This window comes from Chiloscyllium plagiosum, unplaced genomic scaffold (assembly GCF_037043375.1).
Source record: "Chiloscyllium plagiosum isolate Xiang-an unplaced genomic scaffold, Cpla_swu_hap1 HiC_scaffold_17, whole genome shotgun sequence".
NCBI lineage: Eukaryota > Metazoa > Chordata > Chondrichthyes > Orectolobiformes > Hemiscylliidae > Chiloscyllium > Chiloscyllium plagiosum.
This window is the reverse complement of record NW_028270155.1, coordinates 32174091-32462448: the sequence shown is the minus strand read 5'-3', so window position 1 is coordinate 32462448 and position 288358 is coordinate 32174091. Positions and strand designations below refer to the sequence as shown.

Sequence of the window (288358 nt, the reverse complement as noted above, 5' to 3'; positions counted from 1 at the left end):
GAATAAGGGAATATATCACTGCATTAAATAAACAATTCTAGAACAGACTTTCGTATTAGATATAGAAAATCAGGAGGAGGCCTCCTGTTCATATATATCATCATATATAAGGTTGATAATACATTTTTGGAATACAACATTTTTGTCTGAAACTGTATCCACAAACATGGAATAGCTACCAGGAACATGAAATAAATTCCTTTAAGGTTTTGCGTAGCTCCTGGCTTCTGAAGGCATAGATAATAGGGTCAATGACTGAATTACAAATGATGAGTATCAAGAACATCTTAAAGTGAGAGGTGAAACATAAACAATAGGGATTTTTGGGGCAGATGATAATGAGGAGAAGGTGAAGAAAAAAAGGACTCCAGCAAATGAGGAAAAGTCCCAGCAGTATTGTCAGTGTAATGGCTCCTTTCATGTTTGTGGCCTGATGAGCAGTTCGTTTCTTGTGTTGGGTCATGATCTTCTTGGCGTGGATTCGAGCGAGAGTGAACATATGAAGATACAAGGCACCCATGATAATCAACATGGCAAAGAAGAAGGAAATGAGGCAGATGATAACTGCACTACTGTCTGAGTAGATGATGAACAAGATGCTTGAAATGCTGCTGACCAACCAGATTGTAACAATGATGATCACAGCACGTCGAGTTGTCATAATGGTGTGATATCGTAAGGCATAAAATATAGTGATGTACCTGTCAGCAGCAATGGCACCCAGGAAGGATAGTGAGGATACCATTGAGCTACAGATCATCATATCTATTAGATTGTCTATTTCTCTAAGGATATCATTCCGCACTATCAAAATCTCCCTCTCCATTAAAATAAGAACAATTGTTTCTATCACATTGCTCAAACTTACCAACATATCTGCCACTGCCAGACAACAAATAAAATAATACATCGGAGAATGCAAATTTTGATTTTTAACAATTGCTATGATAACCAGAATATTTTCCACCAAACTGACAATACCAAGTGTTAAGAAAATCTCTTCTGGAATATTGACTTGTTCACACTGTGAAATGGACGCATTGTGAGAACTGTTGGAATCTTTTGGTATCCAGTGAGATGAAATATCCTTTGGCAAGGTTCCGAGAGGAGTTAAACTTGAGTTGTTCATCATTCAAGCAGGAAATTCCCCCAAGAAACACAATGTGAAAATAGTTGTAGTAACTTGAAAGCAAGATTGTTAAGGAATTTTCAGTAATCACTTTTCCACTGAGAGCGAAAATCACTGAAACAGAAAGTTTTGCGCACAGTGCAGGAAAAGTTATTAAGTTCTCAGAGTTAAAACTGTACCTTAATTAAAATGACAGGTATCAAAAAAATGGCCCATGCTTGAAAGCTGGGTGCCTCTCTGGGTGGTGTTCATCAGCTGCTTTGCAGAAAGTGACCATATTTTTCTGGTATGTTGACCACAAGCTTCTGTTGCATGTTGCTTCTGTTGATTTTTGTTTCCTCTCTCTGCAAATTAACAAAAATTCCAAAGTGGCATCTTGAAGTTCACTTTCTTAAAGATTAAAATTATTTTGTTTTGGATCTGTTGTCTTGTTCTTCTTTTGAAATATCTTCAAAAGGCAGCCCGGCTAGTCAAGCATCAACTGAATTGCTCGATGAGGAAACCCAACTTAATAAACTCTCTCTCTCTCTCTCTCTGCAAAGATCATGTATTCACTACACAGTTCTTCCCACTAAACCTAAATGAGAACTGACCAATCAAAGGGTGGACCCATTGCATGGTATTAATTGATTGACAGTAATAAAGGACTAGATGTCAAGACAAAACTGTTGACAAATATCATGTGTTTCCTTGATGGTTGTGATCCTGCAAGTATATGCATGTAATTCAGATTCCACATTAACAGCAAACCATTGTGTTTCGAATTGCACAGAGATTTCCCTCAATAACACTGTTCCCCTTCAGTGTTAAACAAAATGGACAAAATCTTGCCAGAAGTTGGCTAAGTATCATTCTTGCATGTCATGAAGAGTTTTTCTCTGTGAAATCTGATGGGTTTCTAGAGCTATTGAGGCAAAGTGGCCTCATTAAATATACCACGTCCTATGTTGCCCTGCTGATCTGATATTAGCTCAATTCTCCCACCTGATATAGGCAACGATACACTTCACTGCCAGGTCTCCTGGCATTCCTGGTGTTGGTGCCACCTTTAGAGGACCATTGCACATGTGGTCAAGCACTTTCAGGTACAGTTGCCCTGCGTGTTCCATGACATTTGCCCCTGATGTGGTTGACAAGTAGAAATTGATGCCTCACTTTGCAGACAGGACCCTGAAGGTCCTAGTGGATGGAGTGAAGCAGAGGAAGGCCATCCTCTTCCCCCACTCCTGCCAGAGAAGTCCATGACATCAGAACATGCCAATCTGTGTCAAGGTTGGCACAAGGTCAGTGGGTTCTCAACCATCTGGAGAAACACCCAACTGTGTCGGATGAAGGTAAGTGACCTCATCTGCTCTGTCAAGGTAAGTGCCTCCATCTTCCCTCTGCGACATTGTGCTCATTCCGTCTCCACTACTGCACCCATTTCCCAGTAAGACTCATGCACTACCACTCTCACTACAGCACGCAACTTTTCTCACTCACTTTTACCCAGACACAACTCCCCACATTAATAACACTGTGTAGCTTCTGATCTGCCTGCTTGGTTACTGCCTGCCTCTTCGTACGATATGTGGAACAATCCATCTTCCGCAACTACACTGGCCCCACCCCCCACCTTTTCCTCCGCTACATCGATGACTGTATCGGCGCCGCCTCGTGCTCCCACGAGGAAGTTGAACAGTTCATCCACTTCACCAACACCTTCCACCCCGACCTCAAATTCACCTGGACAGTCTCAGATTCCTCCCTCCCCTTCCTCGACCTTTCTATTTCTATCTCAGGTGACCGAATCAACACGGACATCTACTACAAACCGACCGACTCCCACAGCTACCTGGACTACACCTCCTCCCACCCTGCCCCCTGTAAAAATGCCATCCCATTCTCCCAATTCCTTCGACTCCGCCGCATCTGCTCCCAGGAGGACCAGTTCCAAAAACGCACAACCCAGATGGCCTCCTTCTTCAAGGACCGCAATTTCCCCCCCGACGTGGTCGACGATGCCCTCCACCGCATCTCTTCCACTTCCCGCTCCTCCGCCCTTGAACCCCGCCCCTCCAACCGCCACCAGGACAGAACCCCACTGGTCCTCACCTACCACCCCAACAATCTCCATGTACAGCGCATCATCCGCCGTCATTTCCTCTACCTCCAAACGGACCCCACCACCAAGGATATATTTCCCTCCCCTCCCCTATCAGCATTCCGTAAAGACCACTCCCTCTGTGACTCCCTCGTCAGATCCACACCCCCCACCAACCCAACCTCCACTCCCGGCACCTTCCCCTGCAACCGCAGGAGGTGCAAGACTTGCGCCCACACCTCCCCCCTCACCTCCCTCCAAGGCCCCAAAGGAAACTTCCATATCCGCCACAGATTCACCTGCACCTCCACACACATCATCTATTGCATCCTCTGCACCCGATGTGGCCTCCTCTATATTGGGGAGACAGGCCGCCTACTTGCGGAGCGTTTCAGAGAACACCTCTGGGACACCCGGACCAACCAACCCAACCACCCTGTAGCTCAACATTTCAATTCCCCCTCCCACTCCACCAAGGATATGCAGGTCTTTGGACTCCTCCATCGTCAGACCACAACAAAACGACGGTTGGAGGAAGAACGCCTCATCTTCTGGCTAGGAACCCTCCAACCACAAGGGATGAACTCGGATTTCACCAGTTTCCTCATTTCCCCTCCCCCCACCCTGTCTCAGTCAAATCCATCAAATTCAGCACCGCCTTCCTAACCTGAGATCTTCTTCCCGACCTCTCCGCCCCCACCCCAGTCTGACCTATCACCCTCACCTTGACCTCTTTCCACCTATCACATTTCCGACGCCCCTCCCCCAAGTCCCTCCTCCCTACCTTTTATCTTAGCCTGCTGGACAAACCTTCCCCATTCCTGAAGAAGGGCTTATGCCCAAAACGTCGATTCTCCTGTTCCCTGGATGCTGCCTGACCTGCTGCGCTTTTCCAGCAACACATTTCCAGCGCTGGTTACTGTGAACACCTCACTTCTTTTCCATAGCTTGCATCAGTGCTAGCAGCTCTGCCACACACTTTCATCTCACCAAACCCTTCCCTTTTTCTCATTTCAGAAGTAAACACCCCATAATTGTATTGAATGGGTCAGCACAAGATGGTGGGGTGCCTGACATTTAGATCCTTACGCTCTATGAAGAGAGGATCTCGGCTCTCTCTGGCAGGGACTGGGAATGATTTTGGGGAACTGCAGAAACCTCCATGTCCTGACAACAAAGAAACATTGGCCATTGTTGTACCGTCACTGTGAATGTATTCTTAACATGCCCAAGCTTCCACCTCTTGGCCACAACCCTCTTTCTCTTTTGGTTTCTGCATATAACAATGGCATTGCAATGTCTCCACGGTCAAGAGGGACGTACCGCCAGACATCCTTTCCTCCAACTCTGAGAATGAGCAGAGATCCCACAGGGAAAGGACTAGCAAGGCTGCATCCTGCATCTCCAGCTGCTCAGATACTGTCATCTCAATATATTCCTTTGTTAGTTTAGAGTCGGGCAAAACGACTGGTGAGGACTTCACTGCCATGTCTCCACAGCTGGTCATGGAAGAAGCATCCTAACTTGCTGGCACTCAGAGGACCGCTAAAGATCAGGCACCTGCTCAGATCCAGGCAGGAGAGGACCCCATGTTGTCAATAATTTGTGACTTCATTGACATTCATTAGCAGGCACGGGATCAGCAGCCAGGTTGGGATTTCATCCTATATCACCAGTCCTGTTATCTTGTGTTATAAATGGCTCAATTATGGGTTGTATTAAGGGTTAAAACTGTAGAGCTTTGGTTTCAAGATGAATTGAAGATTGCTTGGTTTCACTTTGAATCATCATACCTGTTTATGTGTATACAGACAAGGCTTAAACATCTGAGAAGCAAGTGAGATGAAAGCTAGAGGCAGCAAACATTCAGTTGGCAGTGTTTAATCAAAGAATTCAGTTCTGTATGGAGAGAAATGAGGAATTGTAAAGAATTGGACGGGGCTAATTAGTTACAAAGAGAGAGGGCCAGCTATGGAATAGTCACCAAGGCTTTAGAAAAGATTTGCCAGGATGTTATCAGGAGTGGAGGGTCTGAGTTATAAGGAGAGGCTGGAGAGGCCTCACTGGGGCATAGGAGGCTGAGGGGTGACTTTATAGAGGCTTATAAAATCATGAGGTTCTTAGATAAGGTGAATGGCAAAGGTCTTTTCCCTAGGGTTAGTGAGTTCAAACTCAAGGGTATAGGTTTAAGATGAGAGGAGAAAGAAGTAAAAGAGACCTGAGGGGCAACTGTTTCACACAGAAGGTGGTGCATGTATGGAATGAGCTGCCAGAGGGAGTGGTAGGTACAAGTACAATTACAACATTTAAAAGCCATTTGGTAAAGTACACGAATAGGAAAGGCTTAGAGGGATATGGACCAAACACTGGCAAATGGGACTATTTTAGTTTAAGAAACTTGGTCGGCCTGGACGAGTTTGACTGAAGGGTCCATTTCCATCCCTTGATCCTATGGTGAGTTGTGACATGTGACTATCAATAATGCTTTCACATGGACCTGGAGTTTGTACTGATAGGATTATAACATTGATCTGAGCTGTGATCTGTGCAGCCAAACTCAGAATAAAAAGGACCTTCCAGAGTATGAGTTTAAAACGTAATCAAAGTAAAAGCTGTTGTTAAGAAGATGAAGCTGGATGAAGTCGGTGGGATTGAGTTTGATGTTGAAGTTTATAGAACTCCAAATCATTACCTTAATTGTTTGAACTACATATGTGGTCAATATTGCTTGTGTTTGTTTTGTGTACAGCTGTATAACTAAGATTTTTTTCAGTGATTCGAGAGTCCTGGTACTCATTTCCCTACCTTGGTTCTTCCTCATCTTTGTATTCTTTGAATGGTTATGATCTAGCAAGCTATATTGTAACAAATATTTGAATTCTGCTGTATTCTCAAAACCTGGATCATTAAACCTGAGCCTCTGGATTACGAAACCACAACCTCCCCTGACCAGGATTTTGTATCACTGTAGTATGACTGCTGTCTCATTGTAACAGGTCATCTAGACATGAAGCTTTATATCTATAAAATGATATTATCTGCAACATCTACCAATAGTTTTCTTGATTATTTTCTGTACCTGTTCATTACATTTTAATTAGCTGTCGTTTTGATCTCTTTGGACCACCATTATTTCTAGTTTTTTATTATAAGACAGTTCCATCTATTTACTTAATCTATTAATAACACTTTACAATTTATTTTTAGAATCCCATCTATCTTTGCAATCAGCAAACAGAGATTATGGAATTGAAAGTCGGATATCCAGGTCATTCATAATTACAGTGAATCATTGACTCATCCTTACAGATTGTTGCAGGACACTGAGTCTCTGGCAAAATGGTGGTGATGTTAGGAAGAATATCATCATCCTGAAAACAGATTTCTGCTTTAATGAGGCAATGGCACTCTCCTGGGACATCACCTCAGCAATCCTAGTAATGTTTCGAAGATTGTTGGATTGTTGTAAAATCCCTGTAAATCCCTTTCATTGCTGGCAATCACAGCCATTGTGGCAGCGTTCTGAGCTTCTATTATCAAGCTGTACCTAGTGGCAACACTCAAACTGCGCAAGTTTTGTGGATTGAAATCAAAGGGAATAAAAGGGGTGCGAAAGAAACAATGGCCTCTGTCCCTTTCCCAAAGCTCCTTTTCAACACTTGGAGCTAGGCAAATCCTCTAAATATTATCTGACATAATCAATTTCTACCTCCACTGGGCAAGCTAATCTCTCACGGTTTTTTTCATAGAATGCAGAGTGGTACTTTACCTGAACTGGTCTCTATCAGTTTTGTCTAGACTATTTTATTTTGTTACTTCAAACACAGAGTTGATCACAACAAGTGAAGAATCAGATGTTTGTCTTTTATAAGCTCAAACTACATAAGCCCCTTGTGGTGATGCAGTCTGTTTATCCATTACATTTTTTCATGCTTTCATAGCTGAAAAACAACTTCTAAAATTAAAACTTTTATTGCAGTCAACAGATTAGTTCATTGAATAAGTTGTTGTTAATTTATACTGATTTCTGGTTAAAAGACAGTTACAATAATTAGCAAAAAAAAATCCAAGATTCATTTGAGATGGTTTTCCAGAAATAGCAAGAAATATGTTGCCCATCAGTGGTAAAGCTGTAAAAATTTCAAATTCCCCAAAATCTGTTTTATAATGTAAGTACTGTACAAACTAACAGTAATGTGACATTAAAGTCAGTACAAATATACAACAAATCTTTTGAAGTAAAGGTTTAAAACTGTGAAGGATTTATTCATACAGTGCCAAATATTTCCAGTGATTTATCTAAAATAGCCCATTCAAAAAGCAGTATATACACATTTTGTGGAACAGATCTAACATATACATTTACAAATCATATAGTTTTACCAGAAGAACTGTTTGCAAAATATTGATTTAAGTGCACGTCCATTATGCCCAATTCTTTCACAGATTGAATGCAGTCAGATTCTGCTTTTAGGAGACACCAATCCAGAGGAGAACTAACCATTTATTGCATGTTTACTTCATGTAGACACTTATGGGTGGCATTTTGACAGTCAAGGACTGCAATGACCTCTGTCTGACAGAAACAAATCTTAACCCAAGAAGAAGACAACACTAAAAAGCCATGAAGTAAAAGAAAGTATTAGCCTATTTGGCAAAATTTGTTGGAGCATGACATCCAATTCTTGTAGGATACATTACGAGATATTTTGCAGGGTGTACAGAAATTGTTAGTATCACTGAAGCTGTGACAGCCAAAAGTGTGAGAGCAGGATTTGGACCAGATGAAGTCTCAATAACCTGATTATCAGTGCAGCCTGACATGACTCTGACCTGAGTCTGATACCAACTGAGGAAGCAGCTCCACCAGACTCTGTTCCCTAACTCTAACCCCTGTTAGATTCCTCTAACAGGAGTAACCAAAGGTAGGAAAACTAGTTATGTTCCGAAATTCTGCATAGAAATGGACTTTAGCCTGTTTGGCCACTCAATGCCTGAACCTTTACATTAACTCTGCTTTTCTGGTTTGTTTCCATGTCTCTTGGCAGTGCCCAAAAATATATTAATCTCAGTCTTGATTAAGTTCATCAGTTGAAGTTCTCCCTTTCTTGAGGTAAACTATATCAGAGATTCACAGCCCCTTGAATGAAAAAGGTTTCTCTTCATTTCAGTGCTAAATGGCTAACTCTTTAACCTAAGACAGTTCTCCCTTGTTCTAGACTCTAGCTCCCTAGTAGCTTTGCAAACTACTCAAATATACTGAAAAACTAAAACTAAATTTAAACCTAATACCTAATACTTTAGACATATTATTTGCCATTTTCCACTCTGCACCAATTTTCAAGCTATACTCAAATATACTCAATTCTGCATGCAATAGATTCAGCATGGTCTTAAAAGTTGCCAAAACAAAACTCATATTGACCTATATTTTGTATGCTAAATATTCGACCATGCATATATATTAAAGGGGAGAATATATCAAGCACTTCTGACACCTTGACAGCCATATCGCTCTCAAAAGGCCACCATTGACCAGGAGATTCAACACCAGATCAGTTAAGTGCCAGCTCAGCCTATTAAAACTATAGCACCAAATCATTGACAACAGAGATCTCCACAGGACAATGAGAGCCCATACTCCTAGTCTGCAGTAACATCTGGTCAGTGCGTCTGAGGCATATAAAAGTGTGAGAGAAATTCCATTAGCAGCGCTCCTGCCTCATCTTTGGGTTTCACATTTTGAAGCCACCTTAAATCTCCACAAGCATTCAAGCAAAACTTCTACAAAATTCAGTCCACGGAACTGGATACTGAGTCAGGAAAGCACCTTTCCCTGGAATGGTGGCTGTAAAGTCGAGAGTGTATTGCTGGAAAAGCACAGCGGGTCAGGAAGCATCTGAGGAGCTAAAGCATTCTCATTTCGGGCATAAGCCCTCCATTCCTGATGAAGGGCTTATGGCCAAAACGTTGAATCCCCTGCTCCTTGGATGCTGCCTTACCTGCTGTGCTTTTCCAGCACTACACTCTCGACTCTGATCTCCAGCATCTGCAGCCCTCACTTTCTCCTAGTGGCAATAAAGTGTCTAATCTAGGGATGAAGTGTTATTTCTTGAATTATGTGTGCTTCATTGGAACACTGTAGAATGCATTATTTGTCTGGCTTGCCCTGAAATGCAACTGAAATGCTACTCAATTTTGGTTCAATTGCTCCATCTGGTGGGCAAACTCCATACTCTAACTACACACTGGATAAAGGCATTTTGTTTGTTGGCTTATTGAATTTGTCAATACCTGTTTTTTATATATATATATATATATATATATGACTGGCTTGGGATTCCATTATAATACCAAACCCTTCATCATTTTAAAGACCAGTATTGAGTCATCTCTTAGCCTCGTTTCTTCTAGAGGAAGAAATCCCAGCTTTTTTAGGTTTAGATTTTATTGTCACATGTACTTGTGTACAGGGGTATAGGAGTACAGTGAAAAGTGTACAATGTTCCCATTCCTGGCACCATCTTAGATAAAAAGGTTCCTAGGAACAAAATAGAAAAATAAAGAAATAAAGTTTTGCATTACAATCCTTTCTTAAGCCGTTGGCCTGCAGACGCTCTATGCTGGGCTTTCCCCACCATGACTCGCTCTCCCCCACTCTGGGCACGCTTTCACCCATGCTGGGCCAAGTCCCACCTGGGCTCACCAGGCTTTGCTGCTGACTACCATCCGTGTTCTTGTTGGACCCAGCCACTATCACACTTTGTCGCACTGCCGCTGCTTCCATGACTGAGTTCTCTCCAGGAGGTAAGGAAAAAAAACACTGAAAAACTAAAAAAAAAGAAAAAAATGAAAAACTGACAGATTAGATGAGACCTGGGTTTAAGAGCCCAGATACTGCCCACTCTGCTGCCACCATCTTGTTTACTGAGTTTGTTCAGTTCATATGCTCTCAGTCTGGTATCAGCCTTGGAAATCATCCTCGGACTTTCTCCAGTGCCCCCATATAGGTTTTGTAAAATGGAGTCCAGAACAGAGAGCAGTTTTCTATGTGTGATCTAACCAAACTCCTGTATAATCAAGCCTAATTTAACATTTCTGCTTTGCAATTTTGTTTCTCTCGAAACTCTCTCCAGAGTTTTATTTGCATTTCATGACCTTATTAACCAACATTGTTAGTTGCAACGATTTGTCACCATATATCCCAGGTCCATGTGCTCCAACATTTGGACCCCAAGGAATAGGTTACCTCCTTATTCATCCTTCTAAAATATATCACCTTATATTTATTCAAATTTACATACCCATTCTGCATGCTTATTACTATCTTTTTGAATTTGTTAAGTTGTTCTCAATGTTAACAAAAGTCAATTTATTTTCCTCCCCAAATTTTTAAATTGAATTTCTGTTGTTCAAGTACTGCAAACGTTGAACGCCAATCATTTTCCTTGAGACAGTTGACTCTAGGATTACAGATAACAAATGACTGCTAAACAAACAGACTACAGACAAAATATTTTATTGTTTAAAATATACAAATGTGGAAGTGAGTTCATTTAAAATTGCTGACTTTCATCTATGCACTGGCTTTATGTTTATGATGCCTTATCACAAAGCAGCACTAATATTTCTTAGCAGCTTGTACAATATTTTACTGAATATTAAAAGGCTATATGGCTATAGAATTATATTGCAGCGGTGTACAGAGGTCTTTACAGATTTATCTTCTTGTCACCAAATGCTCTGTTCCAAAAAAAATGTACTTGCATAATTTTACACATTTTACTCAAAAACCCAGCAAAGGTGCCTAATTAAGCAAATTGCAAAGACGGTAAATCTCAAAATGAGCTTGAATATTTGTGCATGATATCAAATAAGACTGTGGTCTTCCATATAAATCTAAAGATGCTTACTGTTAGATTAATTCCCCCAGATTTTGTCACATCATATCATTTAAAACTGTCTGTGTGGAGTTTGCACACTCTCTGTGTGTCTGCGTGGGTTTCCTCACTTCCTGCAATTCAAAGAAGTGCAGGTTAGGTGAATTGGCCATGCTAAATTGCCCATAGTGTTCAGGTATTTATAGTTAGGTGCATTAGTCAGGAGTAAATGTAGAGTAACAGCAAAGGGCAATGGGTCTGGACGGGTTGCTCTTTGAAGGGTCAGTATGGACTTGTTGGGCTGAATGGCCTGTTTCCACACTGTAGGGATTCAATAATTCTATGATAAAAGCACAGCAAAATTGGAACCATGCAACTGAGCATACACCTCACTTGACCAAAGAGATTTACTATGTGTTTGGTAACATCATTAATTGTGCAGTTAATCTGCTTCTGGTTAAGTAAGTTCAAAGTGTGGACATGTTTCATGTGTATGATAGTTATTGTGCGGTATGCAACTGAGACAATATAATGCCTTTACAAATCAAAGTCGGCTTGACACTCGATCAGCATTCTCTTCTCTTGCAATTTAAATTAACATTCCCTTTGAGATTTGGTATTCTTACGACTGAGTCCTGAGGAGTGAAAGATGATAAGCTTTGACAATGTGTCTTTTCTTTCAGAATTATTCAAGTTCTGTGCTACAAAGAGATTATTGCCTGAGTATTTACCGAATGGTGATCATGATCAAGTTCAACATAATGTTTGAAAATGAGAAATAAGTGTTACTATGGTTCTACATATACATAAGGTTGCTTTTAATGCAATGAGACAGGGACTCTTTGCAGTAAACTAAATAAAGCTATTAAAACATACATAGCACAGATCAGTGTCTTGACACATAGGAACATAGGAGCAGGAGTATGTCACATGATTCTTCTAGTCTGCTTTGCACTTCAATAAGATAGAATCATAGAATGTTACATTACAGAAGGAGGCCATTCAACCCACATGGTCTGTACTGGCTCCTGAAAGAGTACCAGCTAATCCAAATTCTCCAGTCCTACCTCTGTAGCCCTCTAATTTCATTGCTTTCAAATTTCTCCAGCTCTCTTTTGAAACCTTGCAAGCAACTACCTCCACCAATCTCCCAGGTAGTACATTCCAAATCCTAACAACTCTCTATGTGAAGAGATTTTTCTTCTAACTCTCTTGCTGGCAATCTTGAAATTGTGACCCGTAATTAATGATATACCAATTAGGAGAAACAGAATGGCCTCCTTAACCTGTCAAATTGTTATAATTTTGAATACCTCAATGAGGTCACCTCTTAATCTCTGCTTCAAGGAGAATGAGCCCAATTTATCAAATCTACAATCCTTAACTCCTGGCATCATTCCAGTAAATCTCCTTTGCTCTCTCTTCAGGGCTTTAACATCCTTGAGCATCAATTCCTCGCTTTTGCACTGTTTTTATTCACTTCCAAGACATGAGCTTCACTGGTTTATAAACATTTATTGTCCATTCCTAGTTGCCCTTAGGAAAGTAGTGGTGAGCTGCCTTTTTGAACCACTGCAGTCCACATACTGTAGGTTGACCCACAATTCCCTTAGGGAGGGAATTCCAGAATTATGACCCAGTGACAGTAAAGGAACAGCAATATATTTCCAAGCCAGGTTGGTGAGTGGCTTGGAAGAAACTTTGGAAGTTGTGGTGTTTCTATGTATCCGCTTCCCTTATCCCTCTGGATGGAAGTAGTCATGAGTCTGGAATGTGATATCTAATGATGTGTGAATAATTTCTGCAGTGCATCCTGTAGATAGTACATACTGCTGCTATTGAGCGTTGGTGGTAGAGGGACTGGATTCTTGGGAATGTGACACCAATTCAGGAGGCCGCTTTGTCCTGAATGGTGTTAAGCTTCTTGAGTGTTGTTGGAGCTGCACCCATCCAGGCAAGTGAGAAATATTCCATCACACTCCTGACTTGTAGATGGTGGACTGGCTTTGGGGATTCAGGAGGTAAGTTACTCAATGCAGTATTTCTAGCCTCTGGCCTGCTCTTGTGGCTACTGTGTTTATGTGGTGAGTCCAGTTGATTTTCTTGTCAATGGTAACTCTTAGGGTGTTGATAGTGGGGGGTTCTGTGATGGTAATGAATGTCAAGGGGTGGTGCTAGGTTCTCTTTTATTGGACATAGTCATAGCCTGGCATATGTGTGGCGTGAATGTTGCTTGTCACTTGTTAGTCCAAGCCTGGATACTGTCCAGATCTTGTTGCGTTGGAACATGGACTGCTTCAGTGTCTGAGGAGTTGCAATGCTGCTCAACATTGTGCAATCTTCGGCAAACATCCCCACTTCTGACCTTATGATGGAGGGAAGGTCATTGATGAAGCATCTGAAGATGGTTGATATCTCGCAAAGATGTCCTGGTGCTGAGATGGCTGACTTCCAACAACCATCACCATCTTCATATGTGCCAGGTGTGATTCCAACCAGTGAAGAGTTTGCCCCTGATACACATTGAATCCAATTTTGCTCGGGCTCCTCAACAATTGGATGCTGCCTTGATGTCAAGTGGTGCCACTCTCACCTCACCTCTGGAATACAGTTCTTTTGTCCATTTTGGAACCAATACTGGGCATCACTGAATGGATTATTTCTGTGCAGGGCCTGCTTGATAGCACCGTTGATGATGCCTTCCATCGCTTTACTGATAATCAAGAGAAGACTGATAAGGTGGTAATTGGCCAGGTTGGATTTATCCTCCTTTTTGTATATACAGCACATTACTGAGAAATTTTCTATATTGTTAGGTAGATACCAGTGCTGTAACTGTACTAGAACAGCTTGGCTAGGGGAGCGGCAAGTTCTGGAGTGCAAGTATTCAGTATTATTGCCTGAATGGTGTCAAGGTCCATAGCCATTGCAATACCCAGTATCGCCAACCATTTCTTGATATCATGTGGACTGAATCAAATTAGCTGAAGACTGGTATCTGTGATACTGTGACCACTGGAGGAGGCCAAAATGGGTCATCTATTCAATACTTCTGGCTGAAGATTGCTGCGAATGCTTCAGCCTTACCTTTTGCAATTATGTACTAACCTCTTCGATTATGAGTATGGGGATATTTGAGGAGCCTCCTCCTCCAGTGAGTTGTTTAATTTACAACCATCAGTTATGATTGGATATGGCAAGACTGTAGAGCTTAGATCTGATCCATTGGTTGTGGGTGTGCTTAGCTGTCTGTAACTTGGTGATTATGCTGTTTGGCACACAAGTAGTCCTGTTTGGTAATTTCTCTAAGTTGACACCTCATTTTTAGGTATGCCTGCTCCTCCTATCATGCCATCCAGCATTATCCCTTGAACCAGAGATGATCCCCTCGTTTGATGGTAATGGTTGAGTAGGGCAAATGCTGGACCATGTGGATTATGCTAGAGTACAATTCTGCTACTGGCCCACAGCACCTCATGCATGCCCAATCTTGAGTTGTTAGATCTGTTTGAAGTCTGCCTCATTTAACATGGTAATAGTGCCACACCACACACCATGAAGGTTAATCTTAATTTTAAGGCGGAACTTCGTCTCCACAAGGACTGTGTGGTGCTCAGTCTTACTGATACTGACATGGACAGATGCATCTGCAACCAGCAAATTGATATATTTTTCAAGTATATTTTCCCACTTACTGGTTCCCTCACCACCTGCCACAGACGCAGTCTAGCAGCTATGTCCTTTTGGACCCAATCAGTTTGGTCAGTCCTACTGTGGCTCAGCCACTTTTGATGGTGGACATTCAAATCCCCAGAGTATATTTTACACCTTGTCATCCTCAGTGCTTTCTCCAAGTGTTGTTCAATATGGAGAACTGATTCATCAGCCAAGAGAGGATGTACTGGGTAATGAGCAGGAGTTTCCTTGCACTTGTTTAACCTGAAGCCATGAGACTTTATGAAGTCCTGAGTCAATGCTGAGGATTCCAAGAGAAATTCACTCCACAGCATACCATTGAGCTTCCACCTCTGCTGGCATATCAAGCGATGGTGATAGTGGTGTCTTAGACATTGTCTGTAAGGTATGATTCTGTGAGTATGACTTTGTCAGGCTGTTGCTTGACTTATCTGTGAGACAACTCTCCCAATTTTGGCACTAGACCCCAGGTGTTGGTAAGGAGAACAGCAGGACTGACAGGACATTTGTGTTTTCCAGTGCCAAGGTCATTGCCAGATTTGCTGTCCTGTTTCAGTTCTTTGTTGAGACTCTACGCCTCTATTTATAAACCCATGGTTCCCATAAGCCTTCTTAGCAACTGTTTCAATTTACCTGGCCACCTTCAGGGAATTTTGCATTTGAACGCTAAGGTCCCTCTGCTCCTGTATTCCCCTTAACGTTGTACCATTGAGTCTGTATTTTCTCTCCTGTATTGTTTCTTCTACCAAAAGCATTACCTCATATTTCTCTGCATTGAAATGCATCCAGGTATCTGTCTATTTGACCAATTTGTCAGTTTTCCTTTGAAGTCACCCCCCACAACTGTCATCCTCATAATTTACAGCTCTCCCCAGCTTACTGTCATCTCAAAACTTAAGAGATTTTACCCTCAAAACCCATCTCTAAATTGTTTATATGAATTTGAAAAAAACATGGATCATAATATCAATCCTTGGGGAACATGAACTTCAACTCATCTCCAGCCTAAGAAATGCACATGTCCCTAGCATTTGTTCCCTATCTTTTAGTCAACTTCAATCCATGCTGCCAAGAACCCATCAATCCCAAACGTTTCTAATTTGCTAACCATCATTCCATGTGGCACCGGTATTATTGATTTTTTTCTCTAAGTGTATATATACGTTATCCTGTATTCCATGTCCTCAGTTTGCCCACTATTGATGTCAAGCTGACAGATCTGTAGTTTCCTGGGTTAACCTTTGCCCCATTCTTAAACAATGGTGTTACATTTGCAATCCTCCAGTTCCCGGGGACTCATCTTGTGTTCAGACAGAGACCTGGAAATTTTTGTCAATGCCTCTGCGGTTTGCCCCCTTACTTCTTCTCGCAATCATTTAGAAATCTAGATTATAAAAAAGGTGAATGGATTTTTGTTCTTAGTTCTAATCCTTTTAAAAGCAATCAGAAATCTATTTATGAACAACAAGATCTAACATCATTAATTAACTACATGGTTTGCAGGCTATCAGTATTACTGGACAAGTCCAGTCTCAGAATGAATCCTGTCTTCATGGATCATTTTTGTTTTGTATAGTTAGATAAGGTGGTATTGATGATTAGCCATGCTACCAGGGCAGTTAACTGATGGAGTTTTGAAAGTTGTACTTTTATGACATACAGAAAGACAGGATTACAATCTAGTTTCAGTTTAGAAGAAAAGTTTCATCTCGGCTGAAGGGCAGCTTGCAGGACCAGGCTGCATCTCAGGGCTGCTCATTTACTGTCTTAGCACTTGCACAACTAACACACGACCCTGTACATAGTGTCCTTGCAGTAACCTTCCTATGCCAGCTGCTGGCGTGCCTTGTAAGTAAGTCAGCGTTCCTAAGCCATCTGCAAATGGATCAGAGAGGTGCCATAAGGATCTTGAGGGATTGGCAAATGTCAGATGCTAATGACTACAGAGGAGGAATGTATGTGGCTATTGCCCATGGATTGAAGTTCCATACAGCCACTGGCAAGCTAAAGAAGCCAGTGGTTTCATGTCAAGGATGTATTAGTCTGGTTCACTTATTAGTCTAGTTCCATTAGCAGGTGGTAGGACATGAAGATGCATATTAATTAAGTAAGGTATGCACTTATTAAGGTCATCAACAAGCAATAATCCCCATATTTGGCAACTCACTGTTACCACATGAGAATCGTGCCTCAACAGCTGGAACTTGCTTAAAAGGTCCAGCAAATCACTCTCAAATCAAGATAGGCCTCTCTGAATCTCCTACTTACTTCTGCCACAGGTCCTACCATAGCTCACATCATTTGGACTGCTGTAAGATTCCATCCAAAGTGTTGAAATAGAGTTATAATTTTGCTGCAATTGAGATTCTGCAACAACTAGTGTTAAGCAATAGGGGTTGATAATTTGTTCTGCTGTGTGTTTTAAGGTAATTCTAACTATCATATATTTAGGTAGCTTTTTTTGTGATTTTTTAAATTCTACTCTTATGTGATAAGTATCTGTGCTGTTGTTAAAGAAAATCTGCAGCTTTGTATGAATATGCTTTTGTAACTAGCCACCAATATCATCTTCTGGATTAGTGGTGCTGGAAGAGCACAGCAGTTCAGGCAGCATCCGAGGAGCAGTAAAATCGACATTTCGGGCAAAAGCCCTTTATCAGGAATACCATCTTAGCTAACTATACAAAACAAAAATGATCTATCAGGTCAAGATTCATTCTGGGATTTGATTTGTCCAGTGGTACTAGCTGGGATTGTAACAAAGGTCAGAATGATTTCAGAATTCTCAGCACTATTCATAATTCTTCAGGTACTGAAGCAGTCCAGAGATATTGGAGCAAAAGTGGGCCATTCAATCCATCATGTTTGCTATACATTTGATCATGGGTGATACACTTTCTTAACCCCATTCAGCTGCCTTCTCCCTGTAACCCTTGATCCCCTTATCAATCAAGAAGCTATTTATCTTTGTCTTAAATAGACTCAATGACTTGGCCTCCACAGCCCTATATGGCAACGAGTTCCACAGATTAACCACCCTCTGGGTGAAGAAATTCCTCCTCATCTCAGTTTTAAAGAGTTGTTCCTTCACTCCGAGGCTGTTACCTTGGATCCTAGTCTCTCCTATTCATGAAAACAACTTCTCCGTGTCTGCTCTATCGAGGCCTCTCAGTATTCTGTAAGTTTATTTTTAACCAGGTCCTGCTCCCCACCCCCATCATTCTAAATTCCCTTGAGTACGGACCAGCAGTCAATCTCTGCTCGTGTACTCTAATCTTCTTGAACTGAATGCTAATGTTGCACTTGCCTTCCTAACCTGCATATTAACCTTACGAGAATCCTGAACATAAACTCCCAAGTCTCTTTGTGCCTCAGATTTTTGAAGCCTTTTCCCATTTAGAAAATAGTCTATGCCTTTATTCTTCTCACTAATATGCATAATCTCACACTTTCCCACATTGTATTCCATCTGCCACTTATTTGCCCATTGTCTTAGTCTGTCCAAGTCCTTCTGCAGCCTCTCTGCTTCCTCAACACTACCTGTCCCTCCATCTATCTTTGTGCTATCTGCAAACGTAACAACAATACCTTCAGTTCTTTCAACCAGATCATTAATGTATAATGCAATTACTTGTAGTCCCAACATTGACCCAAAGTCACCATAGTCCCAGAGTGTTGCTGTCTCATTAGAGAAACAGAGGGAGAGAGCAAGGGGAGGGGAAGAGAAGAGAGAAGGACCACAGACAGTGGTTAAATCTGAGCGTCACCATGCCTCAGCTGAGAGGTGCGGTCAAGAAGGTAGGACCTTTAAATGGTGGCCTCAGCTACTACAGGAATTGAATCTGTGCTGTTGTCATCACTCAGTTGACTGGATGCAGAGTGATGACAACAGCACAGATTTAAATCAGCTGTCCAGTCAACTGAGCTATCTGACCCCATGTCATATAAGTACTGTCCCTATAACAGCAAGTCAGAGGCTAGGAATCCTGCAGTGAGTAACTCACCTCCTGACACCTCAGAGCATGTCTACCATCTAAAGGCACAAGTCAGGAGGATGATGGTATACACTCCATTTGTCTGGATGAGTACAATTCCAACAACAATTTACATAATGCAATGTGGAGAAAGTGAGGTCTGCAGATGCTGGAGATCAAAGTTGAAACTTTATTGCTGGAACAGCACAGCAGGGAAGGTGCCGGGAGTGGAGGTTGGGTCGGTGGAGGGTGTGGATCTGACAAGGGAGTCGCGGAGGGAGTGGTCTCTACGGAAAGCTGATAGGGGAGGGGAGGGAAATATATCCTTGGTGCTGGGGTCTGTTTGGAGGTGGCGGAAGTGACGGCGGATGATGCGCTGTACATGGAGATTGGTGGGGTGGTAGGTGAGGACCAGTGGGGTTCTGTCCTTGTGCCCACACTTGCGCCCACACCTCCCCCCTCACTTCTCTCCAAGGCCCCAAAGGAAACTTCCATATCCGCCACAGATTCACCTGCACCTCCACCCACATCATCTACTGCATCCGCTGCAGCCGGTGTGGCCTCCTCTATATTGGGGAGACAGGCCGCCTACTTGCGGAGCAATTCAGAGAGCACCTCTGGGCCACCCGGACGAACCAACCCAACCAACCTGTAGCACAGCATTTCAACTCCCCCTCCCACTCCACCGAGGATATGCAGGTCATTGGACTCATCCACCGCCAAACCACAACAACCCGACGGTCGGAGGAGGAGCGTCTTATCTTCCGACTGGGAACCCTCCAACCGCAGGGGATGAACTTGGACTTCACCAGTTTCTTCATCCCCCCTCCCCCCACCTTGTCTCAGCCGGATCCCTCCAGCCCGGCACCGCCTTCCTGACCTAGTCTTCTTCTTGACCTCTCCGCCTCCATCCTACTCCGACCTATCACCCTCACCTTGACCTCTTTCCACCTATCACATTTCCAACGCCCCTCCTCCAAGTCCCTCCTCCCTACCTTTTATCTTCTCCTGCTGAACACTCTCTGCTCATTCCTGAAGAAGGGCCTGTGCCCGAAACGTCGAATCTCCTGTTCCCTGGATGCTGCCTGACCTGCTGTGCTGTTCCAGCAATAAAGTTTCAACATAATGCAATGTAACAACCCAGCAAAGTTTCTTCAACAGCAAGATCCATACCACCAAGATAGGCAAGGGCAGCAGATAGATGTAAGTTCAACCACCTGTAAGAACCACCCGCCCACCCCCACAACACAGACACAAACCATGCAACATAGTTTCTTAGAAGTATATTGCCATTCCTTCACTGTTGCTAGGTCAAAATCCAAGAACTTCTTAACTGCACTGTAGATGTACCTACCTCAAAGGACTCAAACCAATTAGGAAGACGGCTCTCCACCACCTTCTCAGGGCAATTAGGGATGCATAATAATTGCTTGACATAGCCAGTGACATCTACAACTGGTGGTTGAATAAATAATGTACTGCACTCTGGGAATAGTTGCAGGGAAATGAATATATTAATGATGATGATGTTACTATGACAGCAGAGGAACAGAATTATTGATTAAAACTCAGGGAGAAGCAGAAGAGAAGCACTGTATTAGAGAGCTGTATTCAGTTGACTGGACAGTATAGCACAATGTAATTAACGAGTTCACAGAATTATTGATAGTGAGAGAGAATTAGTCAAAGTTAAGGATAAGCTAGTTACAAAGCACTCAGAGCAATCTAATGAGATCGTGCAGCCTTTAAGAGTGCAGTGTAGACACCAAATTACCAACAGAAACTAGAATGTTTAGAATCCATAGAGGGACAACCCTTCAGGTGCAGTTTTAAGTTGATGGGAAGAGTAAAATCTATAGGTACAGCTGCAGAATCCAAGGCATGGTCACAGCAAAACCCTCCCAAAACAAAATTGCAACCACAGCTCTGGGGAAAAGTGGCCTGCATGGAAACATTGAAATAAGACCCAATGCCCTCAGCAAAATGACATCTAGTGTATCCTGCAGCCAGGATATTTATGTACAAGACATGCTATTTTGCACCCCTTGCATTAAAAAAAAGGTGCTAAGGAATTCAGTAATAAAATGTTGCAATCTTCTTCTCAAGGTAATTCATGTTTTGGCTGTTTTCAATCTATTATCCAATTTTGGCTAGAGTGTCTCCAGTCTGAGTCTGGGTGAAACAAAATGGAAATGGCTTAAATGGCAAGGTTTAATGGATGTCATAACTTTAGTGTATTGGCATTTGCAGCAAAAATGGACAAGGATTAAACATCTTTATTGATGGCAACCAGTCAATTGCCTGACGGAAAATTCACAGAAATAACTTAAGCAGAGGTACCACCCTTCTAAACAGCCAAAGGATGGAGCTACTACTGTCCTGCAAATCTTGTATTTTTTTGAAGACAGGAAGTAAGCAATGAAAAGATATGTCTGTACCTTTAAGGGATGATGTTTTGCTCCAAAGATTACTGGTCTATCAGAGCCAAGCAAGCCCTTGTGAGAGGTGGGTCAGTACTGAGAGGTGGAAAGGGTATTTCCAAAGTTTGGGTTTGGGGTTGGGGTGCGGGTGCTCCATTGTGAGTCTGCAAGGAGGCTGCCAAAGTACAGTCAGTTCTTCTAAAATATTCGTTTCTTAATGTGAATTGGCTATAAAGCGACTGAAGAATTTAGACCGTTATTTGTAGATTGCAAATTTTCCTTATCTGTATTCGCTATAACGCGATTCCGGTCCCATTGATTTGAATGGTACTGCTATTATGTGATTTTCTTCTAATGCATGATTGTACGGGAACAGAACTATCGTGTTATATCAGAACAGACCGTATACCTGGTTTACCACCACCACATGCTTAGGGGTACAGACTATGTAGGTGCCTCCACTGGCTTAGTATCTGGTGAACTAAAATTGCCAGTGGTTGCAGAAGACTCTGGACACACTGCACTCCCAGTCTCGCACCTGATATTTCTTCTTCACTACTTCCTTGCATTTTCCATGAGACCCCAAATAATCTAGCCATTAGGTGGCTTAGTCATAGTGTCATAGTGTTATATAACATGGAAACAGACCCTTCGGTCCAACTAGTCCACGGCCAAAATAATCCTAAACTAAGCTAGTCCCACCTGCCTGCGCCTAGACCATATCCCTCCAAATCTTTCCTATTCATGTATCTATCCAAATGTCTTTTAAATGTTGTAATTGTACCCGCTTCCTGAATCTCTGCACAGTGTGTGTATTTTACCTTCGTCAATAGCTTTTCTTGGTCATTTATTCCACATGTTGTTACTCTTTCTGTGAAACCATTATGCCAGCACTCTCAATTCTCTTCCAATTTCTCTAATACATTCCTCAGTTTTAAATCCTTTATTGGTACTTGATAAAGCAATTTTAATTTTAAGCATATTTATTGCTTATGTGAAGGCTGTTTTATTTTTGTGTCGATGTCTACAGTTTAGGATGGTCATCTGATTCTATGTTAGACTGGCAAGCAAATCTTCTAATACCCTACAAGGTTGATGGCTGGGGGTTGTATCATGTCTTCATTCCCCATCTTATTTTTAACTTGACTGGTTCAGATTTCACAGTGCGAATACATGGGTTTTATAAGCTCAGCTCTTTCAAATATGGCATTATCATCTTCTTACATATTTGATCTTCTGAAAATTGGTTAGTTTTACACCTGGCTTTGCACTGCCCATTGTTGCAAAATCAAATAAATGGGTTCTCTTGCAATCTAAGATAAGAACAAATGTTGATCTTTCAAATTCAGGATATGTTTAAGTATTAATTGTATCAGCAGCATTGGGATTGTTCTCCACAAGGTCAAGTTAACCTTATAATATTTAACAGATGCAGTTTTTCAATGAGAAGCAGAAATCAATATGCAATATCTTTTGCACATATATTGGTGGCAGGTGCAACTGAACTGAACAAATAGAGCAGATTTTAAGAAAGTTCAAGAAAAATGTTGAATAGCTGCAAAAAAACTGACCAAGGGTTTTCAAAATCTAAATAAGTATGGCATTTTGAAATGCAGACAAAGACAAGAGTATTTGTCATGTGACAAATAATATTCTGCCTACAACTGCTGCATTGTCCCATTCCAATCCTTTAGATTCTGAGATGGCATAGATGACACAGCTTGCCACAAGAAATCCAAGCATAAATGTATTCAAAGTACATCAATTTGGAATTGCATAAAATTTTCAGGGTTCAAACATACTCTACTAATGAATAGGAGCTAAACAGGTTGATTAGCACAATGCACTCAGACTGCTGACTTTCACAAAGGAGACCACAGAAAGCCTTGGAGGGTGATGTCATTAATGGTGCAGCTAGATCGAATCTTCAGATGACTGCTACTGACACTAAGTCACATGAACATGTGATGTCAATTGGGTCAATTGCTGCCACCATACTCCTCTTTGGCTGGGTCTACAAGGCCATTTAGCTTAAAATGGTCAGGGATGTATTTTATTACATGATAGTAATTATGTGGAAGCAGTGACACAATGAAATTGTCACTGATCCAGAGACCCAGGCTAATGTTCTGGGACAGCGGTTTTAATCCCACCAAGGCAGATGATGAAATATGAATTCAATTAAAATATTTGGAAATAAAAGTTAGTCTATTGGTAAGGGTGAAACCATTGTCATTTATCATAAAAACCCATCAAAAATTTGGCTAACCTCTCATTTATTGCACACATACTGTCGTCACCATCTTGTTCAATTGCATAAGGTCAACACAAAATTTTGAAGGACCCATTAGAATTGAGTATAGTAACTATTCCCAAACCCTCACCATTTCTTGGTTTTGTCATGAGGGAAATTACACCCATTCTGATAAGTTCCTCAAAGGATGTGGAATCATCCTGGATGACCTAGCATCTGGGTGCCAATTAGCTTGGCATTTTACTTTTGTGCAAAGCTGTATTCAGTGTTGAGTTTTATTAATCCTGTCAACAGTTTAGGGTGTTCCTTCTCAACTATCTGGCACTCCTGGTATTGCAGAGTTGCATACAGTATTCTTTTAATGTAGAGATTGATACCATCTCATCAATGTAGTTTCACATCTGTGGGATTGATAAAATTGATCTCCTCACAAATTGATCTTCTGTGGTTCTTTCTGATTTTTGCTTCAAACACCATCTGAATGGCTTTCTCCAAAGAAAAATCTTATTTTGACTGCAATAAATCAAAGATTCATCAGTAATTCCAACAATCCTATCTCTTATGACATCTGATTTCAATGCTCCACAGTCATATTCTTCCATTTATCTGTAGAGATTATTCATGAAATTATACATGGAATCCCATATAATGTTTTTGTTCTCTGATTAAAGTACAAACAAACTTTGTTTTAACCAGCATTCTTGATAAACTGGCATAAGTTATCTTCCTCAAATATCGGAAGTTTATTGTAATATTGTGATCTCTGCAAAGTCCGAGTAGTCAGTTGAGGGTGTGAGTAAGAAGGCTCTGTGCTGGTAAGCATCGTTTCGGCTGCATTATTATTTGTGACTTACGCTGTAAACAAAATATAACAATGATGTCTATACCCCGGCATTACGTTTCTATTATTTAGTGTATGTTTTTATATTGATTAATAATGAAAGGTAGGGGTAGAGGGAATGGTAGTTTTCTTTTCCCTAGGATGGGGGATTTCAAGATTAGGGGCATATTTTCAAGGTGAAAGGAGAGATTTAAAAAAGACATGGGGGAATTTTTTTTTACAAGTTAGTGTGGTTCACGTTTGGCATGAACCTCCTGAGGAAGTGGTGGTACAATAACATTGTTTAAAGGACATTTGTATAGATACATGAATAGGGAAGGTTTGGAGGGATATGGGCCAGGAGCAGGCAGTTGGGACTAGTTTAGTTTGGGATTATATTCAGCATGGACTGTTTGGAGCAAAGGGTTTGTTTCCATGCTGTATGCCTCTACGAGTCTTGATGAACCAGAATATTTGATCAACCCAGAAACTGTTGGTCCCATAGGTGCCAGTTAATAAAACATTGCTGTAATTGTCAAAACCTTGTAGAGCTTATTCAACCTTGTGCCTTATTTTATGCCTTGGCTAGTTGTAGTCTCAATTGAATAAGTATTTCTAACCAATCTATTGAGACATATGATACATAACTATAGTAGGGCTTGACGTAGGAACACCACCACTGCATCAAAAGAGCCGTCCAATTCAGAAATATAATTTGTTTAGCTTTTGATTTAGCAATTACTTTGTAAGCAATTCCTAATCTTAAGAATTATTTTCTTCAAGGTATCAAATTCTGTGATCTATTAAAAAATCCAGGTCACACTATTTTCTGGGGAAGAAAATTCTGCACACAAATAATCCTTTCAGAGAAAGCTTTTTTCTCATCTCGATCTTAAAAGGGAGACAGCTCATTCTTAAACAACATTCTGTTGCAGCATAAAAAGACAAAGACTTCCACCAGAAGTCTTAGTGCTGCAGTGGATGCTCTGAAATACAAGGTAAAATTCAGCTCAGTACAGAACCAATTTGAGCCAACTTGGAGAAATTTCTTGTTACCAACTTTAACAATGACTAGACAGATAGTGATTCTGTGATTAGGCAACTGACTGTGTGGAGTTTGCACATTCTCCCCGTGTCTGCGTGGGTTTCCTCCGGGTGCTCTGATTTCCTCTCACAGTCCAAAGATGTGCAGATCAGGTCAATTGGCCATGCTAAATTGCCTGTAGTGTTAGGTAAGGGGTAAATGTAGGGGTATGGGTGGGTTGCGCTTTGGCGGGTCGGTGTGGCCTTGTAGGGCCGAAGGGCCTGTTTCCACACTGTAAGTAATCTAATCTAATCTAATCTAATTCCACCCAATCTTTGAAATTAAATCTGCCTGACAATACTATTTCTCTTCCCAATTTTTTTTAGTGTGATTATTTATTTTTCTTAGTTCAAGGCCTTTCATATTTGAATGCCACTTACTTTTTCTTGCTTTAAAGCTTTTAATCGTATAACATCAATGCTGTTGTATTTTCTTTGCCTGGAAGGTTTTGAAATTTGCTGTACAGCAATGTTGTTGCATTGTCCTTGTCTTAATGGCTTAATTGGAAGAGAGTTATGCTGCTTCCCTATACTGCTTGTTGGAGGAACTCCGTGTTTTTCCCAGAAAAATTAAGGTTTCCCACTTCTGTGGCAAAAAAAATTGAGGTTTCCCACTCTCTGCATCTAAGATTGAGGTTTTCTGCCTCTTTTGCAAAAAACATTGGAAAACTCTCTGCCTTTCACAGCTTAAGTAAGGATTCCTGTCCTCTTTAACAGCTTTACCAACTAAATCCTGCTGTCTGTACCTTAAATATGAATCTTATTTGCTTAAGTTTTCCCTAGATGATATACCCTATTCATGCACTTCTAATAATGATTTTTGCCTTTCAAAATTAATAAACATTCCCATTCACTTTAATGGCATCTCTGAATAAATCCCAGTTTCTGCAGCATTAATAAATTCTTCTCACATTCACTGATTACAACCATGAATTTTCCATTTTCATTGTAGCCTAAATAGTCTGCTTTTTTTTAGACTGTTTGTTTAGAATTCTAAGTTGCCCCAATATTGCTTTAATTCTGACATTGTTTTGATCCTGATGCTATAATTTCTATTTAAATGATGTCTCGGGTCCTTGATTTCCTTTGATGTGGCTTTACTTAGTGATGTCCACCCACTGTGGTGGAAACATTCACTCTGAACAGTAATTTCAATCTACAACTGCACTGTTCTTATAAAAATGTTTCCTTTGCCCACCAGAATTTTTAATATTACTCATTGAGCCTGATACTTATTCATTTGCTGTAGTCTGAATGTTTTTTGCCTTGCTTGTAGATTCTCTTTTGTAGAATCTTGCCAAGAGTTTGCTGCAGGCTATCTGTCAAGTCATTGTTAAAGTTGTAACAAGAAATTTCACCAAGTTGGCTCAAATTGGTTCTGTACTGAACTGAATTTTACCTTGTATTTCAGAGCATCCACTGCAGCACTAAGACTTTTGGTGGAAGTCTTTGTCTTTTTATGCTGCAACAGAATGTTGTTTAAGAATGAGCCGTCCCTCTTTTAAGATCGAGATGAGAAGAAAAGCTTTCTCTGAAATGATTATTTGTGTGCAGAATTCTCTTCCCCAGAAAATAGTGTGACCTGGATTTTTGAATTTATTCAATGTTGAGTTACATAGAATTTTGATGGACAAGGGAATCAAGGGTTATGGGAAGTAGGGAAGAAAGTCAAGTTGAGACCAGAACCAGTTCAATCACTTCTTACTGAATGATGGAAAAAGCTCTAGGAACTTAATGGCCCACTCCTGCTTCTAGTTCCTATGTTCATCTGAATCCACATATCGTCTCGCAAGCTGGGTTTTTATTCATTCATGGGATGAGGATGTTGCTGACTGGGCAGCATTTAATACCCATCCCTAATTGCCTAGAAAGTAGTTAAGAGTTAACCACATTGTTGTGGGTCTGGAGTCATGAGTAGGCCAGATTGAGTAAGGATGGCAGTTTGCTATCATAAAGGACGTTAGTGAACCAGATGGGTCTTTCTAATGATCGACAATGGATTTATGGTCATCATTAGTCTCTTAATTCCAGAGTTTTGATTAGATTAGATTCCCTGCACTGTGGAAACAGGCCCTTCAGCCCAACAAGTCCACACTGACCCTCAGAATTCCTGAAGAAGGGCTTATGCCCGAAGCGTTGATTCTCCTGTTCCCTGGATGCTGCCTGGCCTGCTGCGCTTTTCCAGCAGCACATTTCGGCTCAGAAGAATAACCCACCCAGACCCATTTCCCTCTGACTAATGCACCTAACACTACGGGCAATTTAGCATGGCCAATTCACCTGACCCGCACATCTTTGAACTGTGGGAGGAAACCAGAGGATCCGGAGGAAACCCATCCAGTTAGTGATGTCAAAGGTGTTTTGTCTGCCAACAACAATGTGATTAGACCTGCACATCTTTGAACTATGGGAAGAAACCAGAGCACCTGGAGGAAACCCACGCAGACACTGGGAGAATGTGCAAACTCCACACAGACGGTTGCCCGAGGCCAGAATAGAACCTGGGACCCTGGTGCTCTGAGCCACCGTGCCACCCAAATTCATCTACCATGGTGGGATTTGAACCTGGATCTCCAGAACATTATCTGGGTCGCTGGATTAACAGTCCAGCAATAATACCACTGGGACAACACCTCCCCCTGTCTTTGTACCTTGCCTTGCCATGGTTACAGCCCACTTGTTCCCACTGTCATACCAAATACTTATCACGCCTCTATATTTCTCTCTAAATTACAAGCTGTGGCAGTATCTAAGCTAGCGGCTGTGATTATGAAATTAATTGGACAGTGTTTTCTTTTTCAGAATTGCAGAATGATGCTGCACAAAAGAAGGCTAGTCAATTTATCATGCTGGCTTCTGAAAGTGTTACCTATTACTCCTATTTCCCAACCCTTTCCACACAAATCTGCACATTGTCCTTCAAATACGTATCAAGAAATGCAAAATCGGTTTGCATTTCTTGGTTATCCAAATAGAAAAAAAGAGATAAGATTCTGGTGCAGGCTCAGAGGAAAGGCAAGAGATGCGTACTTGCACCACCAGTAACTTGTAATTCAGAACAGAGTGTGGAATGAGGAAGGTGGAGAGTAAGATGCAGAATTAAGTATGCAGATGCAGGCATCTCTGATGCCATTAGTGCCAAAATGGGCACTGCCTCACCAATGGGCTTCCCAATAACGGCCAGCTTTATCTCCATTATAGGGGTTATGTAAAGGTGCATCTGACCCCCTCAGTTATGATCCACTACTTCTAATTGTCCACCTGTCTTGCAGGAGAGGTGTGCCTGAGTCTTCTGCAATCTTTTTGGCTGATGTCATTGTCTTGATTAAATAGCTGGCAGTATGTGCAGCCAGTGAAATATGGGTATGAGGCATATTGTTGTGCTAAACTATGATGGTGCAGTGTAGAATATATCAGGAGTGCATTGAGCAATGTGTAAAGTTAATGGTATAATTTGAGATATGGCATTTGAAGCTGCATTCACTAACCTTGACCACTTGTATAATAACACTGAATTTGCTGTAGAACTGCATTAAGGTCCTCAAGGCTTGACTAAAAGGATATCAATAGATCTTGAAGACTATCAGTTTTCACAGCTTTCTGACTGTGTTTGGAGGACCTCCTGGCCCTCTCTATATATGAAACATCTCTTCTCCTGTGAATATTCTCCAATAAAGCCTTCAGTGCAATGTCAGAAAAGCTTGGAGCTCACTCTCTCCCACCTTATATTATTGGCTTGTTTTCCCAGGTTAGATTCAGCTTAGAAATAACTACTGGCATCACTTCAGCTACAATTTATCTGCCTTTTAAGAGAGACACTATCTAGCTGTAAGCAGTGCTGACTAGCTTTAACTGGTGCTATGTGATTATGATATTATTTCAGTTCTTAAGCACCCAGCCAATCAGCTCATGGTTAGCACAGAATAGATGTTACTACACCATGTAAAAAATGGTGATAACTTTATCAGTGCTGCTTCTGACTCTCAAATTTAATCAACCTTACTTTCAATCAATGCTCTTCTCTCTTCATCTCCCTGTCTTCCTTTCCCATGTTGGACTTTTCTGCTTCCATTTCCAATGATAAGCATCAAGTAACATTCATTAGAAGCTCATTGACTCCAACATCTATCAAGAGTACATTTCCTCACACTCTACCTACTGTAAGGACTCCATCCCATTCTTAGTTTATCTATTTCTGTCACACCTGAATGGATGATGCAGTCTTCCAGATTAATGCATCCAATTTGTCTTCCCTTTTCCCCAAATTATGATCTCGCATCTCTGTGATATTTCAGCATTTGATCTTATTTTTTCATTTTATGCATTTGTTTTCTCCCCCCTATACCCCACCACCCAGATCCATCAAAAAGTTTCCTTCATTCTCCCCTTCTACCCCAACACCCCATAAGCCTATGTAATCAGATGGTGGTGTAGTGGTAATTTCATTAGACAGGCATTTCAGAGCATCAGGGGAGGATTTCTACACATAGGTTTGAATTCCATCGTGACAGATGGAATTTAAATCCCAGAATTAAACTCCAGTCTAATGGGGACCATGCAACTATTAATGTAAAAACCCATCTGGTTCACTAATGTCCTTCAGAGAACGAAATCCACTATCATTACCTAGTCTGATCTACGTGTGACTCTAAATCCACAACAATGTATTTAATTCTGAACTGTTTTCTGAAATGTCCTAGTAAGTCATTTAGTTCAAGAGATGGACAACAAATGTCTTTTCAGTGACACCATCATTCATGCAAAAGAAATGAATCATTGTCCACCATTTCCACAAACTCCAGCTGCAATTCTTGCAGCATTTTGGACTGACTATTTCCTCCACAACACTGTGATCCATTCCTCAGTCAACCCCTTTCCATTCTATTGTAGGAAATGCAATACCTGTCCTTTTTATCTCCTTCCTTCTCACCATCCACAGCCGTAAATTCTCCAAATGAGATAGCAATTTACTGATGCTACTCTGCATTTAGTATACTGTATATATCACTCACAATGTGATTCCCACTACACTGCAGAGTCCAAATGTGGAAAAAGTGTGTTTTGCCGAATACCTCTGCTCAATTCATAAGCATGAGTCCGAGGTTCCCGTTACCTGTTATTTGAATTATCTACCTTACTCTCACATTGATCTCCATGCCCTATTCCAGAGGACCTCAATGTAAGCTAACGGAACTATACATCCTTCAATAAGGCACTTCGCTGCTTTCTGACCTCAATACTTGAGTGGACACTTTTGGATCATTACCTCAGCTTTCACTGTTTTTCACTCTGCTGTTTTATTTTTCTCTTATTCATTTCCAACACCAGCTATACTGCCATTCACGTATCCTCTGGAAACGATTTTGCTTCTTTCCTTCCACGTTAAGACCATTTAATCCCTCCTGTCCCGATCTTTGAGTCCTGATGAAAGGTCACAGAACCCAACTGTTAATTCTGTATCTCTTTCCACAAAAGTTGCCTGACCTGCTGAATATTTCTAGCATTTACTGTTTTTCTTTCAGGTTCCCGGGATTCGCAGTACTTCGCTTTGGCATCTGCATTTTAAATTCTCTCTGAAACACTTTCCTGTATTGCACTGTATGCATCTTTGAAAGGCAACACAAATCTAACCTAATTTTAAAGTAGAATTTTGCAACGCATTAACAATGCTGACAAAGGCCTGCTTCTCCAGCATTGCTAACGACCTGATGCTGTGGTAAATGCATAGTTACACATCATTTTGCCCCAATATGGCGCACACAATCGGACAGGGCAGTAGTATTTGCAGCAGAGGTGATGCATTTCGTGGGAGGCGACTCGAGCAGTGCAGGGATGTTGCAGTATCCCCGCCATCCTGATTGGCTGCTGAGCCCAGTCTCCCGGGAGACTGACGTCACCCGGCTCTGTCCCCGCCCTCCTGGGGGGCACTGATCAGCTGGTGCAAGGCAATTCTATAAAAGCGTGGACAGCACCATTCCAACGCCTTTCCCCATCCAGAAGCAGCGGCGTTGAGTTGTTAATCCAGTCACGGTAAGGAGGCAAAAAAAAACACAACAGCAAGAGGATGAGAGAGATTGTCCACATCCAGGCTGGCCAATGTGGCAACCAGATTGGTGCCAAGGTAAATTCTGCTTAATATCGAAGTATTTGTGTGGTTATGACAAAGGGTAGGACATTAAAGAATATTAGCAAATTTGAAATAAAGCTTAAATTTCATTGTTTTGTAAAAACTAAATTCCATAATTTAATATGGAGCTAATGTGGAATACTGTTTTGGTTCTGGTAAATAATAGCATAGTTCTACAAATAAGCTTCTTTTGTTCCGCGTTAAATGTAATTATTTCTATTGCCAAATATAATTAGTTCTGTTATGATTTTCCCATTTCTTACGTTTCATGAGTCAGCCTAGAGATTTACAATTGCGTTTCCCAGCTTGCCGTTATCTGAGCTGGGGTTTCGTCGTTCTTTTGTTACATTGTGACATTTGCAGGTTTGTTCTGGAATCTGTGCCTGTGGGCTGCTTTCGGCAGAGACGTGGGCTCTGCAGACAGCCACGCCCGAGACTGCAGATACGAGCGGAGAAAGGGATTAGCTCCTCCGTGCCGCACCGTCCGAGGACAGCCCCAGCAAACCCCTGGCTCTGCAAGGAAACCAGCACCGTCGGGGTGGAGCCGTGGTACCAATAATGGGGAGACAAAGAGCCTTCTTTCAGAGTTGTCATCGAAGTCATGTTAACGGTCCTATCTCTAACGTGAATAACCTTGTAATGGGTCATTGTCATCTCCGCTTCCATTCACATAGAGAATCTGTTCAAATTTTTTAAATTTAAAAGATCTCTAAACAAATACTTAACGATAGTATGCGGTAAAAGTGCACCGGATGGACCAATTTACAAATTGTTCCAATTTTTAAATTGTTCTGTCATGTAGCCACTTTATCCATTTTAAAGATTGACTACCAGACAGTAAGTAAAATTATACATAGAATCTCTCCTGTTACCAAATGAAACAAGTTTAATCAAAACATGGAATCAGACTAAACACAAGTGGAGTGAAACCTGATTGCTGCAGAGGGTAATTCATGTGCTCAGGAAAAATCATAGCTCATTGGGGTACAGGATTAGAAGCTTTGGGTTTATTAATGATCCTGAAGGATTATTAAAATGGTTGTTTAAATGTGAAACAACAATTATTGGCAGCATATCATGAATACTTAGATGCTGATTCATCCAAGGTAAAGACAGATGTGATTGCAATATTTGAAGAGTTAAAGATTGATTCTGGTGAGTAGCCCAATCCACAAGAGCTGGCACAAGGTCATTTGTGTCTAAATCCACTTCTGGGGATACCTACCAGTGTAGCACTCAGATGGGTTACGTGGGTGGGATCACAATACCCAGGGATTTCAATGCTTGCCTGGAGGTGGCTTTTTCACTAATCTCTCCATCAAGAAAGATTCAGGCTTGAACATGGGTGTGGCTGGGTTTGATGCAACCAAGGAGATGCGTTACTACAATCCAGATGTCCTACTAAAGAATTATTTTCCGTTCTTTGCAGCCAGCATTCTGAGGAGCTTTTTCTTTAGAGGGAGAAGAATTGAATCATTCTCAGTCAGTGGTCCAAAAAAGCCAGGATCTTAATAAACCTCAGAGATTGGCCAAACAAATAGATATTTTAATTTAGTAAACCTATGAAATTGGGTAGTTGTTGCTCTCAGACCTCCATTTTAGAGACTTGAGAACACAACTTTAGAAAAATAATCCATTCAAGTCGATAATACCAGCCATATCATTGCAGTTGTTGTTCTAATAGCATCTATGAACAGGCTGTGATATTACATCATAGCGAGGCATAATGTATCAGTAAAAATCTCACTTTTCTCAGATTAACATGAATATCAAAGAACAAATACAACATTGAAAATCTGAATTAAAACAAAAAAATGCAATCCACATCTCAAATAACAAAACAAATAGCAGTCAGGGCTGAAACTTTGTTTGGACCCTGATGTGTCTGTTGAATTTTCAAGTATAACATTGTGTTCTGTTTTTGTGATCATGCATCAGCATCAGATACTCCCTCATCAGTACAGCTTTGGCTTACTATAGACTTAATGTCCTAATGTTTTGGGCAAACAGAAAGAGAAGATCCTTAGTGTGACATTTTTCTTCCAAGATCAAGCATGCTAATAAGTTCTGGGCATCTGAGATAATTTGAATCATGTTTCAGGAAGCTGTTTATGGTCTACTAGAAACAGGATTCATATTAACCCGACAGCACGTAGAAAGGGGAAACTTCATTTCCTCAGTTTAGCTACATCAGATCATTGATCAAGGTGAATGGACAATATACTTCTAACCGTATCTTTAACAATGTCATCCTTTTAGAAATTGTAATATATGCTACTTATTGGCTAAAGTCATGTTTTAAATATGCACGTGGTAACTTTTAGAAACATTAAACATGAATCTCTTAAAAATTTGAGACATGTGGGTCTGAGATGAATAATAGAACCTGGAGGAGTCAGATTGTATCTAATTTACTCTCTGGAGTGCACAGAGGAAGAAATTAAATCGGCACTGCGTCTGCCAGCTGGTGTTCAAATATAGGTGAGCTTATGATGAATGAGACAAAATGGAAATTCAAATTTATTGGACAGCTGAGGGCTCCTACTCCATTAACTATACCCCCAGGAGATGCAGAAAAACATTAAAGCTACTTTGTCCACTCAAGCAACCAAATTAATCTCTAAAAATTAGCTGGGGGTAAAATGTACCATAAGTTAATGTTGGCACTTTCAGCACCATGGTCAGGTGCTGATTGAAGTGACTCTTAAGAGTGCAAATTTGAGTGCATTGCAAATAATAATCCATTTTTCTGAATAAGTAAAATAATTTTACAGGTGAATTCTGTGTATTGCTGCAGTGATCTTCTTTAAAGAAACAAAATAAACTTCACCAGCTTTGTTCATGAAAATCACAAAATACAATTCATTTGGTAAATCCGGCTGTTAATAATGGAAGTGACTGTGCTCTCTTTTCAACTAATTTACATGCTGCTTTTAAAAAGCAATGATGAATTGTAACTAAATAGTGATGACTTTAAGATAATGAGAATATAATGGCTTTTCACATGACTATTTCTTTAGAGGAGAAATGTGTATCTTCACTGAAATTCAGCTTTGTCTAAGTTGTATTTTTTTAAATTATCTCAGGAATGTATACAATACAACCTACTGTTAGATATTTTACAGTTTTTCAATGTATTATGCTTAAGAAAAAATTCAAGTTACAAAGATGTCATAACTGAAAGCCTTTTTTCGCTATGCATTTAATACAGTTGGTGACCTGCCATATCACTAAATGCAATTGATGCTAAAAAGACATTGTTCACTAAAAATATTCTGTTAATTTTGAATACAAAGAATATATAAATCATAGTGTAAAGCACCATGTAATTAGTTTTGCTTGCTGTCCCTATCCCTGCTGTTTTTGATGTTAAGGTAATTACTGCGAGTCAGCAGACAGTTTATTCAGGCTATCATTACCACAGAGACGAAGAACAACTTGAGCATTTTTAATAGTTTTTATTCTTAAATCTTTGGAAATTAGATACCCAGTTTACGTAGTTGACAAAGGGAATTGATTTTATGTATTACTGGAAAAAAACAAATTAGTTGAAGGCTTTTGTGTTGTACTCTCCAGAATAATTTTCAAGAAATACCAGAGTAAAGTGAAAACAGCATTTATACTGTATGGATGTTGAAATGTATATATCCTTTTTGGATCTCAGCTAAGGCAAAGCTATGATTTTTTTTTTCTTTAAACCGACCTGACTACATTTAAGTAGAAATAAATAAGGACGTGGAAATGGAAGTGAATAAAAGCAATTCTATCTAGTTGGGTTGAAGCCAGTAATTGACCTGCATCCATCATTTTGTCACATTATTAAAATCCATACATTGATTGAGGCAGCTATTCTGTTACCTTCCTGGTATAAGCTTAATTAATAATTAATCTGGTTGGTTGGGTATCTTCTATTTCTTGATCTTCCTTCCATTATTTTCAGTTTTGGGAGGTCATCAGTGATGAGCATGGAATTGACCCCAGTGGAAATTATGTGGGTGACTCAGACTTGCAAGTGGAGCGAATTAGTGTCTACTACAATGAAGCATCTTGTAAGTAATAGTGCTACATAATGCCAATGATCATTATGAACCATGTCAAGCAAAAACTGCATTTCAGAATTAGGTGCATTATTTAATAAAGCTAAATATGTTTTTGCTGAAATCTGGGTGGGGGGAAAGGTGAGCCACAAATTATGTAGTATTCCTGGACAACTTAGTTGTAGGCAAAACCAATATTTACTCTAAACTCTTAGTGTTGTTTAATGTGTTTTGTTAATTGGAATTCAGCTATGTGAATATTAAAGTACAGAATAAACAAATACAGATTATATTTGAAACTTAACTTTTAACTTTTGAAATGTTTGAAGCAGAAACTTAACGTTACTAATTGCTACTCTGGATTTGATGCTTTTAACTCTTTCTGGTGTCCTATTAGACATGCATCGCAGTTTGTCAATAATACAAAAAGTGGAATATCTCAAATTTGGCATTGAGAGCAGTTGAACTCCTGGGATATCTCACTCATGGAATGGGAAAAAGATTTGCTAAAGCAGGAAATCATGTTGTGAAGTCATCATAACAATGATGCCTGGGCAATGTGGGTGAAAGTTTGTGATTTTCAGAATGAATATATTGAATTGAATTTATTGTCACATGTACCGAGGCATAGTGAAAAGCTTTGTCGTGCAAACAATAAGGCAGATCAGAGTTAAGTAGCATAGATCAGTAAATAATAGGTAAACAGCAACAAAAACAAAAACACAGGTACAGGCGAATATTAAAACTGGGTCCATTCAGTATTCTTCGAGGAGAAACTGAGGACTGCAGATGCTGGAGATCAGAGCTGAAAAGGTGTTGCTGGAAAAGCGCAGCAGGTCAGGCAGCATCCAAGGAACAGGAGAATCGACGTTTCGGGCATAAGCCCTTCTTCAGGAATAAGAAGGGCTTATGCCCGAAACATCGATTTTCCTGTTCCTTGGATGCTGCCCTGACCTGCGCTTTTCCAGCAACACATTTTCAGCCCCATTCAGTATTCTAACAACAATAGGGTAGAAACTGTTTCGAAACCGGCTGGTGCGTGTGTTCAGGATTCTGTACCTTTTCCCCGATGGTAGAGGTTGTAGAAAAACATTTCCAGGGTGGGATGGATCTTTGAGAATGCTGGCAGCCTTTCCTTGACAGTGGGCCTGGTAGATGGATTCTGTAGATGTATTTGAATAACTCCATAGTTGTACCAAATTTCCTTTCGACAAATGTAAAAGCAGATATATTGATTATTGTGATTTTGTTCTTTTTGCAGCTCTTAAATATGTACCCAGAGCCATTTTAGTGGATCTGGAACCAGGCACAATGGATAGCGTCCGATCAGGGCCCTTCGGACATCTTTTCAGACCAGACAATTTTATCTTTGGTATGTAGACATCATCCCCAAAACAGAAAAAATGAAAAATATTGGATAAAATTAGAATTTTACAAAAAACACCAACCATTAAATAATCTGATTGCTTATGTCATGTTAGAAATCGGCCATTTGATCCTCTGCATGCTAGTTGGAAAACCAGAGCAACAATGACCATTTCTTTGCCCAGCATCTGGGGGATATTGAAATGCTCAATAGTGTCTAGATTGTGGATTTTCAGGAATCTAATGGTTCTTCTCTTCCTTGTCCCACCACCACCACCATCCTATGTATAAATTAATTTCCCAAGGACAAATCTTAAAGATTTTCAAGTTAAGTTTTTGGAACCAACTTTTTTCCCCTTGAAGGTCAGGTGTAATAACTGCAAGTACCACAGCAGTTGTGATTTCTCCACACCCCCACAACCACACTTTTCATCCCCACCCAACAGTTTCCGCAGCTCAAATGACTTGTGAACAGTTGATGCTAGAACAAGTAATCAGAAATTCAGGCTTTGCAACGGGTAAGAAGCTTTTGACCGTATGCCAGTCAAATAGTTGAACAAACTGCATTTGGATAAATTTCTACCCACCTTTTTAAAACTTGTTCATGGGATGTAAGTGTTGCTGGCTAGACCAGCATTTATTGCACATCCTTAATTGTCCAGACAAATTAAGTGTCAACCACATTGCTGTGGGTCTTGTGCCATGTAGACTGGACTGGGTAAAGATGGCACATTTACTTCCCAAAAGGATGTTAGTGAACCAGATAGGTTTTTATGACAATTGACACTTGTTACGTGTTTCTATTAGGTCAGTTCTATTCCAGATTTCTGTTGATTTCAAATTTCACTGTCTGTCATGGTGAGTCTAATGACATTACCACTATGCTATCACCTACCCATCTGTTATTTCTCACTTTATAATTCCCAATGTCTGTATATGAAATGGAATTCAACTTAACTCATTGTGCATTTATGGTGTCTCTGAAATAATGCTTTTTGTCCATGGCTAACTCAAATGTCACCTTGTTTCTTTTGTTTGAGTATTATTCCATTCTTTCGCCAGTCACCATCCCCTTACCCACCACCCTTCCTTCACAATGAACTTTATTCATAAGATTACCCACCTTTATGTAATTCACAATTAATGGAACTGTTTCAAGTTTTACATTAGGAATGTGTCTACTAATTGTTAGTCATACTTCCCAACTCTAGTTCATTCTCAGTTACTAAACACTGATGATTGTCATTAAAAACCCACCCATTTCGCTAGTACCTATTAGGGAAGGAAATTTTGATATCTTTACATGGTCTTCCCTATGTGTGACTCACATGCACAGCATTGAGACTTAACTGCCCCCTGAAATGGTCTAACAGGCCCTTCAGTTCAAGGGCAGTTCGGGATGTGATGACTGAGCCAGCATTATTGCAAGACCCACATCATAAAACTAAAACATTAAGGCCAAGTATTCTTCTGGTAAGCTCTCAGATCAATCTGCAAGGCTAATGCATCTTTCCCAAGACAGGTTATCTATAACTGCTCACGGTACGTCAGAGTTAATCCAACCAGGGCTTAGATAACTGAAACATAATTCCTACCCACTTTTATTTTATTCTAGTTCTCTAGATAAGTAAGCAACACATCAGCCTTTTGATATTTTCTGCACCTGTTTATGATGAGATAGTACTATATATATTGTGACTGCCGTATTACTTTAGACTTCATTGTTTTGATTCAGCATGAATGACCTCCAGTTTCCATTTACTACAGTTGTCTGTTCACTTTATCCATATCACTTTTTAGTATTATACTTGCATCTACATTGTATACATTGCCAGTCATTTTTGATTCATGCCAAATTTAGATTTGCAGCTTTCTATGTCAACATCTAAGTCATTAATCAATACTATAAATAGTTGAGGCTCCAACAGGGATTGTTTCGGGGCATCACTAGTTACATGTTACCAGATGGAATATCTACCCATTATCACTGTCGTGTCTCCTTCCACTCAGCCAATTTCCTATCCAGGTCAATAATTGGTTTTCAATTCCATGAGCTTTAGTTTTGGATAAGTCTCTTATGAGACACTTTATTGCATGCCTTCTTGAAATCATGAATAACTTCCAAAGATATTCTCCTGTCCACTACTTCAGTCACCTTTAAGTCTCATCAGGCATGGACTGTATCTGATGGCAGCCAGTAGGCAACCTGGCCCGTAACTGTTCATGGGGAAATTACACATGTGTTGGACTTTCTATAGGCATCATCCAAGGGGACTAACCATCTTACAGATCTTAACTTTAATTATAAATGTGCTTATTAATTTTGAAGTGCATCTTTGTCTCTATAAACTCACCGTTGTCTGATCTGGGCAAAGTGAGTTGATTGAAAGTTTCATATAATCACAACAATAAAAAGATAACTTTGATATTGTCTTAGTTGATTGCTGGCAATAACTACATTTTGTTGGTTATGTGCTGATATAGATAAGCTTCTAATATAGCCACCAGAGTAAGAAGTCAAATCACAAAAATCAAATTAAATTGATTATGTGGAAAGACCTTTTACCTCAATAGAAAGTCTACTCCATACTAGTAGCTATTTGTACACTTGCTTACACCTTGCATGCTCACTGTTTATCATCTGTTTTAATGTTTACATGTGTTTGACATCCTTTTTAATCATAGGACAAAGTGGAGCTGGAAACAACTGGGCAAAGGGCCATTACACAGAAGGTGCAGAGTTGGTGGATTCAGTCCTTGATGTAGTAAGGAAAGAATGTGAAAATTGCGACTGTCTGCAAGGCTTTCAACTTACTCATTCCCTGGGTGGAGGCACAGGGTCTGGCATGGGAACCCTCCTTATTAGCAAAGTTCGTGAGGAATACCCTGACAGAATTATGAACACTTTCAGCGTTGTTCCTTCTCCAAAAGTTTCTGACACAGTGGTAGAACCATACAATGCTACCCTCTCAATCCACCAGCTTGTAGAAAACACAGATGAAACTTACTGCATAGATAATGAAGCGCTCTACGATATCTGCTTCAGGACCCTCAAACTTGCAACACCCACCTATGGAGACCTTAACCACTTGGTATCTGCTACCATGAGTGGGGTCACCACTTCCCTGAGGTTTCCTGGGCAGCTTAATGCCGATCTGAGGAAGCTTGCAGTGAATATGGTACCTTTCCCACGCCTACACTTCTTTATGCCAGGATTTGCTCCACTGACAGCCCGAGGAAGCCAGCAGTACAGAGCTTTGACTGTCCCAGAACTCACCCAGCAGATGTTTGATGCCAAAAATATGATGGCAGCTTGTGATCCTCGTCATGGTAGGTACCTGACAGTAGCCACTGTCTTCAGAGGCAAGATGTCCATGAAGGAAGTTGATGAGCAAATGTTGGCTATCCAGAGCAAGAACAGCAGCTACTTTGTGGAATGGATCCCCAACAATGTTAAGGTGGCTGTTTGTGATATCCCACCCCGTGGACTTAAGATGTCCTCCACTTTCATTGGAAACAGCACTGCTATCCAGGAGCTTTTCAAACGCATCTCTGAACAGTTCACAGCTATGTTCCGCAGGAAGGCATTCTTGCACTGGTACACTGGTGAGGGTATGGATGAGATGGAGTTTACTGAAGCAGAAAGTAACATGAATGATCTTGTATCTGAATACCAACAGTACCAAGATGCCACAGCAGATGAAGAAGGAGAGATGTATGAGGATGATGAGGAAGAGTCTGAAGCACAAGGTCCAAAGTGAAACCTGAATCAGTCATTGTCTACCAAGATGGTTTGAAAAGATACTTTACCTTGGATCTCCTCATTGTGCTTTTACTTGTCTTTACTACGAGTTAGCTCAGTCATAGATTACTTGCTTCTGATAGCCTTACCCTCTTATCCTCTTTACACTCCGTATTGGTCAACAAACAATTAAGTTCTAGATATTTAAAACTCCCAATTTTATTTTAATAACACAAGTTCCTGATTTTTTTTATTTTTTACTGTTTTGCCAATTTATTTTTTGAATATTTAATAAATTATTGCTGTGAAACATTTTCTGATGTTGAGCAATTTATGAAAACTTGTGATTTAAGTAATTTTCAAATTATTCTTGAGAAACAACGCCAATATTCTATATATAATGAGGACTACATCCATGTTGCTTACCTTAATCTGTAAAGAAATGTATGCTGTTAATGCATGACATTGGCACATCCATATACATTATTAAGCCAATTCAAGCCTCCATGAAGACTAATTACTAAGCTTCATATTAAAATTGCAGTAAGGTTTGAAAACTTTGACAAAGTTTGGAAGGTCTTGTTGCCTCGTTCCCAGTATTCTGTATTTGTTCTAAATTCTGTCTCCAATTAATTGTTTCTAAATATAAATCCTATGGTAACTGTAAACTTCAGCCCACAGCTTTGGCTAACTAAAATCTTTTTTTTTGAAATTGATGATTTCTATTGTGTTATGTAAATGACATTTTCAATGGGTCTCTCCTCAAGTACTGAGCCCCCCTTTCAAATCACTCTTGTAACCTCCTGCCTCAACAAGACAACCTTAAGTGCTCTATCCTTCCGAACAATCACCCTTCAACTTCCCTTGTCTCTGAAAAATGCTAACACCTCCCAAATCTGTAGCAATATCTTTCATTCCTTTTTGAATAGCCCCAGTCAACTTTTTAGCCATGTCTGTATTGCATTGGCTCAGTGACACCATCCAACCCAGATCTGAAAAATGTGGGTTGAAGATGCTGCTCCAGAGTTTTGGGCAAATAAACTAGACTGATACTTCAATGCATTACTGATGGAGTGCTGCACTAATCTTTAGGATGAGATGTTAACCAATGCTCATTCTGACCTCTCAGTTGGACATAAACTAGCATTTTGTGTAAGTGCAGGGAATTTCTTCTTGATGTCCTGGCTGATATTGACCCTCCATTAACAAAATAAAAGTTTTTTTTTGTTTCTTTCTTTGTGCGATCTACCTGTGTACAAACTGGCAGATCTTACAACAGTGAATTAGTTAAAGTTGTATCCTTCACCAGCTGGCTTTTTTGACTAGGTTAGTTCAGGAAAATACCTGTTGGGAGGACTTTTGTGAAGACTCCTTTACCTGCTCTCATGACACAAAGCATGTTGCATGTGCACCATTTACCAGCCATGTTGCAAAGCCAGTGATGTTCCAACTGCAGTCCCATAATTTACACAGCCACAGGTCACAAAACTCGTCTGCCTTTCCTGTCAGGTTGCTGCAACTGTTCATGCCAAACTCAGCAACTCACCAAAGCACTTACAAAAAGTTAATACTTCCACAATTTTTTCAAGACCACAAGTAAATTGTACTTTAACTACAAGTTGGAAAATTGACCTTTAAATAATACCAGTGTGGATCTCCCTTGTAGGAGTGTGCTTGTTTAAGCAGCTACTGGGTATGCATAGCAATTGCATTAAGGTTGCTGTAATGCTGTTTAATTTCCCAAAATGCCCTCTGTAAAAGCTTCCAGCACATGCATGTGGCATATGTGCTTGTACTATTTCCTGGGGCCACAGTGGAGCACTGTCTGAAGCACCATGCACCACACTTTTCACTACATGTCTTTGATATGTGAATACTATTGGCACTATTGTACTCAATTGCACTGTCTAGATAGTCATAAAGAACACAGAGGTTCTTCAGCCTATTGTGTCCACACTAGTCATCAAACACTTATCTATTTTAATTCCATTTTCCAGAACTTGACCTGTAGCCTTGTAGTGCTTCAAGTGGTTATCTAAATACTTCTCAAATGTCTTGAGAGTTCCTGTCCCTACCACCCTCAAGGCAATGAGTTCCAGATACCACAAAACTCTATGAAAACCAGTTACCTCAAATTGCCTCTAAACCTCCTGCTCCTTAACTTAAAACTGTGGCATTGGTTATTGATCCCTGTACTAAGAGAAATATTTCTCCCTATCTACTCTGTCTAAGCCCCTCAGAACTTTGTGCACCTCAATCTGATCTCTCCTCAGCATCCTCTGCTCTATGGAAAACAATCCCAGCCCCTCCTTGTAATGGAATTGCTCCAGTCCAGGCAATATCCTGGTGAATCTCTTCTGCACCCTCTAGTGCAATCCCATCCTTCCTTTAGTGTGTGATCAGAACTACATGCTGATGTCCACTTACTTGTCACCCAGGATGTAAATAAGTCATCTGATATACAATCCTGTCTGAAAACTGACTTGGGTACATTGCTTTATGATTAAACCACAAAGTTAAGTCAATAAACACAAACCACACATCCTGCCACCCACAACTGCACCTTCGATGCAAAATGGCAACAAAATAGCTGCAACCTATAAATAAAAGTAAAGCGAGCATTTTAATTGAGATAAATTTAAAGATGTGCAGGCAGACAGGAAATGGCTGAGGACTAGACAATCAAGAAGGACCTCAGAAAAAGCAATTGTGCATCTGGCTCTCCACCTGTTATTTCATTCTGAATATTGGTGAGATTGATGGTTGCTTGGGGCATTATTCCATTTTATCTTGTGTCATCTGTTAATAAACTCCAGGTTAATTGATAAGCATTCAATTCTGCAGAATTTGTTTTATGTTTTAGTGAGATACCATCTTTTAAAACCAACACAAGTCAAAATATAACCTATCTAGGATTTGAGTTGTCCAGTAACACATAAGCTGGAATCATATCAATAGAAGAGTGGAGCTGATCAAGAGATATACACGTGGATTCAGAAGGCACTGTGACGTGACAAATGAGTGCTTTGCATTGTCTTTTCCAAGGAAGAGCTACTGAAATAGTGAAAGAGGAACTTGTTGAATAGGTCGGAAAAGAAGCCCATTGATAGTGAATAGGTATTAGAAAGTTTAGCAGTGTGTGGAGTTAGTAAATCCCCTGGACACAATAGGATTCATAGAAGGATATTTAAGGAAATAAATGTGACCATAATCTTACAACCCTCTTTAGATACAAGATGATGGCATGGGATTGAAAAATTACAAAGGTTACACCCTTGTAAATAATGGTGGTTAGGAAAACTCAGGAAGCACTTCACAATTAGCTTAACCTTGGTCATGAAAAGCCATTATGAATGATAACCCAGGACAAAGTTCACAATTATTTGAACAAGAATGGAGTAAAATTCAAGCATGGATTTGTTAAAGGCAAATTATATGAAACTTAACTGGTTGAGATTTTTGATTAAGTAACAAAGAAAGTTAAGGAAATTATTGCATGTCGTGTATTATACATGGTCTTCTAAATAGTGTTTGATAAAATGCCATGTAATAGGTTTACTAGTAAAGTTAAATGTTTTTAAAGGGACAGTAGCAGAAGGGACAAAAAGTTGCTGAATAACAGGATACAGAGTAGCAGTAGATTTATTTTGAACTGCAAGAGATTTTTAGTAATTCAGATAAGACAAAGAACTGTGGATGTTGGGAACCTGGAACAAAGACAGAGCTATTCTGAAGAAAGGTCACTGGACTCGAAATGTTAATTCTGCTTTCTCTCCACGGATGCTGACAGACCTGCTGATTTCTCCAACAATTTCTGTTTTTGTTTGATACATTCAGTGAGGTTCCCATGAGGTTGGTACTGGGACAATTAATTTTATTGATATATATTAATGGCCGTGACTTGGGCATACAGAGTGTAATTTCAGAATTTACAGATAATACAAAACCTGGCAGTATTGTGAACCATGGACAAATATGAACCTGTTAGCCTGACATCAATAGTAGGGAAAAAGCTGGAATCTATCATAAAGAATGTGATAACTCAATTTATGAAAGGGAAATCATATTTGTCAAGAGGTCTTTGAGGGTGTAACTAGCAGAATAGCAAAGGAGTATGATATGTTTGGGTTTTCAGGAGGCTTTCAGTTAGTTCCCATATGACAAATTGGTAAACAAAATCAGTGCACAATAGATTGGGTATTATGCTGGTATGGATTGATAACTGGTTAATGGATAGAAACCAGAGTAGGAATAAATAACTCATTCTCAGATTTGCAGGCTACTACTGGTAGAGTACTGGAGGCATCAGTGCTGAGTCCCTAATTATTCACAATACTGTATGTAAAAATGATTTATATTTGGCAACCAAATGTAAAATATTCACATTTTCTAATGACATAAAATTAGATGGACAGGTGAGCTGTGCAGAGAAAAAAAAAGAGCTTTAGAGAGATTTAGAAAGTTTAGATAAATAGATTAAACATGACAGATGGAATATAGTATGGAACAATGTGTAATTATTCACTTTGTTGTGGTTCTGTTCGCTGAGCTGGGAATTTGTGTTGCAGACATTTCGTCCCCTGTCTAGGTGACGTCCTTAGTGCTTGGGAGCCTCCTGTGAAGCTTCACAGGAGGCTCCCAAGCACTGAGGATGTCACCTAGACAGGGGACAAAACGTCTGCAACACAAATTCCCAGCTCAGTGAACAGAACCACAACAACGAGCACCCGAGCTACAAATCTTTCCACAAACTTTGAATTATTCACTTTGGCAGGAAAAACAAGAATTCAGGGTATTTGTTAAAACGTGATAGTTTAGGAAGTGTTGATGTCTGAAGAGATCATAAGTCACTGGAAGCGAATGTTCAGGTGACGAAGCAAATGGAACGTTAATCTTTATTGCAAGAAAATCTGAGTACATGTATAAAATAGGATTGCTGCAGTTGTGTATAGTCATTGTCTTTGGACCAAAAATCCTGTTTTCAGGTCTCACGTGCTCCAGAGGTGTGTAGTAACATCTTCAGCGGGTTAGTTCGACCACATTTGAGTATTATGATAACACCTGGACCTGGATGGGACAACCTGCCTGGAATGCATGGCTGATCAGTTCAGACTCTTGATGAGTTATTGTCAGTTTGCTAAAAGCAGTGGGGTTGGCTAGAATGTAGTATAATTTTTATCTCTTTACCGCAGGATAGATATACTTGCCATTGAGGGAATAAAATAGAAATTCACCAGACTGATTCCTGGGGTGGGTGGATTGTCCTTTAAGATGAAATTGAGAAGACTGGGCCTATATTCTCAAGTTTAGAAAAATGAGAAGTGATCTCATTGAGGCATACAAGATATTTACAAGGCTCAACAGGGTGGTGCAGGAAGGATGCTTTGCCTGGTTTGGAGCAGGAGGGGGGGCATCTGAAGGCAAAAGACACAGACTCAGAATATGGGCTATGGCATTCAGGATTGAGATGAGTTTTTTTTAACCCAAATGTAATGAATCTTTGGAATTCTCTTCCCTGAATGTTCTCGAGGTGAGACATTGAACTTATTCAAGGTAGAAGTCAACAGATTTCCAAACATTGTAGGCATCGAGGGATATGGGGATACTGCAGGAAAATGGATTCGAGGTATGTGATAAGACATGATCTAATTGAATGGTGAAACAGGCTCAAGGTGGCAAATAGCTAACTCCAATTCTTATTTTCTATATTTCTATCATCGCGATAGACTTCAAGAGGATAGAAGCTTGCTGCTGGAATGGCAGACACATGTGTGATGATGTTGCTTTTTTAACAGGGTTGTGTTGTCCTTGTTTTTTTCAGGGCGTCGTAGAAACACAGATTCTAAAGAGTCTGGTTTTGGATGGGTTTTGGGCTAATTTGATTATAGCTAACAGATTAAAAATATACGTGTACAATGAAAAGGGAATGGCCAGTTCTCCCAGCTCAGCTTTTCTCTGGTTTGATTTGGTTTTTGGCAGTCTGGCTATTCACTGAAAGCAATCAGGCAGTTGTAAAAGCTGCTGGACACAAAGAAGCAGGTGCATGCCAATCCTCCTCTCTCTCTCTCTCTCTCTCTCTCTGACATCTCTCCTGTAAGACTCTGTTTGATTTTGTCTTTTGTCCCAAGGGGTGTTTATAGGGATTGTTGGAGGTGTTTGGAACAGCATCATTAAGTTGGGATAATCTGTTGGGATTTTGGATAGGTTAAGTTTTTCAGTATTCTGTTCTCTGTTATTTGTGTTTCATTCCGTATTCTTGTAACTAAATTCTGTTTTGTTTTTTTAAAACTAAGTGGTTTGACCAACTGTATGACTCCTGGAATATCCACGTTGCATTTGTTGAAAACAGCTAGCGAAGTCAGGGTGTGGGCTACATTCTTCAAATGTTTTGAGGGGGTCTATCCTGGTCCATAACAGACTGGGGGCTCTTTGTGGAATTTGTTCTGTAGTTCCAATTGGGATCAGGGTTGTTGGACTCAAAGGCAGCAAGTGGTGGGTGTTAGTGTCTTTTGTTCTGGGTGTTGAATTCGATTGGTTTAAGCTTGGGATAGCAATGGCTCTTTCAGTCACCAAGCGTTTTCGGGGAATGGAAGAAGTGACTTCGGGGGTTTTGCAAAAGGTGATTAAGGCCAAGGCCTGGAATTAGCAGGCAAGCTGGTGTTGAAGCTGCCTCCTTCCGTAAGGAAAGGAGAGATAATTACAGCAATAGCTCAGCAATTAAATTTGCTGGAAATGCCATCAGAATCTTTAGAGATGGCTAAAATTCATTTGAATTAAGCTGCTTGAGTCAGAGGTAAAAGACAAGGAAAGGGCAATAGAAATGAAACAGTTTGAATTATGATTAAAAGCAGAGGAAAGAGAAAAAGAACAAAATCAATTTCAATCCATGAGGGATAGAAATTGGGGAAAAGATAAATCCTCACGTAGAAAGTGAAAGGTAGATTCCGGTGAAGCTCAGAAGGATAACTTACCACAGGCTAAAAAGGAAACCCCTGAAGGGGAAAGAGAAGTTAAAAAGCTCCGATGTTTTCACTGCAATAATGTAGGCCACATGAAATCACAGTGTTGGTGGTTTAGGAAAAGCACTAGAAAGCCAGATGTAGGAAAACAGGATAAGCCAATGAATTTTGTTGGAGTGGTAACGGAAACACAGTGGAGGCTAGAAGCTGCACCAGAAGGTACAAACTGGTCGGAGGTTGGTTAAGGAAAAAGTGCCAGATCTTCTTAAACCATATTCCTGTGAAGGTAAAGTTTACTTGCATAGGCCAGGAGCAGCAGGCAAAGAGGTTAAAAGATACAGGTCCTCTCGATCGCTGATGTTGAAAGATGAGGAGATATGTACTTCTGCAAGACTTTTGCCAGAAAAGGTGCTTGTAACAGGAAATCACGGAAAGACAAGAAGCGCTCAATTATATAAAGATTAGATTAGATTACTTACAGTGTGGAAACAGGCCCTTCGGCCCAACAAGTCCACACCGACCCTCCGAAGAGTAACCCACCCAGACCAATTCCCCTACATTTACCCCTTCACCTAACACTACGGGCAATTTAGCATGGCCAATTCACCTAACTTGCACATTTTTGGACTGTGGGAGGAAACCGGAGCACCCGGAGGAAACCCACGCAGACACTGGGAGAATGTGCAAACTCCACACAGACAGTTGCCTGAGGCAGGAATTGAACCCAGGTCTCTGGCGCTGTGAGGCAGCAGTGCTAACTACTGTGCCACAGTGCCGCCCCAAAGTGAGGTTAGAGTGTCCAGTGAAGAGCAGAGAAATCATAATAGTCTTATAATCAAAACTATCCAGATGATTGGAATAAGGGAATTCTGTTTGCACTTTTTGCGATCAGAAATGCATCAAATGAATTGACCAAATTCAGTCCATTTGAATTAGTTTTTCAGACTGTTAAAATTGATTAAGGAGAAATTGGTAAGTCGGGAATTGAGAGACCACATATTTAGACTATGTGTCAAATTTTCGGGAACAATTAAATAGAGCTGGGGAGTTAGCTTGACAATATTTAAAAGTATCACAGCATACAATGAAACAGGAAGCAGACAAGAAATCAAAAGCTCACAATTTTGCAATTCCAGTATTACTTCCAGTGATAGGTGAATCTTTAAAAGCAAGGTTTATTGGACCTTATCAAGTCAAAAGGAAATTGAGTGAGGTGAATTATTTGATAAGGTCTCCAGACAAAAAGAAATCTCACAGACTATGTCATGTGAATATGCTCAATAGGTATTTTGACAGGGAAGGAAAGCCAAAAGAGACTGTGTTATTGGTTACAACACAGAGGGAAGAATCAAGTTCAGAGGATTCTGAATTGGACATTCCTCAAATTAAATTGGACAATGAGAAAGTTGTCAAAAATTGGGATAAATTATTGAGTTACCTTTCAGAGGAAAATTGAAATGATCTGTATTACTATCACATGAGGAGATATGTGGAAATAAGCTAGGAAGTACTAACCTAATTATGCATGATTTAGATACAGAAAATGCAGTTCCAATTAAGCAACATCCTTGTAGGCATAACCCTCTAAAGCTGGCACAGGTCCAAAAGGAGATTGAACGCATGCTCCAAGATGACATAATCAAAGTGAGTTACATTGACAGGGGCTCACCTGTCAATGGTGCCAAAACCAGATGGTACCAAGAGTTATGTGTGGGCTATTGCAAAGTTAATGCAGTTACAAAGACTGATGCATATCCAATTCCACATTTGGAAGACTGTGGTTGGAAAGGTGGGACAAGCAACTTGTATCTCTAAGTTGGTCTTGCTCAGAGGATACTGACAGGTACCTTTGTCAGAAAGAGCGAAGGCAATTTTGGCTTTTGTAATGCTTAATGGACTGTTTCAGTTTACAGTTATGCCGTTTGGTATGAACAATGCGCCAGCCACATTTCTGAGACTAATCAATAAGGTTATTGCCAGATTAATCAACTGTGTTATATATATAGATGACCTAGTGATTTTTAGTCACACATGGAAGGAACATTTGCAACATTTATCGGTCTTGTTTGATCAATTTCGGAAGGCAGGCTTGGTGATAAACCTGGCTAAAAGTGAATTTGCCAAAACCCAAGTCCACCTTCCTGGGCCATGTTATTGGACATGGACAAACGGTCTCACATGTAACTGGGGAATTGCCATGCCATTGACAAAAAGAGCAGTACTATGGTTCCTGGGATTGAATGGATTTTATTGAAAATTCATACCAAATTTTTAGCAGTGTGGCTGCTCCACTCACTGAATTGCTAAAGAAAGGCAAGACGTTTCAGTGGACAGTGGACTGTCAAAAGGCACTTCACAGTCTGAAGGCTGTGTTAACCACTGCCCCAGTATTAGCCATACCTAATTATGCAAAGTCATTCAAGGTGGCTATCGATGCGAGTGATGTGGTTGTTGGTGCTGTGCTGTTGCAGGAAGACGACGAGAAGATAGTAAGACCTATCGGGCATTTCTCCAGGAAATTGAACATTTGTCAGCAGAAATAATCAGCGGTTTAGAAGGAGTCTTTGAGCTTGGTGTTGGCATTACAACATTTCAATGTTCATGTTACCAGTGACGTATCTGAGACAGTCATATACACTAATCATAACCCATTGAAGTTTGTGGAGAAATTTAAGGACAAAAATTCCAGACTGTTTAGATGGATCTTGTTGTTACAGCCATTCAATTTGAAAATTGTGCATGTGGCAGGACAAGAAAACGTGTTTGCCGATGCATTGTCCAGACTTGAATGAGAAATAGTGGTATTCAGTGGCAGGAGACAGATTGACACAGAATACAGTAGTGCATGTTTGCATGCTTATTATCAATGTAATGTATGTATGTGTTGTAGGGTACTAACAGTTTTAAATTAAGGAGTTTTAAAATAAAGCTACCTTTGGATATTGATGGTTAATTTTTTTAAAGGGGGGAGGTGTGATGATGCTGATCCCTTAAAAGGGTTGTCCTTGGTTTTCATTCAGGTGGTTGTCGAAACACAGGTTCCGAAGAGTCAGAGGTTGGATGGGTTCTGGGGCCAATTTAATTATAGTTAACAGATACTGCCTCAGACAAAAGGCTTTCAAGTTCCAGGCACCAAGACCCCCTGCATGAAGAACTTTCCACTTTTATCTCCCCTAAACCTTTCCCCTCTCACTTTGAACTCGCGACCCCTAGTAATTGAATCCCCCACATTCTGGGAAAAAGAACTTCTTACTATCCACACCTTTCATGATTTTTGATTAGATTACTTACAGTGTGGAAACAGGCCCTTCGGCCCAACGAGTCCACACCGACCCGTACCCATTCCCCTACACCTAACACTACAGGCAATTTAACGTGGCCAATTCACCTAACCTGCACCTGTGGGAGGAAACCGGAGCACCCCCACGCAAACAATGTGTGAACTCCACACAGTCAGTCGTCTGAGGCGGGAATTGAACCTCGGTCTCTGGCACTATGAGGCAGCAGTACTAACCACTGTGCCACCGTGCCGCCCCTATTTTGTAGACCTCAAACAGGACCCCCCTCAACCTCCATCTTTCTTACAAAAGTAACCCAAATCTACTCAACCTCTCTTCATAGCTAGCACCTTCCATACCAGGAAACATCCTGGGGAACGTCTTCTGCACCCTCTCCAAAGCATCCACATCCTTTCAGTAATGTGGCAACCAGAACTGAATGCAGTATTCCAAATGTGGCCAAACCAAAGTCTTATTCAACTTATCCAACACTTGTATTCGATACCCCATCCGATGAAAGAAAGCATGCCGTATGCCTTCTTGACCACTCTACTGACCTGCATTGCCTCCTTCAGGGAACAATGGACCCGAACATCCAGATCTCTCTGTACATCAATTTTCTGCAGGACTTTTCCATTTACTGTATAGTTCGCTCTTGAATTGGACCTTCCAAAATGCATAACTCGGATTGAACTCCATCTGCCATTTCTCTGCCCAACTCTCCATTCTATCTATATTCTGCTGTATTCTCTGACAGTCTCCTCCACTGCTATTCCGCCAACTTTAGTGTCATCTGCAAACTTGCTAATGAGGCAACCTACACCTTCCTCCAAATCAGTTATGTATATCACAAACAACAATGGTCACAGCACAGATCCCTGTGGAATACCACTGGTCATAGTTCTCCATTTTGAGAAACTCCCTTCCACTACTACTCTCTGTCTTCTGTGCCCAGCCAGTTCTCTATTCATCTAGCTAGAACACCATGGACCCCATGCAACTTCACCTTCTCCATCAGCCTACCATGGATAACCTTATCAAATGCCTTACTAAAGTCCATGTAAATGACATCTACATCCCTTCCCTCATCAAACAACTTTGTCACCTCCTCAAAGAATTCTATTAGGTTTATAAGACATGACGTTCCCTGCACAAAACCATGTTGCCTATCATTGATAAGCCCATTTTCTTCCAAATGGGAAAATATCCTATCCCTCAGTTTCTTCTCCAGCAGCTTCCCTAACACTGACGTCAGGTTCACCAGTCTGTAATTACCTGGATTATCCCTGCTACCCTTTTTAAACAAGGGGACAACATGAGCAATTCTCCACTCCTCCAGGACCTCATCCATGTTCAAGGATGCTGCAGATATCTGTTAAAGCTGCAGCTGTTTCCTCTCTCTTTTCCCTCAGTAACCTGGGATAGATCCCATCAAGACCTGGGGACTTGCCCACCTTAATGCCTTTTAGAATACCCAATAATTCCTCCCTCCTTACGCTGACTTGACCTTATGAAGAAAATTAGTTTCAGAGATATAATGTGTGAACAATGGGCTCGATTCCTTTTACTCTGGTGCTGTCCATATTGATGAAAATAGTCTTCCTGGATCCTATACATTCCCATATTCCTATATACTTTGCCAACCAGAGTCTCAATCATTACATTGAAACATGACATTACTCATGTTGAAAACATTGTGTATTTTCTGGAATATGGTTTCATTCCGATAATGAATGCCAAAGCAGTTTTAGATTTCACATTGTCGATCAGCCTTTAATCAAGTCCAGAAGTTTAAAAGGCTCCTACATGAACTGGATGGGATGACATATCTGGAAGGATAAATGGCCAGTTAAGGCTCTTGACAGCTTGTTAAAAGCTGTAGCTTTAGTTCGCTCAGTTGGCTAGAGTGTGGTGCAGAGATGGAAATGTGTTGCTGGAGAAGCGCAGCAGGTCAGGCAGCATCTAGGGAACAGGAGAATCGACGTTTCGGGCATTAGCCCTTCTTCAGAAGAAGGGCTAATGCCCAAAACGTCGATTCTCCTGTTCCCTAGATGCTGCCTGACCTGCTGCGCTTCTCCAGCAACACATTTCCATCTCTGATCTCCAGCATCTGCAGACCTCATTTTCTCTCTAGAGTGTGGTGCAAAATGATACCAATAGTATGGGTTTAATTCCTGCAACTAACTAAGGTAGTTCATTCAGGCCTTCTCTTTGCCTTGTTTCATGTGCAGTGTTATCCCTCAAGCTAAAGATATTTTCCTAATCAACCTCTTCAGAGAATTTATTACACATCTCTGAAGCAAGTAAGGATTCCAATCTATGCCTTCTGGTTCAGAATAGGAATGTTATCGCTGCACCACAAGAGCCCCTTAGCATAAAACTGCTTGTTGGAGACTTTTGATAACTTGCCTAACAAATAAATTCTGTGTTAGGATTGAGCCCTCCACTATCACCTGATGAAGGAGCAACGCTCTGAAAGCTAGTGTGCTTCCAATTAAACCTGTTGGACTGTAATGTGGTGATGTGTGATTTTTAACTTTGCCTAACAAAGAAAGGCACCCACAGTCCCTTGTAGACTGGGGATAATTACTCTGTCTATTAAGTTCTAGTTTTGAATTTATTCTCCCTAATGCAAGGGATCTGCTGACAACAGGGAAGAGTGGTGAGCAGTCAGAATGTCAGGACTGCAGCAAGGACAAAGGCTCAGAAAAGACATGTTCACAAGCAAACAGTTTTGTAGTACCTGGAAAATTATCTGTCGTATCTCTTCATAATTGTCAAAAGGAAGTTTTAAACTATGGATGGGTCCTTTTGCGAGTGGGCCTCACAGGTTGATTAGTGAGTGTTCAGGAAAACTACACATTCCAATTAAAAGGATGTAATAGGCAATGGGATTAACTTACACAAAGACAAGACTATTTAGTGATTGTAAGCAATAACTACAGAAGCAGCAAAAAGTAGGTAGGACGCCAATGTCAAAAACAAGGAACAGAAAAATGGCAAATTCAATAGCCTCGTCAGAGTTCATAGCCAAAGCAGAAGCGAGCTGGAGACCTCAGGCATCAGTGCTTCAGATGGCTGACTCTGACCAAGCAGACAGTTGCTGACTTGTGAGCCCTTATTGAGGATTGTCAAACATTTACAGGAACCATGTCCTCCTGTGGCTGGAAAGGTCACAGTGGCATTGCAACCTTTTCCAACCAGTTCATTCCAAGGAGCAGAAATGGTGACAACCCTCAGGTTGCAGCACGTCATTGCACTACCAAGGTAATAAATTTTGATGTAAGTTTGCCTCAGCCCAAAAGACAAAGCCTGCTTCTCTCCACATATGGTGTCTGACCTACTGGATAGTTCCAGCATCTCTTTTGTTTGTACAACAAATGCTGTGTTTGTGACTGCAGTGAATTACTGAGAAGTCTTAGTGGATAGTGGCACTGAAATTCAGAAAGCAGTGAGGTCCCAACGTTTCTGTTTTCTAACAAATATATTGTATTCATAGAATTTGTAAAAATGACATACAAAACATTTTACTTTGGATATTACAAAATTTGAAATAAAATTAATCTTGTTTTCCGACAGCATGTTCTGCTTGATATGATCGGAATAGTCTTAAAACTTATTTGTCAGGTAAAACATGAGGACACAGCAGTTCAAATTAGAAATGATTAAAAGTGTATTTGAAATAAGCTTTTCTCTACACTGTACTTTCCCCTCTGGAGTTGGTTAGCTCAGCCAGCCTGATAGCCGGTGAATAATGTTAACAGTATAGGTTCAATTCCTGTACTGGATGAGGTTACCATGAAGGACTCTCCTTCTCAACATCTCCTCTTGCCTGAGGTGTGCTAATCCTCATGTTAAACCACTACCAGTTGTTCCTGTCTAAGGAGAAACCCCCGAGGAACTTGGGCTATGACAATTTTACCCTTATTTTCATTCTGAGGTGTCTCAATATATTTTCATTAATTTTCATCTTCAAAATATACATGGTTTTTCAGGCAGACTGCCGAAGGTTTTCTGTAGTTTCCAGACATTCCCTGTACCTGGTTGAAAGGCCTTAAGCAGCAACCTTTTACCATTCTGTCTTTGTGGTGGCTACCTCAAATGATCATAGCAAATTCAGTGAGTCCATTTCTTATTTGCAAAAATGTTAATACAATACTTCTTTCATAAGATATCTAAAAATACATTCCAAAATACTTCAGGTTGGACATTATAAAAAATATTATTTTTCTTTATTGAACTTGTTGAAATCTGAGGTGCCTCAATACAGTTGTGACATTTATTATCTGCATTCAATGACAGGCATACAGTTCAAGGGTTTGTACAAGTTACCAGCTCCTCAGTACATGATCACTGCAAAGCCTTAGATAGTGCTTTTCCCACAAAGTCATTGTGATGCTGCACCAAGCCCCAATGTGCCAGTCCACAACACTTTGTGTGGAGAACTCTTTACACTCTTACAGCAGCTGGTTCAAGCAGATAAAAGAGCATCTTTCACCAAGCTGATAGTCCTCCAGGTTGATGTTTGTCTCAATGGTTGTTCCTGGGACATTGAGTCCTGTGTTACAGAGCAGCTTGGGATGAATCTCAACAAAATGCACTGCCTCTGTCTCCAGACCTTCCCAGAACAAGTAAAGGCCCTACATATTCAACCCTTCTTTATAAGAAAATCCTTCCCTACCCAGAATCAACCTAATGTACCTTCTCCGGGCTCTTTAATGCCAGTATAACTTTCCTTAGATAAGGCGCCCAAACTATTCCAGCTGTGGTTTGACGAATGCCTTGTATATTGTTAGCAAAACATCAGTACTTTTATATTTTATTCCCTTTGAAATAAACGGCAATATTCCATTTGCCATCCCTATTACCTGCTGAACTTGGATGTTGGCTTTTTATGATTGAGGACTTCTTTGTTCAATAGCTTTCTGCAGCTTTTCTCCATTTTAATAATATTCGGCTCTTTTAATCCTCTTGTCAAACCTTACATTTCCCCACATTATATTCCATCTACCAATTTTTGCCAGCTCACATAACCTGTCTATGTCTCTGTACACTCTTTGTGTTATCGTCACTACTTGCCTTCCTACCTATTTTTGTGTCATCCACAAACTTGGCTATAGTACATTCATTCTCCTCATCTGAGTCACGAATATATATTATAAATAATTATGGTCCCAGCATTGATACTTTTATCACAACATAGACTGCTATTCTAAAAATGCTTCCCTTATCCCAACTCTTTGTCTTCTGTTGGTCAACCAATTCTCTAGCCTTCCTAACATATTTCCTCCAACACTACGGTCTTTTATCTATTATACAGTATAATGTGTGGTACATTATTGGATGCCTTCTGAAAATCCAAATGTACTATATCTACTGCTTCCTTTTAACATTCCAGCTTGTAACCTCGTCAACGAAAAATAGTAAACGTGTCAGACACGATTTCCCTTTCTTGAAGCCACACTGATTCTGATTGATTATATTATGCATTTTTAAATATTCTGCTATTACATCCTTTATTATGACTTTAACATTTTCCCAAATACAGACAATAATCTAATGGCCGATAGTTACTTAGGTTTTCTCTCCCAAATTTTAAATAAAGATGTTGCATTGGCCGTTTTCCAATCATTTGGGACATTTCCAGAATCTAATGATTCATGGAAGACTATTACCAGTGCATTCACTAGATTACAATCGGTGCATCCACTACCTTGGTAGCAACTTCCTTTAATATCATAGTATGCATCCCAGGAGTTCCAGGGAACTTATCAGTCTTTAGACCCATTACTTTCCCTGACATTTTTTTCTCTAGTCATCATTATTGTATTTAATTCCTCGCTGCCTTTGAATATTCATGCAAAGTATTCATGCAATTCCTCTCCCATTTCCTGGTTCTTCATATCATTTCCCAGTCTATTTGCAAAGGAGCCTATGTTCACTTTGGCTTCTCTCTTCCTTTGTATATATTTGAAGGAGCTCTTGCCATCTGTCTTGATCTTACATGTTGGATATCATTTATCTGCATGACTGAAAACTGAAAAGATCTAAAAACCAATGATTTTTACAGAAGCAGGCCCTAACAGACCTATTGACACTCTGAGCTTAGGCCCTTAGGAAATAAAACGTTGCTTAACGCAAACAGACCAATAAAAGATTTTTTTCCAAAAGGCCTGAACAGACTTGCGGACATGCTGAATTTGGGCCTTTTGAAAAAAACACTTCATTTTTTAATTTATTCGGGTCCAATTGGGTTAAGTAACATTTTTTCCAAAGAGCCCAAATGGACCCAGACAGACTGGAACAGATTACAGTACACCCAAAAATTCAAAATATCCCTTGTTCAGAAATGAACTGGTCCTGAGATTTTTGGATAAAGGATTTCTGACCTGTACTTACCACTTCATACTCAAAGTTCATTTTTTGTCTTTTTTTCATCTTGATGCATGATGGTGAAGCATCTGGTGATCCCAGAGTGGGACTTGAGCAGTGGCGTCAAGGAGACAGCTGGCAGAGTGGTGAGCACAGGACTTTGGTATCAGCTGCCACATCAACACAGGTGACATTGCTAAGGTAAGCCCAGCAGTGAAAGATGGCACCTGAAGAGCAGCGACATCACTGCTGGTTGGGTCCAGTGCGAGTGGAGGCAAAGCAGTGGAGGAAGATTTAGGAACTCTGTTTAAGCTATTTATTTTAAAAAATATTCTTAACTATTCAAAATGGCACTGGAATCATGGGGACACTGGAAGCTTTATGTAGTGATTGGAACAAGGTTAGCCAGGTGGACATCATAAGTATAAGTTCCCTGACTGGGCCTGTTAACCTGATACCGGCCTTCGTGGAGTTACTTCACTGGTAGCTAGAGTAAAACATGTCCCTGAAGAGATGCACTCACAGCAGTCAGCTTTGAGTTTGGGCAAGCATTTTTGGCATCATGCCACTATTTGGAAAGCTTGACTCGTTCGATTGTGCTGCTGTGGACTGGGCCCGATATGTGGAAAGAATGCATTTTCTTTCCTGACAAATTATGTTGGGGCAGGGGAAAAGCAATGAGTAATTCTTCTGACAGCTTGTGAACCTACAGCTTTTGCGGTTATTAGGAGCCTAACTTTCCCTGAGGCAGCAAATACTAAAACCTTTCAAGCATTTTGAGGCTAGCGACCATAATTCTATTTGTTTTAAAATAGTGATAGAAAAGGATAGACCAGATCTAAAAGTTGAAGTTCTAAATTGGAAAAAGGACTTAGGTATAAGGCAAGAACTTGCGAAAGCTGATTGGAGGCAGATGTTCACAGGTAAAGGGACGGCTGGAAAATGGGAGGCCTTCAGAAATGAGATAACAAGAATCCAGAGAAAGTATATTCCTGTCAGGGTGAAAGGAAAGGCTGGTAGGTATAGGGAATGCTGGATGACTAAAGAAATTGAGCGTTTGGTTAAGAAAAAGAAGGAAGCATATGTCAGGTATAGACAGCATAGATCGAGGGAATCCTTAGAAGAGTATAAAGAAAGTAGGAGTATACTTAAGAGGGAAATCAGGAGGGCAAAACGGGGACAAGAGATAGCTTTGGCAAATAGAATTAAGGAGAATCCAAAGGGTTTTTACAAATATATTAAGGACAAAAGGGTAACTAGGGAGAGAATAGGGCCTCTCAAAGATCAGAGGAGAAAGTGAGGTCTGCAGATGCTGGAGATCAAAGTTGAAACTTTATTGCTGGAACAGCACAGCAGGTCAGGCAGCATCCAGGGAACAGGAGATTCGACGTTTCGGGCACAGGCCAAGGGCCTGTGCCCGAAACGTCGAATCTCCTGTTCCCTGGATGCTGCCTGACCTGCTGTGCTGTTCCAGCAATAAAGTTTCAACCTCTCAAAGATCAACAAAGTGGCCTTTGTGTGGAGCCACAGAAAATGGGGGAGATACTAAATGAATATTTTGCATCAGTATTTACTGTGGAAAAGTATATGGAAAATATAGACTGTAGGGAAATAGATAGTGACATCTTGCAAAGTGTCCAGATTACAGAGGAGGAAGTGCTGGATGTCTTGAAATGGTTAAAATGGATAAATCCTCAGGTGTACCCGAGAACTCTGTGGGAAGCTAGAGAAGTGAATGCTGGGCCTCTTGCTGAGATATTTGCATCATCGATAGTCACAGGTGAGGTGCCGGAAGACTGGAGGTTGGCAAACGTGGTACCAATGTTTAAGAAGGGCGGTAAAGACAAGCCAGGGAACTATAGACCGGTGAGCCTGACCTCGGTGGTGGGCAAGTTGTTGGAGAGAATCCTGAGGGACAGGATGTACATGTACTTGGAAAGGCAAGGACTGATTCGGGATAGTCAACATGGCTTTGTGTGTGGGAAATCATGTCTCACAAACTTGATTGAGTTTTTTGAAGAAGTAACAAAGAAGATTGATGAGGGCAGAGCAGTAGATATGATCTATATGGACTTCAGTAAGGCGTTCGACAAGGTTCCCCAAGGTTCCCCATCTAGCAAGGTTAGATCTCATGGAATACAGGGAGAACTAGCCATTTGGATACAGAACTGGCTCAAAGGTAGAAGACAGAGGGTGGTGGTGGAGGGTTGTTTTTCAGACTGGAGGTCTGTGACCAGTGGAGTGCCACGAGAATCGGTGCTGGGTCCTCTACTTTTTGTCATTTACATAAATGATTTGGATGCGAGCATAAGAGGTACAGTTAGTAAGTTTGCAGATGACACCAAAGTTGGAGGTGTAGTGGACAGCGAAGAGGGTTATCTCAGATTACAACAGGATCTTTACCAGATGGGCCAATGGGCTGAGAAGTGGCAGATGGAGTTTAATTCATTTAAGTGCGAGGTGCTGCATTTTGGGAAAGCAAATCTTAGCAGGACTTATACACTTAATGGTAAGGTCCTAAGGAGTGTTGCTGAACAAAGAGACCTTGGACTGCAGGTTCATAGCTCCTTGAAAGTAGAGTGCAGGTAAATAGGATAGTGAAAAAGGCATTTGGTATGCTTTCCTTTATTGGTCAGAGTATTGAATACAGGAGTTGGGAGGTCATGTTGCGGTTGTACAGGACATTGGTTAGGCCACTGTTGGAATATTGTGTGCAATTCTGGTCTCCTTCCTATCGGAAAGATGTTGTGAAACTTGAAAGGGTTCAGAAAAGATTTACAAGGATGTTGCCAGCATTGGAGGATCTGAGCTACAGGGAGAGGCTGAACAGGATGGAGCTGTTTTCCCTGGAGCGTTGGAGGCTGAGGGGTGACCTTATAGAGGTTTACAAAATTATGAGGGGCATGGATAGGATAAATAGACAGTCTTTTCCCTGGGGTGGGGGAGTCCAGAACTAGAGGGCATAGGTTTAGGATGAGAGGAGAAAGATATAAAAGAGACCTAGGGGGCAACTTTTTCACACAGAGGGTGGTATGTGTATGGAATGAGCTGCCAGAGGATGTGGTGGAGGCTGGTACAATTGCAACATTTAAGAGGCATTTGGATGGGTATATGAATAGGAAGGGTTTGGAGGGATATGGGTCGGGTGCTGGCAGGTGGGACTAGATTGGGTTGGGATATCTGGTCGGCATGGATGGGTTGAACCGAAGGGTCTGTTTCCATGCTGTACATCTCTATGACTCTAAGAGTTGATGGATTTACCAACGGAATATTACAACCCCAAGCCTCCTCTAATTCTGAGATGCTATCGGTTTTACTCGGCAGTTCAAGAACCGGGGAATCCATATCAGGATTTTTTGATGAGGTTAAGATGACTGGCAGAGGCATATGATTTTGGTTTAACTCTAAGTGAGATGCTAAGAGACTGTTTGGTATGTGGGATTAATGATGTGACCATGCAAACGCACTTACTAGCTGAAATCCAGCTGGATGTTCATCAGGCACTATAACTGGTTTTGTCGTAAGAAAATGCAGCAAGTGGAGCTATAAATTACAAGGTATTCCGGTGGAAGTAGACACCCTCACTTGGATAACTGAGCTTGGGAACTACTACTTGGCATAGCTTCACTCAGGACATATCCTGAACAGAGGGACTATAGTTCAGCCCATTGCAAAACCCCTAATTAAAGCCATGCCTTGGCCACACAGTTAAAATTTTCTTTGGGATCCGGGCCAGCAGACCATTGTAATTGCTGCTAGTGTGCAGATTCAAAACAGCAAAAGAGTCCCACTAGGCCTGAATTGAGTAAGAGAACTCATAGGACAGGAGAGTGCACACCCTGGAAAGTCCACCTACTGTTCCAGATGTTTTGGAACAGTTAAATTGCATAGCAACATCCAAATCAGAACTAATCAAAATTAACTTCTGGTTTGATAGTTGTAATGGAGGTCGATTCCTGTTTGGCTGAATTAGTGTCTGCAGAATCAGTCTTTACCAAAATTCACTCTTTACTCCAACCCTCAAGTCTACATAAGACCTTGGACAGACTGAGAACCAATACCAAGAAATCTCTACAGATTAAGGGTACGACTTTGATTCCAGTCTCATATGAGGAGCAGCCAGTTCACTTACCCCTGATTGTTGTAAAAGGCTTGGGTCCAAGCTTAATGAGGCAAAATTGGTTGAGATAGATTCACCTTGATTGGCTCACATTTTTCAATTACAAACTATGGTATTGGCTCACAGGTGGCCCAGCGGAGAGGAATGCCTGATAGTAAGTGCTTCCTGAACTTTGACTGAAGCTGAATGAAAATACAGATAAAGAAGGAAGATTTGTTTGTCATCATTGGTGTGAGAAATTTTCACCAATTACCTTTATGCACATAAATTTGAAATCGTAACAGCCCACAAACCCCTGATAGGTTATTTAAAGAGGACTGGAACATGCTGTCCAAAGCTTCAACTTGAATTTAGTGGTGGGCCCTAATTCTCAGTGCGTACAGTTACAAGTTTGAGCACCATCCAGGAGGCCAAGTGACAAATGCAGAAGTCTTGAGCTGCCTCCCACTAGTGGATACGTCACTAGTGGTGTCACCACTAGAAGAGTCCATTTTGCTTTTAAACTTTGTGGACATCCTTCCAGTCACCACTGACAACATCAAACTGTGGACACAACAAGATCCTGTCCTGACAAAACTAAAACAGCTCGTGGTGATTGGGAAAACAAAGGCGTCACTGCTGGAATTGAAACCTTTCTGGACTTGGTGAGACCAGATCACCATAGAGAATGGTGGGGACCAAAAATGATTGTCCCAAGAAAAGATTCCAACCACCAGGTACTGGCCAAACTTCACCAGGGTCATCCAGAGGTTTCCAAAATGCAGATATTGACAAGAAGTTATGTCTGGTGGCCAGGATTAGATGCTGACAAAGAGCAAAGATCAAAGAAAATTTACAGCCCAGGAACAGGCCCTTTAGCCCTCCAAGCCTGAGCCGATCCAAATCCACTGTCTAAACCTGTCGCCCAATTCCTAAGCATCTGTATCCCTCTGCTCCCCACCTACTCATGCAGCTGTCCAGACGTATCTTAAATGAATCTACCGTGCCTGCCTCTACTACCTCTGTTGGCAATGCGTTCCAGGCACTTACCATCCTCTGTATAAAGTACTTGCCACGTGTATCCCCCTTAATCTTTTCACCTCTCACCTTGAAAGCATGATCTCTGGTTATTGAATCTTTCACCCTGTAAAAAAGCTTATCTCTATCTACCCTGTCTATACCCTCCATCAGGTCCCCCCATAATCTCCTTTTTCTAATGAAAACAATCCTAACCTACAGAACCCCTCTTCATAGCTAGCACCTTCCATACCAGGCAACATCCTTGTAAATCTTCTCTGCACCCTCTCCAAAGCGTCCACATCCTTTTGGTAATGTGGCAACTAGAACTGTACATAGTATTCTAAATGCAGCCGAACCAATGTCTTGTACAATTTTAACATGACCTGCCAGCTCTTATACTCAAGACACCATTTGATGAAGGCAAGCATACCATATACTTTCTTGACCACTCTATCCATTTGTGCAGCAACCTTCAGGGTACAATGGACCTGAACTCCCAGATCTCTCTGCTCATCAACTTTTCCCAAGGCTCTTCCATTTACCGTATAATTTGCTCTAGAATTAGACTTCCCAACATGCTTCACCTCACATTTGCCTGGATTGAACTCCATCTGCCACTTCTCTGCCCAACTCTCCAGTCGATCTATATCCTCCTGTATTCTTTGACAGTGCCCTATGCTTTCTGCTACTCTACCAATCTTCATGTTATCTGCAAACTTGCTGATCATACCATCAGTGCCCAACTTCTAGATTATTTATGTATGTCACAAACAATAGTGGCCCCAGCACTGATCCCTGTGGAACATCACTGGTCACCTTTCTCCATTTCGAGAAACTCCCTTCAACTACTACTCTCTGTCTCCTGTTACTCAGCCAGTTCTTTATCCACCTAGCTAGAACACCCAGCACACCATGTGACTTCACTTTCTCCATTAGTTTGCTATGGGGAACCTAATCAAACTCCTCACTAAAGTCCATCTAAATGATATCTACAGCCTTCCTTCATCTATCAACTTGGTCACTTCCTCAAAAAGCTGTATTAAGACACGATCTCCCCTGCACAAAACCATGTTGACTATCATTGATGAGCCTGTTGTTTTCCAAACATAAATAGATTTTATCCCTCAGTACCTTCTCCAGCAACTTTGCCACCACTGACATCAGGCTAACTGGTCAGTAGTTACCCAGAATATCCCTACTACCCTTCTTGTACAGGGGACAACATTAGCAACCCTCCATTCCTCCTGCACCTTGCCTGTATTTAAGGATGCTACAAAAATATCTGTCAGGGCCCCAGCTATTTCATCTCTCACCTCCCTCAGCAACCTGGGATAGATCCCATCCGGTCCTGGGGATTTGTCCACCTTAATAATCTCTAGCCTACCCAACACATATTATGTCAATGTGATCCAGAGTAATCAAACTTCTATCTCTAATCTCAACATTCATCATGTCCCTCTCCTCAGTGAACACTGATGCAAAGTAATCATTCAGAATCTTACACATTTTCTCAGGTTTGACACACAGCCTTCCTTCATTATTCTTTAGTGGTCCAATTCTTTCTCTAGTTACCCACTTGCTTCTTATATAAGAATAAAAGGCTTTGGGATTCTCCTTAATTCTGCTCACTAAAGCTGTTTCATGACCCTTTTTAGCCCGCTTGATTCCTCATTTAAGCCTGGTCCTACCCTCCTGATATTTCTTCAGGGCCCATTCTGTTCTTAGGTGCCTGGACCTTATGTACGCTTCCCTTTTCCTCTTGGCCAGTTGCATGATTTTTCCTGTCATCCACGGTTCACGAATCTTGCCTTTCCTATCCTTTGCTTTCAACTGGACATGCCTGTCCTGCACTATCTTTAACCTATCTTTGAAAGCCTCCCACATATCAAATGAGCACTTGCCTTCAAATAGCTGTGTCCAATTCACATTTCCCAGCCACTGCCTAATTTTGAAAAAAATGGCCTCGGCCCAGTTGAGTACTCTTCGCTTAGGACCGCTCTCATCTTTGTCTACAAGTGTTCCAAAACTAACAGATATAAACAGGAGTGTCAGGGATTCTGTTCAGCCTAGGAGCCAACTCTGAGCTCACTGGGTCAGATTCATGTACGACCCCTCTGTAAATAGGGATGACTTGGTGATGGGATACAAGCCTTTGTGGAGTTTATTCACTTTTCACTGTATTTTACTGTACTTTTTCATGTCAAATACATGACAGTAGAATTATTCATCTTTTAGAGCCATTGAGTCATAAATATGTACAGCATAGAAACAGACCCTTCGGTCCAACCCGTCCATGCTGCCCATCTGGTCCAGATCCTGTTGTAACCCTCTTCGCTGTCCACTACACCTCCAATTTTGGTATCATCTGCAAACTTACTAACTGTGCCTCTTATGCTCGCATCCAAATAATTTGTTGGTTTTCAAAACTTTCCCAATCCCCTGGCTTACCCCTAATCTTTGCACATTGTAAGCTTTTTCTTTCAATCGCATGCCATTCTTAACTTCCTTTCTTACTCATGGTTTGCTTAGCCTCTTCCTAGAATACTTCTCCCTCTCCTTTATTGTGAGCCTTGGACTATTTTCTTAAATATCTACCATCATTTGTTAACCGTCTTTGCAGCTAAATTCCCACCCCAGTCCACTCAATCCAGCTCTGCGCATATTCCTTTGTAATTACACTTATTTAAGCTGAGCATAGTTGTTTTGACCCACATTCCACCATCGAAAATTAAATGCTAAATTCTACCATGTGGAGGTCACTGCTTCTGAGTGGATCTTTTACTTTAATATAACTAATTAAACGTACCTCATTATACATCACCGAATCCAAAATCGCCTGATTCCTAGTTGGATCCACGATATAATATTCTAGGAAACTGATCCAAATATACTGTATGAAATTTTACAAATGGCTTCCTCTTCCAATCTGACTATCCTAATCTACAAGAAGTCTTCCATCATTATGTTATGTGCCCTCATTATCTCCTGACATATTATCTGCCATACCATGTAGGGCACCTTTTATACTACTTCGACAAGTGTCTTCTTTCCCTTCTTAGCTTTTACCTCCACCCATATGGCTTTGACATCTTCTGAACCAAGATCTTTTCATGCTGTTATACTTATCCCATCCCCTAGTAACAATGCAATTCCACCACCCTTTCCTTCATGCTGTCCTTTTGAAAAGTCACATATCCTGAATATTTAGTTCTCAGCTTAGCTCTCCTTATAGCCATGTCTCTGTAATGGATACCAACTTATACCTATTAACTTCTACTTGTGCAGTTAATTCATCTATTTTGTTCTAAATACTATGTATATTTGAGAACTAAGAAAGGGACGATCATCTTATTGGGATTGTACTATATGCCATCAAGTCCAGAACTAAGGACATAGATTTAGGGTGAGAGATTTAAAGAGTCCTATGGAGCAACTTTTTCACACAAAGGAGGGTGCGTGTTTGGAATAAGCTGCTAGAGGAAGTGGTGGAGGCTGGTACAATTACAACATTTAAAAGGCATCTAGATGGGTATATGAATAGGAAGGGTTTGGAGTGATATGGGCCAAGTGCTGGCAAATATGGCTACATTAATTTAGAATATCTGGTTGGCATTAGCGAGTTGGACCAAAGGATCTGTTTCCTTGCTGTACATCTCTATGACTCTAATAGTCAGCAGGAAACTGAGAAACAAATTTGTCAGGAGATTTCAATTATCTGTACGAATTATAGGGTGGTTATGGTATGGGACTTTAACTTTCCAAACATAGACTGAGATTGCCATAGTGTTAAGGGTTTAGATGGAAAGGAATTTGTTAAGTATTTATAATAAATTTTTCAGATTGAGTATGTGGATGTATCTACTAGAGAAGGAGCAAAACTTGACCTACTCTTGGGAAATAAAGGGCAGGTGACTGAGGTGTCAGTGGGGGAGCACTTTGGAGCCAGTGATCATAATTCTATTAGTTTCAAAATAGTGATGAAAAAGGATAGTCCATACTTAAAAGTTAAAGTTTTAAATCAGAGTTAGGCCAATTTTGACAGTATAAGGCAAGAACTTTCAAAAGCTGATTGGGAAAGGTTTTCACACGTAAAAGGGTGGTTAGAAAGTGGGAAGCCTTCAAAAATGAGATAACAGGAGTCCAGAGGCAATATATTCCTATTTAGTGTGAAGGGTAGGGCTGGTAAGTGTAGGAAATGCTGGATGACAAGAGAAATTATGGCTCTGGTCAAGATAAGTGAGGCATATAAACAGCTGGGATCGAGTGAATCCCTTGAGGAGTATAAGGGCAGTAAGGGTACACTCAAGAGGCAAATCAGGAGGTCAAAAAGGGGACATGACATAGCTTTGGCAAATAGGGTTAAGGAGAATCCAAAGACCTTCAGAGGAAAAGGGTAACTCAGGAGAGAATAGGACCTCTTAAAGATCAATAAACCCATCTATGTGTGGAACCTCAGGAGATAGGTAAAATACGAAATGAGCATTTCACAACAGTATTTACAATGGAGAACCATATGGAAGCTAGAGAGCTTGGAGAAATAAACAATATCTTGAAATGTCCATATTGCAGAGAAGGAAGTACTGGACACCATACAACTCAGAAAGATGAATGAATCCTGAGGGCCTGACCAGGTATATCCCAGAACTTTGTGGGAAGTGATTGCTGAGAAGTTCGCATCATCCAAGAGCCACATGTGAAGTGCTGAAAGACAAGAGGATGGCTATTGTGGATCCATTATTTCAGAAAGGTGAGAAGAAAAAGCTTGGGAACTATAGACCGGTGAGCCTAACATCAGTCATGGTAACTTGATGGAGGGGATTCTGAGGGACAAGGTTTACATGCATTTAGGAATAGTCAAACATGGCTTTATGCGTGGGAAATTGTGTCTCACTGACTTGGTTGAGTTTTTGAAGAAGTGACAAAGGAGATAAATGAAGCTGAGCATTGGATGTTGTCAACATTGACTTCAGCAAGGCATTCAACAAGGATCTGCAAGGTAGACAAGTTAAGCAAGGTTAAATCACATGGAATATAGGGAGAAGTAGCCATTTGGATACAAAATTAATTTGAAGGTAGGACACAGAGGGTGATGATTGAGGTTTGTTTTTCAGACTGGAAGCCTGTTCAAAGTTTGTGAGAAGATTTGTAGCTCGGGTGCTTGTTGTTGTGGTTCTGTTCGCCGAGCTGGGAACTTGTGTTGCAGACATTTCGTCCCCTGTCTAGATGACATCCTCAGTGCTTGGGAGCCTCCTGTGAAGCGCTTCACAGGAGGCTCCCAAGCACTGAGGATGTCACCTAGACAGGGGACGAAACGTCTGCAACACAAATTCCCAGCTGGAAGCCTGTGACCATTGGTGTGCCGCAAGGATCAATGTTGGATCCACTGCTTTTTGTCATTGAATAAATGGTTTGGATATGAATATAGGAGGTTTGCTTAGTAAGTTTGCAGATGACACCAAAAGTGTTGAGGTAGTGTGAAGAAGATTATCTCAGAGTGCAATGGGTCATAATCAGATCGGTTGATCGCCCAAGGAGTGGCAGTTGGAGTTTAATTTAGGTAAATGTGAAGTGTCACATTTTGGTAAGACAAATGAGCTGCCAGAGAAAGTAGTGGAGACAAAAAAACCTGTAGATGCTGGATTCCAAGGTAGACAAGTAGGAGGCTGGAAGGACACAGCAAACCAGGCAGGATCAGGAGATGGAGAAGTCAACGTATTGGGTGTAACTCTTCTTCAGTGGTGGAGGCTGGTATTATTACAACATTCAGACTGCATTTGAGTTGATACATAAATTGGAAAGGTTTAGAGGGAATATCGGCCAAATGCTGGTCAATGGGCCTACACTAAATTCGGATATCTGGTCGGTATGTTTTCAGTGCTGTATAGATTAGATTAGATTAGATTACTTACAGTGTGGAGACAGGCCCTTCGGCCCAACAAGTCCACACCGCCCCGCCGAAACTCAACCCACCCATACCCCTACATGTACCCCTTACGGGCAATTTAGCATGGCCAATTCACCTGACCTGCACATCTTTGGACTGTGGGAGGAAACCGGAGCACCCGGAGGAAACCCACGCAGACACGGGGAGAATGTGCAAACTCCATACAGTCAGTCACCTGAGGCGGGAATTGAACCCGGGTCTCTGGCGCTGTGAGGCAGCAGTGCTAACCACTGTGCCACCGTGCCGCCCACGGTAAAGTATAATCCCTTTACTCTATGACTCAAGTACAGCTTTTGTGCCCTCATTTTGAATTTGCTACTTGTTTTTAATATTCTAAATTTGGTGGGTCCTTTAATATGTGGTTTTGATTGGTGGGCTGTTGAATCTGGAATCCGATTGGTGGGCTTTTGAACATGTAGATTCTGATTGGTAAGTTGTTAGACTGCGAGCTGGAATTGGTGGGATAGTGAGGATGTGGGTGCTGATTGGTGTGTTGGTGAAATGTGGGCACCGATTGGATGGGATATTTGAAGTGTGAATGCTGATTGGCGGGCTGTCAGAATGCGGGCTCCGATTGGTGGATGTTTTAGAGTGCATGTTCCGATTGGTGGGCTGTTGAGGTTACGGGTTCTGATTGGCAGATATTTGACGGGTGGGTCCATCCCACGCTGCAGCTCCCTAGGGGGTCGAAATGGTTTTGTGTTGATTCGGTAGCTGATCTCACTGACTGCTTTCTTCCAATCACACCGTAACGATGAGGTACAGTATCTGGGTGTGCTCTGTTGTGGTGATATACCCATACTGGCAGTACTTATTAGATTCTTGGTTACAAATTTAAGAATTACAGTGTTACCCTTTCCCGTCTCTTGACTCAGTTTTCCCTTTGCTACTCCCTCCTGTGTTGGCTCTTGCTAATCTGCAGCTGTAGTGATTGTGTAATGGCACAGTCATTTACTCGGTCTGGTGTTACTTTGTTGCATAAAAACCGAAGTGGGAGGTTCAGAAAAGAGATATATAATTAACGTCTTCATTCTGTGTTTCAAATACAATGCTTGTGGGCGATTCATTGTTACACATCACTGGTCGCTATCCTACTATGATTGTCATTGTAAATTTTGGCTAGTTCCACGCTGGAGTCCACAATTCCTTCCGATAAATTTACTTTCTTTAAAAGCTAAAATGTGAATTATGCATTAACTTTTAAGATAATTGTAAATAGAACACTTAAAACTGAATTATCAAAGAGTTTGCACCATGTGACTTTAGTAACAGGCCTTATTTTTGTTTAGCGCATTTCCCTGACCCTGCAGATAAAGCAAGAATGGAGGATTCAATTGACCTTGTCTTTTTGTGTGTCGATATACGAATTTAATTGCTGTAAGATCACCATGTTTCTGTATCAATTGAATGAATTTCCAACAGATGTAGTCATTTGAGATTAAATACAAGGGATTTGGGGCTGACAACAAATGACACTTAAGTTGTTTGCACTAATTCTATCAGCAAAAATCTGTATTGAGTCAGCACAGGATCAGGGAAATGTAAACATAAATTACTTTTCCACCAGTTTTACAGATTAACAGAAACTCGATTTACTTTGGTTGTAATGTCCAAAGCAATCCCACCAACAAAAATGGAAGCCATAATGACATTTGGGTAAATTGACACTCCCCTCGCCATTGACTATTCTGGTTAAGAACAACTCTTGCAAGAATTTTGCTATATTGGATGGAAATAATGGCTCCAGATAATTGTCACAGATAGACTTGCTTGCTTTCTGTTTGCTGTGTTGCGGAAGCTTCCTTATCTTGAAATGCAATGCCCTAGTTTCAGATTAGGCAGAAGAGAAGAGTTAAAGTTTTCTAACTGTGCAAGATTTTTCATACTTAAAGAGGATACTGTCATGGCAACTTGCCCACAGAAAATTAATCTATGACCTTCATCACTTCTGTGTGAGAAGGATCTAGAGCAAGCTCTTCCAGAGCATGATGGTGCTGAAGTGACTGAATAGTATCATTGGGCTGCTGGTTTAGAAGATTGCTAAAATGCTATGGCTATGCAGAGACCAACTCATGCTTATGTTAGGTGTGTCTGACACCTATAGTTTTGTATTGTTTTTGAGCAGTACAGTGTCAGAATGGGCATATATCTGACAAAGTGGACATCGCACTTTGGTTTTTAGAAGTATGGATTGATAGAGCTTTGTGAAGAGCATTTGGCTTCATTTCATCAGGCATTTTTCCTACTATTGATTTGCCATCTTTCTTAGTTTGGTCTGCAGCATGTGTTTTACCTGGTGGGATTTGGTTTTCCTTCCAGGTAATTTCTTGTCAGATACACAACATCTGGGGGTATGTGCACTTTCTCTAGTAGTTTTTGTTTATATCTGTCATTGTCAAATCAGACTCTGCCTATTAGTTTCTCCACTGCTTTTTCTCCAGCAATAGATTTGTGTTATTTCCTCCAAACTTGTCCCTTTGCTTTTTCATATTTTTGGAAAGCACTTAGTATCCTCTACTGTGAAGATGATACAAAGTATTTATTAAACTCCTCTGCATTTCCTGGTTCCCCACTATTATTTATCCAGCCTCATTTCCCTCAAGAGCAAATGTTCACTTTGGTCTCTCTCTTTTATTATCCATGTCAATATTACTGACTCGTTTATCCTCATACTTTATTTTCTTCTTTATTAATCTTTTGGTCACATTTTGGCTTTTAAAGGTCCCCCAAATCTCTGGCTTGCTACTTACCTTCGTCCTTGGATTTACCAATCCATTAAAATGTGTCACTTGCACCAGCCTCCTGCATAAAGTTGAAAGTTTACACAGTTTTGTGTCTCATTGTCACAGCAGGCCAATGTTGTATCTGCCCAGCATTCTGACTGAGGCTGTTCAACCCTACGGTTTTATATTGTTTTTGAGAAGTGTAGAGTGACATTCTGTGATCAGAGTTTTATACAATGATTTGCAGTCTTGTTCTTTACATTTCGACTGTGGTGAATGTGTAACCATCTGGGAGCAGTAATCTGGCAGGTGCAGGGAGAGTCAGGCTGAGTCTAAGTTCCTTTTCTTCCTCTCCTCTGGACTGGGCAAACAGTGTTGTCCCAAGAAGAAAAAAATCCAGTTTGCTGCTTTTGGCGGACCTAAACTTGACATCTGTCCTGATCCCCTGAAGGTTGTCTGTGCACAGAAGACTGCCAATAGCATCCTTTAACTGTTCCCATCACCACTGGTCTGGAATGCACTGCCTGTGAAGGTAGTGAAGACCTGAAACTTTACAACTTTTACTAAGTATTTAATAAGCACTACAAATATCATAACTTTCAAGTATTTGGGAGAAGTGCAAGAAATTTAGTCACACTTAATGTTAGTTATGGTGGTGCAAACTTGATGGGCCTTTTCTACACTGTATGAATCTATGGGATACCTGTTTTGCCTGATGACTTATTGAACAGCCTACATGTTGATTTATATTTAAGTGCCTCCTGACTTCTCCAAGACAGCAAATACTACATGGGTATGATGTGTGCCATAAGCATAGCAGTTGAAAGAATGCAAGTCTAATTTTGGAGCTGTCTTTCCCTTAGTTTTTGTTTAGATAGATTCCCTGCAGTTCTCCCAGTCTTCCATGAGATGTAACCTTGCTAACCAGTCTTCCATGGGGGGACCTTACTGAATGCCTTACTGAAGTTCATATAGATCATGTCCACCACTCTGCCCTCATCAATCCTCTTTGTTACTTCTTCAAAAAACTGAAATGAGTTTATGAGACATGATTTCCCATGCACAAAGCCATGTTGACTATCCCTAATCAGTCCTTGCAGTTCCAAATATCTGTAAATCCTGTTCCTCAGGATTCCCTCCAACAACACTGCCCACCACTGACATCAGGATCCTTGATCTATAGTTCTCTGGCTTATCTTTACCATTTTTCTTAAATAGTGGTACCACGTTAGCCCACCTCTAATCTTCCAGCACCTCACCTGTGATTATATCGATTATACAAATATCTCAGCAAGGGGCCCAGCAATCACTTCCCTAGTTTCCCACAGAGTTCTAGTGTATACTTGATCAGGTCCTGGGGATTTATCCACATTTATGCATTTCAAGGCATCCAGCACTTCATCTTCAGTAATATGGGCATTTTTCAAAATGTCACCATCTATTTTATCCATTCTATATCTTCCATGTCATTCTCCACAGTAAACACTGATGCAAAATACTTGTTTACTATCTTCCCCCATCTCCTGTGGTTCCACACAAAGGCCACCTTGCTGATCTTTGAGAGGCCCTATTGTCTCCCGAATTACTCTTTTGTCCTTAATGTACTTGTAAAAACCCTTTGCCAAAGCTGTCTCATGTCCCCTTTTTACTTGTGGATGAAGAGCATTTTGTCTGTCTCTGCTATCCCAGTATCCTAACCTTTCATTGCTCTTTCACTTTACAATATACGCAAACATGATCTTTCTGAATTTTGTCTTCAAAGCTTTTTTCTTCTTGGAAAGGGTCTTGGCTTCTGTAACTATCCAAGTAAAATACCTTCTCTAATTGTTGCATGTTCATATATGCTGTAAATATTTCTGGCAGGGCTGCTCCTATTAAGCAAAGCTAATCATGGAATTGAACTGCAGTGATGTATTGGTGAGTTCGAGATGCTTGTGTCTATTTGATATTCCTGTGCTGTTTTTCTTTGGTGTTGGGAGGGAGAAAAATTAGCAAAGGTTCAATTTGTGCTGCATTTGCCCTTTTTGAAAATACCCCCATTGCTGTGGCTCAGGATAGGTTTCTGGAGCTTTCTGGAGGTTCGCTTTCTAATATACAGTTTTCTTTTTAACTGACACCTATGGCAGAAGGAATATGCCAGTTGTTCAAATATTCCAGATATTCAAGAAGTCCATGTAATCAAAGCAAAACACACAATAAGTAATAGAAACTTAATGTGGGGGTATACACATCACTGTTATATTTTATTTACAGCATAAATCACTTAAATAATAATGCAACTTTACCCTGAATAAGACTTGCCAGCAGAGAGACTTCTCACTCGCACCCTCAACTGACTACTTGGACATCGTGGTAGTGGGCAGCATGGTGGCACAGTGGTTAGCCAAACTGAAAATGCATTCAAATCAGCACAAACAATCTTAAGGTCAAAGATATGCCCATCCTCATATTTCTTTCAGGATTAAAGCTAAAAATTACAATGCATTTCACCATCAGTTCAGTTTCCAATGTGATTCATGCTTTTGACATTAAGTGCATTTAAAATATAAAGTGGTCTCATTGATAATAAATGTGTGAAAGTGCAAAAAAGAAATCAATTAACACCTAGAAAAGTGATTTTCTTGATAGGCTTGAAATCTGGTCACAATATTAAGACATCTACCATTTCTCTGCCTTATCTCTCTTTTGGTTGTTTGACAAACTGTGCCCACAAAGATGTGGCAAACATCTTACTTGTGCAAATCTTGTATTATATTCTCCCACTTCCTGACACAATATTAATTTCTCGGTACTATACTGACAGCACTATGCATGCATTTTAGAAGTGGTTTTGAATATGGGAGGATTCTATTTTTAATGCTAACGTTAAGAGGGTAGCTGAAATTTATATGTTTCCAGCAATCACTTATTTTACTCAAGAAAGGCTGAAGAACATATTTTTAAATCTCTATGCATTTGTATTTTTATCTTTGTAGAAGCTTTGCAGCCCAGTGCTTCCTTGCTACAGAGGATGGTTGGCATTTTATAGATGTGCTAAAATCCTATTTTAAATGTACCAAGAAAAATGCAAATTTTAATACAAAGCCCTGCATATTTTTGTTGTTTAACTCTGTGTATGTGTTTAATTTTCTCACACTGAACCTTTTTATCTAGGTGTATAACAACGTAAAGTACAAGTTGGGTATCTTTTATCCACACGTCCAAAAGCACCTAATCACTGTTCTGAAGAAGGAAAGGGTCACCAGTCTCCAGTTTAACTGTTTTCTGTCCCGAGGTGCTGACATGATTGTTTTAAAGAAAAAGACGACAGTGTAAAAGATCCCATGACACTAGTTTGAGGAATAGCAAAAAAAACCCTCCTGTCTTGACCAAATTTTTCCCTCAAGTAACATCAGAAGAGTTCTCTCTGGCCATTTTCACATCACTGCTCTGGAAGCTTTTGCAAAAATTGGCTGTCACATTTTGTACTTTCCAACAGTGACTACACTTCAACAATACCTGGCTATAAAGTGTTTTCTTTTACCACTGGTTGCTCACTCAATATTTTACAATTTATAAAAGCCATCAGCAAGGAAGAAGGCAATTTGACCTTTTTTATTTGTAAGCTCTGTGCTATAAAAGTCAAAACTGCTGTCCTGTCCCTTGTCCCATTTTAGTTTGCTTTTACTCTTCAAAGATACAGTAGTCCATGGTCTACTCTAGCAAAATATTCCTGTTCTGAAGGCACTCATATATATTTTTAATTTAATTCATGTATCGAACCATGGACTTTCTGGCTCTAATGTTTTATTTTCAGACTAATTTTTGAAAGAGTACTCCTTGAGCAGATTGTAACAACTTTTATGACTGAGAGCAGTGATTTGAGTTGTTGAGAATGCGCTGTGAACATAATCACAATTTCCTTATCAGATTAACTGTTCTTCCAGCATACTTCGATTTACAAAGGTCTCGTTGTTTTGCTGTTGTTGAGATTTGATTTTTGCTGTTCAGGGTTGCTGAATAGGCTACTTTTTGTGAGGGCCAGGCAACGCAGTAATGCAGAAAGTTATAGCCATTTCTATTATCCTATGGTTCAGCAATGAGAACACATATTTAACCAAGCTGTAACCAGTTTGCATAATCACCTATATAAAAATCTAACCTGTTTCAGCTAGTAAGCAGCATGGCAATAGGTGACATCGAGATCAGAATGTATTTTTCCAAATTGTTGAGTTGATATTTTTCATCCTAGATTATTTTCAGAAGTGTCATGACACTGAACTCTTCTTCCATAATGTTTTCTCCCATGCCCACTTTTGGACAGGAATTTCACCCCCCCCCCCCCCCCCCCCCCCCCCCCCCCCCATGCAAACACGTGCACACATTTTCACCTGTCTCCAATACTCCATCTTCACTTGGACCCTCCCTCTTGCCTTTTACCTGTGCCTGATCTGTTCACTGAGAATTACCAAGGTGACATCAGCTGCTTTAATTTCTCTGCTCCCTTCACCCACTCCAATCTGTCTCCCTTTGAAGTAGCTGGGAATCAATTCTTGGACCATAGCTATTCATTATATATGTAAATGATTTATATGAAGGAACTGAATGTAATTTTTCCACATTTGCAGAAGCAAAAAGCTGGGTAGGACGATGAACTGAGGAGGAAGCAGCAAGGCTTCAGTGTGAATATGACAAATTGAATGGGTGGGAAAATACATGGCAGATGAAGGATAATATAGATGTATGTGAGGTTGTCCGCTTTTTGGCAGCAAGAACTTAAAGGCAGATTATGTGTGAATAGTTTTTGTTTGGGAAAGCGGTAGGTGTACAAAGACCTGGGTGTCCTTTTACACCAGTTGATGAAAGTAAGCACGCAGCTGCAGCAGGTGATCAAAAAGGTAAATAGTATGTTGGCCTTCATAGTCATAGGATTTATGTACAGGAGTAGTAATGTCATGCTGTAATTGTACAGGGCCTTGGTGAGACCACACCTGGTGTAGTGTGTGCAGTTTTGGTCTCCTTTTTATCTGTGGAAGAATGCTCTAGCTTGGACGGAGGGCAACAAAGTTTAACCAGACAACTTCCTGGGATGGCAGGACTAATGTATGAAGAGAGTTCATATCTATTTGCTGGAGCTTAGAAGAATGAGGGGGTTTCTCATAGAAACCTATAAAGTTCTAACAGGTCTAGACCGAATCTGCCTGATGACTGACTGATTGGGGAGTCTAGAACCAGGAGTCATGGCCTAAAGATAGGCCATTTAAATCAAGATAAAGAGAAATTTCTTCAGAGTCGTGAACTTGTGGAATTCTCTGCTACAGAAAGTTGTTAGATGATCCGCCACGATCATTTTGAATGACAGAGCAGACTCAAAAGGCTGAATGGCCTACTCATGCTACTATTCTGTGTCTATGGTTCCATAATTTCTAGTGGTTCCTTATCCCCCATGGATGTGATATCCCTCTGCACATCATTCCTCCATCATGATTGACTGAAAGCTCTCCCTTCTTGAAAAGAGCCCTGCATAGTCTCCAGCCACCACCACACTCCTTCATCTGGCTGAGCTTGTTCTCACTTTGAATAACTTCTTCTTATAATCATCTCATTTTCTCTAAATCAGAGGTGTGGTTTTGAGTTGCCATTATGCCTATCCGTTTGTGGGGCATGTGAAACATTCCTATATTTTCATGAACAAAGTAATGTATTCAGATTTTTTGCAGTTTCCTTTATATTATAAAGAGGCAGATTATGTGTTACATTTAATTTTGTGTTTGTGATCATTGGACAAGTCTTCCTGCCATCACAGCCACAATGGCAATAAGATCTGCAATTCTGATTCCGACTGCCATTCCTTTTTGTTGCTGAGAAATTATTGTCCATGTGGAATTGCATCTTTATCTTTGGATTTTCTGTTCAGGTACTAAACAAATGCATTTGCTCGCTTCTACATTAAATTCACATACAAGAGCATCGAAAAGAATGGTGTTAAACCTCTCCTGCTCTAATTTCTCTTTTTTTTGTCAAAATTAACTTTAATATTTAAATCCCTCAGATATTAAATGAAATATAACAGATTTTTCACTTCAGTAGAAAACCATATGCAGTGTTTTAAATTTTTTATACTTATTCAGGTCCGACTGACATGGAATACAATGAAAAACTGGCACGCTTTCGACAAGGTCATCTCAATCCCTTCGATAAAGATCCAGGCGGAAAGGTGGATAAAGTCAGTGAGGAAGAGGGTGACCTGTCAGTAAAAGGTCAGAACAAAGGACTCTGATCTCTAGACTGTAACATCACGGGTAGCAGTTGCAGCCTGATATCCATTGTTTTGTCATGATTCTAACTTGTACCTTTTTTCACTTGGTTAACTGAGTGCTTTATGCATAGGATGTGGGCTAGTATTTTCCAAGGATTTTAGAGGCACTTGAGAATTTGAAGTTAGGGCAAAAGATATTTCATATTTCTTTGCTCTGTCACTCCTACAAAGCATAGCTTTCCAGGGCCTTCTCATATCCCAAACTGAAATCAAACAACTCCATATAGTTTGAAGTGGATAAGTTTGTGTTATTATATGACATCACTTTGCATTTTCGCATTGCTCAGCACAATGACAATTTTAGAAAAAAAAAATTTTTTGCAAATACCAAACACAAGAAATAATTTTTTTGATGTATTTACTTGCATATTGAATTTGTTCAGATAGCTAGTGATTCGAACTATCACAAATCTCCATCATAGAGTACCACAACATTGAGCGATGCCCTTGCCTTTGTCTCTGTATTTACCACTGTGCCACTTTCTAAGCTCTAATTTACAGGGAGAGAGAGAGGAAAATGTGCAAAATTCGTCCTTGGCCTCTCCAGTATATGTTTAGCTCACAACACTGCACGGATTCACTGGTTGGCCTCCTGGATGCAAAATATTTTTCTTATTTCTGTAGGCTGTGCTGTCTCTGAGCAGGAGGATCCCCTTCTACCTTGCAGCTGAGCTGGTAAGAAGAATGATTTCTCCAGATGGGGAAACACCTCCAGCCGCGGTGGGAGTTGCTCTTAATTTGGTAATTTGAGGACCTTTTTAATAGGTCTATAATAGGGTGGGGGAAGAGCAGCACGTTCCTGCAGCTGGTAGAATTCTGTAGCTGCAAAGACGGAAGGTAACTGTCACTCCACCTCCCTGCATCCCCTCCTGATTTGCTGGAGCCCTTCTGAAAACTGCTAAAGAATGCCCTATTAACTTCTGTACGATTAATGTGATGACTTTTTTTAATGTGCATCTGGTACATGCTGTGGATTCCTATGTAGGAATATTCCCAATGCAATATTGCAGGTAGCTTGGAATCATCATGCAGGTATTTCCAGCTATACTGAGGCGTTAAACATGTGATAAGATCCGCAGCAATGTGGTTGACTGTCCAGAAGGCTGTTAACAATGAGAAATGGGCAAAAGTGCATTGGCCTAGCCAGTGAACTCTCTCATTCTGCAAATGGATAAAAAATTAATAAAAATTCTGTGGCTTCAAGAACCAGTCAAATGTCAGGACTCCTGCAATAGTGACTCCCCACCTAACTCCCAAAGCCTATCCAACTGTCTGTAGGGTGCAAGTAGACTACTGTTCACTTCCCTGGATGAGTGCAACTCCATCAACAATTGAGAAGATAGATATATTCACAACAAGGCATCCCACTTGATTGGCATCCCATCAGTTACCATCAGCATTCTATCACTCCACAGCTGTATATACCATCTACAAGAAGAATTACAGCAAGTCAGCATGCGAGTATCTGATTTTAAAGATCCCTTCCAATGCATTATCCTTGCTGACTTGGAACTATATCACTGTTCCTTTGCTGTTGTTGGGTCAGGTCCTGGAATTTTCTTTCTAACGGCACTGTGTGTTCCTACACTGACAGTTCAAGAAAGTGTATCTCCAACGTCATCATGAGGGCATTTATAGTGATTGGGCAGTGAATGCTAGCCAAGTCAGCATTATGCATGTCACATAGTAGAATGTTTAACAAAATGGCAATCCAATAACTGAGCCTCTCACTATCTATATTAAGTTTCTGGTCAGGCGATGGTCACCATTGACCAGAAGCTTAACTGGACCAGCCATATAAATGATGTGACTGCACAGCTGGCATTTCTGTGGTGTGTATCTTGATTCCTGAATCCCCAATGGCTGCAACATGTCTCAATGACTACCGTGCAGTGGCCCTAACTTCGGTGGTCATGAAGTGCTTTGAAAGGCTCGTCATGGCGTTAATCAACTCCAGCCTTCTCACTATTCTTGACCCACTCCAATTTGCCTATCGGACCAATAGAACCACTTTGGATACCATACACTTGCCCTTCACTCCTCCCTAGAACATCTTGACACCAAGAACAGCTACGTAAGAATCCTACTCATTGACTACAGTTCAGCCTTAACACTATTGTCCCCTTGAGATTGATTACTAAACTTGGTGATCTCAGACTAAACTCCACTCTCTGCAACTGGATCCTCAGTTTCCTGACCCACAGGCCACAATCAATGAAGATTGAGGACAATATTTCATCCTTACTAACACTCAACACTGGAACCCCCAAGGAATGTGTACTCAGCCCCCTACTGTACTCACAGTATACCCATGACTGCATTGGCAAAAATCAGACTAATGCCATTTACAAGTTCGCTGATGATATCACCATAGTTGGTTGATTCTCAGATGGTGACAAAATAGACTACGGACAGGAGGTGGAAGACCTGGAAAAATAGTGCACTGAGAACAACCTACCTCTCAATGCCAGTAAAACCAAGGAACCCATTATTGATTTTTGGCGGGATGTTACTCATACCCCCCCCTACACATTAACAGCACAGCGGTGAAACGAATGGAGAGTGTCAAGCTCCTGGGAGTAGTCATCAACAACAAGCTTTCTTGTACTCTTCATATGGACACACTGGTTACAAAGTTCCAACAATGTCTCCTCTTCCTCAGGCAGCTGAGAAAATTTGGCATGACAGCGAATACCCTTGCCAACTTTTATAGGTGCGCCATCGAGAACATTCTGTCTGGATGTATCACTACCTGGTATGGCAACTGCACCATTCAAGGTTGGAAACAGCTACAGAGAGTGGTGAACTCGACTCGGAAAATCTCAAAGGCTAGCCTTCCATCTGCAGAATCCATTACCAGGCCCGCTATCAAGGAAAGGCTGCCAACATTCTCAAAAATCCATCCCACCCTGGCAATGTTTTTCTACAAATTCTACCATCTGGGAGAAGGTACAGAAGCCTGAACACCCGCACTAGCTGGTTTCAAAACCATTTCTACCCTACTGTTGTTAGAATACTGAATGGACTCTCAAACTCTTAGCATTTACCTGTACCTGTGTTTTGGTTTATTCCACTGTTTACCTATTATTTACGTTTTTATGCTATTTAACTATGTGATCTGCCTGTATTGCTCGCATGACAAAGCTTTTCATTGTGCATTGGTACACGTGACAATAAATTTAATTCAAAGCCTGTCCAATATTTACAAGAATGTCAGAAGTAAGATAGCACACCACCAGTTGCCTGGATCACTGGGGCTCTAACAATATTCCAAAAGTTCAACCATATCCAGGGCAAAGTAGCCACTTGATTAGTACATCATCAAACATACATTTTCTTCACCATTGGTGTATTAATTGCAGTGTGTACCATCTAAACATTGCACTTCAACAACTTATCAGGGTTTCTTTGATACCACTATGCAACCATTGTTACATCTGATACTTAGCAGTAGCAGTGTAGAAAAACCACAAGCGTCATTCCTGATGAAGGGCTTCTGCCAGAAGTGTCTCCTGCTGTTTGGATGCTGCCTGACCAGCTGTGCTTTTCCAGCACCACACTCTTCAAACACAAGTTATGTGTCAGACTTGGAAATATATCACTGTTTGTCCATTGGTGCTGCATCAAAAACCTGGGAATCCCTAAGAGCTGCTTTTGGAAAGCAACATCACTGATTGCAGTGGTTTGAGATGCTGGCACAGCACCACCTTCATGAGGGCAGCAAGAGATGGAGTAAAGTAAATGAGATGCCATGGGATCTTTCAGTATGTTAAAGATACTATTAAAGTATGTGGTTGCCCGGGCCTCACTATCTGTTCCTTTTTTCCTTTGTAACAAACTGCAGATTTGAATTCCTTTCAATATAATCTAGTTATTAACAGTATCCTCTGAGAGTCAGCAGTTTTCACCACTGTACAATTGTCTAACCTTTTCAAGTGTTGATCAGCATTGTTGGAATCTGACCAGTACTGTAATGCTTTGCAACTAATTTATAGCCTTCATGACTCTCACTGATATATGGTATGAATATGTGTAATAAATTGACACCATTTAATGATTTATTTTCTATAATTGGTAATGGAGTGCTAATTTTATATTCCTCTTGATATCTCTCACTTTCCATTTTACTTTCTAACTAACAGTTTGCTTATCTGCCAAATCTGTGTTTCTTTTGTTATTGAACATTCAAGACTCTCAGGTGGAAGGATTTTGAATGTTCAGCGTTTAATATTTCAATGTTCTGGTAGATGATGGTAAAGAATTCTCTTGCAGTCATTCTGCAAAACTTTCCTCATCTGCCATTGTGTTGTATTTCCTTTTGTTAGTTTTTTTTATTTTTACATTTTCATCACAATCCTGATAGAATAATCACTATTAGATATCACTGGTATGTGCTTAAGCTATTGCAAAACATTAATGAGTCTTTCCTCAAAAAAATTCTGTGCCTTCTACTCTACATATATTTGCATACATTAGAGTAGCGTTTTTTTTATAGGATTGTATTAGACTGAATTAGGGAGGGTTGTTAGCTCATTCTGGCTGGATGGCTGGTTTCAGTGCTGCGTTGGCTGAGGTTACCATGAAGGAGTGTGTGTGGTTTTGGTCTCCTTACTTGAGAAAGGATATACTTGCACTAGAAGGGGTGCAGTGGAGGTCCAATAGGTTGATTTCGGAGTTGAGGGATTGGTTTATGAGAAGAGCCTGAGTAGACTGGGATTATATTGATTGGAATTTAGAAGAATGAGGGTGGATCTTGTAGAAGCATATAAAATTATGAAGGGAATAGATATGATAGATGTAGAGAGGATGTTTCCATTGGCAGGTGAAACCAGGACAAGAATGCATAGCCTCAAAATTAGGGGAAGCAGATTTAGGACTGAATTGAGAAAGAACTTCTTCACTCAGAGGGTTGTCAATCTGTGAAATTCCCTGCCCAGTAAAATGATTGAGGCTTCCTCAAATATTTTAAAGCTAATTTTTTTGAACAGTATCGGGATTGAGTCTTATGGTGAGATTAGATTAAATTAAATTACCTATAGTGTGGAAACAGGCCCATCGGCCCAACAAGTCCACACCGACCCTCCAAAGAGTAACCCACCTGACACATTTCCCTCTAACTAATGCACCTAACACTATGGGCAATTTAGTATGGCCAATCCACCTGACCCGCACACCTTTGGACTATGGAAGGAAACTGGAGCACCTGGAGGAAACCCACGCTGACACTGGGAGAATGTGCAAACTCCACACAGACAGTCGCCTGAAGCTAGAATCAAACCCGGATCCCTGGTACTCTGAGGCTGCCGTGCTAACCACTGAGCCACCCATAAAGTGGAGCTGAGTCCGTGAAAAGGTCAGCCATGATCTCCTTGAATGACAGAGCGGGCTCAAAGAGCCAGATGGCCTACTCCTCCTAGTTCTTTTTTTTTCATTTTCTTCTCCACCTTTTCCGTTACTTGAAGTTTGCTGACCCTTGGGGTACGCCAACACAATCATCTCCTATTGGGAAGCAGCCCTGTGGTGACATTTTACCGTATAGTTTTAAATAATCTGCTATTTTCACTTATTTGAGCTAAAGTCTTCAAAACAGAAAATTCATTTCTTTCACGTGGAACAGCAGTTTTTGAGTCTTAGTATCTTGAACAGTAGTGAGAAGTGTCGGGGAAGATAGTAGGTTGGTGCAAAATGTACCTGGGGTGTCATGCAGAGAGTAGAAGGATTATACTTTCACTTTCTGCATCAATTGGGCCAATTGGGTGCCACTCTGGAAGAGTCATGTGACTGCTGAACAAGAAAGTTGAGGTTGAAGTAACCAGTCTTGTGACTCCAAGAAAGATGGGAGGTAAATTAGAGAGATTACCTCATGCATATCCAGTGAATACAATCTGTTGACACAGGAACCTACTTCCCTCATTTTGTTTTTAACTTAGCAGTTAAACCTGTTGCGTTACCTTAAAATAAAGGTATGACTTGTGTCTGAATTTTCATGCACTTTATTTTAAAACCACTAGTGGTTTAAAGATGTAACAGCAATTTCTGCAGTTAATATTTTCAGTAACATTTATGTAAAGCTGGCGAGGGAACGTCTCCCAACTGGGAATAGCAGTATTCATCATAAATTGCTATATCTGTATATGCATCTGTGTATTCCTGGGCTATCTTGTTTTTTCCAAGTCATGTTTTCATTAAAAATAATTTTTTTCCTATTCTAGGACTACACACAGACTTTTTGTATCGGGAGGTCAGTGATCGAGTGATGGATCTTGGTTTGGCTGAGGATCATTTTTCAAAACCTGTGGTAAATATTGATTTTCTTTTTATATAACTGCAGCATCAATCACATCTTGAAATGTGCCAAATATTTTGCGATCATGCAGGCAAGCTAGATATTTTAAACTGTTGGTTACAAACCTTAAAGCATAGTATTTAAATTCTGTACAATGATCTGTTTTCATAAAGAATGAAGTTGAAACATCCATTTTTAAAATTATTTTTGTGTCTCTGTCCAATTCTGATAGTGGTAAAATATTTTGGTTCTGGTGCAGATTTTCCTGTTTGACAATGTTGCTTGTTATATTCTGTAGTGAAATCTTCTGTGGAATGTTACTTTGAATGAGGATTAAAATTGTTCATGTTTTGCTTTGACTACTTTATTCTTTGACAGTTGAGTTTTTTTTAATTCTTGAATTGATAATTCAAAAGCTGACTTAAGCATGAAGTAATGATCTCCTTCCTCGCAAATTCTGTTCCATAATTTTGGGAGTAAGATTCCTCTCCTCTACTGTGCCTTTTAAAATAGGAAGGCTGTAAAGTGAATGTGTATAGAGTGAAAATGATCATTAATTATTTGGCACCTGATTAGCACTGTGTAAACATAGCTGTTCCACTTTTTTAAAATTCCTGTGGTGTTGACTCTTGAAGATGATCGGATGGTCATGTGTCCAGAAGAATCTGGAAGTCTCTTGCACAGTGGTAATATCCATACCTCTGGGCCAGGAAATCTGGGTTCAAGTTCAGCCTGCTGCAAACTTGTGCGCAGTAATGATATCTCTGAACAGGTTGATTTTAGAAATATATGTCCAAATGAATCCACAACTGCCATTTGGTTGCTTTTTGGTCTAAGGAAAAGCCCTTTTCAATAAGGGTTTTTTATTTGGTATTCTTGAATACCAAATAGTGTTTGTCCTGTTATTGTACTTGAGTTATTCTTAGTGTTGATAGAATTGTACTTATTCAATCCCTATGCCTTTTCGCAATGTGACTCATTTGGGCACAACCAAGAGACAGCAATTCCATCCTCATCCTCGTCCTCGTCCTCCTCGTCACTTGATGAGTATTTTTGACATTTGTCTATCTTCTGAACCATTACCGTCTGTTTCCCTTCCACTACACTGCCTGATATTATAGGTGTTCCTTGTCGTTATTTTAAGTGGCAATCTCCAAACCATTGCTAACATGCTGAGGTATGTACATCCTGCATGCAATACTAATTGCTCCATACAGCACCAGGAGAGGAAATGGCTCTTGTGTGCTGTTCTAGTTTTTGGTCTGAAGTTTAATTACATGTAAGTGGAGGATGTTGATTTCAGGGGATTGGCAAAAGAAGTAGTGATGATATTTGACCTTTTGTCCTCCAGTAAATGATTTGCATCTCGAATATATTGCTTGAAAATGCGACGGAGGCACATGCAGTTCAAGATTTTAAAAGGGTATTGGATCATTACTTGAAGACAAAAAGTTTGTAGCTATGCAGGGAAAGGGAAAGTGATAGAAAAGGTGACTTATTCTTGCAGAGCGATTGCACAGAATGGACTAGCTGAATGGTCTCTATCTGTACTGTAAACATTTTGCATTTGAGCAAGTTTTAGTGCTATCTTGTTTCTGCATCGCACTTAATGAATGATTGATTGATTGTAAAGAACTGTACTTTCTTCAGCTTGACCATTATTTACTTTGATTATTGTCTTCTAGGGTTCATTTGGAGCGTTGGACATTGAAAACCTGAAACGTGCAATTGACGAAGTGAAACAAGTTATATTAGATTTGCCAGAACACTCAGAGAAGCAGAAAGACGCTGTTGTTAAACTTATTCATCTCAGGCTTAAACTGCAAGAATTGAAGGTTTGAAATGTACAGTGTAATGAATAAAAACTATACTTGAATTGAGGGGACAGTAGCTACAAAGTTATTTCTACAAAATGTGATGTAATCTGAAAAAACAGTAGCCATGATGTGGAGATGCCAGTGTTGGACTGGGTTGCGCAAGCTCAAAAGTTGTATGACACTCTGGTTATAGTCTAGCAGGTTTATTTGAAATCACAAGCTTTTGGAGCGCTGCCCCTTTATCAGGTGAATTCACTGAATTTGAAGTGATTTCAAATAAAACTGTTGGATGATAACTTAGTGTCATGTGACTTCTGACCTTGGGAAGGAAAATAGGATGTCTTTTACCTTCAGAGTGCTCTTAAGTGTTGAGGGGTGGAGCAGATAAAGAGGGGAACATTACTTAAATCTCTGCCATCTTGGTGAGGAGAAAAAGTACTGTTAAACAAGTTTTGACAAGTAATATTGACAAAGGCTTGGAACAAGTTTTTTTTGCTTGCTTAGCCAAGTATATTGCATTGTTACACATTCAAACAGGAGATGGAGAGAAATCCAGTTGCAACAGGCCAGTCAGTTGTTGTCAATGGTGTGGAAACAAAGCAAAGTAAAACTTCAGGAGGAGCTAGATAGACAGCTGAAATGCATATACATAGGACAAATGAAGTTGAATACAGAAATGTGAGAAAATATTCATTTTGGTAGGAAAAATAACGAGTACTAAAAATAAATTGCATTTTTTTTCCTTTTGGGAGTCATCCCAAAATAAATGAACTAATCTTTTAAAGGTGTTAGGACAAGTTGTGAATAACTTGATATCTCAAAATGCACATGGGATCCTTGTCTTTATAATTGAAGACTTTGTGTACAAAAACAAAGCAGTTGTGCCATTTTTTTGGGGGGGAATCGTTTTTCAGGAAGAATTTCAATTCTGGCAGAGAATTGAAAGGAGATTAATTAGAATGACATCAGTGATGAAAGACTTCAGTTACATTGAATGGTGCCATCAAACTATTCAATTGCTAACAATCCTTAACAAAAGAGCTTACACTCGCGTTGCACCTTCACTGCAGGAAAATGTCCCAAACTGTTTCACCTGAGGTAGACAGGAAAAAAGGGATGCTAAGCCAAAGGTAATGTTACTGGGAGGACTGAATAGCTTATTCAACAAGGTAAGAATGATTTGAGAGGAAGGTTCTAACTATGACATTTACGTTCAAGAGACAACAATAGAGGACCATTATGCAAGCTTGGGCGAAGTCAGACAAACATTTTATAGTGAGAGGTTTGGGGTGGGTGTATATAGGAAAGATTTGTTTGTTGGACTGGAGATGACCGATGAGGAGGACCCAGGTCATTAGGATTATAAATACAAAGCCATATTCATATCTGTTAATCTCTCTGAGTCAGTGTGAGCCAACAAATGTATAGGTGACTTCCTGAATAGGTTGGTTTATTATAGGATATTGGCAGAAGTGTTTTGGATCAATTGAATGTTGAAAGTGGCAGAACACAAGTAGGTATTGGAATTGTCTGTGACTTTAATGGAGGAGTGGGTATAGGGTTGGTCACTTAAGGACGAAAAGCATTTCATATTGAAAACAGTCTGGTTCCTCCTTGAAATTTGGCTTAGTAAGGGGCAGAAATTAATGACAGAAGTACTAAGTTGATAGGAACATTTGAAGCTGATGGTTTCAGTCTTCAATGTTTAGAGTCATAGAGATACACAGCAGGGAAACAGAAACTTCGGTCCAACTTGTCCATGCCCACTAGATATCCTAAATAAAGCTAACCCTGTTTGCCAGCATTTAGCCCATATCCCTCTAAACCCTTCCTATTCATCTACCCAGATATCCTAACTACTTGTGACTTCACTTTCAAGGAGCTATGAACCTGCACTCCAAGGTCTCTTTGTTCAGCAACATGTCCTAGGACTTTACCATTTAAGTGTATAAGTCCTGCTAAGATTTGCTTTCCCAAAATGCAGCACCTCGCATTTGTCTGAATTAAACTCCATCTGCCACTTCTCAGCCCATTGGCCCACCTGGTCAAGATCCTATTGTAATCTGAGGTAACCTTCTTCGCTGTCCACTACACCTCCAATTTTGGTGTCATCTGCAGACTTACAAACTATTCCTCCTATGTTCACATTCAATTCATTTATATTAATGACAAAAAGCAGAAGACCCATACCAATCCCTGTGGCACACTGGTCACAGACCTCCAGTCTGAAAAGCAACCCTGCATCACCCCCTTCTGTCTTCTACCTTCAAACCAGTTTTGTATCCAAATAGCTATTTCTCACTGTATTCCATGAGATATAACCTTGCTAACCAGTCTACCATGAGGAACCTTGTCGAATGCCTTTAACTAGAGGAAACTGATTTATCCAAGACAGAATTTTCAACAAGCAACATGAACACAGTAGTTGCATGAAGTGATGAAGAGATGACAGTGACTAATCTATCTATGGAAGATGGCCACATTTCTGCAGATGTTGTAATGATGCATCAGGTAAATGAAGAATTCAGTTAAAAGGAGAGACTGATGGATTGTTTTCATTTAAACTTTGGTAAGTTGATAACTCTGAGCTTCGCTTGAGAGTAGGATTTGAACTGGAGTGGTTGATAGCTTCCTACATGTTACAACTAGAATTTTGAAAGTATAGTTTAGGAATTATAGTTGGCTTATAGTCAGAAGCTACATTCTGACGTATCCAATGAAAAGTTTGGATATGAATATTATAAAATTTCTATGTCAATCTAGGAATTTTGGAAACTGAATAACAGGACTTTCTTTACTAACTAATTGTAATCATTGATTACAATTGCATATTTTGTCTTTGTGTATATATCTGAGAAATTTCAAATCTATCTTTTGAAGTCCATTCACAACTAATGTTTCTACACTAATGTTAATTTTTGTTTTGCATATCCAATAAACTCTAGATTTCTTGTACTGTAGTATCAGGAACTGCTCCTAGACCTTGTATGAACCCTTGTGTGCTCAACTTCAGCTAGTTAGTAAACTGTGGTTTGCTGGTATTACTGTCAAGTGAGTTCAGATAGTATTTATGGGGATAAGTATGTATATATTCATGCAAGAAAGCTTAACTGAGGTTATTTTTTTCTCAATACTTAGAGACATTATGATTCATATTGTAGAGGTTTCAAAAACATAGGAAACAGTTCCTGAAATCTCCTCCATTTTTCTTACATTGGTTAAACTATACATTTAACATCTTCTAAATTCAGTTAAGGGATTGAAGTTCAAGGTTTAAGTACCTCATGCTACAGTTGTGTCAGGCTTTATATGAATAGTGTACACTGTTCTTGTCTCCATGCTTAAGAAAGGATATATTTGTCTTAGAGGCAATAACTGCAAAGGGTTCATGGGGTTGGGCAACCCTACGTCCCAGGGATCAATGATGAGAGACTGAGTGAGTAAATTGGGTCTAAACTGCAGTGAATGAGATGAAGCTTGCAAAATTTGGAAGTAGCTTGATAGGTTACAATAAGTGATTTATTTCCCCTCTTTGGGACAAAGTCTTGGCAAACTTTAGCATTCACTTTTACTTCAGAAGGTTGAGGATATTCCATTGTTGTGTTCATGGTTTCAGGTAGACCAGGTTTTGAGATTTTGGAAATGGAAAGGATTTTGAGAATGGGTAAGAAAATGGAGTCGGGGCAGAAAATTTATCATTATTGTATAAAATGAGAGAGCAGGCTCAAAAGCTTTTTTCATATAGACTATTATAGAAATATGGTCTCTTTCTACGCTTGTTCTGAGATAAATTTGCAGCTGAAACAAAATTTTAAGTTGGCTTTACAGTTGTTATAATCTGGTATTTGAATACTGTGACCTACAATGTTAGCATTGGATTGTTTTTTAAAAAAAAAGATAATGCACAATCTTCTATTTACCGTGATGGAATTGATATGGCATTAGCTGTGTTGACCTTACCGTTTATTCGAGTGGAGCTAACAATTGTTTGGAATTTTGTGAAAGACATTGTTTGCATTCCTGAATTTACTCTGTTTCTTTTCTATTTGTGAATAAACTTTATTTTCAGCATTCACCTTTTGATTCATGCAACAAATTTAGGAAAGTTGAGCTGATCATTTGCCTCAACATTACTTTCTTGCACATTTCCAAATCCCTCCATTCCCTAAGGTGAAGAATCTATAAGTCTGTAAGTTTGCTTGCTGAGCTTGAAGGTTTGTTTTCAGACGTTTCATCACCATACTATGTAACATCAGTGAGAGTCTCTGATGAAGTGCTGGTGGTATGTCACGCCTATCTATTTATAAGAAGGGAAGGTAGATAGCACGAGAATTCTCAAAGGCATGGCATCCTAACCAGAACTCCAACAATAAAAGCATCAATTTAGATCCTATCTACCTTCCCTTGAGGAAAACAAAATGAACCGGAAATGACATCATCCACCTTAAGAAACCAAGACCTGTAAATAGAGAGGCGGGATATATCACCAGCGCTTCACCAAAGACTCTCACCAATGATGTTACCTGTGATGAAATGTCTGAAAACAAACCTTCAAGCTCAGCAAGCAGACTTGTCATCAACCTGAGCTACAAATCTTCTCAAATTGTGAAGAATCTATCTCTGTGTCATTATTGAATTCAGCATTGGGAGCACCTCCAACCTCCTGGGGGTAGACAATTGGAAAGATTCACAACCCTGAGATTATGCTTTCTGGAGACTAAAAATGAGGTAGACCCAATTTACTCCACCAAGACAGGTTTTTTTTCCCTTGTATTTCCCTGATTTTCTTTGCTTTACAATTAGTAGCTGTTCCTACAATTGTTTCAGCCATAAGGATTAGACTGCCTTCCCCTAAACCTCTCTGCTCCTCACCATTGAGGTGACTTTAAACTATCTGTTTGAAAGTGCTTTTTGGTCATGTTCCAATATTTCCTTGCATGGTCTGGAGGTTAAAGTTTTGTTTCAGTTGCTCTTGTGAAGTGCCTTTGTGAACTTCATTGAATGCAAACATGGTTTTCAGAGTCTGTGAGAAACTCTAATTACACTCACTGAATTGAAATGCTACAGTAAGTTTAATATGAACATGGTCACTGTTAAATAGATGTTTAATCTTTTTCTTGTTGGCTGCCTTCGTAGGACCCTGATGAAGATGAACCCAATATTAGAATTATTCTTGAACATCGATTCTACAAGGAGAAAAGCAAAAGTGTCAAACAGTTTTGTGACAAGTGCAGCACCATTATATGGGGCTTGCTTCAAACCTGGTATACCTGTACAGGTGAATACTTGATATCTATCCTGTTTCTTCTTTGCTGTGGCCAGGATCTATTCAGAATAAAATCTGCAAATAGACATCTTGTGATTGAAGTGTAAAATTCCAATAATTGTATATTTTCAAATGCTTCTTTGGAATCCTACATCAAATATGTCTGTGGGAACCACTCTAGTATTTTTGTAAGGAAGCTTGCATGTTCACCAGACTCTGGAGGAGGAAGTGGCCTCATGAAGTCACTAATTTTCTTTAGTTGTCAGCATAATTGTTAACTTAAGTTTTAAAGAGTTACACTTTATAGACTTTGAAAGTGTAAAATAGTTTAATGTTTTTTGTTTGAAGATTCAAGTACTCCATTTAATCCTTTCTTTACAGATACTGGTCTAAGAAATTGAAACTTAAAAATGATTTTGCAGTTTTTTTTTGGGATTTGTTGCACTAATGTATTTAACTTTACTTGACAATATTTTATGCATTTTAAAACAATTTCCACAATGGCTGTATATGTATACACATTAAAGACACAGCAACTTTTAAGATGTATTCTGGCCAGATACTCTGAAAGGAAGTTGGCAGGCACAAAGGTTGACATTGAACAAAATAAGTTACTTTATGACATCCTCATTGTTGACAGATGTTTATAGATTAGTTTAGCAGAAGTTCTCGTGACTGTGCCCAAAGTTAAATGTTTGGGAAAAGACTTAATGGTATTCCATGAAAAGTGTTTTTATTTTGTGTCCCTTCTCTGCTTCTGTTCAGCAATATTTTATCTTTGCTGAAAAGTAGCCCATTGTTTCCTAAAAATGCAAACCTTTTTTACATTTCCACAACTAACTTGTATAACTAATATTGTTATTTAGTGGTGCAAATTTATTCAGTAAAATTTGCAACTTCAGACTTTTTGTGCTCAATCCAGCCTTTTCAAATCAGTAAGTGTAATGGATCTTGGTGAACAATGCTGTTAACAAGTACACTGTTACTTCAACTTTAAGAGCCTAATTCATAGCTCCTCCCTAATGTGATGGAAGGAGGATATTGACAAGCAGTAGTAGTAAGCACACTGCTGATCTGTAAAGATGGACAGTGGCCACAGTTTTCTCATGCCACATTTGAAATGGGCAACCATTTGCAGTAATGATCGCTTTTGTGCTTGGTCCTGGAATATTTTATTGTTTTCAATTTTAAAGAAAAAGCAGTTTATTTCACGTAATTGCAATTAACAGTATACTGTTAAATTAAAGTCTGCTGTTCTGTAATGATTTACATTAACCTGTCTATCAACTTTGTTGTCTTTGGAATATAGGAGCAGGAGAAGGTTATTTAGCCACTCGAGCTACCATTCCAGAAGGTGGATAATCTGCCTCAACACCATTGTAACATACTATTCCCATATCCCTTGATGCCATTGCTGATTAGAAATATGTCAATATCTGTTTTGAATTAACTTAATGACTGAGCTTCCACAGCACTTTGAGGTAGAAAATTCTAAAGATTCTTCATCTCCATTCTGAGATCATGTCCTCTATTTCTAGATCCAACAGCCAGGTGAAATATCCTTTTTGTGACCACTCTGAGTATCCCCTTGAGACTTCTGTAAATTCCTTTTGGGATCATTTAATTCTAAACTCTGCAAAATGGAATCATAGAATCCCTACAGTATGGAAACAAGCCCTTCAGCCCAATAAGTCCACACCAACTGTCCGGAGAGTAACCCACCCAGAACCTATTACTTTACATTTACTCCTAACTAATGCACCTAACCTACACATCCCTGAACACAATGGGCACCTAAACCTGCACATCTTTGGATTGTCAGAGGAAACTGGAGCACCCAGAGAAAACCCACGCAGACAATGTGCAAACTCCACACAGACAGTTGCCTGAGGCTGGAATTGAACTCTGGTCCCTGGCGCTGTAAGACAGCAGTGCTAGCCACAGTGCAACCTAAGTCCAATCTTTTGAGTGTCTCTTAGGACAGTCTCACAATCTGCAGACTCAGTCTGCTGAAGCTCTGCTGCTCTTCTCTATGGCAAGTATACCCCTGCTTAGGCAAAGAGACCAGAACTGCACACATTATTCCAGATAACATTTCGATTGTGCTCCATGCAATTGAAGCAAAACTTCTTTGTTCCTGTACTCAAATTGTCATATTATATTTGTTGAAAATATAATGCCTTTTCATATTGTCCTCAAAGCCTTGCTGCGTTTTCTTGTTTTTTTTCTCTTCACTATATAACTACACCCAAGAGAATTTTTCCTAACATTTCCATGACTCCAGTCATAATGTTTAAGTCATTAAGAATTCATTGACATACTCCCTTTGTATTTATACATGCATCAAGCCAGTTTAGCAACATAGATATAAGTGTATGCCAAAAAAATTCAAAATCCTGTAACTATTTCAAATATTGTAAAAACAAAAATGAAATTCATATTTTTTGCATGCCTCCAGCCTTTACCATTAGATCATTTTAAAATCCATGTTGAAAATGTATTTATTTACAGTTTCATCAAGGGGAATGGGAAAACAAGTTTGGTGATGTATCTCACACATTGCAACTTCTCCACAGGAAGTTAAATCTATATCCAGGAACTATAGTACTGACATTTGTTTTCCCCAATAATTGTGTTCCCGGGCTTCAGAAAATTAAGACTGCTTGTGACAAACTCATGCAGACATCTGTAGCTTTAAATATTTTCATAGAGGAAATTAGTGACATTTATTAACAAAAATGAGTTTTTTATTTGTTACATTATGTTACATCTAACATGAAGATGAAGTGTGGGGGAGGGGAGAATGAATTATTCAGTCCATATGATTTTTTTTTTCTATTTCAATGAATGAAACAGTTTACTGATTTGATTACTCTATTTTGCTCCAATTACACATTCTCTTTGCCAATCAAGTTCTGATTTGTTCCTCTTTCACAGAGTATATTACTAGTTGAAATATGGACTTGGGTTTGTGGTGCAAAGTTAAGATGCTACATTTTGAAATGTGACACAGTAGAAATTTATTGGATGAAAATATTTTAGGTACCTAATCATTCATGAAGTGTAAAGAACTATTCTTATGGGAAAGAACAAAATTATTCTGTTTGTACTTTGAAACATTTTTGAAGACTTGTAGGGAGTAGCCACACTTACAAACTGAATGTTATCACTATTGTCTGTGAACTGAAGATGATTAATAAAAGTACAAAGAAATATGGGTTGTGAGGCATTCCCAGGAAATGATGCTTTATAAATGATGTAATTCAGTTATGTAATTTGATTATAATTCAACATGAGAGGAAGAAAATGTTGGTTCAATCCTTGTTTAAAAAAAGTTCTGCTACGACAACTCAACACAATGGACACATGCAGTCTAGTGTAAAGTCTTTGTACTGACGAAGAACATTTGTGGCCAGAAAGGAATGTAGTATCAAGAAGGTAAACTGACTGACTGACTAGCTCTGAGAAAAGCTGTGATTGATGTAACTCTTTAATGCTGCATGTCACCGTTTTTAATTGAGATTAGTATCCTTTGTTGGCAGGTTGTTATTACCGGTGTCACAGTAAATGTTTAAACCAAATTAACAAATCCTGTGTAAGGTCAAAGGTTAGCCACCAATCTGAATTTGAGCTCAATATCTGCCCTGAGGTGGGTCTGGACCGACAGGATTATCGATGTGGAGAGTGTCGCCAACCAATTTCTTTACGTGAGTGCAATGTTGCTATGTGATTTGAAATGCTAAACAATTGTCATATGATTTTAAATTTCAAATTCGCAATATATTTTTTTTCCTGATCAAGGGTAATGGAAGAGGAAGACTTGCATCAAAATCTCATCTGCGTAACAGTGTTGGACTATATTGTTGTTTTGTATTCCAGCAACTTAAGATCATTCAGAACTATGCATACAAAGTTAACCATGTGATCAGTATTTGATAAATCTTAATATTTTGAGCTTTATGCTTTCCATTGTATATTTGTACATAATTGAATGATTTAGGTGATCTTCACTGCAGTTTTGTATACTAATATTGGGATGTTATAACTGGATTATTGGGACTTATTTACCTGACTGTTCATAAAGGAAATTTGGAAAAGTGTCACATCACAGCAGCTCAGAGCCCTTGGGATAAAACTAGCCCCATGCTGGGAAATCTGCACCAGGTAGAAAATTTCACATTCATTGATTTGGCATTATGGAGCACAGAATGAGCCAAATAGACATTTCTCTGACAGACAGCATTATGTATGTTTTTGTTGAATTTCTTTGTATTATATCTGGTGAATATACTTTTTGCTGTGGAGGCAAAATTAAAGGATCTATATGTTTGTGGTTGCCTTTTCATTGTCTCATGGGCTCATGTTGATGCTGTGTTATTAAATAATTAGTAGGGGCATGTATTTTTAAAGGAAAATTTTTAACTTTGAAGTTCAATACACCCAAGTATCAAATCCAGTTTTTTAAAAAAAAACATTTGTGCTAAACCTATCCATTTTTTTGAAGCTTTTGCTGAGTATCTCAGCTTGTCTTGTTCTTTGTATTTTGTCTGCCAAAATTATGTATCTAGAATCAATTTCCCTAATGTTGACCTGCTTAGTCTATGTTATGAGTTGGCAATATTTGCAGGTGAGCATTGTTAGTTGTTGGGAGGGAACTAGTGCTCCAGACTTACCAGAAATTAACAAAATCTGGGAAATGTGTGAAAATCTCATGAAATCTAATGCCAAAAAGAAGTTCTATCTTCTTTCCCATTCTCCTACAACACCATACTTTTAATTCTTTCACTTCATTGCTCCTTGCTAAATTTAAATCATTGTAACTTGTCAAAAAAAAGTTACATTGCTAATTGATTTTTTATTTTGCTATGGTATGTCTTTGATCTATGACCTCTTCTCACTAGAAACATGGGACTTCAGAACATCTTTTCATAGCACAGTAAATACAAGTACTAACAATGTTGTGTTAACTTGTTCCATCTTTGAAAACTGCCTTTCAAAACACTTTTGAGCTGAAATATGCACCTATGTAGTTGCTAGTTAATTATATTACATGTCATTGGCAATTAATGAAAATCCACAATTTTCTGTCTGTTTATAAAAGGGATTAATACTACACTGTGAAACAAAAATCTATTCCATTATGATTAGCTTTATTTTATTTAAATTCAAAGTATGTAATTATGGTAATCTAAAACAAAGAATTGTGAATCTAAAACAAAGACATTCCGGAGAAACTCAGCAGGTTTGGGAACATCTGTGGAGAGAAAAACAGAGTTAAAGTTTTGAGTCTAGTGACCCTTTAAAAGAACTGTTAGGAAACAATGAAGATAAAATCCATTCATAGGTCAAAATGTCTCCTTCTGTAAAGTATTTGTTTTACTATTCATTATATGATGAGACTAAAATCTAGTGCAGAGCTCATGCACACATTGAGTTGGTGTCTTTAGAGAGAGAGAGAGAGAGAGAGAGAGAGAGAGAGAGATGGGATAGCTGTGTTCTCATCGTGTCCATAAATCCAGACATACTGACAGAGCCAAGATTGGAGTAGTGCTGGTCAGGCAGCACCCGAAGCGCAGGAAGGTCGCTGTTTTCAGGCACAAGTCCTTCGTCATCAGGAATACTGACCAGAGATGCTGGGCAACCCAAAATGAACAGTAATTCCACTGAAATGTTTTCGCCTGAGTCTCATTATTCTGACTACAATTTTTTACTCCTATTATCCTACACATTCTATTGCCATAGTCCATGCAGCCCTCTCTAGTAGAACAAGCAGGAAGATAGGAACATATCACCAGTTGTTCCAGAAACTGAAAACTTGATACTTTTGTAAACAAGTGACATGGGTGTTATATCATAATTCCCCTTCTTTTCCTTGAACATAGTCACCCTGATCCTGCATCATAGAATATGATACCAATAGTCGAAGCAAAGTCAACGTACTCATTGCTTTTGTAAATGCCACGATGACACAAATACAACATACTGCAGCACCAGTGTGTAAAATTCTGAAGTATTAATGTGTTCATATAGACCATGGAATGTGGTGTAACTGACCAGAGATGCTTGGATTCTCCGGTTAGATGGGTGAAATTATGATATCTACAAGTCCAGTTTCATTATTCTAACTTTTTCTTTAAAGCAATCTTCGTCCTTCCATCCATAGTCTTTTTACAATGATTTTGATTTTACACTTCAGGTGGTGTGCCCAGTGAAGCACGCATGTGTGACTACACCGGACGATATTATTGCAGCAGCTGCCACTGGAATGATGCAGCGGTCATTCCTGCTCGTGTCATACACAACTGGGACTTTGAAGCCTATAAAGTGAGTATTTTGGATGGGAAAAAGAGAAGGAAAACAATATGGGAAGAGCTATGGAGATGGAAAGTAGAGAATAGTAACATATCTGAAAACTATATTGATCATAAACAGAGCTGCTATTCCAGTCCAAAAAAGTCTTAATTTGTCGATTGTAATACTTACAATCCTTTGTGGTAGAAACCATCTGCATAGTTTTTAAGTTTTTTCTCCTTCTATCCTGATATGTCATTTGGCCATAGTGACATGGTCACAGTGTCATTACTGGACAGCAAAAGGTCATATAAACTACGTTTTGTGCATAATTAATTCATCACTTATGAAAGAAGTGCACAGTATACCATTATTAAGGCTAAACTATGACATTAACTAACACAATGAGTTTATATGCAGAGTTTAACTGTTTCATGGAAATTTTACATGATGAACCTTGCTCATTTAATACCATAATTACACATTTCCCAGAAGAAATATGAAAAGTGCAGGGCTTGATTTTCATATGAGGAGGAATAGTGCATTGGATCCTTTCCCAACATCACAATCTTGACCTAGAATTGGGTTACCTGCCTCTGTAAGCAAATCTGAAGTATAAACTGAGACCGGTCAAAAGATTATGCTTGCTTTCCTTGGACATCCGCCTAGTTTTGTAGATCTGTGAAGCTCTTTAACCCTGAGCCCCATACTACCTTCAAACCCTATATGCTTCCGCTCTCCCAAGCCTACTTCTCTACCAGTCACCCAGTATCCACTATGTACAGAACTCTCGAGTCTGGTAATAACATTGGGAAGTTTTTGGTATGCTGATAAAACTTCAAACAGAAGAATAACATACAAAATGTCATCCTCTTGAGTGATCATAAAACTATCAGGTTAGACAAATGTAATCCCCCGGGCCAACTGCTGTATAAACAGCCCTTGCTGAATTGAATTTTTTTTTTAAAGATTAGATTACTTACAGTGTGGAAACAGGCCCTTCAGCCTAACAAGTCCACACCGACCCAGACCCCTTCCCCTACACCTAACACTATGGATAATTTAGGATGGCCAATTCACCTAACCTGCACATTTTGGGACTGTGGGAGGAAACCGGAGCACCTGGAGGAAACCACTGGGAGAATGTGGGAATTGAACCCGGGTCTCTGGCATTGTGAGGCAACAGTGCTAACCACTGTGCCACCGTACCGCCCATAAAGGGGGATGTGAAAGTTAATCAAGCATTCCTTTCCTTACAAATATGGTGCACCGAAAGACCGAATTATTTTATAAAATATGGCAGCCCTTTTTGAATTACATAAATACAGATATTTCGGCTATCCTAATAAGGGCTTTTATTTAATTGAGATTACAAACCTGGCTGGTCCGGGGCCCCTCGGGGGAGGAATCCCGCACGAATACGGGTTTTATCATATCTGATGCTAACACATCCCGAGCATGTAAGAGACTTAAATATACACTCTGGTTAGTTGTAGGTTAGATTAGTAGATAGTTGAGTTTTGTTTATTTTTTTTATTTTTTTTCGGTTCTTTTCTGTTGTTGTGTTTTTTTTTGTTAAATTTTGGCTATTGTATATTTGAGCTAATTGTATATCAATGTTTATATCTGAGAGTTTTGTTTATTTTTGTAAACTTGTAAAAATATTAATTTTCTAATAAAAATATCTATAAAAAAAATCAAGCATTCCTAATGCAATTCCATTGCACAACTCTATTGGGGGAAAAAAACTCCCAAGGTTTAATTAAAGGAGCCCAGCCATCTATGCAAGCCTTAAAGCAAAATAACTGATTTCTGAAAATTAAATTAAAATATTGAATAATGGTACAATTGACATAGTCCTAAATATGAACGCAGAATGGCATTTTATCCAGTGGATAATGTATTTTAAACATCTGATTTTTCCACTTTGACGATGCCAGTCAATTTACTGGTCACTGCACTGCAATAAAATATATTTAACTTGAACAGTCATTGCATTGCATTGTAATGTGAAGTTGGCAACAGATTTGCAAAAGATCCTTTAATCCAGAGCGGGGTTCCCCTGGGGTCATACAACTCTGAACTGATGTTGACTAAGTTATTACTCACAGAAGTTGGTTCAACTCATCAAAATTACAATGATCTGTAATGCCCAGCCCTCCGCTTGACGAGATCAGGACTGCTGCCATAGATTCTTGTCACATCATTAAATTGCACTACTAAAAATTGCCAGTGATGGAAATCCCTTACCACCATTTCATTTGCCAGCCCTCCTGTGTTCCAACGTGATGGTGCTATAAAAATTCAATTCCTAGTCTTTGACTTTGAGGTAGAAAGTTCTCAAAGATTTTCATAGCAGTGTTGCGTTCAAAGCATATCTCGGGCTAAATTTTGTAAACTATGAAAATTGTACCAGAGTGGGATGTTTTATTGCATTATCGGGGTGAATATGAATAGATTTAACCTCTTCATGTCCTATAGCAACAGAATACCTAATGCCTGAAGTAATGCTGTTTGAGGTTTTGCCTAATTGTGTTGCTTTTTCCTTTCTTTCATGTTTGATATTAGGTATGCCGTTACAGTATGAGATACCTCACGCTGATGATCTCACGGCCAGTACTGAAACTTAGAGTGATTAATCCACTTCTCTTCAATTATGTGGAGGAACTAGTAGAAATTCGGGTATGCTCAGATGCACAATTTTCGCTTGATCAGTTGCAACAAATAAGTCCTGAGTGGAATTGAATGTTTTCAAGGGGATATTGTGGTGCAGTGGTAATCTGCCTACTTATGAACCAGGAGACCGAGGTTCAAGTCCTACCTACTCCAGGCTTCAGTACTAACTTCTCTGAACAGATTGATTAGGAAACTAGGTCAAACATTTTCAGGGGATCCTCTTGTCACTCAGTGGTAGCGTCCCTATCCCTCGACCAAGAGGTCTGGGTTCAAATCCTACCTGTTCCAGACATGTGTAATAACATCTCTGAACCGGTTGATTACAAAAATAGGTCGATTAGACTTTGTGTAGATTATAGAAACATGAATATGGCAAAAAGTCTTATGTGAAGAAGGATAAACTTGGAACTCTTTAGAAACAATAATTGGGATGAATTTGTTATTTTGGAAAGGTATGAGATAGATGAGTCAGCAACGACTGATTTAAAGGCAAATTGAGTTTGACTGATTTTACTATCACCTATAGTAATGGAGGTGAGTAGACTAGGTAAGTTTGTGGGAGAAAGTGCTAGTTAAATATGTTGGTAGAAAAAATGGCCTGTTTCTCTGTCTCAAATCTATGTAAATCTCTGTACAGCAATGTAAATTTTATTGATTTCTTTGGGAAGTAACAAATGTTTGATTTAAGGTCGTGTGTTTTATTTTAGCAAAACCATATGCAGTCGAAGCATTTTGTCCTGCATTTATCAGAACAGTTAGAATTTCAAATCCCAAAGGTAACAACAATTTACACAGCATGAGAAACAGGTTGTTGATTAGTTAACAGGGTCTATTGCTAACTAATGTCCTGTTTTTCAGAGCAGAAAAGGTTAGGAGGCTTGTGTTTAAAACATAAAAAGCTTTACAGCAAGGTAGCACAAATTATTTCTGGTGGCATAAGTGTCTGTTAGCTTTGAGGTTTTTGGCAAAAGAACCAGAGACAACATTAATCTCTTTTTTTGTTGTTTTGAAACCTGGTGCAATAAAATCTTGAATAACTGAAAGATCGTGAAAACAGTTTCAACAATAATACTCAAAAGGAAAGTAGACAAATACTGAAATGGAAAAATTGATAAGGGTACGGAAATGAGCAGAAAAATGGGATAGCTTTCCCAAAGAGTCGGCACACGCAGCCTGGATTGAATTTGACCTCCATCTGCACTTGGATAATTCTGTTATTTTGGCCAAGGCCACATGAAACAGAATGATCTAAATTTACTCATAGTTGAATGTTTGCCCCTTGTGTTTCAATGCTGTCCTTTAAAGACTTACCATAAATTTTAAAGATTAATCGTGCTTCCTTAAAACTTCCAGAGTAACTGCAGAATCTGTGCTGGTGAGATTTCTTCTAATCCAGAATACATGACCAACCAAATCATAAAGCAGCACTGCTCTCTCTTTCCCTTGGGGTTGGAAAGATCAAGAATTTACCTGTTTGCATGTTCTGCCTGGACATTTGGCAGGTTATTTTGGGAGCACACTGAAATGTTGAACCGAGTAAAGGTTTTTCTTGGTAAAATGTTCAAGTTCTCACTAGGTCAGATCCCCTCTGCTTCTGTCATGCAATTATTATTGAATCTCAGTCAAAATAACTGTGACCTGATCCTGAAGGAGTGGTCCTGAAGAAGCATGTTTTAAAAAAAAAAGTTTAATTATTGTAATGTTTTATCTTTGATTTTTGCCTGCAGAAACTCCGACAAGACATTCTGCTGATGAAACCCTATTTCATCACGTGTAAGGAGGCAATGGAGGCAAGGCTGCTGTTACAGGTTAGATTGTTCTGCCATTTAGAGCAATGTCTGCAATTGATATCAAATGGTATAATATTGATTCAAATAGCAGAGCTAATAGTAATTTGCTCCAAATTACTATTTTGGAACACATTTTCAGTGTATGTCTAAATATGTGCACTTGCAGTTGCAGGATCGACAGCATTTTGTGGAAAACGATGAAATGTATTCTTTACAGGATTTAATTGACATTGCCACTGGCCGTCTGAGCTGCACTTTAACTGAAATCCACACCATCTTTGCAAAACATATTAAACTGGACTGTGAGGTATCATCAGACTTTTACCATTGAACTCTTCGCGGTTACATCAGTCCTCAAAAAGAGGGAGGTTTGAGTTGCATAAAACAGTCTTCAATCCTTTTCCCCTTCCTGCAACTAAAAACTGTCCACTTTTTGAAGACTGATGCAACATTAAAGAATTTTATGTTTCTTTTTAAAGAGAATTATGGTATTGGTTTTTAATGTGATGTACTTTCTGTATCATCATTTTCAGAAAGAGAAATTGCTAAATCCAAACAAGCTGTTGCTGTCTGTAGTTTTCTACCAACTATTCCTTGTGTCAATCATATTGCTGGAGTAATTTTCTGAAATCTTCAACCTTGTGTGTTATACTTTAATAGAACCGTGAAATATTAATGTTTTACCAATTATGCACATACATGGGAAGGGTTGGAAATATTCAGGTTTTTAGATTAGATTTCTTTGTCACATGTACCTGAGTACAGGAGTACAATGAAAAGTGTATAGAGTCTTCTCTCCCTGGTGCCATCTTAGAATACAATAGTTAGAATTAAAAGCAAGAGCTGAAATTAAAGAAACAGAAACAAAATGTCTAGATCATCTTCACCACTGCTAAGAGTCCTGAACCAGGTTCACCAATGGCATGGTGCCATGACTGCCACTAAAGCCACCTTGAGCCTTGTGTTTTGCTGCCATGGGAGCTGGACCTACTGCGCTCCAGTCAAAGTCACCATGGTCCAGTGCCATCACGCACTGCTGGGCCAACCTCGCTGTTGCCACTGCCATTTTGGAATCTATTGAAGTGTCAGAATACACAATCTTCCTGAACAAAGGCAAGAGTGTAACCCTTTGAACCAGCGTTGACATCAGAACTACTGCTGATGCCAATTCCTCCACTTCAAGACATGTGCTGGGCCCACCAATGTCAAAGTCACCACGCTCTGGCACTATTTCTTGCCGTCGGGTTCACACTGTCTGTCGGCGCAACATCTCTGGACAAAGCTTTCCAGTACCAGCCATACCAATTATAAGTTACCCTGCTGGTTTAATTTTTACATTTTAATCAATGAAGTCTGTTTGCTCCCTATGGATAGATTGAATAACGGAGGTGTTTTTCCTAGGGTGGGGTGAGTACAAAATTAAAGGGCATTGATTTAAGATGAGAGGGGATAATTTTAAAAAGGATGAAGGGGTAACTTCTCTCCATGCCGAGGAGAAAACGTGTCTAAAACGAGCTGCCAGAGGAAGTGGTGGAGGCTGGTACAATAACAACATATAAAAGGCATATGGATAGATATAAATAGGAAGGGTTTAGAAGGATATCGGCCAAATGCTGGCAAATGGGATGAGGTCAGATTGGGATACTGGTTGGCGTGGACAAGTTGGACCAAAAGGTCTGTTTCCATGCTGTGTGACTTTATGACTCTAGAGCGAAGCCATGACGATGATGTTACTGCACTTTAACCTAAGGACTGGTTGAATGCTGCATTGACCCTACCACAGCAACTGATGAAATTTTAATTCAAACCAATAAAAATGTCAGTCTCAGTAATGGTAATCATGAAACTACCAAATTTCCTGTAATAGCAGCCTTGCCTCCATTGCCTCCTTACATGTGATGACATAAGGTTTCATTAGCAGGTCGTCTTGTTGCAGTTTCTGCAGGCAGAAATCAAAGATAAAACAATATAATAATTAAAAATCTGTCCACCAGAAAAGTCAATTTACCATCCTTTCCTGGACTGGCCTGAATGTGATTTCAAACCCTCAGAAATATGAGTGACTCCCAGGAATCCACAGTTACATAGATGGGCAACAAATGCTGGCCTTACCAGCTCTGGTCATAAGCCATGAACAAATGCCAAACAAAAATCACTTGGGATAGGGCAGTCAAAGTTGGAATTATGTGAACCACATATGTCCCTGGTTGATCTGTGACTGGGATAACGTTAATTGCTGTTTTAAACTGGGGTAGTTTTGAGTCTGCTGCAATGGTGTGAATCCCACTCTTGATTATCATCCAGCTTGCCCTGCTCAAGTAATGTGCCTATAAACATTGGCAGTGGTACAAGATCAGACTCAGTACTGATGTCCTTGCTCCCAAAGTATTTTCTGATTAGCCAAAATCAGCATATTTAAAACTGACTGACAGCCCCGTAGTTAGACCAGTTGTTATGCACTAGTTAATTTAAATGTTTTCTGCATCAAATGATTAATATTAATGTTTGCAACTATAATTCTTAATTTCTCCTTTTTAGTTGTCATTTTCTAATGTAATTGTTTTTATTGTCAATAATTGTTTAGCATGTTTTACTATAGCATTCCATGTTGTATCTGCAGATGAACACTTTCAAACCTCTTCTCAAAGGCATCAAACATATAAAATAAAATGTTGCAATAACACTGCAGATTCTTTATACTAATGATTATATTAAACTGCATTTTAAAATTATGAATTGGTGCAAGGTATGGAATGGTGGAATTATAATCCATCTTTAATTATGTGTCTTGTTTTATAGCGATGTCAGGCTAAAGGTTTCGTCTGTGAGTTATGCAAAGAGGGTGATGTGCTCTTTCCATTCGACAGCCACACATCAGTCTGCCAGGATTGTTCTGCTGTATTCCATAGGTTAGTACAAACCTCTTAAAGGAAGCAAACATTTAGTTAATGTTCAGGCCCAATTACATTGAAAGTTTGGAATCGACACCTACAAACTTGAAGCTTGACCTGTGACAAATGAGCGAATTTCAATTTAGGCATTAAGCAATTCACATTAGTTTGTAGATGCAAAGGGTGGTTATTCATTTCACACTGAAGTGAGAGAAGTATATTTCAACTATCTGCTAACATTGCTAACTCATGAATTGATTAAAGGCTGCTACCATTTCTAGAAAAGAGAAAACAACTAAAACAAAATAATTAGTTGTGCAACAAAGTTTCCATAAAAGACATGAAACTTTTTGGAAATGTAAAGCTGAGCTTGCAGTTTATATCAGAAACATCAAGTTCAAGCTAAACAAATAAAGTCTAATTGAGCCAGCAGCACATTGCTGTTTGATCTATAAAAGTATATGGATTCTAAAACTAAATGTAAATTTGTCATGGAGGAAAAAGAATTAAATTTCAGGTCGATGCTCTTCACCAGAACTTGTCATGAAGGATTATCAACCTAAAACATCAACTCTCCTCTCCACAGCTGTGCTGAATACTTTCACAATTTTGTTTTTATGCTGATTTAGCATCAGCAGAATTTTGCTTTGGAGAAGAAAGATGTTTCCTGCAGATATACAATTTTGAATAATACATGTACTTCTTGAATAGTGTTAAAATATCTAAGTATGAAGTCAATATGTCCTGTCAGTCTTTGATATGCTCAATGGTAAATGGGTCCAATACTGCAGAGCAATCATTATCAAAATCAATTGAATGTCTAAGCTAGTCTTCAGTAGAATGCAGAAAATTGTGGCTGAAGTATATACCATTCTGATTGGACTGTACCTACAGTTTTGGTTGCTGAGACAAGTGAGATTTTCAAGCACTGGGGAAAAAAAAAGTGTTTAAAAAATTGCCAAAAAGTTTATCCTTAGTCAAACGTCTTAGTTATGACTAAAGAACTTGAGTAATTTGAGTGTTTCAGCTGGAAAAGAAAGTGCTGGAGTGCTAATGTATAAAATTACACAAGAATGATACATTTAACAGTCCAGATATATCTCACTGTTGACTAGATCAAGAAGTCATGACCTAAACTAGTAATAGGGAAACTAAGCACGTGAGAAACTTCTTCTTTACTCCATTCTAAGTAATCAAGCTGTGAAATGGAGTCCCAAGAAGACTAGTAGAGGGAAAAATACTGAAATGTTTGAAGCTGTACAAGGAACTTTTGTATCCTTAAGATGGATGGATGGATGGATGGATGGATGGATGGATGGATGAATAAAGATTCTGAATTTATAACTATCTTAGAGGTGTATTTTGCTGTTATTGTAACTTTCTAATCTGACTGATTCTGTTATCTTCAATCATAAGCATTCAGTTATCCAGATAAGTTTCTTTTCATTTTTTAAAAAAAATTCAATCCCTGTATGTTTTTATCTGTTTGACCTCATGCCAGCAGGCTGAAAGACAGATGCATAGACTGTTCTCCGGGTGCCATCAGCACCAGTGTATGCCATGCATTTAATATCTTTAAAACTTCAGTAGGGCGCAACTGTTCTTTTCAAAAGAATGGCACTTTTCTCTTCACTTTTAATTTTTTTTTCTTTGCATACCATTTTATTTCCTAGAATGCTACACTGGTGAGGGACAGAGCGAGAAAATAACAACCTAAACGCAGGTTTATTGTATCGAGAATTTGTTACAATAATCAAATCATTCTGCTTTTAAAGTAGGGTAATGTTGAAAAGAGGAGGAGAGCGCATGGTAATTGCAACTATTATTACAGTATTTTCAGAAGCATGAATGAAAGCGAGTTTGTGATAATACCCTATATGAGTATATAGTCTGAAGAATGAAACATACTGCAACATGCAGTAGTGATTTTTGAGATTAGCAATATTTCAGCATTGTATTGGATTTTCTACTATTGAAACTTCCTGATTTTTGTGTAACAGAATAACTAAACTGTTGCCAAAGAATGGGGGCCTGAACTTAGAGGATGGAATAAAGAGATTGAAAATGTTTATTCCTGGAGTAGTGAAGGCCCATAACAGATTTTCATTAAACTAATATACATGAATCTTTGAAATTGATAAACTGAACAATAACTTAATGCAAATTTGAATTCTGAATCCTACATTTAAGAATTCTATATAAAGTGATAGAAGATAAATTTAGAATCAACTGCTTGACTCATTTAGAACAAACTGCTTTGCGATTGAAGGACAAAAACAAATAGTATATTTTGAACTATGAGACCACCTGATAACCACATTGGCCTTTTCTGTCCCATTTGCATAATCTATGTTCCTATGCAATTTTACCTAGATCAGAAGTCTTGTGTTAGCTGTAAGAATTCTATGGAGTTTCATTTGCAATGAATTTAGTTTCTAAAGTAGAATGCGTTCTTGTCTTTATTTGCAGAGATTGTTATTATGACAATTCCACTACATGTCCAAGGTGTGTGCGGCTTTCAATGAGAAGACAGTCTCAAATTGGATCAGCTCACCCAGACTGAGAAGCTAAGCCCAAATGAAGAATTGTCAACTGCGAATATTGTGACTCCAATTACTTCATTTTCTGCCAGCTAACTAGTTTGACCATTATCTTTCAGATAATAATAATCAATGGAGTTGTTTAATTCCATTAGGATCTGGGTTAAGTGAACAAAGATGGAAAATTTCCTTTAAAGTTGGAAATCTGAGTACAAAAGCTAGTGAAAGGCTAAAATGGCAAGATTCCCAGTGAAATCAAAGCAGCAGTCTTTGAAATTAAAATCTGAGTATCTTTTGAAAAGTCCTTTAGATCTTTTGACGGTCTGTAAAATCTGACTGGCATAATTTAAGGGTAGTGTTCCCTTATAAATTTTCCTTCATGAGCAGTTTCTATGTAGAATGTATTTCAGCTTTGTTGTAATTTATTTATGCCATCTCCATCCAATATACATTTACTGCATATTTGAAGGGATTGTAGAAAAAGAGTTCTGATTTTTATGGGATAACTTGTGAAGAAAAAAATTGGCATTTACATGGTGCTTTACCACATTCTTGGGATGAAGACAAATGTTCGGAATGCTGCCCACTTTTATTTTCTGTTTTGTCATCAGTCCTCACTTGATAAAGGGAAAATTATTAGTTTAATAACCTGTGCTCTGTTATGTCTACATTCAATGTTAATAGAACAGATGTTTAAATTGGCAAATAATTATAGATCTGGGCTTGTTAGCATTTCAAACAATTCTGATTCTTTTGAATCAGAGACTACATTGCGTGAAAGAAAGGGTTGGGGAATGAACACATTGGAATTATTCCATTTGGAAATGGAAAAATTATGGTTCAGGGAATTGATGTCCCAGCTGGTTTATAGAAAGGGAGGCTTACAAAGCTTTGCAGTGAATGAGCACTGGCTTAAAAAGTAATTAATCCTGTGCATCGTAGGGTACGAATGCATTGATGAAAGCATACTAAAAGCAAGTGTCACTTGTCATGTTGAAGACTGCTTTTTGTCATGACACCAATATTGCGTTAAGAAATCTGCACGATTGATGACTGTGCTCATCTGATATAGAGGGGTACAGTAAGTAAGCTTGAAAGTTGGCAGACTCCAATTGTATACAGTAGTACTTTATGAACTAAAGCCACACAGAACATTGGTACAAAGTGTTGGGGAACATTTTGTTCTTTGTCCCGTCCGGACCACTACTTAAGGCATACTGTTATTTAAACTGGAATATGAAGAATTTCGTGCTAAGTGATAGGAGTAGCATATAATCCAGGGCTGGTCCATTAACAATGTCGTTCAGTGTTAGTAGCTTGTCTGACTGAGAAATTAGATAATTGGGTGTGGCATAAAAAAGTATAATTGTGTAGATTTCTATTTTAACTTGAACTGAATTGGGTACCTAGATTTTAATTTCACTACTGCTGAAAATGATAAATTGGTAATTTTGTTAAGCTGAATGCCTTGATGTGGACCAGTTGCATTTTCTAATGTAATCTATATTGTAATTTCAAATGGAATTTGCTAGTTTAGAGAAAAACTACCATATTTATCCACAGTTGAACATTCCGAAATCAATTTTAATCCATTTGTATTCCTTTGGCTGCTTTTTGAGTGTGAGAGCTCAAATTTTTGAAATAGCTGACAAACTGGGACCTTGATAATTACACTAATTATTTATCCCTTTGTGCATTTTCCACCAGTGTTTTGTTTTACAAAAACCAAGAATCCTGGTTATTTGATTGGAAAGAGGGATAAAAGAGATAATTTGGCTTCAGAATATCTGAAATGTGCTAGCAATCAGTTCCATAAATGATACCATCTATGTTGATTTTGACAATCTAATATGGACTGGGTTAAAAATACATTTTTTATTACATTAAGTGTTAGAGGTTGACACACTGTCTGAATTTTTCTTTTGAATAGTTAATAGTATTCTAGGGTTCCGTATCACTTGAGAAATGGTTATTGAACTTATTGAATCTCCCTAAGCATTACTATTCAGTTATCCGCCTAAATAAATTGTGTATCATTGTAAACAAGATCAAAATGAAAATAGAAAACATGTCTCCGCATTAAGAAATTGCTATGGTCTATGATCCTTTTACTGGCCTACTGTTGTGGCTTTCTTGTTTTAAGATAATCACCGATGGAGGGAAGGAAATGGAAGTAATTATATGATTAGACCTCTCACTTCTCCTACTGATAACTCTATGTTCAATGGATCCAATGGTAAAATTAAATATCATATGGTACTTTTATGTTTGTAGTATAAAAATGCAAAGTATCATGCTGCTGTGGAGGTTTTTATAGCACTAAACATTGTTACGCACTTTTCAAACGGGTTTAAAATCCTTAAGTATTACTATTCCGTTATTCTCCTAATGAAATTGTGTATTACCATTTTATGCACTTATAATTTTTTTGTCTTTTTAAAATTCAAATTTTGCTTGTCGTTAATAAAAGCCAGTTTAATGAGGGGTGCCTGTCTGTGGCTTTTTTTTATTGCTATGTTTACATCTTTTAGTCAAGAAGTATCCATTAAATCAGTCAATCCAGTGATAATTATGTAGGGCATCTATTCTGACTCTGTAGAGAATTTCCACTTCACCCCTTTGTAGAAAAAGGTCAAAAACAAAAAACTTGCAAGCGTTAGCAGGATAATCAGCCTTTGAAAGTGAATAAAAGCCTAATATTTGAAGTGAACTATAACATAAAATGTCATTAATCCTTGCAGGTCAGGCTACATCTGTGCAAAATTCCAAAGGTTAGGGTTTTATTTTGGGTCTATGTATCCTCCTTTGTTGGACAATGAAAGGTCGTAGCCCTGAAACATTAGATATGATGGAAGGTCAAAGACATGAAATTCTGGCTAACCTTTTTTCCATTCTTCAAAGATGCTGCCTTACCTGCTAATTCTATTTTTATTTCAGATTTCTAGCATCTTGAATTTTATTTTATTCAAATTCATACACTCAAATATATGAATTGAAGAAAGTTTATTAAAGCATTAACGTTTTTTCTTTAAGAACATAATAGCCAATTGCATGTTTCTACCAGTTGGATCATTTTTCTTAGTTTTAGTATATACATAAAAAAGCATAGAGGCACCAGTTTTAAATTTGACTGCAAAGCAAGTGATTGGTAGTGTACCTATAAAATGGAAATACTTTTCATAGAATATTATAAATAGTTTATTTCTTGGTATGCTTAAAATTTCAGCTCTGAATATTTTGTATGACTGTACATTTTACCCCTTTAAAAAATTCACTGATTTATTTGTTAATTAAATCTTTAAGATACTGGAGATTAAACAAATATGATAATGTAATTTAGCTTGCATAAAAATAATTTTAAAATGTTGTATAGAGGCTGCTAAGGTTAACAGTTTTATGCTGTTCCTGTTCAAATCTACTGCCAATGGTGCTGTAATTACACAACTGACAATACCTTGTAATGAGTGGAATAAATATTTCAGGGTTTGTTCATTACCTTCATTAAACTTCTTACTTTTGATTCTTTATTACCAAGTCCAAGTGAAAATTGTTTGATCACCGCATAGCTGTGATTGTGTATAACCAAAGGGTTTGGGGAAAGAGAAGTATGGCATTGAGGTCAAGGATCGACCATGCTCATGTTGCATGATGGGATGGTTCCATTTGCCAAACAGCTTACTCCTCCCAATATTCCATGTTTCTATGTCTAATTAATATGGATATAGTTTCAAAATTCTCCTGAGATCTGATTGCTTTGACGTTTTTTGTTTAAAGTATTATTAAAAGTAGGAATCTAGATTTTATTACTCAAGTGCAATTGTAGTTCGCATAGCCATCTTGATAGGCCAAAGACGTGCACAAATTTGGAGGAGGCCATTCAGCTCTTTAAGTCTGATCTGCCATCAATAAGATCTCATTATGGCCCCAACTAACTGTACCCCACCATGAGAAAAAAATTCTCATCTCAGTCTTAAATAGGAAACTCTTAATTTTTAAACTGTTTGCCAACTGTAATCTCCCCTGAAGGGAAATGTGGCTCAGAATCCACCTTGACCAGTCCCCTCAGAATCTTTGTTTCAGTACAATCACTTGTCATTCTTCTGAATGAGCATAAGCCTACCAGGTCCAATTCATTTGGGATTTCAAGGAATGAGAAGTAGTTTTGTTGAAATGGGTAATCTATTAGCATGTCATAGAAATTTCAGGAAATAAATGAACACTTAACAGGAGATTATAAAGTGTGTGTGTGTGTGTGTGTGTGTGACCAGAGCTTTTGGATCTGGGCTACTGAAAGTATAGCCATTCATGATAGTGCAAAATTGGGGTTGCTGAAAAGGCCAGGGCTGGAGGATATTTGTTCAGGTTGCAGGAATAGCAGTGAGGCTACAAAAATTTTAAAACTAGGATGAGAAATTTAAAACTGAGGTGCTATGACATGGTCAATATGTTTTCGGTCAGCATGCACAGTAGTTGTGGTTAATTTGGCTTGGTTTGAGTTGGTGTATAGGCAGCAGAGGTTTGGACACGCTTCAGTTTACAGGTGTAAGATGGAAATCCAGCTGGGAGTCAAGTTTTTTTTTAATTCATTCACTGAAATATGGATGCTGCTAGCTAGGCCAACATTTACTGCCCATTCCTAATTACACACAGAGTAGTGAGTTTTGAGAGGATTTGTAGTTCAGATTGAGGTTCTGGATGTAGGTTTGCTCACTGAGCTGGAAGGTTCATTTTCAGATGTTTCCTCACCATATTAGGTAACATCATCAGTGACCCTCCAGATGAAGCACTAGTAGCATGGCCTGCTTTCTATTTATGCATTTAGGTTTGCTTGGGTTAGTTTCCTCTTTTTTTTTTTCTCTCGGGGTGGTAAATTGATTCCTGAAGAAGGGCCTGTGCCCGAAACGTCGAATCTCCTGTTCCCTGGATGCTGCCTGACCTGCTGTGCTGTTCCAGCAATAAAGTTTCAACTTTGATCTCCAGCATCTGCAGACCTCACTTTCTCCTCCTAAATTGGATCCAAGTCAATGTGTTTGTTGATAGCATTCCAGTTGGAATGCCATGCTTCTAGGAATTCTCATGCGTGTCTCTGTTTGGCTCGTCCTAGGATGGATGTGTTGTCCCAGTTGAAGTGGTGTCCTTCCTCATCTGTGATTAAGGATATAAGTGAGAGTGGGTTATGTTTTTTTGTTTTGTAGCTAGTTGATGTTCATGTATCCTGGTGGCTTGCAAGGTATTTTGTAAATGGCATCAGTTTTGCTTGTCTGCATAGGGTCTTTCAAGTTCATTAGCTGCTGTTTGTGTGTTGGTGAGTTTGCGGGCTACCGTGATGCCAAGAGGTCGCAATCATTTCCGAGATGTCTTTGTAGGGGAGACTGACTAAGGGTTCCGGACGTGTTTTGTCTGCTTATTAGGTTTGTTGCTGAGAATGTACCCATTCTTTTTGAATACACTGTACAGGTCATTTTCCACGACTCTGCGTGATTCCTCAGTGTTGTAGTGTGTGGTGGCTCATTGAAATAATGTTCTAATGCAGCTTTGTTTATGGGTGTTGGGATGATTGCTGCTATAGCTCAGTATTTGGTCAGTATGTGTTTTCCCGTAGATGCTGGTTTGAAGTTCCCCATTGGCAGTTCATTCTGTTGTTGTCGTCGTCGTCGTGAATTTTATCTCAGTAAGGGTATTATTGATGGACTTGAAGGTTTCCTCTAATTTGTTTTGTTTAGTGGTAACAACAGTATTATCCACTTAACGGAATCAAAGTTTGCCCACAGAGGGCAGTTAAGAGTCAACGATATTGATGTGGGTCTGGAATTACATATAAGCCAGACCAAGCAAGGATGTCAGATTTCCTTCCTGAAAGGGCACTAGTGTATCCTATCGTTTTTCCCCAATAATTGTCAATGATTGTATAATTACCTGGATCTAATTCCAGATTTTTTTTTCATTTTGAATTCAAATTCTATCATGTTATTACGGGATTTGAGCTCAAATCCTCAACTGTATCTACATTTCTGGATTAATAGTACAGCAATAATATCAGCAGCCCATCACTCCCGAGTCTCTCGGTCACAAACACTGATGAAGGTTTTCACAACAGGTAAGATGACCACACTGATGAGGAAGGTGAGTTTGTAGTGGAAATAGGTGGTTTTGGTGATGGAAAGATATAAGCATCTAAGCCCTGTTCTACATTTAGGTTATTTGGAAAATTTATCCAAGCTCCAATATCAAAAGATTGATTTAGAAACTGATTTGTAAATGGAAAGAAGCACTTTTATTTAAATATTTGACACTGAGATGCTATGTAGAGAGTCAAATACTCTTTTACAACAACAATATAGGTACAAATTTAACAATTGAAAATGTAGAACATAATTTATCAATCTTTTTTTCAACTTCCATTGCCTTCGTTGTTAAGTCTTTTTTACAATCAGCAATTTCTCACAGGTTGGGTGAGTGTGTAATATTGAATGTGACTTAGTTGCAATAAAAGATTGTCCCAAGTAAATCAAAGGCAAAAATGCTAGACCATTATTAAAGCTTCCTTGTAACTACACTGAAATAAACTTAATAGAGTATTAGATAGCAAATGAATCACTTCAACAAGTTTTTTAAGATAGTAGGCATCTGACAAATACATCATGGCTAAAGGGTAGGCAATCTCTCTAGTTTCAGTCCTTTTTGGTGCAATAGACCATAGACAATAGGTGCAGGAGTAGGCCATTCTGCCCTTCGAGCTTGCACCACCATTCATTATGATCATGGCTGATCATCCTCAATCAGTATCCTGTTCCTGGCTTATCTCCATAACCCTTGATTCCACTATCCTTGAGAGCTCTATCCAACTCTTTCTTAAAATAATCTAGAGACTGGGCCTCCACTGCCTTCTGGGGCAGAGCATCCCACACAGCCACCATTCTCTGGGTGAAGAAGTTTCTCCTCATCTCTGTCCTAAATGGCCTACCCCTTTATTTTTAAGCTGTGTCCTCTGGTTCGAGACTCGCCCATCAGCGGAAACCTGTTTCCTGCCTCCAGAGTATCCAATCCTTTAATAATTTTATACGTCTCAATCAGATCCCCTCTCAGTCTTCTAAACTCAAGGGTATACAAGCCCAGTCGCTCCAGTCTTTCAGTGTAAGGTAATCCCGCCATTCCAGGAATTAACCTTGTGAACCTACGCAGCACTCCCTCAATAGCCAGAATGTCTTTCCTTAAATTTGGAGACCAGAACTGCACACAATATTCCAGGTGCGGTCTCACAAGGCCCTGTACAGCTGCAAAAGAACTCTTTGCTTCTATTTTTTTTTTTTCTTTTTTTTTAAAGTTGGAGGGGGAAATAATGCACTCCAACACTCCTGTCTATATATTTTTTTCTTTTTTGAGCAGACAGTGAAGGGGAGGGCAGGGATTAAATCAAAATCTTCTGGTTTTTTTTTTTCTTTTAACCCCCACACTACCACTTAAGTGCGGTAGTGCTTATTTTATCCCCAGCACCCATGGTGTGTGTGTGCAGGTGTGAGACACATTGAGGTACTCCTGTTTATTTTTTCTCTTTTTTTAGATAGGAAAACACCCGGGTGGCCAGTGACAAACACTGCCCTTCACATCAAAGTGTGATGCTGTGTGAATCTCCTGGTTATTTTTTTTTTCTTTTTTTTTTCTTTTTCCAAGGCGTGTCCGGACGGTGGATGAGGGCAACTCTTTGCTTCTATACTCAATCCCTCTTGTTATGAAGGCCAGCATGCTATTAGCTTTCTTCACTGCCTGCTGTACCTGCATGCTTGCCTTCATTGACTGGTGTACAAGAACACCCAGATCTCTTTGTACTGCCCCTTTACCTAAATTGATTCCATTTAGATAGTAATCTGCCTTCCTGTTCTTGCCACCAAAGTGGATAACCATACATTTATCCACATTAAACTGCATCTGCCATGCATCTGTCCACTCACTTAACTTGTCCAGGTCACCCTGTAATCTACTAACATCCTCCTCACATTTCACCCTGCCACCCAGCTTTGTATCATCAGCAAATTTGCTAATGTTACTATTAATACCATCTTCTATATCATTAATATATATTGTAAAAAGCTGCGGTCCCAGCACTGATCCCTGCGGTACCCCACTGGTCACTGCCTACCATTCCAAAAGGGAGCCGTTTATCACTACTTTGTTTCCTGTCAGGCAACCAATATTCAATCCAAGTCAATACCATGTCCCCAATACCATGTGCCCTAATTTTGCTCAATAACCTCCTATGTGGGACTTTATCAAAGGCTTTCTGAAAGTCCAGGTACACTACATCCACTGGATCTCCCTTGTCCATCTTCAGAGTTACATCCTCAAAAAATTCCTGAAGATTAGTCAAGCATGATTTCACCTTCATAAATCCATGCTGACTCTGACCTATCCTGTTACTGCTACCGAGATGTGTTGTAATTTCATCCTTTATAATTGATTCCAGTATCTTTCCCACCACTGAGGTCAGACTAATTGGTCTATAATTTCCTGCTTTCTTTCTTGCTCCTTTCTTAAAAAGTGGTACAACATTAGCCACCCTCCAATCCGCAGGAACTGATTCCGAATCTATCGAACTCTGGAAAGTAATCACCAACGCATCCACGATTTCTAGAGCCACCTCCTTCAGTACCTTGGGATGTAGACCATCAGGCCCCGGGGACGTATCAGCCTTTAGACCTAGCAGTCTCTCCAACACCAATTCCTGGCAAATATAAATTCCCTTCAGTTCAGGTTCTTCAGCCACTGTTATCTCTGGGAGATTGTGTCTTCCCCAGTGAACACAGATCTGAAGTACCAATTCAACTCTTCTGCCATTTCTTTGTTCTCCGTAATATATTCCCCTGTTTCTGTCTTCAAGGGCCCAATTTTAATCTTAACCATTTTTTTCCCTTTCACATACCTAAAAAAGCTCTTACTATCCTCCTTTTATATTTTTGGCCAGTCTACCTTCTTATTTCATGTTTTCTCTGTGTATTTCCTTCTTAGTAATCCTCTGTTGTTCTTTAAAAGCTTCCCAGTCCTCCGTTTTCCCACTCATCTTTGCTATGTTATACTTTTTCTCTTTTGATTTTATATGTTTCTTAACTTCCCTCGTCAGCCACGGCCACCCCAGCCTCCTCATAGGATCTTTCTTCCTTTTTGGAATGAACTGATCCTGCAGCTTCTGCATTATACTCAGAAATATCTGCCATTATTCCTCCACTGTCATCCCTGCTAAGGTATTGCACCATTGAACTTTGGCCAGCTCCTCCCTCATAGCTCCATAGTTCCCTTTATTCAACTGAAATATTGTCACTACCGATTGTACCCTCTGCCTTTCAAATTGCAGATTGAAGCTTATTGTATTATGGTCACTACCTCCTAATGGCTCCTTCACTTCGAGGTCCCTGATCAATTCTGGTTCGTTGCACAATACCAGATCCAGAATTGCCTTCTCCCTGGTAGGCTCCAGCGCCAGCTGTTCTAAGAATCCATCTCAGAGGCACTCCACAAAGTCTCTTTCTTTAGGTCCAATACCTTCCTAATTCTCCCAGTCTACCTGCATGTTGAAATCCCCCATAACAACTATAGTAACATCGTTGCGACAGGCCAATTTCAGCTCCTTATTCAACTTACATCCAACATCTAGACTACTGTTTGGGGGCCTGTAGATAACTCCCAAGAGGGTCTTTTTACCCTTAGAATTTTTCAGCTGTATCCATACTGACTCTACATCCCTTGATTCTAGGTCCCCCGCGCAAGGAACTGAATATCATCCCTTACCAACAGGGCCACCCCACCCCCTCTGCCCATCAGTCTGTCCTTACAATAGCACGTGTAGAATTGAATATTTATTTCCCAGCCCCTGTCCACTTGAAGCCACATCTCAGCTATCCCCACAATATCGTATCTGCCAATTTCTAAAAGAGCCTCAAGCTCATCCATCTTATTTCTAATACTTCGTGCATTCATATATAGTATTTTTAATTTGTTACTGCCCTCACCCTTCCTATCAACCCCTATTTTACTCAACCTTACGGCATGATCCCTTTTTGAGTTTTCTGCTTCATTGATACCGTTGTCTTTCTTGACTTCCCTTGTTCTAACTTTCCCTTCAATTTCCTTCTTAAACTTCCAGTTTATCCCCTCCCCCCTATTTAGTTTAAACGCAGTATTACAAATGGATGACAGTTTTTTCTAATCTACTCGGTCCAGACCTCTCTTGATTTTGAATACCTCTCCACAAAGATCCGTCCTGACATTTCCAAACCAACTTGTTAAAATAAATTCCTCATCGCTGGAACTATTTTGTTGTGAATATTTCCTGCAATGTTTCTAACGCATTCGTGTCTTCCCTGAAACAAATACTTATGACTAACTGAAGTGTTTTACTCAAATTTAACGTGTATGCTGTGCCCTTATCAGTAAAGCCTAGGATACAGCTTGCTTTGTCAACCACCTTGTTTTTGTTCTTCAATAGTTCATTTACTCCTAAGCTCAGTAAATGAGCCGGAACACAGTGGCAGGAGCACGTTGTTCCACCCGAACCGAGAGGTTGGCGGGACAAGGGAGGTGGGACCTTTATTGGATGATGCCGATGTTATTGTGACTTCCGATGTCGAAGAGAGAAACTTCGCAGAAGGGAGGATAAAGAGGAGAGGGTGCCTCCTCCTGGCCGTGTACTGTATTAAAGCTGAGAGACGGGGCCCAGGCCATGGCGCTCGCCCTCAGGCTGCAGTTGAGCGGCTGCCAGCGGCTCTTGGGCCTGGCCCGGGCTCTGTGGCCGGCTCAACGTGCCTCCTGCTACCGGGTGAGATGTGGGAGACCTGGCGGGGTGTGCTCTCCGAGTCTGTCACCGGCTGAATTTGTGTCCCAAAGGCGCTTCAATCCGAATCATTTAAACCGTTATATCACAAGGGAGCAGGGGTCACCCCAACTTTTATAAAAAAGTAAAGTAAGGCGCACATTGACCTTGGCACCGGCTGGGGGTTTGCTGCTGATCAATTTCAGGAGGTGCGGGATGATTTAAAGCAGAGGAAAATTAGACGTAAAAGATTTATTTTAGAGTTATTGCAGATGGTTAATGTGCCACATGCTGGTGACTCTTAGACTTGACTCCCCTAAAACTGTTTCACTGAGACTCAGGCTGAGTATTCCACGAACTATTTTGGAAATACAGAACAAAAGGTGTCCATAAAGGCACACAGTGCACCGGAGACCTAGTCTTTCTAACAAGGGGGAGCACCCACCGGATGGATAGTGGAACTGGGTGAGCACAGTTGCATCAGAAGGGGAGGCGTTGGAGTCGGTGTCAATCATGTTGAAATCTCCAGAAAGGACAAAACAAAAGGGAGGCGAGACAGTTTTCCACATGGTACAGGTGGAAACTTGATTGAAGTGTGTCAGAAATAGAGTTAAAATACAGGCAGTTGATTGCCCTGATAGGGAGGTGGAATGAGGGTTAACAGACGTGTGTAAGAGTAAGAATCAGGTCATCTTACAGAGGGATTTCAAATTGCCTGACATAAATTGCAATAGTCATAGTGTTAAGGGTTTAGAGGGAGGAGGTTTCTTTAAGTGTATCTAGGGGAGTATCTTTTGTATCAGTACATCTGCTCAACAAGGGATGGTGCAGTGCTGGATCTTGTTCTGGAGAAAAAGAGCTTGGCAAGTGTTTGATGTGGCAGTGGGGCCATGTTTTGGTGGAATGGTGCATCAGTAGTTAGTGCTGCTGCCTCACAGCTCCAGGGATCCATGTTAGGTTCCATTCTTGGGTGTCTGTGCAGTTTGCACATTCTGCCCAAGTCTGCGTGGGTTTCTTACGAGCACTCCAGTTCCTCCCACAGCTGAAAGATGTGCAGGTCAGGTGGATTGTGCTAAATTGCCCCAGACAGTTGAGAGATGTGTAGGTAAAGTGGGTGAGCTATGATAAATGCAGGGTGTTGGGGATGTGAATTTGGGTGGGATTGTCTTTGGAGAGTCGGTTCAGGCTTGATGGGCCGAATGGCCTGCTTAAGTGCTGTAGGGATTCTCTGATTTTAGTGATAATGACCACGGCATGGAATGGTTCAAATTTGTTCTGGACAAGGATGAGGATGGCATGCAAAAGATTGCTTTGAATTAGTGGAAGGCAGATTTTATTAAAATAAAGTAGGATCTGGCCACAGTAGATTGGGAATACCTCATTGCCGGTAAGCCTACAGTGGAGCAATTGGGCCATTCAAAAAGGAGTTGGGGAGAGTATCTCACAATACAATACATTTTTTTTTTATGGTTACATGTACATCATTGTAGGAGTACAGTAAAAAACATTTACAATGCCTGCCACGTAATGGTGACATTTTAGGTACAAGTATCTAGGTACAATTCTTGGATCCAGCAGAGTAATAAAAGTAGTTGCATTACTTACAGACTTTTAAAAATAATATAGAACAACATTAAAGGATTGACAGTAAGATAAAAAATTTCAAATATACATTACAGTGTAGTAGCTCAGCCCAGGGGCACTGCACGTGGTCTGACCACCCGTGCCAGACCCGAGTCCAACAGCCATCCCCGTCTTACTCCAAGCCCCAGCCCACTTTGTACTGACACTCTGCTTTTCCAAGGTAAGTGCCAAGACTTGCCGATGCTCCGGGGCTGCTTCGTCCACATTGCTCTGGGGCTTGCAGCCCATATGCTGTTCCAGAGCTTGCAGCTCGCAGTACTCCAGGGCTTGCTGCTCCGGGAACTTGCTGGTGCTTTCTGCTGTGCCAGCATTTCCTCCAGTGCTAAGGAGAGAAGAAGAAAAAAAGAGAGGGAAAGGAACAGGCAGAGCAGAGGAGTTCTGGCAGGAATGTCCTACTCTGCTCCCATCTTGACCATCGTTTGGGTACAATATCTACCCTTTAGAGGGAAATGTAGGAGCAATAAGTTGAGAATCCTAGATGTCTAAGACAATTCAGGACTGAGTGAGTAAGACGAATAGGGCTTTTAGCAAGTCTAAAGGTGGCAATTCAGCTGCGGTCCTAGAGGAATACAGGAAGTTCAGGAGGGAATTTAAATAAGTAGTTAGAAGAGCAAAAAGGTGGTGAGAAAAAGGACTTACAAACAGGTTAGGGAGAATCCTAAGGTATTTTATAAATGCATAAAAGGGTAGAGGTTAATGAGGGAAAGTGTAGGGGCTATTAGGGTCCAAGGAGGCAGCCAGTGTGTGAAGCTACAGGATATTAGAAGCATGTTGAATGAAGGCTTCTCGTCAGTCTTCGTTATGGAAAAGGAGAATGTAGGTATGGAATTCAGAAAAGGGGACTGTGGCGAATTTGAACAGTTTGACATAGGAAATTGGGAGGTATTGGAGGCTCTATTAGGCTTAAAAACACACGTATTGTATTTCAGGCTGCTGTGGGAGGCGAGGCAGGAAATTGCAGAGGCGCTTATATAAATCTTTAATTCCTCTCTGGTCATAGGACTAGAGGATGGCTCATATGATTCCAACTTATAAGAAGGGGGTAGAGATGAACCAGGAAATTGCAGACTCATCAGTGGTAGGGAAGCTATTGGAGAAAACCTTGAAGGAGCAAAGTAAACCCACTTGGAAAGGTGTGGGTTAATTAGGCATCATCAGAATGGCTTTGTCGGAGGGAGGTCATGTCTAACAAATTTGTTAAAATTTTTTGAAAATGTGGTCAGCTATGTGGATGAGGGAAGTTCAGTTGATATAGTTTATATGGCTTTAGCAAAGCTTTTGACAAGGTCCCATGTGGGAGACTGATTGAGAAAGTACACGGAATTGAGGGAATCTTGGCAAGTTGGAAACTGACTTGGTAATAGGATACACAGGCGAGTGTTAGAAAGTTGTTTGACTGGACACTGGTGTCCAGCAGTATACCTCCAGAATCGATATCAGGATCATTATTGTTTGTTATATACATTAATGATGAAAATGTGGATGAATGTTAAGCAAATTTGCTGATGATGCCAAGATTTGTAGAGTGGTTAATAGCAAAGAAGATGGTTGTAGGTTACAGGAAGATCGAGGTGGGTTGGTAGATGGGCAGACCAGAGGTAGATGGTATTTAACCCTGGAATATGCAAGGTGATCTATTTTGGAAGAAGAAACCAGATGAGGGTGTATTTAATGAATGACAGGACACTTGGTAGCTTAGAGGAACAGACGGATCTAGGGGTAATTGTTCACAGATCCCTGAAGTCAGCAGAGCATGTGAATAGTATGGTTAAGAGCGCATATGGGGCACTTTCATCCGTCATGGCATAGAGTATAAGAATTAATATTAGAATTGTACAGAGCATTGGCTAAGCACAGCTGGAGTACTGTATGCAGTTCTAGTCACCTCACTACAGAAAAGATGTGATAGCACTAGAGGGGACACGGGGAGGTTCACCAGGATGCTGCCTGAGATGGAGAAATTAACTTATATCGAGAGACTAGAAAGACTTGGATTGTTTTCTGTGAAGCAGAGAAGTCAGGAGGACATGGTTGAGGTGTAAAAGGTTGACGCTTACGCAATGGGTGAATAGAGAGCAGCTGTTGCCCTTGGTTGAGGGATTAATCATGAGCGGGCATAGTTTTAGGGTAAGGCGCAGGAGATTCAGAGGGGATTTGTGAAAACCTTTTTTCACTCAGGGTGATGAGAAACTGAAAGTGCACTGCCTGGGAAGGTAGTGGAGGCCAGAAACATTTTAAAAAAATTGAATAAACTCTTCAACTGTTACAGTATTCAAGGATATGGGACAAGTGCAGGGAATATGGATTAGTGTGCTGTTGGAGTAGTTTGATGGGCTGAAGGGCCTTTTCTGCACTGAATGAATCTAGGAACCTAAACCTTGGTCAAAGGTCGGTATTAAGGGAGAAAGAAAGGTAGAGAAATGAAGAGATTTAGGAAGGAAATTCCAGAAGTTGGAATTTGGGTTGTGGCAGCTACGATCGTGGCTACCAATGACACAGAATTAAAATCTGGGCTGAGCTAGAGACCAGAATTAGAGGAATGGAATGCAGACATAAGTTTCTGGAATAGGAAAAATTACAGGAATAGGACCAAGGTGAGATTAGCAATCAAGGAAGATTGTTTTAAGGTCGAGGTTTTGCTGGACTGCAATCCACTGGAGAGACTTCGGGGGCCAAATGGCCTACTCCAGTACTGATAAGTGGAGAAGGATTTGGCAAGAGTTTGTAAGATTTTGGATGAATTTCAAGTTTACCGATGGGAAAAGATGAAAGGCTGAACCAGAGAACAGTGGAACAACCTACAATTAATAAAGGCATTGATAATAAAGGAGGTAGAGTAGGGCATTGTGACAGATCAAGAAGCAGTGACCCCAACAATGGAGAGTTCAGTGACTTGAAGGCTCCGCTCAACATCAAATGAAATGACAGCGGTCTGTGTAGTTTAATGTTGCCTCAGATAGTGGCAAGGTAAACATTTGAGATGGTGCCTAAATACAGTGGCTGTAGTCTTCTGGAAATCTAGTTGGACTACTGAATCTCAGACAAAGCAGCATGACAAATCAGAAACAGTCAGGACTTATTAAGGGACAACACAGGTATGTGATAGAAAGGGTGCAAGGATAATTAATTTGGACAGTGCGGAGGCAGTGATTTTGGGAATATGATAAGCCAGTTGCATGTGATCTTATACAGAAGTGAGCATATGATTTAGGAACTGGAGTAGACCATTTGGCATCTCAAGCCTGCTCTGCCATTTGATAAGTTCATGACTGATCTGATCTTTGGCTTCAGCTTCAATTTCCCCTCTACCCTCTTCCCTCCCTTGTCAAGAGTCCATCCAACTCCGTCTTAAAGATATTCAACGAGCCTTCCTCCACTGTGTTGCACAGAATGATGGCCCTCTGAGGAAAAGGAATTTCCATATCTCTATCATAAATTGGAGACCTCTTGTTTTTAAACTACAGTGCTCTGTAGTCCTAGTCTCCCCAACAAGGGGGAATATCATTAGATGGATAGTGAAACTGGTTGAGCTCAGTTGGAGGACAGTGGTATGGCAATCATGTCAATCTGTAGAAAGACCAAAAATAAGAAGAGATAGTTTACCATGTGTTTGAGGTGGGAACCTGATTGAAGGGTATCAGAAATAGTTTTGGCAAAGTGGGCATTGACATCTTAATAAAGAACTTTTATATCGTAGTAGATTGCCAGGACAGAGTTGTTGTTTTAGCGAGGGTACTAGTTACAGTAAATTTGAAGAGTAGGGGACAGTGCCTTATGAGAGGGTACCATGCTCAATAACAGCTAATGTGGGAATCAGGAAAGCGTGGTCAGCAGTTTGATGGGAACAGACGAAAGAAGTGGAGATAAGTTCCTGGGTATTACGAACTGAAGGGGACTTAGAGGATGACAATGAAAATTTCAACAGATCATTTTAAACTTGCCTATTAGCTATGATTATACTGGAAAAAGTGCTTTAAGTCTTAACAGTTTGTGAAATTCATTATCAATGGACTGTTAATCCAGGGATTTAGGTAACGTTCTAGAAAGCACAGTGGCTAGCACTGCTGCCTTACAGTGCCTAGCACTGCTGCCTTACAGTGCCAGGGTCTTGGTTTAATTCCAGCCTTGAGTAACTGTCTGTGTGGAGTTTGCATTTTCTCCCCTTGTCTGCATGCATTTCCTTGAGGTGTTCAGATTTTCTCCCACAGTTCACTTGTACAGTTTAGGTGGATTAGTGTCCATAGATGTACAGATTAGGTGGGTTAACCATGGTAAAAAAAAAACCAGAAACACATTGCTATGACTTTGCTGACAATTAAAATTTGTCGTGTACAAATTAGCTGCTGTATTTTGCACCTTGCAATGGTGACTTTGCCATATTGATGGCTGTAAAGTTGTTTGTGTCATCCAGCAATCATACTGGGTACTTATATAAATGCAAATTCTTGATTTATTTTTCAGACCCAATCTGCATTTGGGTACAGGATATTTTCTGTAAGACTGAAGCTTATTAGATACAAGTTGCTATGAATTGTGGTTGATTTTACTGGAACTGAATCTTTTTCTATTTGAATAAAACTAGAAAATATGAGAAAATAGGCCCTTCAGTGTTTCAAGCTTGTTCTGCCGTACAATGTGATCAAGTCTGATCATCTGCCTCAGTAGTCTGTCTCTGCTTTCCCCCATACTCTTTGATCCTTTTAGCTCTATCTAAGTCTTTTTTTGCTTTGAGCATTTTTTACCATTATCTCTCAAAAAGCTAATGATGGAGTACAAATGAAATATGGTTTGCTGAAATATTGTCACAAGTTATAGTTTTATACTAAAATAGTTTCCAGTTTTGCTTCAATTGAAGCAGGTTTTGGGATAGTACAGTGTCCTAGTGGTTAACATTGCTACCTCACAGTGCCAGGGACCCAGGTTTGATTCTAGCCTTGGGTGAATGTGTGGAGTTTGCACATTTTATGCGTGGGTTCCTCTGGCTGCTCTGTTTTCTACCCATAATGAAAAGATGTGCAGGTAAGGTGGATTGGCAATGCTAATCCACCCATAGTGTCCATGAATGCGCAGGCTAGGTAGACTAGCCATGGCAAATACAGGGTTACAGGGGTGAGGTAGGTCTGGATGGGATGCTCTTTGGAGGGTTGGTGTTGACCCAATGGGTCAAATGGCCTGCTTCTATACTAAATGGCCTGATTCTATGATACTAAATAACTTTGTTAGAAAACTACCATATTTTGATGTTAGTGCTGAGAAATCTCAGTCCTGGATTTAATTGCTTTTGTCTTTAGCTCCAGTATATCAGAAGATGTATTGACAGACGTTCAGGACACCAGGAAAATATGTTGGCTTTTAGATTGCACACTTCGAAAGAACCAACAGGTAATGTAAAATAATCCATTTTTATTTATACCATAGCCAAACTGGTAATTTACAACAGTTATTTTTTAATCCCTGCATTTAGTTTCTTTATTTCAGAGCAAATATGGCAGCTTTACAGTCTAATCTAATGTGCTATGTGGGGGCGGCACAGTGGCTCAGTAGTTAGCACTGCTGCCTCACAGGGACACAGGTTCAATTTCAGCCTTGGGCGACTGTCTGTGTGGAATTTGCACATTCTCCCCGTATATGCTCTGGTTTTCTCCCACAGTCCAAAGATGTGCAGGTTAGGTTGATTGGACATGGTAAACTGCCCGCACAGGTAGTTCTGCTATTCTACAGTAGTTTTCTTCTTTGTGACCCCATGCTGTGCAAAATCCGCGCAATACAAAAACATTTTAAATGTTGGCAATGTAATCACATTATAGCCAGCACACTCTTTAAAAAATTGTGTTTTAGGGAAAATGATCCCTATTCGCCCAATTGCGTTACAACCAATTTGTGTTAACAATATATGTATTATAGCAGAATTACCTGTGGTGGCCAGGGGTATATGGTTAGGTGGATTAGGTATGGGAAATGCAGGGTTATAGGGATAGGGTGGGGGGGGTGAGTCTGGTTGGGGTGCTCTTTGTAGGGTTATGTGGAGTTATTGGGCCAAATGGCCTGCTTCCACATTGTAGAGATTCTCTGATTCTGTAGGAGAAAGTGAGGACTGCAGATGCTGGAGACCAGAGTTGAAAAGTATCGTGCTGGAAAAACGCAGCGGGCCAAGCAGCATCCAAGGAGCAGGAGAATCAATGTTTCGGGCATAAGTCCTTCTTCAGGAATGAGGCTGGTGTGCCAAGCGGGCTGAGATAAAAGGTGTTGGTGGGGGGGGGGGGTGATTTGGGGGAGGGGTGCTGGGAATATGGTAGGTGGAAGGAGGTGAGAGTGAGGGTGATAGGCTAGAGAGGGGATGGGGGCAGAGAGGTCGGGAAGAAGATTGCAGGTCAAGAGGGCGGTGCTGAATCCGGGGATTGGGACTGAGATAAGGTGGGGGGTGGGGAAATGAGGAAGCTAGAGAAATCTACATTCATCCCGTGTGGTTGGAGGGTTCCTAGGTGGAAGATGAGGTGCTCTTCCTCCAGGTGTCGTGTGGCCAGGGTCTGGCGATGGAGGAGGATAAGGACCTGCATGTCCTTGGCGGAGTGGGAGGGGGAGTTAAAGTGTTCAGCCACGGGGTGGTTGGGTTGGTTGGTGCGGGTGTCCCAGAGGTGTTCCCTGAAACGTTCTGCAAGTAGGCGGTCTGTCTCCCCAATGTAGAGGAGACCACTTTGAGTGCAGCGGATACAGTAAATGATGTGTGTGGAGGTGCAGGTGAATTTGCAACGGAGATGGAAGGATCTACTATGGCCTTGGAGGGAAGTGAGGGGGGAGGTGTGGGCGCAAGTTTTGCACTTCTTGCCGGGAGTGGAGGTTGGGTTGGTGGGGGGTGTGGACCTGATGAGGGAGTTGCGGAGGGAGTGGTCTCTCCAGAATGCTGATAGGGGTGGGGAGGGAAATATATCCCTGGTGGTGGGGTCTGTTTGGAGGTGGCGGAAATGACTGAGGATGACGCGATGTATCCAGAGGTTGGTGGGGTGGAAGGTGAGGACCAGTGGGGTTCTATCCTGGTGGTATCCCGGGGCGGGGTTCAAGGGCGGAGGTGCGGGAAGTGGAGGAGATGCGGTGGAGAGCATTGTCAACCACGTTGGAGGGGAAATTTGAAGAAGGAGGCCATTTAGGCTGTTCGGTAGTGGAATGAGTCCTCCTGGGAGCAGATGCGGCGGAGGCAAAGGAATTGGGAATATGGGATTGCGTTTTTACAGGGGGCAGGGTGGGAGGAGGTGTAATCTAGGTAGCTGTGGGAGTCGGTCGGTTTGTAGTAAATATCTGTGTTGAGTCGGTCGCCCGAGATAGAAATGGAGAGGTCTAGGAAGGGGAGGGAGGAGTCTGAGACCGTTCAGGTAAATTTGAGGTCGGGGTGGAAGGTGTTAGTAAAGTGGATGAACTGTTCAACCTCCTCGTGGGAGCACGAGGTAGCGCCAATACAATTATCGATGTAGCGGAGGAAAAGGTGGGGGGGGGGGGGGGTGGTGCCAGTGTAGCTGCGGAAGATGGACTGTTCCACATATCCGACGAAGAGGCAGGCATAGCTGGGGCCCATGCAGGTGCCCATGGCTACTCCTTTGGTTTGGAGGAAGTGGGATGATTGGAAGGAGAAGTTGTTAAGAGTGAGGACCAGTTCAGTCAGTCGAAGGAGTGTGTCAGTGGAAGGGTACTGGTTGGGTCAGCGGGAGAGGAAGAAGCTGAGGGCTTGGAAGCCTTCGTGATGTTGGGGCTTACACCGCTGAAGCTAGATGCCAACTCGCGGACACCTCCTCCTACTGCCCCCTTGACCATGACCCCACCTCCCACCACCAAACCGTCACCTCCCGGACCATCCATAACCTCATCATCTCAGAGGATCTCCCATCCATCGCCTCCAACCTCATCGTCCCACAAGCCTGCACCGCCCGTTTCTACCTCCTGCCCAAAATCCACAAACCTGACTGCCCTGGCCAACCCATTGTCTCAGCCTGTCCTGCCCCACCGAACTCATCTCTGCATACCTCGACACTGTCCTGTCCCCCTTAGTCCAAGAACTTCCCACCTACGTTCGGGGCACCACCCACGCCCTCCACCTCCTCCATGATTTTCGCTTCCCTGGCCCCCAATGCCTTATCTGCACCATGGACATCCAGTCCCTATACACTTCCATCTGCCATCATGAAGGACTCAAAGCCCTCCACTTCTTCCTCTCCCGCCGATCCAATCAGTATCCTTCCTGAAGAAGGGCTTATGCCCGAAATGTCGATTCTCCTATTCCTTGGATGCTGCCTGACCTGCTGCGCTTTTCCAACAACACGTTTTCAGCTTTGATCTCCAGCATCTGCAGTCCTCACTTTCTCCTTCCACTGACACCCTCCTTCGATTGACTGAACTGGTCCTCACTCTTAACACCTTCTCCTTCCAATCCTCCCACTTCCTCCAAACCACCGCACCACCCTCTTGACCTGCAATCTTCTTCCCGACCTCTCTGCCCCACCCCCTCTCTGGCCTATCACCCTCACCCTCACCTCCTTCCACCTATCGTATTCCTAGCGTCCCTCCCCCAAATTCCCCACCCCTCCACCTTTTATCTCAGCCCGCTTAGCACACCAGCCTCATTCCTGAAGAAGGGCTTATGCCCGAAACGTCGATTCTCCTGCTCCTCGGATGCTACCTGGCCTGCTGTGTTTTTCCAGCAACACACTTTTCTTCTCTGATTCTGTGTCATGTTTTCTGTAAAATTAATGACAACAATAGAATTGTGGCAGATTGCTGCTTCCTTCCCTATCGGCTAAGGGAATTGATCAACCTACAAATGCCCAAAATATTCCCATGAAATTTACTGTGCTGGTTAAGACATTAGGTAAAATGGCAAGCAAAGAATCGCATCTGAATATATTGAATATTCATTAGCTGATTTTTTTTACGCCATGCAGTTTTAATATCACAATTATTTACAAAAGATCAGTCTATTAACTTTCTTAGAATATTAATGGTTGAAGATTCTACAGATATCCAAAGAAACTTATCAATTTACTCTCTTGTGGAGTTGGTGTGCCGTGTCAAATGTAACAATGGCAGTAACATTGAACTATAGAAATTGGACCAGATTGTAAACATGTGACATCCTATTAATACCTTTGCCATTGCTCTGAATCCTACATGATCTTTTTCTTCAGCATGTAAGTTGTTTTATTTTATCTTGCTAGGTATTTAAAATTACTTCAGTAATTAATATTTTCAGAGATAATGAAGAGATGGCATTTCAATTTATTTAATTCTTCCTTCAGGATTTGAGAAGTATTTTCCCAAAAATAAAACTGCAACGGGACCAAAAGCAAGTGACATTAAAGGTAAAGCACTCTTTAGCCTCTGAAATTGAATTTCTTGATGGAATAAATCACCTCCCTGTATTTGTGCCTTTAACATTTGTACTGTTACGTTACTGTTATTTGTAATAATTTTTTTTAAGTGCATTACTTTTAAGTTTCATTCTGCGGTGTAGTTCTAGCTGGTACTCCTAGTTGCCTTCTTGGGGTATCTAAGATGGACAAAGTGGATTGTTAAGCTCCCGAGGACAGTTTAGTGTCAAGTACATTGGTGAAAATCAGCATCGTGTATGTGTCAGACTGGAAAAAGCAATGGATTTTCTTTGCTAAATGATGCTAATAACCAATTAGGTTTTTTTTTAATATGACAGCTGCAGAGCTTTGTAGTGACTCTTACTGATACCAGTTTTTTAAAAAATTTGTATTTGTTTTTAGTTACCATGGAATCATGTCCTCTGGATTACTAATTTAAAAATATAGCGTTCCTAATTATGCTAGTATGACTTAGTTGGTGTTAGTTTGTCTGGCTATTAGCTGCCCTACCCCTTAGATATGACTTTTACCCATAGTGTTACATTATTTTGATGATGTTTTGTGTGGGTAACTATGACCTGTACCATCTGGAAGGAAAAGAGCAGGAATCTGGGAACATCTCTACCTGCAAGTACCACTTTGTCATTCATCATTCTGACTTGGAAGTATAATGCTGATCTTTCATCATCGCTGCATTAATACTCTGGCACTCCCTGCCTAACAGAATCATAGAAGAACATTTGCCACATGGACTGCAGTGTTTCAAGGTCACCTTCTCATTGGCAGTTTGGGATAGGTAATAAATTGTGGGTGTTAGCAATGCCTATATCCTATGAATAAAAATAAAAATAAATGCCTCTGAATGAAAGATCAAAAGATATTTCAATATTGTGGTACCTTTGTCTGCAGCAAAGCCAAAGGAGTCTGGAGGAGGTAAAGGAGGTGAACCAAGAGGCAGTGGTAAGAAAAGTGGGAAGAAAGAGGAATCTGCTTGGTGGAACCGGTTACAAAAGGTTTGTTCTTGGTAAAATTCATTCACCTCTTGCTGGTGAATAGATGCAATTAATTAGGTCAAACTCATACTTTATGTTTTAGTTATTGATTATGTGAAAGTAAATCTTATCCAGTATTCTGTAATTGAAACAAATACCAAAAGTGTAGAGAAAAAAATCTACTAAACCAGATCTATATATATATGTAGAAAATTAAGTTACTATTGAAGGATTTGTTACTGTTTAATATTTCTAAATTAAACAGTTGTTTTAATTAACAGTCCTACAGTTCCATTGTGAACCTGACTCAAATGTTACTTTTAGCTTTGAATCTGAATTTTTAGCATTTGAATACATGAATAGTTCTAAGATAATTCTGAGTAGTTTTTTTAATAAGCATGACAAACTTGTTACACTGCTAATACATGACGGTTGATTCTCAAGGGATTCTTTGAGGAACAATTATATGCAATGTTATAGCTTCATTAGTTGAATACGTATGTGGGTTTCAGTGTAACCTGATATTTAACTAGGAATTCAATCTTTTTTCCAACTAATAGTTTTAATAATGTCACAACTGTGAAACTTCACACTAGAAAATTGATTTGTGATTTGATTGTCAGTTGTTTCCATGTCTAATCATTTTTAGAAACTCCATGGTTGATGCAAGCACTTTTATGTGATGTCTTCTATGTCCTTTTCATTAATTTTAGGGAGACTTTCCATGGGATGATAAGGAATTTCGATATTTGGTTGTGGGAGTAGCTGGACTTCTCTCTGGATTCATGTATTTTTACTACCGAAATCCTGGCAGGGAAATCACTTGGAAAGATTTTGTAAATTATTACCTTGCACGTGGTGTGGTAAGTCATTTTAAAATGTGCATCCCTTTGGATGAAGCATAGAGTCATACAGCATGGAAGCAGACTGTTCAGTCCAACTCGTCCATGCTGAACAAGTTTCCCTACTTGCCTGCACTTGGCCCATATCCCACTAAACCTTTCCTATTTACATACCTATCCAATTGTCTTTTAAATGTTGTAAGTGTACCTGCATCTACCATTTCATCTGGCAGTTCATTCCACATGTGAACTACCCTCTCTGTGAATGTGACAGTATGGAAGTAAATGTGTATTGCTTTGGCATACCAAGAGAGTCCATTATTAACCATGTGGTGAGGCATTCACCTATATTGGGGAGGAAAACCCTAAATTCAAACCTTTGTTGCAGACAAGTTGGATGATTTCACTTCACATGATTCCTGCTCCTACTTATTGCCAGAAAGTAGAAATTAGGTAAGCTTACCTTCACTGGTCAGTGCATTGAATATAGGAAGTGGGATGTCATGTTGTAGCTGTACAGGACATTGATCAGACCACTTTTAGAATAATACATTCAGTTCTGTTCTCCTTGTTATTGGAAGGATGTTGTGAAACTTGAAAGGATTCAGAAAAGATTTACATGGATGTTGGCCGGGTTGAAGGTTCGAGCTGTAGGGAGAGATTGAATAGGCTGGTGGTATTTTCTCTGAAGCTTTGGAGGCTGAGGGTTGACTTTATGGAGGGTTAATAAAATGGTGAAGTAGTATGGATAGAGAGAATAATCAATGTCTTTTCCCCAGGGTGGGGAAGTCCAAAACTAGAGGACTTCGGTTTAAGGTGAGAGGGGAAGGATTTAAAAGGGACCTAAAGGGCAACTTTTTCATCCAGAGGGTGGTGCACGTATGGAATGAGCTGCCAGAGCAAGTGGTGGAGGCTTGTACAATGACAACATTTAAAAGGCATCTGAATGGCTATATGAATAGGAAGAGTTTAGAGGGATATAGGTCAAATGCTGGCAAATGGGACTAGATTAATTTAGGATATCTGGTCAGCATGGACAAGTTGAGCCGAAGGTTCTGTTTCCATGCTGTACGGCTCTATGACTCTATGATTATAAGGCTCACGTGTGATTATTTATCATTGTACTGAAAGCTGATACTTGCATTTAACTATTTTTGGTGCTGATTCTTGAGGCTCCACTTTGAGTTGTGGTGCACTTTGTCTCTGCCAATTTGCTTAAGTTGAACTTGATGGCACCTTTACAGAAATCAGGTTCTGGCTCAATCAGAAAATTTAAAATGAATGTATACTTTGTAGAGTTGTTAAAGTAGGCTCTTTCCCCACCAACTAGCAACACCTTTTAAAATGTAGTGAATTTTCAATTAAAGCAGTCCCTGGTGCTAGTCAGTTGTAGAGGAAGTGAAATAGCACTTTATTCTAATCAAGCATCAGTCACTTGTTCCACACTTCTGCAGGCAGCCTATTGGTTGATACTGCTGATAATCTGTGTGCTAGACTGGATGGTGGAAACAAAAGATTTGACTGTGCTGGTAATCATACCTGCCATTGATGGTGCTGTCCCTATGGTGCAGGTTGGGTGCCAGCGTTCTTGCAGCAGATGGAGCAGATCTGCAAGCAGCTGATGCGGAGCCAGCTCATTGACAGGTAGGTGTGCCAGGCCAGTGGAAAACAGTGAAACATCAAATTTTTAGAGCACAGAAGGAGGCAATTCAATTTATTTCACCTGTATTCTCTCCGAAAGAACTATCTGTCCCATTATCCTCTCTTTTTTTGTACCATTATAAATAGAATCATGAAACTTTTGGTTTTGGCTGGTAACAAGGTGGACGCAGCTAGACTTGTCCTGATACTCTCTCATCTCTTTGGCATGTCTTCTTACATCAAGTGGCACTTGGAAATATTATGACTGGAATGTTTTCTAATGTGCTATAAAGGTTTATTCCAATTGGATGCAATATTACATCTTCAGTGAAATAAGTTTTATATTATGGCTGATGCTTAACAGAGCCCATTATCTTTAAGAAGCTCCGTGTTTTTCAAGAGTCTAGAAGGTGTTTCAATACAGCAAGTTTCTTAATAATATTGAAAATGATCCTGCTGCTCTGCTGCGATAAATCTTTTTATTGACCTGGTTCAGAAAAGTGGAAGATGAAAGACTTGCTTGAAAAAATCACATTCAAAATGTTATACCTATTGAAATAAAAATACACCAAAGATTAACTGAAAAATACTTTCATACAATCAAAGTTGGCCCAAAAATACAAAATGTATAATTAAAATAAATAACAAACTTATTTCTTTCTGTTCCTTTAAATAAGTTTTCTTAGACATCTTGTTAAAAGTGGGACTGAACTCCTGTTCCATGGATCACTAGTCATTTTCATTACACACTTCCTAAAGACCTCCATTGAAATGTGGGATGCTTAAATAATTAGCTCAAAGTGCAAAATCAATGGGATTAAATATTTTGATTGTGTTTCTTCAACGTGGAACTAGGCCAGGGCATGTACACTGGATCAATGCAGAAAAGAAACATACGTTTTACAAATACCACAAGTTAATATTACTTAAACAAGGAGCAAATAAATGTGTCTCAAAGGTACTTGTCAATTTCTTCTCAATATTTTATATGATGTCCAGCATGTCTATTTTCCATGCTGTGTGAATAGAACCTTTCCTCCTCACTCCACACGCATAAAATGTCAAATCAATTGTTGCTTCAGCTTTGCTAAAACCAAGATAGAGTGACTACATCACATGAAGTGAAATATGATGCATGGATAGTTGCTTCTTTTTGCATATTGGCTGATTCTGCAGATTATTGTCATTGTGAGTGCTGCCATTGAATTTACTATATTCATTTATCCCTTTTGGTGTAGTTTTAAAAAGATCAACACGATATTTCATTGTTACTATTGTTTATTACATCCCAATATTGTTTATCTTGTAACTGATGTATTCATGTTTTCATGAACTCTATGTGGGAAATTGGTTAATTGATGTAATTGTGTGATGCAAAGAATTAATAGTGCAACTGAGTGTTCTGTTAAAATAATTGCTGCTTTTGTTTTCATTCACTTTCTGGATATCCTCATCCCATGCAATGTCTGCACCTATTGCTCATCCTTAAAACTTAGTAGCTTACTAAACTGTCAGCTTGAGTTCCATTTAACCGAACTTCAGCTTTATGATTTTAGTCAGGACTGACTGAAGGGAAGAAGTTATTACCACCTTTGTGCTTCAGCAATATGACATAATTTTTGAAGATATTTCTTTGTTGAAGATCTCGTTTGCTGAGTTTCGTTTCCGATGGTTCATAGAAACTTAAGGATTTGCATTTTTTTAAATTTGAAAGCTACAAACTGGTAATTGTTGTATACTGACTATACAGATGAAAACTTACAAAATTATAACAGCTGTCTGGAATGTTATAATATCATTTCATAACTATTGACAAAATGCATCCTTCACTGTTCCTGACATAGGAGTCTCTTTACTATTTATTTGTCATTTCAGGTTGATCGCCTAGAGGTTGTCAACAAGCAGTTTGTGCGGGTGATTTTCACTCCAGGAACTACAACTGATGTTGTAAGTAGGAAGGAACCTATACTGTTCATTTTTGATGCTTGAATCTTTGCCAGAATCATAAACATGAAACATTAATTCTTGACTAGAGAGGGTAGCCAGCAGAGGGCACTTATGTCCAACATTCAATATGCTCTGCAGCGGTCCTTATAATTGAGATTGTAACAATCTGGGTTAAAGTCTCATTTTTGCAGCGATTGCTATGCAATGTAGTTATAAAGTACGAAAACATTTTGCAATTCTTCAGAAGAATGTAATAAATGAAGTTTCATTTGGACTTGTAATGTTTTTGAAGCCTCATTAAATGAGATGTATGTATTTTCAAGCAGTCGATATTTTTTTCCGAAGTGCCATGAGTATTGCATTCTGAATTTCCAGGAGATCATCTGATGATTGCCTCCTTTTGATCCCCCACCCTAAAACTTACTATTTGCTGCTCCAAGCAAGCAGCCAGGGGAGCATGCTGAGCTTTAAAATTGTTTCTTTATTTAAATTCTGTCACTCAAGGTGCGAAATACTACTACAAAGGAAGGCTTTGAGTACTGAATGTCTTGTATCTCTGGTAGAACATTTCCCATTGCATGCCTTAAAGCAAGAGTGAAAAAGTTTGTTTACCCCATTTTGTAGCTTCTGAAATAAGCAGAGTGCGCTCAGTTATTCGCTGCAGTGTATTGTCTTTTAGGAATTATGTTGATGATGTCCGATCAGATTTCATACAAAACAATGCTTGTGAACTTAGGTCTCAGGTCAAAGGACAATATGCAAAAAATAATTCCATTTGTATCCCAAAATCCCATGTCTGTTTAACTGTTGAATTTTTCTAGAATCAAACATTGATGTGTATTTCAACATGCAAATAATTTATTGAGTTTACTTCAAGGAAAAAAATTGCTCTATTTGTCACACATTGTCATATGTATTTTCATAAGATTGTCAAAAATAGGAGCAGAAGTAGACCATTGGGCCCTATTGAGTCTGCTCTGCCATTCAATGAAGTCATGGCTCCTCAACTCTATTTTCCTGCTTTTTCCCCATAACCTTTGATTCCCTTATTGATCAAAAATCTGTCTGTTTCGATCTGGAATATACTTAACAACCCAGCCTCTACAGCCCTCTGCAGTAAAGAATTACACAGATTCACTAATATTTTGAGAGAACTAAATCCTCCTTGTCTCTATCCTAACTGGGTGATCTTTTGCTCTGAGATTGTCCTTTGGTTCTAAACTGTAACCAAGACAAAACAATCTCTCCATGTCCCCTCTAAAGCCTCATCAGAATCAAATATGTTTCCATAAGGTCACAATATCAATGAGTACGAGCCCAACCTACGCCATGTCACCTTATAAGGAAATCCCTGCATAACTGGGATCAATTTAGTGAACCAGTGCCTCCAATGTCAATATATATTTCCATAGTTTGGAGGAACCAAAGCTGTTCACAGTATTCTAGGTGTGGTGGCAAGACTTCCCTATTTTAATATTTTATTCCCTTTGAAATATAGGCCAACATTCCATTTGCCTTCCTTATTAAACGTTGGCCTGTTTGCAAACTTTTTGCGATTTATGTATGAGGACTTCTAAATCCCTCTCATATTTAAAGAATATTCAGCACCTTTATTCCTCCTGCCAAAGTGCATAACTTCATATTGCCCCACATGATATTCCAAGTGTCAAGTATGTACCTACTCACTTCATCCGACTATATCCCTTTGTAAACTCCTCACTGCTTGCCTTCCTATCTATTTTTGTGTTTTCCATAAACTTTGCAATAGTGCATTCACTTCTGTTGTCCATGTAATTCATACATATGGTAAATAATTGTTGCCCTAGCATTGATCTTTGTGGCACTCCACTGTGACACCTACTTCCTTTCATCCTCCCTATGGAGGAATAATCTATTTATTTAAACAATTTGTGCAAATTTAATAAGAATTTAGAATTAAATTTTCAATTTAGTTTATTTTTGCCCCAGAGAAAAAATTACTAATTTTATCAAATTTGTTACTCAATGATATGAACTAACTATATGAATACAGCATACTGGATAGATTACTAATTTGGTATTCTATCCTTCACCCACTTAGAGCTATGTATGGTTTAATATTGGAAGTGTGGATACATTTGAGCGTAATTTGGAAAATGTGCAACAAGAGATAGGGATTGAACCAGCAAATCGTGCAGCTGTAGTGTACAATACTGAGAGCGATGGGTAAGTAGGAACCCAAATATGTCATTGTTTATTTCAAAATAAAAATATGCACTATGAATTTAGGTTTATGTAAATGTGTATATATGGTGTCTTAACATCCCTGTGCTGGGTGCTTGCATTGAGGTGATAGGGACAGTGTTGTCTTATAGGAATTGCTAATCTTACTGGCATCAAATCTTGATTGCCACTGCAAGAGGTGGTTATTAAAATATGTACGGCAGTAAGGTCTCTCTGATTGCATGTTATTTATTCTTTTCAAAACAAAATGGTGGACAGGAGAGGATCGTGGCTGAGAGAGATCTTGGCTGTTGGTTTTGAGGTTTTTTTCCAGCGCTCAGCTGGGTTTAGTCACTTCCTTGAGGTGGTACTTGCTGTTTTGTTTTACACGTTGTTACATTGTTTTTGGAACTTTGTCAAAAAGATCAAAAATAAAGATCCCTTAAAAGGGAGGAAGGAGAGTGAGTTTCGGGAGAGTGACCACGTGGTAAGGTCGGAGTCTGAGGAATTGCATAAATCTCAGAGATCCGTTTTTATGAAGCAGCGAACAGTGTAGTTTCACAGCTGTCAGACTGAGAAATTGTATAAGAGCTCTGGAGATGGGATTTCACTAAAACATGCAGTGAAGTTTCACAGCTGATATGGGAAGTCTAATAGCCAGCTTTCCTGGATTATTGCAGAGGTTTCATTGATTTAGAAAATCATGGCTTGAAATCGCAGAAGAGGACAACCTTTGGTTTTTGAGCCTGATTTTAAGAATTTAGAATCTTTTAGAATTGAGAATTAGGTTTATTGTCACGTGTACTTGTGTACAATGTCGTCACAAATGGGGCCATCTTAGATACAAAGCACCTAGGTACAAATCTTAGATACTGTAGTGATTAGAACCAGGTTGACCTTGTTGACTACGAGGTCATTGATTGGCCTAGGTGAATAGCCCCAATCAGAAAGCTCTGGCTGACTAAAATAACCAGGAAATGAGAATCACCTCTTCAGGCAACTGACTCAGAGCTGGTTGGCCGGCCACAAGTAAATAAATGATGTGGAGGTGCCAGTGTTAGACTGGGGTAGACAAAGTTAAAAATCACACAACACCAGGTTATAGTTCAACAGGTTTATTTGGAACTATAAGCTTTCAGAGTGCTGTTCCTTCGTCAGGTAGCTAGTGGGGCAGGATCATAGGACACAGAATTTATAGTAAAAGGTGCGACGTATTAAACAAACCTAGATTGCTGTTAAATCTTAATCACTTAGAATAGGTGGCAGGTTTCGATTCTATTTTGTTCAAAAAGCACAGTCTGTAGGCAGTCAGTCCATGTGACATTTTATCAATTCCTACTTTGGAAATAGAACCATTAGATTCCAGGTTGGAATACTAACAGACTGTAACCACACACCTTCAAAACATTGAGCTGAGATGCCACTTTTTTTTATAAAACCTTTAGTTATCTCAGGACTGTCACTTGAAAGAAGTTCTGGGATTAACAAAGTAATGAATTGAAGCCTGCAACCCATTTTAAGCAATTAAGATTTAACAGCAATTTAGGTTTGTTCAATGCATCGCATCAGTAGTATGACACTTTGATCTTTTACTCTAAATTCTGTGTCCTACACCACAAGCTATCTGATGAAGGAGTAGCGCTCTGAAAGATGGTACTTCCAAAAAATTCTGCTGGACTATAAGCTGGTGTTGTGTGATTTCTAACCCATTAGGTAAAGGGTGAGTTGATGACGGGACACTGACTTCTGTGCAGTTATTTCAGATACTAAAATAGATTAGGTACAAAAATAGAGGAATAAAGACAAAAGCTAAAATTTCTACATCACAGAGCTTCATAGTAAAACTTAGGAAGATATAGAAATAAAGTTAAAAGATAAACGCTACAGTCCTTCTATGGTCTGCAGTCTCTGCACGCTGTGGACATTCCTCATGTGGTCTTATTTCTCCCTGCACTGTTGAGCTCAAGATCTGTGACAGGCTGACCGTACCAGGCCCCAGTCCGACGCGGGCTGGACATCAAACTCAGTGCTAACCACTGGCAGTCTTGCCCATTGCAGCCCTGTGACTGCCGGACGTCCTTCTGGCTCCAGCCCTGTGACCGCCGGCCGTCCTTCTGGCTCCAGCCCTGTGACCGCCGGCCGTCCTTCTGGCTCCAGCCCTGTGACCGCCGGCCGTCCTTCTGGCTCCAGCCCTGTGACCGCCGGCCGTCCTTCTAGCTCCAGCCCTGTGACCGCCGGCCGTCCTTCTGGCTCCAGCCCTGTGACCGCCGGCCGTCCTTCTGGCTCCAGCCCTGTGACCGCCGGCCGTCCTTCTGGCTCCAGCCCTGTGACCGCCGGCCGTCCTTCTGGCTCCAGCCCTGTGACCGCCGGCCGTCCTTCTGGCTCCAGCCCTGTGACCGCCGGCCGTCCTTCTGGCTCCAGCCCTGTGACCGCCGGCCGTCCTTCTGGCTCCAACCCTGTGACCGCCGGCTCCAGCCCTGTGACCGCCGGCCGTCCTGCCGGCTCCAGCCCTGTGACCGCCGGCCGTCCTGCCGGCTCCAGCCCTGTGACCGCCGGCCGTCCTGCCGGCTCCAGCCCTGTGACCGCCGGCCGTCCTGCCGGCTCCAGCCCTGTGACCGCCGGCCGTCCTGCCGGCTCCAGCCCTGTGACCGCCGGCCGTCCTGCCGGCTCCAGCCCTGTGACCGCCGGCCGTCCTGCCGGCTCCAGCCCTGTGACCGCCGGCCGTCCTGCCGGCTCCAGCCCTGTGACCGCCGGCCGTCCTGCCGGCTCCAGCCCTGTGACCGCCGGCCGTCCTGCCGGCTCCAGCCCTGTGACCGCCGGCCGTCCTGCCGGCTCCAGCCCTGTGACCGCCGGCCGTCCTGCCGGCTCCAGCCCTGTGACCGCCGGCCGTCCTGCCGGCTCCAGCCCTGTGACCGCCGGCCGTCCTGCCGGCTCCAGCCCTGTGACTGCCGGCTCCAGCCCTGTGACCGCCGGCCGTCCTGCCGGCTCCAGTCCTGTGACCGCCGGCCGTCCTGCCGGCTCCTGCCCTGTGACCGCCGGCCGTCCAGCCGGCTCCAGCCCTGTGACCGCCGGCCGTCCTGCTGGCTCCAGCCCTGTGACCATCGGCCGTCCTTCCGGCTCCTGCCCTGGGAATGCCGGCCGTCCTGCCGGCTCCAGCCCTGTGACCGCCGGCCGTCCTGCCCGCTCCAGCCCTGTGACCGCCGGCCGTCCTGCCCGCTCCAGCCCTGTGACCGCCGGCCGTCCTGCCCGCTCCAGCCCTGTGACCGCCGGCCGTCCTGCCCGCTCCAGCCCTGTGACCGCCGGCCGTCCTGCCCGCTCCAGCCCTGTGACCGCCGGCCGTCCTGCCCGCTCCAGCCCTGTGACCGCCGGCCGTCCTGCCCGCTCCAGCCCTGTGACCGCCGGCCGTCCTGCCCGCTCCAGCCCTGTGACCGCCGGCCGTCCTGCCCGCTCCAGCCCTGTGACCGCCGGCCGTCCTGCCCGCTCCAGCCCTGTGACCGCCGGCCGTCCTGCCCGCTCCAGCCCTGTGACCGCCGGCCGTCCTGCCCGCTCCAGCCCTGTGACCGCCGGCCGTCCTGCCCGCTCCAGCCCTGTGACCGCCGGCCGTCCTGCCCGCTCCAGCCCTGTGACCGCCGGCCGTCCTTCCGGCTCCAGCCCTGTGACCGCCGGCCGTCCTTCCGGCTCCAGCCCTGTGACCGCCGGCCGTCCTGCCCGCTCCAGCCCTGTGACCGCCGGCCGTCCTGCCCGCTCCAGCTCTGTGACTGTCCCATTCCAACTTGACTGCTGGCCCTCCTGCTCCACTCCGCACCGTCCCTGCAACTGCTGGGTAAGGAACCGTAATAAATGGAAACATTAAGAAAACGTAGAAAGTAAGACCAGCAAAGCAGACGGATTAGACAAGCTCTGGGCTCCTGGGCTGACGAGCCTGCACATTGCACTGCTACTCTGCCACCATCTTGAAAAGTTTAAATTTAGCACTTGACCACCCCAGGCTTTCGTTTTTTGCATATTTCCAATTATATGCATTTCCCCAGGCTTTTAACATCCTTAACTGTGTGTGCAAGTTTTCTTTTCTTTAATAACCTTGATTTTTCAATGCATTTTATTCATTTTCCTGTCCACTTCTCAATTTTAATTTCAGAGAAAGGAGTTTGCAGCCGAAATGCTATCTTGTTTGTTTCCTTCAGTCTTGCTGTGTGTTTCCAGCAATTTTTTTGTGTATTGTCAGGTTTGTATGGTAACAAGGCTTGATGTAATCATTTTAACTAAAATCTTTTTGATTGTTAAACTGTTTTTAATTTTCATGCAGTTCGTTCATGCTAAGCATATTCCCCACACTGTTACTCATCAGCTTTTTGCTGTATGCACTGCGACGAGGTTCTATGGCAGCAGGCCGTGGGGGGCGAGGTGGTGGACTCTTCAGTGTGGGAGAAACAACAGCAAAAATGCTGAAAGACGAGATTGATGTCAAATTCAAGGATGTTGCAGGATGTGAAGAAGCTAAATTAGAAATCATGGAATTTGTTAACTTTCTGAAAAACCCTAAGCAATATCAGGATTTGGGGGCCAAGATCCCAAAGGTATGGAAACTATGTTGATAATCTGAAGAATGTTTGAAGCAACAGGAAAAAAGTGTAACATCTTAATTGCAGGAATGTTCAAATTATGGTGCTTTGCATGAGGAAGGTCACAAAATCGTAAACAAATAGTGCTGGCAAACCTTTCTGTTTCAACATACAACAATGGTTGTCTGACAATAGCTGTGCCTTGGAGGATGTCATAGAATATCTCTGCCTTTGAGATGAACAACGCAACTCTTCAGAAGTATTTAATTGATTCTGAAACACTTTGGAATGTCCTAAGGTTCAGGAGAACTGCAATCTAAAAACCAAGTTTGTTTGATTGTTACATTATAAATTTTGCATTTTTGAAAGGTCATTGTCATGCAGGGCATTAATTATAAAGGAAATCAATTTAATTATTCTGTTTAGTTGCTGTGTTTTTACTTGCAGGTTATTGAAACAGTGCAGTGCACAAATATAAATTATACCATTTCAAACTATAAGCAAGTTAGAAAATAGATGATATCCATGTCCAATTTATATTGCAACATCTGCAAAGGAGGATAAAGCATTACATCTCTTATTTTTATCCAGCAGTGTTTGAAACAATGTTGTATTGTCGATTCTAAATGTGCCTAATATTTGTAGTAATGATCCCTCAATGGTTACAGGGTGCTATTCTGTCTGGACCACCAGGAACTGGAAAAACCCTGTTGGCTAAAGCAACAGCTGGGGAAGCCAATGTTCCTTTTATAACTGTTAATGGATCTGAATTCCTGGAGATGTTTGTTGGTGTTGGACCAGCCAGGGTAAGAAAGGAAATTGCTATATGTCACTGAGTTGAGTGTTATTTTTAAGCATTATCATCCTCCAATTTGGTAATCAACTCTGGACCAGCAATGGTAGTGGACCTCATAATGGGGCATTTGATTTAACTGTTAAAAATATTGAACAATTCTTACTTTGCAGTTTGAATAATTTACTTGATGCAATGTTTGTAGAACTGTTTTTTTTTTATTCCTAATTCTGCATTTTTGTTCATTCCCAAAACAATCAAGTAAGATATAAATTTTTTAAAGATGTAAAATGACTGTCATTGTCTTATCACAGTTCTGAATCTTTATATTTGACACTAGCAAAAAAAGAAAAGGTGTTGCAAATACACTATCATTTTACAGATATTCTAAAGGAAGTGAATTTTATCTGTTGCACCCATTTTCTCATAGTGTGTTTCTGTCTGACTTGATTTTCTTATTCTAGTGATCCTTTCAGCTCAACAATCGTTTTGTTTTTGCATATGTTCTATACAGTATCCTTCCTCAAACATGAGATGAGCAACCTCTGTTTATTAAGACTTTTAATTGCATTGTAATGTCAGTAGGAGAAGAATTTCTGATGTAGCTTAGTTCATTATTCACATGTGACCCTAGGGAAAAGCTGACCAAAAGATCATGCTGGGATGCCTTTGCTTGATCTGCACCTGAACTATGCTGGATACTATTTTGATTCATTGTGTTTTCGTCTTCTTGGGCCTGAAAAAAAAACAAGCTGAATCAGATTATTTAAATAGAGCGGTCAGTAGCAGAGCGGCCCTGGCAGAGGTCAAACTGAGCACAGTGTGCAGGTTATTGCAAAGCAAGTGCATGATTGGACTCTTGACAATCCATTCCATAACATGATAAGCAAGAGTAGACTGATGGGGTGGTAATTGACCAGGTTGGATTTGCCCTGAAGGGCTTATGCCCGAAACGTTGATTCTCCTTCTCCTTTGATGCTGCCTGACCTGCTGCGCTTTTCCAGCAACACATTTTTAAGTTCTGATCTCCAGTCCTCACTTCCTCCTACATAAAATACTGGGCAACTTTCCATATTGTCAGGTAGATGTCATAGTATATTGTAACATCTTGACTAGGGTGTGGCAGGTTTTGGAGCACAGGTCTTGGTACTATTGCTAGAACCTTGTCAGTGCCCATAGCCTTTGCAGTATTCATTGCCTTCAGTCATTTCTTGATATCATGTGGAGTAAATGGTATTTTCTGTATTGCTAGGGACTTGTAGAAGAGTCTATTCATAGTGGTCAATGCAGGTTGGAATTGAACTACACCATGTTGTCTTGATTGTTTAGACGTTCCTGACAGATTGCTATCAATCAGCATTTACAGCCAAAGTTTGTTCTCTACAGCAGACTTAGAATGCAAGGTTAGTCCTTGTAATTAGCTGGTTCCTTGGCATCTCATTCTTCTGCCCTTTCTCCTGATTGTTGCAAAGAAACTCTCTGTTCAGATCTCTATGTTACAAATGTGAGATGCCCATTTCAAACTGGAATTAGCTGGGTTGTGGTTGAATGCCTTGATATTTTCTGGTGGTGAGATGGTCAGATCTACGGCAGGACAAGTCCTTCATACTCAACAGTTACTATTTCTGTTGTAACCCCACCTATGACCTTTGCCTCTATCGGGGGGAGCTATTTGTGGATTGACAGTGGCCTGTCCTTGTCTGCTTTCTGTTTTGGTGCATGTGTGTCTCACAAGAACAAAGATACTGTGTTAGTGTGTGCAAATGAGGTGTATGTCCATTAGGGTAGAAGAGTATGGATGACTTATGAAAGATGGCGCTGGTGTAAGGAAGTAATTGTGAGGCCAGTAGTTAATGCAGGAAATGAAGTGCATAGCAGTGATTTTAAAGGATTGATTGAAATGGTTCTTTGGGAGCAGGTTTTCTGTATGTAATTTTTAAGGAGACCGTGATCAAAGTTAGAACTGAAATCTTGTTTTAGAAGCCCTTATCTGCACAATGAGTTTCTTTCTTTGAACCCAAGACCTGGCTGTGATAATGATGCTTGCATTAACCCACTATTTTGTTCCCATTCTGAAGAATAACTATATTAGACATTGTGTTTACCACCACAGGTGCTGTTAAACCTGAGTTTTTCCAAGACCTTTTATTTTATTTCAGATCCCCGGCATCTACAGTTCTTTTGTTTTTATTTCTGCTAATAATTTCCCATCTGACCGCTAGAGCAGTGCTAAACTTTTAGGTGTTTATTCCTGCATTATCCTGGCCTTTCTTGGAATTTAGTCAAAATGCAATTCCTGTTTAATAAGTGCAGTCTGCTTTCAGTGCTGCTGGGGACTCCTAACTTTTTGTCTTCTACTCCATCCCACACAACAGGAGAGCTGCTATTAATCAGTGAGACACTAGCAGCTTACCAATTTTAGTTACATGAGGTATGAATGCAGTATGGTCCCTGCCTTGTGTGTATGGAATTAACCATGTGAAGCAATCAGGCTGCAAATTTCCCAGCTAAATACTACCAGTTTTGTAACCATAAAGTTTTAATTATACACCTTTCATGTGAAGTATTCTTAAATTCATATCACATAACAGAGCTATAATATTACATTCTGGTAACTCAACATGTAAGACTGTAGACTGCCTTAAGCTTAAACACTTTCCATTGTTTTGAATATCAGTGAGTACTCAATTTGTAACTGTTTTCTCCCACCTCTCTCATACAACCCCTTGCTTTCAGTTTTTGCAGTTTAAGGCCACCTACATTTTGATTCCTGTCTTCATTTCTAGTGTATATTTTGCTGTTATCTGAGTAGTTCTGAGATGGGTTTTGTCAGATATTAAAGAGTTAATGTTTCTATTTTAAGCAGAGCATATTACAAAAACAAGAATTGGAACTCCTGCTAATAGTTGAGTGGTTATTTCCTGTTTCAGGTGAGGGACATGTTTGCCATGGCACGGAAAAATGCTCCATGCATTCTTTTCATTGATGAGATTGATGCTGTTGGAAGGAAGCGGGGTAGGGGAAACTTTGGTGGACAGAGTGAGCAGGAGAACACCCTAAATCAGCTACTGGTCGAGATGGATGGTATGTGATGAGGATAAATGTTGACATGACTGCTATTTGGATAGCACAAAAATTCGTTTGACTTCAACTAAGAATTTAATACCAAGCATGCATATTCTGCCTATAAAAGAATTTTATGTAAAATGCACTGACTTCCTGTAATACTTTTAGATTAGATTACTTACAGTGTGGAAACAGGCCCTTCGGCCCAACAAGTCCACACCGACCCGCCGAAGCGCAACCCACCCATACCCCTACATTTACCCCTTATTACCTAACACTAAGGGCAATTTAGCATGGCCAATTCATCTAACCTGCACATCTTTGGACTGTGGGAGGAAACCGGAGCACCCGGAGGACACCCACGCAGACACGGGGAGAACATGCAAACTCCACACAGTCAGTCGCCTGAGGCGGGAATTGAACCCGGGTCTCTGGCGCTGTGAGGCAGCAGTGCTAACCACTGTGCCACCGTGCCGCCCACTTCTCTGTCCAGTTAAATACACTCTTCTCTCCTACCCCTGGCACCACAGTTCTTAGATAAATGAAGGACGTGAAGCTAGTTTTTATTGATAAACTTACTTTGTTCTGAATTTGTCCAAAATGTTCATAAGTGCAATCACCAATTGTGGTATCAAACAAGTAAAGTACTGAATTAATTTGTGGGACGAAGGGAAATTCCATTCCAAACCTCCTATGACTAAAACCCAAGACTCCAGTGCTACAAGCTACCTAATTTCAACCTAGATTATGAGAGTAAAATTTCTGGGAGTGCACAAACTGACCATAAAAGCTTCTATAAATATGTGAAGAGAAAAAGATTGGTAAAGACAAATATAGGACACTTACAGTTGGAGGTTGGGGAATTATAATGGAGAACAAAGAAATAGCAAAATATTTGAATGCATACTTTTGGTTCTATCTTCACAAAAGAGGGCACAAATGCCTCCCAGAAATGTTAAGAAACAATGGGCCAAGGGAGATTGCACAATTGAACAAAAAAATAGTGATGGGGAGAATAATGGGGTTAAAGTCTGACAAATCCCCCGGTCCTAATAATCTACAACCCTGAGTACTAAAGGAAGTGGCCCTGGAATTATTAGATACATTGGTGATCATCTTCTAGAATTCTGAAGGTCCTGGAGCAGTTTCTACAAATTGCAGGGTGGTAAATGCAACCCCACTGTATAAAATAAGAGGGAAAAAAAAAAGAGATTTACAGACTAGTTAGCCTATTATGGAGTCTGTTATGAAATATGTGAAAAGCAGAGCATTTGGAAAGCATTAATGTGATTGGACAAAACCAGTATAGGTTACGTAAGGCAAATCAAACTTAACAAATCTAGTAGAATTATTTTGAGTTTGCAGCTAAGGGAATAGTTAAGAGAGGACCAATGGATGTGTATTTGGATTTAAGGTCCCTCACAAGGAGGTTGGTGAGCAAAATTAAAGCACGCGATGGGGGTAATATATTGACATGAATTGAGAATCAGTTGACAGACTGGACAGATTGTGGGAGTAAATAGGCCTTTTTTCCAAAGAGCAGGCAGTGACTCATTATGTACAACAAGGATTGGTGCCCGGACCCCAGGTATTCATGACATATAAATTACAGGGATGAGGGAATCAGTTGCAACATTTCCAAGTTTGCTGATTATATCAAACTAGACAGAATTGTGAGGAGGAGGCTTCAAAGTGACTCGACAGGTTGAGTGGGCAAGCAATGGCAGGTGCAGTACACAGTGGTTAAATGGGAAATTACACACTTCAGTATGAAAAACAGACAGTATTGTTTAAATAATGGTGCATTAGGATATACATAGGTATCTTGTTGTCTTTATACACGAGTCAATGAAAATAGGCAGCAAGCAATTAATTAAAAGAGGATTTGTATTCCGAATATTGTGTACGGTTTTGGTTGATCTTCCAAAGAAAGGATGGAGGGAGTGCAGCAGATACCACACATTGCTGGTAACAATGTATGAGGAAAGATTGATTTGACTGAGCGACTACTTACTAGAGTTTAGAAGGATGAGAGGAAATCTGAGTGCATTGTTTAAAATTCTAACAGAGCCGGTCAGGATAAATGCAGGGAGGATGTTTTCCCTGACTGGGGAGTCTAGAACCAGGGGTCACAATCTCAGGATACAGGGTAGGGCCTTTAGCATTGAAATGGGGACACCAGTTTTTCACTCAGGGTGGTCAGCCTGTCAAATTCTCTATCACTGATCACTGTGGAGGCCACGTCACTGAATATACAAAAAACAAAGAGAATAAAAAAAATTACAGCACAGAAACAGGTCCTTCGGCCCTCCAAGCCTGCACTGATCCAAATCCTTCCCCTAAACCTGTCGCCAATTTTCTAAAGAAGCCGCCTGTTTTCTAAAGAAAGATACAGGGTAAACTTTTAGATTTTTAAGGCATCAAAGGATTGGTGGAGAAAGTGGAAAGATGGGATTGAGATAGATGATTAGCTATGATTGTATTGAAAGACCGAGCTGAATGGTCTATTCCTACACCTTGTTTCCTTGATTCCAACCTACTACATTATACTCATTATCTCATCTCATAGCCTTTAAAAATGTATGGTCAATTAGGTACATGGCGAACATAATAACTCAAAACAAGTTATAGTTTTCAGCATTGAATATATCTTCAAATTAGCTATAAAAAAATCGAAAAAGGTGTCTTTGGGCCAAGGGTAGAACTTCAGTTTCAAATGATTGTAGATCCCAGTTTAAAAATAGAAGCATATAATGTGGGCTGATACTTCAATCCCAGTATTGAAGCAGTGCTGAATTATCAGAGCTGCTCACTTTCAGGTGAGATATTATAGTCAGGCCTCGCCTACTTCGGTGAATGCAAAAGAACCCATAGTACTATTTGAAAAAGAACTGGTGGCTTCATTCCAGTGCCTTGATCAACATTTAACCATCAACCAATATCTGAAAATAGCATATGTAATCTGGTCATTTCATTCTTACTGTTGTGGAAACCAGTCCAAATTGACTTCTGCATTTCCTATGTTACAACAGTGACTACACTTCAAAAGTATTTTATTGGCTACAAACCACTTTAAGGTGTCCTGAGGTTGTGGAAAGAGCTATATTAATGAATTTTCTTTAGTTTTAATATATTTTTACCTATTTGTTATAAATTTGATACCATCTGATGTGATTTTCCCATCACATTTTTTGTAACTCCCCTGTTTTTAATTTACAGCAAGCCGTACAGAAGGAAAATGGCAGTGTGATTTGATTTTTTTTAAAGAGTTGCTTTTAAATCCCGTAATTAAAAAAAACACCACTAATACAGTGCACTGCATAATCTCTTTGTTGCTTAACAATGTCCTTGAATTCACTCTTCACTGTGCCATGAAATCCCACGAATGTATTTGTATTATGTGTGACCTTACAATTGCCATCGCATTTCTATTTGTAAATTTTGGTGAGTGTTTAATACTGTTAAAAGCCAATAATTTTTAATCTTCATGATCATTTTCATTAACAGAATGTCAGTAGCCTTGCATAGCTACAAATCATTAGCCGTGGCAATCGAATTTAAAAAGATCAGTCAGACTGAAGTAAACCTATCCATATAAAAATAAATAAAATTAATTCATAAATTCAGGATATTCACACATGCACTGTCTTTACACTAATGTTCTCCAATACATTAGCCACATGTCATTAGTTTAGAATTAGGATTGACGAGTTGCATTAATAGCTAGTAAATTAAACTAAGTATGGACATGTGATTCCAATATAGTGCATGCATGTATGTTTTAATTATTATGCGCATTTGTTTCTAAATTCTGGAAAAGAGAAACAGACTGCTAGTGTGTTTCATCAATTTTTGTACTTGTATTTCTTTGTCACATATTGGTCATTGTGAGGATAGTGTCTAACATTGACATCAAGGTAGCATCTGCAATACTATATGGAAAGAAGAGTTATCATTGTGGCCATCTACCTATCAAATTACTTCTGTAGACCAGCAATACAGAGCAAACCTAAGCAATAGTGAATATCAGAGCAACAGGCAAGCAAAGTTCAATCACATCCTGGATAGAGGGCAGGATGGTGTGGACCCATCTTGAAAATAAATAGAATTATCACAAGAGAATGTGATTGTAGATGGTTTCTGTGAATAGTTCATTTATAGAGTTGACTGCAGCAGTGGAGACTCTGATGAAAGACATTTGAAAATGGGCAAAAGTTGGCTTTCATAATGAATGGGCAAATTCATTTTATCTTTGTGGAGAATGAAAATAAGCCACTTTGCCTCTTGTATACAAAGTTGACAACTGAGAATAATTTTGAGGAAACATTTTGAACCTGTGCACTCTAGATTTAACAGTAAATTTCCAAACTAATTGCATGGTTTTTTACTTATTTTCTCTATCAATATTAACACCATGTTTTATATTTGCACTTACTTGATCATGCTTTTACCTAACATCTTAATTTTTATTCTTGTTTTAGGATTCAACACAAGCACCAATGTTGTTGTTCTGGCAGGAACAAATCGACCTGATATCCTTGATCCAGCATTGATGAGACCAGGGCGATTTGATAGACAAATTTATATTGGTAGGTTGACAGCTAATGATTTAGGCAGCTGACAAAGTACATGACTTACTATGCCAACTCTTAGCATATGGATAAGATCAAATTATTGGTGGTAGGCTTTCTTGCTACAGAAGCTGAGTAGCTGAGCTGATTTGAAATTCCTAATTTGGTATGATTTAAACTGCATTTGAACCATCATGGTAGTGTTAAGAAAGCACTGTGCTCCTTTGCTGCAAGCCACTTACTGTTTGTATGTATACTTTAAACAGGTGCAGTCTCAATATATAACGTAGTGTTTCTGTATCCAGATTTCAATGTAATTAGCCAAATTTGTCCAAAAGCAATGCATTTGTACTTTCTGTGATCTTCTATTCTGGTTCAAGATTCAATTTGCTGGAATCTGGCCCTTCCCAAAAAAATGGCGATTTTCATGTTAAAATTGCAAGCATCTTCTGTTTCAAGTAGGCTCTTCAGATTTTATCTTATTAGAAATCATTTGAAACAGTCTTGTTTTATTAAGAAGTTGGCTAGTGTACACCAAATAGGCTATTAAATGTTGTGGAGCTTTCTCATTGTTGTTCATAGGGGAATTCAAATTAAAAATGCTTACTTTTGGATTAACTCATTTTTATCTATATTAACAAAACTGCACAAATTTACCATTTAAATATAGCAATGAGTATCTTGGAGAAAAAAAATAAACCATCATGGAAGGTTTTGTTTATGATTATTCAAGCATATTTGTTGCATAATTTCCCAATTCTGTTCAAAACATAATCGTTACCCCACAATGTTCAGTATTGTTCATCTATTCTTTTAAAAAACAAATTGCTTCCATGTGCAACACAATCGATTTGATAGGTGCAGTTTGAGTTTTTACTAATGGGTAGGTCAGTTTTGCCAGTTATTAGCCTTTGGTACAAGAAAGGAATTAGGAAACCCAAAATATGAACTAAGTGTCTATAACAAAGTCTTATACGGCATCGAGAGATCTTCCATAAATTAAAAATGATGTTGGTTTTTATGTCCCAGGACTATTAAAAAGAAGTGTATTATTTTAAATTGCTCAGTGTTGCCTTGTTTGGAATAAACCAGATGTCAGTTGATAGTTTACGAACATCTTAGGTTCTGAAATAATGATAAGTTCCAAAGAAGAGTGATGCTGGACTCAAAACCTTAATTCTGTTTGTTTCTCCTCAGATACTACCAGGCATGCTGAGATATTCAAGCACTTCATTATTATTTCAGTTTCCAACTTCCACAGTATTTTGCTTTTAATCTTGGTTCTGTTTTTTCCACGTCAAGAATATAATTTTCCCTTGGTGTTTTCAAATAGATGTAGTTGTCGAACGTTGCATAGCTGTTTCACAGCAGTTATAATGTAAAAGAAATGATGATGTGATTATTTCAATATTTCTGCAGATGAAGTGGATAGCATTCATGCCATAAATAGTTTCATTTAAATTTGTGTCACAGTTAGGATCCTTGCCATAGCCTCTTTTAAATTAAGCAACTGAAGTTATTATAACTAAAATGCATATTTTTGTCCATTCCAAAAATAACAATACATAATGTTTTACAGGATCTAATCAGTGTTTTGACTATATTAGAATATGATTAATCACTGGGAACTCAGCCAGTTTTGTAATTCATCTAAAGTTTGCTGGATTTGTTTTGACTTGCAGGTCCACCTGATATCAAAGGACGAGCATCAATTTTCAAAGTTCATCTTAGCCCGTTGAAGATGAACTCTAGTATCAGTAAGGAAACATTGGCACGTAAACTAGCTGCACTTACTCCTGGGTTCACTGGTGAGTCTTCAAAAATGAGAGAGTACTTAATTATACTGTCAGTCTTCTGTGGTTTAGAACTTGTTAGTAAGTTTATAACCAAGCCTTATGTATTTATTCCCCAGGTATTCATGAGATGAAAGAAAAGGTTGAATGAGTATTGCAGTTCAGACCAGTGCAACAGTTTGAAAGCGAACTTTGTCACAGTAAAGATATTGACTCATACCATTATATAGACAGACTTAGTGATTTGTGGGTTTGCGTGTTGTAACGTAATTCAGTTTGTTGGGTTTAAATCCATGTCAGAATGATGCAATGCAAATCTCCCATGTGGATAGCTATCTGATACATGTGTAGTTGACAATTATGTAGTTCTTAATGACCTGTGGGTTGAATGGTTTCCTTCTGTGTTGTATTGACTCCGTAACACAGGTATGAAGCTGTGTTTTGCAAGGAGAGACCTCACATTAAGATTGGACCATTGCAGAACTAGTTTTAGTGTGCATTTCATTCTTGGTCGACCTATGGTTAGGGAGTTTAATACTGAAGGTTGGTAGAAAAAGGCAATTTTTATTCCCTAATGTTGAAACCCACAGCATCCACAAAAATCAAGACCTTATAACTCATATTCAACAGTGATACAACATACTGTATTTTTTTCCAGGTGCTGATATTGCCAATGTCTGTAATGAAGCTGCTCTGATTGCTGCTCGTCATTTAAGCGAATCAATCCATGTGAAGCACTTTGAACAGGCAATAGAGCGTGTGATTGGAGGTGAGATGCCTGCTGTACATTTAGCCACAGTCCAAAGATGTGCCGGTTAGGTGGATTGGCAATGCTAAATTGCCCATTGTATCCAGGGATATGCAGGCTAGATGGATTAGCCATGGGAAATGCAAGGTTACAGGGATTGACTAAGAGGATGGATCTGAGTGTCATGCTGTTCAGAGAGTCGGTGTGGACTTGATGGGTCGAATGGCCTGCTTCCATGCTGTAGGGACTCTATGATGATTTTTCTACCTTTTATCTTTGACATCAAATGGTAAATGCATCATTGCGATGGTCACTGGTGATGGCTGCTTCACTAGTTACAGGTTTAAGTGAGCTATGTTCTTTGAAAAGAAAGTGAGGTCTGCAGATGCTGGAGATCAGAGCTGAAAATGTGTTGCTGGAAAAGCGCAGTAGGTCAGGCAGCATCCAGGGAACAGGAGAATCGACGTTTCGGGCATAAGCCCTTCTTCAGGAATGACGAAAGTTTGTCCAGCAGGCTAAGATAAACGATGGTCGACGATGCCCTCCACCGCATCTCTTCCACTTCCCGCTCCTCCGCCCTTGAGCCCCGCCCCTCCAACCGCCACCAGGACAGAACCCCACTGGTCCTCACCTACCACCCCACCAATCTCCATGTACAGCGCATCATCCGCCGTCATTTCCGCTACCTCCAAACGGACCCCACCACCAAGGATATATTTCCCTCCCCTCCCCTATCAGCATTCCGTAAAGACCACTCCCGCCGTGACTCCCTCGTCAGATCCACACCCCCCACCAACCCAACCTCCACTCCCGGCACCTTCCCCTGCAACCGCAGGAGGTGCAAGACTTGCGCCCATACCTCCCCCCTCACCTCCCTCCAAGGCCCCAAAGGAAACTTCCATATCCGCCACAGATTCACCTGCACCTCCACACACATCATCTATTGCATCCTCTGCACCCGATGTGGCCTCCTCTATATTGGGGAGACAGGCCGGCTACTTGCGGAGCGTTTCAGAGAACACCTCTGGGACACCCGGACCAACCAACCCACCACCTTGTGGCTCAACATTTCAATTCCCCCTCCCACTCCACCAAGGATATGCAGGTCTTTGGACTCCTCCATCGCCAGACCACAACAAAACGACGGTTGGAGGAAGAGCGCCTCATCTTCCGCCTAGGAACCCTCCAACCACAAGGGATGAACTCGGATTTCACCAGTTTCCTCATTTCCCCTCCCCCCACCTTGTCTCAGTCAAATCCATCGAATTCAGCACTGCCTTCCTAACCTGCAATCTTCTTCCCGACCTCTCCGCCCCCACCCCAGTCTGACCTATCACCCTCACCTTGACCTCTTTCCACCTATCACATTTCCAACGCCCCTCCCCCAAGTCCCTCCTCCCTACCTTTTATCTTAGCCTGCTGGACAAACTTTCCTCATTCCTGAAGAAGGGCTTATGCCCGAAACGTCGATTCTCCTGTTCCCTGGATGCTGCCTGACCTGCTGCGCTTTTCCAGCAACACATTTTCAGCTATGTTCTTTGAAAGGCTGCTAAGAGCCAACACTGCTGGTGAAAACATTCTGTTTATTCCATATTTGTATAACTTTTTGTAAAAATACAAATAGATCTTTTAAATTCTTGATTCTCTGCTGCTCTCAACTCTTTTGGTGCTTGTGAGTAATCAGCCAAACTTAAATCTTTGTAAAAGTAGTCATTTTTTTTTAACCCATAGGAAAAAATGAAGGTAAGAACAAAGTGTGTGCTTTTAGGAAAATTTGAAAACGAACCACAATGATTAGGAAAGCCAGTCTTGCATTTCTTTGTGTCTGTTTCACTTGTACAATGATTGCTGAACAGAAAGTATTTCCTCCAAATAAACTTCCTTAGGTTTGGTAGATTGGCATCGAAATGTACAGTACGGAAATTGTCCAACCAGTCTCTGCAAGTATTTATTCTTCAGACAAGTGTATTCTCATTCATTCAATTTCCCTTTGCTCAGCCTTTAAATATATCTATTGTAGAATGATCACTTAAATTGATCTTTTTTGACATATGCAGAACATTCAATCATGTCAGCAATTAACATTATAATATTGATGGACAAAATGGTTTAGTATCTCCTTAGAGTCTATCAAAGCCAAAGTTCGTTCTTTCTTAATGTTGCAGCTTGGGGATATCAGATGGTGAGAGTTTACATTTGTTATGTTGAGTGTTAAATGCACCTGAACAGATTGCTATCTTTAATACATCTAACATTTGCCTTCCTTAAAGAACTGCAGAATAGCATGTTTCTTTCTTTTGAATCTAATTATGGTTTTAAGTTATTGTTTTCAGAGGTTCTGTTTACTTTCTATCTGCATGATGCAAGTGTTTCCTTTATATTGTAGGTTTGGTGTCCTCAGTGAACAACCTTAATTCAGCTGCAAAATCAGAAATAGAGAGCAATGATTACAATTAGCAATGTGAGAGTTTGTAATACAATGCAATATTATATTCCAGCAATGTCAACAATACTATCTATCTGTCCCAAACCTCTGAATGTGACAAAATGAAACTGGCAAAGGCCATGTACTTCACTATCAGCAATGCCATGGAATGGTGGTTTGCAAGCAAACCTGTTGTAATCAAACAAATTCCTATGATTGTTGTGGTTCTTTTCGCCGAGCTGGGAATTTGTGTTGCAGACGTTTCGTCCCCTGTCTAGGTGACATCCTCAGTGCTTGGGAGCCTCCTGTGAAGCGCTTCTGTGATGTTTCCTCCAGCATTTATAGTGGTTTGTCTCTGCCGCTTCCGGTTGTCAGTTCCAGCTGTCCGCTGCAGTGGTCAGTATATTGGGTCCAGGTCGATGTGCTTATTGATTGAATCTGTGGATAAGTGCCATGCCTCTAGGAATTCCCTGGCTGTTCTCTGTTTGGCTTGTCCTATAATAGTTGTGTTGTCCCAGTCAAACTCATGTTGCTTGTCATCTGCATGTGTGGCTACTAAGGATAGCTGGTCGTGTCGTTTCGTGGCTAGTTGGTGAACACCAATGATACGACCAGCTATCCTTAGTAGCCACACACGCAGACAAGCAACATGAGTTCGACTGGGACAACACAACTATTATAGGACAAGCCAAACAGAGAACAGCCAGGGAATTCCTAGAGGCATGGCACTTATCCACAGATTCTATCAACAAACACATCGACCTGGACCCAATATACCGGTCACTGTAGCGGACAGCTGGAACTGACAACTGGAAGCGGCAGAGACAAACCACTATAAATGCTGGAAGAAACATCACAGAAGCGCTTCACAGGAGGCTCCCAAGCACTGAGGATGTCACCTAGACAGGGGACGAAACATCTGCAACACAAATTCCCAGCTCGGCCATCAGAACTACAACAACGAGCACCCGAGCTACAAATCTTCTCACAAACTTTGAATTCCTATGATTGTTTCCATTTTATTGTGCTTAATGTAACTTTAATTTTGGCTCTCTTCTGAGGCTTAATGAGGAGTTTAGTCCTGGTAATGTTTATATTGTCTCACTGTTTCATGTAATTAAATAGCAGGCACATTGTTTGCAATAATATCTCCCAATTATGTCGTAATGTGGAGGTGCCAGTTTAGGACTAGGGTGGACAAAGTCAGAATCACACAACACCAGAAATGATAAGCTTTTGGAGCACTTCTTTTTCAGATGAAGTGTAAAAGAGAGCATGTTTCTATCCAAGTTCAAAGGTAGCAGCAGATTAAATCTGAGAAGCCAGCGTGTGCAGAAGTACAGCCCTGAACCTCAGTCGATAACAGCCGCAGGAGAATGTCTGTAATAGTAGGTTAAAATTACTTACCTTAAAAATGATGCAGTTAGATGCAAAGTCATGTGACAGTAATCAGTGCATATTCTAATCCAGTGTGCAGGGTAATCCCAATGATGGGATGTTGCAGTCAAGTGCAGGCAGATTTCCCTCTGTGGAAAAGCGTACTGCTCAAACCCAAATCAAGTTAGGTCATATGATAGGCAATGTGCTGTGCAAAGACATCTTTAAATATTTGAATGGAATTTGTATACTGCATTAAAATTATTGAGGAAAGGGATTTTAAGCAGTAAAAGAGATGATATTGGCAGGGTGGAGGATAGGTGCTGATGGGTACTTAGTGTTAGAATTAAGTAAGATAGTTTATGACGTCTGTTGTCCCTTTGTAGTTAGAAAAGTTCTGAATTGTGATTTTTATCCTTTTTATACTTCTGTATATGTGATGAATGTATCATCCTAATTGAACAATTTCAGTCTGTATGTCAACAACTTGTATTTGTATAATTTAATCAAGCAGCCACCTATTCTGTTTACTCTAGCTGTCTCTTAAAACCAAGGCCATCCTCTGATCACATCATTGTATACCATAGCACCCAGAGTGACATAGAGTCATAGAGCTTACAGCATGGAAACATACCCTTCGGTGCAACTCGTCCATATATCCTAAATTAATCTAGTCCCATTTGCCAGCATTAGACCTTATAGCCCTCTAAACCCTTCCTGTTCATATATCCATACAGCTGGTATGTTTGAAATAAATCTGTCTTGAATGTCAGAGATTTGAAACTTGTATAGCCTAAAATTTTATCATTCTGTGATTGATTAAATATCCAGTTCATTCATCATTACACAGTATTTGAAAACTGCAGTAGGGGAGAGGGTACACTAAGCATCTAAGTTGTGACGGTACTATGGCTTTAAGAGGTGTATTTGACCTTTTTTTATAAAAACAAAGAAAGTTTAAGACAGAGATGCTGAGCATCCTGCTCAAAGCCAATAGAGTAAACAGCTTGTGAGGCCTTGGGTGTTTTTTTAAAACTTGAAAGAATAGAAGCAGCCAGGGTGGGGTCAAGCTCCCACAGAACCAGGATTTTCAGTTTTAGCTTTCAGCATTTGCCGGGTTCTTAAAGCTGGATGTGGAAACGTTTATTCCCCTCTGTGTACAGCTAAAAACTGGGGTTCTCTTCCTGCTGCTAGAATTGCATATAAGACAATCTATCTTACTGAGTTTGCCAAGGGTGTATTTATCAGATGTTACTACATTGGAACAGTTAATTCGTAGTAGTTAATATACCTATTATTTTGTTAAGTATTTCGTTAGAGTTACAGTTAAGCTAATTCTTTTATTTTTATTTTGTATTTTAACTGTAGTATAAAAATAAAGTGTGTTTTGCTTAAAGTTGATAGTTTAACCAATTGAATATCATCTAGAATCCAATGCCTTACACTTACCTTTAACTTAAGAAAACATTAGAGTGTGGACTGTCGTCTTAATATATTTTGAGGGGGTTTGGTCTGGTCCATAACAAAACTAAAATTTCCCTGAACAATCTATCCATTTAAAACTGCATCTTTCTTTTGTTGATCGCTTTTTGTTCTTTGTTCCATTTTAGGATTAGAGAAAAAAACACAGGTCTTGCAACCTGATGAGAAGAAGGTTGTTGCTTACCATGAGGCAGGACATGCTGTAGTTGGATGGTTCTTGGAACATGCAGACCCTCTACTTAAAGTAAAAAAAAACACTGATGTTTCTGTTTTGAAGAAAAGTATGAAAAGTATGAGTGAATATTTTGACATCAAGTAGGATATAAGAACTCAGTATCACAGGACAGTCGAGTAATAATTTGTGCGAATGAATGGAAGTTTTCTGTCTTTACACTTTGATTCTTCAATCCTAAAAGTTGTTACTCCCAAATCGGTTGCTTAATGAACATATTAAATGAGAAGCAAAAAACAGAGAACTGCAAATCTGAAACAAAAACAGAAAGTGCTGAAGAAACTCAGCAGGTCTGGCAGCATCTCTGAAGAGAGGTTTTGAAGAAGGGTCTCTGGACCTGAAATGTTGACTGTTTTCTCTCCACAGATGCTACCAGACCAGCTGAGTTTCTTCAGCAGTTTATGTTTTTAAACTAAATGGGAAAGCTCGGTTCTTTCAAAGAAGGTGAAAGAATTTGTTGAACAAGATATTACAAAAACAAATGATGAATTGAGTGGGAATTTAATGGTACTGTTTTTGCTATATGTTTATTAAATATGAACACATGAATTAGGAGCAGGAGTGGGCTATTAAGCCCCTCAAGCCTGCTGTGCTGTTCGTTAAGATTATAGCTAACCTGACAAACTTCAGTCCACATTCTTGCCTACCCCTGAAAAGCTTTTACCCTTTCGGTGAACAAGAATCTGTTTATCTCTGCCTTTAAGCTACTCAGGGACACTGCTTCTATCACCCTTTAAAGAAGAAAGTTCTGAAAGAAAATGTTTCACATAATCTCTGTTTAAGTAGGCTACCTCTTATTTGTAACCAGTGACCTATTTAGTAGAAGCTAAATCGCTATTTTGTATCACAACAACCCAAAAAGAACATAAAAGGGTAGTTTTATGATTTTTCATTTGTAGGAAGAGATTTACCATTATTTTAATGGAAAAACAAAAATGTGTGGACTTGTAAGATTATCAAGGAATAACATCCATTGCAATGTATATTAAAAACCATTAAACAGTTTAATTTCTGAATTATATGATCTTCTCATTTTATCAAATTCAGATTGTGATTGCACCAACCTTATTTCTAATTACCAAGTTAGAAAAATAGAGAACAATTTATTTCATTTATTTTTGATGTTTTTTTTATTGCCAATGAAGTTTTCAAATATATACAGCTCATGTTTTAATTGTGAAGCTAAAGATATGGAAACATTCTAAATGAAAAGCATTTGGAAGTAGATCATTCCTGCCTGTATTGAAAGTTTGTGATCACTCTGTTTGACATAAATTGTAGGTCAGATTTAAAGAAGTATTGTTTTATCTTGAAAATTTTCAATCCTTAAAGATCTAATGCCTAATTTATTTCTTCAGGTCTCTATTATACCTCGTGGGAAAGGTCTTGGCTATGCACAATACTTGCCTAAAGAGCAGTACCTTTACACAAAAGAGCAGCTTTTTGATCGCATGTGCATGATGCTTGGTGGCCGAGTGGCTGAGCAGATATTTTTTGAACGCATCACAACAGGTGCTCAGGACGATCTGAAAAGAATCACACAGAGTGCATATGCCCAGGTAAACCTCCTTTCATACCTCATTATCATCTCAATTGTTTTGATTCCCTGTTTGACCTGTGATTCATTTTGGGGCTTGACAAATAGAGTTTCTTCTGTTTCAAATAAGCCACTTGGAAAAGGAGGGTGCCCTCCTTGTATTTTTATTCCTGGGAGAAGCAAAGTTGTGCATTGTTCATTTACATTACATTCTTTCATCCTAGTGGAATGGGGCCAATTGCAAAATGTTTTGGAGACCTATTATCACTAATAATGCTTTAATATGTGTTTGTTATTTTTGTAACATTATTTTCATCACTGAACTTAGCCATGGTTATAGATGTTAGATGTTACAGTTAAAGAGTATTTTTAATGCAGTGGCATATGCTATTCAACTTGCCTTCCTAAGTGATTGAATTAGTATTTTTTATTCTTCCATGGGATGCGGCTGTCACTTGCAACTATCTTGTCAAACTCCTCCAATTTGCTCATTCTAGGCTCACCTCTGGTGACAAATTCATTGAGCTCATAGCTTTCTTCAGCTCCAAGAAAGTGATCATGCAGCAACCTGCTTTGGCTTTCCCTTTACACCTAAATTAGTCCTTCCTGTCTTCCATTCTCTGCAATTCTTTGAACGTTTGCCTTTTTTCTCATTTCTCCTCTTTGTCTTGCATTCTCTTTCACTGCTCTATACACACATGCCCCTTTTCACACTGATATCTTAATTGCCCGATTGCCCAATATCCTTTCTTGGGTTCTACTATTGCTAATTATTGTAAGAGGTCCTCTTTCTTTAGATACAGTGTCATACTTTTAAAAATAAGGTTCAGCAATTCAGAGATCTTGGTCCTCACTAATACCTCTCCCATTTCATAGAAACAGAGAAAATAGTAGCAAGAGTAGGCCATTTGACCCATTGAGCTCCTCCACGATTCAACATGATAATGGCTGGTCCTTCCTCTCAATGTCATGTTCCTGCTCTCTCCCCATAACCATTGACACTTTATAACCTCTGGAAATCTAACTCCACTTGTCACCACCTTCCACCACAAAACGTATTGATTCAGTCCTAGTCTCTTCTTTTCAGTCTGCTAATTAATTCTTAATCCATGCTAATATATTGCCAACAGTCCCGTGTGCATTGATTTTGCTCATTAAGTTCTTGGGTGGGACTTTATTAAAAGCCTTACTATTTTAAGAAAATCTAAATACACCACATCCACCAGGCATCCCTCATTTATTCTGCTAGTTACATCCAGCAGTATGTTTCTCAAACAGATTTTCACTGTCGTGAATCCATTCTGACTTTGCATAATCCCATTCATATTTTCTAAGTGTCCTGTTATCACAACCTTTATGATAGACTTGAACATATTCCCTATCACTGATGTCAGGATTAATTGATCTGTAATAGACAATAGGTGCAGGAGTAGGCCATTCTGCCCTTCGAGCCTGCACCACCATTCAATATGATCATGGCTGATCATCCTCAATCAGTATCCTGTTCCTGCCTTATCTCAATAACCCTTGATTCCACTATCCTTGAGAGCTCTATCCAACTCTTTCTTAAACGAATCCAGAGACTGGGCCTCCACTGCCTTCTGGGGCAGAGCATTCCACACAGCCACCATTCTCTGGGTGAAGAAGTTTCTCCTCATCTCTGTCCTGAATGGTCTACCCCTTATTTTTAAGCTGTATCCTCTGGTTCGGGACTCACCCATCAGTGGAAACCTGTTTCCTGCCTCCAGAGTATCCAATCCTTTAATAATTTTATACGTCTCAATCAGATCCCCTCTCAGTCTTCTAAACTCAAGGCTATACAAGCCCAGTCGCTCCAATCTTTCAACACAAGATAGTCCCGCCATTCGAGGAATTGACCTCGTGAACCTACGCTGCACTCCCTCAATAGAATGTCTTTCCTCAAGTTTGGAGACCAGACCTGCACACAATACTCCAGGTGTGGTCTCACCAGGGCCCTGTACAGCTGCAGAAGAACCTGTTTACTTCTATTCTCAATCCCTCTTGTTATGAAGGCCAGCATGCTATTAGCCGCCTTCACTGCCTGCTGTACCTGCATACTTGCCTTCATTGACTGGTGTACAAGAACATCCAGATCTCTTTGTACTGCTCCTTTACCTAAATTGACTCCATTTAGGTAGTAATCTGCCTTCCTGCTCTTGCCACCAAAGTGGATAACCATACATTTATTCACATTAAACTGCATCTGCCATGCATCTGTCCACTCACCTAACCTGTCCAGGTCACCCTGTAATCTCCTAACATCCTCCTCACATTTCACCCTGCCACCCAGCTTTGTATCATCAGCAAATTTGCTAATGTTACTATTAATACCATCTTCTATATCATTAATATATATTATAAAAAGCTGCGGTCCCAGCACTGATCCCTGCGGTACCCCACTGGTCACCGCCTGCCATTCCGAAAGGGAGCCGTTTATCACTACTCTTTGTTTCCTGTCAGGCAACCAATTTTCAATCCAAGTCAATACTTTGCCCCCAATACCCTAATTTTGCTCACTAACCTCCTATGTGGGACTTTATCAAAGGCTTTCTGAAAGTCCAGGTACACTACACCCACTGGATCTCCCTTGTCCATCTTCAGAGTTACATCCTCAAAAAATTCCAGAAGATTAGTCAAGCATGATTTCCCCTTCATAAATCCATGCTGACTCTGACCTATCCTGTTACTGCTATCCAGATGTGTTGTAATTTCATCCTTTATAATTGACTCCAGCATCTTTCCCACCACTGAGGTCAGACTAACTGGTCTATAATTTCCTGCTTTCTCTCTCGCTCCTTTCTTAAAAAGTGGTACAACATTAGCCACCCTCCAATCCGCAGGAACTGATCCCGAATCTATCAAACTCTGGAAAATAATCACCAACGCATCCACGATTTCTAGAGCCACCTCCTTCAGTACCCTGGGATGTAGACCATCAGGCCCCGGGGACTTATCAGCCTTCACACCTAACAGTCTCTCCAACACCAAATCCTGGCAAATATAAATTCCCTTAAGTTCAGGTTCTTCAGTCACTGTTACCTCTGGGCGATTGCTTGTGTCTTCCCCAGTGAACACAGATCTGAAGTACCAATTCAATTCTTCTGCCATTTCTTTGTCCCCGTAATATATTCCCCTGATTCTGTCTTCAAGGGCCCAATTTTAGTCTTAACCATTTTTTTCCCTTTCACAAACCTAAAAAAGCTTTTACTATCCTCCTTTATGTTTTTGACCAGTTTACCTTCTTATCTAATTTTTTCTCTGCGTATTTCCTTCTTAGTAATCCTCTGTTGTTCTTTAAAAGCTTCCCAGTCCTCCGTTTTCCCACTCATCTTTGCTATGTTATACTTTTTCTCTTTTGACTTTATATGTTTCTTAACTTCCCTCGTCAGCCACGGCCACCCCTGCCTCCTCATAGGATCTATCTTCCTTTTTGGAATGAACTGATCCTGCATCTTCTGCATTATACTCAGAAATATCTGCCATTGTTCCTCCACTGTCATCCCTGCTAAGGTATTACACCATTAAACTTTGACCAACTCCTCCCTCATAGCTCCATAGTTCCCTTTATTCAACAGAAATATTGTCACTACCGATTGTACCCTCTCCCTTTCAAATTGCAGATTGAAGCTTATTGTATTATGGTCATTACCTCCTAATGGCTCCTTCACTTCGAGGTCCCTGATCAATTCTTGTTCGTTGCACAATACCAGATCCAGAATTGCCTTCTCCCTGGTAGGCTCCAGTACCAGCTATTCTAAGAATCCACCTCAGAGGCACTCCACAAAGTCTCTTTCTCGAGGTCCAATATCATCCTGATTCTCCCAGTCTATCTGCGTGTTGAAATCCCCCATAACAACTGTAGTAACATCTTTGCGACAGGCCAATTTCAGCTCCTTATTCAACTTACACCCTACATCCATACTACTGTTTGGGGGCCTGTAGATAACTCCCAAGAGGGTCTTTCTACCCTTAGAATTTTTCAGCTGTATCCATACTGACTCTACATCCCCTGATTCTAGGTCCCCCGCGCAAGGAACTGAATATCATCCCTTACCAACAGGGCCACCCCACCCCCTCTGCCCGTCAGTCTGTCCTTATGATAGCACGTGTAGCCTTGAATATTCATTTCCCAGGCCCTGTCCACTTGAAGCCACGTCTCAGTTATCCCCACAATATCGTAGCTGCCAATTTCCAAAAGAGCCTCAAGCTCATCCATCTTATTTCTAATACTTCGTGCATTCATATATAGTATTTTTCATTTGTTACTGCCCTCACCCTTCCTATCAACCCCTATTTCACTCAACCTTACGGCATGATCCCGTTTTGAGTTTTCTGCTTCATTGCTACCGTTGTCTTTCTTGACTTCCCTTGTTCTAACTTTTTCCCTTCAATTTCCTTCTTAAACTTCCAGTTTGTCCCCTTCCCCCCCACTATTTAGTTTAAACACAGCTGTGTTGCAGTAGCAAACCTGCCTGCCAGAATGCTGGTCCCCAACCTATTAAGGTGCAAACCGTCTCTTTTGTATAATTTATGCTTACCACAAAACATACCCCAGTGATCCAAGAATTTAAATCCTTGCTTCCTGCATCAGTTTCCCAGCCACAAGTTCAAGTCCATTATCTCCCTGTTTCTGGCCTCACAAGCCCGAGGAACTGGAAGCAAACTGGAGATAACCACCCTGGACATGCTGCTTTTCAGCCTTCTTCCTAGTTCTCCGAAGTCCCGCTGTAGTATGTTCCTCCTCTTCTTCCCGACGTCATTTATGCCGACATGTACCACCACCTCTGGCTCTTCACTCTCGTCCTTGAGGATTTCCTGCACTCTGTCTGTGATGTCCTTAACCCTGGCACGAGGGAGGCAACACACCATCCTTAAATCCCGCCTGTTGCCACAGAAACCCCGTTCAGTTCCTCTCACTATGGAGTCCCCTATCACCACTGCTCTATGCGATGTCTGACTCCTCGCTCTGCCTCCATGCCACCTTTTGATTGACAGACCTGGCCACCTCGTGGACTGGCAGTGTCATCTGTCTGTACTGTTTTCAAAAGATTCAACGTCCCTGACAGGTACTTCCCCGCGGTCTCTTGCACCTGTCTCCTGTCTGCCTTCCTCATCGTCCTCTCTACTGCTCCCTTCTGGTATGGTCGGTGTAATCACCTCGCTGAAGGTCCTGTCCAGAAAGATCTCATTCTCTCGGATGAGCCTAAGGTCCTCGAGTTCTTTCTTCAGTGCTGCGATATGCTCTGTCAGTAGCTGAACGTGCACCCACTTTCCACAAATATACGAGCCAGATACACCAGAGTCGTTGACCTCCCACATCATGCACGTAGCAGACTGAACCAGCTGGGCAGTCATATCTTCACCCTCTTCAACTGTGGCGTAATCACTTCACTCAACCTCCTTGTCGAAGACTCCTGAGCTAAAGACTCTTTCTTCTCTCAACAGGAACTTCCCTGGACTCTCTTTTTGGGGCAAGTCTGTGGACTTTAAAGTTAGATTAGAGGAGGCCCTACTTTGTAGGACCGGGGTCTAGAACACACCCACTCAAATAACATATCCAATTTTTCCTTTTCTTTGTTTAAATATTGAAGTTACATTTGCCACCCTCCAATCTCCCAAGACTATTCCAGATCTGCAAAACTTTGGAAGGTGATAGCCAATGCATCCTCAATTTCCATGGCTACCTCTTGTCATATCCTGGGATATGAGTGATCAGACGTAAAGATATTATCAGCTTTCATTGAATCATAGAGTCATACAGCAAAGAAACAGACCCTTTGGTCTAACCAGTTGATACCGAACGTAATCTCAACTAAACTATTCTCACCTGCCTGGTCCTTGCCCACATCCCTCCTAACCTTTCCTATTCATGTATCTATCAAAATTTCTTTTAAACATTGTAATTGTACCCACATCCACACTTTCTCAGAAAGTTCATTTCACATGCAAACCGTCTCTGTAAAAATATTTGCCCTCTTGTAGTTTTTTAAATCTCTCTCCCCTCACCTCAAAAATATGCCCCCAGGAGATTCAATATGGCAGCAGTCTGAACAGTCTGCTGTGTTGGGCTCTGTGCCATACCCCAAGCAAGGTAGTCTCCTACCCACCCACGCCAAAACCCCATGAAAAAAATCGAGGGAGCGCCGGAACCAATTACTACCATGCTAACAAAGCATGAGCAGGATACCCGGGCATCGGATCAGTGGGTAGAAGTGGTGGAACGGGGGTCACGCCCTCTGAGGCCGTGAAGGAGAGATCTGAGGGGTGTATCCAAGCCTTGGGAGGCCAGGTTCAGGCCCTGCAGGAAGAAGTAGATGACCTCGAAAATCTATGTCGGAGAAATAAAATCTAGGGATCTTGGGCTTACTGGAGCGTGAAGATTTTCTCGAGAGGTGGCTTCCGGAGTTGCTGGGGCTGGAGATTGAGTCGAGCCAGGTGAATGTGGAGCGGGCCCACTGCATGTCAGGGCTGGTGAGCAGGTCAGGGCTGCCCCAGCGCCCCCACCCGGTCCTAGTGCGACTCCAGCGTTACAAGAAAAAGCAATTAGTAATAGAAACAGCCAGAAGACTGGGAGGAGATCCACAAGCTTCGGCCTATTAAGGTTCAAAGATAATGTTTTTTTCATGGCTTTAATGGGGCCATAATTAAGAAAAGGAAGACTTTTGATGATGTAAAGAAAAAATGAAGAGATTTAAACATTCAATATTCTCTGAGATACCCAGCAATGCTACATTTCAATTACGGGAAAATGTCCACAACTTCGACTCAGCAGAAAAAGTAAAAGAATTTTTGAACTCACTGAAATGATAGACTTTGGCCGAGGTGGAAGGAGGAAAAGATGCGTCTGGACAATGGCATAATATAACCTTCACGCTTTGTTCTTTTCCCTTTTGGGGTCAGGGGCCTAATAGGCATGGTATTGTGTAAAATCCAGTATGTTTGATGTTATATCTGTTTGGTGGTTATTAGTTATTCTATTGTTCTGTTTTGCTGGGTGAGAAGTGGTTACTACTTTGATGTAAAGATGTGTCAGGTTGAGAGGTGGGGGTGGGGGTGGGGGTTGGTGGGGGTTGGGCGTGGGTGTCCATTCTTAACTTGCAGAATTATACTGGTCGGAGTGCTGTGTGGATGGAAAAGCGAGAATGCAATCCTTTGTTGAAAACTTAGAATCCCTGGTATAAACACAGATGAAGCCTCCCTTTTAAAGGCACGTCTGACAGTACAGGAGGCACAAGAGGCGGTAAGGCAGCTCCAGGGTGGCAAGGCACCCAGTCCAGACAGGTTCCCATGTGAATTTTACAACCAGTTTATGCACATGTTAGCTGAAGATGTATAGTCATTCCCATAGCCAGGACTGCCTTCCGTCCTCTCTTAGGGAGGCTAATATCTCCCTTATTTTGAAGAAAGGGAAAGACCCTGAGGATTGCGCATCGTATAGACCCATCTTGTTGTTGAATATGGATTTTAAAATTCTATCAAAGGTGTTGTTGGCTCTGAGGTTGGAGAAGTGCTGCCCGTTATTATAAAAGAGGATCAGGCTGGTTTTATCAAGGGCCGGACCTCCTCCAACAATATCAGGTGGGTACTGAACATAGTGCAAATATGTCAGCAGAGACTGATTCTGGGTTTGGTGGTCTCCCTGGATTCAGAAAAGGCTTTTGATCAAGTGAAATGGTCATATCTCTTTGCTGTTTTAGATCATTTTGGTCTGGGAGGGGTCTTCGCCAGGTGGGTGGCAGTGTTACATAAAGACCCCAAGGTGGCGATTATCACAAATGGGGTTAAAGCGAGCAATTTTGGTGTGGGGAGGGGCAACCGGCAGGGATGTCCCCTGCCGCCACTACTGTTTACCTTGAACCACTGGCGGAAGCTATCCGAAAGGACCCTGAAATAATTGCACCAAAGGTGGGAGTTGGAGAACACAGAATTCTCTCTGTACGGATGATGTCCTTCTGCTTTTGGCTAACCCCAAAAGGTCCATACCCCCACTAATACAAAAAATGATACTATTTGGTAGCTTTTTGGGATAAGGGATAAATTTCACAAAATCGAAAATCATGCCCTTGGGGGGGAATTGGTGAAAGTACCAAAGCTAGTGAATGGGGTTTCCTTTTAAATGGTCATAGACAGGTTTTCTCTATTTCAGACTTTTTATTACCCCTTACTTGCAGCAGCTGTGTGGAGCTAACTTTGTGCAGCTGTTTGAGAGAATAAAGCAGGACTTGCAGCGATGGGAGGGACTACCCATATCATGGATATGCCATATAGCCTTAATTAAAATGAATGGTTCTTCCTCAGTTGTTATATCCTATGAGGATGCTCCTGTTGTTAATACCCAAACAGGTGCTGCAGAGGTTTGCAGGATAGCTTGGATGATTTATTTGGTGCCATAGGTGCCCCCCCTAATTAAATTTACCAAGTTGCAACTTCCATAAGATATAGGGGGTGAACCTCTCAGATCTGAAGAGATGCCAAATAGGCACCCTGTTGTCATATGTAAGCGGATGGGTGTGCAATGACTATCAGTCGATATAGCTTGATGTAGAGGCCTCGCAGGCAAGATGTCCCCTCGTAAATTTACTGTTCATGGATAAGATGAGATCTGTAGTTGAACACCTGTGAGAGTCTGATTATCATATATATGGTAAAAGCATGGGGGATGATGCAGCAGGGTGAGGGCAATTTACTTAAGACTTTGCAGTTCACCCCGTTAGCGGGAGCCCCAGGATTCAGACCAGGGTCAATGGACTCTGGCTTCACAGCATGGGAGGGTAAAGGAATCACCTGTCTGGGAGATTTATGTCTTTCAGTGAATTAGGTCAGAAATACGGAATCCCTAATAGAGACTTTTTCAGATATTTCCAGGTTAGGAATTACATACAGAAGAAGACCACGCTCTTGACCCAGCCCAACAAGTCGGATATAGAATGAAGAGTGCTCTGATGTGGGGGTGCTCTCTGATAGTACCAAGGCAGAGAGGGAATGCTTTGGGCAATATGGAGAAACTCCATGAAATTTGGAATCAGGGGTTAGGGGAAGAAATCTCATCAGAAACATGGGAGGATATATGGGGGAATGTAAAGAAAATTTTAATATGTAAAAGGCACAAATGATGCAGTTGAAGATCCTCCATAGGGCCCATATGGCGCCAGAGTAAAGTCTAAGAAAGAATCTTGTCCAAAATGTGCCAAATGTAAAAGCCATAATGGCACCCTGACACATTGCTTTTGGTCCTGTTATAAGATCTGTGGATACGGGTGTGGGGGGGCACACATAGTGAATGACCTAAAGAGGATCCTGGGAATAGAAGTTACAGAGGATCCGGTGTCCCTCCTTTTGGGACTACCGAATCTTCCCTCTTTGGGTGAGCACGGAAGAGGTTATTCAATATTCTTATACACTGTGCAAGGAAGAACATCTTAATGTATTCAATATCTGAAAAGCCTACAGGTCTTGACAGGTGGCACAGACTTGTGATGGAGCACGTCCCTCAAGATTACCTGACAAGGACCAAAGGGTCTATTTCCATGCTGAACATCTCTATGACTCTAAGTATGGTGCGCCGTGGAACAGAGCAATTTTTTAAGACATGGTGGTCCTTTCTAAATTGCATGGACCTACCGGTGGTACTGAGTAGGGCCTTTATACATGGTGGTTCGGGTCCGCCGGGGGTGGGGGGCTGGAAAATACGGATATTATAACTGTTGCTCCTGTGGACAGGAGTCTTGATGGAGGTATGGTGAGTGGAGTAATGTAATATAGTACAATGTAGTGTAATTTACTGGATTGTAATTTAATTTAATGTTATTTAATTTGAGTTTATGCGAATTTGGTTTAAGTTAAGTAAATATGAGGTGGCTGTATCTTGAAGAATAGTAGGCAGTTCATTGTCAATGTTACTGTAATGTAATATAATACGATATTATTTCTACTTTTCTGTACTTTTGTACTTTATAAAAGAAACCAAAAAAGCTATGAAAGAGTGAAACATGTTTTCAATAAATATATGCATAAAAAATGCCCCCAGTCATGAAATCCCCCATCCTAGGGGAAAAGCTAACTACAATTAACTGCCATTAATTTCTCCAGCACTATTTGATTTTTGATGATTTCCTTCACTTCGTCTTTCAGAACTTTCTCCAATGTTTTCTTAAAATGTATTTTTCTTTCCGCCTTGTACCAGTTTTGTATCTCAAAGTGGCATAGAGTCATAGAGATGTACAGCATGGAAACAGGCCCTTCGGTCCAACCCGTCCATGCTGACCAAATATCCCAACCTAAACTAGTCCCACCTGCCAGCACCTGGCCCATATCCCTTCAAATCCTTCCTATTCATATACCCATCCAGATTCCTTTTAAATGTTGCAATTGTGCTAGCCTCCACCACTTCCTCTGCCAGCTCATTCCATACATGTACCACCCTCTCTGTGAAAAAGTTGCCCCTTGGGTCCCTTTTGTATCTTTCCCTGTCAAGCTAAACCTATGCTCTCTAGTTCTGGACTCCCCCACCACAGGGAAAAGACTTTGTCTATTTATCCTATCCTCATGATTTTATAAATCTCTATAAGGTCACCCCCTCAGCCTCCGATGGTCCAGGGAAAAGAGCCCCAGTGTATTCAACCTCTCCCTATAGCTCAAATCCTCCAACCCTGGCCACGTCCTTGTAAATCTTTTCTGAACCCTTTCAAGTTTCACAACATCTTTCCGATAGGAAGGAGACCAGAACTGCAATAACTTTTTTGGGTTGAATCCTTCTGAATTAGTTATGACCACTTACACACTACAGATTTAGCCCTGAAAAAGTTACATTGCATTTTATGTGGCAATAATCCTTTACTTCCTTTATTCCCCAAGACCTGTGCAGTCAACCATATAATCCTCCCTCAAAATCTTTCCTCTATTATCAGCTTCTTGAGACTTCTCTTGTTTGAATTCCAGTTAGAGAAAGCATTTCCAAAATGGCATTTTTGGCCAACTAACACAGCCACTGCAAGGATCTTCTATGTCAACTCTTCACTATTGAGCTGGAACCAGTAATAATGGAAATTTATCTTACTGTACCTGTCTCTTTTCCTTTCAGTAATCTTATCTGCATGCATGATGACATATTACTATTTGAGCTTATAGTACTCAGCTGGCCTCTTTGCAAGTTGCTTGACCCAAATGAAATCTTGTATTATCTACAATATTGAGAAGATCAAAACTATGTATTCACACCCCATACCTTCAAACTTTGCTCCATCATCTGCTTTCCTAAAACTGAGATCATTATATATCAGCCTGTGTTTTGTTATGTATCCATTGGTATGGATGTTTAAATTAAATACTTTTGGAGGAGTAGAAGTTCTTGAATCTTCAAACAGTTTTGTTAAATCAGGAGGCTATCATCAAGTGATCAATGCTGACTTGTGCACAATGATACAAAAAAACAAGAAAGTCCTTATTTAATGTGTGTATGCTTAGCTTTACTCAGTTATGCTATTAATTATTTGAAGAATGTGTAACTTGTTAAACAATCCAGTAAGTGGTGAATTTTTACTGTGGAATTTACTCTTTATAATTATGCGTTATCATCAAGTTTCATGAAGCTGTTGTCAGAGCTCTGCATCTAATCAGCTGGTTCAGCAAAAATTGAAAATTGTGCTTTGTCACATCTGCTCCACCTGACTCAGCAACTCATTTGGTACTGTTCCTATCTGGGAGCTCTGATCTATTTATGAATCCTTTTTTCACTTCCAGATTGTTCAATTTGGTATGAGTACAAAACTTGGGCAAGTGTCCTTTGACCTTCCACGACAAGGTGATACAGTTGTTGAAAAGCCGTACAGTGAGACCACAGCACAGATTATTGATGAAGAGGTTCGGGCTCTTATTGGTACAGCAAACCAGAGAACCTTGGAATTATTGAAGGAGAAGCAACTGGAAGTTGAAAAGGTAATTGTTTGCATTGTTCCTAGTGCAGGAATTATGCACTATCAGATTTTCTTCCTCCACACTATTATTCGTCATGTTTCAGTTTCCTTTATTCACCAGCTGGTAATCCATTCTGGTTTCTCTTGAGATGTTACTGTATTCCAAAAAATTCTATAGGAATAGCATCCTGCCATTTCCTGACTAATTCTACTAAGGCCCCCTCAGTCAGCAGAGGGAAAGCTCTCCACTGATCAAAGTCACACTGGAAGTCAATCCAGGATGCTTTGTAGGAGTTGATCAGTGTCATATCTTGGTCCAGCCATCTTTAGCTGCAATGTCAATGACCTTCCTTCCATCATAAGATCAAAAGTGGGGATGGTTGCTGATGAATGCACAAGGTTCAGCATCATTCAGACTCCTCAGATATTGAAATGGTCCATGTCTAGACAGGCTTTGGCAAAAAAACTGGTAGTAACATTCATGCATACAAGTGTCAGGAATTAGCCGTCTCCTTCAAGAGAGGATCTAGCCATCATCCCTTGACAGTAAATGGCATTAGCATAACTGAATCCCCCATTGTCATCATCCTGGGCGTTACTATAGAAACTGAACTGGATTAGCCAGAAAGATACTGTGGTTACACGAACAGGTCAGTAGCATAGTAAATTATCTCTTGACTCCCCAAAGCCTGTCCATCGTCAGCAAGTGGTGGAATACTCACTTGTCTAGATGAGAACAACTCTTAACAGCATTCTTGAAGCTTGACACCATCCAGGGCAATGCAGCCTGCTTGATTGGCACCATATTCATAAACAGTCTAATACCAACAGGCAGCAGTGACAGTGTGGACCATCTGTAAAATACATAGCAGAAATCCACCAAGACACCTTAGGGCAATACCTTTTGAATGGGAACACATTCAGGTGAAATTTCCTCTCCCAAGCTATACTGCTGTTCTTCTAGTATTATGGTATCAAAATCCAGGTATTTCCTCCCTAACACTATTGTGGATGTGCTAACAGCACATAAACTGCAAAAATTCAAAAGGTAGCTGACCACCATAAGATCAACTAGGGTTGGGCAATAAATGCTATCCAATCCATAGCTCACATCCCATTATAAATAAGCAAGTATGCTCTGTGCTTAACCTGTAAAATCTTCACAGTCTGTTCTATTACACCTTTCAAGATTTCTAATACTTTTCATTCCTGCACTTGTTACTAATGGTTATGTTTTCATATTTCAGTTCTAATTTATGTTCATCTAAAAAAAAATCAGCCTTTATATATTTAAGCTGGCAGCAGCTACTGAGAAGGGCCTCTGATTGAGGCCAATTTAATGGATTAATGCTGTAATTTTCTAGATTCCAATGTAATTTTTCCCTGTGATTTGTAACATTTGTATAGAGAACTGAACAAAGGAGTGAATTTAATGCTCAAAAGAAAGTCCTTGCATTTTTCAGTGTTCCATTCTTCAGTTTGTAGTCTGAATTGTCAAGTTCAAAATGCACAGAACCATAATTCCCTGTTGCACATAAGATCTTGAAGATATTTATTTTTAAATCATGTTTGTTGTTTTCCCCTACAGGGGGATATCTGTCTTCAAATAAACCATTCACAGGGTGTCAGGAGAACTACAGAACATGAACATATTTTCTGACACTAAATTTTATAAACTTGCAGAATTCCCAGAGTTCTGAAGCAACAAAACAAATTCAAGTTTTGCAAAATAATGGGCTTTATTGACAATACCAAAACAGCAATTTGGAATCAGAAGTTTTTCTGCAAATATTCTTGCCTTCCAGGTGTGAAACATTACTTTTAATCTCACAAATTTGAGATCTCTAATTATCTTGTTTGTCTCTATCTTTTATCAGGTAGCTGAACGATTACTAGAGAAGGAAGTGCTTGATAAAAGTGACATGATTGATCTTTTGGGTCCTCGGCCATTTTCAGAAAAATCCACTTATGAGGAATTTGTTGAAGGCACTGGTAGCTTTGAAGAGGACACCACTTTACCTGAAGGTTTGAAGGACTGGAACCAGGAGAGGGAGGAGAGTAATGAGGAACTGCCACGCAAACAGCTGGCATGAAATGTGTTAAGTACCTTTGTATTTTATGTCAACTGGAGAGCTTAGTGGCAACCAAATTGAAAGGTTTATTTTGCTAGGATAAAATTAAAAATGCCTGCACTGTAATTTGGAGCAGTTCTCCCATAAGGTGGTCCTTGATAACTGTAGGCAAATGGAACAGCTTATGAAATGATGCCTTTCATTAACCCAGGTGATGGTCACATTTTGTGGCTGAATTGAAAGTAGTTTGGACTGAGCCTGCAGGAATTCAGAAACTGGGCTGACTCTGGGAAATCCATTGTCTCCTTGGCTGGAAGAAGCATTCAGTCTATTTATTGGCACATGATGGAACAAAAATAAATCTAAAGAAGAGTTCAAAGGTTCCTTTAATAAATGAACCAAATTTATAACATGGTTATTTCAAGAAGACTTGAATTTCATTCAAATGTATGACAATACTTGGATATGCGTGTGCGCATTTGTCATTAGTATTGTGATTATTGATCTTTGTAACTTTTGATTTTCCTCATTTTTCCTATCTACAGCAATTAGTTTTGCTGCTTGAAAATCTAAACCTGAAACGTGAGCCCATTTCATTTTTAATTATATGCACAGACCTAAACTAGTGTAGAATGACAATATATTTGAAAAAATCACCAACCCCACAAAATGTATTTCTATCCCCTAAAAGTCCATTTCAAACTACCAAGTCTTACTGAAGTTACTAAATAGATGTATCATTTAAGCACTCAAGAATAATACCATGTCTGCTGGATTGTTAACTTCTTCACACTGATCACGTTTCATAAATTATTGATCTCTTTGAATCATGAATACTAATGTATTAAACATCTAAATTAGAAATTCTGTGATGCATTGCAGCTGGTCACTCCCATAAACAGATTGTGTTGTGTTTCAGACACATATATACTGTCCAATATTTATCATATTGTTACTCATTTACATCCATTTGTGACCTGAACTGGGGTATTGTGCTTTTACACTTGGCTTATTTCCTCCTTGAACTTTTCAATGCTTAATTGGAAAACACTTAATGAAACAAGGCCATATTTGAATTGTTAGTTGCTTTATTTAATGGGCAGCAAGTGAACATACAGATAACAAGTATTTCAAACCTACCTCTCTCCCCAAAAAGTAGGAGGAATAGCAAACAATATTGTTGATTGTTTGCTCCTGACATTACTTTTCCTTCAAGGCAACTTCTCCTGCAAACAACATTGATCTTTTGCAGCTGCTGGCCCTGGGCTTACAGCTTGCATTTTTTTGTCTCCTTTTTTTATCCTGGCTAGCCATATAAATTTCATGTCTCCAGAGGGGTGGTGAGGAGGAGGAGCAGGTGTAGGTTGGTGGCGAAGAGATGTACAGCTGAGTTTCTCGTCATGGTAAGCCTGTGAATTAAATTAACCGTTACTTTGTGTTTTGAGCTTTGCGGGTTTCTGCTATTTTTAAGAACAGGAAGGCTTTCCTGGAATTGCCTGGGACCAAGCAACTAGCTGTAATTGTTGGTGAACTTTGCACAACAGCTCATCTAGCTTCCAACCCTGCAGCATTTGACTTCCTTTAAACCTGTTTAATTGTTTTGTTTCAAAATGCAACTTTTAAACATAGCACAATCATAAAATTCTTTCAAGTAAGAAGCAATGGGAAAAACACTTGAAAGGTGCTTTGTTAACCTGACTGATCTAACGCAGAATGCTTTTGATGAAGATTTAATTCATCTCTAAGTGTTAGATTACAAGTTCCTACTTAAGTGTGATTGATTCTATTTTATAATATGCGCTAATAAAGTTAATCTTTTCTCTATTCAATAGTCTCTTCCAAATTTCTGGAAAATTTCTGTAATTAATTTTTTGTGTATTTCTTGAGTAAAGTCTGGTATTGTCACTAACCTTATAGTAATAATATCTTGAGGTGAAGTTCATTGTTCTTTAGCTTCATTATTTCTTCAATCTCTGTCAACTCTTCTGAAGAGGCTAATGCTCTCATTCTAAACAATGGTTCTAGTCACTGTGGATGGGGTTGATCATTTCAGACATTCATTGAATTCTATTTGCACTGACTTGACTGCATTGCTGCAGATGTAGGATAACATTTATGATGGATTTTACCATAGCCTATGTCACTTTAATTTCACAACAAGATCAAGGTGAAAAGTAAATATGTGGGGAAGAGAAATAGCCATTGGGTTTCACTGTATTTCTGAAGTGTCCGTATAATCTTGCAAAATTGTTTAGAAACAGGAAAATTTGAACATTACCATGCCTAAATTTCAATTTGTAGTGTCATGTCTTTCACTTACTAAGTCCACGAGCAGTAAACTGTTCATCTTGTGTTGGTTACATTATCACTGCTCTGAATTTGTTTTTTCAAAGTCCACCTTAGGTTTGTCCTTGCCTGTTTAGATTACGTACCCACAGTTAAGGTTTGGAAAAAAATCGAAAGAGCTGCAGATGCTGTAAGTCAGAAACAAAAGCAGAAATTTCTGGAAAAGGTCAGCAAGTCTAGCAGCATCTGTGGAGAGAAATCGAAGTTACTGTTTTGTTTCAAGTGATCCTTCCTCAGTTCTGAGGAAGGATCACTCAACCCGAAAACTGAGGTTTCCCAGAAATTTCTGTGTTTGAGTTAGTTAAAGCTTGAATATTGCTGTTCACCTGAGACACTCCTGACACATGGTGATTATTAGTATTCTGTATAGTTTAACATTTTTATCATTTAAATTAATTGCAGAATCATGCTGTCAGAATGTAATTGGTTTGGTCATACTGAATTCAATGATTATAATTACTGTGTGTTGTCATTTGACATTATTTGGTGAATATAACTATATACTGCTCATCATATTGCTACAGCAAGAGGTTTAATTAGTCATATCTTTTGTATAGAGAGAATTTATTCTGAACAATCATTTAAATTCCGTATATTCATTCATATGTATTTTTCACAATTTGACTTTTTATGCTTATATTTCAGTGCTGTGTTTAATTGCTGGATATAGATTTTTGTAATTATTATGCCTTATCAAATGTTACATTGGCCACAATATTTCCTGATTTTAGCAATGAAATATTTGTGGCTGATGTGTTCAAGTATTTATGTAGTAACTTATCTGTAGTAAATCTGTAATAAATTCTAACATCTGAGAGTTTAAAATTGGAAAATCAATAACAAGATGTATTATGCAAAACTAAAACTCTGAAGCATTGCTCTGATAAATGAATGAGGGCTTCCTGAAGAAGGGCTTATGCCCGAAACGTCGATTCTCCTGTTCCTTGGATGCTGCCTGACCTGCTGCGCTTTTCCAGCAACACATTTTCAGCCCCGATAAATGAATGTCTACATTACAGTCATATGTCTTGAAAGTTAATATAGTTTTGTGAAGAAGGTAGTCCCCACACATCACAACTGATGAATCTTTCCTTCAAGTAAGATTTTGTGCAATTAGTGACAAACATGTCTGTATCAATTTTTGTTATACAGGGTGCCAAGATTTGGTTTGCAGTATGTTCAGCATCACTATTGTCCTGATATTGTAAAAGGAGCAATTTGGCACTGCTCCTTTATGACCTGATACTTGCCCTTACATTTGTCCATGCTTCTGCACTGAATAAATGATAACATCTCCAGCAGAAAATGCCAAGGAAAGTAAACTGACCAATTTCTTTTGCTTACCTTTTTATTTTACTACAGGGTAATCTAGTAAATCCAACTGTCCATGATGTGACTGGTTCAGAAAAAAAATAATGTATGTTAAGATTTGCTAGAGTTCAATGTCACCTCCCATGGGCTTTGTTTTGATTATCTGTAAACTGCTTCAGTGGTAGCGTTGGAGTGAGTACCAAAGCTGATAAAGGGAATAAAGTCTGAAGTAAAAGCAGAAAATATAGTTTGGAACATTATTGATTCCCAAAGCTGTTTTTTAAAAAAATGCACAAATACAGCATCAATATTACAAGTATCTTCACATGAGTTTTATCAAATACACTGTTTAAATTGAGGCATGTAAGGATACAAGAAAATATTGGTCACAGAGGTGGATTTTAAAGAGTGTTATAAAAAAGGATCAAAGGGGAAGAGAATTCAGGCTTTACGGCCCGGGAAGCTGAAAGCACAGTCACAAGCGAACAGATTAAATGTGCAAGGAAGAATTGAAGAAGCACAGGATGTTCAATGGAGGGGGTATGGATTGATTCAGTTAAATGAAAACATAATTTTTCATTCAATTCATAAATTTAAGCCTTAAAAAAAATATACCCGATAGGATGTTCCAGAAGGATATGAAAACTGACAGTTGCAGTGAAGTTGCAGATTCACAAATCTCTAACTAATTAATATATAGTTAGTTACATATTAAATACAGGAGACATAAAGATGTTTGGGAATTAAAATAGCTTGTCTAAATTTTCCTTTTAAGTGCCTGTGCACATGTTTACAACACACACTGCCCATGAAAAGTTTCTAAGCTGTAATTGTACATTCCTTATAAAGAGGTGATGGTAACATTACTGGTAAGGTTTGTAATTAATGTTTACTTAGACAGGTTCTATTAAAGATGTGGGCATTGAAATTTATACTGCAAAGATAGAAGTACAGAACGTAAAACTTTAAAATGAGGAGTAAACTATACAACAGTGTGCCTTGTCCAATTGCCATTAGTTTTAAAACTGCTGCCCCTGAAGGCTCCCATGCACAGTGCCCTGGGCAATCAACTGTAACAGGAAATTACTCATTAAGAAAAGGTTTTATAAATAATTCAGGATTTCAACATCATCAGGGAAGCAGAAAGTGCTAACTCAGAATGGCTAATTGGAATTGGCAAGTGTCTGACTCACCGTGCTCGTGACTCATTGCAATTCCATTACTTACCTTGGGAAAGTAGCTGTAATTTGCCCATACAAATCAGGGAAGCAAGTCTTGATTGTGCTTGGTTAACCTCTTGGTAAAATTTGAACTGGCAACAACACGTATGTATTATCTATATATAAATACACATAATGTAATTAACTTATTTTAAATGCAGCTTGTTTTTCCCTTGTGGCTCAACCAGTATAGAGCAGTCACCAAGGTATGGAGAAAATGAGGGCTGCAGATGCTGGAGATCAGAGTCGAAAAATGTGACATTGGAAAAGCACAGCAGGTCAGGCAGCATCTGAGAAACAGGAGAATCCACGTTTTGGGCATCAGCCTTCATCAGGAATATAGGGGGCAAGTGGGCTGGGAGATAAATAGGAGGGGTGCTGGGGGTGGGGGGGGCAAGGTAGCTAGGAAGGCGAGAAATAGATGCAGATGGGGGGTGATAGTGATAGGTACAGCAGAGGGTGAAGCGGATAGGTGGGAAGGAAGATGGACAGGTAGGACAGTTCAAGAGGGTAATGCCAAGTTGGAGGGTTGGATCTAGGATGGGAAGGCATTGTCTTTGGAACTTTTAACAGGCACTGATGATGTTGATCTTGAATGCCTGGCCATTTGGAATACTGGTTGATATATTTTAAAGATTGACTAGTTGTCTACGTATTCATGTATCCCTGTTGAGTTGGTGCCCTGTTACCTGATCCAGTTTTTCTAGTGGAAATTGGCCGATTTAATGGTAGCACTGGGAATTTAGCTTTTCCCTTCTGTTTGGAAAATGTGTTTGACAAATTTTATTAATTACCCAATTATACTTATGTGGTTATTTTTACACGATAAACTTAATTAGTAGTAAAATAAAAGTGAGGATTTTTGACAACTAAACATTCTGGTTATCAGCATGTTCATTCTAGTAATGTTCAATTTCTTCTTGAGAATCATAACTCACTGCACCAACCAGCTTAAGTCTACCTTTCCTAAAATTTTAAGCAATGAAACTCTGCCTCTTGTCACCTTTTCATTAGTCATTTAAAATGAGAACATGGCATCAGCTGATCATTACTTCAGAATCTATTCTATTTTTTCAACACTATATCTTCTCCATGTATCTTGGTCCTTACTTATTAGTTTCTTGATGAACAAAGAAGTTTAAGTTATAACAGCTGAATTTTAGCTGATAGCAGTATTTAAACCTTATTCCATCTTTTGATTATTTTGCATTCTAATTATTGTCACGTGGGAGACAATATAATGAACAAACCATGTATGGAGAATACTAACTCTACATACATTATCTGGTTATAAATGTGGTAAATTAGGAATATTGGTGCTTTTATGTGTGAAGGTTACCAAGCAAAGTAACATGAATAATGAAATGACATTTTAAACAAGAAACCTTCCATTTTATTTTTTTACATTCACTTGTTGAATGGTAAATGTTTTTAACTGATATGCTACGTAATAGTAACATTTTAAAGTAACTAACAAAATGATTAGTACTTGAGGCTTATTTGTGAATCTGAAGAAAGTAATTTAACATTTGCAAATAAAAACGTTTAGAGTTTCCTGAACTAAGGCAGTTCACCAGGCAGCAAATCTGTTCATGACATATTTACTGAGTGCTATTGTATGCCTTAGACTAAAATAATCTACTTCATTTGATACGCCACCTAAATCTATCTATAACATTTAAATTATATCTTCTATGTGAAGGGGAAGCTAGTATCCTTTTAGAGTATGTAAGAGCTACTTTTTCATTTTAAATCCTAATTAGGATAACTTGAAATTGGCATCCATCTTATTCAGTTTAGTTGCTAGTTTCAAGTAGTGCAATGTTTTGGTTTGCAGGTAATGACTATTGTACAACAGGAATGAAAACTTGCAAAATGAATTTCTTTGTCCAAACATGTGAATCACATGGAATCTGAGCTAGTCATTTAGCTCAGCTCAGCCTTTTTCTCTTTGAGTATGTTGTTTTTGCAAATCCAGACTTGGAGCACAATTCATTGAAAAATATAAATATTTCATAATAAATTCAGTGTGGAAAAGGAAAACCAACAATGTTATTTATGGTGGTTTTATGTTATATAACAATAATAATTTCAGTGCTAATAAAACTTCAGTAGGACTTATTGGGATCCACTTTGTTTGGTTCAGAAATTCTGCTCAGAGATGTTCCCTGGAAAATATACAGAATATCTTTTTTTTTTCTTGGTGTTTTATTCCAAGCATAACAGACATTCATTGGTACTTTCCTTTTAGTGGAAGCCTTCTTTCAATATTGTCATGGGCAAGACATTCCATACTTATTTACATTTTTACTGGTATAATTTTCCTGTTGTGCATTCATTACCTATACACACACACACATTAATTTTGCTGTGAAGAGCATATAGCAGACTGTCAACATTTTTTTATCTAAGCCTGAAATGAAGTGAAATGGACAATTTATAAGATTTTTATCACTATAGTAGCTAATTAAAAACAAATGCTAGTTAGACAAGGACTGAATGCTACTGCCTGCAAATCTATAAAACCACACTAATTCTTTTCTGTTGCAAGTTGGATTTTCTCAGAACTTATAAATCTGTCTGACTGAATTACTTGAAATAAAAAGGTTACAGTAATGGCCCATGCATGGTACCAAAAGCATAAAAACAGGCAATGGTTGATACTTTAATCTTCAATGCTTTGGCGACTTGGAGTAAAAATCCTTCACTGATACCTTAGATATCATGTAATTCACTGCAGGTACAGTTGGTGTAAATCTACTTAATTTAGCGACAAACTGAAGAATGTTTGAGAAGAGTAATGATGCAGCAGAACTATTCAGCACTGCACATTTTGCTGAAGCAAGGTCCATTCTAGTCCTTAGTGTTTTTTGTGTGTTTCAATTGTGTGAAAATGATCTGACATCTCCAATGGAACATCTGGATCACTTGGGTGCTTCCTGTCCTTGCTCTGCTCACTCTTGGCTCTTGTCCACGAAGGAGATTTTAAATGTGTTCCACATGAGATGATTGGATACATCAATGGTTGGCTCAGTTCTACAAAATAACATGTTAACATTTAGAGGATGCATCTACAGAGACATGAGCATCCCCAAGATGTAAGATTTATCTTGATACCTTGCTCACATGAGAATATTCTATTTCCTGATTTTCCCACCTTTTTAAAATACATGTGCTTAAGTGTTTGTTTGTTTTTTGGATACATACAAACGTTCATCAAGGCTCCTTAGAATGCACCTTCCAAACCCTCAGCCACTTCCATTGAGAAGGGCAAGAGCAGCAGATACATGGGAACCGCATCACCTGCAAGTTCTCCTCCAAACCAGCTGCTTGCCTGACTTGGAAATACAGAACCATTCCTTCAATATTGCTGGGTTAAGATTCTAGAGCTGCCTCCTTACCAGCATGGTGGGTGTATCTACACACAATGGATTGCAGTGGTTCAAAAACGCAGCTCATTACCACCCCATCAAGGGCCACTCTGAGAAGATCTTAGAGGGAGTACAATGTAGATTTACAATAATAAATGTTCCCTTGAAGCCCAGTTATCAGGAGAGATTATGTAAATTAGGCCTACTGTCTCCAGAATTTAGAGGATTAAAGGGTGTTTTAACCAAAGTCTTCAAGATATTAACAAGGAAATGCAGAGTAGATGAAGATATGCTATTTTAATTGGCTGTAGATTGTAGAACTGGAGGACCTAATTGGAGAATTAAGGCCAGACCATTCAGGAGTGATGTTAAGAAGCATTTCTATAGACAAAGACAAAGTTTCTGAACCCATTAAGTAAAAACATTTCTCCTAATCTTGGTCCTGTGTGGTGACTCCTTGTTTTGAAATGGTAGTGGGGAAATGATTACCTGCATGTACTTGTCTATACCTTTAAGTATTATGTAACTTTCAATGATTCTAGCTCTCAGTCTTCAAAACTCTAGAGAACACAGGCCCAGTTTGCCCAACCTGTCCTCACAGGACTATCCATTCAGGCCAGGAACAAGACTGGTAAAATGTTCAATAATATCCTTAATTCAGGAAGGGCTCCAAAGCTATATGAAATGCCTAAGAGGTGGTCTAACCAAGATTATATGCAAGAGAAGCAAGACTTCACTATTTTACTCAAATCATCTTGCTAACGTTCCATTATCCTTAAGTGCTTGCTGCATATGCACATTAGTCTTCAGTAACTTATTAACAAGGACATCCAATTCCCTTTATAATGTACTCTTTCTAATTTCTTAATTTCTTATCATTTTCCACATTTTATTCCACCGGACGTGTCATTTCACATGAATGCTTGGACTATCTTGAATGGTTTGAACTAGGCAAAGTTAGGACTGCAAATGCTGAAAACCAGAGTTTAAATTACAGAGGTGCTGGAAAAGCACAGGAGGTCAGCATGAAGGGCTTTTGCCCGAAATGTCGATTTTCCTGTTCCTCGGATGCTGCCTGACCTGCTGTGCTTTTCCAGCACCACTCTGATCTAAACCCCTTGAATGGTTTGAAGCTGGCTCCACCTTAGTACTTTCTTACAGCATCTATGGGATTTTACACACTTAATATTTGAATTTCAAACAGCCAGCACAGACACAACTGTCTGAATGAAGTTCTTCTATACAGTAGCCAATCTATGGGAACTCTGCCACTAGTATGGTAGAGGCCAAAAACAATCAATGATTTCCAGGATTGGCATTCAAAGGAAAATTTGCAGGACTCGGGATCGAGTGAGGGAATGGAACCCACTGAATTTCTTCCTGGGAACCATTTGGACTGGATGGGCATAGTTCTTAGTGCTGTAAATGACTCTGTGACTCCATGAGAAGGGAAGTTGGCCAGCAGAGTTTTGGTCTAGATAACTGTGATAGCAACAAAAATATGAACAAAGGTTTCAGCCACAGGATTAGAACAAAGATCATTATATTCTGGTATATAATCTTGCTATTACCTTATTTTTCTTCCGTTTTGAGGTCCAACCTTACACAACTGAATAAATGTTGAAAATGAAACTTCTGCTTAGCTAATGATGAACTGCACAGAGGGAAGTAATACAATAAGGGGGCGTGTGAGATGAGGTACTGGAATGGAACTAGATTAGGTGAAGCACAAGAGTAGCCTGGCCAAATGGTTTAATTCTGTGCTGTTGCTTCTCCAGAATATTTCCTTCAAATATTTTAATTTCTGACATGTTTCTGAAGGTATGGATCATAGACCAGGTTATTCAAATTCTTAAAAGAAGCTTCATTTTAATTTTAATCTCATCTATGTATCTCAAATTATTGCCTTTGAGTTTTAGTGTTCATATAAACGTAGTTCTAATTTTAGTTCCATCACAGAATGGAATAATGCTGAGTGGGGCTAGATAGCTCAGCCTGTGCTCACTGACACTGACCTGTAGATGAATCACGTGATGGATTCTCGTCATCAGAATCGGCAAACACCTCTGCAAGTTCCTGATCAGACATGTCTGTGAGTTCAGTCAGATCCATGAGGTCAAAGTGTACTTCAAGAGACGAGACGCTGCTGAGAGGCTCTGTGAATATACAAAATTATAACTGTATGGAAATATGCAAAGAATGTAGTTTGTTATACATGGAGGCCCTCCTAAATTACTGATGCCTAATCTATAAGACATTGCAATATAAAACAGATGAGTTCTGTGCAGATTGAAAAGATGTTGTAAAACCACGATTTATAACAGACATTGCCTATTTTTGTCATTATCTTGTGTGTTCCATTCGCTTGTTAGTGGTGTGTGCTGCACTTCTCTGTGGTGGGCGACAGAAGGTGAAATCTACCTTATCACAACTAAATTGTATTAGCCTATGTGCCACAGGACAGAGATGGGTAGTTCCACGTGTGCAGGATAATTGCAGTATCTGAGGCTAATTCCCAAAATGATTCATGGACCAAGTGCATGCAACTGTTTCCCTTCCAGTTTGCAGCTCCTCTCGCTGTCATTCATAATGAAGTGCCACTGAAATACAGTATGCTCAATGATTGATAGTGAATTGGCTCTACTCTCTACACTCTACTGCATGACAGTTGTCAGGATCTGCTCCTACACTTTTCTCATTTCTCCTCTATCTCGTCAAGTCTTATTCCTAGCCCTTCACAGACTTTATACATTGCCTCTTGATTTGAAGGCAGACATGGTACAAAAGGTGCAAATGTATTCATGGGATTTTATTCGTGAAAGTGCAAAACCACCTGATGAAGGAGTGGCGCTCCGAAAGCTAGTGTGCTTACAATTAAACCTGTTGGACTATAACCTGGTGTTGTGTGATTTTTAACTTGGTTTAAGTGATTTCACCCAGGTTGCTGAAGAAATGCCTGTGGGAACAAAGGAAGAGTTTGAATTATCTTCTAATCTTCTCCAAACATAAGACAGCACCCAGTCGAGAGTGTAGTGCTGAAAAAGCACAGCAGGTCAGGCAGCATCTTTCCTGCTCCTTGGATGCGGCCTGACCGGCTGTGCTTTTCCAGCACCACACTCTCGACTCTGATCTCCAGCATCTGCAGTCCTCACTTTCTCCCATAAGATAGCACCCAGAGCATCAGAGTGGCATGTAAGACACCCTTATTCAAGAAAGGTCAGAGGGTCATGCCTAGTAACTACAAGCAAATCAGTTTTATATTAGTAAGATTTTAGAGACAATAACTAGGGGAAAAGACAACATGCACTTGGAGGGAATGAGTTAATTAAATTATGTTAACATGGATTTGAGAAAAACAAATCCTGCTCAACTGACCTAACCTTTTTTTGGGAATTTGAAAAAAATGGAATGCAGTGAATATTATATATTTGAATCTTAAGAAAGTGTTTGATAAAGTAATACATATTGCTAACCAAATTAAAGGCTGGTTAACAATAGCGAGACCTCATCAAATGGGAGGCTGCATGAAAGATTTAGCTTATGGACAAAAAATATGTCATCGTAAACAATAACTTCTAAAAGTGACAGATACTTATGTCCCATAAGGCTGTGATCAATACTTTTTGACATTATTATGGTTATTGGAATAGAGTAAATTTCAAACTTTGCCAATGATACCAAACTTCGAGGTGTAACAAACGGAAAAAATGATAAAATTCAAAAGCAAAAGGGCACAGATAAACTAGGATAATGGGCAGACAACTGGAAATGGAATTTAACACAGAATGTGAGGTGATGCATTTTCCAGGAAAGATAGGAACAGGAATAAACTTAATGGCACAATTCTAAAGAGTGCAGAGGGACATCGAGATCTGGGGGTTCATGTGCGCATATCTAAGAAGGTGCAGAACATAGAATGATATGGGATCTTGGGCTTCATAAATGAAGGTATTGAATAGAAAGACTGGATAAAACTCCAGTCAGGCCAGAGAAAGTATCATTTCTGGTCACTGCATTGTTGGAAGGTTATGAAAGTCCTTGAGATGATCAAGCGAAAATTAACAAGAATAGTTCCAAAGATGAGGGCTATTAACTCCAGTGAAATTGAAGAAATTAGAATTTCTCTCATTTAAAAAAAAGAGATTGCAGGTATATTTGATAGAGCTGTGCAAGACTATTACAGGTCTTGATAAAGTAGACAAAGTAAAGCTGTTCCCAAAGCTGATTCACAGATTAAGGAACACAGATTAAAGTGTTTGTGCAACAGATGCAGTGGGGAGTGGTAGTATGACTTTTTATTTCTGCAGTGATTGTTAATGAGCTCAAAACCCCATGTTAATGAGGGTGGTGAAAGTGGAGACATTCAACATTACAAACAAAATTGTAATAAATAAAAAGAAAAAAACTTGCAGGGCTATGAGGATAGAGCAGAGGAATCAGACTGACTGTACTGCTGTACAGAGAGCCAGCATGGGGCCCATAGGCCAACTTAACTCATTCCGTGCCACGACCATGCTATGATTTAAATTTGTTTTAAATTGAGCTAAGAGATAGACACGAGTTGAAAATTGGGAAATTATTACCAAAATAGACAAAATATAAGGGACATATATACATAAGCAAGAATAAAGGAGACAATAACAGCACTGATGGGTAAGTAATATTAAAGACAAAAACTGTGAATAATTGTTTTTAAAACTAGAGGAAGTTACATGGTATCCCAATAGTTGGTGTTAGGACTCTTACTCTTCTTGATATATATTAAGTTCCTAGGTTTTGGGTGGATGACACAACATTTGAAAGTATTGTGAGATGTGAAAGGGATAGTAATACACTTCCAGAGTACACAGACAGACTGGTGATGTGACAGGGAAATGGTAGATGAAATTTAATGCAGAGAACAGCACATTTTGCTAGGAAGAGTGGGGAAGTGCAATATAAATTAAAGAATACAATTCTAAATCAAATGCAGGAGCAAAGGAATGTGGGGAAATTACATAAATCATTGAAGGAGACAAGACAGGTTGAGAAAGTTATTAATAAGGCTAAAAGGATCCTGGGCTTTATAATTAACGATGTAGGCCCAGATTTTTGACATGACAACAAGCGTCTCCCCTGTAGCAATGACAGAAGATGTTTGGAATCCTAAATTACACACTCAAATCAGGTATTGCTCATCAGGAGATGGGATTGGGGTGATCCATAGCTCTTTTGTGAAGCAGAGCCCAGTTAAGAACAGGTCTGTTCTCCATGGATAGGCAGGGTAGTCCTTTGCAAAACTGAGATATCCCTGCGAAGGGATCACCTCGGAGAAGTGGTCAGGTATTGTCACATACCCTTGTGTGTAAAAGGTGCACAAACCCCTTGGTCCATCTGACCTGTCAAGATCTATCAAAATGTTTTTATGAATGAGAGTGCTTTTCTCAACACAATGTAATCCGTAATAAAGAACGTTCAGCAATTTTTTCTGTGTGCTTGTTTACTTGGGGATTCTAGGCGAGCTTGGATAAGTGAAGGGGGAAAGGGTATTGGATGATAGTTGGCATAGGAATAAGAGGATTTGTGGTGAGAGGTAGAGGTCATTAGGGGGTATGGTTTGGTACGGATGTGAGGGTGAGGGGATTGAGAGAGGTATAGGACTGCAGGAATGTTTTATTTTGTATTATTTTAATTGCTGGACAAAAAGCCAGAGCCCCCAGGCAGATTTTCCTTCTTGGGAACTGGCAGCCTCCTCAGTTTTTTCCAGGTCACCTGGCCCAATTCCCAATCCAGTTTGCAGCCCTTCCTGACAATGCTGGGGAAAACCAGTAAAAATACAGTAACAGTTTGAAATGAATGTATCACTCGTATTGGAGCACTGTATTGAGGAATTTAAAACAAGTTAGAATGTAGAATAAAAACTGAAAGAACTGTGCATGCTGTAAATCAGAACAAAAACAGAAGTTGCTGGAAAAGCTCAACGTTTGTGAAGAGAAATCAAAGTTAAAACTCACACAGCAGGATATAGTCCAACAGGTTTATTTGGAAGCACGAGCTTTCGGAGCACTGCTCCTTTATCAGGTGGAAGGACCAGCGTTCCGAAAGCTAGTGATTAGATTAGATTCCCTACAGTATGGAAACACGCCCTTCAGCCCAACAAGTCCACACCGACCCTCTGAAGAATAAACCCCCTAGACTCATTTCCCTCTGACTAATGTACCTAACACTATGGGCAATTTAGCGCTTCCAAATAAACCTGTTGGACTATAACCTGGTGTTGTGTGATTTTTAACTTTGTACACCCCAGTCTAATACTGGCACCTTCAAATCAAGAGAAATCAAAGTTGACATTTCAGGTCCGGTGACCCTTCCGCAGAGCTGATGGTAGCTAGGAAAATATCACTTTTTCTATAGAATAGAAATCCCATCAGAGAGAGAAGCAGAACTTCTTCAGCATACACAACTCTTCGAGGCATGCCCACCTTGAAGACGTTCAGCTCCTCTCTGTCAGGGATTTCCATTCTGCACATAAACTGACATTTTCCTAGCTACCATCAGTTCTGAGGAAGGGTCACTTGACCCGAAACGTTAACTTTGATTTCTCTGGGAAAGCAAATCTTAGCAGGATTTATACACTTAATGGTAAGGTCCTGAGGAGTGTTGCTGAACAAAGAGGCCATTGAGTGCAAGTTCATAGCTCCTTGAAAGTGGAGTCACAGGTAGATAGGATAGTGAAGAAGGCATTTGGTGTGCTTTCCTTTATCGGTCAGAGTATTGAGGACAGGAGTTGGGAAGTCATGTTGCGGATGTACAGGACATTGGTTAGACCACTGTTGGAATATTGTTTGCAATTCTGGTCTCCTTCCTATCGGAAAGATGTTGTGAAACTTGAAAGGGTTCAGAAAAGATTTACAAGGATGTTGCCAGAGTTGGAAGATTTGAGCTATAGGGAGAGGCTGAACAGGCTGGGGCTGTTTTCCCTGGAGCGTCGGAGGCTGAGGGGTGATCTTATAGAGGTTTACAAAATTATGAGGGGCATGGATAGGATAAATAGGCAAAGTCTTTTCCCTGGGGTGGGAGAGTTCAGAACTAGAGGGCATAGGTTTAGAGTGAGAGGGGAAAGATATAAAAGAGACCTATAAAATAGTTTCAACTTGGATTTGAAATAAAGTGAAACTTTCCAATGGGACAAGGATAAGTAACCAGAGCACACCTGGTAAGTAACCAAGTAATTTAAGGTAATTGACAAAAGAAGCAAAGCCACTATTAGATAATTTCACACAGTCAGCTTCTGTGATCTGGAATGCATTGCCCGAAAGGATAATGGAGATTAGCTACTTGCTGCAGTATTCTTAGCATCTGACCTGCTCTTGTAGCCACTGTATTTAAATTAGGGCAGTTCATACTTACGCCTTCTCTCTACCACCTGCAGTAGCCCTGATGTGGAAATTGGGATTCCGTCTTCCTCCTCAGCAGCAACAATGTGAGATTCAGAATTAGCTGACTCTTCTTGACCCTTTGGTTTCTTTGGACTCTGTTTGCCTTTGTCAAACTCTCCTAGTTTGGGAATTGAGGGAAAGAAGAAAATATATTACTTTAAAAATGCAATAAAATTTCATCCATTAATCCCTCCTTCATTGCTCTAAAATGGTTCTTGATTCACCAAATCATCTTTTAAAATCCCTCCATGTAAGTCCCTCTAGTCACACCAATTATGAAGTCTGTCTCATGCATTCTGTATATGCATGTGTCCTGTAGAACTGAAGGCATTTACTTGTTGGATGTCAGAAAGTGACCGAGAACAGTGAGATATTTGATTGTGTCTGGCTTCTCTGTGGAGAGAATTTGTAAAACATAGCATGATTCTGGTCAGCATATAATAGACTGGATTTATTGAAAGTGTGTACACATACAGAATAAATTCAGTTGTAGAGTGAGTGTGTCTATATGTGTATCAGGTTTTGTGTGTTTATAGATAATGAGCTTGCGTGGAGGGGCCTTTCTTATTCAGAAATGTGTGCTGTGTTTCTGTATATACACTGTGTGGAAACAGCATGTGTGTATGTATTTGTGCATGCTTGCATGAATATTGAGCGTCCATATTGGAGAAACCTCAGTGTACAAATCATTTATGTAAAGCAATTTCTGTCGGACTTGCCTCCATCTGGTAAGGGTGGTAACTAATTAATTTCTCAGCTCGTAACTCATTAAATATTGACAGCTGTTTTGGCAGCAAGAATACAATGGTGTGTTGCCAATATATAACTGCACTACATGGCATGAAGGAAAAAAATCAAATATAATCCTCTCTCATTTCAACGATGGTGCATTCTACAATACAAAGAAACCATAGTAACAAAGATTCAATATATTAAAGTCCAAAAGAGAAACAAACAAAACCACGCAGAGTAGGATGATAAAAGCAGCTGTACACAAGACCAAATATATAATCCATTATTTCTGTACTGTTGATAAGGTTACTAGGAAGAAAAATTAATAATTTAATATTCGTTTACCTCAGTCAAAAATTATCTGTAAAACTTACTAAACACATAAAAATCTCTCTGCTTTTGACAGAACGTTAAGATAAGCGATAAATGTGCTGCAGTGTTTAATGGCCCTATTATTAGTAAAATCATAATCCTTTAAGAACACCTTCTTTGAAGCATTAGCAGGTATTTATTAATTAAATATGTAAAGGTATAGCAGTGTATTGGCTTTTTTTTTAAATGAATATGCTAATATTGTGAAATGCTGAAAAACACATAAAGTTTGCCAGCATCTGTGTAGAGAAAATTCCTCATAGCAAGCAACATCCAAGAGGATCTGCACTGTATTCTCACTAAGGACTCAATGTCATTGCTAAGTAATGAAGATTCCAATACTACATACCAGTCTTATTAAAATTATACATATTTTTATAGTTATTTTTACCCTTATGTTCTGTAGCTCTAGTGCTAAAGATTTTTATTGGATATGTTAACTGTCTCATCAACCTGATTTTTCATTGTTAATACCATGTGAACCTGTATCTCCAAATCCCATTGCTCTTCCACAGCACCATGACTGTGTAATGTTTGCCTTCCCTCTTTCACCAAAATATATCACCTCACATCTACTGTCATTGATACTGAATTCCACCTATAGATTTTTTTTAGTTTTTTTTTTCTCATGTTGTCAATATCCCTTTACAGCTTCCTTTGATCTACAAAAGAGCTGTATTTTATATTTTGGTAGCCTCTGTAAATTTTGATGTCACTTTCCTTAGGACTCCAAATTGTTAATATTCACAAATACAGACAGTAAGAGAACTGACCCTAAACTGAATCCATTGAAATCTCACTATTTTAATCTAATGATTCCAGAAACCCTGGCCAGCCCCAGGAGAAACTGTGTGGATAGGCTGGGGTATCTATAGACCTCAGGTCTTCTGTAGGCTTCTAGTTCAGCAGCTAAGCTGCTTGCACAAAGCCAGTATAAGTATACAGTTTAGGATTCAATTGTACCAGGAGGTCCTGACTATAACTTTAACTCCAACTTGTATATGGAAGCCATTGCATGTTGCTTGCTTAACTGAACCAAATCAGAAGAGGACCCAGACATAAAGAGAGTGAGGAAAAATATGTTTTTCTTTGTGGAGATAGAGGATTCCCACAAGGGAAGATTAGGTCTTTCCAAACTATTGCCCCCTTTTTGCCAGGAATTAACATCGAACCCTTATTCTCTATTTTCTTCCTTCTCACTAATTCTTACTTCAGTTTGCTGGCCTGCCTTTACTTTATCTACCTTACTTTATCTCTTGTGTTTCTCCATGTGATACCTTGTCAAACGTTTTTCTAAAGGTCAGGTATGGTGCGTGCATACACAACATTTTCCTTACTTAACTTTATCATTACCCACAAACAAGGAATTGTATGAGGCTTATCAAGCATGATTGCCCATCTTGACACCTGCTCTGGCTACTTCTGTTCTTCATACAAATGTTGATAGACTACTGTGAGTTCCCAACATTTACTGGTTTTATCTTGATGTGACAGTGAGTTGTTCATTCTGTGTTCCACAGTTATTACATATTTATTTTCTGCAGCATCAATTGAGGAAGCAGTCCATTGTAATGTAATGATAGTCTACATCAAAGATGAAAAGCAAGACTTTCCTAAATTACATAAAGGAATTGATAATTCTGCATGAAAGGATATTTTAAATTTTATCTTATATTAATTTGTTACTTACCGCATTGATTTTGACCTTGTGTCAGCTGTAGCCCAGTGGGTAGCACTCTTGCCTCTGAACCACAAGATTCTGGATTCAAGTCCCACTCCAGGGGTGAACATATAAAATGAAGGCTGACACTCTAATGCAGTACTCAGGGAGCTCTGCATTTTTTTTAGATAGCATATTACATTGAGGTCTCATTTGCCTGCTTTTTTTCCTATTATTTTATGGGATATGGATGTCACTGGCAAAGCCAACATTTGTTGCCCTTGAGTTAATTGGCTCTCTAGGCCATGACGGAGGGTAATTAAGAGTCAACCATATTGCTGTGGATCTGGAACCACATGTCGGTCAGGACAATTAGGGAGCCAGGTTTCCTTCCTGTTATGACACAGGGATAGAAAGCCAAACTAAATCAGCCTATCTATCACTGGACTCACAATACAGGGAAATTAAAATATTAAATAAACCTGAAAACTGGTCAATTGTTCCTAACCAGAGTTTATGAATAATGGATCTTGGACACCAAGTTTATATCTTAAACAAAAGTTAACAATTTATTGTCACAAAGATAATTTTAGCAAAACAGAGATAAACTACAAGGCAAACTAATTAATATCTATGATCTAAGCCCAATCTTCTTTGAATATAAACACCATCTTACACACAGACTGACAGACCCAGTTAGGTATACATTTTTCTCAAGATAAAAGAATTATAATTTGCCAGTTGAATACTACTTCAACAATGAATACCAGGGCTTTCATAAAATCCTCTGAAGATTGTTTGTGTTACATACATGTAGGACTGTGTATCTTGATTGAATTCCAAAATCAACAATTTCTGCAAACTGCTGGAGACTTTTACTTGTTTCTTACAATCTGGGGTTCTTTTCTCAGAACTTCAATACGTTAAAAACTGGGGGATAACTAGAGTTAAGCAAAACCAAAAAAGCTGCTTCCCAGTCCAGTAGTTTCTAAAGCAAAATCGCCTCCTGCCTAAAATCCCAGTCAGCAGCAGTTCACATGTTTCTTTCTGTTTTAACATTCTCCCTCAATTGACCAATTCAGCATCTAACCAGCTGCCAATCCCTGAGCATGACAACATCTCTGTGCTGAATTGTCTACAATGTCCTTGGAACCAACATAAAGCATTATCTTTCCAGGCCAGTTCCCAACAGCAAACACCACTCTTTTGTTCTCTCTTTCAAATCAAGCTGCTGTTCAAAGTTCAATTCTCAACTAACTCACAATTCTAAACCAAAAATGAGAAAAAATAGTGATGGTCTCAACATAGTGATGTGTAAATAGTGATGTGTAAATGAATAGGAACGGTTTGGAGGGATATGGGCTGGGTGCTGGCATGTGGGACTAGAATGGGTTGGGATATCTGGTCGGCGTGGACAGGTTTGACCGAAGGGTCTGTTCCATGCTGTTCATCTCTATGACTCTATGACATTAGTAAACCAGATGGGCTTTTATAACAATGAACAATGGTCGCATTAGATATTTTATAGAGTCATAGAGATGTACAGCATGGAAACAGATCCTTTGGTCCAACCCGTCCATGCCAACCAGATATCCTAACCCAATCTAGTCCCACCTGCCAGCACCCGGCCCATATCGCTCCAAACCCTTCCTATTCATATACCCATCCAAATGCCTCTTAAATGTTGCAATTGTACCTGCCTCCACCACTTCCTCTGGCAGCTCATTCCATATCCGTACCACCCTCCGTGTGAAAAAATTGCCCCTTAGGTCTCTTTTATATCTTTCCCCTCTCACCCAAAACCTATGCCCTCTAGTTCTGGACTCCCCCACCCCAGGGAAAAGACTTTGTCTATTTATCCTATTCATGACCCTTACAATTTTGTAAACCTCTATAAGGTCATCCCTCAGCCTCCGACACTCCAGGGAAAACAGTCCCAGCCTGTTCAACCTCTCCCTATAGCTCAAATCCTCCAACCCTGGTAACATCCTTGTAAATCTTTTCTGAACCCTTTCAAGTTTCACATTATATTGAATTCCAATTTTACCATCTGGCATACTGTAATGTCAATCTATAACCCAGAATATTAGCCTCTGAGACTCTGGATTACTAGTCCAGCCACATTACCGCTCCCTTACTGCCTCCTTCAAAAGGTTTAATTCCTTTGCACCCTAAAGGAGGATAACTACCCTTTGTGTCATGGTCATTACTATTTCCAGTCAACATCACAAAAACAGATTATCTGTTCATTATCATATCATTAACCACACTCACAAATGTCTGTGGAATATAAATGTTAGTCTGTGATGTTGCCACCACCAACATCGCATATTTGTGGCCTTATACCTGGAGGAGAGGATTGTATGAATCACAGCCTTCTCAGTAGTTATCAATGTTCTTTGATAGTTGTCAGAAGACAGGAGGATTCCTTTTGTTTAATGGACAGGTTAATTGTCTATATACCCCTCCCTGACTCTGCTACAAGCCAAAAAGCATCATGTCTATAAAGAATTTATTTAGTCACTAATAAAGAACTCCGTAATTTAATCTATGAATTCTTTAGTACATCACTTACTTAGCCTTTGTTCATAACAAAATATTATCTGCTCCCAAGTGATTATGCATTTATATTTCTTGCACATAATCTTGCTAATGCTATATATCTATGTATCTACCAACTGGGAAATTAAAGTCATGTTGATGATTTTCTGGCACAATAACTGTACAGCAGAGAAGGAACAGTTTAGAATGTGGTCTCTGTTAATTTAGCCAGTTATTTCCACACACATCTTCACATCCAGTCTCTAAATTCAGTAACTCTTTGAAAAGGGGAAACAAGGATCGCAACTCATGTTTCAACTGTGCTTGTTTATTCTGATGCCGGCAACATGCAAACTACATGCTGTCTGCCCATTTAAACAAAAAGAACATACAGTGAGTACTAAGTAGATTGTTGTCAACATGCCAATGAGAGCAGGAAGTATTCAATCATGAGGATGCCAGCACAAATTCAAGACCACCTGCTGTCCTTAAAAGCGAGCCTGCACCTCTGACTGGAGCAAGTGCTGGTGCATTTTAAAGCAAGCTTGCAGAATATAAATGAAACATTACCTCAAATAAGGTATTGGTTAAATTGAGCTGTTGTATAATGAACAAGGCAGGCTTAAAAATTTCCCATGAAATGGGGTCTTTGGCTATAAAAGTTTGAAAAATGCTCTAAAAGATTATTAAAGATGCAGCTACTTTTCAATTTTCAAATAGAAAGTGAACAGATTGGAAGCTCAGATCAGAAAAATAAGGAAAAAGAATAAACTGGGCTTTAGTCAGCAAAGGATTGGCATTACTGATTAGCAAGTACAATATAGGTTAATTATTAAAGAGAATCAATCCTAGGCAAGATAGATCAGGCCTGCTAAAGGAAGGCGAATGGGGGAGAAAATCAGTGCAGTGAGTGCATTTGTGTTTATATATGCTCTACTCTGCTGAGCCTGTTTCCCCTTTCAAATTGCTTCCATCAATAAGCCAAGACGGCCCAACTGCAAAGGCACTGGGACCATACAGTGGTAAATTCCAGGCATCTAACTCTTAGGATCTGGATGCAGTACCACAAGAACTTCAAGGTTTGGTCTGCATCACTGAATGATACTTCAAATTCCAGATCCCAGTAATTGTGCAGCTTTCCTTGCATGTTGCTCAATACACCACACCTTGTTAAATAGCTTGTCCTACTCTACATGCCTCTCTACTCAGTCTCCTTGTTAGTTGTGGTTGTTTGCAAGGGAATTGCAAACTACTGTACCCATGTCTGCAAGCATGTGACCTTTGCAGAAACCTTGAGGTCTGGTCAAAATCCTTCAGCATGTGCCAGGCTAGTCCCTGTGGATTTTAGCAAAATTAAATAACTCTGTGGTGTAATGAATAACTTAGTAAAAAGAGACAACTGCATTGAGTTTGGCATTTGGAAAGATTATCTTAATATATTCTAACAAATGGTAAACAGATTAGATTCCCTACAGTATGGAAACAGGCCCTTCGGCCTAACCAGTCCACACTGACCCTCTGAAGAATAACCCACCCAGACCCATACCCCTATATTTACCCCTATACCTAACACTACGGGTAATTTAACATGGCCAATTCACCTGACCTGCACATCTTTGGACTGTGGGAGGAAACCGGAGCACCTGGAGGAAACCCACACAGACACGGGGAGAATGTACAAACTCCACACAGACAGTCGCCCAAGGCTGGAATTGAACCTGGGACCCTGGTGCCGTGAGGCAGCAGTGCTAACCACTGAGCCATCGTGCCGCCCCCATCTTAAAAACAAATTAACTTTTTGCCGAATATAATCCCGAATGAAACTTGTCCCACTTCCCTGATCCAAACAGAGCAGATGAAAGCATAGCTTAGAAGCTAGTGTTACGGGAGAAGGATTCACACTTTTGGATCATTGGAAGCTGTTTTGGGGTAGAAGTGCCCCATACAAGAAGGAGGGATTGCACCTGAATTGGAAGGGGTCTAATATACTGGCAGGGAGATTTGCTAGAGCAGCTTGGGAAGATTTAAACTAGTAAGGTGGTGGTGGGTGAGGGGGGGATAGAGGGGGTGGGACCCAGGGGGAGAGTGAGGAAAGATTTCAATCTGAGACTGGTACAGTTGAGAACAAAGGAGAGTCAAAGTCAGGGCAGGCGGGGAAAAGCAGATAACAAGGTAGGACTGATAAATTAAACTGTATTTATTTCAATGCAAGAGGCCTAACAGGGAAGGCAGATGAACTCAGGACATGGTTAGGAACATGGGACTGGCATATCATAGCAATTACAGAAACATGGCTTAGGGAAGGACAGGACTGGCAGCTTAATGTTCCAGGATACAAATGCTCCAGGAAGGACAGAAAGGGAGGCAAGGGAGGAGGGAGAGTGGTGTTTTTGATAAGGGATAGCATTACAGCTGTGCTGAGGGAGGATATTCTCAGAAATACATCCAGGAAAGTTACTTGGGTGGAACTGAGAGATAAGAAAGGGATGATCACCTTATTGGTATTGTATTATAGATTCCCTAATAGTCAGAGGGAAATTGAGAAACAAATTTGTAAGGAAATCGCAGTTATCTATAAGAATAATAGGGTGGTTATGGTAAGAGATTTTAACTTTCCAAACATAGACTGGGACTGCCATAGTGTTAAGGGTTTAGATGGAGAGGAATTTGTTAAGTGTGTACAAGAAGATTTTCTGATTCAGTATGTGGATGTATCTACTAGAGAAGGTGCAAACTTGACCTACTCTTGGGAAATAAGGCAGGGCAGGTGACTGAGGAGTCAGTGGGGGAACACTTTGGGGCCAGCGACCATAATTCTATTCGTTTTAAAATAGTGAGGGAAAAGGATAGACCAGATCCAAAAGTCGAAGTTCTAAATTGGAGATAGGTCAATATTGACGGTATTAGGCAAGAACTTTCAAAGGCTGACTGGGGGCAGATGTTCGCAGGTAAAGGTACGGGTGGAAAATGTGAAGCCTTCAGAAATGAGATAACGAGAATCCAGAGAAAGTATATTCCTGTCAGGGTGAAAGGAAAGGCTGGTAGATGTAGGGAATGCTGGATGACTAAAGAAATTGGGGGTTTGGTTAAGGAAAAGAAGGAAGCATTTGTCAGGTATGGACAAGATAGATTGAATGAATGCTCAAAAGAGTGTAAAGGCAGTAGGAGTATACTTAAGAGGGAAATCAGGAGGGCAAAAAGGGAAAATGAGATAGCTTTGGCAAATAGAGTTAAGGAGAATCCAAAGGGTTTTTACAAATACATTAAGGTCAAAAGGGTAACTGGGGAGAGAATAGGGCCCCTTAAAGATCAGCAAAGTCGCCTTTGTGTGCAGTCGCAGGAGATGGGACAGATACTAAATGAGTATTTTGCATCAAGGTTTACTGTGGAAAAGGACATGGAAGATATAGAATGTAGGGAAATACATGATGAAATTTTGAAAAATGTCCATATTACAGAGGAGCAAGTGCTGGATGTCTTTAAATGCATATAAGTGGATAAATCCCCAGGACCTGATCAGGTGTACCCTGACACTCAGTGGGAAGCTGGAGAAGTGATTGCTGGGCCTCCTACTGAGATATTTGTATTATTGATAGTCACAGGTGAGGTGCCGGAAGACTGGAGATTGGCTAAGGTGGTACCACTGTTCAAGAAAGATGGTAAGGTCAAGCCAGGAAACTATAGACCAGTGAGCCTGATGTCAGTGGTGGGCAAGTTTTTTTTTTAGATTAGATTAGATTACTTACAGTGTGGAAACAGGCCCTTCGGCCCAACAAGTCCACACCGACCCGCCGAAGCGCAACCCACCCATACCCCTACATTTACCCCTTTAACCTAACACTACGGGCAATTTAGCATGGCCAATTCACCTGACCCGCACATTTTTTGGATTGTGGGAGGAAACCGGAGCACCCGGAGGAAACCCACGCAGACTTGGGGAGAACGTGCAAACTCCACACAGTCAGTCGCCTGAATCGGGAATTGAACCCGGGTCTCTGGCGCTGTGAGGCAGCAGTGCTAACCACTGTGCCACCGTGCCGCCCACGGAGGGAATCCTGGGGGACAGGATATACATGTATTTGGAAAAGCAAGGACTGATTAGGAATAGTCAACATTGGTTTATGCGTGGGAAATCATGTCACACAAACTTGATTGAGTTTTTTGAAGAAGTAACAAAGCGGATTGATGAGGGCAGAGCGGTAGATGTGATCTATATGGACTTCAGTAAAACATTCGACAAGGTTCAGATGGGAGACTGATTAGCAAGGTTAGATGTCATGGAATACAGGGAGAACTCGCGATTTGGATACAGAACTCAAAAGTAGAAGACAGAGGGTGATGGTGGAGGATTGTTTTTTGGACTGGAGGCTTGTGACCAGTGGAGTGCCACAAGGATCGGTGATGGGTCCTTTTCATCATTTACATAAATGATTTGGATGTGAGCAAAGGAGATATGGTTAGTAAGTTTGCTGATGACACCAAAATTGGCAGTGTAATGGACAGCGAAGAAGGTTACCTCAGATTACAACAAGATCTTGATCAGATGGGCCAAAGGGCTGAGAAGAGGCAGATGGAGTTTAATTTAGATAAATGGGCGGTGCTGCATTTTGGGAAAGCAAATCTTAGCAAGACTTATACACTTAATGGTAAGGTCCTTGGGAGTTTTATTGAACAATGAGACCTTGGAGTGCAGGTTCATAACTCCTTGAAAGTGGAGTCACAGGTACATAGGATAGTGAAGAAGGCATTTGGTATGCTTTCCTTTACTGGTCAGAGTTTTGAGTACAGGAGTTGGGAGGTCATGTCGCGGCTGCACAGGACATTGGTTAGGCCACTGTTGGAATATTGCGTGCAACTCTGGTCTCCTTCCTATCGGAAAGATGTTGTGAAACTTGAAAGGGTTCAGAAAAGATTAACAAGGATGTTACCAGGGTTGGAGGATTTGAGCTATAAGGAGAGGCTGAACAGGCTATGGTTGTTGGAGGCAGAGGGTTCACCTTATAGAGGTTTATAAAATCATAAGAGGCATGGATAGGATAAATAGACAAAGTCTTTTTCCTGGGGTGGGGTAGTCCAGAACTAGAGGGCATAGGTTTTGGGTGAGAGGGGAAAGATATAAAAGAGACCTAAGAAGCAACGTTTTCACACAGAGGGTGGTATGTGTATGGAATGAGCTGCCAGAGGAAGTGGTGGAGGCTGGTACAATTGCAACATTTAAGAGGCATCTGGATGGCTATATGAATAGGATGGGTTTGGAGGGTTATGGGCCAGGTGCTGGCAGGTGGGACTAGGTTGGTTTGGGATATCTGGTCGGCATGGGCGGGTTGGACCGAAGGGTCTGTTTTCGTGCTGTATATCTCTATGATTCTGTGTTACTTGTCGAGTTCAATTTCTGGACAATGGCAATCCCTACCAATGGCAATATTGATGATAAGAATTCGTTGATGGTAAATGTTGTTGAATATCCATGACAGTTAGTTAGAACCTCTCTTATTAAAGTTAGTCATTGCCTGCCACTTGTATGCTACAACTGCTACTTGTTGCATCAGGGTCCTGCCATGGACTGTTTCAGTATATGAAGAGTTGCAAAGGGTGCTGAATTTTTTTCAATCATTCATGAGCATCCCACTTCTGATTTTATGATTGAGGATAGATCCCTGACAATGGAGCTAGGCTGACAGAATCTAGGAAGAAACCTAGAGAAACTCTTGCAGTGATGTTCTGAGTGATAAATATATGGATAATGCTTTCACTGACAGATATCAGAGGTAGGGGGTGGAGACAGGCAATGATTAAAGTTGACAATAGTCAGTCTTTGTGGGGAAGGCTTGAGGAAACTCATGGTCAATTTGGAATTACATCAATCTGATTCGGTCTGACACAGTGACCCGAGACAATGGCTAGAATTGTTGTGAATGTATAGAATTTGTGTCCATTACTGAATACAATGGCTTCAATCATTTTAATATTTAACTGGAGGAAACCACAACCTCTTGAAGACTGCAAGACTGATCACGGCACAAGCTGGAAAGCAGCTGACTGCTCTATAAATGCATGAACAGAAGGGAACTTACATGGATAAACAGAATTATTTCTCTTGTGGTGTTCACTTAGACAAGCAAAGGTTTATGTTTGCAACACAGTTATGGTGCATTCTCTGATCCATCTTTTACATGTACTTTTACATATCAGTAATATCCATTGTTCCTACTTTGGACAGGAGGAAATGTAGTTCATATTTCTGTTCCCAACAGTTTTGCCTTTTATACAAATTAAATACCATTTGTGTAAGGCTTTGTTGAAGTGCTGTATAATTCAAGTTGTTCATCTCCATGTCTCCACTAATTTTTCTCCTCTAACGCTTGTGATCCAGGAGTATATTTCCAGACAACCAGATGCCCCAGTCAGGCAGCAGAGATGAGTATTCACGAATTACTCCTCATTGCAATGCAGCTAGGAGAGTGCAATGCAGTCACAGTTAAGCCCAGTCTTTCCTTACTCTGTTTCCAACCTCCAAATGTGAATGTTCTAGCAGGGACCACAGGTCAGCTGTTGGTAACAGAAGTATGAACTAATTTTCCTCCAGTCCAAAGTAGGACAATGGATATTACTGAAGTATAAAAGTACAGCGCAGTCAGTTACAATCAGTTTCTGCCATCTTGGGTTATAAAAGGAGAAAATCGGCCAATATTCCCCCCTTTTTCATCTTAACAAACAGGTGGTTGAGAATGGGATTTGGTTCAGCTGTGGTGGTCCACGTGGTTAAATAGTTTGTCATTGCTCAAGTCAAAGTTCAGGTGAATAACGGCAGAGTGCTAGAGATCACTAGTGGCACCAATAAAACCAACCCTCAACAATGAATCAATACTTTAAGCAAATAATATATTGATGTGGATAACACATTGACTTTCCTCACCACACACACACACACAGACACCTCGGCACCCAACCATAGTGTTCTAATCCAATTCTTCTGTCTCGTTACTGTAACCAACATTTTTAAATATGCATTAAATGAAACATTTTTTAAAATAAAAAGAAAATCCTTAGAGTTCAACTTATAGCAGCCCCAAAATATAGACATACTCTTCAGGGACTGTGTAGTTTTCAAATTGTTAGAAATCACTGAATTAACTGTCTTGAATGAATAGTTTATTTTGAATTAAATCTGCGGAAGACCAATTCTTACTGATTGATATTAAAAAGCGACTACATGAAATGTCAATAAAATTTAAACAAGCTTTTGACCGTTATTGAGCTCGATATTAGACTAGGAGTTCATTTAGGAATATGTTTACAGGATAGTTGTTTTGTAATAAGTGAACATTAAAACAAAGATATGAATGTAAATGCTTAGGGGCGCAACCCTTTCATTTTGGACTCGCGCTGAAGAGATGAGTAAACTGTTTCTTTCCAGTTTGTATGTCACAAATATTCTTGACTTGACAATGAATCCACAAACCATATTTTAATGAGTATGACTTCTATACATAACGTGTGGTGAAAAGCATATTCACCTCTGCAGGTTACAAAGAACTTCCAGATCGATATAAAGGGTTAATTCTGTTTTTGTGTAAGAAGCTCCTTACCCTGAGCTACTGCCCCTCCTTGTTTCTCCATCCAGACAGTCTGACTCGATCCCACCTTCCTGCAAGCACCATCAGAAGGAAAGAGAAGAGAGAAAAAAGGCGAGTCCGTAAGAATACCGCTGTAGTGCCAAAGATCAACGCCAGCCGGATCTCAAAGCAAGCATGTCATTTTCAAAGACCTGAGCATTGCACCAGCACACACAAAAAACAATGCAATGGAAGCATATCAGATTGCAAATTGGGAGATTAGAGTGCAAAGTAAGCATTGCATTGCAAATGAGGAGGGGGGGGGACTGCAGACGGTCTCTGGCAACCAGCCCAGAGAAATTGTGACTGGGGTGTACCATTCAAAACGATATCTCACTCATGAATCACGTAATTCCTCACTAGTATTGCGGCCAAACTCTGAATGAATTTACTTACACATCGTGGTATCATGCAGAAGTAGAAAAAAATTGCAGCTTTTCAACGTTAAACTACCAATCATTCATATGGACTACACCATCTTTTGTTACATTGTCCCACAGGGATATTTTTTAACATCGTCTGTGGTGGAGCTTTTTCTGATAGTTTTCCCTGGTAAAAATGTGACTTACGTTAAGCATCATGTCTGGTCAGGGGTCAGTTTATTTCCCAATTAGAGCTGAAAGTCACACGCACTATGGTTTCAATTCCAAGCACTCCAATAAAAAATATTTTTCAGGGCCAGTGCTATAATGTAACTGGAGAGGGTGGGAAAATAACTTAAAATGCAGCGCCATTCCACAAATACTGTTTTGACTGAATATGTGAACTCTTAAATTACATGTAGACAATAGATTGGTCTTATGATGTGGAGAGAAAAAGAGTTTGAAAAATAATCTAATTTTACTGCAGAGTGAGTCTACAGGGCATAAATTGTTTGGAAGAAAATATGAAGTCAATAACAAAGTTAACGTTAGAGTTCCTTAAATGTTGCCTCGTAAAACTCATGCGTCTAATGGCCCAAGCAATCTATCTTGACATGAAATATTTCACTACACGTTATGTTCTTGCTCTCTCGTCACAGTTTATCCGAAAAACAATTTACTGTAAATACTTTTTACCTTATAACACTGATGTTTACTGGGATGGTTAAGGCTAATGAGACAAATGCTGCCAACACACAATACATCAATGAAATGGTGTTTTGTTTATTCATTAATGAGATATGGATATTGCTGGCAAGAACAGCATTTAATGCCCATTCATTAGTGCCCTTGATAGGATGGTGGTAAACCATCTTCTTGGACTGCGACTGTGCCTGATGGGAAAGAACTCTCATATATGCAGTAGCGCCTCGACTTAAGAACTTAATCCGTTCCGGGTCCCGGAACTGAATCAATTTTTCCCATTGTTCGGATAGCGTAAGAATGCTTGGATGTAGCAACGAACGCTGTTCACAGCGCACGCGCCAAAGACGAACTGAATGAGATCACGCGGGGCCCAAGAGCTTTTGTGTTCAACAAGCGTGTAGCAAAGCAGAACAATGAAACCACGTGGTCGCACACGGGCTTTTTGCATTTGTACCTTCGTTCGTACCTTGAATTTCATACGTACATTGAAGCAAAATTTTACATACAATCCTGTTCGTAAACCGATTTGTTCGTGAACGGGGTCGTTCATATGTCGAGGCGCTACTGCATTGGTGATATACCTGCTTTTCCACGGCAGCACCGTGTGTGACATGAAGGTGATGGTGTTCCCACGAATTGCTGCACTTGTCCTTTTACTAGATGCAGGTTGAGGGTTAGAAAAGCAAGGTAAGTTGCTGGATTGAATTTTGCACTTTGTAGCCATTTTGCACCTCAGATGAATAGGGTGACTGTTTTAGTAAGTGGATGCAATGTCAATCAAACAGGCACTTTAACCTAGGTGGTGTTGGACTTCTGAATGTTGCTGGAGCTTTACTCATGAAGGCAAGTGAACAGTATTCCATCACGTTCCTAACTTAAGATTTGTAGATGGGGAGTTGGGGCCCAAAATCAATTCTGAGGGCTTATAAGGTCACTCCCTCCCACTGGGTGCCACTGTGCATCCGACTGGTGGAATAAGACATAACAGGAGATGATGATGGCAAAATATCAGAGAATCATAGAAATTTACAGCATTGAATGGGATCATTCATCCCATTCAAATCTGCTGTGCCAGAGAAAAAAGAACCATAACCAAGTTTTAGTTCTTGGTGTGTATGTTACATTACTTCAGTCTGTACAGAGTTGTTTCAGTCTGTATGTTACTGTTAATTTAGTATTTCAATTGTACATCTAAATATTTTTATGTGCAGTGAGCGTCTCTGCCTCTCACACTCTGTCAGGTCCCCTCAGCCATACCTATGACACTGAACTCAATGCGAAGTAATTCAACCTATCCTCACAGCTAAAGCTTTGCAGTCTTGGCACCTTGTTATTAATCTCTCCAGTGTCTTCTTTAGTGCAGTTATATCCTCCTTGTTAGACTAAAGTCATAAAAATATTTAGAGGCCTATCCTAAGTATGTTTTATACAGTTCCAGCATAAACTACTTAATTTTTGATGCCTTAACTCATTAAGGAGAAAATCCAGTATATTTTTTCAAGGACCTTACCAGGTCAGGGATTAGTGGACATCTATTCCAGGTCCTCTGATCCCCTCCAAAGCTTAGTTTCCTACTGTTTCTTGTGTATTCCTTTACCTTATTTGTCTTTCCTAATTCTATTATTTAACACTCCTTTGAATTGAACTCCATTTGCCATTTTTCCAGCTACCTTACCAATCCACTCATATGTTTCTACAGAACGCATTTTTCTTTCTCGCTTTCAACAAAATGGTCAACTTCTGTATCATCTGCAAACTTGTTTTCGACATTTAAGTCCACATTGTTGCCATATACAATGGAAAGCAGAGAACCCAGTATCGAGGTCTGCAGAACCCCACTGACCCTGGGTTATTGACTGGAAAATATGGTTCCTTGAGTATAGTTATATCATTTCGTTGCTGATTGGCATATTAAAGATGTTCTTTTAGCAATCAAATTTACGGTAAGAAAAATCTGTCTTTGCGAACATCAGTGCATACTGTCTGAAGTGTTTACATCTATGCCATAAGTTTGTATTTCAATCCCCAGGCTTTTTTTCTAGGATGTAATATTTGCTGATTATTTATTTTTGTGCCGCCCTACATTGCCTCCAGCTTTGAATATTTGAATGGAAACATTTTTATCTAAAATTTCCAAACATAAAGTGGTATTCTCACTACAGTTGCAGGGAGAAAGATGAATCATTATAGCAACAATTTGGAACAGTCTATGCTGTTACCCTTGGTAACAACACTTTCTGGAATGTGACAGAATGCAAATCTGTTGGAATCAAGAACCTTATTTGTGAAGTATTTGCCCCAGTGCTGTTACTGCTGTCAGACAGTGTGTCAACATTTAAATTCTTCAGAAATAAAAATGCTTGTGAGAAGATGGTGAGGAGTTTTTTTTACTTTCACTTAGTCACAGGCTAAAGATATAACTAAGCCCAAAGGCACTGTTTGATTTTCTGATTTTCCAATTTACACAAAGATACCTTCTGAGTTTATTTAAAGCAAGGAAATAAAAAATAAAATATTAAAAGCAAGGACAAAAACAGTTATGAGAGTGGTAAAGTGAAAACTTAAATTCGAGAATGTATCTATGGGGTGATAAATGTTTTATGCAACATTTGGTACCTTGTGCAATAAAGTAGAAAAACATTGAACTGGTACCATGAGTTTCTGCCTGGTTGGCAGGCTCTTTAGGATAGGTGAAAAACGAAGAATGAGGCTGACAGAACAGTAGCTCACTGTAACGGAGGTGTAACAAAAGCATCACTGCTGTGGTGATGACTGACTACATCTCTATAGTAACAATTAAAGAAAGATGAGTCATTTAGAAATACTCAAGCATCAAGCTGCTATCATCAATATTGTACTTAATAATTTTGAAATTAATGCTACATTTCTATTTAGTTTCTTTTCTTGGTTTTATAAAAGCCAACAGCGAGAGCAGAAATGTATACTTCTCAGAACCCTAAGAATATTCAGTAATATTTCTTTTCTATCGCCTTGCTATTCATGATCAATGAAATACTCATCAATCTGTTTGCCAAATTATCCTATGTAATTGTTTTGGAAACAGCAGCGCACAGTTCTTGGTGAAAATTCAACTGACACTGAGATTGATTAACTAAAATCGCACAAATTGTAATCGGTAAGCAAAGCGCAGCTGCTCCTGTGAGGTCAAGGCCTACACCATTTACCAGCCATTAATTTCAACGTGAATCCTGAATTGGCTGTGTTGATTTCCAAGTACAAATTCTGAATTTGGATCTCTTCCACATTAAACTCCACACTAGGTACGCTCATCTGTATAAACAAAATCAATGATGTGAAGGTTACTCATAACTTAGCCTTAATAATGAGATAATCTCACACATCCAACCTTTTTATCTACAGCAAATTAATTTGGAAGATGGCTTCTGTATTTCTTTGTCTGTTTCATAGGTTTGCTTGTTTTGTATTTTCTCCCAAACCATTCAATGACTGTGTCATAATTGGGTTCAATCATTCAATCAGGTATGCAAATGAAACAATCTAATTAAAATTTAAAATGCTATTCTTCAGCCACTGTGAATTAAAGAACAGCGTTCTACAATAGATGACGGTGTTATGAATATGGATGTGAGTTTATACATGTTTATTTTCTGCATAAATGTCATATATAAAAACAAAATGTATAAAAATCCAATTGATACAGTTAAAACTCTGAATGGTTTAGACAACACTGCAATATTTTGTGAATAATGCAGTCATTATCGTTGGGCACACAGCCTCTTTTGCACATAAAAGACCTAGATTACTTGGGTTTAATATAGGAGTCCAACTTGCCTTAATGTTAGTGCTCATGCTTTTGGGCTAGAAGTTTCAGGCCTGTGTGCAGGCAATTTCTGGACGGGATCTTTGATACAATTGTAAGGATGTGGCAGTTTTCAAGTCGAATGTTAACCAGCCAATTTCTGACCCTCAGGGTAGTGGGACAGAGAGCCTTCTTCTGTGATGTACAATTATGTGATAATAACAATGGCTGTTAAAATTGTTATTCACTAGTTATTAAGTGATGTGGACTATTCTCATAAACATCCCACATTCCTGCCTTCTCTTCTGAATAGATAAATTAAAAGCAAGAAATGGTAGTTAAAATTGAAATTGAATGTACATTTAATGAAGACTATGATTCCTACATGTTCAGTCAGCATTATTTTCATGTGCATATTAAAGCAAATGTGTTAGCAATAGTTACAACATCCAGGCTTGAGAGCTGATTGTGATTACATATGGGCAAAGAAATATGATCAGATTAATTACACAATGGCATAATAAATAATTTATTTTTCACTTGTAAAATATGTTATTCCCCAACACCCTTCACAGACTATATTCAAAATCAGCAAGGCTTATGTTAATCCTCCCATCCTTATTTGAACCTGTTTCTAAGCAGCTGGTCCTTTTCCAGTATGAGTGATTGACAGATATATTTAATAGCACATACATTATAAAGTAAGAAGAGGTTACATACATTAAAACTATCTTAGGTTCTAAAATTAACTCAGAATGATTGAAAATATTACATGATTTAAAACATTCTCTAACAGGATTTGTTATTGGCTTTAATTAGAAACCTTATTTAATTGAAACCTTTGTTGCCTGCTCATGGGATGTGCATTGCAGCTGCCCTAGAATCGGAATTGCATGCTGATAATTAAGCTGTCTGCTGGCACAGGCAGCTGATGTCCCAGATCTGTCTACAAAAGAAAGGAAACGCTGCACAACTGTCTCTGTTCCTACCATGTAGATCCTTAAAGAGGTGGAAGCTGAGGATTCTGCAGGACACCACCTATGTATTTACTACAAAAAGAATGGCTGTATTCTTAGTGTGTTAACTAAGAATGGAAATCAAGTTGTGATCATTTTGTAATTTTGTTTCTGATAGTATCTCAACTTAAAAACAACTTTTACTTTATAATGGCATTACAATCAATGTAAGAGAATTGTTGATTAAGTTTTAAAGAAAAGAAAGGAACACACTGGTGAAATGACTGCAGGCTTGGTGAGCAGAAGGTTTGGTGAGGAGGAGAGGGAAGTGCTGTTTTCTTTTTCTTTCTCCTCATCCTTCACCCACAAGGTGATCAGGAATTCAAAAGGAGTACATCACAGGGGAACCATAAGTTCATCAAATGGGATTGGGAGACAGTGTGAGAGGAGCGGTGACCTTGGTAAGTTCGATTGGCTGAGTATTGTTACTGTCTAGTCTTTAAAGGAAAAAAATGGCCTTTATGTTAAGTAGTGTGTACTTAAGGTAAGGTCACTAATATATATTTAATGCTTTAATTCCTGGTATATATTGAATTTTTTCTTCAATTTACTGGAGGAATCATAGAATTCCTATAGTGCAGAAGCAGGCCATTGAGTCCACACCAATCACCCAAAGAGCACTCCAACCAACTCCACCCACCACCCCATCCCTGTAACCCTGCTCTTCCCATGACTAATCCACGTAACCTAATCTTTGGACTATGGGAGGAAACCCGAGCACCCAGAAGAGACTCACACAACATGGGGAGAATGTACAAACTTCTCACAGTCACCCAAGGATGGAATTGAACCCGTCCCTGGCACTGTGAGGCAGCAGTGCTAACCACTGAGCCACCATGCCACCTGAAAGTAAATGCAATGGAGTACTTTAAGGGTAAATCATGGCAGGGCAGCCTGTTGTCATGGATTGCTCCTTCTGTATACTTTGAGATGTCAGGGACACTTTCATTGTCCAGGGTGACACATTTAACCAACCTGTTCAGACGTCTTATGAGACATGGCATGGTTAGGTGGGACTTGAATGCAGGATTCCTGACCCAGAGGAACGGACAATACCTCTGAAACATAAGAGCTCCAATGTCCAGTGTGGCCATGTGTACAGGAACAGTCTCCAGCTGCAACTATTTGAAATCTCCATTTTGTATCTGGAGTAGCGGGTGGAGTCACTGTGGAACATCCATAAGGCTGAGACCATTGTGGAATGCACATACAATGAGGTGATCATACCACAGATAAATAGTGCATAGGCAGAAAGGGAATGAGGTACCACCAGACAATTATGAGGCAAGTAATGTAGGAGTCATCTGGGTTCATGTCCCTCTCACAGATTCTTTGTTCTGGATAGTGCTGGGGGAGATGGTGGGAATGTAGTGGGAAGCAATTCTGTCACACCAGGAGTGGCTGAGCTGCACAGGGAGGAGACAAAAATGAGTAGAAGAGCAATAGTGATATGAGATTCTATCACAAAGGGAAGAGGTAGCCACTGACATGACACAAGGATAGCATGTTGCCTCTTTGGAGCCAGGGTCAAGGAAGTCACTGAATGACTGCAGGACATTGATAAGGGGAATGATAAACAGCCAGCGATCATAGTCCTCATCAGTACCATCAATATAGGCAATAAGCAAAGATCAGAGTGCTCGGAAATAAATTAAAAAGCATGACCTTATAGGTAGTAATCTCAGGATTATTCCAAGTGCCATGTGCTCGCGAAATCCAAAAAAGGAAAATGGATCAGATGAATGTGTGGATGGAGGGATGATGTAGGAGTGGGAAATTTAGGCCTGGGACTTATTCTGGGCTAGTTGGAACCTATTCAAGCTGAATGGTTACACTCCAATGGGACAGAGACTAGTCTCTTCACCTGGGCAGTTACTAGTCTTGCGAAGGAGGTTGGGAACCTGAATGTGAAGACAAAGAAGATAAGGGAGAAATAGAAATTAAAGATAGAAAAATCGAAAAATGGAAAGCAGAAGTGGAAGGTAGAGGAAATGAGGTCTAGCAGCAAACAGGGTGAAAATATAGGAAAAATGTAAAATATTAAAAGGCCAATCAAAATCTATTGTATCTAATTGGACAGAATATTTGCAATAAGTTTGAATTAACAATACAAATATTTGTAAAGGAGCACTGTATGTTTGGAATTATAGAGGCATGGCTGCAGGATGAGCACGCTGGGAACTGAATATCGAAGGGTATTTAATATTTTGGAAGGACAGAAAAAAAGGAAAGGGTGACAAAATCACTGCAATACTGAAAATTATATTTCCAAATAATCTAAATGTGGTATCAGTATGGTGGAACTAAGAAGTGACAAGAGACAGAAAACATCAGTGGGAGTGACAATAAACAATGATGGTAAGGTAGAGAACAGCATTAAAAATAAAATTAGAGATTCATGTGACAAGGGAGCTGCAGTAACATGGGTGGCATGAAGCAACATGTAAGCTGGGGGCAAACCCCATTAGTAATAAAACTGTGCTGGATGAAATCCTGAGTGTGTACAAGATATTTTTTTGACCAGTACATTAGAGAACCTGCTACGGAACAGGTTATCCTAGATCTGGTACTGTGCAATAAGATGTGGTAATTAACAACTTCACTGGGATGGTCCAATTCAGAGCTAGAGTCCTAAATAGAACCAAGAAGAACTGAGGGATAAGTTAGCTATGATAGATTGTGTAACTTCATTAAAAGGTGTGACTGGATTAGTAATGGCTAATGTTGAAGGAATGAATGTATGCATTGCAATGCTTATGCATACCTTTCTCATGCAAAAGCACAACAGAAAAAGTCGTCCAACCATGACTAACTAAAGAAATTAAAAGTTAACGTTTTGAGTCTGGTGATTCTTCATCAGAAAAACTACCTCTGTTTTCTTCCCATGTTTGCTGCCAGACCTCTGAATTTTGCCAGCAATTTCCATTTTTGTTTCACATCTTTAGGATCTGCAGTTCTTTGTTTTATTTTATGAAATAAATTAATATTAGTATTAGATTCAAAGGGGAGTCATTTGCATTTGCTAGAAAAAGTTAGAAGCCTGAGGATTGAGAACAGTTTAGAATTTAGCAAAGGAGGACCAAGCAGCTGAGGGAGGAAAATGAGAACAAATTTGCAAGGAGCAGAATAACAGACTTTAAAATGAACTTTTATAAATATGCAAAAAGATTCTTGAGAGAAAATGTAGGTCCAATGGAATTAATTTATTTTGGAATAATTAACCATTTTGACTTGATTAAGAAAGTGAGTAGTTATATCATATTCTGTTTGAGTGTGGTCAGTTAAACAGTCTTATGTAAGAAGGAAGCTATTTGGCCTAAAACAATGGAAAGGTTTATAGTTTTGGTATTTTATGGCTCTGGCTAATGTAAACTTTTGTAGTGAGTGCAGCCTTTACTTAAATAAATAATTTATTTTAAATGATTTAGTTAATAACAAATTATCCAGCAGGTCTTTGAACATATACCTATGTATGTATGTGTGCATATATAAATATATATAATATTTAAATAGTATTTTAGAATTAAATTCAATAGTGAGTTTTGTCATCTTGTAGTTGTTTTGATATTTTGGATATATTGTTTGGACCATTTGGGTGATAGTTAATCACTGGAAAATGAGAGTGTATGCACTAAACAGATACACACATTCCCGCACTGGTGCCACTTAATCTTGGTTGAAATTGGGGAATAGGTAAATTATGAAGAACAAGCTGTTAATAAGTGTTAATCTTATATGATTGACATATCAAAAGAAAATAATCAAAAGACAATAGAATGTAACATTTAAAGAAATCAAACAGAAACCAAATGATTCCTGATGAAGGGCTTATGCCCGAAACATCAACTCTCCTGCTCCTGGGATGCTGCCTGACCTGCTGTGCTTTTCCAGCACCACACTCTCGACTCTGATCTTCAGCATCTGCAGTCCTCATTTTCTACAAATAGAAACTGGTTATATAGTGCTCTCATGCACAATTGAATGTTTTTATCCTATTACCAAAACACACCATGTTACTTTCCGCCTTTATCCCCTATCACTATTTCACCTATATTTTCAATTAATGCCCAGTTTACATGCAGAACCCATCAATGGCAATCCATGTTCAAATGTAATCAATCTGGACAATATCCAGGCTTTTGCTGACAAAAGTAACAATCATACCATACAAATGCCAGGCAATAACCATCTCCAGTAAGAGACAACCATTGATGTTCGATGGTGTTACCATCACTGAATCCCCCACTATCAACATCCTGAGGGTTACCATTGAGTAGAACTCATCTAGACACATCAGATAAACACACTGGCTACAACAGCAAGTCAGAGGTTAGAAATATTATAGCAATTAATTCACCTCCTGATTCCCCAAAACCTGTCCACCATCTCTAAGGCACAAATGATGGAATACTCCACACTTGCCTGGATACTGCAGCTTCAACAACACTCAAGAAGCTTCACACCATCCAGGACAAAGCCTGTTTGATTGGCACCACATCCACCAGCATCCACCCCTTCTAACAATGATACTCAGTAGTAGTATCTACAATATACACTGCAGAAATTCACCAAAGATCCTTGGATAGCACCTTCCAAACCTATGACTATTTCCATCTAGAAAGACAAAGGCAGCAGATAGATGCGAACACCACCACTTTCAAGTTCTCCTCCAAGCCACTCACCATCCGGACATGGAAATCTATCACCATTCCTTCACTATCACTGTGTTAAAATTCTGGATTCCCAAGGACATTGTGGGTCTACCTACAGCAGATGGACTGCAGCGGTTCAAGAATGCAGTTGTCACCACCTTCTCAAGAATAACTAGGGACAGTCAATAAGCGCTGGCCAGCTAGAAATGCCCATATTCGACAAATGAATATAAAAAAAGCATTGCAATTATACCAAAGTTGAGGGAAAAGTAGTAGAGGGAAGAGACTAAATCAAAATAGAGTTGATGGGAGATAAGTACTCCAGGCAATGCAGTGCTCTCTGTAAAGGCATCAAGAGTATTGGTGGACACCTTGTCCTCCCTTTCCAAGGACACCCGGGCATAAATGTAACCTTGAAAGAGGGGCAGACACTATGGAAGTATGGCCCTCTTTATGGTCCGCTGTGTGAACCTGTTATTGGCACATTGGCCAGACCATTCAAGCACTATAAATGCCTCACCCAGCCAATGAGTATCCAATAATTTAATACTTGGACCAATCAGGGTTCAAAGATATTACTGATCATGCCACGGGTTGTGGTCTGTAAAGGGTATAGGAACTGAGATGAGCAGACTTCTTCACTCAGGCAGTGGTGAACCTGTGGAATTCCCAACCATGTAAGGCTGTGGAAGCCAACTTACTTAAATGTAATTGGCAGAGTCAGTCTGACTCAAGATTGGGATACAGACAAACTCTAACCTCACACCTTTAATGCATTGTCTGAGCTGAGATTTCATTTTTTAAAAATTAAAACCTTAAGTTATCTTGAGGATGTGACTTAAAAGAAATTCTGGGAATTACATATTAATGAACTGAAACATGCAATCCATTTTAAAAGATGAAAGACTTAACAGGAATCTCGGTTTGTTAATATATAATTTCAGTTTCAAAACACTGTAATCTTTTGCTATAAATTCTGTGTATTACGGTCCTGCTCCACAGCTACCTGATGAAGGAGCAGCTCTCCAAAACGTTATGCTTCCAAACAAACCTGTTGGACTATAACCTGGTGTTGTGTGATTTTTAACTTTGTCCACCCCAGTCCAAGATCGGCTCCTCCATATCATTAATTGGTAGAGCAGACTTGATGGACTGAATGATGTTTCTATTTTCTACGTGTGTGTAGTAATTGTGCACACTGGCTCTATGGTGCCCTCTTCTGGAATCTTGCTGCTGCAGAGGCTGTTGGGATCATTGGAACCATTCCTGTAACCATTTGAAACCAGAGTAAGGGAGAGGAGCATGTAGAGACAGTCAGAATCATCTTTCCTGAAGTAGACTAATTAACAGCACAAATTGTGGTAATCACATCCAGTGTGATTGCAATATTCGACATCTTGCAGGGCGAATAGAGCTGGGAACTAAATAGTCAAGAGTGTTCAACATTTAGGAAAAAACAGGCAATAAGGAAAGGGAGTTGAGGTAGTGTTGTTAGTAAAACATTAATCATTCTGGATGAAGCTAAAAAGCAACAATGAGTGGAAACATTGGGTGGATGGTGTTGTCTATTGGTCTCCAAACAATGGAAGCAAGGCAGGATGGGAATGAGGGACTTTGACCTAACTCCAAGTGCCTATTCCTTTGGAAACAAGTTGATGCCAAGAAGGATCCACAGAGAGGAGGAGCCTTACACTTGACCCCTAGAAGTTTCCTCTCAGAGCAGAGAGGAGCCCAGCCCCTTCACCTCACATGGCATGTGATGCCAAAGCCTGAATAAGTTCCAGCTGGGATGGTGAGCCTGCAACTAGGCAAAACACTTTTAATTAACTTGAGCTCTATAGGTCCAAATCTCGCTGGTGTCAAATGCCCACGTCTTCAGGCCAACTGCTCTAAAGCAGGCTTCCTCCATCCTAGCTGTGGACATTAGAACTGCACTTATACATGGTGAGAAAGAGAGAGCGAGAGAGAAAGAAAGAAAAACTTACTGAGGTTACATCACTGTGTAATGTGTAGACACTCAAGCAAGTCCTCCTCCAGGCAATGACACAGTTCAGTGAGGATGGCTGAAAGATATCAAGCATTCCAAGATGGATAACAAATAATTTTATCATTAACAAAGAAGGTCAAAGACTGTCATAGTAACAAAGTCCAACTGTGTTTTACATGAAGCAACAATTGCCTGCCATATAACGACAAGAATGTTAAACAATGTCCAAGCTCAGCTCATTCAACCTCTTGTCAAATTTTGTAAAGATGTTTAAGGGTGTGAGAACGAAGCTCACTGCCAAATAATTTTAGTCCAAGTCAAATTCCGAAGCAGTCTTTATTCTTACATTCTTCCAAGACCAGGTGACAAACAAAAGTAGGCACACTCCTGAATAATATTAGTGCACATTTATACAGTTTCTATGAACCTCTCTGTACTTCCCCTTTTACCTCATAAGTGATAGTTGTATTGCTCTGTGCAGCTGCTAATCTAATCGGTTTTGCACATCTGTCTGTGGCCTGTTGTTAGCGTGCAACCCGCCTTGATAGCTGAGTCTCATTACTTCTGCTGATGCAACACTGAGTCTTATCACTTCTGCACGCGGAGTCTTTATGACTTCTGAATAGGTGACTTCTGCAGAAGCAACACTTACATTTTCCACAATTCCCCCTTTTCTTTTAGACTAATAATTGTTGTCTTCTGCACATACCTCATAGGCCGCCTCCAAATTCGCTAGCAGCATCCCTGAGACCTCATCTATCTTGGAAACTTCTTCAAGATCATTCATCCCCTCATTGTTCAACAGGTAGAGTTCCTCTCACTGACTACCTGTTAGGGGCATTCATTTAGTCAGGGCTGTTTCAATCAGCCGCTGGGTTAGTCCCCGTGCACAAGGTACGATGCAACATCCTATAGCTATCAGTACTCCAGCAACCACTATCAAGGAGGTGAGTATGGAGACCACTATACCTTTCCATTTCCCAAACTGTGAATCCAGCCACCCAGAAAGCGATGTGTCTACCCCTGAATTCTCAGCCAGCTCCTCTGCTAAGGTAGTCAACCCCTGCAGGGCTCGAGTGATTGACTCATCAGGTGCTGTGTTATTTGGAGTAAAGGTGCAGCTGATCCCTCCTAACATCACGCACACGCCCATTTCTCAGCTAGAATCATGTCCAAGGCCATTCTGTTCTCCCAAGCCATTCTGCTGGTTGCATCGAGCTGCTCTGCTATACCTTTGACTGCATCCCTAGTGTAGTTAATGAACCTCTGCTGATTATAGAAAATATAGTTTATCCAATCCACATTCTTGTTAACCATTACCCACCAGAAGAGAGCTGACTCAAAGCCTGCTGAAATCTGGTTGCGAGCCTTGAACTCATTCGGCACCCCTCTAGGAATTCCTATAGAGTCTAGATATATCCGATCATCAAAAGAAGTATCCAATAATGATCTTTTACTCCGACTTCCTTTTATGACAATCTTTTCCTTTTCAAATGCCAAGGTGAATGGGATTGCCAATTGCACATATGCCTCCCCAATCTGGAGGTAGGGTGGATCTCAGTATTCTCCCTCCACAGTACCACCACAGATCCGCTCGGGGAAGCTGCAGTGCTGAGTAGTTCCCTCCCTTGTCCGTTCGGTCACATTTTCAATATTGATACACGATTTCAGCTCCCCCAAGTCTCTGAACTGATTTAGACCTTGTCTGCTAACACACAATGTGTGATTTCCGACCGCGGCCAAAAACTTGGGGGTCTTTTTAAATCTTTCTTCTCCAAGGGAGGGAACATTAGTGATAGGGAAGTACAATTCCCATTATTCCATGCAGTCTTATCCTGATAAAGGGCTATCATACATTTCATTGCCTTCCTGTCTCGCTGCCACCCGAGTGGAAAGGGTACTACCTGGGCCACTGGCCTACTGGAGGCACATGCATAGCAATTGTTTTTGTTCAGGCTTTTCACAGTGTACTTTACCCATTCAAGCCAGGCATTTGTATCCCCGTAACCAGTTTCTATTTCGATGGTCTGTTTTAAGTTGTTCACTTCTAAGGGGCGAAAGGATATACCTATGGCATCTGAGTGCTCTTTTCATTTACTTTGACTGGCCACTTCCTTTTGCCCACCTGTATGCGGAAACAACAGCCTGGGAAATCCTTCCCGTTTGCTTTCATCTCTATCCCAAATGTTTCATTTAACTGGACCTGATAGGTGTCTCCTCCCAAAACCGCTTCGTGCCATGTGGTTTTCTTTATCGATAAATATATTGGGTTACACTTTTTATCGGGACACTCGAGCTGGCCAGAAGGGGCCCCGGTGTACTGTGACGAGTGAATTAATCCAAGTACCACCCCCAAGGCTATCCCCGTAGGACTTAAGATGTATCTTTGAGTAGCTGTACTGCCTCTGATTTTCTACATTTCCACAATCAACTAGGCTGCAGGCATCGGTATCTATTACTTGCAGATTAGCACTCTCGGGGACCGTTACTACCAAGTAAGAGGACCACACTAAGGTTCGATGAAATCCTAAGACTAGGAGAGCTAAGATCATATACCTAAGTATCCACCTCATTCCAAAAATAGTGCAGAAGCACTGAGAGACTTAATATACAATCTGATAGAAATTATCCTGCGCTCGCTTTGCCACTGTATAATCAGTCACTCAAAGTCTTTTTAGCCTGAGTTTCAATGGTTCTTTCGTTGATTCAGCTGTCCAGACTTCTTTCTCAACCAGAGACTCCACTGGTCCCTTAGATCTAGTGTAGTGAGTCCAACCTTTCACCACCGTCCTTATCGCCGTTTTGGTAGTCAAAAGAGCCTGGTAGTCTTTGTCCATGACTTCACAAGGACCCAAACTCCTGGCCAGATTGGATGAACGGCAAAATCGAGAAGTGGAGTCTGTGCAAGTAAACCCTGTCTCCTGAGAAAAGACAAAGAGGAGGACAGGCCCAGTATATACTTTCTTAAGAACAAGTCCTTAGTCTCGGGGATTGGCAGTCCCCCTGTCGTTCCCAAGTATGGCAGCCCAAACAATATTTCATAAGGGGACAGACCCAAATCTTTCCTTGGAGCCATTCGCATTCGTAGGAGTGCTATTGGCGAACATCGGGTCCAGGGGAGTCTGATCTCTAATACCAATTTGGACAATTGTCTTTTAAGAGTTTGGTTCATCCACTTGACCCTCCCTGTAGATGGGCCAGGGGGTGTGAAAATCCCAGGAGATTTCCAAACTTTGCATTATTCCCTGGAGCACCTTAGAGGTGAAGTGGCTTCCCTGGTCTGAGTCTATACACTCCACGATCCCATACCGGGGAACTATCTGCTCAAGAATTATCTTAGACACCCCACTTGCTGTTGCTGCAGCCAGGGGGTATGCTTTCACCCAACCGGATAAATGGTCTACTATAACCAACATGTATTTTAGCCTTCCTACCCGGGGCAATTCAGTGTAATCCACCTGTATGCTCTGAAATGGTCTTAGCCCAGGGCCTCTCCCACCTGGGACTTGTTTCCTTTGTACCTTCTTGTTTATCTTCTTACATGTTACACAGCCTTCACATATCTGTTTGGCAATCGTGTATATCCCTTTACATCCATATTTCCTGAGAACCAAATCACACATTGCCTGCACTCCCCAATGACTCCCCTGGTGTAGGACAGCAATGATTTCTCACATCAGCATCTTAGATAACATTTCCAGACCATCGGGTAGCACCCATTTCCCTTCTACCGCTTGTGTAGCCCCTAGTTTCTCCCAAATCCTTTTCCCTAGCACTAAATAATGGTCTCCCCACAGGTTCCTGTATTGTCAGGACCAAGGTAAATATCGGGGTGACCTGTGGGTTCAGAGCTGTCTCCTTAGCGGCTTCATCCGCCAACCTATTTCCCCTTGTTTCGGGATCATCTCCCCTCTGATGACCATTAATGTGGACTAAGGCTTTCTCCTTTGGCAGCAAAAGGGATTCCAATACTTGCTGAACTAATGCCTCATGGGCCAGTTCTTTACCTCTACTGTTTACCACTCCTCTTTCCTGCTGTATTTTCCCAAATGTGTATGCCACCCCAAAGGCATACTTAGAATCTGTGTAGACAGTTCCTTCCTTCCCCTCCAGAGCCTTAAGAGCGCGTTCTAGCGCATAGAGTTCACAAGTCTGTGCTGACCAGTCATTGGGCAGCCTACTAGCCTCGACTACGCTCCCCTCCATTCCGTCCACTACCACATATCCGTTGTGTCTTTTGCCTTCAATTACTCTGGAGGACCCATCAACGAACAGTCTGGCCCCTGTGTGGAGAGGGATGTCCCTAAGGTCCATTCTTACTTTAGTCTGATATTCTATGATGTCAAGGCAGTCGTGTTCTGGTTCCGAGGGAGCTACGTCCTCCCCCCTGCAGAGAAAAGTAGCTGGACTCAGACAAGTGTCTATGATCAACATAAGGTCATCCTCCTCTATTAAAATTGCTTCGTATTTTAAAATTCTAGAGTCCGTAAGCCACCTGGCTTCTGGTTCAGTATGGCCCGTACTTGATGCGGGGTGCTTACTATCAATGCCCCTCCGAATGTGAGTTTTCGACTTTCTTCCATCAGTAGTGCAGTTGCTGCTACTGCCTGCACACACTTAGACCACCCTCTAGAAACTGGATCTAATAATTTAGACAAGAATGCTACCAGCTGTTTCATCCCTCCCCGTTGCGGAGTCAGGACCCCTAGGGCTGCTTCCTTATCAACGGTGGCAAACAAGTGAAAGGGCTTATTTAGGGAAGGCAATGCAAGGACAGGGGCATGGATCAAACTTTTCTTCAATACTTCCACTAATTCTTTTTTTTCCTCTGTGCACTTTAACAGCTGTGGTTTTTCTTCCAGCAATTTAAGGTATAATTTCTTTGTCTTTTGGGTGTACGACTCGATCCATAATCTACATTATCCCGTTAGCCCCAGAAATTTCCTCAATTCCCGTTTAGTCTGAGGGAGTGGCATTCCCACTATCCCTTCAATCCTTTCAGGACTTATTTTCCTTTTTCCTTCTCTGACCAGGTGTCCTAAGTATTTTACTTCCCTTTGTACATATTGTAATTTATTCCTCGAGGCCCTCAATCCATGTTGTCCAGAAAATTTAGCAATTGGTTAGTTGCTTCTGTTATTCCCTTCTCATCTTCTCCCGTGACCAGTAGGTCATCTACATATTGCAGCAAATTTGTACCTTGGGGACTTATAAACTTTTCCAAAATTTGTTCTAAAACCTGGCCAAACAAGTTCAGGGACTCAGTGAATCCCTGAGGAAACACTGTCTATCTATATTGCTGTTTCCGCCTCGTTCTTGGGTTTTCCCACTCGAAGGTGAACATGTTTCGGCTTTCCTCTGCCGGGGGCATGCCCAAAGGGCGTCCTTTGGGTCCACCACACTGAACCACTTGTGGTCTTGTGGGATTTTACTCAAGAGGGTGTGAGGATTAGGGACAACCGGGTGTCGAGTCTGTACTATCCTGTTAAGTGCCCTTAAGTCTTGTACCAGACGATAGGTACCATCTGTTTTCTTTACTGGCAAAATGGGGGTATTATAGGGGGACATGCAAGGTTCCAGCAGGCCGTCCCTAATTAACTCCTCAATCACAGGTTGTAACCCCCTTCTTCCTTCGGTCGAAATTGGGTATTGTCTCTCACAAACCGTCTCCCCCACCTGTTTCAAGCTGATCTTGAGAGGGGGAATCTGCAATCCCCCTTGATTGCCTTCCCGTGCCCATACTGTGGAGTCTACTTGTTTTTCCTGTTCTTCGGTCAAAAGGGCCATTTTTACTACTAGTTGTCAGTCGCTCACCCCGATCCCTAGTCCTAATAGTATAATTAAGTCTCTTCCTAACAAATTACTTCCTATGTCTGGAATGTATGACAATTGTCCCTCAATTTTTTCTTCATTACTTTCGATCATCATAGGTTCAAATACAGGGACTATAAGTCCTTCCCCCTTCACTCTGAACACTGTTATCTGTTGTTTTGTAAATTGTACTCCTTTGGGTATAAAATTTAAAGATGATCGTGCTGCCCCCGTATCTACTAAGAAAACTGTATCCTGTTCACTAGGTCCCACCTTTAAAGTTATCAAGAGTTCCCGGTGGGTCCCTGAGGGCAGGAGCCCCTGACCCCCTATTCTTCATCAAAGTTCATAAGTGGTATTGCCCTCTCTTCCCTTTTCTGATCTGGACACTCCCACTTAAAGTGACCTGTCTTTCCACAGTAGTAACATCCTGCCCATGGAGATTTCCACCTCGATCCTTGTCCCTGACGAAGGGACCCCCTAACGGGTCCTCCTTGTTCTCTTCCCCTACCTCTATTTTCAACATGTTGTCAGCCACCACTCTGGTTGCTGACTATCGGTTCCACTCTTTTCTTGACTACCTCACCAACCGTGGCTACCATCATTTTCGCCTTCTGTTTTTGCTTCTCATCCTCTCTCTTTACAAACACTGTCTGTCCCTCTCTTAATAATTTATCCAATGATTTCTCATTCCATCCCTCTATTTTCTGAATTTTCTTTTGGATATTCAGCCATGCTTTAGTCTCAAAATGTACTTTGAGGAGGCGCTGTGCTACTGGATCCTTAGGGTACATACCCGAATACTTTCTCATTGAGTCCCGTAATCTCTGTAAAAATGCTGAGGGAGTATCATCTTTCTCTTGTTGGACATCAAACGCCTGTGTTAAATTCTGAGATTTACGAACTACTTCTCTAATTCCTTTTAGTATTAAGTCTTTGAGGTCGTTCAGGTGAGGTGCCAGAAGACTGGAGGTTGGCAAACATGGTGCCACTGTTTAAGAAGGGCAGTAAAGACAAGTCAGGGAACTATAGACCGGTGAGCCTGACCTCAGTGGTGGGCAAGTTGTTGTAGGGAATCCTGAGGGACAGGATGTACATGTATTTGGAAAGGCAAGGACTGATTAGGGATAGTCAACATGGCTTTGTGTGTGGGAAATCATCTCTCACAAACTTGATTGAGTTTTTTGAAGAAGTAACAAAGAAGATTGATGAGGGAAGAGCAGTAGATGTGATCTATATGGACTTCAGTAAGGCTTTTTGTAAAGTTTCCCCATGGGAGACTGATTAGCAAGGTGAGATCTCATGGAATAAAGGGAGAACTAGCCATTTGGATACAGAACTGGCTCAAAGGTAGAAGACAGAGGGTGGTGGTTGAGTGTTGTTTTTCAGACTGGAGGCCTGTGACCAGTGGAGTGCCACAAGGATTGGTGCTGGGTCCTCTACTTTTTGTCATTTACATAAATGATTTGGATGCGAGCATAAGAGGTACAGTTAGTAAGTTTGCAGATGACACCAAAATTGGAGGTGTAGTGGACAGCGAAGAGGGTTATCTCAGATTACAACACGATCTGGACCAGATGGGCCAATGGGCTGAGAAGTGGCAGATGGAGTTTAATTCAGATAAATGCGAGGTGCTGCATTTTGGGAAAGCAAATCTTAGCAGGACTTATACACTTAATGGTAAGGTCCTAGGGAGTGCTGCTGAACAAAGAGAGCTTGGAGTGCAGGTTCATAGCTCCTTGAAAGTGGAGTTGCAGGGAGATAGGATAGTGAAGAACGCATTTGGTATGCTTTCCTTTATTAGTCAGAATTCTGAGTACAGGAGTTGGGAGGTCATGTTGCGGCAATACAGGACATTGGTTAGGCCACTGTTGGAATATTGCATGCAGTTCTGGAAAGATGTTGTGAAACTTGAAAGGGTTCAGAAAAGATTTACAAGGATATTGCCAGGGTTGGAGGATTTGAGCTATAGGGAGAGGCTGATCAGGCTGGGGCTGTTTTCCCTGGAGTGTCGGAGGCTGAGGGGTGACCTTATAGAGCTTTACAAAATTACGAGGGGCATGGATAGGATAAATACACAAAGTCTTTTCTCTGGGATCGGGGAGTCCAGAACTAGAGGTCATAGGTTTAGGGTGAGAGGGAAAAGATATAAAAGAGACCTAAGGGGCAACGTTTTCACGCAGAGGGTGGTACATGTATGGAATGAGCTGCCAGAGGATGTGATGGAGGCTGGGACAATTGCAACATTTAAGAGGCATTTGGATGGGTATATGAATAGGAAGGGTTTGGAGGGATATGGGCTGGGTGCTGGCAAGTGGGACTAGATTGGGTTGGGATAGCTGGTCGGCGTGGAGAGGTTAGACCAAAGGGTCTGTTTCCATGCTATACATCTCTATGACTCTATCTGCATTCGGTGATCTAGATTATTGCTCCCCCATCCTGGATCTGTGTTGGGAAACTTCTGTTCGGCCAGTATGACTCCCGCCCCGGGGGGGTGTTCTCATTCCCACAACCGCATTGCTGCCCCTCTAATCATTCCCCTCTCTTCTGTGGAGAGAATATTCAAAATAGACATCAATTCCATTCAAGAGTATTAACTGGGACCTCGGAATTGATCTACTTGTTCAGAAAGACCAACAGGATCTTTAATAAGGGATTTCATTTCCTTCTTAAAGGTTCGAACCACTCCGCTTGTTAGAGGGGCACTAATGAAGCCAATTACTCCCTGACCTACGGGCGGCACGGTGGCACAGTGGTTAGCACTGCTGTCTCACAGCGCTAGACCCGAGTTCAATTCCCGCCTCGAGCAACCGTCTATGTGGAGTTTGCACATTCTCCCCGTGTCTGCGTGGGTTTCCTCCGGGTGCTCCGGTTTCCTCCCACAGTCCAAAAATGTGCAGGTTAGGTGAATTGGCCATGCTAAATTGCCTGTAGTGTTAGGTGAAGGGGTAAATGTAGGGGCATGGGTCTGGGTGGGTTGCGCTTTGGAGAGTCGGTGTGGACTTGTTGAGCCAAAGAGCTTGTTTCCACACTGTAAGTAAGTAAATTTCCCTGAGAGGGTATTGATTTGTCTCGGGGTGTCGTTCCTTGGATTTCAAGAATGGATATTTCTCAATATCCTTTTCTAATTGTTCTAATTCCTTCGTCTGTCCTTTCTTTGGGACTTTTGACCTCACGACCTTCACCCGTTCCTCATCTTCCTCCCCCGTAGTTTTCATGCTATATAAACGTGTGTCTCGACTGCCCTGCCAGCAGGAGGCATAGTCGGACTCCTTTTTACAGAAAGGTTGCTTTTTATTAACATATAACTTCAACATATAATTTCAACAATTGACAGAGCCAAGCCTCGTTCGACCCATATTTTGGCCAAAAGACCGATGGTGGATGAATACTCTCTTTGGTCCAAACAAAACAACAATATTTTATCATAGTTTTCTGATCCTTCTCCCTTGTACAAGAATTATGTTTCCAATTCCTCAACATCCTTCCCAATGGACTTTCCGGAGGGATGTTATCCTTTACATCCCAGTGTTCAACCCGTCAGTCCCTTAATTTGACAGGTATCACACTTCCAGTCACCAAGACAATACTTAAAAGTCCCTTTTCTTACCTTGGTCTGTGCACGGAGTTTGCCTGACTGCAGCTGTGCCTACTGTTCCACGCCTGCCTTATTTTCCTGCCCTGGTTCGGAATGACTCCCCTAGGATCCTCGTCAGTTGACCGGACGGGGCACCCATCGACGAAAGACACAGGACCATTCTAAAAGGAATGGGATGCGTCTTCCCAGTCATCGACGGTGACCACTCCGCCGGTGATGACAGTAATCCTGGACGAGGCCCCCAATTGTGAGAAACGAAGCTCACGGCCAAATAAATTTAGTCCAAGTCAAATTCCGAAGCAGTCTTTATTCTTACATTCTTGCAAGACCAGGTGACAAGCAAAAGTAGGCACACTCCTGAATAATATTAGTGCACATTTATACAGTTTCTATGAGCCTCTCTGTACTTCCCCTTTTACCTCATACGTGACAGTTGTATTGCTCTGTGCAGCTGCTAATCTAATCTGTGTCTGGATTGGTGGTGCTGGAAGAGCACAGCAATTCAGGCAGCATCCGAGGACAGGCAAAATCAATGTTTCGGGCAAAAGCCCTTCATCAGGAATCTAATCTGTGGCCTGTTGTTAGCGTGCAACCTCCCTTGATAGCTGAGTCTTATATCTTCTGCTGACTCAACACTGAGTCTTATCACTTCTGCACACTTGAGTCTTTATGACTTCTGAGTAGGTGACTTCTGCAGAAGCAACACTTACACACATTTTCCACCGGGGTAGCCCTTATGTCCCAACATTCTGGATCAGTGGTGCTGGAAGAGCACAGCAATTCGGGCAGCATGCGACCGAGCAGCAAAATCGACGTTTCGGGCAAAAGCCCTTCACCTTATGTCCCAACAGCCATCCCAGGTATGGCCCAAGGATTTAGGAAGGAAGCAGGAAGTTTTCTAATGTATAATAATCATGGAAGTTTCCAGGATTCTTGTGCAGATCTCCAAAATCCAGTATGTTTGAATATTGATGGAATGGATGCCTTTTCTGTTAATAAACTCAGCAGATTCATAATAGGGTGCTCTCAAAGCAGTGCAAACTGAGGGAAAATAGTAATGGTGGAAATTCCCGCTACCTGGGTTGCCTAACGCTTCTTGTAATGGTGAAAGAATAGAAACAGTTGTGATCTAAAGAAATGGCATCAGCAATGTCCAGATTCATGTGTGGGCCGACGTTTGGGAGATGTCCTACAAGTCCCCAACTGCTCCTTGAAATCGGTTGCTGCCATTAAAACTCAGAGAAGTTGAGATCTTGACGGCTACTGGGCAATTGGGAAGGAATGGGAGGAGATAAGAGAGAATTGGGAAGGAAAGGGGGTAGAAATATTGCGGGAACCTTTTTTAGAACAAAGCCATATAATCCAATCCATTACCATGGGCATGATTATAAATTAATTTTACTCCAGTTTCTCTTTTTGCAAATATCCCTAAGTGACATTTAATGCGATGAAAGTTCTGGATTATTTCACTGCAATTCTAAAGACTCCCGGGTTTTATTTTTTTTTAGGAAGATAGGAAAACACCCGAGTGGCCAGTGACAAACACTGCCCTTCACATCAAAGGGCAGTGCTGTGTGATCAAAACAGTGAAGGGGAGGGTAGGGACTAAATCAAAATAGAATTGGAGGGAGAAATGATGCACTCCACTCCCTGCGGCGCCCACCTCTCCCTGAACAACTCCAGGGTGTTGGTCGACACCGCGTGCTCCTTCTCCAAGGACACCCGGGCCCTAACGTAACCGCGGAAGAGGGGCAGGCAGTCGGCCTTAACGACCCCCTCCACGGCCCGCTGCCTGGACCTGTTGATGGCCAGTTTGGCCAGGCCCAGGAGCAGACCCACGAGGAGGTCTTCAGACCTGCCCTCCTTCCTCCGTACCGGGTGCCCAAAGATCAGGAGCGTGGGACTCCCGGGTTTTATGCTAAAATCAGATGCAGAGTTTGGAGTGGCCTTTACCAATAGATTCCAGCCCCGCCCCCCCACCGGTCCAGCTCCGCCTTCACATGGGTCCAGCCCGCCTCTAGACGGTCCGGCCCCGCCCCCAGACGGGTCCAGCCCCTCCCACCGGTCCAGCCCCGCCTCCACACGTGTCCAGCTCCGCCTCCACATGGTCCAGCCCCGCCACCAGACGGTCCGGCCCCGCCCCTACACGGGTCCAGCCCCGCCTCCACACGTGTCCAGCTCCGCCTCCACATGGTCCAGCCCCGCCCCTACACGGGTCCAGCCCCGCCTCCACATGTGTTTCAGCCCCCCCCCATGAGTTTCGCCTCTTCCCTCCCCCCCCACCCGGGCCACTTTCACCCCTCCTCGCGCACACAGAGTCTCGCGGCATTTGCTCGCCGTGTCCCTGACGGCGTTTCCATGGTGCTGGCGGTAAATAGACGGTACAGGAATAACTGTTCGGAGCGGCAACATCGTCAAGATGGTGAGTGTTGATGTGAAGCCGGAAAGCTCAAACAAGAACCTTAAAGTCTGGATGGACAGATTCACATCTTTCCCTCCTCCTACAATACCCCTCCCCCCTCATCTACCCTTTTCCCTCCCAATTGCCACTCTTCTGCATCTTTCCCTCCCAATTCTCCCTCATCTGCCTTTCCCTCCCAATTGCCCCTTTCCCTCCCAACTCCCCCTCATCTGCCTTTCCCTCCCAATTGCCCCTTTCCCTCCCAACTCCCCCTCATCTGCCTTTCCCTCCCAATTGCCCCTTTCCCTCCCAACTCCCCCTCATCTGCCCTTTCCCTCACAACTCCCCTAATCTGCCTTTCCCTCCCAACTCCCCCTCATCTGCCCTTTCCCTCCCAACTCCCCTAATCTGCCTTTCCCTCCCAACTCCCCCTCATCTGCCCTTTCCCTCCCAACTACCCCTTTCCCTCCCAATTGCCCCTCATCTGCCCTTTCCCTCCCAACTCCCCTAATCTGCCTTTCCCTCCCAACTCCCCTCATCTGCCCTTTCCCTCCCAACTCCCCTAATCTGCCTTTCCCTCCCAACTCCCCCTCATCTGCCCTTTCCCTCCCAATTGCTCCTTTCCCTCCCAACTCCCCCTCATCTGCCCTTACCCTCCCAACTACCCCTTTCCCTCCCAATTGCCCCTCATCTGCCCTTTCTCTCCCAATTGCCCCTTCCCCTCCCAATTCCCTCTTATCTCCTGCCTTTCCCTCCCAATTTCCCCTCCCTCCCCCCCCCAACTCCCCTTATCCTCCTGTCCCGTCCCCACACCTTCTCCACCTACATCCTACCACCCTTTCTCTCCACTTCACCATTTATCACCTTCACCACCCCAATGGAGCCAGCACTCACCCAAACCCAACACCTCCATGTCCAACAAGAACTGCTGGACCAACCCCCACCACACAACTGTCCCCCCCCAATCCAAGCCCACCACACCACTGTCCCCCCCCCCCCCCCCCCCAATCTAAGCCCACCACACCACCACTCGTCCTGACCCACCTGCCCTGAACTACACACTCAGCCATTTACACGATGTTTGACACACTTAACCTTTCACAATAGCCTTCAAAGTATCAGCTTGACATTTAAACCTCAGAATGGGTTTGATGATGATCTTTTCTATTGCTGCATTCGAGGATTCCTCGACATGTTCTTAATAAGAGGCCCTTGTTCAGGAAGAATTGTTTCTATTTAATCAAAAATGTATGCCCATTACTATTTTGCAAAATTATCAACGGCAATGTTAGATGAATGAATCTTTTGTTAAAAGTATGAAAAGAAGCAAAACTGCTCATTCTAAACTGTAACATTGCGATCTCTGGAAACTGAGTATTCTTGGCCATAATGTTAGCATTACTAACCTTACTAAGAGGTTTCATTATGTTTAGTTGTGTTTTGCAAAAGGAATGTCATATGGTTTTCCATTAAACAGCCACCCAAAAAGAAGAAAGGAAAAGGAGGCAAGAAAGCAAAAACGCCAACAGTGATCGATGGCCTTTCTACAGAGGAAATGTCCAAGGAGCAGGTAAATGCATCTGTTTTGTGAAAGTCAAAATTATGTATTAACAATATCTGTGGCAGATTGATCAGTATTTTCCGGGAGTTGGTTGTCCAAGCCTTGGGCATTGTTGTAGAACAGAGAAACCTATGGGTTCAGGTACATAATTCTTTGAAGTTTTCATTACATTTAAATAGGGTGGTTAAGAAGGCATTTAGCATGTTTGTCATCATTGCTCAGATCTTTGAGCATAGGCGTTCTATTGAGGTTGTGTAAAAGGTAGGTGAGGCCTCTTCTGAAGTATCTAGTTCTGGTCTCCCTGATATAGGACAGGTATTATTAAGCTGTAGAGTGTTCAAAAACAGATTTACCAGGATGTTGCTGGGAATGGAGGGTTTGAGTTATAAGGAGAGGCTGGATGGGCCGGGACCTTTTTCACTGGAGTATAAGAGGTTGTGAGATTGAGAATCTTATAGAGATTTTTAAAATAATGAGCGGTACAGATAAGGTAAACAGCAGGTTCCTTTTCCCTAGGATTGGAGATTTCAAGACAGGCAGTATATTTTTCTAAGGTGAGAGGAGAAAGATTTTAAAAAGACATGAGGGGTAATTCTTTTACACAGAGAATAGTTTGTATGTGGAATGAACTTCCAGACGAAGTGGTGGATCCGGGTACAGTTACAACATTTAAAAGACATTTAGATAAGTATATGAGTAAGAAATGTTTGGATGGATATGAATCAAGTGCAGGCACATGAGACTAATTTAGTTTCAGACTATGATCTGCATATACTGGTTGGATCGAAAAGACTGTTTCTGCGTTGTGTGACTCTATGACTATATAATCCAAGGATGCGACTGACCAAAGAACCAGAGAGGAGATGAGAATTTTGTTTTTACAATGAGTTGTTATGATCTGATTCACCCTGCCTGAAATATTGGTGGAAGCAAATTAAAAATTGGATAAATACTGAAACGGAAAAATAAATTGGAAGCACAACAGAAAACAGCAATAATTAGATTGCCAATTTAGGACATGCTAAATAACCTATATGATATGATTCTGTATCTGTAGAGTTTGGTGTTTCGGGGTTTCAGCTGAAAAATTATTCTTTAGGGTTTAGGTTTGCTCACTGAGCTGTAGGTTTGATATCCAGATGTTTCATTACCTGGCTAGGTAACATCATCAGTGGCGACCTCCAAGTGAAGTGAAGCTGTTGTCTCCTGCTTTCTATTTATATCTTTCTCCTGGATGGGGTTCCTGGGGTTTGTGGTGATGTCATTTCCTGTTCATTTTCTGAGGGGTTGATAGATGGCATCTAGATCTATGTACTTGTTTATGGCGTTGTGGTTGGAGTGCCAGGCCTCTAGGAATTCTCTGGCATGTCTTTGCTTGGCCTGTCCCAGGATACATGTGTTGTCCCAGTTGAAATGGTGGTTTTCTTTTTCATCCGTGTGTAGGGCTATGAGGGAGAGGGGGTCGTGTCTTTTTGTGGCTAGCTGATGTTCATGAATCCTGGTGGCTAACTTTCTTCCTGTTTGTCCTACGTAGTGTTTGTGACAGTCCTTGCATGGAATTTTATAGATGACGTTGGTTTTGTCCATGGATTGTAACTGGGTCTTTTAAGTTTGTTAGTTTTTGTTTGAGAGTGTCGGTGGGTTTGTGTGCTACTAGGATTCCGAGGGGTCTCAGTAGTCTGGCTGTCATTTCTGAAACTTCTTTGATATATGGGAAGGTGGTCAGGGTTTCTGGCTGTGTTTTGTCTGCATGTCATGGGTTGTTCTTGAACAAACCACGACAAGCAGACAAAACACAGCCAGAAACCCTGACCACCTTCCCATATATCAAAGAAGTTTCAGAAATGACAGCCAGACTACTGAGACCCCTCGGAATCCTAGTAGCACACAAACCCACCGACACTCTCAAACAAAAACTAACAAACTTAAAAGACCCAGTTACAATCCAAAGACAAAACCAACGTCATCTATAAAATTCCATGCAAGGACTGTCACAAATACTACGTAGGACAAACAGGAAGAAAGTTAGCCACCAGGATACATGAACACCAGCTAGCCACAAAAAGACACGACCCCCTCTCCCTCATAGCCCTACACATGGATGAAAAAAAAAACACCATTTCGACTGGGACAACATATCTATCCTGGGACAGGCCAAGCAAAGACATGCCAGAGAATTCCTCGAGGCCTGGCGCTCCAACTACAACGCCATAAACAAGCACATAGATCTAGATGCCGTCTATCAACCCCTCAGAAAACGAACAGGAAATGACATCACCACAAACCCCAGGAACCCCATCCAGGAGAAAGATATAAATAGGAGACAACAGCTTCACTTCACTTGGAGGTCGCCACTGATGATGTTACCTAGCCAGGTAATAAAATGTCTGGATATCAAACCTACAGCTCAGCGAGCAAACCTACACCCTAAACCTCAACCTGAGCTACAAACCTTCACAAACCTTGCGAAAATTATTCTTTATTGACCATACACAGTTGGAGGAGCACATTGTTCGGCTGCGTGAAGAACTTGACAGAGAACGAGAAGAACGGAATTATTTTCAGCTTGAACGTGACAAAATCCACACTTTTTGGGAGATCACAAAGCGGCAACTGGAGGAGAAGAAATCAGAATTAAGAAATAAAGATAGAGAAATGGAAGATGCAGAGGAAAGACATCAAGTTGAAATTAAAGTAAGGAGTGTAATTCAATAATATAATTCCTGGTAGACTGCTCGATCTCCCAAAACTATTTCAGTGCTCAGTTACATCATCATTTATCTATATGTTGGGTCCATTTAATTTAAAAGCCATTTCTCTCACTTTTAATTTAGAGTCATAGAGATGTACAGCATTTATCTGCCTTTGTTCCAAGTCCTGTACGTTTTTCTGTAATAATAACTTTTTCCTATTTCCTGCTTTTCACTTGAGGCCTGCGATATTTTGAGAGGCCCTAAACTCTTGAGTTGTGCATTTCTTTTGCCAAACACTTCATATGGGCATAATCTGGTTATTTTCCAATGGAACAGTTTCTCTGTATCTGCTCTGTCTAAAGCACTCACAATTTTAAATGCCTCTACAAATCTCTCTGTCTTTAAAATGACCAGTTCCTGCATCTCCAAACTAAATAACTGAAATATGACTTTCCTGAAATCATTCATGTCAATCCTTTCTGCGCCCAGTCTAAAGCCTTCACATCCTTCCTAAAATGTGATAACCAGAAACACAATGCTCCATTTGAAGCAGACAAATGATCATTGTAATCTCCTTGTTCAACCTCAATCTTAGGTCTTGAGAATGTCAATTAGGAAATGAAGGGAAAGATTAAAATTAAACTAAACTGTCTGTGAGAGTTTTTTTTATTCCAGACTACTAAAGGTACAATCTCTGGGACGAACCAAGAAAGGCTAACAGGTTGAGTTCATAAGGAATTTCCTGGGCCGTCTCAAGTCTGTACTTTATTACATCCACAAATGAAACTGCATTAGAATGTTATTTCAATGAGCCACCACACACTGCAGCACAGAGAAACTGCGAAGAGCAGAGGAAAATCACCTATACAGTGTATTCAAAAAGAACGGGTACCCAATGAACACAGTACACCGATTTCTCAACAACAAACGCAAACAAGCAGACAAAACGCATCAAGAAACCCAGCTTCTCACCGCTACATCAAAGACATCTCGGAACTGATGTCTCAGACCTCTTGGCATCATGGCATCATCACAGGAAATGGTGTCACCGACCCAAGGAAACCTAAACACATACCACCAGTACTTCACCGGATGCTCACTGATGATGTTACCTAGTATGGTGATGAAATGTCTGAAAACAAATCTTCCAGCTCAGCAAGCAAACTTACATCCAGAACCTCAACCTGAGCTACAAATCCTCTCAAAATGCACTCTATAACATCTGCTTTCATATGTTCATAGCCCCATTTTTTTCCTATTGATGTAGTTTTATAATTTCATATCCTTTGCAAGTGTCTTTTTCAAATTATATTTTGAACCTCTTACTTTCTTTGTACCTCTTTTCAGAATTACAAAAAATAATTGTCCATTTGGTTTCACTTTTCAAATTTAAAGTTAATGAAGCTATTATTTGCTACCATTATTAGCATTTCTACACACCTGACAGGTGTAGCAGTCCTGCCCAAACTACTCATGAATTGGTGTTACCAGGAGGGCTGTAAAAAGCTCATATCAAAATCTGACATTTGTTGCTGTAATTAAACTCAACCCAATTTGGTTTCTTAGCTCAATCTTTGTTGCTAACACCGTCGCAGGCATCTCCTCCTACTGCCCCCTCAATCACGACCTCACCTCCCATCACGGAACCATTATCTTCTAGACCATCCACAATCTCATCACCTCTGGGGATCTCCCATCCACAGCCTCCAGCCTCATTGTCCGTGAGCCCTACGCTGCCAATTTCTACCTCTACCAAAGATTCACAAACCTGACTTCCCTGGTTGACCCATTGTCTCATCCTGCTCCTGTTCCACTGAACTCATCTCTGCATACCTTGACACCGTCCTGTTCCCCTTAGTCCAGAAACTCCCCACTTACGTTTGGTATATTACCCATGCCCTTCACCTCCTCCAAGATGTTCATTTCTCCGGCCCCCAATGCCTCATATTCACCATGGACATCCAGTCCGTGTACACATCCATCCGCCATGACAAAGACCTCCAAGCCCTCCGTTTCTTCCTCTCACACCCTTCAACCACTACCCTTCCACTGACACTCTCATCCGCCTGGCTGAACTGGTCCTCACCCTCAACAACTTCTCCTTCCAATCCTCCCACTTCCTCCAAACCAAAGGCGTAGCCATGGACATCTACATGGGACCCAGCTATGCCTTCCTCTTTGTTGGGTACATGGAACAGTCCATCTTCTGCAGTTACACCGGCACCACCCCCCACCTGTTCCCCTGCTACATCGATGACTGTATCGGCGCTACCTCGTGCTCCCATGAGGAGGTTGAACAGTTCATCAACTTCACAAACCCGTTTCACCCCCGATGTCAAATTCACCTGGACCATCTTGGACACCTCCCTCCGCTTCCTGGACCTTTCCATCTCCATCTATTACAAACCTACAGACATCTACTACAAACCTACTGACTCCCACACCTGCCTAGACTACAACTTCTCCCACCCTACCTTCTGTAAAGATGCCATCCCTTATTCCCAATTCCTCCACCTCTGCCGCACCTGTTCCCAGGATGACCAATTCCACTTTAGAAATCCCAGATGGCGTCCTTCTTCCAAGATTGCAACTTCCCTTCCCACGTGGTCGACGATGCCATCCAACGTATCTCCTCCACTTTCCACACCACCGCCCTTGAACCCCATGCCCCCAACTCAAGGACAGAACCCTCAGGTCCTCAGCTTCCACTCCACCAACCTCCACATACATCGCATTATCCTCCGTCACTTCTGACACCTACAAATGGATCTCCTCACCAGATATACTTTTCCCTCCCCACCCCATCAGCATTCTGAAGAGACCATTCCCTCCGTGACTCCCTTATCAGATTCCCCCACCCCCAGCCCCCACCATCCCACTCCTGGCACCTTTCCCTGACACCACAGGAAGTGCAAAACCTGTGCCACACCACTCCTCTCACTTCCATCCAAGGCCCCAAAGTATCCTTCCACATCTGACAGAAATTTACCTGTACCTCCACCAATGTCATCTACTTTATCCATTGCACCGGATGTGGTCTCCTCTACATTGAGTAGACAGGATGCCTACTTGTGGATCGCTTTAGAGAACACCTCTCGGACACCCACACCAACCAATCACACTGCCCTGTGGCTGAACACTTCAACCCCCGCTCCCACCCTGTGAACGACATGCAAGTCCTGAGCCTCCTCCATTGCCCAACCCTTACCACCCGATGCCTGAAGGAAGAAAGTCTCATATTCCTAATTCGGATCCTGCAACCACACAGGATTAATGTGAATTTCAACAGTTTCCTTATTTCCCCTGCTCCCCCCCCCCCCCCCCCCCATTAGTCCCAAGCCTCCAACTCGGCATTGCCCTCCTGACCTGTCCATCACCTTTCCCATCTATCTGCTCCACCCTCCTCTCTGACCTGTCACCTTCTCCCTCACATTCATCTACCTATCGCATTCTCAGCTACCTTCCCCCCAACTCCACCCCCCTCCCATTTATCTCTTAGCCCCCCGGCCCAAAAGTCTAATTCCTGATGAAGAGCCTATGCCCGAAACATCGATTCTTCTGCTACTCGGATGCTGCCTGACCTGCTGTGCTTTTCCAGCACCACATTCTTGACTCTGATCTCCAGCATCTGCAGTCCTCACTTTCTACTAAAACACCATTTAGCCACCCTCCCTGCATTTTGCATAAGTTATCTTACGTTGGCTGTTAGAAATCTTTACAAGTCTGCCAAATCAATATTCACACTTTGTCATTCCACATACGATGTTCACTAGTTGCATAGTGGTAGTTGGGTTTTACTGTCTATAACATTTTCATTAATAATTTATAAGTTTTTGATAAAAGTCGCTAAAAGATGATTAAATAGACTACAAGCAAATAGTTTGAAAAAAATAAGCAGTTTATTAGAAATTTCATTCTTAACTTTTTCCACATTTTCCAAACACGTGAACAATGTTGGACAGTCAGTATAGTTCAGGATGTTTATCAAAGATGGAGGAAAGCATTATTTCTTGAGAAATATTGTCAGTTCAGCAGGAAGAAAATATTTCCGCTAATATTTTAAATTGTAAATTGTTTTATAGTTCCCTTAGCCTAGTTTATATTTTCTTCATCCCACAGGTCTATAAGCAGAAAGTCAAACATTTATTATATGAACATCAGAACAACCTTGCTGAGTTGAAGGCAGAGAATACAGTAGCCATGAAACTGGAGCAAAAAGAGCATCATGACCAAGAACATGATATACTAAATGATATCAGAAACTTAAAGGTGCAGCTGAAGGAACAAGAGCTCTCCAATCAAAACATGGTGAAAACATTGAAACTGGTATGCTTCAATTAACTATGTTATTTATCCATAATTATCCTCAAGAATGTGAAAAAAAATTGTGCCAATGGCTAAATGGTAGAATCTTATGCAGGACTCATGTTGGGAGGCAACAGAGTGGAATTTATCTGATCTTGGGGTTCCTTAGGGGACAATATTGGGGTCATTGTGGTTTAATTATTTTTGAATGACTTTGAAGACAAAGTATTGTCCAAGGGGTCTAGTTTAAAATTTTGCAAGTATTGAGAAATTAAATTTTGAAACTTTTTTTGTTAAGCTGAATATTTAAAACAAACTTGGTACCCAGCTTAAATCTAATGATATCAAAAGAAAATGAAGTTTAGGAAATACTTGATGCATTAAGAAGTTGATAGGACTATGGACTATGGACTGAGGTGTAGCAGAATAAAATGCCATGGTAGATTTCAAGATTCACATAATGAATTTGTGTTTATAGTTAAGAGTCAGAGCTATTAGTTCTAGAATTAACCAAAGAAAACTATTTGGAGATTTGGGCAAGTATCCATAATGGAGCAATGATCTCCTTTCCAAAGCACTAGTGTTACTCTCTTTAAATTGAGAGAGATGGAACACATTTCTTCTTTATTTTAATTATTTTTGTGCTCAGTACCATTTCATTATAAAACTACAGTGGCTGGTAAATATTGTTATTTTATTTTAATAACACTCCAGAATGTTGTACTACAAGTTAACGGACAAGGGTAGATCACGTGAAGGAATTATATGAAAAGCTTTGCAAAAATAAAGCAGCTTGGCAAGAGCAAGCCTTTTTAAGATAAAGTGAAAGGTGAATTGTTCTAATTCAAAAATAAAATGGGAAATTAAAAATTCTGAAAATTCAAGTTAAAAGGATAAAATGCTGGAAAACTCCCATAAGAAGATCATTAGTATATGTAAATTCTTCACTTGAACACATAGAAAAGGCATCAGCAGCAGTATGTTATGAAACTCCTGTGAGCTTTTAATTAAGATTTCTTTTCATATTCAATAATAGAAAAATGATGAAGAGATTACAAGATTGTGGAATGACTTTGAGAAACAATCACAAGGTTAGTCTGAATTTTGTCAGTCAGAAACTCTTAAAAGCTCATATTGTTATGATCAAAGCTTCAATTCTGATTTCCACTGAATACAAAAGCTTGTATGAAGAATTTGGGTTTGAATTTTAAATTTGCTAAGAATTTTGTCAGCCTAGTAAAAGTTGCCATAGTTAAAAGCAAGAGTACACAGAAGGGATACCTAGAAATAGAGTATCCAAACAGAAACTTTGTACATGTTGGTGTCTGTTCCACTTCTGCCAGTTGTGTCAACAAAGCCGTCTTCCTAAATGTTGATTGCTAGACAACTGAAGTGTCATCTGAACATTGCTTCAGTTTCCATATTGATGTCTGAAGGTAAACTCAAGACTCCTATTTCCTTAGAACTTAATTGGGTGACCAAACATAGCGCATGCTGCACAGTTTCAACTGTTCGTTCAGCTGTAGAGTATCCTAGAGTGTAAACTTTAATGTATTTTTTGGTGAATTTGTGAATTCAGGCTCCACAAAACTGTGTGGAATTGCAGCTGGATCATTCCCATCTGAGAACGGACTACCTTAAATCTAAATTAATGCTTTTATCGTAGAGTTATAGAGATGTACAACACAGAAACAGACCCTTCAGTCCAACTCACCCATACGGCCCATATCCCTCCAAACCCTTTCTATTCATACACCAATCCAGATGCCTTTTAAATGTTGCAATTGTACGAGCCTCACCACTTCCTCTGGCAGCTCATTCCAGACATGTACCACTCTCTGCGTGAAAACGTTGCCGCTTACGTCTCTTTTATATTTCTCCCCTCTCACCCTAAACCTATGCCCTCTAGTTCTGGACTCCCCCACACCAGGGAAGAGACTTTGTCTATTTATCCTATCCATGCTCCTCATGATATTGTAAACCTCTATAAGGTCATCTCTCAGCCTCCAACACTCCAGGGAAAACAGCTCCAGCGTATTCAACCTCTCCCTGTAGCTGAAATCCTCCAACCCTAGCAACATCCTTGTAAGTCTTTTCTGAACCCTTTCAAGTTTCACAACACCCTCTGATAGGAAGGAGACCTGAATTGCACACTATATTCCAACCATGACCTAACCAATGTCCTGTACAGCCGCAACATGATATCCCAACTCCTGTAAAGGAGAGCATACCAAATACCTTCTTCACTATCCTATCTACCTGTGACTCCACTTTCAAAGAGCTATGAACCTGCACTCCAAGGTCTCATTGTTCAGCAACACTCCCTAGGACCTTACCATTAAGTGTATAAGTCCTGCTAAGATTTGCTTTCCCAAAATGCAGCACCCTGCATTTATCTAAATTAAACTTGATCTGCCTCTTCTCAGCCCATTGGCCCATCTGATCAAGATTCAGTTATGATCTGAGGTAACCTTCTTCGCTATCCACTACATCTCCAATTTTGGTGTCATCTGCAATCTTACTAACTATACCTCTTATGCTCACATCCAAATTGTTTATATAAATGACGAAAAGTTGTGGACTCAGCACTGATCCTTGTGGCACTCCACTGGTCACAGGCCTCCAGTCTAAAAAACAACCATCCACTACCATCCTCTGTCTTCTACCTTTGAACCAATTCTGTATCCAAATGGCTAGTTCTCCCTGTTTTCCATGAGATCTAAACTTGCTAACCAGTTTCCCATGGGGAACCTTGTCGAGCGCCTTACTGAAGTCCATATAGATCTCGTCACCACTCCACCCTCATCAATCTTCTTTGTTACTTCTTCAAAAAACTCAATCAAGTTTGTGAGACATGATTTCCCACGCATAAAGCCATGTTGACTATCCCTAATCAGTCCTTGCTTTTTCAAATACACGTATATTCTGTCCCTCAGGATTCCCTCCAACAACTTGCCCACCAGCAACATCAGGCTCACCGTCTATAGTTCCCTGGCTTGTCCTTACCACCCTTCTTAAACAGTGGCACTTCTTAGCCAACCTCCAGTCTTCCGGCACCTCACGTGTGACTATCGTTGATACAAATATCTCAACAAGAGGCCCAGCAATCACTTCCATAGCTTCCCACAGAGTTCTAGGGTACACCAGATCAGGTCCTGGGGATTTATCCACTTTTATGCATTTCAAGACATCCAGCACTTCCTCCTCTGTAATTTGGACATTTTTCAAGATGTCGCCATCTATTTCCCTACATTCTATATCTTCCATGTCCTTTTCCACAGTAAACATTTGTGCAAAGTTCTCAGTTAGTATCTCCCCCATCTCCTGTGGCTCCACACAAAGGCCGCCTTGCTGATCTTTGAGGGGGCCGTATTCTCTCTCTCGTTACCCTTCTGTCCTTAATGTATTTGTAAAAACCCTTCGGATTCTCCTTAACTCTATTTGCCAAAGCTATCTCATGTCCCCTTTTTGCCCTACTGATTTCCCTCTTAAGTATACTCCTACTGCCTTTACACTATTTTGAGAATGCATTCAATCTCTTTTGTGATACCTGACATATGCTTCCTTCTTTTCCTTAACCAAACACTCAATTTCTTTCGTCATCCAGTATTCTCTACATCTACCAGCTTTTCCTTTCACCCTAACTGGAATATAATGTCTTTGAACTCTTACTACCTAATTTCTGAAGGCTTCCCATTTTCCAGCTGTACCTTTACCTGCGAACATCTGCCCCAATCAGCTTTTAAAAGTTGTTGCCTAATACTGTCAAATAACCTTCCTCCAATTTAGAACTTCAACTTTTAGATTTGGTCTATCCTTTTTCATCATTATTTTAAAACTAATAGAATTATGGTCACTGGCCCCAAAGTGCCCCCCCCCCCCCACTGACCCCTCAGTCAGCTGCCCTGCCTTATTTCTCATTACTAAGTCAAAGTTTGCACCTTCTGTAGTAGGTACATCCACATACTGAATCAGAGAATGTTCCTGAACACACTTAATAAATTCCTCTCCATCTAAACCCGTAACACTATAGTAGTCCCAGTCTATATTTGGAAAGTTAAAATCCCCTACCATAACCATCCTGTTATTCTTACAGATAACTGAGATCTCCTTACAGATTTGTTTCTCAATTTCCCTCTGACTATTAAGAGGTCTATAATACAATCCCAATAAGGTGATCATCCCTTTCTTGTTTCTCAATTCAACCCAAATAAGTTCCCTGAATGTATTTCTGGGAATATCTCCCGCAGTACGGCAGTAATGCTATCCCTATCAAAAATGCCACTCCCCCATCTTTCTTCTCTCCCTTTCTGTCCTTCCTGTAGCATTTGTATCCTGGAACATTAAGCTGCCGGTCCTGTCCATCCCTGAGCCATGTTTCTGTAATTGCTATGATATCCAAGTCGCATGTTCCAAACCATGCTCTGAGTTCATCTGCCTTCCCTGTTAGGCCTCTTGCATTGAAATAAATGCAGTTTATCAGGACTACCTTGTTCTGTGCTTTCTACCTGCCTGCCATGACTGTTTGACTTGCTTCTTTTCTCAACTGTATCAGTCTCAAGGTTGATCTCTTTCCTCACTATCTCCCTGGGAACCCCCCACCTTACTAGTTTAAATCCTCCTGAGCAGCTCTAGCAAATCTCCCTGCCAGTATATTAGTCCCCTTCCAATTCAGGTACAATCCATCCTTCTTGCACAGGTCACTTCTACCCCAGAAGAGGTTCCAATGATCCAAAAATGTGAATCATTCTCCATACAGCAGATGCTCAGCCTTGCATTCATCTGCTCTAACTCTGTATATTCTCCCTTCCTATGTCATTGGTTCCCCTTGAGAACATTCTGCACCCTCTCTGAAATATCCTTGATTCTGGCACCAGGGAGGTAACACACCGTTCAGGTTTTTCACTGCTGACCACAGAAAAGTCTGTCTGTGCCTCGGACTAGAGAGTCCCCTAACACAACTGTTTGTTCTCACTTTTTCAATAAAATCCATAGAAAGAATAAGAATATGAAAATTGATATTAAATTTGTTTGTTCTTTGTAACATTTTCTAATTAATTTTGATCTGTCATTTCGACGCACTGCTGTTGGAAACTTAGTATGACAGGTATTCCTTCTACTGACATGTTAGGCATTTGATCCTATCCCCAAATTCAAAGCTTGATATCATGGAAATATGTCTGAGATTGTGGAGGCACTTTCTCCAATGAAGAAATGAAAAATTGGAATGTCAACTTTTTCACATTTGTTAAGTGTGTACAAGAACATTTTCTGATTCAGTATGTGGATGTACCTACTTGAGAAGGTGGAAAACTTGACCTAATCTTGGGAAATAAGACAGGGCAGGTGACTGAGGTGTCAGTGGGGGGAGCGCTTTGGGGCCAACGACAATAATTCTATTTGATTTAAAATAGTGATGGAAAAGGATAGACCAGATCTAAAAGTTGAAGTTCTAAATTGGAGAAAGGCCGATTTTGACGGTATTAGGCAAGAACTTTCGAAAGCTGATTGGGGGCAGATGTTCACAGGTGAAGGGAAGGCTGAAAATTGGGAAGCCTTCAGAAATGAGACAACAAGAATCCAGAGAAAGAATATTCCTGTTAGGGTGAAAGGAAAGGCTGGTAGGTGTAGGGAATGCTGGATGACTAAAGAAATTGAGGGTTTGGTTAAGAAAAAGAAGAAAGCATATGTAAAGTATAGACAGGATAGATCGAGTGAATCCTTAGAATAGTGTAAAGGCATTAGGAGTATACTTTAGAGGGAAATCAGGAGTGCAAAAAGGGGACATGGGATAGCTTTGGCAAAGAGTTAAGGAGAATTCGAAGGGTTTTTACAAATACATTAAGGACAAAAAGGTAACAAGGAAGAGAATAGGGCCCCTCAGTGATCAGCAAGGCAACCTTAGTGTGGACCCGCAGGACAAGGGGGAGATACTAAACGAGTATTTTACATCAGTATTTACTGTGGAAAAGGATATGGAAGATATAGACTGTAGAGAAATAGATGGTGACACCTTGCAAAGTGTCCAGATTACAGAGGAGGAAGCGCTCGATGTCTTGAAATGCATAAAAGTGGATAAATCCCCAGGACCTGATCAGGTGTACCCTAGAACTCTGTGGGAAGCTACGGAAGTGATTGCTGGGCCTCTTGCTGAGATATTTGTATCATTGATAGTCACAGGTGAGGTGCCGGAAGACTGGAGGTTGGCTAACGTGGTGCCACTCTTTACGAACGGTGGTAAGGACAAGCCAGGGAACAATAGACCAGTGAGCCTGACGTCGGTGGTGGGCAAGTTGTTGGAGGGAATCCTGGGGGACTGGATGTACATGTATTTAGAAAGGCAAGTATAGATTAGGGATAGTCAACATGGCTTTGTGCGTGGGAAATCGTGTCTCACAAACTTGATTGATTTTTTTTGAAGATGTAACGAAGAGGATTGATGAGGGCAGAGCAGTAGATGTGATCTATATGGACTTCAGTAAGGTGTTCGACAAGGTTCCCCATGGAAGACTGATTAGCAAGGTTAGATCTCATGGAATGCAGGGAGAACTAGCCATTTGGATACAGAACTGGCTCAAAGGTAGAAGACAGAGGATAGAGAGTAGTTTTTCAGACTGGAGGCCTGTGACCAGTGGAGTGCCACAAGGATCAATGCTGGGTCCTCTACTTTTTGTCATTTTCATAAATGATTTGGATGCAAGCATAAGAGGTACAGTTAGTAAGTTTGCAGATGACAGCAAAATTGGAGGTGTAGTGGACAGTGAAGTGTGTTACCTCAGATTACAACAGGATCATGACCAGATGGGCCAATGGGCTGAGAAGTGGCAGATGGAGTTTAATTCAGCTAAATGCGAGGTGCTGCAGTTTGGGAAAGCAAATCTTAGCAGGACATATACATTTAATGGTAAGGTCCTAAGGAGTGTTGCTGAACAATGAGACCTTGGAGTGCAGGTTCATAGCTCCTTGAAAGTGGAGTCGCAGGTAGATAGGATAGTGAAGAAGGCATTTGGTATGCTTTCTTTTATCGGTCAGAGTATTGAGTACAGGAGTTGGGAGGTCATGTTGCGGCTGTACAGGACATTGGTTAGGCCACTGTTAGAATATTGCGTTTCCTTCCTATCAGAAAGATGTTGTGAAACTTGAAAGGGTTCAGAAACGATTTACAAGGGTTGGAGGATTTGAGCTATAGGGAGAGGCTGAACAGGCTGGGGCTGTTTTCCCTGGAGCATCGAAGGCTGAGGGGTGACCTTATAGAGCTTTACAAAATTATGAGGGGTGTGGATAGGATAAATAGACAAAGTCTTTTCCCTGGGGTGGGGGAGTCCAGAAGTAGAGGGCATAGATTTAGGGTGAGAGGGGAAAGATATAAAAGAGACCTAAGGAGCAACTTTTTCACACAGAGGGTGGTACATGTATGGAATGAGCTGTCAGAGGATGTGGTGGAGGCTGGTACAATTGCAACATTTAAGAGGCATTTGGATGGGTATATGAATAGGAAGGATTTGGAGGGATATGGGCCGGGTGCTGGCAGGTGGGACTAAATTGGGTTGGGATGTTTGGTCGGCATGGACGGATTGGACCGAAGGGTCTGTTTCTGTGTTGTGCATCTCTATGGCTCTAACTAGGCATTATTTCCTTTTGCTCTGGATAATGCAATGTATTTGTGATTGATTTCATCACTTTCTGTAAGAAAATCTTCTAATTGGACCTTCACCACTCCCAGATATCGAAGCCAAGTATCAAAAGAAGATGGATGTGCTGCGTGATGAGATGGAATTGAAAAGAAAAACAGAAATTCATGAAATTGAAGAAAGAAAGAATGGTCAGATCAATGCCTTGATGAAAAACCATGAAAAAGCATTCAGTGATATCAAAAATTACTACAATGATATTACTCTTAACAACCTTGCACTAATTAACTCATTGAAGGTTAGATGTTCCACGTTATTAGATAATTACATTCTAGATATTTGTACATGGGTGCAAGTAAAATCACGGGTGTTTTATACTTTGTTGAAAGAATAATAACAAAGTTTTTATAAGGAGACATTCAACCATAGTGGATTTGCACACTGTCCTATTATCTCTGATATTTCATTTTAAATCAAATTGCTGTTTCTTCATCTTGATGGTTCTCAGCATCTATGAGAAATAGATGTGGAGATTCTTGCCCGGTAAGTAGAATGTCATTTCTGAGTATAAAGCTGCTCATAATTGGTGCCACATTCGGTACAAAGGTGCCTAGGTACAAAATAGAAAAATAAAGTTAAAATTCAACATTGCAGTCTTTCTTAAGTATTTAGCCATGCTGGGCTCACACTCCCCACAAGGGTGTGATCTCCCCTTGCCCAATGCTGCTGCAGGTGCCAGGAGACCTTCGGCTGCCTGCTATCCTTGCCGCAGATGCCAAGGGACTTCTATTGCAGCCACGCTAGGCTCATTGTCTCGCTATCCCCATGCTGGTTTGGTCTCCTCCCCAATGGGCTCAATCACTCTCTCCCCTGCGCTCTCTCACTATCCCCTACGCTGACTCAATCTGTCCACAGAAGGTAAGTAAAGTACGAAAAAAGCTGTTAAGGAAGAAAGTAATGTGAAAGTGGACAATCTGCTTGGGGCAGGAGCCCACATACTGTGCTGCGAACTCTGATATCATCTTGGAGGTCAAAACTGAAATGAGTTAGTTGTAGTTAACTTGTGATGTCACTCTACCACTGGTCACTCTGCAAATAGGCCTCTAAATTAGTTTTTCTGGAGCACCCAAAATAGTGCTGGTTGCTTTCAAGTTGTTGAGGCACTTTTTGCAAAGGTCACTTCTGTGGTCATGAGTTGGTTTTGGGGCCTCTGCTCAGTTTGCATTGCTCTGACCTTGCATATGGGATGCAGAAACATTCCCCATAATATTTCTTCATCCTACATAGAACATAGAACATAGAAGAATACAGCGCAGTACAGGCCCTTTGGCCCTCGATGTTGCGCTGATCCAAGCCCACCTAACCTATACTAACCCACTATCCTCCATATACCTATTCAATGCCCGCTTAAATGCCCATAAAGAGGGAGAGTCCACCACTGCTACTGGCAGGGCATTCCATGAACTTACGACTCGCTGAGTGAAGAACCTACCCCTAACTTCAGTCCTATATCTACCCCCCCTTAATTTAAAGCTATGCCCCCTTGTAATACCCGACTCCATACGCGGGAAAAGGTTCACACTGTCAACCCTATCTAACCCCCTAATCATCTTGTACACCTCAATCAAGTCACCCCTAAACCTTCTTTTCTCTAATGAAAACAGCCCCAAGTGTCTCAGTCTTTCCTCATACGATCTTCCTTCCATACCAGGCAACATCCTGGTAAACCTCCTCTGCACCCGTTCCAGTGCCTCCACATCCTTCCTATAGTATGGCGACCAAAACTGCACACAATATTCCAGATGCGGCCGCACCAGAGTCTTATACAACTGCATCATGACCTCAGGACTCCGGAACTCAATTCCTCTACCAATAAAAGCCAGTACGCCACATGCCTTCCTCACCGCACTATTTACCTGGGTGGCAACTTTCAGAGATCTGTGTACATGGACACCAAGATCCCTCTGCTCATCCACACTACCAAGTATCCGACCATTAGCCCAGTACCCCATCTTTTTGTTATTCTTCCCAAAGTGAATCACCTCACACTTAGCTACATTGAATTCCATTTGCCACCTTTCTGCCCAGCTCTGCAGCTTCTCTATATCCTGCTGTAACCTGCCACATCCTTCCTCACTGTCAACAACTCCTCCGACTTTCGTATCGTACATGGTTCTATTAGATAAGCAGCTGAAAAAAATAAACTCAGGTCAGCAGAGGAGCAGGAGTAGATAAGCTGCTCTTGTCGAGAGGCTGCCTGAAATGATGGTCTGAATAATCTCTTATATTTCTACTACTGTAGTATACTGGCTTCACAAATCAGTTCCTAGAGTATACCTTATTCATTTGATTGCATTGCCACCACAAAACTTACTTTACTCTGCAATGGTAGTCCATCGGGCAGACTGACATATGAAGCAATAAGCTGGCAAAGCCTTTTAATATCATGCGCTTTTCTCTTGCTGCATGGATTCTGGAAGTGAAAGCCATGCAATAGCATGGCAGTTGATGTGAATGTGGCAAAGGAACATGTGCAGTCTGTAAGATCAGCTATCAAAGATCATGTAATTAATCAGTTAGTGATCTGTGTGTTACTGCACTGGAAACATTGTGACTGTTCTTTAAGGGAGGTGAATTGGCTGATAGCTTCATATCTGAAGATGTTGCTTCTGCAAACGTTTTTGTGATCTTTGTGTTAGTATTAAGTAAAATGCTCAAGTGATGTCATTTACTGAACAAAGGTTTAGTACATTGTTACTTTGTCACATAATAGATATTAACAAACATCTTTATGTGCATATTAAAGATTTTATTTCTTGTGGTTGATTTACTCTATATTTACTCCTGATTTTGTAAACATAGTTTGTAATGGTAAGCCACGATCATCAAATTTTGCTCTAATTCCTTAGGAACAAATGGAGGAAATGAAGTTAAAAGAAGAACGATTAGAAAAGGAAATGTGGGAGGTTCAGTTTCAAAATAAGCGACTGACAGAGCCACTGCATAAGGCAAAGGATGAGGTGACAAGACTTAATAAACTATTGGCCAACTATGAACAAGATAAAGGTTTTCTTTCTGTAAGTATCGTAGTTGCAAGTTGATGTGTATAACAGCTTGCGTTTATGTGACTGTTATTGGTTCCCCTACTTTTTGGTTATACAATCAGTAATATTTAATGATTCATAGTAACTTGCATTTTGTAGAGATGCTCACAGTAATATAAATTTATTTAACTGCATTGCTAAGCTGGAGAATATTTTGTAAAATGTTTGCAGAATATTCATGGCAGACAGTGTGGTCTGCAAAAGATGTAGATCAGAGTTGAGAGTGTATTGCTGGAAAAGCACAGCAGGTCAAGCAGCATCCGAGGAGCAGGAAAATCAACGTCTCAGGCCAGAGCTCTGGCCCGAAATGTCAGTTTTCCTGCTCCTTGGATGCTGCCTGACCTGCTGTGCTTTTCCAGCAATACACTCTCAATTCAGAATGTTCATGTCTGCCAAAACATGGTAGTGATGGTAGTGTCAGCAAAGTTGACATTTATTGCACACTGTCTGTTAGTCTAAGAAGACATTGTGGACTATCACCTTGAAACATTGCTATCTGTATTACAAAGATATTCCTGCAAAGGAATTTTGACCGAACAACAATGAAGAAATTGTAATACATCTCCAATAAGAAGTGAGGAGATTATGAATGTTTTTGCTACTAAGATTTACTTTATTTGTTCACTTACGTCTGCCACATCCTTCCCTCCCCTTTGCCAGTAAACAAAGTTACTCCTCAAGTATCATCCTGGTTCAGCCATAAAGCCATGTCTGTAGTTTTACTATTTCCAATCAATCTTGATTTGGAGATGCCAGTGTTGGACTGGGGTGTACAAAGTTAAAAATTACACAGTGCCAAGTTATAGTCCAGCAGGTTTAGTTAGAAGCACTAGCTTTCGGAGTGCTGCTACTTCATCAGGTGGTTGTGGAGAATAAGATTGTAAGACACAGAATTTGTAGCACAAGTTTACAGTGTGATGTAACTGAAATTATATATTGAAAAAGACCTGGGTTGTTTGTTAAGTCTCTCATCTTTTAGAATGACCATGTTGGTTTCAGTTCTTTCATATGTTAATCACAAAACTTTTTTAAAAGTTACATTCTCAAGTGAACTTTAATAATTGGTGCCTTGTCTGCCCAGATAATGTACTGAAGGTGTTAGCTTCCCTGTATGAGGCTGTCTGTGCCACAATAGTCAGACTGATTCTAATCTAAAAATTGGATTTACAGACTCCAACGTAGATTCATGCAGTTTTTGAGCAAAGTAAAATATAATTCTGCAAGTACAAATTCACTCCACAAACTTATGTGTGTGTGTGTGTGTGTGGTTATATGTGTCTGTGAGAGAGTATGTGTATATGTGTGAGTGTGAGTGCAAAGGGGTATATGTCTGTGAGAGAGTGTGTGTGGGAGTGTATGTGTGAGCATATGAGAGAGGGTCTGCGTGAGTGTGTCTGTCTGTGTGTGTGTGTGTCTTGTCTGTCTGTCTGTGTGTGTATATAGTGCAATGGGGTCACCTGTAGTGTGAAATGAACCCAAGGTTCCGGTTGAGGCCACCCCATGGGTATCGAACTTGGCTATCAGCCTCTGCTCAGCCACCTTCCCGAAGTCCGCCTTGGAGGAGAGTCACTGAAAGTCCAAGGTCGAATGTCCCACAGAAGTGTTCTCCAACCGGGAGGGGAACACTCCTGTCTGTTGGATTGTTGTGTGGTGTCCATTCATCCATTGCCGTAGCCTCTGCTTGGTCTCGCCAATGTACCATGCCTTAGGGCATCCTTGTCTGCAGCGTTTGGGATAGACAACGTTGGCTGAGTTGTATGAGTACCTGCCACATACAGGATGGGAGGTGTCCCCACGCATAATGGTGGTATCCGTGCTAACATTCTGACACATCTTGCAGCGTCTATCGTGACAAGGTTGTATGGTATCGCCCTGAAAGCCGGACAGTTTGCTACGAGCAATGATCTGTTTGAGGTTTGGTGGTTGTTTAAAGGTGAGAAGTGGAAGTGTGGGGAAGGTCTTGGCGCGGTGCTCATCCTCATTGATAATATGTTGCAGGCTGCGAAGAACATGGTGTAACTTTTCGGCTCCTGGGAAGTACTGGACACACTCTCTCACAGACCACCTCTCTTTCCCCCCACCACACACACACACACACACACACACACAAAACCACATGCATACATATAAGTTTGTGGGGTGAATTTGTACTTGCAGAATTACATTTTACTTTGCTCAAAAACTGCATGAATCCAAGTAAGAATCTGTAAATCCAATCTGAAAGCTAGTGCTTCAAATAGCCTGTTGGACTGTAACCAATCAATCTTGTCCATCAATCTCATTTTTTGTTCCACCTAAATTGATGACTACTTAATGTCTCTCCCTGATCACTTACTAACTGAATTCTAAATATTTGCCTTTCTCGGGAACTGTCCGTCCTACTCTCAGATCTTCTGTTAATTCCCAATTTCTTAGAACCCCATTCTCCAAACAACTATATAACTCCAACATCCCTTTAGTCCATGCAGTCCTTAAATGTATTGATGCCTATCATTTTGGTCTTCAATGTTGCTACAACTCCATCTTTAAACCACTCAAATCAGAGTTCTTTCCTGCCACAACACTGAAATGATTCCCAATTATCCATAAATGACAATCTGTGACTGTGAGCCTGGTTCACTATCGTTCCTTATTCTTCTCAATCCATCTGCAAGTTTCAACATGATTGAATACACCATCTTCCTCTGATGTCCACCCTCAGTTGTGCAACTGATCTTACTGGGTTTCATTCTTATCTATTTAGTCATGACCTCCATCCCAGGCTTGCTCTTTTTTCCTGTGTTTGTTCTTGATTTCCACAATGTCACATCTGCATGCTATCCCTGAGCAGCATTATCTGAAGTCAAGCCATAGTTCTCCTATACATTACACATGCATTCTGCTTCATCTCCACTTCATCTGGTGTGTCAGTTTTGAACTGAACGAAACTACACAACCTGATAAGTTTCTTCAGAATTTTAATTTTTTTTTCAGATTTCATGGATTTGCAGTTTTTTGCTTTAATTTTTTTTAACAGATTAGATTACCTACACTATGGAAACAGGCCCTTTGGCCCAACAAGTCCACACTGACCCTCCGAAGAGTAACCCACACAGACCCATTCCCCTACCCTACCTAACACTACCTAATGCACCTAACACTATGGGCAATTTAGTATTGCCAATTCACCTGACCTGCACATCTTTGGATTGTGGGAGGAAACTGGAGCAGATATTTGCTGTTTGTCAGTTGATAGCATTCTCACTTGAGTCAGAAAATAGTGGATTCAAGCTCCACTCAGTATTTAGGCCCAAAAGTGAAGGTGACCTTCTGTTTATTCTTGAAGGTGCTGGCCTTCAGTTGAGATGTTAAACTGCCATTCGATCTGCTTACTTGGGTGAACAAAAAGATTCCATGGCATTATTTTGAAGAAAAGCAGGGGTAATTTCCAATGTCATGGCCAATATTTATACCCCAGTCAACATTACAAAAACAGATTACTTGGTCATTATTAGTGTCTGAGCAGGTTGCTGTGCATAAGTTAGCTGGTGAATTCCTGTATTACAACATTGACTATACTTCATTAGCTATAAAGTGCTTGGGGACATCCTTCAGCCATAAAAGGCATTGTGTAAATGCAAGTCTTTTTCAACTTCTCTTGTTGAGCTTTATCTCAAATCTTTTATCCTCAACAGCACAAAGACCTTCAATTCCCATTAATTGTTACGGCTCATCTATTAATACCATCATTCATGTTATCACCATGTTTAACTGGTCTATTGCTTTCCTCATTGGTTTCCCGTCTTCCATATTCCGCCATCTTGAAATCATTCAAAATTCTACTCACTACAGACTGACCACGCCTTGCCCACTGCCATTATGCTTGCGGAGCTAATTTGGTTCTCAACCCACTAACTTCAAAATTTTAAACCTTGTTTGCAAATTCCTCCATGACTTGCAGCCCCTCTTTATCTCTTTAACCTCTTGAAAAATAACAATCCTTCAACTCTTGTGTCCTGAGCCTCTTGACTGCCTTTGCTCTTAACTTGCCATCAGCCACATATGCTAAAGCCTTGGAACTTTTTTCCCTACTGTATCATTTCTTTCATCCTTCAAAAATTTCCCTGAAAACCAATCACTTCATCTAGTGGCCAAATGGCTGCCTTGGCAAAAGGCCTTGTCATGCTTTCCCTGGCCCACCTACCTGCCTCCCATATGATTAAATTTTTCCAGACAACTTAGGGATTTTCCACTCTCATACACACCACTCCTTTCCTCCATTCAGTGTATTCTGAGCATGTGAACCAAGTCAGGGTGGTAGACTACTTGGAGGCAATGGTGTTCTTATATATTTGTCGATTTGTTCCTCGTTGGTACTGGATATTATGGGATTTGGAGATTCTGTGAAATCTTTGTAATCATTGTATGGTTAGCTCACTTGGCTGGGTGGCTGATTCGAAATGCAGAGTGATGCCAACAGTGTGGGTTCAATTCCCACACTATCTGATGTTATCATGAAGGGCTGTCTTTCTCAATTGCTCCCTCGCCTAAGGCGTGTGATCCTCAGGTTAAACTTCCAACAGATGTCTCTCTGTAATGAGAGAACAGGCCTATGGTACAGCAGAACTATTCCAACTTTATCATCAATGCTAGATGAAATTAATTTTACGCTACCATTCAAATTAACTATAAGTCAAGTATGATGCCAAGTCTTTAGTGTTGGTGTTGCTGCAGACAGACAAATGGAGAATGTTCAATCACGCTACTACTTGTATTTGTGCCAGGCTAGCCACTTTCCTTTTAAGTACTTGACTACTAGAACTATAAGGTTATGGTTGGTTTGGTAGATTCAGGTCTGATGGCCTTCATGAAGCAACACAGCCCCATCTTGTTGTGGAAAAACAGATACATTGTATAATTCTGCCAGTTAATCATGAAGGTATGAGGAGTACCTAGATAATAAAAGGTTTGTGGCTTGGATGGCCCATTGTTTGTGTTAATGGCAACAGGCCTTCTGAAAATAATTCAACAGTCAGTGTGAAAGCCATTATGGTGACATACAGCATGATCTTTCTTTTCACAGAGAGCTAGAGCAAAGCTTAACCTTATGGACAAAGAAATGAAGCAGTTCAGGTGGGAGCACGAAGTATTAGAACAGCGTTTTTGCAAGGTAGGTTACAGTAACAATATTCACTAAATTGCAGCTTCTCAAATATGCAGGAGTCACCCTGCTTCTAATGCTATGGTGGGAAGTTGGAATCACTGTGTTTGTGAGACAAGTTGTGAACTAAAATCAGACCACAGGAACAGAAGTAGCTTGCTCTTTGCTCTAGTTTGGATGATCTGTACCTCAACTCACATTAACTGCTTTAACTCAATACTCCATGACATGCTTACCTAACAAAATAAGTCAATTCATCTCAGCCTTGAATGATCAGTTTTTTTTCCAGAATTCGTAGCCTTTAGGGAAATTATTCTAGATAGGCAAATTTCGGAGACTTGCAGAAACACATTGCATCTTAAAGTTAGAAAGATTATTAATAATAACACTGAGAAATAATTTTAATCATGGAACATACCATAAGAAAAATGATGACATCATTATGTTACAAGTTTACAAGGATTTGCAATCTAGCGTCCAGAAGATCTGGCAGTTAAGGAATTTAAATCCAATGTATTTAAGAAAAAGTGTTAGCAAGTTAATTTCAATAATGGTGACCATGTGACTACAGAATTGTCATCTAATTCTTTAATATCCTTTTTAGGGAAATCAATCTGTAGTCTTGTCCTTGCCTCATCCACATGGGTTTCCATACACAGAGCGATGTGATTGACTGTCTCTTAACTGCCCTCTAGACTAGCAAGTCATTCATTTGTATCAATCTATTGACACTGCTCTAATAAGAATAATATTGATTCAATATTGTCCTTGATATTGGATTTGACCACAACAAGTCAAAGGCATGTCCAGCCCAACTGAAAGTATAAAGTTTTCCTGATGTATATCTGGGAACATATCAAAATTGGAAGAGCTGTCCCACACACCAGTAAGCAACAGCCTGTCATTAGAAATTTTCTGAAAATTGCGTCCCTTCCCACAATAGCCTAATGTCAGAAGGGAGTTTTCCTTGGAGCCCTTAACATTGACTCCAGATTCCAAGCAATTTATGGCATCAGATAAAATTTGGACAAGGTGGGTTCCTACCGATTATTGCTTACTAACTTCCCTCAGCTGATGAGTTAGTGTAGTCTGGCTGGCACACTTAAATGTTGATTGCAAAGATTGGTCCAGTTGCATTATAATTGACAGAGTTGGCTGAGTCCTGGATGACATAACATTAAACTGGGCTTATAGAAGATGGAGAGAGAATCAACATAAAGGAGAAACCTACTTGGCCTCATCCTCTCCAATCTACCGGTCCCAAATCCCACTGTTCATGACGATAATGGTGAGAATGATAATCACTGCATTTTTGTGGAGATGAAATCCCACTTTTATACTGAGGATACCTTTCATCATATAAAGTAACATGGAGTAGATTAAGAGCAGATCCAGTTAAAATTGGAGATCCATGAGGCTGTAAATGTTTAGCGACAATAGAATGAACTATAATCTCTAAAATTATGGCCTTGCATATCTCTTACTCTACCATTACATCAAGTTTTTTGACCAAAACACTTCAAATTAGAAATATGAAACAGGAAGAACCAATGTAATGTCAGAGTTAGTATTCACCAATCCAATGGATCAAGTTGTAACTCTAGTCTTGCAATTTTCAGCCCTAGATGATGATGGACAATTAAACAACTAATGGGAGGAGGTGGATCAATGAACATGTCCATGCTCAATAATGGTGGGGCACTGCATGAGTGCAGAAGTCCAAGCTGAAGTGTTTGCACCCATTTTAGGAACAGAAATGCCATATGGGTAATCCATCCAGACATCCATGGAAAACCCAATCACAACAGAGGCCCTACTTCAGCCAAATGAATTCACGTCACATGATATCTAGAAATGGCTGGTATGCACTGGATATGGCACAGGCTTCTGCCATAACAGGAACAAAAAACTAGCTGCATTTCCAGCCAGGCTGTTCCAATGCTGCAAAAATATGCAGCTACCTAACAAAGTAAAAATTATCTCAGGTATGTCTCTTGCATGAAAAACGGCTAAGTCCAATCCAATCAATTACCACCATATTATCCTCAGAATCATTGGCAAAGTGTTGGAAGTGTCATTTTTGTTACTACCAAGTGACACTTAATCATCAATAACTCATTCACTAATTCTCAGTTTGGGTTTTACCAAGACAACAGTCCGATACTTCGTTACAGTTTTAGGCCAATTGTGGACAAAAGAGCTCCATCTCAGAGGTGAGGAATGAACGACTGCCCTTGATGTCAAGACAACACTTGATCAAGCATAGTTTTGAGCTGTAATAAAATTGTAGTCAGCAGGAATTGCAGGAAAAATCTCCACTGGCTGGAATTATAATATTTACAGAATGCGCCAAATCAGTAATGGCCCTGCCATCCAGTGCTGTGCCATCTTATCTCACCTCACTTACTTTTTGAAAAAAAGCATCTAAACACAATTCCCATTAAGTTCCTGTAATATGTTTTTAATTAGTGCAGCAATTCCTTCCCTAGTCCTTTTTAAGTTTAGTTTGCAAAGAAAAAGAAAAATTAAAAAGATGCAGTCTTGACCTTCCCAGCATGATCCACAAACATCCTGTACCTAAGTTCCTAAAGCAAAGCCACAAGAAGCATTTTCACAATGATGGTAATGGGAAATCAAAATAAACTGAGTGAAATAGACAGCAAGATGATTGCAGATGATAAATTTTAATAACAAGCATGGAATTAAGACAGATGAAGTATGTTCAATAATAATTTCAAGAGACTAAAAACGAAATTGGAAAAAGATGACTACCAGTTTTATAATATAAAAACAATTATTTAGCTCTTCTGAAACTATGACCATTCACACAGCCATCTATAAACCATATGAAATCATATGAACTTTACAAAATACATAGATAACAGGTGATTTGGTACATGTGTAACATTCACTATGATACTTTTACAAATAACAATCTATATTCAGAATGGTGAGAAAAGCAAGGTTTCATCATCATAATTTCAAATAATGCCTTCCAATATCCATCAACATGTGAATGAGTCGTAATATAATTAACTTGGTTTATTTGTTTTTGCCTAACTTTACACATATCTAATAACTTAGATATTCTTTTTATTGAGGTTCAAGAAGAACGGGATGACCTGTATAACAAATTTGACAAAGCCATTCAGGAGGTTCAACAGAAAACTGGCTTGAAAAATATAATCCTTGAGCAGAAACTTACTGTCCTGTCTGAATGCCTAGAGAAGAAAGAAGCACAACTGAATGAGGTCCTCGCTGCTTCCAACCTTGACCCCACTGCACTCAGTATGATCAGTCACAAACTGGAGGTATTGTCAGAAAGCTTTGTCTTTCTGTTTCTCTCTCCTTGTCATAGTGCATTGACTATTTATAGTTTGAACGGTGGGCTCCAGTTGGGAAACTTCAGTGTGAGGTTATGAGGATGATTGGGCGGTATTGTCTTCGGGGCACTGGTCCAGACTAAGTGGGCGAAATGGCCTTTTCTGGCACTGTTTGGATTCCATGCTTCATTCTTTAAGGAGCTATAAATACAAACTTTTCAAATTTATACATATTCACATGCAAGAGGTTAAACAAAATAATTTGAGAGATGACAGCAAATACAATCACATCATATTGGTGTACAAAGTTTCTAAAAAAAAGGTGAGATTTATCATTTTAATCCTCAAACATTATTCAGATTGACTGGAATATTGGTGACATGGTTAATGAAAGTTGGCATCTATCCATGGCTGAACAATTTGATTTTCCCCCAAACAAACATGAAGTATACAGACCAGCTGTAATGCCTGCCAATTTTGCCAATGAGGTCAAACCAAATTCAGGTTCTGATCTCATAAATACTGTTGGTATGTTTTAAGAACCAAATATGCACCATGTCAACATAGATCTGAGGAGTTAGAAGGTCACATTTCCCTTCTATAAAGCAGGATTATAGATCAGTTTGAGGGGGGAAAGTGAGCACTGGTATCAAATGGGTGTGTTATATATGAAAGAGAGCCACTTTTAGTCTTCCCGAACATGCAAATAAAATCTTAAAATCTTTTGGAGTGTTCTTTGAGCAAACTGTCATAGCGCTTTAAGGCTGCTCAACATCTGATACAACTGGTTGGAATGTATTGCTTTCAGAATATTTGCTGTCATGGCATGTCACAAACATCCATCTTGCTCCATTCTCATACATTCAATATAGCTCTTTTGCAAACACTCTGTGATGTCTTTCATCCAACTCTACCCATGTTGATTCCTCTTTCTGGAGTGTGCAAAGTATACTTTTTGTTGTATGTCCTGAGGGCACAGGAAACATATATGCAATTTTCGCTTATTGGACAAGATGTATGTTGAACTAAGAAACTTTAACTGTCTGAACTATATGGATGATCTTTCTTGAAAGGTGAAGTGAAACTGCTTTGGGGATGGTAACATAGAGGTAATGGTACTGGACTTGTAATCCAGAGACTTTGATGAATGTTCTACTGACATGAGTTCAAATCTGACCACAATTATGAGAGGGATTTAGAACATAGAACATAGAAGAATACAGCGCAGTACAGGCCCTTTGGCCCTCGATGTTGCGCCGATCCGAGCCCACCTATACTAACCCACTATCCTCCATATACCTATCCAATGCCCGCTTAAATGCCCATAAAGAGGTAGAGTCCACCACTGCTACTGGCAGGGCATTCCATGAACTTACGACTCGCTGAGTGAAGAACCTACCCCTAACTTCAGTCCTATATCTACCCCCCCTTAATTTAAAGCTATGCCCCCTTGTAATACCCGACTCCATACGCGGGAAAAGGTTCACACTGTCAACCCTATCTAACCCCCTAATCATCTTGTACACCTCAATCAAGTCACCCCTAAACCTTCTTTTCTCTAATGAAAACAGCCCCAAGTGTCTCAGTCTTTCCTCATACGATCTTCCTTCCATACCAGGCAACATCCTGGTAAACCTCCTCTGCACCCGTTCCAGTGCCTCCACATCCTTCCTATAGTATGGCGACCAAAACTGCACACAATATTCCAGATGCGGCCGCACCAGAGTCTTATACAACTGCATCATGACCTCAGGACTCCGGAACTCAATTCCTCTACCAATAAGAGCCAGTACGCCATATGCCTTCCTCACCGCACTATTTACCTGGGTGGCAACTTTCAGAGATCTGTGTACATGGACACCAAGATCCCTCTGCTCATCCACACTACCAAGTATCCGACCATTAGCCCAGTACCCCATCTTTTTGTTATTCTTCCCAAAGTGAATCACCTCACATTTAGCTACATTGAATTCCATTTGCCACCTTTCTGCCCAGCTCTGCAGCTTCTCTATATCCTGCTGTAACCTGCCACATCCTTCCTCACTGTCAACAACTCCTCCGACTTTCGTATCATCCACAAACTTGCTCACCCAACCTTCTAACCCCTCTTCCAGGTCATTTATAAAAATGACAAACAGCAATGGTCCCAAAACAGATCCTTGCGGAACACCGCTAGTGACGGCACTCCATGAAGAAACTTTGCCATCAACTACTATCCTCTGTCTTCTTCCATCCAGCCCTCCAAATCCAAACCTCCAACTCACCCTCAATGCCATATCTCCGTATTTTCTGCAGTAGCCTACCATGGGGAACCTTATCAAACGCCTTACTAAAATCCATATATACCACATCTACCGCTTTCCCCTCATCAACCTCCTTCGTCACCTTTTCAAAGAATTCAATAAGGTTTGTGAGGCACGACCTGCCCTTCACAAAACCATGCTGACTATCCTTGATCACATTATTCCTATCCAGATGTGCATAAATCCTATCCCTTACAATTCTCTCTAAGACTTTGCCCACAACAGAAGTGAGACTCACCGGCCTATAGTTACTAGGGTTATCCCTACTCCCCTTTTTGAACAAGGGAACCACATTTGCTATCCTCCAGTCTTCTGGCACTACTCCTGTAGACAAAGAGGACATAAAAATCAAGGCCAATGGCTCTGCAATCTCCTCCCTTGCTTCCCAGAGAATCCTAGGATAAATGCCATCGGGCCCAGGGGACCTTTCTATTTTCACCTTTTCCAGGATTTCCAACACCTCTTCTCTACATACCTCAAAGCCATCCATTCTACTTATTTGTGACTCAGTATTCACATCGACGACAATGCCCTGTTCCTGAGTAAATACTGAAGAAAAGTATTCATTCAGTGTCTCCCCAATCTCTTCCGCCTCCACACGCAACTTCCCACTACTATCCTTGGCTGGACCTATTCCTACCCTAGTCATTCTTTTATTCCTAACATACCTATAGAAAGCCTTAGGGTTTTCCCTAATCCTACCGACTAAGGACCTTTCATGTCCCCTCCTTGCTGCTCTTAGCTCTCTCTTCAGGTCCTTCCTGGCTACCCTATAACTCTCAATCGCCCCAATTGAACCTTCACGTCTCATCTTGAGATAAGCCGCCCTCTTCCATTTAACAAGGGATTCCAATTCCTTATTAAACCACGGCTCCCTCGCACGACCCTTTCCTCCCTGCCTGACAGGTACATAATTATCAAGGACACTCAATAGTTGCTCCTTGAACAAGCTCCACATATCATTTACACTCTTGCCTTGGAGTCTACTTTTCCAAGCCACACATCCTAAGTCATGCCTCACCGCATCATAATTTCCCTGACCCCAGCTATAACTCTTGCCCTGTAGTACACACTTATCCCTCTCCATCACGAGAGTAAAAATCACCGAATTATGGTCACTATCCCCAAAGTGCTCACCTACCTCTAATTCTAACACCTGGCCTGGTTCGTTACCCAGAACCAAATCCAGTATGGCCTCACCTCTTGTTGGCCTGTCTACATATTGTGTCAGGAAACTCTCCTGCACACATTGAACAAACACTGACCCATCTAACGAACTTGAGCTATAGCTTTCCCAATCAATATCAGGAAAGTTAAAGTCCCCCATAACAACTACCCTATTACTGTCACTCATCTCCTGAATCACCTTCCCTATCCTTTCTTCAATGATTCTAGGACTATTAGGAGGCCTGTAAAAGACTCCTAACAGGGTGACCTCACCTTTCCTATTCCTAACCTCAGCCCAAACTACCTCAGATGGCAAGTCCTCATCCATCGTCCTTTCCACCACTGTAATACTATCTTTGACAAGCAATGCCACACCTCCCCCTCTTTTACCCCCACCTCTGACCCTACTAAAACATTTAAATCCTGGAACCTGCAACAGCCAATCCTGTCCCTGTTCTAGCCATGTCTCCGTAATAGCCACAACATCGAAGTCCCAGGTACCAACCCACGCTGCAAGTTCACCTACCTTATTTCGTATACTTCTTGCATTGAAGTATACACACTTCAAGCCACTTTCCTGTTTACAGGGACCCTCCTTTGAAATTGATGCCATGTTCCTAACCTCCCTACACTCCAGGCCCTGCACCCTGAAGCTACAATCTGGGTTCCCATGCCCCTGCAGAGTTAGTTTAAACCCCCCCCCAAGAGCACTAGCAAACCTCCCCCCAAGGATACTGGTGCCCCTCAGGTTCAGGTGTAGACCATCCAATTTATAGAGGTCCCACCGTCCCCAGAAAGAACCCCAGTTATCCAAAAACCGGAATCCCTCCCTCCTGCACCATCCCTGTAGCCACGCATTTAAGTGTTCTCTTTCCCTATTCCTCAAATCTCTATCACGTGGCACGGGTAACAAACCAGAGACAACAACTCTGTTCGTTCTAACTCTGAGCTTCCAACCTAGCTCCCTGAAAGCCTGTCTAACATCCTCGGCACTCCTCCTACCTATGTCGTTGGTGCCAATATGGACCACGACTTCGGGCTGCTCCCCCTCCCCCTCCAGGACCCGGAAAACACGATCAGAGACATCACGTACCCTTGCACCTGGGAGGCAACATACCAAACATGAGTCTCTCTCGTTCCCACAAAACCGCCTATCTGTGCCCCGAACTATCGAGTCCCCAATTACTACTGCTCTGCTCTTCTTCACCCTTCCCTTCATAGTAACGGGGACAGGCTCCGTGCCAGAGACCTGAGCCCCGTTACTTACCCCTGGTAAGTCATCCCCCCCCACAAGTATCCAAAACGGTATACTTGTTCTTGAGGGGAACGGCCGCAGGGGGTCCCTGCACTGGCTGCTTCCTCCCAGTCCCCCTCACTGTCACCCATCTATCTGCCATCTTTGGAGTTACTACTTCCCTATAACTCTGATCTATGACCCCCTCTGCCTCCCGAATGATCCGAAGTTCATCCAACTCCAGCTCCAGTTCCCTAACACGGTCTTGGAGGAGCTGGAGATGGGTGCACTTCCTGCAAGTGTAATCGGCAGGGACGTCGATGGCATCCCTCACCTCATACATGTTGCAGGAGGAACATTGCACTGCCTTCACTGCCATCCCTCTAAAGCTAACTTATATTTAAAAAAAAACTGGGTCTAAAGAATACAACAAGCAAAATTCAGCACTTACCTACTTACCACAACAGATGTTATTATTAGGTTAGAGGAGGAGGGCGGGTGGGAGGCACTACCCGTGTAGTGCCTCGGGTTCCTCTCCTTCGTGCTTTTAAAGGGGGAAACCTACCCAGGTAAGCTTACACTAACTGCTTCCGGGTCTCGGCTGCCCCTCTGGTCGTCGTCACTTCCCCCTGGTGCTCCCGCTCTTTCTGTGAAGAGAGAGTGAAAGAGAAAAAAAAACACCTCTGCCCGCTACCGGTAAGTACTTTTAAAACCAAACGGTCTTACCTTCGCTGCTGCTCGCACTGGAAATGACTGACGGCTTCGAAGGGTGAGTATAAATACTCACCGCTTTCCTTCCCGGCTGCTCCTCTGGTCGTCGTCACTTCCCCCTGGTGCTCCCGCTCTTTCTGTGAAGAGAGAGTGAAAGAGAAAAAAAAACACCTCTGCCCGCTACCGGTAAGTACTTTTAAAACCAAACGGTCTTACCTTCGCTGCTGCTCGCACTGGAAATGACCGACGGCTTCGAAGGGTGAGTATAAATACTCACCGCTTTCCTTCCCGGCTGCCCCTCTGGTCGTCGTCACTTCCCCCTGGTGCTCCCGCTCTTTCTGTGAAGAGAGAGTGAAAGAGAAAAAAAAACACCTCTGCCCTCATTTCAACTCCACTTACCCGCATTCTCCCCGTAGCCCTTAATTCCTTGTGACATCAAGAATTTATCATTTCTGCCTTGAAGACATTTAGCGTCCCAGCCTCCACTGCACTCTGTGGCAATGAATTCCACAGGCCTACCACTCTCTGGCTAAAGAAATGTCTCCGTATTTCTGTTCTGAATTTACCCGCTCTAATTCTAAGGCTGTGTCCACGGGTCCTAGTCTCCTCGCCTAACAGAAACAATTTCCTAGCGTCCACCCTCTCCAAGCTATGTATTATCTTGTAAATTTCTATTAGATCTCCCCTTAATCTTCTAAACTCCAATGAATACAATCCCAGGATCCTCAGCCGTTCCTCATATGTTAGACCTACCATTCCAGGGATCATCCGTGTGAATCTCCGCTGGACACGCTCCAGTGCCAGTATGTCCTCCCTGAGGTGTGGGGACCAAAACTGGACACAGTACTCCAAATGGGGCCTAACCAGAGCTTTATAAAGTCTCAGTAGCACAACAGTGCTTTTATATTCCAACCCTCTTGAGAAAAATGACAACATTGCATTCGCTTTCTTAATCACGGAGTCAGCCTGCATGTTGACCTTTAGAGAGTCCTCCCAGATCCCTCTGTACTTTGGCTTTACGAATTTTCTCACCGTTTAGAAAGTAGTCCATTGAAAGAAGTTGCTTCTAAAATTTTGAAATATAAACATAAATTATGTAAAACTCTGATTACAATATGTAGAATATCGCAGTAGTCTTACTTGTTTGGTTATTTTTCAGGATGTCCTGGACTCCAAGAACAATGTTATAAAGGACTTGCAGTATGAACTGGCTCGGGTTTGTAAGGTATGAGTGAAATGTGTAATTGACTTCTACTACTGCATTAAGTTAATATTCTAACTGATTTGCATTTTCTGTCTTGAATTAATAGGTTTCACTCATTGTATTACATAACATCATGGGCAGCACGGTGGCACAGTGGTTAGCACTGCTGCCTCACAGCGCTAGAGACCCGGGTTCAATTCCCGACTCAGGCGACTGACTGTGTGGAGTTTGCACGTTCTCCCCGTGTCTGCGTGGGTTTCCTCCGGGTGCTCCGGTTTCCTCCCACAGTCCAAAGATGTGCAGGTCAGGTGAATTGGCCATGCTAAATTGCCCGTAGTGTTAGGTAAGGGGTAAATGTAGGGGTATGGGTGGGTTGCGCTTTGGCGGGTCGGTGTGGACTTGTTGGGCCGAAGGGCCTGTTTCCACACTGTAAGTAATCTAATCTAAAAAAAAAACTTTTCCTCTCATATTGAATATCTGCTAAGCATCTTACATTTTTGTACTCTGGGTATCAACCTTCCAATCATTGGAAGCCATTCTACTTGGTCTTAAAAATCTCTACTAAGTACAGTATATTTTTAGCCTTTTCTACCTGTTATAATAAAAACAAACCCTGGGCTCTCCAATAGAGGACAATTTCCTTTACCCTTTTAGCGGTTTCTTTTGATGATGCAGAAATTGTCCAAGCATTTTGGAAATTATTCAATTTACTTGAATTCCTGGAAACTATAATATTCTTCTTGTGTTACTAAAGAACATTTAGCCTCATAAAGTAAAGAAAACATCATCTTGTCATTAGGCTGCAAAACCATGTGACACTGAATCATTTCCTGTGATGCAAATAGTCTTATTAGCATATCACACAGTTCGGCTTAACCCCGTCACTATCTCCCCTCTGACTAATTTTTTCTACAGGGTTGCCTAATGTGGTACCTTGGCTAGTATATCTGAGCATGTTCTTAACTCCTTTGGAGGAGGTTGGGAATTAAAATTGCAATGATTGTAATGAGGTCAGCCGGCCATACAATGGGACTGTTAACCTGGCTCAATGAGGGAGTTCTGGCTGACCGATAGAAACATGAGTGTCAAAGGTTCTGTTCACTTTGAGAAAGCCAGACCAATGTCTAACTACAATCAGTTCTGCTATAACGTGTTACTTCATTGCGAATTGGCTTTAATGCATTTGAAGAATTTAGACCTTATTTGGAGAACACAAACTCTCCTTACCTTAATGGCTATTAAACTATTCCGGCCTCATGAGTTTACATGGCATAGCTATTGCATGATCTTCTTATAATGTGAGATTGCATGAGAACAGAACTATCATGTTGTGTCAGAACTGACTGTGCTATGCATATTGTAAATAAAGGGTGACTTGGTGATGGGATAACAGCTTTGGTGAAGTTATTTCACAAGTCCTGTGTTGGACATTGCTGGACAGAAGGAGAATTGCCTGATGACTCTGGCTCAGCAATTGATTTATCACTTGGATCTCTTGATAAACATATCATCGGTGCTCTGTTTGACTGTGTTAATGACTGCTTCGATTATGGAGAAAGTAGTCCATGTCTATTCTGTTGCAGTGTTTCATTTTCAATTGTGTGAGCTAGTACTGTGGATCCTTGAGTTCTATACCACCTGGCTCATTTAGTTTTATGTGTGACTGTACAGAATGTTTATATTTTCCAATCATAGTCAGTATCAGGATTATAAACTGCTGTCCTAAAAGATCTCTTAAAGGAAAGGTGTCACAATATCATCAATATTTTCTGTTTCATGGATCTTGCCACTTGTTGAAGACTTTTTTTACTCATTCCATACAAGCTTGTTGCTGTGATGCAAATCTGAAAGCGACCCTTTTTGAAAAAAGATACTTTTGTGCTCTTTGGTACAGCAATTTTTGTAGCTGTTTTTTTCTACCAGATTGTTTTCAGTTGGTAAGGGCAGCTTATAAATGCTCTTTGTGTCATCTCTGCTTTTGTATCCCATAAAGTGACTCTGTCCCTTTCCCAAATCAGATTCATTTTGCTTCCTGACTTCAGCTAGTCTGCTCAGTTAAATTGCCTTTGTTAATGTTAAATATTGCACTAATTGCAGGGGATCAGATAAAACTTCATCCAATAATTTGTTGCCTGATTAGTTTATCCTTTTAGTTGTCCTCTGCATGTCTGTACAGACCATTGCCAGAAGTATCAATGCTTTTCCCTTTCCTCTGGGTATGCTTCTAAGTCCACTGAACAAAATCTGTTTCTGTAGATTGACGTGAATATCTAATGTTTTTATTACTGCTTCGCACATAGCTTTATTTTTGTCAGTGTCTTTCTTGAGCACAGTGACTCAATGGTTAGCACTGCTGCCTCACAGCGCCAGAGACTTTGGTGACTCTCCGTGTGGAGTTTGTACATTCTCGCCGTGTCTGCTTAGATTTCTTCCAGCTGCTCCGTTTTCCTCCCATAGTCCAATGATGTGCAAATCAACATGGATTTAGTAAAGGGAGGTCATGCCTGACAAACCTATTGGAATTTTTTGAAGAGGTAACAAGTAGGTTAGACCAGGGAAACCCAGTGGATGTGGTCTATCTAGACTTTCAAAAGGCCTTTGATAAGGTGCCACACGGGAGGCTGCTGAGCAAGGTGAGGGCCCATGGTGTTCGAGGTGAGCTGCTGGGATGGATTGAGGATTGGCTGTCTAACAGAAGGCAGAGAGTTGGGATAAAAGGTTCTTTTTCAGAATGGCAGCCGGTGACGAGCGGTGTCCCGCAGGGTTCGGTGCTGGGGCCACAGCTGTTCGCATTATATATTAATGATTTGGATGAGGGAACCGGGGGCATTCTAGCGAAGTTTGCCGATGATACAAAGTTAGGTGGACAGGCAGGTAGTACTGAGGAAGTGGGGAGGCTACAGAAGGATCTAGACAGGTTGGGAGAGTGGTCCAGGAAATGGCTGATGGAATTTAACGTGAGCAAGTGCGAGGTCTTGCACTTTGGCAAAAAGAATAAAAGCATAGACTACTTTCTAAATGGTGAGAAAATTAATAAAGCCAAAGCACAAAGGGATCTGGGAGTGCTAGTCGAGGATTCTCTAAAGGTAAACATGCAGGTTGAGTCCGTGATTAAGAAAGCAAATGCAATGTTGTCTCTTATCTCAAGAGGGTTGGAATATAAAAGCAGAGATGTACTACTAAGACTTTATAAAGCTCTGGTTAGGCCCCATTTGGAGTACTGTGTCCAGTTTTGGTCCCCACACCTCAGGAAGGACATACTGGCACTGGAACGTGTCCAGCGGAGATTCACACGGATGATCCCTGGAATGACAGGTCTAACATATGAGGAACGGCTGAGGATACTGGGATTGTATTCGTTGGAGTTTAGAAGATTAAGGGGAGACTTAATAGAGACGTACAAAATAATACATGGCTTGGAAAAGGTGGATGCTAGGAAATTGTTTCCGTTAGACGAGGAGACTAGGACCCGTGGACACAGCCTTAGAATTAGAGGGGGTCATTTCAGAACAGAAATACGGAGACACTTCTTCAGCCAGAGAGTGGTGGGCCTGTGGAATTCACGGAGTGCAGTGGAAGCCGGGACACTAAATGTCTTCAAGGCCGAGATTGATAGATTCTTGTTGTCTAGAGGAATTAAGGGCTACGGGGAGAACGCTGGTAAGTGGAGCTGAAATGCGCATCAGCCATGATTGAATGGCGGAGTGGACTCGATGGGCCGAATGGCCTTACTTCCACTCCTATGTCTTATGGCCTTATGGTCTAAATAAGGCGGATTTGCCATACCAAATTGTCCATAGAGCCAAGGGATGTGTAGGTGTGGGTCTGGGTGGGATGCTCTTCAGAGGGCTGGTGTGGACTCAATGGGTTGAATGGCCTGCTTCAAAACTGTGTGGATTCTGTGATTCTCTAAATATCATTTGCTCAACCATCTATTGCATACAATATGTACTGATCTGCTCACTTCATCTTTAGAGCAAGAACAGATACAGTTCAATAGTTGGGTAAACTTTCAACACCAATATAGCTGCACTTTTGGATTGGAAGCCTTGAAGCTTCTCAGTAAAGATGAAGATTTCTCCATATTGTTCTTTCACTCACTGTCACTATGTATTTCTGCTCCAGTTGTGCTGTTAAAGAACATATACAGTTTCTGCTGAAGGAGATCCTAACTTAAAAAAACATGGCTTTATCTTGCCATGGGGCTTTAAGGGAGATACTGTATCATGTGCTGTTATGATATATTCTGTCTCATTAGTATACCAACAATCAAGTTTAACTTTATACTACAAAGGCCACACATACCTTTGGCGATTGACCATTTTTCTGGATATTCCCCAATGTTTTGAAGATTGTCCAGTTGTCTTTGTCTTTAAAGGAGGATAGCTGGAAGTGGATGGAACTTGAAAAGAAATAGTTCCATATTGCAGGCTGAACTAAAATAAATATTGGAATATTCTACTTCAGTTAGGAAGAAACACGCCAGTATCATGCCAACAGATTGTTCTGAATCTGTTATGTTTTGGCCCAGATTTTCTGTTGACCAGACATTAATTAGAGATAGGACTTATACATGTGGACTCTGCAGAATCTCTATCATAGCATACAGTGAATGAACTTCGTAGGAAATACCTCTTAATCCTGAGATACTATTGAATTGACCCTGTACTCATACCTGCAACTAAACCTCCCCCATCTACTTAAATGCCCACACTGAAACTTGGCACCATCCTCAGATCTGATATCTCCTCTCACGATCCCCCCTGACCTTACTGGGGCCAACCTGACCCAACCCCTCCCATTGGACTTGATTTCTCCACCACTGGACCTGAACGACTTTGACCCAATACCAGCCTTCAATGGACCCGATTTCTCCCACATATCCTGACCTACCCTAAAACTGCATCACTTACCTTGCCACCTGGCACCCTGTCCACTTGACATCTTGCCGTTTCCCACTTGGCATCCTACCCACTCGACACCCTATTATCTCCTTATCTGGCACCCTGCTCCCTACCTGACATTTTATTTTAGTGGCACCCAACACTCTACAAATCTGGTATCCTACCCTGGCTTCTTATAGCTCCCCAACTAAATCCCTATGCTACTGGTAAGTCTACTCACCTGCACATTACCCAGCTGACATCCTACTAACCTGACACTACCCACTACTCATCTGGTATCCTACTATTATTAACACACTTCCAGCTGCCATCTTTTATCCCTGACACTCTATCCCCACTACCCTCCCAGTATCGTACCATCACACTTGCCTTGTGTCCTTATGGCTTGACAGAAATTATCAAAGTCGCTGTCAGGACCTTGCTGTTTCAGAATACGGCAGGTGAGTACTGTGAACAGGAGATGTAGTTTGCCCTCCTCTGACATTACTGTATTACAAAGAAACTGTCAGAATTGAAGCATAGGTCTGCATTTCTGAGAGAGTCCAGAGCGAAATCGCCCCTAAAAAAATTTTGGAGCTCCTTTCTATCCTTAAGAAAAACTATGTGGCATTGCCACTCCTCAGAAAATTCATCTGAGAAATTACTGAAAACTTATCGATGGACAATATGTTTGAAAGAGCAAGTTGAATGCCTACCTTCTGTGCTACATTAAGCTGTCATTCTGTACCAAGTCTAGTATAGTGATTTCTTCCCTTTCTGTCCCTTTAACCCAGAATCACCATTAATTTGTTGGAATAACAACTACCAAACAGCAATACACTTGATTTTGTAGGCACTTGTTGAAAATTAAGTCTTGTTTTAAATAAGCTTTAGGACTTTTGAATGGAAGTTAATTATTTTTCTAACTTGTAGGAAACAATGTGCTTTGCATATGCTGTACCACTGTGATTCATTAATTACCAGCAAAAAACAGTTTGTAATGATGACCCATATCTCAGTGGTTCCTGAATATTAATTGATAGTTAAACCTAAAGTAAAGAAACATTAGCTTTTTAAATTTGAAAATTCTCAAGAGAAACAGGAATTACACAACCTTTGGCAGATCATATATACAAACAAATATTTCAGCTAGAAATACTCTCACCTTGGTGTGCTTGCCTTGATCAAAGGCCTGAGTTTATATATTCTAGGCTATTAAGTGCCAGTAATTAATTAATAAATGTTCATTGTACTGGGGACAGTGCCAGCTTTTGAATGAGGTAAAATCCATGACATATTCTGATTAAATTTTAAAAATTTCAAGGTAGGATTTGAATAATGAGAAGATCAGTATTGTGGCCAAAATTCCTCTCCCAAAAAGCATTACCCATATTAATTTCACACCTGTTTGTGAGAGTCTTCTTTTACATGAGCAATATGGCAGCTATTTTAATAACAGTTGCTGTTAATTCATTCATTGTGTATAGCATGCTTTGAGGCATCAATTAGAAATCTGAGGTGGCACCATCTAAATATGGTCTGTTTGCCACTTTTTCATAAAGGTTCCTTATATTTGTATGGTTGTAATATGGAAAGGATAATTTTAATGTAAAATTATAAGCACATTTTCTGTGGGATTACGGAATAAAATTGACAGTCTAATTCTTACACAGGCTCACAATGATTTGCTGCGAACATATGAAGCAAAACTCACTGCATTTGGAATTCCAGTAGATGAACTTGGATTCAAACCACTAGAGACTGCCTTTTGTGGACAGAAGATCGGTCAGGGCCCAGCTGGGCTGGTTGCTGCTTCAACATAGGTCTGAGTTATAAATTACACATCCTAAAGACGTGGGATACTTGGTTACCAATAAATAAGTTTGGTAAAATTCCTAATTATGATGTGATACAAACTGCTCTAGCAAAACCTGTTAGGGGATATCTTTTTAACACTAGAAATTAATGAAGTGAAGTTTGTAAATACTTCATGGCTTTAAGACCTGCAATTTTTAAAAAATAAGAAAGAATATTTTAATATACATTTAGGACCGAGCACTTGTCTCATCATAGTAAAATCAGATTGGATTCCTGTATACCAGAATAAATATTCAATTAATTTGAGCAATACAGAATACAACATTTTTACTGTTAACATCAAGATTTCGCTGATTACTTAATTGTATACAGAAATGTGATAATTTCTCGCTAACTTACCTACCTCAGTTCCATTCATTGCAGCTAAAACATTCAAATATTCTATGCGCACTAATCACGTTTTATGTGCATGGCTGTAACATTCTGTAAAGAATATAGGTAGGCTGGATTAAGTCTACTTTGATTCCAGACTTCTTGAAAACTAAACTCTAGTTATCTTTTGAAATCTCAAACTACGATCTTCTCTCTTTCAGCAATCACTTACCTATATATTGTTAACAATCTTGCATGCTTAGCATAAACCTTACTTCCTGTACTGTTCATTTATTCACAAGCTGTTCCGTCAATATTTTTCATTAATTTTGTTATGACAACTGTTATAATGAAGTGCATATTCCAGTTATTTGGTGACTTCCTGGAGCAAGCACCTAAATTGGTCTCTCAATTCCATTACCAATTTTTTGAAGATAATCATGTTCCACAATTAATTATGCACAGCATCATAGGCAATTTATCAATAATAACAAAATTCTTGAACTTCTTCCCATTGTCATAATTTTACTGTATATAATTGTGAAACTTGGTAATACCCATTTCAATTAAATTTTAAGTTTATCACTCATGCTTGATGCCTTCAAACCTCAGGGCTGTTGTGATAAGCTACTTGTGTTCACCTGAGCATTTTTGTATTTGCTATTTCAAAAGTTAAATGAGTTCAAAATAAAATACATTTCAATAATATCAAGAATCCCTTTGAATTGTGACACTTCTATTTCCTGCCTTCACCGCCAATTTTCAAGCTGCCTTTCTTATTTACAATTTCTACACCCTGTGAGAAACTTCACTGACAACCAAGATCATCTCAAACTCCGTATCCTACATCAAATTTTGTCTTCTTATCTGCTGCATTAATTTTTAGTCATGTCACTTAAAATTATATGATGTTTAAAGGTATCTTTTTAAAATCAGATTGACCACAGTATCATCTCTATAAGTTTTATCCATGATGTTAACTGTGTCACTGGTGCAAATATTTATTGTGCCTCACTATGAACTCAGAATTCAATTTAAAATCAAGTTTAACATGTTACACATTTGCAGTAGCAAATATTTTTGTAAATTCAGAGTTTTTGCTTAAAGCTTCTTAATAAACCTTTCCGTGGGCTTCATTGATGATTTGTCTAAAAGAAAATATCAACTTTGTTCAATTAATTTAGAAGGTTCAATTAATTCCTTATGTATTTTCGCCACTCTATTCACCCCCTCACCCCATCCCATTGCAAATAATTCAACTCCTCCAGACATCATCTAAGTTATGAATCTTTGTGCAGGTTGCTTGTTGCTATGATTTCAGCTACAGAGCTCATAGCTCAACTAGACTGCCTTCACAATCCATCAATTGAATGGTCTGCCCAAAAGTCTAAACTTTTGTACATTTATTAATTTATGTTCACTTACAAACACAACATTTACATTAAAATGCAATTATCGAATGATACAGGAAAATAATATATTTTCAATGTTCTTTCATTATTCAAGAACCTACCTATAATCGCTACAGTTAACTACATTTTGGTAAAGCATTCAAGTAGACGTATCAACAAGGGATGGGCAGTCAGGCTCAATTCATTGAACTCTGATTTCACACATTGAAAAAGGAACAGATTGTCTTTATAGCCAAAGATTGAAAAAGGTAGTATTGTACAAATGTTTCATTTTTGATAAATGATGTTTGCAAAGAATTAGCTAATGTGAAAAAAATGCTATGAATTCAATATAAGCAGTTGAAATCTACCTGAATGTTATATCTGATAATTATACAAACGCAAATCAAAACAAACACGAGGAATCATTGTAACTTCAGAAATACACGGGATTGGGTGGTCGTGTTTCCATTATATCCTGCCAAATATTATTCTTCATTGTCTTCAAATCAACATTGCAGCCTGACAGGAGGGTGAGGTAGAAATCGCCTTACTGTCTAGGTTTGTGGAGTTTGTTAGTGTTAGTACATTAATCTAAGAATATTTGGCACAGGAATAGCCCATTCACTCTGAACCCTCTTTTGCCATTCAGTAAAATCATGGCTGACCTGCACCTGCTTTTTATTTTACTTTTATTTATATGTATTAACATCAATATCTGGCAAAATCCATTAATCTCAAGCTTGAAATCTTCATTTGTTCTCAGAAGCACAGCCTTTGGGGGCAATAGAGTTCTACTAGCTTGTGCATAAGAAAATATATTGAGATTTGCTCAATTTTGAAATTGTTCCCTTATTTTCATTATTCTAAAGGGATACCTTATTTCAATCTGCCCTATTGAACCTTTCTAAATATTTGAAGCACTTTGGTCACCCTTCAGTCAACCTCAAAAAGGAAAACAAGTCCAGTTTATGCAATCTGTCCTCAAAATGTAGGCTCAGTATCATTAATGGTGATTCTGCATTATACCCACTCCATGGCCTGCATATTCTTTCCAAGGTATGGTACCCAAACCTGAATGCAGTATTACTGGTAGAATTTAGGTAAGGTTCCACAGAACTGAGCATAACTTATTCCCTTTTCTTATTCTAGCCCACTTGAGGAAAAAGCCAACATTCAATTAATCTTGGAGCAAATTACTGCAGATGCTGGAATCTGTACTGAAAACAAAAAATGCTGGGAATCACAGCGGGTCAGGCAGTACCATGGAGAGAGAGCAAGCTAACATTTCAGGTCTAGATGACTTCATCAGCGCTAAATCTATCAATTTCTATCTGAAGTTATTATGAACATTAACAAAATATAACACACTCCCCATTTTCTGAATTTTATTCAAATTTGAACAGTGACACAAGATGCTTCCTTATAGAGTGACTAAACTTAATATGTAGCTCACATTAGCAATAATTAAAGCACTTAGGATCCTCGATAGGTACTGTATGAGAAGGGACTCAGGAGAAGAGCAATGTGGTACTTCTGACTTGCATCCGAGATATTGAAAACAACCTGAAAGAACACAATAAGAAATGTTCAGTTGTAGATTCCAATCAGACAAATTCCTTGCATTTGAAATGGGAAATTTTGATCTGGCACCATAATATAAAATGGAAATATAAATATCAGGAGAGTAGTAAATGAGCTGTTGATTCACATCCAATGATTTTATGTTATCAGACAAAGTCAACATTACCCCAATAAAATTGTTTAAAGCTACACTTCAAAAACTCCTACCCTGTTGTAAAGGAAATTAAGAAATAATTTAATAAGAAAGACCAATCCTACAACATTCTAAAGCAATGAGAATATTTGCCTTACGCAGATGGATGTTGTGCAAGTGAAATACTTGTATCCTTATTATGCCATACTTATGGTGGTTCTATCAGTCATACTATTGAATCTTATCAAGTTTATTTTGTTTATAAACCTTACTTGAAGAGACATTTTTCAATTGTCTTCTGATGTCAATGTTAAATATTGGAAGTAAACACTTTTTATTCCTACATTGCATGAGTTCTATTGGTATACTTAGAAAGCATTTTGTATAGCTATTACCTCTATGTATGGATAGAAACTGGCCAAGTTTAATGATTGCCAATACTCATCTACAGCAAATTTCATCTTGTATATCCCAGGAACAAAGGTTTCTGATGTAAGCAGACCTGGGCACCTGCCATCGGAGTTTGTAACCCTGCAGACACAGAAGTGCATAGTGAAATCACAACATTTGCTGTGTCTGAACTACTTATTTCACTGAAGCAAGCATTACTTAATGGTATTACATAATATACATGATTTTTGTTTAAATGACAAATGTGGAGAAAACAGTGTACAATATGCTGCCGTTTACTTCCTCATTTCTTCCAAAAATATTTTAACCTGAACAAAAGTTGCAGCAATGCAAACATGATCTTTTATGTTTCCTTTATAAAGCACTTTTTTTAAACAAAAGCACCACGAAGTAGCAAGTAACATTGATGCCACTCAAATGCCAGACAATGGCTATCTCCAATAAGAGATAATCTAACCATTGCCCTTTGACATTAAATTATCTTACCATCACTGAATCCCCAGCTATCAATATCTTTGGGTGGTAGTGTGGAGGTGTTTACCACTGACTAGAAAATCAACTGGACTCAACACATGAACACAATGGCTGCAAGAATAGATCAGAGGCTAGGAATAGTAACTCACCTCCTGACTCCCCACAGCCTGTCCACCATCTACATGGCACAAATCAGGAGTATGTTAGAATATTCCCCACTTGCCTGTAGGGTGCAGCTCCAACAAAACTCAAGAAGCTTGACAACAGGCAATCCAGGAGAAAGCAGCACACTTGATTGGCACCAAATCCACAAGCATCCCCTCCCTCCACCAGCATGTTCAGTAGCAGCAGTGTGTACTACTCTCAAGATACACTGCATAAATTCACGAAAGATCCTTAGCACCTTTCAAACCCATGACCACTTCAATCTAGAAGGACAAGGGCAGCAGATACATGCGAACATCACCATTTGCAGGTTCCTCTCCAAGCCACTCATGATCCGGATTTGGAAACATATCAGTGTTCTTTCATTCTCGCTGGGTCAAAATCCTGGAATTGCCTCCCTAAGGGCATTGTGGGTCAACTTACAATATGAGGACTGCAGTGGTTCAAGAAGGCAGTTTGCCACTATCTTCTCAAGGTCAACTAGGTTTGAGCAATAAATGCTGGCCAACCAGTGATGCCCACAAGTGAACAAAAACTAACTACCACTTTAACAAAGGAAAAGATGTTGCACAAAGGTGCACATTAAAAAAAAAGTGCCAAACTAACAAAAGCATTACATGAGATGAACAAAGCTTAGGTCAGAGTTGTGCGATAAAGTCTCAAAAGCTATATTGTACTACTCTGAATCTGGGTTGATTCACTCAGTTGGCTGGATGGCTGTTTTGTGATGCACTGTGATGTCAACAGCATGTGTTCAATTGCCATACCAGCTGAGGTTACCATGAAGATCCAACCTGCTCAACCTCACCTTTTGCTTGAAGTGTGTTGATCCTTAGGTTAAACCACCACCAGTCGCCTCTCTCTCTAATGAGAGAGCAGTGTGGACTAAGATGACTTCACTTTTACTCTGTGAATCTGTGATTGGACAGCAAATGCAGAATGTAGAGCCACTATTAACAGGTTAATAGAGAGTTTGGAGGAGGAATTTTTGATGAGTGGTTGTTGAGCTAGAGGAGGTTATACAGACCAGGGGTAGACCATTCACTCTGAAACTTCTTTTATCATTCAGTAAAATCATGGCTGACCTGCACCCATTTTTATTCTACATTGGAGGCACAAGGCAATTAAAGGATTTAAGCATAATGAGAATGTTAAAGTTAAGGCATTGGGGATCCAAAAACAAAATAATTCAATGATAATGGGATGAAAGACTTTAGTGCAGGATAAGTTACAGATAGTTAAGTTTGAATGAGGTAAGGTTTATGGAGGTCAGAGGCTGGCCTTGAACTTGGGATTAATGAGTTTGGGAGCAACAAAGGCATAATTGAAAGATTAGATTAGATTACTTACAGTGTGGAAACAGGCCCTTCAGCCCAACAAGTCCACACCGCCCCGTCGAAGCGCAACCTATAGATGACCTTGGAAGGAAACAATGCTAGAAATGGAAGTCATCGGTCTTTGCACCACAAGGGTTTGGAAGCTCTGTCAAATATGATGTTGAAATTGCAAACTAAATCAAGACTGTGGCTCAGGAGGTGTATAGATTTTGTGGAATTGGAAGAACTCATGGTGGATGCTGTAGACAAGGGTTTTAGATATTTTCTAATTAACCTATTCAGAAGCAGAAGGGATCTGACACGGGTCTCCTGGCTCAGAGGTAGGTTCACTACACATTACCACAAGAGTGCCAGTGCGATAGTTTTAGATTTCCAATGTTTAATTAGACAAAATTGAAGCTGATCCTGAAACTACCAAGTAGGCATGGAGTTTGTCAAGGCTTTGCAAAAATAGAGTTGGGTGTCATGTGTGGACATGTGAAAGCCAGGTGTGAAATCATTGCCACTGTTGAGTAAGACGCATAGAGCTAGAGACAATTTGTGTGGGGATCTCTGAAGGTATTGAGCAAGGTTATTTGGTTACCAAGAGTGAGTGTGGAAGCCAGTTGCACAGAGTTCAACAAGAAAGGAGAGTTATCGAAGGTAGCTGGTTTGGTTCATTGTGCCAAAAGCTGTATAGAGCCAAATTGAGTCGGAAAGGTGTTGTGAAACTTGAAAAGGTTCAGAAAAGATTTACAAGAATGTTGCCAGGGTTGGAGGATATGAGCCATAACATAGGCTGGAGCTGTTTTCCCTGGAGGGTAGGAGGCTGAGGGGTGTCCTTATAGTCTCTTCCCTGGGGTGGGGTAGTCTAGAACCAGAGGGTGCAGGTTTAGGGTGAGAAGGGAAAGATATAAAAGAGACCCAAGGGGGAACATTTGCACGTAGAGGGTGGTACATTAATGGAATGAGCTGCCAGAGGAAGTGGTGGAGACTAGTAGAATTGCAACATTTAAAAGGCTGGGTACATGAATAGGAGGATTTTGGAGGAATATAGGCCGGGTGCTGGCAGGTGGAACCAGATTGGGTTGGGATACCTGGTCGTCATGGACAAGTTGGACTGAAGGGTCTGTTTCCGTGCTGTACATCTCTATGACTCTATGACATCCTGTCCTCAGGATTCCCTTCAACAACTTGCCCATCACTGACATCAGGCTCAGCGGTCTATAGTTCCCTGGCTTGTCCTTACCAGCTTTCTTAAATAGTGGCACCACATGAGCCAACCTCCAGTCTTCGGGCACCTCACCTGTGACTATTAATGATACAAATATCTCAGCAACAGACCCAATAGGCCATTCTGCCCTTCGAGCCTGCACCATCATTCAATATGATCATGGCTGATCATCCTTCATCAATATCCTGTTCCTGCCTTATCTCCATAACCCTTGATTCCACACTCCTTGAGCGCTCTATCCAACTCTTTCTTAAATGAATCCAGAGACTGGACCTCCACTGCCCTCTGGGACAGATCATTCCACACAGCTACCACTCTCTGGGTGAAGAAGTTTCTCCTCATCTCTGTCCTAAATGGTCTACCCTGTATTTTTAAGTTGTGTCCTCTGGTTCGGCACTCACCCATCAGCGGAAACATGTTTCCTGCCTCCAGAGTGTCCAATCCTTTAATAATCATATACGTCTCAATCAGATCCCCTCTCAGTCTTCTAAACTCAAGGCTATACAAGCCCAGTCGCTCCAGTCTTTCAGTGTAAGTTAGTCCCGCCATTCCAGGAATTGACCTCGTGAACTTACGCTGCACTCCCTCAATAGCCAGAATGTCTTTCCTCAAATTTGGAGACCAGAACTGCTCATAGTACTCCAGGTGTGGTCTCACCAGGGCTCTGTATAGCTGCAGAAGAACCACTCTGCTTCTATACTCAATCCCTTGTTATGAAGGCCAGCATGCTATTAGCCTTCTTCACTACCTGCTGTACCTGCATGCTTACCTTCATTGACTGGTGTACAAGAACACCCAGATCTCTCTGTACTGCCCCTTTACGTAAATTGATTCCATTCAGGTAGTAATCTGCCTTCCTGTTCTTGCCACCAAAGTGGATAACCATACATTTGAAATAAATGCAGTTTAATTTATCAGTCCTACCTTGTTCTCTGCTTTGTACCTGCCTGCCCTGATTGTTTGACTTGCTTCTTTTCTCAATTGTACCAATCTCAAATTGATCTCTTTCCTCACAACCTCTATGGGTCCCTCCCCCCAACCTTACTAGTTTAAATCGTCCCAAGCAGCTCTAGCAAATATCTCTCCGCCAGTATATTAGTCCCCTTCCAATTCAGGTGCAATCCGTCCTTCTTGTACAGGTCACTTCTAGCCCAGAAGAGATTCCAATGATCCAAAAATGTGAATCCTTCTCCCATACACCAGCTCCTCAGCCATACATTCATCTGCTCTATCCTCCAATTCCTACCCTCACTGGTTTGCAGCACCGGGAGTAATCTAGATATTACTCCCATTGAAAACCTCCTTTTTAAATTGCTGTCCAGCTCTCTATAACCTCCCTTCAGAATCTTATCCTTTTCCCTTCCTATGTCATTAGTTCCAATGTGTACAATGACCTCCTGCTGGGCCCTCTCCCCCTTGAGAACATTCTGCACCCTCTCTGAAATATCCTTGATCCTGGCACCAGGTAGGCAACACACCATTCTGATTTTACACTGCTGGCCACAGAAGTGTCTACCTGTGGCTTGGACTAGAAGTCCCCTTTCACAATTGATCTCTTTGAACCTGATGTACCCCTCATTGCCTTAGAGCCTGTCTTGATACCAGAAACTTGGCTGTTCGTGCTATATTCCCCTGAAAATCCATCACCCTCTACAGTTTCCAAAATAGCATACTTTTTTGAAACGGGCTAGTCACAGAAGTCTCCTGCACTACCTGCCTACCTCTCTTATCTTTCCTGGAGTTAACCCATCTATGTGACTGTATCTTCAACTTTTCTCCTTTCCTATAACTGCATCCATCACACCCCCTTGCCTCATTGCCTCTGTCTCTCCAACCAATCCATTCGATCTGATAGGGTTCACAATCAATGGCATTCATTGCAGATATAATCCTCAGTAACACAAACTCTCTCTAAATGCCCACATCTGACAAGAAGAGCATATCACTCTATGAAAGGCCATTTTTGCTTCTTTCAATTTACAGACCCAGAAAATAGCACTGTCTTAGTACTCTACAAAACACTGCTCCAGGCTAACTTAATACCTATGTCTTATATTTTTAAGTCTAATCAAGAGACATATCTCAATGAAACATATAATCAAGAAAGAACCCACTCTACTCACTACTGCAGACTTCATGTAAGACCACATTTAAAACTATTTACTTATCTTTTTCTGTGCTGTGACCTCTCTCAAACAGGTTCCTCCAACATCGGTTGTGAATTTCACTGCTTGTTAATTTTCCCAAATGCACTCCGATGTCCAGCGATACATGAGTTCAAACAGCAAAGGCAGTAACTGTTCTGGTTCCCTGCTGTGTCAGTTAGCAGTGTGGGTTTCTTTCTCTGTCTCTCTCTCTCTCTGTCTCGCTCTATCTTTCTCTCCCCTGCACTGACCTCACCATGTGCTGCCTTTGTCTGTTCCTCTCCCTTTTAAAAGTGCTGTTGTTTTTACGTTTTGTTCTCCTAAGTTCCAAAACAATGCAACAGCATATAAAACAGTAATTGCTGCTCCTGGAGTTCAAGGAAATCATCTCCAACACCTAAAATACCTTAAAAAAAAAAGGAGCAGCCTGTTCCAGTCAGAAATCTTTTCCATCCTCCATCTTGGATTACCCATGCTCAATTTCAAGTGTTCATGGTCACAAACTTTGTCTGTGTTCAGAAATTGCTTGCTGTAATTCACAATATGTAAAGTTTAAAGGGCTTCCTAAATTAGCAGAGATGGAAGGAAATTGTTTTCACATTATCTGAATTTGTTTTTTTTTTAAGGAAACAATGGTAGACCACCGCTGCTACTGTTAATGCCTCTTTCTCAATGAGCAGTTGAAACTACTGTCTCCTTTTTCTTTGTATTTAGTGCGGTATATGGGCCCAGTACAAACAACAATATTCCCAGAGTAAACTTGCTAGATATGATAAGGCTGGCCAAGAAATGTCATTCTTATGCAAGCATCCCAATAAACACAATATATAAAGAAGTTTCATGTGCCATTCTGGGAGGCTGGCATCCTTGAAGTCAGCTCTTGAGTTCCAATTATTTGATCACTTGGTGGCTGTACAATTTTACTTACAGAATTCAACTTAGTTATTAACTCCTCTGTCATAAATCTTTCTACTTTATCCTCACAGTAGTGTGAAAGCAATATTTTTATGAAGCTGCGAAGATTTACCAAAAATGGGAAGTCAGCTCACACAACCATCTCCTTAGAGAGTACATGAAAGCAACAGAGGAACGTTTCCCCATTTAGAATTGTGTCGGATAATTATGTCTATTGTCATGCCTGTTCATTATTCCACTACATGAAGGCATAAGGGGAGGATCAATTAGCTTAATAAAATTAATTCAATAGCTTTTACAATTGTATTTATTAAGAGTAATGGCCTTTCCAAACTGTTAGTGGTTAGATTTGACTTACCCTCTTGCAATCTCTCTCCATGCTTTGTCCTCCAGTCTGACAACACTGACTGTAACATGTGCAGCAGGGATGCCTTGTGCTGTGTTGAGTATGTGGGTAGTTAGAGGGCTCTGTGACATTTTGTGGTCTGGAGAGTTATTCTGTTACAGAGGAGTTGTTCAAATGTTAATATCAGACATCTTACAAAACAAATTACACAGTCGGTTCTGATATAACGCGATATTCCCGTTCTTGTGCGATCTCACGTTATAAGAAAATCGCTCAATAGCCACGCCATTTAAACTATTGGAGCGGAAATTGTGTTATAGCCAATACAGGTAAGGAAAGTTCACGTTCTACAATTAATGGTCTAAATTCTTCAATTGTGTTAAAGCCAAATTGTGTTGAAGAAACACGCGTTATATACTTAATTTATACTTAAATACAATTATATGCTTATATATTTAAATCTATTCATCCTTTGTTAATTCTAAATATATGTCCTGGTTTGACATTTGGAAGTTTCTCCCCAGTTATAAACATGTATATTTAGCTGCCAGCTAAGTTATTTTACCCCTTTGTAGTGTTCAGGTAAGAATTGTTCAAGTACTCCAGTCAGCTGCATGTGATAGATATGCTGTCATGTTCTTCTCAGTTACAAGACACATAATTATGTGGTACCGCTCTCTAATTTGCATAAACAGGGAAAAACAGCAAGTTTTGGAATCTGAGCTTTCCTTCTCAGCCAATGTCGCATTCTGCCATATGTTAAAAGAATGTGAAAATGGACTTTTTGAAAAGAAAATCTTTCTTGGGATTATTTGTGTAACTAGCAAGGCTGATATTTGCTGCCCACTCCTGGTAATCTCGGTGGTGTGTAAATCTTGTTGAACAGCTGCAGTCCATTAGGTGAAGGTTTGCAGCAGTTTCAATAAGTAATGAGACCCAGGATTTTTGATTTAGCTATGTGGGGGGATTGCTGTTATATGTTCAGGTTATGATATGCGATTTGGAGTGAGAATTTGTGTTTGTTATATCCTATGGGCCTGCTTTTGCTCCTGTAGTTGTTGGAGGAGTAAGCATGTGGACCGTGCATGCTACCATCACATCACAGACTACACCAGCATTCAGTGGATTGCTATAATCTTTTACCACGCTGTCGCTCATCAAGTTGCTTCATCTTTTAACAGAGTCTGGTTTATTCCTAAAATGGATCAGAACCTGTTACCTGCTCATAGAGCACAACGTGTGTATAAGGATTAAGGATGTATAAAGAGTTATGTTGTTTTGAGGTCATTGCTGTGATCTCCTTTCTGGTTTCCTCCAAATGAACTCTTGCCAAACAAGTGTATAACTTCTCTCCAGTTTCTCTGCCAATGCACTCAATGAAGTGAACAACTTGCTTTCTGATTTCCCCAGATACCACTCCCAGATAATCAAAGGAAAATGATACTTGACAAAAAATGGTTAAGGGGTGACTGATGTGGTGGATGAGTGAATTGTAGTGGATGCTGTGTAATCGGACTTTCAGACAATTTTTGCTAGTACCATATTAGAGTTTACAGGAGACAATTAAAGGTTACTGATTAGGATGGAGAGTTAATTAGATGTACTTCAATGATCTGGATATAAGACTGGAGATAATTAAATCCAAATTTTAATATAGTAAAATAATAAAAATGGTAAGCTATTCTGAGAATCAAAAGAAGCTGCACCTGGTTATTAATAAGATGGTGGAATGGAATATAAGTGGCAGATCAAATTAGGTGTCATGATGAGATAGTTCAATTTGGTTCAATGGAAAAATAGGAGAAAGTGAGGACTGCAGATGCTGGAGATCAGAGCTGAAAATGTGTTGCTGGAAAAGCGCAGCAGGTCAGGCAGCATCCAGGGAACAGGAGAATCGACGTTTCGGGCATGAACCCTTCTTCAGGAATCAATGGAATGCTCAATGGAAAAATAGCAAGAGGTAACAAATATAACATTTATACTAAATGGTAAGTTTGTATAAAGATAGTATTAGCTTCCACAAGATATAACATTCTTTCATCAACCCAAAAGCTATCATTACACCTGATAGCTTTCTGCCTGACCTTAAGACCTGAATGAAATATACTTTTTCCCCAATAGATTTTGTCATAAAGTAGAACAGAACATTAAGGGAACATTGATAACTTGGATAAATAATTGGCTAGAATATAGGAAGCAGGATGTAACCGTTGCTTTTCTGGCTAGAGATGATTATATCATGGGCACCTGAAGATCAGTATTTAGGGCCATTATTTCTCTTGTACATAAATTACTTAGACTCGAATTTAGAGAGTACAATTTCAAAGTTTCCAAATTATATAAAATTTTAAAAGCAGCAAATAATAAGCAGGATGATGACAAGCTTTGGAAGAAATTAAAAATCACACAACACCAGGTTATAGCCAACAGGTTTATTTGGAAGTACAAGCTTTCGGAGCACTGATCCTTCTTCAAGTAGGTAGTGGGGCAGGATCATAGGACACAGAATTTATAGTAAAAGATCAAAGTGTCATACAATTGATGCGAAGTATTGAACATATCTAGATTGCTATTAAGTCTTTAATCACACACTCACGCAAACACTCTATCAAGCATGCACAAACACAAACACATATAAAGTCTATGGGGTGAATTTGCATAGATTTGTATTTGCAGAAATATTCTATTTTGTTCAAAAAGCATACAATCCGTAGGCAGTCAGTTTATGTGACATTTTATTAATTCCTACTTCGAAAATAGGATCAGTCTGAATCATGGTTGGGATACAGACAGACTCCAACCTCATACCTTCAATACATTGCCTGAGCTGAGATGCCACCCTTTCTTTTACAAAACCTTAAGTTAGCTCAGGACTGTGACTTGAAAGAAGTTCTGGATTTACATATTAATCACTCAAAACCTGCATAAGTGATTTAACAGCAATCTAGGTTTCTACAATACTGCGCATCAGTTGTATGACACTTTGATCTCTTACTGTAAATTCTGTGTCCTATGATCCTGCCCCACTAGCTATGTGGCAAAGGAGCAGGGGTCTGAAAGCTTCCAAATAGACCTATTGGACTATAACCTGGTGTTTTGTGATTTTTAACTTTGTCCACCCCAGTCCAACACCAGCACCTCCACATCAAGACTTTGGAAGGATGCAATGGACAGACATGATTTAATATGGATAAATGTGAAGCAATGGGGGAAATAACATAGAGAGGTAGGATAATCCAAATGAATTCATTTTGACAGAGTGAAATTCAGAGAGACTTGCAAATGCACACTCAAACATTTATAAAGATGATGGGGCAAGCTGATTAAAATGTTTAGGAAAGCATTTGGGATAATTGTGTATATAAACAGGAAAATAGAATACAAAACCAAGAATGCTTTGCTAAATCTCTGCTGAGCCCTCAGCCTACCCATTACGACACTTCTGGTAACATGGTTAGGGAAGATATTGTATCCTTCTATAACATTTAATTGTCTCCTGTAATGGGATCTCTAATAGGGTTGAGAAACTTCACTTAAGTAAAGAAATTAGAAATGCTTTCCTTCAAGCAGAAAATATTAAGCAGAGATTTAACAGAGGTATTCAAAATTGTAAAAGGTTTTTATAAAGCAGTTAGAGAGAAATTATTTCCTCTGGCAAGTGGTTGATAACCAAAGATTATAAATTTTAAAAAGAACTAAAGAAGAAATATTGAAACTCATCACATAGAGGATTGTTTGTTCTGGAACACATGATCCCAAAGGATAATGAAAACGAATTCCTGAGGAAATTGTTCATTTGTTTTGGATAATACATGCACCCATTTTCCATTTTCCCACAGTTTAACAGGTTAATTATCAACTTTTTGATATGGGAACTTTCAAAAGGACATGTACTGGAAGATTTACAGGCACACAGATTAAAAAGCTGTAGTATGGTATTAAATTAGACAACTCTTTCAAGAGTTGGCACATACATGATTGGCTAAATACTAATATGATATGACTAAAATCAAAACAAGGAAGTTCAGGATCACATTGAAATGCCTCATCCTGTCTGAACCTCTTCTCCCACCTTCATTCTGCAAACTAGAGTATTCTCTGTAACCTCTGAAAAATTGCCTTCACTTCAATCATCCTCAGCATCATTACTGTACAGTATATTTTCCACTGTTTATCACCATAATCTGGATTTACATAGCACCTCTATTATAAAATGTCTGAATGTGCTTCATAGGAGTGCTATGAAACAAAATTTGACATTGAGTCCCACAAGGTAATGTCTAGATAGGGACTAAATACAAAGGTCTTAAGAAAATTCTTAAATAGAGAGACATACGTAGTGAGATAGAGAGCTTTGGGGAACATATTCCAGAGTTTAGCTTCAAAGCAGTTATGGCTGCCAATATGAAGAAGTAAAAATGGGAATATTCAAGAGGTCAGAATTGGGTAAGAGACAAAGACCAGAAACTTAAAATTGAGGAATTGTGAAATGTGTGTCCACATAAGCCAGCACAGGATCAGAAACGAATGGAGTTTGTGCAAGTTAAGATATGGGCAGAGTTTTGAATGGGATCTAAATTGTGGAGGTTGATAACTGGGCGACCAGTGAGAGCTTTGGAACAGTCAAATCTAGAGAAAGCAATGGCAAAGATGAGGTTTCTAGCAACAGGTGAGCTGAGACAGAGAAGTATAAGGTGATGGTGTGGAGGTGGAAATGGAAAACTTTCATAATGGTACTCCTTGAGGTTCTTTAATACTCTTCACCATGCCCCCGTATTCCACAAACTGCTTGCCCCAAACATTCAATTCATGTCATCACTCACACAAGTTTGCATACATAAATCATTTCCCTCTTCTACAAATTGTATTTTTTGAGATTACCTTTGGCTTCTATCCTCATATTCAGATCCTACAATAGACAAGCTTTGGCATTTTCCTGCACCTTTTTACACAAGAGCAACCTATGGGGCTCTTACTGTGAAACAAACCATTCAAAGGCACCTCACAGAAACATTATGAAATAAAATCTAACACTAAGCCACAAGAGGAGGTATTAGGTCAGATGACTGAAAGCTTCAAATAGGTAGGTTTTATGGAATGTTTTGAAATAGAAACGTGAACCTCTGAGATTGATGGATGGGGAAAAAATACAAGGCAACTGAAGCTACAGCCACCACTGGGGAATTAGATAAAATTGGGAATGCTCAAAAGGCTAAAATTAGTGGAGCACAGATATCTCAGAGGATTGTGGGATTGGAGAAGCGTGGGAATGATGATGCAATGAAGGGACAACAACATCTTTTATTTATATAACACATGAAATACACAAAACTATCTCATATCATTTCACAGAAGCTCACCAGGCAAATCACCAAGGGTTCTTTGAGAACATCTTCCGAACCAGCAATTTCCACCATCCAGAAGGGCAATGACAGCAGATACATTGGAACATGCAGACTCAACCCCCCCCCCCTCCCTCCCCGCCCCCCATCCCCCCCCCCCCCCCCCCCCCCCCCACCCCAAACATATCAGACACTATCCTGACTAGATCACTGTTTCTCACTCCCACTGGGTCAAAATCTTAAAACTCCCTTCCTAACAGCACTGTGAGTCTACCTACACCAAATGGACAGAAGCAATTCAAGAAAGTGGCTAATCACCACATGGGTAATAACTATTGGCCTAGCTAATGATGTCCACATCCCAGAAACAAAATAAAAAACATAGTTGGACTGAGCTAAAGAAGAAATTTGAACCAAAAGTTTTGTAAAAAAAAATTGTTTTACAGATTGTTTCAATGACACAATGCATATTAGCAGAGGAAAGAAATATATCTTTGATCCTTTGAGCTCATTTAACTATGTAATCCTTCTTATTGACTTAAGTTTTATGAATACTGGAATGCAAATTAAAAATATTTTCCTTTCATCTTAAATACAGTGGTTGTGTACAATATTTGCCTGTGATAAATGTAAGTGATGTGGGTTGAGGGTTTTTAGTAACAGAATCTTGTTCTCCAGCTTCACATAATGGATTATATGGCTTCATAGTCAGCAGTGAAAGATGGTTATAATTGCTGTCCCAGCCAAACAAGAGATGGTTAAATTGTGTCGTGTCATATAATTTTGAGTGAGGTGGAAAGTGAATGGTACAAACTGTCCTTTGTTATTGTGGTAACCCTAAAAATAATGGTTATATTAATAATTAGAAAAGAACTAAAAGATCTTAAATTCAGTAAATACTATTGATACAATAAATACTGTTCAAACATTTAAACTATGATTGCATTTTTACATTTAACCAGATAACTTACAGTGTAAAATGTTTACTGCAAGTCTACCACAAGTATGTTCAAGAAAACTATATAATTCAAAAGATTCAATTGCAGAATTTTAACTATTACAAACATCTCTTTTTTGGTAGACCTCAACAACCCACCTTTTTTATTTTGAGATGATCCTGAATATGCAAAAGGCGCTGTGCACTCATTTAATCCAATGTTTTAGGGATATGTGATACATTCCAAGGTGGCTGATTATCAATTGCTGAATATCCAAACAGTAAACTTCTGGTGTTCAGCATTGTAGTGGCCTTGAGATTGTTGTTCAAATCCAGCATGTTTGCCTTTTTCACAATGACAGCTCTATCAATGTCCATGTCCTTATCTAATCCTACATAACCTGCGTTTTCAGTGAAAAGATAAACCTAGTTAATAATTATTATTAACGTAGTGGAGAGTGGAAAAATCAGTAGGTTTTGAGGGGAGGAATACTAGATAAAGCGAGAGAAATTGGCATTTGTTCAGTTAACTCTTCATCCCAACTGGGAGAACATGGAGACAAGCATTGGATAGAGAGCAAACAGCAATATGGTAATGTCATTTAGTATTAATCCCTCTAGTTAAGGAAATGATTGAATTTTTAAGACTTCTGTCAGCAGTTTTATTCAATTAAATGAAATGAAATGTGGATTGTACAAAAGCCAGCCAACATTAAGCAGAACTTTACTGGTGGTTGAGAAAATATGTAGCAAAAACACAAAATAAGTTCCACAGGTGTGGACACGATGTCAAAATTACAATAGTATCTGGTATGTAATTGAAAGATCAGCTTTCTAAAATTTGGATTAGATAGGACTCTTAGAAAATGTTGACATCATTTGCAATAAAGCGTATTCAGTTGGCATCATATGCTCACATTTATGATAATCTACGCTCAATAAAGATCGCTTAACCATTGCTTTCATCATCTGTCCTCTGAAGTTAATCATTTGCCAAAATGTGACAGACCAAGTGATGAAATAGCAATTGATTGACATAGTTAGTTATCAATTGATGTAAAATGAAATCACAGAAACAAGATAAATTGTGATCATTTAACACAATTCAATTATCAATAAGTTGCACAGAAGCATTTAACCACCACAAAATTTGACTAAGTTCTAAATATTTGTTGACATCAAAAATTATTATGCCATGATCTTTTGTATGTCCCAGCTGATGCAATTTGTTCTGCATACAGTGTGTAGACCCTTTAACATTGAATTAGTTGTTATGACATGGGGTAAATCATCCTGCTTAATTTAAAACCAGCAACTCAAAAGATTTATCCTGTGCAGTAATCTGTGAAAATTCGATAGGCTAAGAACTAGTTAAAGTAAAAGTTAACAACTTTATTTCTTGAAGTATGAGAGAGAATAATTAACTAACAACTATTTACAATTCCTTCCTCGAACCTATCTTTTACCTTCCCTTCTATAATACTAGTATGATAAAACCCGATTACGATTTCCTAAACAATCTGAAAACTAGGCAGCTTTTGTTTTCTCTGACTTTCAGTCTTCTATTCTTCTTCTTGGGGATTCTGCTTTACAGATTACTTATCGATAAAGGTACCTTTTAAGAGAGTTTTTTTGGGCAGTCTTTTTACATGCTGGTAGCTTGGCAGTTCTCCTCTCAACTGTTCAATTTTCCCAGTCTTATACCCTCAACGCATCGGATTGTGTCATTAGCTTTTAAGATTGTCAATATACTAAATTCAAACTGGATTGGAGTTTGGTGTTTTTTCTGGGTATAATTTAAACTGATTGGCCTAATCCGCATTTGTTTTGTCATTTCCAGGCAACCAGCTAATTTAGCTTTTGACTAAGTGTTACATTGTTACCTTATTGAGAACACTTGGTGCTGTCAGGTAGCTCTACCAGCTTTTAACTCTCTTAAAGGTACAGTACACCAACATCTTTATAACATAGTGCACAATAAGCTTTCTTTTTCATTTTTCCAATTACTATGTATGAGTGGGCATGTACATATAGTTTATAATGATACATTCTATTCTACAGAGAGGAAAGTGCCCTCGAAATAATATAGTTGACTACTCGGAGTTAAATGAGAAATATTTGCTCCATAATTGAGAAGTTTTTGTTTCACAAGTAGTTTGATTTTAAGGTGCATGCATAAAACATAATTTTAACATACAAATGAGCTTGTGCAATTCGGCTTTGTTAGACTATTTTGGGCAAGTTCCATGAAGGTTGACTTGTGAAGAGAAATTGATTTGGATTCCAATAATTCAGCTAGTTTTGAGCTAGTTTAGGCTAATTGATGAATTTCAAGATGGCGACTTTCTAAGCACATCTATGGTATGGTATGCTGTGATATCTTTCAACTGTCCATACAGAAAATACAAAATCTGAATTTACACATTTGAGCTTTCCCAAGTTTCTTCAAGGATCTGGAGGAGCAATGCATTAAACAAATGTGGGCAAGTTTACAAAACACAATTTTAAGTGGTTCCATAACTTATGCACAGTGTTTATTTTCAGTTGCTCTAAAAGTTTGATGTATTTTGGTCATCATAGCATCTAACTTTGTCTTAGGTTTAATATATACAAAAAATTTCATATGCATAAGGAAAAAGAACAATAAACCAAAGATTAACAGTGTAAACCTAGTAACAATGTCCCCAGTTGCTTTGTCCAGATTGTTAATGTATCATGTGAATAGCTGTGGTCCCAACAGTGACTCCTGCGAAACTCCACCAATCACTGACTGCCATCCTGAAAAAGATTCCTTTACCCTACTCTCTGCCAGTCAGCCAATCCTCTATCCATGCTAGAATCTTGTCTCTAATGACATGGCTCTTATTTTATTTAGCAGCCTGTTATGACATAAATTGGGGCTTGAATATTGATGGCTAGTTATAGTTAAGGAAGGTCAGAAAGCTGGGAACAGGTGAGGGGTGTCACTGTTAATGATGATATTAGTACCACAAAAAGGGATGATCTAAGTTTAAGAAACAAAATATAGAAGCAGTTTGGGTTAAGATGAGAAATGATAAAGGCAAGAAGTTACTTGTGGAGTGGTGATTGTTTAAAAAAAAAGGCTAAGCTGAGATGTCACTTTTTTATAATAAAGCCTTAACTTATCTCGAGAACATAACTTAAATGAGGTTCTGGGATTTACATATTAATGAACCGAAACCTGCAACCCATTCTAAAAGATGAAAGCTTTAACAGCAATCTAGACTTGTTCAGTATATCATTTCAGTTGCCTGACACTGTAATCTTTTGCTATAAATTCTGTGTCTTATGATCCTGCTCCACAGCTACCTGCTGAAGGAGCAGCACACTGAAAGCTAGTACTTCAAACTAAACCTGTTGGACTATAGCCTAGTGTTGTGTGGTTTTATAACTTTTCGACCACCCCAGACTAACACTGGCACCTCCACATCATGGAAGATTTTGACTGGGAAATTCAGATGAGCTAAACGTGGATGAGGGGTTTACAAAATGTTTTTGTAATAGTTTCTCAGTGCGGCATATTGTGGAACCAACTAGCTAGCAGGATATACTAGATTTACTGCAATGAAACAGGATTAATTAATGATCTCATTTTGAAGACACCTCTTACGAGGAGCAACCATAATATGATTGTATTTTATATTCAGTTTAGAGAGAGCAGAGTGGGTCCTAGATTAGAATCTGTAACTTATGCTCATGGGTACAGAAAATCCAATGTGGAATGATTAACAATGATGACTTCTCATATGTTAAACTATAAGCTGTAAATGAAGAAGAGACTGCACCCAGGCCTAGCCAGCATTTGTGGTGCTCTGCCAGTTTTCCTGATCATTGTAATGGAAATGAACTTACCAGGTAAGATAAATACACCAGCTGGTCATATACTGCCTACAGACATTATAATATTGTCAGTAAGTCATGGCAGTGGTTACATCTCATTGTCATCCAAATTCCATTACTCACTGAGTAAGGGATGCTCAGTGAGGCAGTGGAATACTGAGCACTTCATTGTGTCACTGTTTCCAGTGTAAGTGTTGAGACTGTAGGGTTCAGGCCATGGAATCATGGCCATCTTGTCTAACTGAATCAACAGATGCCTCCTTACACATCTGGTGCTGTATGGCCTGCTGCACTATGACAGACTACCAGAACACATGATGCAGCTTGTAGTAAGGCTGTCTTGGCATGTTCTGTAAGCCACCATTTTGTTTTTCTTGGTGGAACAGAAAGCAGATCTTCATTTCTAAACTGTTTGCCATAAAATCTTCTTCGCTTCCTTTGGACACACCTCTGTTGAATAAGGTAATGACTCTGAAGGAGTTAACATTCTTGTTGTATTGAGATCTATTCCTTGTGATGATATTACACACAGCCTGTGGAGGGAGACAGAAAGCTCTACATTAGCATCAGTAGGGCACAGATAGAACTGGTACAGCTCCTGAGAGTCCTAGTAATTATGTCTTACTTGTAATGTTGTTGTAATTATTGTTTTTGATAAACCATCTTTTTAACTAGGAACAGTCCCTTTTCTGTGAAGACTCTCTAGCTCTATGACAATGTATCCTGTACCACTGATCATTAGACAGGTTATGGACAAAGCATTGACAAAGGGGTATTGTTAGCAATGTATGCCACAAACTGACAGATTCTGTGAGATGCTAATAGTAGCAATCAGAGCAATGCCAGACTCTCCACTTCTATTGAACCAGGCAGATTGAATCAA

The 288358-nt window shown here is 40.4% G+C and overlaps 7 protein-coding genes across 11 annotated transcripts; 4 read left to right on the top strand and 3 right to left on the bottom strand.

The window, feature by feature from the left end:
• Positions 1 to 175: 175 nt before the first annotated feature.
• On the bottom strand, positions 176 to 1132 carry mc1r (melanocortin 1 receptor). The gene has a single exon (XM_043707517.2). The coding sequence runs from the start codon at positions 1130 to 1132 to the stop codon at positions 176 to 178; it is 957 nt and encodes a 318-aa protein (XP_043563452.2).
• A 30195-nt stretch (positions 1133 to 31327) lies between these two features.
• Positions 31328 to 40924, top strand: LOC122558329 (tubulin beta-3 chain). Its single transcript, XM_043706777.2, has 4 exons — positions 31328 to 31460; positions 35407 to 35515; positions 36765 to 36875; positions 39554 to 40924. Exons 1-4 carry the CDS (start codon positions 31404 to 31406, stop codon positions 40627 to 40629), a joined length of 1353 nt encoding a protein of 450 aa, XP_043562712.1. The 5' UTR covers positions 31328 to 31403; the 3' UTR covers positions 40630 to 40924.
• A 28017-nt stretch (positions 40925 to 68941) lies between these two features.
• def8 (differentially expressed in FDCP 8 homolog) lies at positions 68942 to 109343 on the top strand. 3 transcript variants are annotated; one of them, XM_043706774.2, is made up of 12 exons: positions 68942 to 69041; positions 77116 to 77244; positions 83516 to 83601; positions 85275 to 85424; positions 90543 to 90684; positions 94215 to 94379; positions 96869 to 96996; positions 99532 to 99645; positions 101367 to 101447; positions 101596 to 101736; positions 104229 to 104338; positions 106790 to 109343. In XM_043706774.2, the coding sequence occupies exons 2-12, from the start codon at positions 77127 to 77129 to the stop codon at positions 106881 to 106883; spliced, it is 1329 nt and encodes a 442-aa protein (XP_043562709.1). In that variant the 5' UTR covers positions 68942 to 69041; positions 77116 to 77126; the 3' UTR covers positions 106884 to 109343. The 3 variants fall into 3 exon arrangements, with proteins under 3 accessions (XP_043562709.1, XP_087851928.1, XP_043562711.1); XM_087995802.1 differs by lacking the exon at positions 106790 to 109343 and adding an exon at positions 105994 to 106772; XM_043706776.2 differs by lacking the exon at positions 68942 to 69041 and adding an exon at positions 77928 to 77978 and having other exon boundaries at positions 77158 to 77244.
• Positions 109344 to 117460: 8117 nt separating this feature from the next.
• Positions 117461 to 174697, top strand: LOC122558324 (mitochondrial inner membrane m-AAA protease component AFG3L1-like). Its single transcript, XM_043706768.2, has 17 exons — positions 117461 to 117667; positions 124597 to 124687; positions 128587 to 128649; positions 129568 to 129671; positions 130364 to 130513; positions 134009 to 134080; positions 136161 to 136285; positions 140589 to 140859; positions 141513 to 141650; positions 144568 to 144721; positions 149185 to 149292; positions 150957 to 151082; positions 151726 to 151836; positions 157228 to 157343; positions 158690 to 158890; positions 170629 to 170823; positions 172679 to 174697. The coding sequence occupies exons 1-17, from the start codon at positions 117572 to 117574 to the stop codon at positions 172892 to 172894; spliced, it is 2337 nt and encodes a 778-aa protein (XP_043562703.2). The 5' UTR covers positions 117461 to 117571; the 3' UTR covers positions 172895 to 174697.
• A 4550-nt stretch (positions 174698 to 179247) lies between these two features.
• dbndd1 (dysbindin domain containing 1) lies at positions 179248 to 201975 on the bottom strand. Its single transcript, XM_043706770.2, has 5 exons — positions 201857 to 201975; positions 201434 to 201492; positions 188511 to 188657; positions 183137 to 183277; positions 179248 to 180786 (listed from the first exon to the last, which is right to left on the bottom strand). The coding sequence occupies exons 2-5, from the start codon at positions 201462 to 201464 to the stop codon at positions 180611 to 180613; spliced, it is 495 nt and encodes a 164-aa protein (XP_043562705.1). The 5' UTR covers positions 201465 to 201492; positions 201857 to 201975; the 3' UTR covers positions 179248 to 180610.
• A 23684-nt stretch (positions 201976 to 225659) lies between these two features.
• Positions 225660 to 269899, top strand: drc4 (dynein regulatory complex subunit 4). 3 transcript variants are annotated; one of them, XM_087995801.1, is made up of 12 exons: positions 225660 to 225794; positions 227251 to 227343; positions 229831 to 230028; positions 234147 to 234353; positions 235369 to 235423; positions 242056 to 242261; positions 244873 to 245040; positions 250130 to 250216; positions 253309 to 253518; positions 260105 to 260170; positions 266706 to 266855; positions 269766 to 269899. In XM_087995801.1, the coding sequence occupies exons 1-11, from the start codon at positions 225792 to 225794 to the stop codon at positions 266853 to 266855; spliced, it is 1443 nt and encodes a 480-aa protein (XP_087851927.1). In that variant the 5' UTR covers positions 225660 to 225791; the 3' UTR covers positions 269766 to 269899. The 3 variants fall into 3 exon arrangements, with proteins under 3 accessions (XP_087851927.1, XP_087851926.1, XP_087851925.1); XM_087995800.1 differs by having other exon boundaries at positions 268729 to 269848; XM_087995799.1 differs by lacking the exon at positions 269766 to 269899 and having other exon boundaries at positions 266706 to 268358.
• An 87-nt stretch (positions 269900 to 269986) lies between these two features.
• uraha (urate (5-hydroxyiso-) hydrolase a) lies at positions 269987 to 283985 on the bottom strand. Its single transcript, XM_043706773.2, has 4 exons — positions 283774 to 283985; positions 277348 to 277487; positions 270726 to 270861; positions 269987 to 270179 (listed from the first exon to the last, which is right to left on the bottom strand). Exons 1-4 carry the CDS (start codon positions 283822 to 283824, stop codon positions 270090 to 270092), a joined length of 417 nt encoding a protein of 138 aa, XP_043562708.1. The 5' UTR covers positions 283825 to 283985; the 3' UTR covers positions 269987 to 270089.
• Positions 283986 to 288358: the final 4373 nt, after the last annotated feature.

Excerpts from the sequence above, each read along its gene's own strand:
- LOC122558329 (XM_043706777.2), top strand. The coding sequence starts at position 31,404 with ATGAGAGAGATTGTCCACATCCAGGCTGGCCAATGTGGCAACCAGATT. Across the intron at positions 35,516-36,764 it reads CTACTACAATGAAGCATCTT|CTCTTAAATATGTACCCAGA; the intron begins GTAAGTAATAGT and ends TTCTTTTTGCAG. Across the intron at positions 36,876-39,553 it reads ACCAGACAATTTTATCTTTG|GACAAAGTGGAGCTGGAAAC; the intron begins GTATGTAGACAT and ends TTTTAATCATAG.
- uraha (XM_043706773.2), bottom strand. The coding sequence starts at position 283,824 with ATGAGTGCACAGCGCCTTTTGCATATTCAGGATCATCTCAAAATAAAA. Across the intron at positions 277,488-283,773 it reads ATCATCTCAAAATAAAAAAG|AATAACTCTCCAGACCACAA; the intron begins GTGGGTTGTTGA and ends CCTCTGTAACAG. Across the intron at positions 270,180-270,725 it reads GTTTCTATCCATACATAGAG|GTTGTTTTCAATATCTCGGA; the intron begins GTAATAGCTATA and ends GTGTTCTTTCAG.
- LOC122558324 (XM_043706768.2), top strand. The coding sequence starts at position 117,572 with ATGGCGCTCGCCCTCAGGCTGCAGTTGAGCGGCTGCCAGCGGCTCTTG. Across the intron at positions 151,083-151,725 it reads ACTTACTCCTGGGTTCACTG|GTGCTGATATTGCCAATGTC; the intron begins GTGAGTCTTCAA and ends ATTTTTTTCCAG. Across the intron at positions 157,344-158,689 it reads ATGCAGACCCTCTACTTAAA|GTCTCTATTATACCTCGTGG; the intron begins GTAAAAAAAAAC and ends TTATTTCTTCAG.
- drc4 (XM_087995801.1), top strand. Across the intron at positions 230,029-234,146 it reads GACATCAAGTTGAAATTAAA|GTCTATAAGCAGAAAGTCAA; the intron begins GTAAGGAGTGTA and ends TTCATCCCACAG. Across the intron at positions 250,217-253,308 it reads TAGAACAGCGTTTTTGCAAG|GTTCAAGAAGAACGGGATGA; the intron begins GTAGGTTACAGT and ends CTTTTTATTGAG.
- mc1r (XM_043707517.2), bottom strand. The coding sequence starts at position 1,132 with ATGATGAACAACTCAAGTTTAACTCCTCTCGGAACCTTGCCAAAGGAT.
- dbndd1 (XM_043706770.2), bottom strand. The coding sequence starts at position 201,464 with ATGGAGAAACAAGGAGGGGCAGTAGCTCAGG. Across the intron at positions 188,658-201,433 it reads AGGAGGGGCAGTAGCTCAGG|GAGAGTTTGACAAAGGCAAA; the intron begins GTAAGGAGCTTC and ends TTCCCAAACTAG. Across the intron at positions 183,278-188,510 it reads GCAGGTGGTAGAGAGAAGGC|AGCCTCTCAGCAGCGTCTCG; the intron begins GTAAGTATGAAC and ends GTATATTCACAG.
- def8 (XM_043706774.2), top strand. The coding sequence starts at position 77,127 with ATGGAATACAATGAAAAACTGGCACGCTTTCGACAAGGTCATCTCAAT. Across the intron at positions 83,602-85,274 it reads ATCATTTTTCAAAACCTGTG|GGTTCATTTGGAGCGTTGGA; the intron begins GTAAATATTGAT and ends ATTGTCTTCTAG. Across the intron at positions 94,380-96,868 it reads TCGCCAACCAATTTCTTTAC|GTGGTGTGCCCAGTGAAGCA; the intron begins GTGAGTGCAATG and ends TTTACACTTCAG.